This window comes from Rousettus aegyptiacus, unplaced genomic scaffold (genome assembly GCF_014176215.1).
Source record: "Rousettus aegyptiacus isolate mRouAeg1 unplaced genomic scaffold, mRouAeg1.p scaffold_m13_p_4, whole genome shotgun sequence".
NCBI classification, from domain to species: domain Eukaryota; kingdom Metazoa; phylum Chordata; class Mammalia; order Chiroptera; family Pteropodidae; genus Rousettus; species Rousettus aegyptiacus.
In genome coordinates, this window is record NW_023416307.1 from 18,118,327 (window position 1) to 18,406,684 (window position 288,358).

The 288,358-nt window shown below is 34.9% G+C and overlaps 1 protein-coding gene and 2 pseudogenes across 30 annotated transcripts; 1 reads left to right on the plus strand and 2 right to left on the minus strand.

Annotated features, from left to right (window-relative positions):
• The first annotated feature begins 20,207 nt into the window (after positions 1–20,207).
• On the plus strand, positions 20,208–210,732 carry MBNL1 (muscleblind like splicing regulator 1). Of its 30 annotated transcripts, none has more exons than XM_036218714.1 (11): positions 20,208–20,311; positions 72,322–73,318; positions 171,899–172,069; positions 181,244–181,444; positions 191,363–191,620; positions 192,786–192,839; positions 193,753–193,906; positions 200,422–200,457; positions 201,151–201,245; positions 204,215–204,289; positions 207,332–210,732. In XM_036218714.1, exons 2-10 carry the CDS (start codon positions 73,145–73,147, stop codon positions 204,269–204,271), a joined length of 1,200 nt encoding a protein of 399 aa, XP_036074607.1. In that variant the 5' UTR covers positions 20,208–20,311; positions 72,322–73,144; the 3' UTR covers positions 204,272–204,289; positions 207,332–210,732. The 30 variants fall into 30 exon arrangements, with proteins under 30 accessions (XP_036074607.1, XP_036074638.1, XP_036074617.1 ...); XM_036218715.1 differs by lacking the exon at positions 20,208–20,311 and adding an exon at positions 43,363–44,216; XM_036218713.1 differs by lacking the exon at positions 20,208–20,311 and adding an exon at positions 43,363–43,524.
• A 45,519-nt stretch (positions 210,733–256,251) lies between these two features.
• On the minus strand, positions 256,252–256,370 carry LOC118602641 (annotated as a pseudogene).
• A 22,055-nt stretch (positions 256,371–278,425) lies between these two features.
• Positions 278,426–278,544, minus strand: LOC118602265 (annotated as a pseudogene).
• Between the last annotated feature and the right edge of the window lie 9,814 nt (positions 278,545–288,358).

Below are 288,358 nucleotides of genomic sequence, written 5' to 3' on the forward strand. Positions count from 1 at the left end.
TGCTATCTTAAAAAAAAAAAATCTGCTAGTGACACAAACCTCCTTTCTTAGTGGTTGTACATTGAAAGGAAAGGAGGAACCAGTAAAAAGAAAAGTGAGGATATAGTGTAGGCTTGGCAAACGTACAAGGCCTGGGCGAATAATGTAAAATCATGTTAGTATGAAGCAGAGAGTGCTGCCCACCTCTACCCTGCCTCCCTGCCCCATCACCGCCAAAAGTTTACTGTTCTGATTACACCAGGGGATTATCTGCTCAGCTGGTCTGCCCCCACCACCGCCACCACTCCCCCGACCCACCTGGAGCAGCCACCTAGCCTCTTTCAAGCAAGTCTGAACGCCACTGTACTAAATGATTTCTAAAGTTTCCTTCGGTTCTTGCATCTTTGAATTCTAAGATTATCAATCCACTATGTTTGGTGGGGGAAAAGTGAATCTTGTTTCAATCAAAATGCTGGATCTTAGAGCTTTGATTTGTGAGGATAACTTTATAACATCTACAGGTATTTATTAGGTGGGGGTTTGAGGATTATTATGCATAAAAATGTTTCCTATGTAATGTACTATTCATGTATATTTGCACACCAAGTCAGAGTCTCTAAACTAGGGAGCTGCCATGGGTATATCCTAACCAGTAGTGTGTGTGCTTATTTATTTTGCATAACACAACCATATATCCACCCACCACAAATAAGAAACATAGCAGGTAGTCAATGAATGTTTAATCAATGAATGGTGCAGAAATACCTACAAATAAATCTGATCAAACTTTTGCACAGGAAGAATAATTACACATATTTATGTTGAAAAATTTCTAAATCTCTTCATGTTACAATGTCTGACATCATAATACTTGTTTCATTTCGTGCTTTTGATGTAGTTTGTGGTTCATAAGTCAATGGCCTCTTTACAATGGGTTACATGGGTTCCCATTTTAATGCTCTAAAATAAAATTTTTCTTAAATGATATCTTTAAAGTTTCAAACTTGAAAATCTTCATGAGCCAGGAAAACACATTCAGTAATTTAAATGTGTACTTTTAGTGGTCCACAATTAACAAATACCACCAGAGATTTACTGGTGTGTATGAGAAAGTGGTAGGCATTACCTCTTTTTTAAAAATAAATATTCCTGATGAATCACACTATTCATAATTAAGTCACTAATACTTGAGAATTACTGAGTTTATTAGATGCTTTCCTCTAAAAGGAGAGAGAAAAAAGGCAAAATAGGTTATTTTATAAATGTAAATTCAGGGAGGAAACTCTGAAAATCAAATTACAGGTGAAACGAGAGTTAAGGAGAGGCCACTGATAATGTTATCAACTTCTAGTTTTCCTAGGGCTCATGCTCCATGTGTGCAAAGGAGAAGTCAGGATAAAAAAACAAATTAGAGTAATAAAGCAGGACAAAATAGGGTCAGATTCTATATCTTCCTCAGACAATCTTTGCAAATCTATTACCATTAGTAATTATAATAATACCAACAGAAGAATGAGGGGTTAATTTACTTCTAAATTCCAGGCGATATCTACTGATGCTTGGGAGTTACATTAGATACAAGTACATTTGGTGATTCATGTTTTATTTTAATACAGAGAGAAGTATTCTGAGGCAGTGGAGAAGACTGTAGAATTTTAGATAAAGAGTCCAAAAAAGTAATTGATAAGCAACTAATCCTCGTTTTTTTTATTTTTAGATATTATTATGTTTTGAAAGTTTTAAAACCTGGGCATTGACAAAATGATTTTCTACATTTGTGAAATTAGTTAAAATTTTTTATGCATTCGAAAAATAATAGAGCTAACAAAGATCTTAGAAATAATTAGTGTGAATCCCAGCTTTTCATAAGTGGAGGAGCTAGGCCTCAGAGGCTTGAGGTTGACATGGCTGGTTGATGGTTGACGCCAATGCAGAGGTCAGCATGCCCAGCTCCCCACCCAGGGCTCTTTCCGCTCCATCTGAAACCTCTGTCACAGTAAATAGTCTAGTGGGTCTTATCAGAGTCTGAAATGAAAAGATTCTGGTCCTTCTCAGTGCTTCTACTCTGTCTCCCGTTGTCCCTCTCAGTGCCTTTGCTCAGTCTCTCACTGTCTCCCCCTCACTCTCTGCCTCTGAGAGGAGACCACACTCTGTCTGTGGAGTGTTACCCCTTTTCTAATAAACTTGCCTTTTGCCTCTGAGAAAAAGAAGAAGAAGAAAGAAAAAAGAAAAGATTCACTATATTCATGTGGATAATGAGCCACCTTGGAGGATGTGAATTCCTGAGTTCTTCCCCTTTGCATACATATTGAAATATGTCCTCTCTTAGATGCACTGCCAGCTCCCAGCTGTCTGTCTCTTTAGAAAACATGCCCCACTCTCTATCAAGAAGTATAATCTCATCTTCCTACCAAGTTTGGACTAGCCAGAAATGCTATATAAACATAGAAAAAATGACATATATCTGTGATATACATTCTAAAATGAATATTTAAACTTTTTTGTTATATTTCTCTTAATTTTTTAAATCATAAGTTATACAAAATATTTTTAGATAAAATAGTTTTCCATAACTAGTTCAAATGTATAGTTAATTTTAATTATTTCAAAATAATATTTTACCAAAGATGTGTTGATCCACATAAAACCTTTAGAATATGAGATATTTCAAATATCATTTTATTTATCCAATTAAAATATTTCGAGTGCCAACTATGTAGAACTAGTCGACTTCCTCTTTTTCTTTGAATACACCTGATTTCTTGGTGCAGTAGATAACTCCTGCCAATCCCATGGCTAAGGAATTACTAGTCTTTTCTCTTTTTGTTAGCAGGACCTTGTTAACATAAGCCTGTCTTCCCATTCCTCATCACAAAAGACCTGCTAATTCTCTGCCACCACCACACTCAAACCCTAGTCTATTTGTTCAGTGTGATAGTGTATTCCTACCTCAGCTCTCACTGATGCTCTCCTGGCCAATGCCCTACTACCCCCAAAAGAATGCGAGAATCTTGTGATTAGTGCCTGACCCCTGTCACTGAGGGAAGCTTGGCAATTGTACTTAAGGTGTCTCTGCTCTACTGCACCACAGTCCCACAATGTGGACAGCATTTAAATGGACCAAGATATTCTCTGGGTGGTCTATAGCCTCTCTGAGTTTATAGTCCTCTAAGAATTAGGCCACAGTCCTTTATCCCATGAGATTTTTGCCAACCATTCATATATTTTGGAGGCCCAGCAAAAATCTGGACCCGTAGATTCTCTCTTCATTTCTCTCTTTCACACTCCTTAGAAGGTCTGTTGCTTGTCCTTCCTGTTGGGTAGAATTTCATATTCTCCGTTTTCTTTTCTCTAACATTATGCCATACCCTTAATAAAGAACAAAGGAGAGATAAAGGTGAGGGATAGGATTTACAGAACAAGATATCTGTGAATATAAATGTAATTCTTAAAAAGCATAGCATTATTCCACATATTCAAAAGAGACTTTCCCGACAAGGTAACTAAAATTACAGTAAGTGATAAAATATCCATAGCTTCCTTCTATTCCACTGTCTGCCCTCACCAACACTCACTCTCCTCCCATATATATCTTCAGTAAATCCTTTTGGCTGTGTGCACTGCATATATATTTCTCAACTATAGTTAAGCATCCTCAGTTTTGTTCATTTTTAATGTCAGAATAAAAATTATTTTAATAATTAAAGTCAATGTTAAGAATACATACCTAATGAAAAAAATATAATGATATAAAGTGAAAAATATGTTAACTAAACTTATCGTGGTAGTCATTTTGCAATATAGACATGTTCGAAATTGTCACATTATATTCCTTAACTTTAAAAATGTTATATGTCAATTATATCTCAATAAAACTGGAAAACAAGATTTTATATCCACCTGTTGTGAATTCTGAGAGGCTTTTCTCAGTCATAACCCTAAATCCATCTCCTTCTCTATCTTTGTACTCATCTTTATTCTCAAAATAACAATTTTCAGCAACATTCTTATGTTCTGTGCTGGGATGGTTTTCTTTGTGCTTTTTGCTTAGAGATTGAGAGCTTCAAGGAGCTGAAGGTTTACAGTGTTCAACAAATAAAAGAACTTTGCTCATTATTTCTGTTCTCTGTTTTCCCTCTTTTAACTCTGGGTCTGCAATTACCTCTAAACTAAACTATCCAGGCTTCTCTCTCAGATCACTGAAATTTTGATTATTTTTTTACTCTTTTTTTTTTTCTGTATTTTATTTTGGAAAGCTTCTTTATCTATGTCTTTACATTTACTGGTATTTTCTCCTGAAATGAAAAGAATGTTGTTAATTTTATCCAGTAAATTATGCATTTCAGATATTTAAATTTTCACCTCTAGAAGTTTCATTGTTTCTCTTTTATATCCTTGAGGATATAAACCACATTTATAATAAATATTTTAAAGCCTTTGTCACCAATATTATCACCTCTTTCATTTCTGGGATTGTTTCTCTGGATTATGGGTCAAATTTTTATCCTTCAAGCACCAAAGACCATGAATTACTAAACCATCCTGAGAAAAAAGAACGATACTAGAGTCATCACTCTGCCTGACTTCAAATTATACTACAAAGCAACAGTCATCAAAATGGCAGAAAAACAGACACATGGACCAGCAGAACATAATTGAGAGTCCGGAAGTAAACCCATATTTATATGGACAAATAATTTGACAAAAAAGCCAAAAACATACAGTAGAGAAAGGAAAGCTTCTTCAATAAATGACACTGGGAAAACTAGAAAGCCACCTGCAAACGAATGAAATAGACTGTTGTCTATCACCACACACCAAAATTAACTCAGAATGGATTAAAAACCTGAATATAAGGCCTGAAACAATAAAATGCATAGAAGAAAACATAGGAATGAAACTCAAGGACCTTGGACTTAAAGAGAATTTTATTAATTTGACCTCAAAGGCAAGGGAAATAAAAGCAAAAATAAATGAATGGGACTACATCAAACTAAAAAGTTTCTGCTCAGCAAAAGAAACCATCAACAAGGTAAAGAGACAACCATCCAAAAGGGAAAATATATTTGCGAGCAACAGCTCCGATAAGGGCTTAATATCCAAAATATACAAAGAATTCATACAACTCAATAACAACAACAAAAACAAACAAACAATCCAATCAGAAAATGGGTGGAGGGCCTGAACAGACACTTCTCCCCAGAGGACATACAAATGGCCAATAAATATTTGAAAAGATGCTCAACATCTTTAGTTATTAGGGAAATGCAAATCAAAACCACAGTGGGATACCATCTCACACCTGTTAGAATAGCTATAATCAATAGGACAAGTAATAACAAATGCTGGTGAGGATGTGGAGAAAAAGGAACCCTTAAACACTGCTGGTGGGACTGCAAATTGGTACAGCCACTATGGAAAACAGTACGGAGTTTCCTCAAAAAACTAAGAATTGATCTACCACATGATCCAGCAATCCCTCTACTGGATGTTTACCCCAAAGACTTGAACACCCATATCCAAAAACATATTTGCACACCGATGTTCATAGCAGCATTATTCACAATGGCCAGGACATGGAAGCAACCAAAGTGTCCTATGATAGATGACTGGCTAAAGAAGGTGTGGTACATATAGGCAATGGAATATTACTCAGCCATAAGAAGAGATGAAATACTGCCATTTGTGACAATGTGGATGGACCTTGAAATAATCATACTAAGCAAAATAAGCCAGACAGAAAAAGTTGAAAATCACATGATATCACTTATATGTGGAATATAAACCTAAAAGCAACAAATGAACAGGAGGAACAAGCAGAGACTCATGGACATGGACTATAGACTAGTGATTACCAGAGGGTAGGGAGTGGAAGGAGGGGATAGGTGGATGGGATAAAGGGGATCAAATATGTAGGGACAGAAAGAAATCTAAACATGGGTGGTGAACACACAGTATAAACATATATATGCTTTACTATTAAAGTGTACAACTGAAACTTATTGGATTTTGTTAACCAATGTCACCATAAAAAATAATTATTAAAAAAAATTTTATTCTTCATATTTCTAGTAATTTTTTTTCAAGTGCCAAACATTGTGAACTTTAAGCTATCAAGTGCTAGATTTTGTTGTGTTTCTTTAAGATTATTATATGTGATCCATATTTTAGAACTTTGATCATTTGAAGCTTCTTTTCAAATTATTTTAGGGAAAGTCTAGAACAAAATTTACTCTGGGCTACTTTAGCCCCTCTCTAAGATCTAGATCTTATGTACACTCTCCTGAATGTTTTGTGTATTCAATAAGGCATCTTTATGCTAGTTGATGGGAATTCAAATAACTCCCAGCTGTGTGTGAGTTTTGAGAATTATTCATCTTACAGCTCCAACAGTATTTTTCTTTTCCTGGAATACATTCCTAGTCTGGACTCATGGGCTTCACATTCCTCATGTGTATTTGATATTCAGCCAAAGAATAGGGATTCCTAGTCTGATTTCTGTAGCCATTTCTCTACAGTTTCTTAATTTTCCCTGCAAATTCTAACTGCTATCACCTCCTCAAATTAGGATATCTCTCTCCCCAACTCAATGAGATTGCCAGGCTCATTTTGGTTACCTCATTCTTGTACTGCAGCCCAGAAATTACCTCTCAGCAAGAAGCTCTACTCATTTGTTCCCTTCCTCAGGGACCATTAACTGCACTGCCGATGGTCCAGTTTCTGAAAATAGATGTTTTCTATTTTTGCCCAGTTTTCTAGTCATTTGTGGATGAAGGTTAATTCTAGACTCTGTTATTTCCCCATGGTCAAAAGCAGAAATCTCCTGCTTTTCAAGTATAACTTTCTTTTACGCTTGTGCTTTCACATTAGTTTCTTTTAACACAAAATCCTCTCTCATCACTTTGCTTATATGTGTACAAACTAAAACATTTCTGAATACGTGATTGTTTGCTCTTTGGTTTGTTGCTTTTCTCTCTTCTCAGGAGATTCTAAAATATTTGTTGATCTAGTTTTTTGACTGGATATAATGAAGCCACTTTTGGTACGAGAGGCATTTGTGCTCTAGATAGAGAATCGGATGGAGACTTATAGGGACACAGAACTGAATCCTGTTCACTCTAAATTCCAATTTTCACTCGGTACTTGAAGTGTCAAGCTGCCATAAAAATAAATTTTGAACATCAGTAAAAATATCAATATGATATTGTATAGAATTTTATCATAATTAATTAATTGTATGATAACTGAGAGAGGAAATTTTCCCTTAGTGGTTGGCTTGTTTCCTATTCTAGGTGTTATAAGCATCTCTATGTTTTCAGTGAAACTCAGGGTGATGTGACAGAAAGTTTTTGTATGAAAATTTTTGAAACCTGGTCTTACATGTAACAATGAAGTTAGGCAATTTCTATTCATTCTAAATCAGGAGGAGGAAGTAGCTGCAGATCTAGTTAAGTAGAAATTATCATATTTTTTTACCCTGGAAAATGAGAAATATAGAACTGTTATCAAAATTGATCTTAATATCATCATGATGAAGCATTAGTAAACATAATTTAATAACTTAGAAAATTTACAGGTTTAATGGGATTCAAATTGTGCAAAGATTATATCAGTATTTTTATATTATATGTTACATATAGTAATTCATATATTTATACTGCAATTTAATCGAAAAAATGAGCTTTAGGTACAATTCTGTTGTGCCGTAGAAGGAGAATATTCAAATGATTTTTGATATTGACCAAAACCTTTATTAAAAAACATTCTGAGTTTAATAATAATGTTGTGTAGTATAAATTTTGTAAGTACATTGAATCACATTTTTTTAAATGCTCATCTCATCTATATATAAAAGTTACTCTAAGTAAAATTACCTTTAGATAAACAGCAAAGACGTTTTTGTAACATATTTCAGAGTGCAATAACACTGTAATTTTTAAACTTCAAACATTCAGTAGCACGAACAGTGCTAAGTTTGCCGTAGACAACTTGGAAACTTGCCTGGAAAGAGTCAGGTTGTGCAAGTTATTTCATCCAACATGAGATCTATGAATTGGAGAGCTGTAAAGTACTGTGCATGTAGGTACCACCACATTCCCATCTCTCTTAGAATTAACTACAGGAGTTCCTTATAACAATACCCATTTTGAAAATAACTGTTGTAATGGATGGTAATTCATTGATTCAGTCACATTTCTAGTCTTTTATAGTACAGTTCAAGATCTTATTGTTTTCTTGACCAAGCTAAAATAAAACAGATGCAAGTAAATCAGACAAAGATGTGAATTTGGCATATGAGTAGAGAGAGGGTAGAATTAATGTTTCTTTCTTGTTTGGTTAAGCAATGTTAAATATATTCTGTTATGGTGAACAAGAAATAAGCTTTAGTAGTAAAAGCTCTTTAGTTTTGCCAATTCTGAAATTTGCAATAAATTAAACATTAGAAAAAGTAAAATAGAAACAAGCAGAAATATGATACAAAAATATGGGAAATCTACTAAACCATAGAAAGACCTACTGGTCTCAATCTAAAGTCTGAAGTTCTAATGCTTATACTAATTTTTAAAAGAATAATGTATTATGTGGGAGCCTTATTCCTCAGCCTTGAGTATCAACTAAGTTACCAGGATATTTTATTCATTGAATTCCTCATTCAAATATCTATTGAATGTGAATGTGTTATGTATTTATATGTTTCCCTATAAATAATGTGCTGAATGATGTTGTCAAAATGCAGCCATCTTAATATTCACCAAGAAGTGAGAGGAAGGCATGACAAAGCAGAACTTATTTTTAACTGTCAAAGATTTACATTCATGTTTTAAGAAAAAAGAATAATTTTAAAATGTACAATAGGGCCAAAGTTTACAAAAGTAATGTATCCACAAGTCTGGGTGTTTTCAAAGAAAATAAAATGGAGTTTTAGTTAAACAAAGACAAAATAACTCATTCATGCTTAAGTCCATGAACTGTGATGTTCTTACTTAGCAAGAAAATCTAAATATAGTATGAAGGCATACTGGAAAGATGCTCGAGTGAGTTATCAAGAATCTGTAAGTGTTTAAGTAAGAAGCAAATGTCATTTTCATTCTAAAAGGATATTTCTTTGTTTTTAAAACATATTCTGGTAAAATCTTTCAACAACAATTATCTATCCAAACTTTACCAGGATATAACATATCCTATTATGTCAATATTTATATGTAGCAATATTTATATAGACATTACTTTATATGTAGTAAAATAGAATGTAAAAAATCTGAACTATAGATAATTTTCTTTATTTTTTCTTTCAACACAATTTTAAACAGAAAATTATGACAGATTTAGGTGCATGATAAGTTTTAGTAAAATACTCTAATATAAATTAGCCAATAAGCAAAGACAGAATGTCAAAAATTCTTCATATAAATTGATTAATATTTACAATATAGTCAGGGGGTCATTTAAGAAATATTTCTTTATTTGTTTAAAGTTTTCTTTCTAACTTAAGGAAAAGTTCTTTCTTGTTATCTTTCCAAATAATATTTTGTATCACCGTGGAGAAGAATATGATTAATCAGCATTCAGTAAGTTTTATTCAGGGTCTCTGTGCAACGTTTTCTGGAATTTCCAATTAAAACAGCTGTATTTCTTGCAATTAGAATATACTTCAAATATTTATATCCTTCAATCTCGCTAACTATAGTAAATGTAGTTTTTTAATGTATAATTTTTAATTAGCTCCCACCACTTGAAAATTGTTATTTTTTCAATTTACTATATGCTCAGGAATCAAGAGATTTAGTCTGTTGAATGAAAGATTAAAACTGTTTTCTTAAAAACTAATAGTAGATGATAATCTGCTTATTTCTTGAATAATATATCATATGTACAAATTTTCTATAGTTTTTCAAAATTATCCACAGTATTTGACAGGAGTAACTGATGAATTTTTTCTCAAAAAATATGCTATGGATATAAAATAAATACATATCTTTATATATATCAACCATATAACTAGGATTCTCGAGTGGAAATAAATTGGGCTTTGTATTACACTTAAAATTTTGAAAGAATCAAAATGTTTTCATGTAATTCAATCAACAACCCCCCCCCAAATACTAATTATGCACAAACCAATAGACTACATGCTATTTACAATTTTAGAAAGGCAATTGTTCATATCAGCATCACACCTCTTATCCTTCTAATCTGTTTTATTTAATTCCTGAATAATTCAACTCTTCTCCTTTGTTCCAGTTTATATATAATCAAAGAATAGTCAAGAATTTAGAGATAAATTATTTTAAACCTCTTCATTTTACAGATGCAAAAACTTAAGTCAAGAAAAGTCATTTTACTCTTTGTATTTGAGACTTTAAACCTACAGAAAAGTTGAAAATAGTTCAAAAACCACCTATGTAGTCTTCACCAACTGTTAATATTTGACAAGTATGTTTGCTCTTTCTTCACACACAGATGTATATGTACGTATCTGTGTTAAACTTGCTGTTGGACATCATGATACCTCGTCTCTAACTTTTTTAGAACATGTCTCCCGGTAAAGACATTCACCTACAAAAGCACAGTACTGTTACTAACCTCAATTACTTACAGTGATTCAGTTATTACATCTAATATACTATCCATATTCAAATTTTTGTCTCCAACAGGTCTTTTATAAAGTTTTTTCTTCAAACTAGGATCCAAATCAAAGTTCATTTATTGTATTTGGTTAAGTCTTATTGAAATCTTTTGATCTAAAGCAAACTTGATGCTTTTTGTTTTTGTTTTTAATGACACTGACTTTTGAGAGAGTCCAGGCTAGTTGTCTAGTAGAATGCCCCAGATTTTGAACTTGGGTAGTTATTTCTTTATGATTAGATTCAAGTTAAATATTGTGGGCAAGATACTGCACACATGATAGTACATAACTCTATTCACATAAGGCAGGAGTCATATAAAGTTACATCATCTCACTATCGGTGATCTCAAATTAGATCACTCAGTTAAGGGAGTCATTGCAAGATCTCTCCATTATAAAGGTCCATTTTCCCTTTATAATTAAAGAAACAAACAAACAAAAAACAAAAAGAGCTAATGTCAGGTGATATTTTAAAACTGCAAATACTCCATTCTCTAATAGTTCCTCTTTTTCAGGCCTCCTTATTTCCTTACTCCTTCTAACCATTCATTGCAAGAGATCACTTGACTACAAATATCCCTTTGACCAGAGATCCCTATTTCACATATACTCTCACCTTTAGCATGGCAAATACTCTAGTCCTCTTCCATGCACTAACACCTACCATCCTGGCCATCCCAGATATGCCTTAGGATTCACTGTCCCAATTTTCTCCATTGCTCTAAAGGGCTGAAAAATGACTGGATGAGGGATCTAGAAGAAAGGAAGGTCCCAGGCTCTGACTTTATGCTCAACAAGATTACAGTTCTATGACACCAAAGGTTGGGCTCAAAATTAAAGCTGAGAGGCATTTTATTTGTTTGTTTAAATTTTCAAACATAATAGCAGAAAGAATGGTAAAGAATGGTAAAATTAACCCCTAAATATCCATCATTCATTTTCAATGACTCCTAATATTTTGCCAGTTTTATCACATCTATTCCTCACTCTTTTTTTGTTGAATTATTTCAGTCATTCCATCCTTACATATGTCAGTATGTGTCACTACCTAGTAGGGGTTGCGGTAGACAGAATTCTAAGATGGCCCTCCTAGATTCTTGGACCCTGATGTATGTGTATGTATGTGTGTGTATACATATATATATATATATATATATATATATATATATCTTCTCCCGGTTTATTTAACGAAACACTAACATAGGCACTGCTCTAAAGGATTTTGCAAAAGTAATTAAGATCCTAGATTAGCTGACCTTGAAATAGGAAGATTTTTCTGGGTGGCCTAATCTAATCACATGAGCCCTTTAAATCTAGGTCTAGTAGTCAGAGACAGTGGAAGTCAGAGATTCACTACATGAGAGGAATTTGATATGCATGGTATTCTCCATGACTTGCTTGAAGAAAGAGAGGCCAAGTGGCAAAGAATATGGTCCCCAAGAACAGAGAGCCACCTCCGGTAAACAGCAAGTAAGAAAATGGGGAACTCAGTTCTAAAACAACAGAAAACTGAATTCTGTCTAGAACCCATATGAGCTTAGACCCTATGCCTCAGGTGAGGATAGCAACTTTGAATGTCGCCTTGATTTCAGCAGTTTGAGACCCCGATTAATGCAGGATCCCTGAATCGCAGAAGCTATGAGGTAATAAATTTTACTGTTTTAAGCTGCTAAGTTTGTGGTAATGTGTTACTCAGCCATAGATAATTAATCTTTTTTTTTTTTTAATATCATCACCAAACTATCATCACACCTAGCAATCACAACTTACTATGTATGATGTATGAGAGGCCTTAAAGTAGCTGGTATCTTGGCAGCCATGTATGTGTTAAGGAGATTTTATGAACTGGTCAGTAAAGTCAACAACAAAGTATAAGCTTATAAATATGGGGGAGCAAATTCAAACAACTAAGATGCAAATAAACTTTTGGATCCATCCCAATAAAACTTGGAGTCTGTCTGTATTTCTGAAATGAACCAAAGAGTTGTAATCAAATGACTATAGAGACCACATTACTTAGAACATGTTAAATCATGTCTAGCTCTATGTGAGGAGTCTCTGCAATTTTAAATAATTCCAATGAGTCATTTTTTTCTAAAAGTTTTTGGGTGTGTGTCATTTGTATTACATATGAGTTATTTCTCCTAAAAGTGCTTTTCTCTTTCTGGTCTTTTTCATAATTTCCCAACACTTTATTCAACTACTCCTTGTTTTGAGGTTTGGTTTTTAAATGAGCTACGTAAAGAAGAAAATACCTGATGAAGAGACATGCAGGCATTAATAGTTTTTCATTCTGATAATGGGTATACAGGTATTCATAATATTTTCTAAACTTATCTTTATTTAGAATTTTGTTTCTAAATTTAAAATAAATTGGTCACTTTCTAAATACTACCTCTGCTGCTTCTGACATAAATCCTTCTGTGAATTTCGATCTTTTGATCATACTCAGTACAGGACTCACTGGATAGTTCTTTTAGCTTTTGACTATGCATCTCCCTAAAACCTTCATTTGCCCAATTAATTTCCTTAAGTATTACACCTTCTTTTTAAAAGACTTCCTCCAAATCATGTCTCTTTTTAGAAGTCTTCTGAAAGTTTTGTGGAAAGATATTATTGATACATCTCACTTACCTTTAACATAAGAATCACTAATACTTAATTCCTGAAGTCACATAATTTCACAATCAAACAGGCTAATTTCCAAGCCTGTCTCTTGCAAGTTAAGGCCCATCTTGGTTTGTAGCAAATAATACATGCATGTTTGTTGCTAATAAGAGAAGCTATGGCAATTGAAATTGCTTCGAATGTAGAGCAATCAACAAAATCACAAAAGCCTGGCTTGTTTTAAAAGATTTCAGTCAGTTTTTCTAAAGGTATGGGGCATATTTTTTAAAAAGGTCTTAAAATCAAACATCTTCAGGTATTTCAGTAGCCTGGACATATTTTCTCTGTAAGAATATATGCTACTATTGTTCAAATGTATGTAGGTGATGTCGTGTATAAAAATTATTATTAAATTAATAGTGATTTTGTCATTACATATTTTCCTAATCTGTAAAAAAGAAAGAAAGAAAGAAAGAAAGAAAGAAAGAAAGGAAGGAAGGAAGGAAGGAAGGAAGGAAGGAAGGAAGGAAGGAAGGAAGGAAGGAAGGCAATTATATAGGATTCTGCTATATATGAACATGATTCTGGAAAATGAATATAAAAATTGAATAGTAATAAGCTCCAGTTGGTTGAAAGAAAAAGTAATATTCACTGTTCTCCTTATAGTTTTATAATGATGACATATTGCTTCTATAACTCTCATACACCAAAAAAAAAAACAAGCATAGCATGTATATACACACTATATACATTATATATATAAATTTTTATATATGTATGTATTTTCGGGAAGCAAAAGTGCATCATGTCCTGACACTCAGAAAACCTTGCAACCCACTGATGTAGTTGAGAACACAGAATAAAGGCTTAGTTTCCCCAGTGTGCACCAAGGATTTGATATTTTTGTGAATTTTCAGGCACTGTGAAACATAAGTGACTTCATTTGAAACCTTCTGAAAGCTGTGTAACTGCTGGTAATTGGCTTTTGAGAATAACAGAATGCATTAAGGCTCATGTAAATGTTTTATAACAAAACAGCTTTTCAATATGACCTCCAAGGGCTCAGTCTGTAGTAGCCAAATGATATCCATACTTTCCATTCATTAACTGTCAGAACTGGTCTTCAAAAGTCAAAAATAGTTAACTCTATTGACAAGACAGCTGTTTCTGAAGAGCAGACGTTAAATCTCCTTTAAGAAATACCACTTCGCTTTGGATGCTTACACTCCCATAAACTGAACCCCCACAACCTTCTCAAATATTTTTCCCATCATTGCTCCAAACAAAAAGCAAATAAATGAAGCCAATGTATCATTTTATGAGAGCTTCCCACATTACACAACACCATTGTTCCCCAGAAGACTCATTATAAAAGCAGTCACAGCTATCTCACAGGGGCTGTGATCTGCCGTGGTCATCACCAATGGCTGTTGCATTGTCTGTTGTAGGTTTGGGGTGTCTAGTCCCCAGCAACTTTTCTCTGGGAGCCTTTTTTCTGAGCTGACCCCCATTTTGAAACATTGTTCTGTTGCAGCGGTTGTGTGCTGTTGAAGAAGAATATATCCTTTTTTTGTTTCATTGCAGAAATAACAGGCATAGCCCTCTCCCAGTGGCAGACGCGAAGCGTTTCACTAACTATAGAAAATGCCTCTGTTTAGGAATTTGAAATGTTCTCACAGAAAAAGGGTGTTTATTAAAAAATAAATTTCTGTTAATGTGATTCATTTGCTAGGATGTAATGACCTAGAATTCGTATACTCATTTGATTAAAATTGTAATGAATGTTCCAGGAATAAAAAGTATTATATCTTTAAATCATTTTACATTTATGAAAAAATAGAAAGAAAATAGAATTTGGTTAGAAAAAAATTAATCAATAAGTTATTCATAGACATTAAATAAATTTAAAATGGAAAATTTTTTTTATTAAATTTACTGGGGTGACATTGAAAAACTATTTTTAAAATACTCTGTTTTATTTTATAGTCGTTATCCAAGAAGAATTGAAAGACCGATATTTGCATTTTATAATTCACTAGTTCCATTAAACAAATATACTTTTTTGAAAACATTCTATGGGCAAGAAATTGGAATGAAACAAGAACAAAGTAAAGGATTCAATTTTTAATTGTATTTAATATTAATCTAAGATTAAATAAAAAAGAAACAGAATACAATTTTCTATATTGATTATAATTGAAATTGTAATATTTCCATATCTTGAGTTAAATGAAAACTTTATTAAAATTTGTTTCACCTGTTTTTCTTTAACGTAGTAATTAGAAATTTTTCAGTGGTACAGATGGTTTGTATTATATTTCTTTTGGACAATGCTGGTCCAGAGACAATAAAAAAGCTTGCTTTTCTTGATATTCTACACTTCAAATAAAACATGCCTCCTCTTCCAGAGTTTCTTTCCTAATATAAAAGACTCTTGTGGTTGTGAGTGTCAGAAATCCAAGAATTTGTTGGCTCTGTACATAAAAAGAACAGAGATAAGGTTTTAGGCATAGCAAGAGTCAAGGATTCTAATGATGTCATCCTGTCAAGGCGTGGTTTGGGAAGTCACTGCATTCTCCTTACAGCACTTTCTCTCTGGTTGTGCCTCTTCCTCAGCTAATAATTTACATTAAATTATTTTAATGTAAAATGTGATATAATATTAATGAATATTATAAATTCCTAATACATGCTTAAGTATACCTTGCAAATATGCACCGCTTTTCATATAGAAAGAAATAAAATTTTGTTGACTAAATGCTGATGCTTATAACAGCCCAATTTATTCTTAATCTTAATGGTAACCCAGCAGCAATAAGCACCACTAAGGTCTAAATTGTGGTCTCAAAAACCCCTGCCACAGGGAGTCCAGGTGCTTTAGAGAAATGACTACATTCAGATCTAAGGCAGGAAATATACAAAATGAACCTAGGCCACCTCATTGTACCAAAAAGCAAGAACATTATCAAAGAATTTGAGGATCATGTAAAAAAGTTACAGTAGCCAATGACTGGGGCAAGTAAGAATAAGAACAGATACCCAAGAGACCTGATTGCCCGCACCGAAAGTATTGTTTTGCATCATCAGGGGTCATATTTCAAGACACTATTCCTTACCATTATTACCGTTCCTTACCACTATTCTTTCAATGCCTCCTCCCTGGTATCATCTGTTTTGTTCCTTCATCACTTCCTTTTCTTTAAACAATAAGAGTGATTATAATACATTGAAACAGAGTAAATTTAACCCTACAAATCAGTAAGAAGTGACAATTATCCAATAAACAAATGTCTAGAATAAATAGGCAACTTACAAACAAGTAATTTAAAGAGGGAAACAAATATTAAAATATGTTCAATATCCATAGTAATTAGGGAAATATAAGTTTAAAATACTAAGACACTGTTTTCTTGTCCATCAGATTGATAATTTCTATCAAATATTGGCAATGAAATAGAAAATCAGGAAATGTTGGAAGTTCAAACTGGTAAAGCTTAATTTGACTAGGCAATGAGGCAGTAACAATTAATATTTTAAATGTATATACCCTCTGGCCCAACAATTCTACTTTCTGGTATTTGCCTTAAAGAAAGACTTGTACGTGAATTTTAAAGAAGCATTTATAATGCTGTTGACTGGCTACACTGCAATAGCATTAATTTTTGTGTGTGTGAAGTAACACACATTTCATCAATGGAAGATTTAGACATATACGAATCAGCTCAAACAAAAGAACAAAGTGGGAATACCTTCAAGAGATATTCTTACGTTATTAAAAAGTCACAGTGAAAAACATAATGTAATATTATTTACATTTAAAAACCCACAAAATTATTTAATTCTATGTGTCACATGTATTATATGCATATGTATTATACGCTCTCAGGGTATCACTCTCTGCTTTCTACTTAACCCTATTTTCAAAGAGGCAATAAAATTTATTAGGGATTATTAAAAACAGAAACATGTATAATAGGTATTATATACATTTACATATGCATTTACATAGGAAATAGGTTTATAAAACTACACAAACTGACCACTGACTACCTCTGGGGAAGAGAATCATATTAGAAAGATATAGAATGAACTTTTGCTCTATCTGTATTTTTATACTATAAACACAATAAAGTATTTCAGGATCCTTTATTTTATATTTCTGAATGTCAAGAAAATAATTTACCAATAACTCTCTAAGGTGGTCATTTAAGGCCCCATTTTATGAAAAAACAGGACGCACAAATTATAGCTGACCTTCCCAAGGTAAACAATAGTAGAGTTGAAAATTTGTTCAGGACGATCCTAGGGCCTCTACACAGATTCTTTTCTGTAGGTCACATCTAAAAATCTCATATTTTGCACCAATCAAAACTTCTTTAAGGAGATATCTGGATTGGAGACAAATTTGTCAGTAAGAAATATTTGCTAGCAGAAACTATGTAAGTATGTTAAGGAGATTGTGGGTAAGAAGAGGGGCAGACGCAGAACAAAGTCCTGAGAAGTAGCAAACTTTAATGGATGAACACAGTTAAGAAACCTAATAAGAAAGGAAGAAATTGCAACATAATCAGAAGATGAAGAATTCAAGCACAGAAAGCACGTCTAGTAGAAGGAAGTCGTCAACAGTGACATGTGCTGCAAAGAGATCAAGTAAAAGGGCTTTGAAGCATCATCTGGTTTTGGTAAAAAGGTCATTTGGTGACTTTGACAAGAGAGTCTTGGTGAATAGCAGAGGTAGAAACAAGAATGCTGTGGGATGAAGCATGAGGGAGATAGGAGTATTTAAAAGTATGGCAAGTCCTAAAAAATGTGAACATAGAATTACCATGTGATCCAGCAATTCCACTTCTGGGTATATATCCAAAAGAATTGAAAATAGAGACTTTGAACAGATATTTACTCACGCCTGTTCACAGCAGCATTATTTACAATTGCCAAAAGGTAGAAGCAACCCAAATGTCCCTCAAAGGATAAATGTATTAACAAGAGAAGGTACATACATATGATAGAAAATTATTCATCCTTAAAAGGACAGAAAATTCTGATACATGCTACAAACGATGAATCTAACTGAAATAAGCCAGCCACAAAAGGGCAAATATTTTATAATTTTATTATTTGACATAACTAGAATAGTCAAATTCCTAGAGACAGAAAGTAGAATGACAGTAGTCAGGGACTGGGGGAGGGTGAGGGGGGATGGGGAGTTATTGTTTAATGAGTTTCAGTACAGAGTTTCAGTTTGGAAGGATTAAAAGTATCTGTAGATGGATGGTGGCAATTGTTGAACAACAGTAAGCACGTAGTTAATATCTTTGAACTATACACTTAAAAATGGTTTAAAAAGGTCAATTTTGTTGTATGTATATTCTAACACACACAAACACACATGCTATGAGGACTTAAAGGAAGTCAATGTTGAAAACTTTCTCAAAAAGGAAAGCAATAGGGGCAGGTCAGTTAGAAGAGCATTTTTTAAGATGGGGGAACCTTGAGCATATATATTAGCTAGAAGGGATCTAGAGAACCAGATTTACATCCACCACCCAGGTAAAAGGGACACTGATATTGAGGTAGTACATTAGAATCCCAGAGACTGAGCACTGCACTTCCAAAGTGAACCTGGGTCTTTCAGGCTAGGCAAATGGGCCTAGTGTCCATTTTACAGTAATACTCAAATACAATAATATTTAAAAATTTCTCAAAACACTTAAAATCTTAGCAATCAATTAATCACATCAATAACTTTTTCTTCAAGGATTTTTTAAAAAAGTACCACTAAAGAATTCAAATCAAATTTTATATTGGTGATATACTGGTGGGTTTTTTGTTTGAATGTTTTTTTTTTTTTTTTTTTTGTCAGAGGGCTGGGACAGCTTTCTTAGTATCGTGTGTTCGTTATTTTCACTTTCTGCAAATTCACATTAAGTATGAGCTTAGGTGAAATGGAAAATGTTTCTGTTTTCAATCATCCCTAATACATTGTATTGTCTTTTTGAAAATAGGGTTAAGTAGAAAGCAGAGAGTGATACCCTGAGAGCAAGCTGCTTTCTAAAGTCCAGAAAGTAGTTCTTGCAGTGTGTAGAAGTTTGCATAATCATTAAGTTATTCTTGCAATCCACCTTCTTCCTCTTCCCCAAGGAGCAAGGGAGGATGGGAGGGACTGCCACATATAAATTGCAGCTACCCATTTGCTTCTATTATGCAGTAACTAGGGAGAAGTATATGAGTATTTCCTTTTATTTGAGGTTGGCAATAGCATGTGCTTTCATCAACTCTTTTTATGTCCTATTTCAACCATTGTCCCTACTGTCCCATAAATATTTTCATTTAAGGCTTCGAATTGATAGAAATGCAGCCAGTTAAAAGTACAGCATAGCAGGATCTGCACCTGTTTTTTATTCTTGCAGCTGAAGTTGAGAGAGAGACCATAGCACATGGATAAGTAACAGTTTCAGTTTTGCAATGCTTTATCTATATGTAACAGGCAACTACTCATGAGAAAGGAAGTTTAAGACTTGTAAAAAACCGCTACCCAGATTCCAGGAATATGCCTGTTTACTAAAGTAATTTTTTTTCTTTTTACAAGATGTCCGTAGTCAGATTAACATTTAAGTCATACTCCAAAGACTTTAAGTTAATCAACCTCATTAAAGCAAGCTTATTCCTTGTGTATCAGCTTGACAGTTTTCTTCCCAATAGAGCAGTATTTTCTGTTTTTCTATGATAATCATTCAGTTACACAGAAGATGTTTCCTTATGTAAATGAGCATTACTTAATTAAGAATAGATTTCAATAACTTTTCTAAAATTTCCTTACATATATAAATATGTGTATTCATTAGTTATATATGTACCTATACAAATTAAAGCCTGTTACGGTGATTCCAACTCTAAGCTTCATGAATAATTTTCCATTTCCATAACATTTATAAAGCATAATGACTCTGGTGTTTCACAACTTCCTCCTTTTTCAGAGTTAAAAAAAAAAAAATGTGACTTGAGAAGAGTCTCGAGGAGAGAACAGAGTTCTTTGGGGTGCTGGTAGTATCACTCAACTATTTAAGCAGCTTAGCGAGCAACTGCAAATTCACAGAGGTAAGAAGAAAGCATTACTTGCTGTTTTTCATTTTATTATTTGATGCTAACAACTTATTATAGAGCAACAGTTTAAATGCTGGCTGGATTACAAAGTAGATTAGATAAATCTGATACCTCTTTCAAGTAAGTAGTCAATATTTTAAATGAACAAGTTTAGAAAATGTATAGTCTTATCTTCACATACAACCTTTTAAAAAGCTGCAGATTTTTAAAGTTCTTGATCTCAAATTATTTTAACTGCAGAGTAAAACATTCTCTTTTTTTCATAATTTTGCATATAATTTAATACTGAAAGAACTTTTGAACTAATAATAAACAAACTTTTTTCTCCCCCTAGCTCAACTTTTTTGCTAACATTTGTAAATTCTCCTACATATATTCTTTGGTTAATTTTGCATATTATTAGTTGGATGTTATCCAGGAAAGACAAGCTTGCATTTGTTTTTATGCACTGCAAAAATATATTGTTTTTTTAAAATGTGACATTTCAGTATTATTTTTCACATCATTGCACTATACTAAATACTATAGAAAAAGCGATTTGTAGTATAGATAATATGGTTTGAAAATCTAAATAAGATAAGTAAATCTAATTTTAGAGATTTGCCTTTTTAAAATAATATTAATTTACAATTATAATGCTTAAAACAGAGCAGAAACTAAAACAAAGACCATTCAAACCATAATTGGAGAGCCAATTAAGCAGAAACTGATCTCATTAGTGAAATGCTAAAATAATCTAAATCCAACAGAAATTTTGTTCTTGATAGTGTCAATCTAGAGTAATTGTATTAACTATTTAATACAACTGTATTTATTGTATAGCAATTTTTAATCTTTCTTTTAAAAACAATTGGTTTCTTTACACTTTGGTATAAGCATTACAGCATTTAATACATTTTTTTCAAGACGAATGCAATAAGTGCACTCTTCTGTTGATATATGTATGGAATTTTGAATAGTTTAACACTAAGAACTTATTTTGAGAAGGTGACATACATCAAACATTTACTGTGCGAGATTTGGCAAGGTAAATATTCCAAGTAATATATTTGAATGCTTATGTAATTTGGTTTGTGATTTTAACTAGAATAATATCATGGCTTCCAAAATAAAGAAAATTTTCATTGTTCCATCAAATAATAAATGTAATTTTTATTACTTTTGGTGAACAATGCTGTCGTACTGATTCTATTACTTTACCTAGAAAATAGTTTTAACTGTTTTGATGCAAGGTGCTATAACAAGAGATTATAGGGAGAAGGAAAGCAGATTACTGGTGTTATAAATTCAGGAAATGAACCGTTAACCCAAGTTTGACATCCTTAACTCGATCGACATTTCAAAATTAAGTTGATAGTTGTGAGAAATGCACTAAAATTGTGTATCCTCATCCTTATATATCACACACTAATTAAACACAACTCCGTCCAACAGAACTGGATTATGTTAATAATACCTAATGCCCTGTCTTTAAGAAAAAATAATGAAAGTATTTTTAAATGTCCAGAATTTTAAGTATGAGATATTTTGATACCATGAAATAATAAGTGCTTGCGGGTGGGTTGTACATAGTGTGGCATTACATGAATAACTGATAACAACCAAGAGAAAACATAGCCCAAGAAAATTACAATCTTAATTGATCACCACCATAATTCGGAGCAGCAAATAAAGGCCAAAGCAAATAACGGCCAAAGAAAATGCCATCTTACTAGCAAGACAGATGTGTTGTTGTTATTGTTGTTGAGAATTATGAAAGTTTCTAAAGGAATAGCCTAGTTCTAGATTGTGGGAAACAAGTTTAGAATTTGTTCTGTCTTTCAGAAAATTGTACTTACAGAAAATATTAGCGGCTTTTAGACTGAGTTTCCGTGAGACATACAGATGGCTGAAGACGACATTCTTGTCATTATTAGAACAGCAGGACGCATTGCATAGACTTTTTATTTCGCACACTGTAGTAAGAAAAAGCACCCAAATCCAAAGTTTTAAAGTGAAATTAGATAAAATATTGTAAATAGTTTCTTGCTGGGAAACATAAAATTTGACTTTTGGATTATGTACGTATATTTTACTATGTTTCATTAAAATTACATTCATGTGAAACACTATCTAAGACATAAAATTTCATTGAATCTAATAAGAGTTGAAACTGGATGCCTGCTGTACAGGATTGTAAAATTTTATATCTTTCTTAATAAGACATGATTGACTGGTGACATGTGGGTAACCTTGCTGGGAATCTGCCAAACTATTGATATCCAGGGCTGTGCAGCTAATCTCACAGTGTATGGTGTCTCCCACTTCACAGATTGAATTTCCCAAAGCCAACCACCTGTCGAAGAGAAAGATCCGGTTATAAAGGGCTCTATCCCACCTCAGCAAATATACTAACGTTCAAATAATATTTTCACTTCGCAACGAATCTATTTGTTTTTGACATAAATGACTGGACTTTCAAGAGAAATTTTGAAACATTGAAACAGTTGCTTGTTTGGTTTGCTTGTCTCTTGGCCATATTCTTATTTATAAAAATAAAGACAAGAAAGTTTTTTGCCTGAAAGAAAGTTTTTTGCCTGAAAGAAAAATTATGGTTTGGGTGCAGAAACAAAAACCCTCTAAATCTGGATAGTGTGGGTCTTCTTGCCTTTTAAAAGTAAATTTGTGTCCACCTACATTCATTGAGCTATTTATTTTTAGTGGATGTGACTTCTAAATAAGTGTCATATGTAGGTTATTCATATTTATTATATTAATAAAAATATATGTGTTAAATTAATTTTTGTTTTCAAAAAATATACACTGTAGTAAAACATGCATCCTGTAAAATAGAATATGTATCTCATTTCCATATAAGAAATAATTTCTGCCAATATAAAAAATAAATGAAGTACTTTGACATTTCTGCATATTTCCATGTACAGATACATTGAATACAGTCTTATTTATACATCTGTACTTAGAAAGTAAAAACACTGTTTTTTAAAATCTTTAGAATGTAAATTATTTGTTGTTTGACCATTATTGTTATATTTCCAACACATAACATTATTGATATTTTTTATTATTTTATCATGAACTAAGACTGGGAACTTATAATTGGTGTTTTGTAAATTCCTTCCAGCTTTATTTTTTCATCATTCTATGCATGTACAGGAAATAGTTTTTAAATTTTCAATATTATTGAAGAAAACATTAAATATATATTTTTAAATCCACATTTTTAAAAAATGGCATTAAAACCATTCATTAATATTGGAACCATAGAAAGTAGATCAGAAATTAAGTTAGCCTACTGTTGTTGCTCCATGAAATAGTACTAGTTCATGGAATAATTATTATTATTCCACTTTATAGATATTTTCTCATTAACTTAATTTTTATATATGTACAGATTATCATACTCTCAAAATTTGGCAACAATATAAATAGTAATATAATCCTGAAAAACATCACCAGTTTGTTCCCATTTTGAAAAAAAGAATAAAATTAGTAGAATTTTTCTTTAAGTGTACTTTAGTTCAATTTATTTTCACTTTTCATAAGGAAAGAAATTTAAGCAAATGCTTTTATTCTTTTTCTCTCTTGAGCAGATCTGAACTAGAGAAGAGGCAAAAAAAATTCTCCATGCAATTAGGCTGTTTTCTGAGTGGAATAGTCATATACTTGATGGCAATGGATTTTTTTAAGTACTCACTAGAAACACTTGTTATACTTCATTCACTTTTTAAAATTTTTTATTTAAAAATGATTTCAAGCTCAAAAAAGTTATAAAATGAAAAAATTATGTAATGAGTTTTCCATATACCCTTACCAAAATTTGCCTGATCTTAATTTTTGTCCACCCCACTTGCTTTATAATTTGCTCTTATTCCTTCTTATCTATGTCTTTCTATCTCTATGATTTTTTCCTGAACTACTTTAGGGTAAGTTATAAACAACATGGCCCTTAACTTTAGTGTGTTATTACTAAAAATAGAGGTAGTCCCCTACATAGTGGTTACATACAATTATCTACTTCATAAATTTACATGGATATGACACTTTTATCTAAGATTTATCCATATTCTAATTCTACTATTCATCTAATAATACCTTCGATAATATTTTCTCCTACACAAAAAGATCCAGTTAGAGTTAAGTATCATATTTAGTGGCAATATCTCTTTAGCCTCCTTTAATCTGGAAAATTTCCACATAATTTCTTTGTCTTTTATGAAATTGAAAACTTTGAATGAGTACAGTCAATTCACCAACTCCTTTTTCTTTTGTACTTTTTAACAGAATGTTCCTCATTTTGTATTTGAACATTTCCTCTTGATTAGATGGTGGATATGCGTTTTCTGCTAGAATACTGTATAGCTGATGTTTTTCCACTCACTCTATCATACCTAGAGCCACATGATGCTCATCTGTCCACATTGGTGATACTAATTTGGGTTGCCTCGTCAAGGTGTTGCCTGATTTCTCCATTTTGTAGTGATGGCTGCTCATGAAAAAATAATTAATGTTCTCCTTTGAGGCACTCTTTGCTATACTGGTTACTAAATGACGGTATTCTAACTCCAGCACTCCCCTTTACATTTGTGTCTGTCTTTCGAATTCCACTATAAGCAAAAAAACAAAAACAAAAACAAAAACAAAACAAAACAAAAAACCACTTTCTGCTCCCCCATTTATTTATTAGTGTATATATCTATATGTTACTGATATGAACTCCTGAATTTCTGTCTGTTCAGGGGTTTATAATTCATTACTGCTTTAATTATTTTGGTGCTCAAAGTGTCCACATTTGACAAAAGGGGCCATTTCATCTGGCTTCTACATCTTTGTGGCCCGCCCCCATCATATTAGTAAGCATTTTGCTACTTTTAGGCATAAAAAGATATTCTAGGTCGATCTGGTACCTATTCTGTTTCACTCCTGGAATCATTCATTTCTCATTTCTTTTAGTGGGGAATAGTGTTAGATGCTAAAATCTGGCTGTCAGATATACTCACTGACACTGGAGTATTTTTACTTCTTATTCCTTCCTGCAGAAATATATTAATGTATATACATGTAGAAAAACACAAACTTACAAATAACATACACAAATGCATATGTGTGCATACATAAAAACATTTATATCTACAGACATATTTTGGAGAGCAAGAGTTCATCCGATACTTCCAATTTCGGTCCATCCCCACAAGGCTCTTTCTTGCACTCCCCTATTCCATATTTGTGGGCTCCTTCTTCCACAGTGTGAGCCCCAGATCCTAATGTCATCATGCTTACTCATTTGCTCAATTCTATAATATATTTAAAATAATTTCTGAATGAGTTTACCCAAACCACTGCAATAAATAAACCTGCTGGAAAAAAATGCAAAGTTTATATGTACTTTTCCCCACACATACCCAAACCTCACTCAAAACTGTGTTTGTAAGTTACTTAAATGAATTCTTCCTTCCTTTTCCTCCTTCCCTATCTCCCTCCCTTCCACTCTATCTTTCTTCCTATCTCCCTACCTCCCTCTTCTTTCCATTCAGGATTATCATAGTATTCATTTGAAATACTGGTAAGTTCATTTGTTTCAGCTTGTTTCTAGTTTTAGTGTTTTCGTCCCCTTTGCATTCTTATTGGTTTAAATTTATTTTTTAATTGATTTACTTTAATCTTTTTTTTTTTTCTTAAGCCATTGGTATAAAGTGCTACTTGTTCCAGCCATTTCAATTAAACAAACCTCATAAGGCTTAATTCAAATGTTATGATACGGTTCAGAAATAGCTGTCTGAGTTATTGGCTGAAACTTTATCTTTATATCCTTATTCGATTCAATCTGTGTTTAGTCTGAAGTCAATTATCCTCTTGGGCATTCCAAAAAAATGGCAATTTCAGATAAGACAGTAGACATCCATAGTACTTGGTCAATCTTATGAATTTATTCCAGAGGTCTCTTTTTTTTTTTTTAAATTAAATGTGCATATACCATCACGCTTACAGAAAAATAATTAGATAAGGAAAGTAAGGAAAGAAACAACCGTGAATTTCTATAGTCCATAAGCATTGGAAAAAGTTCTCACCCTTTTATATAAGTGATACTAGAATGTTCCTGCCCCTAAAGCTCTTCCATATTCTACTCCAGTAGTTGTAACTCTGAATACATGTTAATATTTGTGGTAGCGAGAGAAAGTGGGCCCTTGTCAAAAGATTCATTTTCAATTTCCATTCTGTCACTTATTGATTGTAGGTCTTGGGCAAGTTACTTCTTTTCTTTCTCCAGATATCTAGTCCCATAACTTTAAATTAAAAAAAAAAATCCATACAAACATCCTTAAATTTCTGCCAACTTCTGGACTCATACCTCAAAGGGATTATTAAACTTCATGCAGATATTAAAAGGCATGTCAAAGTCAACCTGTCCAAAATAAAACTCAGCACTGGTACCCTTCTCTGCTCTGCCCCCACTATTTTTGGTCAATAATTGGCACCATCTTATACCCACTTATCTAGGTCAAAGCCATCATTGATTTCTTTCTTTCCCTCACCTACACCCTACTTACTAGTAAGTTTGTCAATATATTTTTCTAAAAGATATCCCAAAGCTGACCAGGGTCACCCCTTGTACCATCCTGAGCGCAGTGTGAGACACTGTTGTCACCACTGAGGTGTCAACATGGGGGAGGATAATGATGCAGAAGTGCAATCGGCGTTTTTCCTCGGTTCTTCTCTGCTGACAAGCAAAGAATCACAGGTCAACGAGATTTAGAAGAAGTTTTATTGAAGGCACCATTTGAGGTAGAAAATGAATGGCTAGCCGTGAGAGAAAGAAAATATGCACCCCGTGGGGAGCGGGCTACAACAGGGAAGAGAAGGCCATAACAACACAGAAGTCGGAAGGTCTGTATCATATTAGGGGCCACGATGGGTGGTTACAAAGGCATTCCTAGGTGATTGGCATAAGAGGTAATTTTGATTGACACGTGGCTGTCACATATCTCTCTGCCTAGTGCGCATGTGCTTACCCAGAATTCAGTCTGTTATAATTAAAGTCATGAACTTCGGGGCATTAACATGGTATTATAATGATGGTAGAATGAGGCTGAGGTTGTGGATAGATTATGGTAGTGCCTTATGTGCATGCATCTGGGGCTGGATTAAACCAGTTATAAATTATGGCCCTCCAGTCCTTTGTCTCCTGAGATGTAGGAGTGGTTCTCTAACTGCCAACAGGTTGTTCTTTGGGTGGTCTCTAGGCTGAGCCTCTATTCCTTTGTTCCCCTGTCACTCATGTCTGACTAGCTACATAACACTGTAATTTCTGTTCTAGACATCTCTGTTCTGTTTCAAGCTTCCTCAGAAATTTACCTTTTCCTACTCTTGCATCCCTGCCAGAACAACATTTAAAAATGTAAATCAAATGATGTGACTCCATTTCAAAAATTTTCAATGGCTTTCTATTTTAATTGGGATTCCTCACTAGAGTTTACATATCTTGGCGTCCACCTACATCTCCTCCCTCATACCTTATCTCTCATCCCTTCATTCAGTATGCTCTGGCTCATCTCCTCACTTTGCCCCTAGGATATCCTAACCTCATTATGACTCAGGGACTCTCCACATGCTTTTCCCTCTCTTTTCCCGGATGTGCTTCCCACACGTGTTACTGTGACACAATCTTTTGTTCAGATCTCTGCTCAAATGTTCCTCCAAAGGGATGTCTTTCATGACCAGCTACATATTTTATTAGAGTGTCTCTAACACACGCTCTATCTTTTTGCCCCATTTTGATTTTCTTGAGAGTACTTAATACTACATAAAATTTTCATCTTTATTTCTTTATTCAATTATTTATTATGTTTATCCCACTAAAATGTAAGTTCCATGAAGGCAGGGATTTGGTCTATCTGGTTTATGCTACATCCTCAGCAGCTGGGACACTGCGTGAAACATAGTAGGTATTAAAATAAATGATGATGAAGTCAAAGGCTTCAGCATTTCTGAGCCTCTCATACACTAAAATAGGCATAACAAACAAACAAACAAACAAACAAACAAAAACAGCTACTTCCCAAGATTGTCTAGAGGAGGCCGTGGTCATGGTAGTGCTCTAAACTACCATGCAATTGTCAGGTGGAGAGTCTTCTGTTAACATTGAGTGAAAGGAACTGAAACAAAAAAGTGGTCCCTTGCAATAACAAATAGACCGAGAAGTTCTCTTTTTTTCTGTGTTGGCTCTTTACCACTAAGCTAAAAAGAGATGAGTTCACGGTGGCTGCTGTTAATCTCTTAGAACCCTGAGGGGCGGTTGCTCTGCATTGTTCTTCCACTGCCTTTGCCCTTGTTCTGCCCTGCCCTCACCACCAAGAAAAACATGTGCCCACCCTGCTTTGCCAGTTAGGGTTCATTGCTTTCCTCAAGCCAGATGGAAGAGCAATCTCCTTTCAGAATCCTTTTTCTGATTAACCATCTGCCTGTGCTGGCCTCATGGCTCTGCATATAGTTCACATATTGTTTTGCAATTAATTCACGCTTCCATTTTGGGTCTTGAAGAGGATTATAAAGCTACTCTAGGGAAACTATTTCTTTTGCACCAACATATCAAGTTTAAGGTTATAAACGCATGACTTAGTTCTTGAGATTATTAGGCTCTATATAGAAAAGATGATTGTGATGATGATAATAATGATAATACTAATAATAACTTTTTAATTATATTTCTTAGTATCAGTTTTTAGTACTATTACATATCATTTTTTAGTACAAGTTTTTAGTACTATTTTTAAATAGCATTGTATGTCAGGTGCTTCACATGATTAACATTTAATACCCTCACTAACCCTGTGAAATAAGTACTATTATTACTATTTTCCAGGTTTAAGGGGGAAAAAAAAAGAGGTTCAAAGAGAGAAAGGTAACTTGATAATGGTCACAAAACTGATCCAGGTGTGCCCTTCTCTAAGCTGAATATTTACCGTATTATTATACTGCCTCTACTGATTTATGGAGAAGCAAGGTAGACAAAGCTGTGGTTTAGATATAGTCAAGACTTTATAGATTACATGGTGCAGCCCCTGCCTCAGAAATCTTACACTCTAGTAGGAAAAATAATAAAAGAATTGGATTTTCAGCCACAATATGAAAAATATAAGAGATCACCTGAGGCACTATAGTAGCTGAGAGTTATACTTCCAGGTGCAGTGATGGTGCAAGGCTCCCTGGGAGAGGCTTCTTTAAAGTTGAACTATCAAAAATTTTCATCCAGTAAAGAAGAGTTGAGATAACAAATTTTCAGAAAATTTCAGAAAAGTTCAAAGAATTGAAAAAAAACATTTTAATATAACATAAATTTTATATCGAACCACTTTTTTTTCTTTCTTTCTATTTTACAGTCTTACCACAGGACTCATTTAGTGACTCTCACTTTGTGGTTCTTCTCAGGAAGTCAGTTGTGTGAGGAGAGGATGTTAATTCTTGTGAGAAGCCTGTTTTCGTTTTGAAGTGCATTTGCACTGAGCACTGATCTAGATGCTGAGGAAACAGTGAGGGACAAGACCAAGGTTCTCTCCTCTAGGAGCTGAACTTCAGTCTAGTGAGGAAAGACAATGAGTAAACTAGTAAAGAAGTAAATTTTTAAAAAGGGAATTTCAGGCTATGATAGCAGCATGAAGAAAATTCAACTAAGTAGGATAAAGAGACAGAAGAGGGAGACTTCTCTACCTGGCTGTCCTCTCTAGGTGGCCTCTCCGAAAGGGTAAATATTTTAAGCTAAGACCTAAATGATGAGAAAGTGGAGAGTACCTTGCAGAGGACTCTAGGAAGAGAGGGCCAGGAAGAATGATGGGCAAGTGCAGAGGCCAGATTGAGCTTGGCATATGTGAGAAGCAGCAATGAGCAGTCCAGTTCTCAGAAGGTAGTGAGAGATGGAGCTGGGGATGACAGAGAGCCAGGTCACCTATGTCGTAGGCCAAGGAAAAGAAGTTTTACATTGTGAGCTAATATTTGCAAGTGCATGTGCATGTACGGATTGGTGAGAGGAATGCATTCACTATCTGTGTTTAACACAGGCTAGGGAAAACTGCTGTTTAAAGAGAAGCAGGAATTACTACATAAGTCAAAAACTTTCCTTGAAGATAAATTATTATATTTAGATAAATTTCAGATAAGCTGAGTTTACCTTCAGAGGTTAACTATGTTTTCTTGCTTTTTCATGTCCATTATGTGGGTTTGACAAAAGTGAAAAGGACTCAGATATTATTTAAATTTGTTAACTTAAAAATTTTTAGTAATATTACTCCAGAATAGTTGACTCTAATAATGGCCACTGAAAATAGATAGTCTGATGTCTGGCAAGTGAGGTCATCAGGCATGGATATGAAGCAGTAAAGAGTAGAGAAAAGGCTGTTTTCCAATCTCCAGAGACAATAGATGTTTCTTTGTCTCAGTGCTGATGACAATAGGGGCCCTTGTGACATCAACATGTTTCTCTTTTAAATAGTGGTAACTTACTCTGCTTTTTCTGCAATAATTATAAATTTTCTCTGATTTTCTTTTTTTATTATCCCAAGAGATCTAAATGACCCAACTATTACCTTTTAAATCCCAGAGTTAGTTGGACATAACTTTGCAGGAAGTGGGAGGGCAGGCAAGTTGGGAAGTTGAGTGTGATTTGGGAATGGAATATGAAATAACTTACCAAAATGAACATATTTTATTATTATTATTATTGAGTAAACAATGTCAACATCTACTAGTTAGGGACCACAAGAACAAATGGTCTCTCCCTGTATTTAAGAAGTTAATGACAACTAGCATGGCTTCTTCTATTTCTGGTTTGGTTAAGAGCTGACAATGACTGCATGTGCTAGAAGGACGGCAGTGCATCCATTGGAGAGGAGAGGAACACAGCTGTAATTTCCTCAAGGTAGGCAGACATTATATTGTAGGAGCCAGAACCTAATTTTTGAGAGTTCATGACAACACCCAGATAGAAAAGCATTATGCTATGGGTATTGGGAAGCATGGAGGAGTCCAGATGACTTTATGTGCTATTTAAGTGATGCATTTTATTCTATTATGTAAATATGTAGGTATAATAACTCATCATATTATCATATTATTGCAAAGTAAAGGGTGGTGTATGGTTTCCAAGTGCATGTGCATGAGAGAATAAATGCATAAATATCTGCAATCTATAAATATTAGAAAACACTCCTGAAACATGAAGCCACTGCCTGTCCTGCTGCTTACATAGATGGGGAGATTAACCACATGGTATATCTATTGAAAATATGAGAATAGCAGGTTTTCTGCCATAATAGTAGTATCATTTGTTGACAGGAACTAGATTCAAGAGGGGAATGTAGAAAGAGCACATGGCCTTGAGATGTGACTCCATTTAGTTAACTAGGAGCTGATGATCATCCTCTAGAATTGGCTGCTGAGGATGCTTCTCCAGAGCCAGTTGGCTTCTCCTCCTTCCTTATTTGGCTTTGTTCCTCTGGTTGGAAAGGCATCTCTTTCAAAAGTGTAAATGTTCCTCTTTCTGTAAGTGATGTCATCATTCTCATGGCCCAAGCGTTTGTTACTAAATAGTACTTAGCAACACATAATCTTTTTTTTTTTTTCTCTCTCTCTCTCTCTTATAGTTCTGAATGTGTTTGTTCTGATGAAGTTGAATTTTTCAGGGAGGTAAAAGTAAAAGCTGAAAAAAAAAAAAAAAAGAAGCTATGCCTGGAAGGATCTCTTGACTTGTATTACTTAAAAGAAGTAGTAGACAATTAAATTTTTATCCTATAGCAATGTTCTGACTGGGTTAAAAAAAAAAAATTCACATATGTCTCTGAAGGAAATGGCTCCCATGCAACTGTACACCATCTACTCTTCTATAAAGTGTGGTAGGTGTCATTTGCTTAGCTTAGCTTGTCCTTCTCATGTGTTTCCTTGTCAAGTGGGTGGGGAAAATTGGACAAGAGAAAGCTGTACACTGGCCGATGCATAGTGATGTTTCTGAAGAGCCCATTTATCATTCTAGGAATATCGTGGATTCCCTTTTAATTACATCCTACCTGTCTGTTTCTAAACACTATAAGAGGATCTGCTTCTTATCTTGCAAAGGGTAGCTGTACATTTCTTAAATAGCTGTAATTTGATTTTAATCCTCATATTTTAAAAACGCCTGAAATTTAACTTTATTTTTTAAATATTCTGGATTTTTAAATTCATTATTACTATCTATGTTAAATAATAGAATTAGTTATCATTTATCAAAGGCCTGACCTACGTTAATTTTTGTGGTGTCATTCATCACCAGAGTTTTATAAGGCAGACATTTTAAGTTCACAGGAAACTGAGACTTAGAGAGAGTGTCTAGAATCTTATAGCTAATAACAGACTCCAACAACTGTCTTTTTCTCTGCAGGAGCCAAAGCTATGGGCAAAAGAGCAGCCTTTGAAATAATACCCTCTTGTTTTTTAACCCAATTCTTCTAAAAAGTGTGCTACCTACACAGGCCATTGCACCGTGCTGGGCACTGGGCGGGGGGGGGGGGGCAGTTAATATGCCTTATTGCCAAGAGCAGCCAACAGCACAGGCAGAAAAGCAAGGTTGCAGCAGCCATGACTCTTAACATGAAGGGTGGCCCATGTGTCCTATTTAGCATGTATATACCCGTTGCCAAGAACTCCAAAGTAGACAATGTCTTCCTTTTACTGGCGTTGGCTTCTTCTTTCATTATGATAAGGAAAAACCCAAAATTGTAACCAATATCATTCATATGCTCTCTTTTCCTAATAATTAATGTGGCTGCCTGGTATAAATTAGATATTTGGTGTCAAACGTACACTTTTTCACAAGTTCAGGTCTAAACTAACAAAGTTAACATCTTTCAGGGCCCATGTAGAGTTCTCAGTATTTAGGGACCCTGACAAATTATTCGCAGCTTCTTTCAGGATAGACCTATCACAGCTGTGTAAGAATAAACAGACCTCAAAAACTTCACGAAGTGGAAAAAGTATTCTGGCTAAGTCTGTAATTTAGACTGTACCTTTAGAGAAGAATGACTTCATGAAAAGAGGGGCTCAGAGTGGCCAGCCTCTTCTATGCAGTTAACTTTTTCTTTACTTAATTGTGGTGACTAAATGACAGGTAGGAAAGTGCTTTCGCAGGTACGTGGGCGTCTTGAAGCTGTAGAAGCAAGTTACACTATGCATGGGAGTAAGCTGTGGGCAGGAGTTATAGACTACAGCTCTATTGCTAGTCTAGAGTAGTCAGGCATAAACAGCTTTACAATGGCACTTGAACACAATTAATAAACTCCTATTAAAGGCACTTGATACATGATTCGAAATAAGCACATATAACCTTTAATATCCAGGAACAGAAAAAATAATAATTTTATGTCAAGGAACAAAGATTTAAAAAAAGAACCTTTACCTTTGACAAAACAAAAGATAACACAATTGGATTTTTATGTTGATTCATAAGCTGACATGCTATACTGTTCGAAAGTATGAGAGAGAAGCTGGCTTTGTCTGTAGCTGTCAGAGCCTTGAAAGATTGAACCCAGGAAATAAATGAAAGCAAACACACACACACACACACCCACACACACACACACACACACACACACACACACACACACACACACCAGCAAGGGTGGCATAGTAATAATCAGTCATAGATTTCTTCAGACTTTGCCCTCAAAAGCTGTGTGGTGGATACTTTGCATCTTAACAGAAAGAAAGTTGCTACTTTAGGCCACCGGTAATAGAATTCTGTCTTACAAATGAGGAGGACATTAGGCAGTGTAGATGTGTGATTTAAGTGCTGTGATGGCTTTCATATAGCTGTAATTCTAGACATTTGGATGCAGTAAGTAACAGAGGAGATCATAAAAATAATGATAACTGCCTATCTTTTGAGTTTGGATTCGCCTGTTGACATTTTCATTCCTTCCTTTCTCTATATTTTGCACATTTATATTATTTACTTAATTGACTATAATTATCTACTGTTTCATATCTATTGTCCCTGCTGGATGGTAAATTTCAAGAGGATCGAGGTCTAGTTTTACTCACACTATAGCCTCAGATACAAAAGGCTGGAATTATGCCAGGTGCTCAGTGACTATTTGTGACAACTGGATAGGAAAGTTGGTAGCAAAAATACAGTGAAAATGCAATAGTTACAGGTGACCTATTACCAAAAAAGTTTGAAAAGGGAAAAGAATGTTCAACATTACATAAAAATATATTTATTACTGAGAAGTCTAGATTAGGATCAGGTCCTGTCAGCCGTTGTCATTGCAAAGCCTATGGCAGAAAAATGAACATTCAGATTCAGACAGGTGTGGCCAGGTGGGTCATTTATACTGATTGAACGTTCACAAGGACCAGAAATTAAGATTTCTAACATTACCTGCAAATGAGATACGAATGAGAAATGTCCTATTCATTTATTTGTATTTATGATTTAACTATATTAATTTGTTCAATGAATTTATAGAGCATATTGAAGTTTGCAAAAAACTTTTTCTCAACAAAAAGTCATATATATAACAAATATACATATATATGTACATATATATTCTATAACACACATATATTCTATAGTATAATGTACATAAATCCAAAGGGAAGGGGCCCACGGCACTCTTGGCTCTCAGGTCTTGACGTCAGCCTCAGGGGCACTCTTGATCACAACTTCTTTGGAAGAGACAGAGTAAAGAGTTTTAAGCAAACATCAACCTAAGCATTATAAAATATGTAGAATTATCCTCTATGTGGGCTTGACTGTTGGTCTAGTTTGTTTTTAAGCCCACAGGCTACTGAGGCTTACCTGGTATAAAGTGAAACATATTTCAGTTGCCTACAATACCCCTTTAGCTCCCCAAACCTAACTCTATTTGAGACACAGTTTCCTGCAGAGAACACTGTTTCTGTTGAGCCAAATAAACTTTGTTTGCCATAGAGAGAAAATGGAGCAGGTCAATGGATTGCAACTGAGTCTGTGTAATTTCACTTCCTAAACTCTAGTTCAGTGGCAGTAAACCCTGGCTGCACGTTGAAATTATCTGGAGAACTTCCAAAAAAGATGATATATCTATATCTATATCTATATCTATATCTTTATATATGTATTCATATACGTATATATGAATTTATGTCAATGTTTGGGTACCACTTCCAGAAATTCCGATTTAATTGATTCAAAATGTGGGCAAAGTCAAGAACTCCTGTTCTGATTTTACTCTCCTCATTTCTAGGAGGGGCTTGTAAATACCAACTCATACACCTGTTATGAGGGGTCAAAGAGATAGTGTGTGTAATTAGAGTCCTTAACATTTCTGAATTCACCAGCTTCCCTTCTTGTATTTCAGGAGGGGCAGCAGAAAGGGAGGGAAAGGGAGGTGGGGCGTCTGGGAAGGTGAGAAGCAGATCCTTCCACAGAGCCCTCCAAGTTCTGCCAATTAGTGCTTCATTAGGGTTCACAGGCTATCCTTTGTCAAAGCAAACACTTTTGAAGGATTAAGCCTCATTCTCGCTTTAGTGTGAATGACTTTAATCAGATAATCTCCTATCACCTAGTTGAGGATTTGTCATTGAAGGTCTGAGGAAGCAAAGAGAGAGTTGCAAGGCCAGTCTGGGACTCAGGAGGGCGGGCGGGAAGTCTGCTGCCTGGGAGGCCAGGGTCTGAAACTGGACTTGACACTTGGGAGGCTGACAGCACCACAAAAAAATAATAAAAACAAACTTTCTCCTCATGTTGTTAGGGCAATGATTTGTTTAAAGAGTTTGTATGATCTTGTTTGTCTAATGGCCCTTCATGACTTTTCCGTGTCCTTCTGCCCTGAAGCATTTAACATGTGCCAGGTAATTTTACCGCTTGCCAGCTGCTTGGCGGGGCGGGGGTGGGGTGTCTGTGATGAGCAAGACCTGGCCCACCCCTCGACCCCTTGCCATCTGCTTGGCACCTGTGAGCACTGAGTTTGTTGAATTTAATTGAATTGTTTCATTTGCTACACTCTTTTTCAAATGTGTGTGCGTGCGTGTGCGTTTTCTTCACATCTGTCCCCACCTACTAGAGTCTGAGCTCCTTGAAGAAGTCTGAATAATTTCTGTATCCCTAGTGCCAAGCACGACCCTTGGCACATAGTCAGTACTCAATAAATATTTGTTAAATGAATAAAGGAGCAATGCCTATGTTAAGATATTAGAATTAGTTTTGGACTGTTTTGCACAGTTGCTACACCCCGGGCAAGGCAAAGAGGGAGAAAAAGGAGAAAAAGGTGTGTATATGAAGCTCCTGTCATTTATTACTGTGACAAAAGTTCTTATTCAAAAGTCCCTTTAGGGCAATCTCTTGACACATGGTCTGAAGGTAATTTGGGGAAATAGAGAGGTAAGAAAAAATAAGAGGCTCTAACAAAAGATTGAGAGAGAGAGAGAGAGAGAGAGAGAGAACTCACCTACCAATGGAATGAAAAGAGAGATGGATGCAGAATATCACAGAAGCCAGGAGAAAGGAACTTCAAAAGTGAAATGAGTAGATAGATACAGTAAACATTTGGAGGGGGATTAACTTTGTTACTGGTATTTTCAAAAAAAAATGTTTGCATTTAGGAACAAGTAAGGCAATGGCCATATTTTTCAGTTGCTTTTATTCTACATGGAACAGAGTTAATATGTAGAAATGTTTGGATTACAGTACATAAAATACTTTTAGGCCCATTAGATGCTATTTTTAAAAGATTAAAAGGGGATTCTGGGCTAAGCCACGACACATGATTTTATGACATGGTAGAAAGTGTTTCACAATATTACATGTATATATATGTAAGCATGCATAGGTAATATGTTCTCTTTGACCTTCTGATTACCTGTTTCATATTTATTTTTGTGTTTTTTTTATTAATTGGGGACCATTCTTGTATATTTTCTTTTCCATCACGACAATTCATATTAAAAGACATATCTGTATCCCAGGTAGAGTGTTTAAAAATATATTACGCATTAGATACATTAATTGAGGATCTGGGATACAGGCTGTGATACGCTGAACTGTGGGGGCAGGAGGCCTGACTGCTCATAAGCTGCGAGATTTTGGTCAAGGGTCAATTTTTCAGTCTTCATTACCTCTGATAAATAAGGATTATAATGAATAACATGGGGAATGTTATTTGCTTTATAAAATTATATTATGGGACTAATTGGAGAAAAACTACAGAACACAAAATCGCATATGTGGTACACTATCAACTATGTAAAAAATTATGTTGAGAAGTGCCCGGAAGGATATAAACTGTAATGTTACCAGTAACTTTCTCTAGGAAATGGAATCACTGCTGATTTTTATAAATATATTCTGTCTTCAGTAATTTTGAATTTTCTCTACTGCGTTGACTTTTAGGAAAAAAATAAATTTCATAAACATCATGCCACGTATTTCGTGTCCTTCAAGGCATGCAGGTGATCATTTTCTGAATTCTCTTCAGCACTGAGATGAAAGATTCTAATGTTTCCTGTATCTCTCTTCTAAAGGTCTTCAACCAAAGCACTTTCTTCTGCCAGGCCTTCAGCCATTTCCTGCCCCATGCCCTTTTACCAGGGCCCTCTCTTCTGGGGCACTTTCTGCATTCGGTTCTGAGATTAGACCATTAGCCCCCACATTGCAGTAAAGAATAATTTAGTTCTCATAAAAAGCAAATCTGGAACCTATGCCATCCCCCACCTCCACCTCCACCTCTACTATAACCAAACACTTCAATGGTCCCCAATGACCTAAATTATCATGGTTGTAGTTTTACATTTTGAATGTGATTTATTTGATTAAGATTTATCGTTTCTCTTGCTTGACTGTGAGAGCCTCGAAGTTAGGTATTCTGTTTTTATTCACCATTGAATTTCCAAGCTCAGGATTCAAGGCTTCAGACCTGGGGTTCCCAGGGCTTTAAACGGTCCATCCCCAGATATTCTTCACATCCTTGAGAAATGCTTATCTCTGACCACCTCAATTCTTGATCCATCCTGTTTAGACATGACCTCCCCTTCTCACCCCTTAACCTACTTTCTTTTATTTCCATCTGAAATTGCCTTCTATATTTACCTTTGTCTTTATATTTCTTCTCCTCCTCCTCCTCCTCCTCCTCCTCCTCCTCCTCCTCCTCCTCCTCCTCCTCCTCCTTCTTTTTAGTGGCTATCTCCCCCTAGCAGACTGTAAACTCCTTGAGGCAATGGGACAGGACTTACCATGGTGGAGGCTCAATAAACATTGGTGAAATGAATAGAGACATTGTGTGAAAATTGTTTTCTATCTGGAAAGAAGGAAGGAAGGATGGAAAAGTGGAAAGAATAAAATAAGAAAGGAAAAACATGAAGGAAAATATAGAGGAAGAAAAAACTATACTGGAAGTCTAAAGTGGCTCTTTGCATTACACTTGAGCTATCATTATGCCTATATTAGAGTTTTTGTTGTCCAGTGTCTTTAAGAAAAACAAATGAAAATAAAAGCCCTGAGAGAGTCAGAAGACATTAATGCCAGTTCTGTTCTGTCACAATGAATTTACTTATACAATGAATGTTCTCCGATTCAACAAGGGAACAGAGCTAGATGGTCTCTAATATTACCTTCTCTACTAAAATTCTATGGTTCTAAACTTTTAATTTTGAAATGTATTTGTTTTCTAGTTCTCTATTGCCAAATGCCAGAATAATTATATTGATGATTTAGCATTTTAAGATAAATACATTGATTTATATTGTATTCACATTTATGTGATTTATAAGTTAAGTGGTATATATTATATATACAGTATGTTATATTATGCAGTATAGACTGTATATATAATTAGTTGTATTATGTAACATATAGCTACTCCTTGACTTAAGATGGGGTTTCACCCCAATAAATCCATCGCGTTAAAAATGTTGTAAGTCAAAAATGCATTTAATACATCTAACCTAGCAAACATCGTAGCTTAGTCTAGCCTACCTTAAACATACTAAGAACACTTAATTAGCCTGTGTTTGGGCTGCTCAGCATCACAGAGAGCACTACATATCTTGTACTACATATCGCTCACCTGGGAAAAGATCAAAATTCGAAATTCAAAGTGCAGTTTCCACCGAAAGTAAATTGCATTTGCACTACAGTAAAGTGGAAAAATCCTAAGTCAAACCATTGTTAAGTCAGGAACCCTCTGTACTACACACATATATAATAGAATATAGAATATATATTATATGTATTTAAATACGGGGTATAATTTTGAAAACTTACTTTGGTATGTGAAATATATAAAGATCCTTGAAAGTAAACTAAATTTCTGTAATTCTATTATGTATGTTTATTCAGATACTGAACAAGTTTAACTCCAGGAAGAAGGCCCTTACTCCCTTGCTGGGCAGTTTAATGGAGAAACATTTATTACATTTACTTATAATGGATTCTCCATACAGTAGTGTTTCCAACTCTTCATTGCCTTCCAATAGCTTCTATAACATGGACTAAATAAAAAGCAGGGGACCTGAATTTGGGTCTCAGTTATGACATTATCTTGCAATGGATTATTTTTGTCCTCATATAAATAAAAACAGTACTTCAGATTGGTGATTCTAGATTTTTTCATATTTTGATTTTTGAAAAGCATGCCTTGTTGAAGCATTTTCATTTAGATGATTTTTTTTTTTCTTTTTGGCCAGAAAAGGCAAATTATATTCAGGAAGCAATGAGAGCCTATTGAGCTATAAATATGGCATGTAGGACAAGAGGGATACAAATTCACACCCATAGTCACACACTTACACACATAGGTATCTTAATGACTCCCATCTGAGTGAAAAAAATAAATGCTACCATTTCCTTTGTCTTATTGGTAAACCAGGAAGTTGATGTTATCTCTAAAAACCATATTCCTTTACTGTGTTTCTATTGGGATTAATTGGCATAATTAAGACTTGAATGGTCTAAAAGTTTTCAGGAACCTGCAGTGAATATTCTTTCCATTATCTGAAAATGTCGTTTTATTTAACCTAAAAACATTTTCTATAATTTTTCTCCCAACCCATAAATGACCTTTTATACTTATGGATAGACTCATTCATGAACCTGTGGACTATAACTATACTTCACAAGGGAAAGAGAAACCACAATTCTCTCCTGTCACTAAGAGAATATCAATGGGTATTCTAAATGAGGAACTATTTACTTTTTTATTACTATAATAATTTTAAAATAATTTCCACAATATGAAATGTGGTTAGAATGCCACTGGGAGCTGAAAACTGACAACATGATTTAATATTTTTAACATATGATCTCATGTTTGCTACAGTGCTTCAAAATTTAAAATTTCATTATTCATGTTATAATATTATAAATGACAACAAATTAAGCTAAACCAGTGGCAATGAAATTTTATATCACAGTTTATTTTAACTCATTTTTGAGTTGTAGGTCAATCATTGTTTTATGTTTTCTTTGCCATTCCTTTCTCATTTATCTAATGTAAAATAATATTTTTCTCTTCTTTGTTATTTACTGAGATGTTTATTCTACTGTTTCTAACATTCAAGGATCTTCTTTGTATTCTTTTGTATTCTGTTCAGTGGAGTAGAAAATTTGTCTCAGTTTCAATTTCTGCTTTGTTCTCAGAACTTCCCTCCTCCCCCAGGGCTGAAGTGAAAAAAATAATTTCCCCTCTTGCACTACATACAGGTCCAAAGTCCTGTTTTTCACCATGTTGTTCCAAATAGCAAATTTTCTAACACTCGGGAAAAAAGATTACCAAAGCTCTAACTTGGAAGTCTGCAAGGATGTGAAAACAATTGAAAGTAATTTCCTACAACTGGTATTATCCTTTAACAGTTGGCTGGACATTCTGAGGAGAGGCACATGAAAACCAGGCAGGCACCAACCTGCTAGCAGATGCATAGGTGGCCCTGCTCAGAAGTCAGGGGTTGTCATGGAGAATGAGAGGCAAACTGAAGAAATTAAAAGGCAAGTAGCAAACAATTCAGGAGGCTACACCAGGGTTTTGGGAGTCTCCCAAGGCTCCTCCCTTCCTCATTCCCTGCATGAGTCACTTTTCCAGTCTGTCCACACCCGTTCTCCCTTCTTCCATGGGCAGCCACCTCACACTCCCATTCACTCTCAGTTTGCTGCCAAAGGGTCCTTCTGAAATACAAGTCCAAGCAAACTCCCAAAATCTCCTTGCCAAGTAAGCTCCTCTAGTTCATCAGTTTTCAGATCTCTTTTTAGCTCGTCTCCTGCCATTCCCCTATTCTTATCCTCTTGTCATACCCAGCAGACTGGCAGGTCTGTTGTGTTTGCTATCCTCTTTTTTCCACTTGTCCTGGACTCAATTCTTTTTTCATTTTACAAATTTCTACACAACTTTCAGTGCACCCGTTAAAATAACTCTTTAAGAAAGCCTTCCCTAACTCTCCTCAGGCCCCCCTTGGGTTTACCTTCACTACCGTAACATTTATCCCTCAGAAAGAGTTATTTGGTTTGTCTCTTCCCTAGTAGAGGTATTGTCCTTGAAGATAGGGATTCTATCTTACCCATTCTTGCACCTCAGGCATAAGTAGACACTCCATGCAGTTGTTGAATGCTGCATTAAAAGGAAGTCCTCCTCATAACTAGTAATCTGCAGATAGAGAATGTCCATCCATGTTCTCTGAAAAAGTGTCACTGTCCTTTTAATTTACTTCAACTGCATGTGCACTTGGGTAGTTTTTAATGAACAACACAGAGAATTAGTATCATTTAATTAATTTCTTCTGGAAGGGAGAGGTGCGCAGTATTAACTCAGTGTTTTGTGGATCTAGCCAAGGGTCAAGAACTCAAGTTTCTTACTAACACCTCTGGAAGTATTTCTGTACTTTAGCACATTTCATGATGTTTTCCCTTCTCCTTCTTAAGCTGGCCACACCCTTTCATGCAAAGTTGCAGGAAGAACATCACATTTGAGCATCTTGTCTCAAATTGTGTCCAAATACGGAACAAATGTTTTTAAATTAGAATCATTGAACGAATTATCAAAATTCCTTAAATCCAAAGAAAATTCTATCCTCCCCCCCAAATCTCCAAAACTTTATCATATCACGTTAGCCCAGGATTCTTTCCATTCAAAGTGAAGCCAAGTTCCATCTTATTAACGCCCAGAGGATTATGATTTGGGACTGTGGTTTCTTTTGCTCCAACAATAATATGACTTATTTGCCTTGGAATATTCCATTATTTCAGAAAATGATATTTCATTTTTTAAAGAGGGAGCCTCTGCTTTCTATAAATCATAAAATGCAGAGTTGGGAAGAAAGGGGATTTTACATTCCAAATATTATTTACAAACTAGATGGGAAGCTGGTATGTGAGTGTTTGTGCTTGTGTGACAATCAGTTTCACTAAGGAATTCCAAAACTTTGGACACCCTGTTACTTGAGAAAGAGACACATTGGCGGTCTCGCACATGTTTTTCCCGCCTGTGAGCCATCCAGGTTCAAAAACTGTGTGGTGCATTTCTAAGGAGGCAGCCCCATCAGACCCCACTGTTTTATCCTGATCTGATTCTCACCTTCATTCTAACCTTGCCGGCTTCCTTACAAAGCCCCATCCGTGGGCCGCTTTAGGAAACGAACCCACTGGTGTGCCCAGACAGTCGGAAGGAGCAGAAAGTAGGAGTAGGAGTGCGTCCCGTTTGCACCACGGCTCGGAGATTATAACGTGGAACGTATAAGATGGAAGATACCACCGCTGGGCTGCGGGGATGCACCTCGCCGGTGCAAGCTCGGGTTTCCTTTCGCTCTGCGCGCCAACCCGCGAGTGGCAACGACCACCCCTCGCGGACTTCGCTCGGCCGAGGGGCGACCGAGCGGCCAGGGGGAGAGCGGGCGGGCGGCGGAAAGTTGCAGAGCGTTTTCTCGCCGCCGCGTGCGTCCCGGAGCCGACGAGTCCGCCCCGCGCTTCCTGGTGGGGCTGGGCTGGCGGGGGAGGGGCCGCGCAGCAGCAGCGGAAACCAGACCTCGGCGATAAGAGGCTGCACAGCGACATGCAACAGTCTTTTCACTGCAGCTGAATGAGTTGTGGCGCTCACAATGCTCCCGTGACCGGGAACTGACAAGTTCAATTTTAAATCGCGGGCCTCTCGGAATCAGGACTCCCACAATGCCTTGGGCACTCGGTCGGCAGTCGGGCTGCCTCTGAAAAAAAAATGTGAGAGGTAAGTTTCCATTTTCACAGTTTCCCTGCGCTTCTCTGCTGCCCGGCATTGTCTGGACGCTCTCGGGGCTGTACATGGCCGAAGGAGGAAGTGAGAGGAGGCTCGGGCCGGCTGCGGCGCGCGGCGGCGGGGGCCGGCTCGCCACGGTGGCTGGGCTCCTAGCACACACCATCTCGGGCTAGAGGGAAAGCGGGAGGTCGCAGCTGCAGCCCAGCTCCCGCCGCCCTGCCCTGGGCTCTGCGGACGCTGTCAGGGCACGGCCAGCCTCCAACTTGCCACCCAGAAAGAAAGAGAAAGCAGGAAAGAGGGGGAAAGATAAACAGGTGCGTGGAAGTGTACTTACAACTTAATGACCTTTATCGGGAGGGGAAGATGCAGAGCCCATCAGTTGGGAGCCACGGTTTCTCCCAAAGAGATCCGGCATCCCTGGCCCCGGGGCTGCCATCCAGCCCGCTTTTCATCTGGGCCAAATATGTGCACGCAAAGGTTAATTCTCTGCCTGCTACCCATAAATTACGCATGACATGTTTAGCTGGGCTTCCTTATATGGAGAGTGCTGTATTTCAGTCCAGTTTGCCTTTTGCCAAGTTTACAGGGCGGAAGACGCCCTGCATGAGAGGGCTCCTTTTCTTTTCTTTTCTTTTTTTTTTTTCCGTCGTTTTGTAGTGCGTCATTCAAAAACTGTAAGAAAAGTAAGTATAGACGCTCTCTGGGTGGAGCCGCAGTTGGTTGATTGAACTGCTTTCATGAAAGGTTGAAAAAAAAAAAGTACTTGGGTTCTGGTTTTTAGACAAAAGCAGGACAAATATGTAGCGTTCCTCCCTCCCCACCCTCCCCCCCCCTTTTTTTTTTTAAAACGGAGCCGGAATCTGTTATTGGTAGTAATGTGTCATGTGAGAATACTTTGATGCCAGAGCCTGTAACACGAGCAGGTATATGGTGGAGCTTATGCTTGCTCCTCGCGCAGCACTTTACAACTACAGGGGTGTCGCGGGAGAAGTAATTGTGTTAAGTCTCTCCCGGGCCGGGAGAATGTGCGGCTGCTGGGATTCCGTGGTGTATTTCCGTGCAGTGTGCTTCCCCAGGATTAAGGTTGAATTAGAAGCGGTCCGAAAGATTATTGCTTCTGCCTTTTTCTCTGTGTTCCTATCGGCACAGGCGCACGCGATCGATAGCAAATAGAACGCAGAATCTGCCGTACTCCGAGGAATTTCTTAAACAAATTAATACACCGAGAGAGAAGTCATAATTAATGCCTTTGGATTTGCAGGGCCTCTGCACTGTGCTTTGAAATACTACACCAGGGGACACGGTGTTCCTCCCCTCCTGGGTTTGAACACAGTATCTGTTATTACACAGAGCATAGTTAACGCATAACTATTCTATACTAGCATAAGCGATCCACTCCATATTCTCTCTCAATGTGGGTTCCTGAGAGCGTTGGTGTGTCTCCTTGTCGTGCTGTTGAAATAGAACAGTATCACTGAGACAAGTTAAAATGAAAGTTGAACGAGTGTCAAATTCATCCTAAGAATATTTGGTTCAAAACTTAAAATGTCTCCGATGTAGAGTTATAGCCAGACACTGAATAAAGTTATTTTGTAGATTGAGAAAGCACATTGCTGTCACTTCCTTGTATCTTTGCTTTCTTAAAGTTGATGACAAATACAGTTGAAAACTTTTTAGGAAACTTACAGTGTTTTCATCCGTGTTGTGTATTTGCTGGGGGTGATTTTTTTATTTTATTTTTTGGATTATCGTGTTGTTAGACCTTTTCAGAAAATGTAGACATAGTTTTTAGTTTGATTTGTTTAATGAGGGTTTCCTCATCGAGGATTACAGAAGTTGCTCTTTGTGTTTTAGGAAACAGGTTGGGTCTGCACCAGAAAACCTGTTCATCCATCTCCCACTGTGATTACAGTGTCACCTAAGACATAATAATCAGGTCTTATTATAACTAAGAGACTCAGAAAGCCTCACATGTGCCTTCGTTTAATTTTTTTCTCATGTAACTAAGAACAAATTTGTGTGCAGATACACATCAAGTGTGATACTTCATGCAGCCATGCCAACAGATAATTCAAAATGTTTTACGGTTCGAGATATTATTGCGTGTGTTTACATTTCCACATTTGAGGCAAACTTAGACTCCAAGTTGAATTCATTAAGTTTTGATTCCAACATTCTGTTCTTCCTCTGGGCACAGAATTCCTATGAGATGAAACACTGGATTCTGTTCCAGAACAAGAACAGAATATCCCAAGGTTTTTCCTGCGAGAAGGGGGGCGAAGAGTAAAATTATATTTCTCATCGAGGAAAGGTGTGTTACTTTATTATATAAAATTTCCTATCTTCGTTGTAAGCAAAAAAATTTGCCCTTGCATTTATCATTGTCACTATACATTAGGCCTGTATTAGATATATCTATTTGTGGAAACAGAGAATATCCTTGCTGCTCCTTTTGGCTTTCTACTTTCTTGTAGAAGATGCTCAGATTAGAAAACATCTCAGGTCTTGTTTGGAAGAAGCTGAAAAGAATAGGTGATTGGGATTTCTTTTACTTTAAGAAAAAGGCATCATAGTAGGTACGTGAACCAGAGGAAGAGCAAGAATTATATTCACTTAAATGTTTGGCTCAATATAAAATCCTAACAGCAATACTGATCATAGAGGATGTTACACAGGAAGATTTCAAAGTGTGTGGCTTGTTAGGCCAAAAAGCTTCATATTTTTGGAAATCTAAAATCTGCTGTCCAGTACAGTAGCCACTAGCTGCATGTGGCTGTTGAAATTTGGCTGGTCTGGATTTGTCGAGGGGTAAAATACTGGATTTTGAAAACTTTGTACGAAAGAGAGAATGTAAAACATTTGATTACTATTTTTTATGTTGACTATAAATATGTTGTAATGATATTTTGGATAGTTGGTTTCAATGGAATATATTACATTAATTTTACCTTTTTTAAAAAACGTTTTTAATATGACTCTTAGAGTGTTTAAAAAGGACAAATGTGGCTTGCATTATACATTTCTGTTGGACAAAGTTCTAGAATAAAGCTGGAAAGCAGCATTCTGGGAGAAAGCCTAAAGAGTTTGCTGGTCATAATGCAATAAAATGAACTTTTATTTTTACAAGCTAAAGAAGCTTATTATAAATAGAAATTCCTCATTGTTCTTATCCATTGTAACCAAAATTTGAGAAAACACACTACCTAACATCTATTTTTATTTCCTCAAAACTACTATTTAGTTTAGAGATTTAATGGTGAGGTAGTAATAACACAGAAAAGGCTTATAATTAGGGGATGAGTCTTAACACCTCTCAAAGGCCAGAATAGAGTATGATTGCTACTTAGGAACATTTTAGAGACACTATAGTTATCATTGTCCCGAAGTTACCAAACAAAAAAAAATTATTTTAGAATAGGGCTTTCAGTAAATAGCAATTATCTTCAAATGCTTAATATGTATTTTCCTTTGCTATGACTTTCTTTCCTTAGAAAATAAAAACACCAAGTAAATCCAAAATAAACTCCTGAACAAGTGTTAATCAAAGATTTATAACTTCATGACGGTGAACAATTTTCATCTGTAGGGAACAGGGCATTGTTTTGAATGTTAGGAAAGGTAAAAATAATGTTTCTGCAGTGATGTTATAGGTTTCGAAGAATTCCTATAAACAGAAATGTTGTCTTTATAATTTGAACACATTCTTGAAAAAGCATCTGACTGGTAAACAAAGCACAATGGCATAGGTCCTGGAAACATTCCTTTTAGATATTTTTATAACTGAAGTATATTTTACCATGCACAGTGAGTGTTAAGCTGAAAAAATGCAGTTTTTTTTCCCCTGTCTGTATAAAGTGTGCTTACTTTTATTTCCTTGAATGATGCCAAAGATAAGAGAGACAGGAGGGACGTAGTAGGTTCCTTTTTTTTTTTTTTTTGTATGGGGGGGTGCAGCAGATTTTATAGAGAACCTTAAAAAAGTTGCTACCTGATTTTGTGCCATCTTGAATCTGTCTCCCACCTCATGAAGCACAACTGCCATTAGTATCAATGTGTGTTTGGAGCATGAGGAAACTGTGATTCCCATTAACTTCGTATATCATTTCTGATGAGTCATGGAGTATATTCACTAATGGTTGGAGAATTATCAATTGCAAAGCTGAGGATTCAAGTAGAGCTATTGACACATGACATTACATGTCTTTAGATATATTTTGTATTTTTAGATTTGAGGTAGGGAAATTGATTTTTATATAGTGTTTTCATATTATAAAAATATACATTTCTGTAAGCATTACAGCTATATCCTTGAAAAAACACTTAGCAAATGCATTGTTACAGTTATCTACGTGTTATTATTAGTTTTTTTTTAATGATAGCAATACATGTTTTTCAGATACTTATGCATGGTTTTTGAGAGGCATCTTATCACATGTGCCTATGTCCATAAAAATGAAGAATCTTTGAAGGATTTATGTTACAGTACAAGCATTATGAATTTGGCACTATTTTTAAGATCTTACTCTAAGTTTCTGTGGTTGTCCTTTGTTAAAACAGTCAGAATATACTAACCTCAAGATGAAATTTAGCCGTATTGGATAGAGTAGAGAATTACTTTTCCACTGAGATCACATATTTTAAAAAGGTGAAGATCTTTCTGAAATAAGTATTATGCTTTAAATAGTGTATATGCTCCAAAAGAAAAACTATCATTTTTTTTGACATTGTTTAAAAAAATTTAGAGATCTACCTTTTATATACCCCAAGGGTAAATAATAGTTGATAAGGTACATACTCCTATGAAGTGTGGCCACGATTTTTATGTGAATGTGTATATGGAGATATGAGTTTTCCCAAGACAATGCCAATTTATTCAAATCATCCAAATGTTAAATGACATCATATTGTTAAAATGAATTGTAAATACTATCAAAGGCTGATGTTCATGAAGTTATCAACTCCATTCTAGTCTCTCTTTAGCTAAATTCACAAAATGATTTTGTCTGTGTGTAATGCTGATACGTTCACATATTGTTTGTTTCTGTCTTACTCGATTACAAGAAAGCCTTACCTTTACAATGACCTGTAAGCATTCCCTGTGGATAGATAGCTCTTATCCTAGTGGCTTGTCTAGGGTAGGGTGGTAGTAGTCAGGTAGGTGACAGAAAGAATAGAAAGGCATCGGGCCTGCTTTGGGGGAAAAGTTGGTGGGAAAAGCCCTGAGACATTAACCGAACTGGCTATATACTCTTCTACGAAAGACCCCCCCCCTTATGGATATTTCTTTAAATAAATTTTAATTTCAAAAAGCCAAGTTATGAAAAGATTCATCAGTTTCTACAAACACTTAAAACTGTCATTCGTTTTGCAAGTCCAGTCTTTGTTGCAGGTAGAACAGAAGCACCACTTGGAGGGGTAACATGTTTCGAAAAGTGGAACATTTTATCAATGTTCAATCTTACTACTGTCATTTTAAAATTTTGACATTTTGATATATTTACTGAATTTTGTCTGTGTCTCGAAGGGAGTAATAGACTTTGGTGGGGCGGGACAACTTCACAATGTTTAGGTTTTATTTTACCATGCTGGATCTGATTACATATGTGGCCAGGGAAAAACATTTACTATTTTTGTTCCTTAATTTCTATATCTCTGAAATGATAAACATCTGCATAATAATAATAGAAGCTGCCAGTTGTTATACATTTTTTTAAAATTCTCTTTTAATCTTTCATAATTGGAAAATAGGCCTTATGACCTTTATCTTAAAGATTAAGTTACATGACTAGAAAACACTTTTTGTCATTTGTAGAGCTATGAGGCTTGTTTTCTTCTTTATTCCCTGTTTTTAATCGATTTATGAATTAACTTATATCTTCCTCAGAGCAATGTTCTGAGATGATACTGTTAATATTTTGGTTTTGTAGATGGGGAAACTGAGGTACAGGCAAGTTAACTGCCCAAGAGTACTGAACTAGAAGTAGTACAGCACAGTGTTGACCCAAGGTTGTCTAGTTCTAGAACCAGTGATGATATGTAAAAGAATAAAAACAGATTAAAAAAAAATACTTGTATTGGGTGCTGCTAGGAGGCTGAGACCATAAACATTTGGATTTTCTACTGCATTTGAGGAGACTCTTCTAGAGTCTAGAAGAATGGGTAGAAAGTAAGAGCATAGAGAAGAAAGATAGCGGGCGGGACAGGTAGTTTACAGGGTATGAAGAAGTGAGGACTCTGGCGGGAAAGGGAGATTCTTATTACACTTTGGAGGTCATTGAGGAACAGGGAGTAGGTCTATACACAGTGGGGAACATAGGTAATTTGTTAGGCAAGCAGCCTCACGAGAGCTGTGTTTTAGTGATATTTTATAGAGGAAGAATAGGACACATGCAAGATGAAGTAGAGTCTAGAATAGAGATGAGGGACACATGAGGGCATTGATGAGAATGGAATGGAGACATTTATATTGGGAGAAAGTGATAGGCTTAGATTCCATAGAGCAGGGGTTCCCAGCCCTAGGGTCTCAGACAGGTACCTAACTATGGCCTGTTAGGAGCCAGCTGCACAGCAGGAAGTGAGTGGGGGCGGGGGAGGGGCAAGTGAGCCAAGCTGCTTCTGTATTTGCAGCCACTCAGCACCACTAGCATCACTGCCTCAACTCTACCTCAGATCATCAGGCACTAGGTTCTCATAGGGGCACTGGTCCCAGGTGCCAGAGAGATTGGGGACCACTGCTAGAGTTGTAGCAACTGATTAGATGTGGATGTTAAAGGTGATGGAAAATATTAAAAATCATTTAAAAAATATAGTAAGAATTTAAAACATCTCATCACATATATACTTGCCTAAAATTCATTATGTTGCTGCTGCTCTTTTAGTACAAAGAACTATATTTAAAAACGTCAGCAAGAGAAAAACACTTAAAAATTATGTTTTATCAGGGACCATAACTTGATTAAGTAGAAGATAAATGTTGAATTCTTACCACATTTCATTTCTGTGTCAGGCCTTTTTAAAGCACAGAATCTGATGAACTATAGAGGGTTGCCAAGTTTTTTATCCCAAATATGTCATTCTAAAATAAGCATAATATCATCTTTAGGGGTATATTGTTATTTGCTAGGAAATGTTTCACCGTTGGCCAGGCAATTCTGGTCTCTTATTAAAGTTTGTGCAGAACACCAGTGTAAGCTATCCTCAGTGATAAACCAGGTGGCAGATGGATACATGATAAAATGAGTTTGCAATGTGCTCAATGTGGCTGACATTTATACTCCTCAGACCTTGCTATTTTAGGGAAGGTATCAGTATAACTGATATTCTTTTTCCTGGAAATAAAAATCCTTAATAATCAGACGCTTATAAGCAGAATGATTTACATATGGGAATAAATAAGCAGTTGCATTGAGTTAACAGTTACCTGAAGTTGTGAAAATAGTTATATTTCAAATAGGATAGAAAGCTTTATAGGAATACTCATAGGCCTTTTCACTTAAAGTCCTTACATGGTTTTTACAAGTAATTGGCTTAACGTAGTTTAAGCAGAAAATATCAGAGCAATGATAGATTATGTAGTATTTATTATATGTAGAGAAATTCCCATGAAATCAAGACAGTTTTCAGGAAAAATATTCTATTCGTAAATGTTTACCACTTGTTGTTTATTTAAATATTCTGTACCCACGAAAAATAATTTAAAGATTGCACTGTTTATGTATCTTTAAATATAGTATGTTTACGTAGAACTAGAGACAATAACATTAACAGTGCATTATTTCGCCTTTCATTTATATGCCTATTAGTATTATGTGAAAACTACACTTAGTACATGCCATTTTCTATTATTAGACTCCCCGACTCCCTTATCTGAGTTTTGCCTTGTACTTTCAAGATATGGTAAAAATCTGTTTTGTTATATCATTAAGATAATACTTAGAAAATGTTCATTTTAAAGTAACTGAGATTAAATAGTATTAAAATTAGGAACTTCTTTGCTTTTTATGTTAATTGGGCTAATTTTTAACTAGACAAATTTACTTCAAAGTATTTTGATCCATTATTTGAATTTCATTGCTCGAACATTTCAGGCAAAGCTGCATTGTCAATTTAGTGGCATTCAGGGGAGTCATTTGGTCTTAAATACCATATCCAGAAGACTTTAAAGATTTGTTGGGCAAAGCAAAAGTGAACAATAGGGAATACGAACAAATCTTTGACCCAGGTGTAGAGTCTTTCTGAGATATTATATGACCTCCCCCCCCCCCCCCGAAAATAATTCGAAACGTTCAGGAAAATAATTGAGACTATTGAAAAACTATATACAAGTAGAATTCTGCATAATGTTTCTGGGAGGGGGGGCACATTTACTGAAAATTGCATGTTAGAAATGACTTTTTCAGAGAAATGTAGTTTTGAGGGTTGGATTTTAAAAGTAAATATTGTTTTGGGAACAATTAATGTAGAAAGAAATTGTGTCTGTTTCTCAGTAATGGATTATAAAGTTTAAGTGCTGGAGTCTTTTCACTAACAAAGTTACTATAATAATGTGATATAGGGAGATCATTTCATCTTTTGTGTTCTGCAGAGTAATCAGCAGACATATTTGGAGCACCTCGTAGAGTTAATGGATTGTGGTAGGTCAGGAGAGGAGGACCCAAAGGAGAATTACATAGTTTATATTCTTCTTTGACACATAATTGATATGTGGTTGGGAGAAAGACTTGAAAAGCTAATAGTACAATTGAGTGTTGGAGCTGAACAGTTGAGTATCAAAGGAGGAAATTCAAAGAAGGAAGGAGATTTAAAGAAAGAAGTCTTTTCAGAACTGAATAGGCCATGTGTGTAAGAGGTGGTGCCTGATGTAAGCCGGAAGGAAAAGAGTATGAACAGGTGGAAGTAATGTGGCTAGCGGCCATACTTACTTGAGCATCTTCTACTGAGCTATTGCTGGCTTACATTCTTTGTTGGAAAAACAATTTTGTAATGGTGTAAACAATTAGGGAGCAGGTCCATGTGTCAGGAACCACTGTCCTCTTGTTAGAGATGAGGAAACTGAGACTCAGAGAAGTTAACTTACTTGCCTAAATTTACACAGCTGCTGAGCAGCCAAGTTGAATTGAAGCCAGGTCATTTTTCACTTTGAATCCAACATTCTATGTTTGCCCTTTATGATGCTGCTAGGAATGAATGTGGTATAGTTATGATAATTTTGAAATTTCACCCATACAACAACTGACATAAGTAAAGAAGGTGTCAGTTTAATAGGCTGGCAAATATTTTGTCATTTTGCTTTGACGTTGGATAACAAATGGCATGTAGTTTGACAAATGCGTATAATTGTTGTTTCTTAGATTTATAAACAAAACAAAACGTACTAGGCCTCCAGTCTTTAGCAGATATGGGAAGGGCTTGCAGTAGTGTGACATTGCATTTGGCCATTTGGGATCCTTTTTAGAAAAAGCTTTGCAAAGTTCCAGAAGGTAATGTACTTTCACACCAATAATGTAATGCCATAAAATTTTCACCAAGAAATGATAGGGTAACTCCAGAGCACGTGCTAAATTCATTTGTCATCCTCATGTGGTTATTTTATGCTTTCATGTTGGATCCTTTTCACACACCGGTCTGTGCTCTCTGCCACTGTGTGGCATAGCTTATGACTTAAAAAATAATCTGTTAACTCAAGACTTGTTTTGTTAGAGACACGTCACTTTGCTAACAAATTCCTCTCTTCAAGGAGTTATTCGGAACACATACCAAATGAAATTACATGATATTTAGAGAAGGAAAGTGGAAGACTTATGCCATTGCTTTTGGATTCAAAGGAAAGCACTCTTTATTTAGCAAATATTTATTAAGTACAGTTGTCCATGTGCCACCTATCATGCTATGTCCTTCAGAGGATAAAGAGGTGAGTGAGGTACGCCCTGTGCTCAAAGTAGTTTCCAGTGGAGTGATACAGATATTCACAAGTAATGTATGGGCAAAACAAAGTGGTACAGAGGAGCCAAGAATTGGCTGATTGTGGGCAGAGTGTGGAATTTTCCTAAAACCAGCCAGTAGACACATTAACTCTTTATATGCTTTGTATATTGGAGAAAAGACAAAATCAACTCATAATTTATTAAAATGATCTGATTCAATATTTAAGACATTAATTTTTCTGTTTAGCTCATAAATAAGAATGGCCTCAAAGTAGTGTCATCCTAGACTAGACAGAGGAGATGAATTGATCTCTGATATTGGTAGTTTTGGAGAAAAGTGGGGTATATAATTTATCTGAAGCTTCTTCATGCTAACTTCCTGATGAGGAGACTAGACCGCTCAGTACTGACAGTTACATTTCAGAGCTTGCAACTTTTATTTGAGCAGAAAAGAAAAAGTCCCTAAGAGAAAGGTGAGTTGTATTTAACTTTAATGACAAAGGGTTTTAGATATGCACACGATGCTCTTTTTCATCCAGCTTCTCTTTGTGTGCAGGAAATAAAGCTGTATTTTGTAGGCTAGCTTCCAAACTTTCAAACGATGAAACTGCAACTGTGTGTGTTCTGTGAGACCCCATTCAGCTGCAAAGTGTTCGTTCCTTGTTTCCAGGATTTAATCTGCATTCCAGGTTGGAAAACTCAGAATTTGTATTTTATTGCTTACTATTATTTATTTTTATTCACAAACATTTATGCAAAGCCCACTGCAAAAAAAAAAAAAAAGCTTCATAATATTTTCGTTGAAATTTTCAAGAGAAATTAAGATTATAGTTCTGCTTTTCTAAAGTTTATGGCCTAAAGGAAATGGTTCATTCATAGTGAAGTAATGAAAACAAAATAAGAATCACAAAAGACCAGGCCATTAGCAATCATACTAATTATGAAAATAGTTACTTAACTTCATAGGAATTTATTCTTTTATCTATATGACCATGTGTAGTTCTTATACAGCACTGTGAGATTTATGTGTTGTTCTCTCTCTCTTGCTCTTGAGTTCACAGGTAAGAAAATGAAGGCTCAGTAAGGTTAAGGTCAGGTAATTTATTCAAGGGTCATGTAGCAAGGTACTGTGAGTGCCGAGACCTCAGCCCAGCAGTTTTGCTGTTTGTTTGCCTGTTCGTTTCCATCAGTATGGTATGAATTAAGTACACAAGTAATCGTAGCAATCCAGATTCAAGGCCTAATCCCGGTTACTTCTAGAAAGACTAAATGAAGGAGGTAAGATGTGAGAGACAGGTTCTGAAGCATTGTGGTCATAAAACAGCAGAGATGATGTAGCAGGCTTTGAAGTTTCACTGGCTTTGAAAGGAGGGCCATATCGAATGGCCTAATCTGCCTCTGTGGTTTGCACAGTATTAGTTCTACTCACACCTAATACCCTCTGCCCCAGCACTTGCCCAGATCAGCAAAATCTACTTTTAGACTGAAAAATCATTACCACCTGTGAAGTTTCTGATGTCACTTGTGAATGACAGAGCACTCTGCCAATTGCTCAATTGGATGGCTTTAAGTTGCACATTTTAAGAAATATCTTGAGCTCAAAGAGTGTTGCAGATGCTCTTATAATTTATTCAACTACATTACTGAAGGCATTAGGGTAATTCGATTCACTTCCCTCATCAGAAAATAGAAATCTTTTGCCAACATCAAAATAATCATACATGTCATTGAGAAATGACATTCACTTGGAAATTTCTGATTACCTTTGCTCACTTTCCCCCCAAACTCTCGCAGAGTAATTAGAACATGTCTGTGTGTGTCTTGTGTGCATATATATGCCCTAGACCATATGTACATGTATATTCCATAAAGGATTATGAAGTAGTGCATAAGTTATAGCTAAAAATGGCGCAGAATAAATGTTTGAAGCTAAGGGATACATTTACCAACTAATATGAGTTTGTAAATTTGCCTCAAAATATTATATTTAATATCACTTTGTGGTTCTCTGAACTTAATACAAATAGGACTTGTGAAAATATAGTATGTCATAGACGCTAAGTAGAAACAAAAGATATTTCGATATACATGTGTAAATTTACTATACTATTACTCTTTAATAGCTATTAAGGCTTGAGATCAAACAGTTGATAACATGCTATTATTAGGAATCCTAATTTGTGTCTTGATGAGTTGATTTCCTTTCTTCCCCTGATATTAATCCTTAACCTGTTCACACAGCAACAGTTTTCTGATGGTTAATGACCCGACATTAATGGATTTAAAAAATATTTTCCCTTCATATACCAAGAATTCTCAGGCATATTATTTAAAGAGAAATATTCCATGCTAATGTACTAATTTTTTGGCAAGAAAATTAAACACCTATATTTCAGTTCAATAGTTCTATGATAAATGAAGTATAATTAAACATGCAGATTCTGCAACATTTGCTTGAATATTAATTTGGGTTCTTTTATATTCTAGGCACTGTGCTAGGCATCAGATACATAATAGTTAACATAAACAGATGCAATTATAAAAGTGCAATTATGAAATTTAGACATTGCTCAAATTTCAAATTGGCCATTGCAGAAATAATGACATATTATTATAGTTCTTGTTGCCACAGAATTTAAATGATCTTTTCAGTAATTAAAAGATATTATTTATAGATGTCAGTAAATATTTACTTTTAAGCCTCTGTCAATATTAGGCTTATTGTATATAAGTGAAGTATTTTCATGTAAAGAAAAGTACCATTTTAGGCTTAGAATTACTGCTTTATAATTAAGCAAGAGAAGTAGTATCACAAAGTAATGCAGGAAAAGAAAACTCAATATTGAGTGGCAGCACAGTACTGTGAGTTTAAAAGGTCAGGCTAGTACAGGAAGCTCCAGTTTTGCCACTCAGTATCATGCAGAAAGCTTTGACAGCCAGGGCTGATACAGCTGAAAATATCTGCGGCCTTGGAAGCCTTGTAAGTTTCAGAAGGTCATTTTGGCATTATAGTAGGGACACTGATTTACTGGGAAGGTCGAACTGGACAGCCAGGCAAGAAGATAGGTTGCTGAACCCAACAGTTCTAGATTTTAGAGCAGTCGTGGTAACTGGGTCTCCTAATTCGGTGTGGCCATCTTTCCTGGAACTATTTATGGAGGAATGAGCTTTACTTGATGGGTGAATTCCAACTTCTTTTTTCTCTTCTGAAACTTTAGGTGTTGCTTCTACAGCCTTACCTGGTACCAGGACAACATTTTAAAAATTTTATTTATGTATAATGTAGTCTACATCAAAAAAAGGATATGAGTCGGCTTACAGCAGTAAAGTGCACATAAAATAGGACTGTAAAAAGAGGAGACATAACAAATCAATTAGAAAGAAAAGAGATGAAACAAGTACTTGAGATGAAATTGAGCACTAAACTTATTTCTCAGCTTTCTGGCAACCTAAACCAAAGCTTTCGGAAGTGTAAAAACCCCAAGTTTATTTAATAAGATCTTTTCATATCCCATATGCAGTCTTATTCTTAGCCCTTAAGGTATGTAGTTTAGTTAAGTATTCTGACTCTGCCTTTGGGTGAAATCTTGGAATGGATGAATTCCAGTTAATTGAAAAGTAAAGGGAGAATTCTTACTGATCTGGTTCCTGCCCCAAATACCAGTGTTATCTCCCACCATCCATCCCTCCTGCATGTGCGAACGCCACACAGTTCCTCAGTGTTCATGTTCTGTGCTTTCCCATCTCCCCGGCTCTGCTTTCTCGGTTCTACAGTTTGGGTTGCTGCTGCTTTTTGTCTGTAACAAAATGAAGCTCATCCTTTCAGGCCTATCTTAGATGTCTTTCCCATCAGGAAGCTACCCCTGACATTTCTCTCCTTTAACTCACCAAGCTTTATTGTTATCTCTACTATGTACGTCTCACTTTTTTTTTCTATGCGCCGTTATTTGTGTGTTAGTTTTATGTCCCAATGACACAGTAAATTCTTCAGAGCTGGGTCTATTTCTTCTCCTGTGTCTATGCTACGTATATCTAGGGTCATCAATAAACTTAATATAATCTATACATGTATATTATTTTATCTATCATTTATTTTTAATGAGTGTACGTATTAAGGTTATTGTCTCTGTTGGATGTATTTGAATTTTTTAAGGAAATTTTTTTTTTTTTAAATTTTATGGGATAGTAGGGAAGAAAGAGAACTAAAAAAAAAAAAAAAAGACAACAAGCACAATTAGAGGAGCAACACCTGCAGTTGTTTTCAAAGATATTTTTAGACAGGGGAACTGGGATTGTAATTTTTTTTTTATTGTTTTGACTTTGGGCCTTTATATTCAAAAGGAACTTAATATCTACCATTAACCTGTGTTATAAGGTAACTAATAGAACAGAGAATAGGTTTGGTACCAGTAAAAGAAAAATACCATTTATGCCGTTTCAAACCCTCAGTGTTTTCTCCCTAGTATACTTTTCTGTGATTTTAACAGTTTTCAAAAATTTTGACTCTACATAGCTTAGAAGTGTTTCAGACAGTTATTCTGTCTCCTTCACTGCTTTTCAAACGCTGTTTTAAAGCCAATATAGGTCAGCCTTTACTATGTGCGTACTCGCTTAACATATATTCAGTTTTATACTTTTAGAGCAGCATTCCGTTTTACTTATGTGGAAGCTTTCTGTATATATAATTTAAACTCCTCTAACAAAAGCTCTGAAGAAAATGTAGACCATTTTTGTTTTCCGAAGGCAGAAAATAAAAATGAAATCATCTTCAAAGACCCCTTCTTCAATAGTTAATCTTTTAATCAGTTACTGAGTATGTAGAACTCTGTAATGTATTTATTATTAGATTAAAGTTAACAGTCTAAACTAAGAAGAAACTGATAGACGTTGTGTATGATTGTCACATCTCTAAGTGTACATTGTTAGTGTCCAGTGCATACCCCATAGACATACAAAGACAGTAGTGTCCATCTCTCAGCTCTAGAGAGGGACCATTTTACCTCCTTCGGAGTCCATCACGAGGCTTTCTCCTTCATGTACCTCTCAGAGCAAGCCACAGGTGATGCAGTTACTGCTGCTTCATCATGTCCCGCTCCACCCCCAATCTCTTTCTGTTCTTTTTTTTTTTTTTTTGGCTTCTATTATATTTATAGTCATTGCCATTTCCACAGAGTTTGATATTAAATTGCCAGCATGTGTTGTGAATGAAATGATAAATCTGAATTAGAAGACTTGATTTTGGAGTCCTGATTCTTCTATTTAATTAGCTTAGGGGACTTTGGTGAGTCAGTCAATTAACCATGCAAGCCTGAATCTATTTGTTCGCAAATGTGCAACATAATATAACCGTCTTTTAGAGTTGTGAGTAACAAATAGCAAACTTCAGATGATGCAAACTGCATACCAACATATAAAATATCATTTGCTAGTTTTGAACAATAATAGAGTATAGGAGTTATGTGGGAAAAGTAAGTTAATCTCTTCAAGGGTTATTACTAAAGGAAGGACCATAGTTTGTAGTTTTATCTAAAATAAAGTGGTACTTACTATAAGAAGATTAAAGCATTATTTGTCTTTTTCCCTTATTAAGTTTAACACAAAGGTTTTACATGAATTTAAATAGCTACATTCTAGTTATATATAAAGAACATGATTTGACTAATTCCTATGTAAAAGTTTTTCCTTATTCTTTTGATATACATAGATGTGCACCCATACACATCTGCATACCTATACATTAATTCTTATTTCACATTATATCTGTACTATTAACACTTGATTTTATCATACTGTAGTGATCGTATAGGTCTAGATTGTTTTTTATCTTTTTGCAAAATAATTTTACTATTATACATTATTCTTATAAGAAATAAGAAATTTCTTATAAATAAGAAATGTCACTGTCTCTAATAAAGTATTTTGTTTGTGTTTATATATAGTGGTGCATTTCATATTTAGATGATAGGAATATATAGAAAGTTTTAAGATTGCTCATTACATGATCACTCTTTGAATTTATTTTTTCAGATATAGTGGGGGGGGGATTTTTTTTTTTTTTTTTACAAAATAAGTAGATTTTGCATGCTGACTTGGAGTGAATAGGACTAAAACATAAGTGATTGGAGATATGATTAATAGTACGAAATGGCAAATAGTACCTTAGACTGTGGAGAGGCAAGCCTGGTGCCTGATTTTAAATATTTTCAAAAATCAATACAGCAGTACTTTGCATAATATTTTGCAGGTATGTCACTTTTCTAAAGTAGTTGATAGGATATAATCACAAAGCATGTCACCAAATCTCAAATAAGTCATCTTTTCAGGACAGACATTCTGGGTTTTTAGGACATTATTGTGTAGACATGCAATACATAATTGCTGGTGGGCATAAAGTTTATCTTTATTTGGTTATGATTGCCAAAATCTAATGGGATTAAGAATAACCTAGGGAGTTTGGTTAGAATGTAGATTCCTGGTCTTTATCCTTAGTAAGTCTAGGGTAGGTCCCAGAAATACAGATTTTAACAGTCACCCCCAGGTGACTGATTCAGATAGTCTCAGATTCTTTCTGGAGCATTAATATCCCAGTATAATTGTGCTGTTAATAAATTGTTGGTAGTTATCTGAGTTTATTAGCCAGCTACCAGTTGCACTGTGATGTACCTTGGAAAGCTGGTCATTGCATTTTAAGTGCATACCTTGCTGATGGAAACACATAGAACTTGAATCACTGTCTCATTAGAAGGGTGTAGTTGGCTCCTCAGATTTCCTCATGTGTTACAGCATTTTCTGCAATGCACAGAACATTATGAGCAATTAAAATAATTAAGAAAGGAGTGTACCTTTTCTATTTAGCAAAAGAGCTAAACCTCAAGCTGCCATATTAGTTTGTTTGCAGTGTATTCAGTACTTTACTCTTTTGGAAAGTACAAAATCATATGAATACAATCTTTGATCTCATTTCCTGAGAAGTCTGATTTTATTTATACTCTTGACAACATGGTAAAATCACATTGGCAAAAAGATTATAATCAAAGTGTTGAAAGTGCCCATATTTTGCCATCTTAACCATCTTAAGTATTTTGAAAGTCCAGTTTCATGTACTTCTTTATTCTATGAACTGTTTTAATAACAGAGTTTGAAGAGGGCAGAATGAGGAGACAATGCTTTATTTTCTAACAGGATATATGTGCCTTGGCTAAATCATATAACAGCATATACCTATCTTGATTATTTTAATGGGAAATGCATGCCGCTTGAGGAGAACATTCCAGGTTCAGAAAGGAGTGCAAGAGGAGCCCTAGTCCCAAGAGGACGTCACCACATGGGAAAAAGTGTTTGGCCCGCATGAGTCCCCCAGAGTTCTACTGCACCTTAGTTACCTTGAGAACGCCTTGCATTATGTATAGCAGTTGCAGAAACTACTTCCTTTAGTCAGTCAGTGTCTAAAAAAAGGAGGAGGCGGGGCAGGATAATTTTTGACATTTCTAGAAATAAAATGTAAAAAAAAAAAGCACTCTCTTAATCCTATTGTACTTAGAGATTTTTCAAATATAATATTTCGTTTTTATTAATAAGAATAGTGATCTGTATATTGTTCGTTTTGTTACTCTGTCAACTCAAACATTTATTCAAACTTTCAGCCTCCGTTCTTTGGCAAATAATTACAAAATATAAATATTGTAATTGTTTTAGCAACGAAGTCATTTATTTTGAATTAACAGGAGTTGAAAAACTGATTTTATAAATATTTCCATTGATTAGCTGCCATGTAAGGGCTAACAGTTGAAAATATTTTACAAAACACAGTGATAAGGCTTTAATTCTATTTGTAAGAAAAAAAGATAGATGATAGATCTTTTGCCCATTTCTACAATATAAATTTACAATCTAGGTTTAGGAATGGTATTTATCCTTTTAAGGTCTAGCATAGATTTAACAAATACAGAAAAGCATGTTATCCATTGTTGGTAGAAGTACGTGTTGGTAAACATTTTCTAGGAAGAAGTTTGTTATTCGAGTCTAATTTAATATATGCATATACTGTATGTTCTAAGTATGTTATTAGAACCACTCAAATGTAAGCATAGTTTGGTACATAAATTGCAGCATTGCTTAAAATAATGAAAACTTTTCATTAACTTAGGTGACCACTAGTAAAGAAATGGACATATAATGGAGTAATAATACATAGTTGTTAAAAAGTATTTATGTTGATTATTTCTATTTGCAAAGAAAAGTTATTAATGTATACTGTAGAAAACAAACCTTAGAGAACAATATGCTTAGTATGTTTCATTTGTATAAAAAACAAACTATATATGTATATGTGAATAAATAGAGAAAGGACTAGACACATCACACTAGTAATAATTGTTATCTTTGGGATAGGAAGGGTCTGATTTAGCAGTGGAGGAAGGGTAAATTAAGTTGTAAGGGGAAAAAAAGATGTGACATTAATGTACATGATTCATATAAATTTCTTGCTAGAGATTTCTGTTCATCATTTGAACTTATATTTTACTATCTCTTTCATTATTATTTAGTAGTGTCTATCTCTGTATAGGTAATAACCATATAACTTATACCCATACTTCATTATACATCAAAAAAAAAAAAACCTGCAGTGATGAGTATAAATTGTTAATTCTTTGACTTTGAAATAATTCAGACTATTGTAGTCACTGGAGATGTAAAAGTCTGAGTACGGAGAGAGAAAAAAGTCTCAAAATTTAAATAAATAATATTTGGTCTAAATTTTAATTTTCTTCTGAGCCTTTATTTTCACACTCCTAATTACACCAGATAGTAGGTTTTTATTTTATTTTACATTTTGTGACTGTGAGCTCCATGAGGACATGGCATTTTCATGTATGTTTACAAAAGTTTCTGTGAATGAATGACTCAGATACCAGCTCTGCATTGTTTGATGCATATGTAATAATATTTCGGTTCTTAAGTTTGTTAGATATTTAAGGAAGCAGCGATGTGACACAAAGAGTGTTAAATGATTTATGTATGGATATAAATTTATTTATCATGGAGACAAATGATCTTTTTATTAAGTTAATCTTAAGTTTTCAGATTTGTAGAATCTCTCAATGTGTTTTCTTTTGTATAAGTTAAGCCTTACATGAACTATTGAGGTAGGCACAAACAAAATATGCCTCCTTGTTACCACACTTTTGAAGAATTATGGAGCTGCCTTTTGAAATTTTACTCTCCTGCAAAATACAGTCTGAAGCTCTGGGTGATTATATAGAAATAGCAATAATATTAGCATAATTTGTTGTCAACATCTCAGACCTAGTTAAGTATGTGAGTTGTGTGGAACCTCTCCCAAAGGATACTTAACAGTATGCTGAAGTGAAAATAAGAGTTGTCAACGCATGTCTTTGTAACACATCTTCCTTCTTTAAACCAGGGTAAAACAACTGGGTCTTGAGTCACTATTAGAGAAAACATAATTCTTATTTGTTTATGAGCATGTGTGAATTTCTGATTTTTTTTTAAGCTGAAAAACTGAGATTCTAATATTTTATTTTTCTTAGGAATAAATTCAGTCGTCATTACTATGTTATTAAGAGTATGTTTAAGAGTATTTGTTGAAAAGGTAATCTTTAAGATCAAATGTATAAATAATAGAAACATCCATAGGATTACAACGCTAAACTGTGTAAACCTTTGTAACTTGAGTATTTGTAAACTTTGCAATAAGAGCTACATTTGTGAAACTATAGAGACTTTTACTAATTAAATGGAAAGAAGGAAATGTTTGTGTATTGTGTTGTGTCACGGGAAGTCCACTAATTCATTTAATTAGGATGTAGTCAAGTAATACTACACACTAGATTCATTATAACTGGTTTCATTCATTATATTCTGAAGAATATTACTTCAGGTCTTCTTTATTTAACTACAAAATATATTTTACATAATTTCATCATAAGGATTAATAATCAAGCAGCATATTTTGGGCAATCTTTAGGTGAAATAATCCAGTAAAATTTCCTAGGTTTGAGATTACAATTCTGGGTTTTAAATCAGTCATTTAAAAATTCAAGATTTATCTATTAAAGTCCAGCTTTTGTGCTCGACTATGTTTGTACTTGACAGTGTTGAGGACTCTTGCCACATAACATTTTAGAAATCCCGGATAGTGTGGCAGCTATGATTGTCTGGTCCTAATAGAGATGTGCTTCATATTTTGGCCAGATTTAAAACATTTCGTTGCATGTTGATGTTATAATTTAGCTCTATTAATTGAGCATGCTCAAATGGAAGACAGGCATAGATTAATTATGGAGAAGAGCCTGATGAGCCCTGGTTGTGAGAACGATTTCTGTCGTGGAAGAAAAGTTGGAACAACTTTCTATATAGGTGGGGCAAAGAGGTACTCATTAATTGACTTTATACTTATTTTGAGTTGTGTAGTAATGTTATTAGGGAAGCAGAGAAGAATTTGTTACTGTTTCTTGAGCAATGAGGATCATATTTAAAAATGTTTTTGTCAGAGGTACCATCGATCTCAGTAAAAAGCTAGGTGATATTGTTCAGAAGATATAAAGGTTAAAAATTAAAATCTAAGATTTTGGCCATTAGTTACTATGTGAAATAAAATATAACTCCTTTAAGTAAAATTTGGAACCAAAGTCTGTAATTATGGCATTGCACTGGGAATAGCAATATCACAATGTATTGCATTCCATTTAGTGTTCACAGTTTTGTCATGCTAATTTCGAATTGGTAGATTCCGTTGGGTCAGTGTACCCAGTTTTCCTGAAAATTGCCAGGATGGTGAAATTTGGTTTTTCTCTTGAGCAGATACCAGCATTATTAATTTGGTTGTAGCCTGTATTCTAATTTCGTATTCATTATTTTGAAGTAGTAAATGATATGGACAGATTAGAAATGACTACCTAAGGCTAACAAGATAACTTCTGTAGTAAATAATTATAATATGAAATAGGAATAGTGTTTTCTCTACAAAAACAATAAAGTAGCATTTGTAGTGTTATTTTGTTATACTTTCTGGTAGAATAAGAGGGAAATGTTTACAGGGCTGCCTATTTAAATATCATCAGAAAAAAATGCAAATTTTCTCTTCTTTTGCCAGAATTGAAAGCTCATTCTGTTAGAAATCCACAGATAATTATTTAAACATTTTAGATTTGCAACACCACATGTAACTGTTTCCAATTAGTCTGTGGATTAAAGAAACCCTTCCATCAAGTTCACAATTAAGGACATTTATAAATATGGTTCTATGTTAACTTCATTGCCTAGTGCTCTTTTTCCAATGAGTGGAGTTCGATGCTGGTTTCATTTCAGTTATGCAGGTGACATTGCCAGTGTATTAAACTGTGTGTCTATAGTTCAGACATTGTGATTTGTAGAAAATACTTATAAACTAGTATTCAGATATATTAAGAAAAAAATTCAGTCATGTCACAAATATCGATTGTTGGCTTACTATGGACCAGGCACTGTTTTGTTGTGGGCCGTTTCATGGAGACCTAGCTTGAGGACTGCCTGCCATCACATTTTTATGACAAAGGTAGATGATAAGCAGAGAATGAGATAGGTATATAATATTACGCCCAATACTGAGAAATGCTATGAAGAAAAATAAAACCGGGGAAGGGTTTAGCATGTCTGGGCTGGTGTTGAGAGGAACAGAAGGTTGGATAGTTTTTTAAAATTAAATTCATCGGGGTAATATTGGTTAATAACATATAAGTTTCAGGTATATAATTTTATAATACGTATGTTGTATATAATTTTATAATACGTAATTTTATAATCGGTATATTGCATTGTATGCTCACTGCTCGAAATCTAGTCCTCTGCCACCATGTGTTTGACCCCTCTTTACCTTCTTCATCCTACCCCCAACTCACTTCCCCTCTGGTAACCACAATACTGTTGTCCGTATTATGTTTGTTTGGTTTGTTGCTTTTTGTTTTATATTCCACACATGAGTGAAATCCTATGGTTCTTGTCCCTTTCCATCTGACTTATTTCACTTGGCATGATATTCTTAAGATCTACCCATGTTATAGCAAATGGCAGTATCTCATCTTTTTTATGGCTGAATAGTATTCCACTGTGTGTATATGTGTGTGTGTGTATATATATAAATATATATATATGTGTGTGTGTGTGTGTGTGTGTGTGTGTATGTATATATACACCACATCTTCTTTATCCAGTGGTTGAAAGACACTGAGGTTGCTTCCATGTCTTGGCTATTGTAAATAACGCTGCAGTGAACATAGTGGTACATATATCTTTACAAACAAGTGTTTTCAGATTTTTCTAGTAGATAACCCAGAAGAGGGATTACTGGGTAACACAATTTTTTGAGGAACCTCCATACTGTTTCCCGCAGTGGCTATACCAGTTTACATTCCCACCAGCAGTGTATGAGGGTTCCTTTTCTCTCATCCCCTCTAACACTTGTTATTTCTTGTCTTATTGATAATAGCCATCCTAATAAGTGTGAGGTGATATCTCATTGTGGTTTTGATTTGCATTTCCCTTATAGCTAGTGAAGTTGAGCATCTTTTCATGTATCCGTTGGCCATCTGTAGGTGTTCTTAGGACAAGTGTCCGTTAAGGCCCTTCTGGTTGGGTGTTTTTGATGGTGGGCTGGAAAAGCTTCTAGGAGGATAATTTTGCAGTTAGGACTGGATGAAGCCCTCTTTAGGTACAAAATTGTGACCTTTTATACAGAGTACAGGGAGTCTTAAGCCTTTAAAATTTTTAAATTTTGCCTGATATAGTAATAAATTCAAAATTCACTTTTTAGTCATTGCCTGTGTAGAGGCTTTGTGTTTTATTTTGTCTTAAATATAAACATAAATATTTAAGGGACAGTACCCATTTTCTAATTTGAATGCAGTTTGGTTAGTTGCTTTTGGAATTCTAATCTTTGGTAAGTACATCACCTAACCAGCACTCCTTCGTACCCTTCCCATAAGAGACCACTTGTTGATTAGGGATTCAGACCTATCGAAATTTTAAAGGAACGCTTTGACATACCTTAGATTACTTATTTGAGTGGGTAAACACAACCTTTCTTTTCTTGGCAGCAACTTGTCACCCATAACAAAGTACAAATGTGTCAAGACCAGCAGGCCACACTGACAGTCACCCTGCCATTTTAGGGGCATGTGTGGTTGAAAATTTTTTTTTTTTTCCTCAGAAGTATTTCTAAAGCTAGTCACTTGCCTATCTCTTTCTTTATTTTTGCCAACATGTTTTCTTCACCTTATTCTTTAAATTATTTTTGTTAAACTTTAGCCTCTCCCTAAGCTATACTAGCCATGTAATCACAGGCCTGATAAACTACTTCTAGCATTCTGATGCACCCATTTAAATTATATTGTTTCTGTATCACTTAAAATTGTTATGGTGCTACCAGTGGTGTGCTTACCCCTTACTGAGAAACTCTAATCTCAGCTTTTTTGTTATATGGAGTTGAATTTTGCTGAAGACTGCAATAACCCATTCAGACCACAGTTTTCCCTGTATTATAAATAATAGCTTTGTTATTCTAGTAACTTCGTGAGTAGAGAAATGGCTGTACAGACTCCAGAAATGCTTAGTTGGTTGATTGTATTCTGAAATCTCTGTTAATATTTGGGACAAACCCTAGGCAAAATTGTTTCGTGAGTTAACTTAGTAAATTAATAATTTTCCTAATAAATTTATGGTTTTATTATCTATCATCTTTCTGTCAACTTACTAATTCTGTTTAGTACTTTAACACATAAATTACCAAAGTAATGCATTGCTAATTATGGACTTGTCAGCACCAGTGAAGGTGGGGAGAAGTTATGGTTTTGGGGAAGGGGCCCTTTCTTGTCTCCACCAAATATACACGGTGAAGTCAGACATCTCTTCCAGTTATATTAAAACTGTCTTAGTAAACAGAAAAAAAACAACCCTGAAATAATTACTCAGTTAACTTTCTCAATATGTTACCTATTTCAAAATCAAAAGCTTGTAAAAAAAAAATGTCTACAATTCTCAACTAATTACTCTGGGATATAATAGGACTGATCTGCATCTAGTTCGATTCAAAAGGACTGAAATGATTGGTAAATATATGTGACTAAGAAATTTAACCTTGCTTATAGAGGTCATCCAGTTCTCCAAAGTAAAATTTTAGTCGCATATCTTGTACGCATCTGTTTATCCTTTATTGAAGCATGTATGCAACCCTTAAATAGATATTTATATGAATCCATCTACTGTGAGTTTAATGATAATATATATTAATTAGTATAAGAGTAATTATGGTTTTTTTAAAATTTATCGTTGAACCTTTTCTTGATTTCCTTTGTTCTAGTGTTACATTCTCTCTTTTCCTTTTTATTTCCCCTCTCATACCTTAAAGTATATTTGATTTCTGATATCACTCAAGGAAAAATTGGTTCTTGGTCCCTGTGGCAGAATATGCTTGTTTATAGAACATGTCATACATGAGGTACTCTATAGTTGAGTGTGTGGGATTTGATCAATAAATAAAAGATGGCTTGTTGTTATACAGGTTTTAAAAAGTTTGATTCTCACTGCAAAACTGTTAAAGTTCCCATTTTTTTTACTTGTTCAAGGAAGCTTATTATTATTATATGTTGAAATATAAGTCAGAAATTTACCTCAAATAATTTATCTATTAGCAAATATCTTTACAATAGTAATATTTTCTTCAATAATTATTTATGAACAACACATATTTCTAGGGCAGATATGTTGGCAAGAATTTTCACACTCTGGATGTTACCCTTACTCATTTCAACATTGTCTGTGTATAGAACAGAAATCCATTACTAGTTGAAGTAATGTTTTGGGAATTCAGTATTGATCCGAATCCTATAAAATCTTAATTTACCAAAACATTCAGTCATGAAGATTTTCACTCTTCCCCGAATAAAGAGAAAGATTACAAGACAATCTGATATCAGCAATTTAGTCACATCATATTATATAGAATATAATATGAATTTATTATCCTCCAGTGCCCTATATTGGGATGGAGCACATATTACCAGGTACAGCTAGACTAATAATACATGAAAGTTCATATCCATTCTTATTGCACATGTCCATGCCTGGCTAATTATAAATATTTTGATTATCATCTTTGCCTGTATATTTTACAATTAAATAGTTTTTTCTAACATAATATGTAGCTATAGTTCTTTCAGTAATACTCTTTGAGAAAAATAGGATTTCTCTGCTACAGAAATTAAAAATAACTGCAATACTCATTTGTGAGCATATTAGTAATTATAGTATATTTGGTACTTGAGTGGGACTAAGCCTTTAACATGGTAGAAAGGGAAAATAATCAACTGTAGAAATGAATTTTGTGGTTATATTTACACATAACTGTCAAGCAATGAAGATATTTCTAATGGTACCATTCTCCTTCCTCTATTGTTTGGACTCCTTAGATCATGATGAAATATTTTCTTGGGGTTGGGGATACATCTTTATATACATGTTTCTTCCTGTCAGTTTGAATAAAATTTATCAAGCATAAAAAAAACTCATCTAATATTCCAGGTACTGGATTTAAAAAAAATGGTTTTACAACCCTGTTGTCAGGGAGTTTATAACCTTAGGTGCAAAAGTACCATGAGATACAAAGTACTGAGACAATTCTAATGGAAAATTATTTAGCCTTATAGAGAAAGTGATATATGAATAGCAACTTAAACCAAGAAGGGTTTTGCTAAATTGCAGGGGTGAGGGCGTATGTGTCAAACCAAAGAAAGGGTTAGCGTGTGGGAAGTCCCAAGAGCTTGGAGCAGTATGGTGATGCCAATACCCGCCCAGCTCTTTGGAGCTCCTTTCTAAGAGGGAGGATGCTGGAATACAGCACTGGGAGAAACCAAAAGGATAAAATGTGTCAGTTCAAGACAAGGGGGAAGGCTCAAGAAAGAGGGAGTTGTAAATACTGTAGGAGTTCAAGTAAAGACAAAGACTGTGCATGCTCTTCGGATTTGGCTTTTCTGGGAGCGTTGAAGACTTGCTGAGTGCTAAAGTCATAGGTGTGGGGGTCACACTGACACAGATTCAAAAATGAATGGGAGAGGAAGAAGCAGAAATATAGTATGTGTAGATGACACTCTAGACATTTGTCTAGGAACGACGTATTAAGAAATAGGCAAGTAGGGTCCCCATTCTTTCTGCTGTGCCACTCCCTCCATTTTGGAGCTACTTCATCACTTTGAGAGTTAAGAAAGAGTTGAGGGATAGGCAGGGCATTCCTATATAGAGGGAGTATAAAGGGAAAGAAGTCTGGAGAAGGAGCAAGTCAAGGTGGAAGCTTAACTCCGGAGACGGGAAAACTCCTGGAAGAAAGAAGCAAGACACAGAAAGATAGTTTAAAGATGGGTGGTAGAAGGGTGAGAGAGCGTTCATGCCCAAGGGCCACTCTTTTTGACTGTGACATATTTATGACATATAAGATCATCTGCTATTGATAGTGGGAAGAACAGGGAGGAGGGACTTGAGAAGTGCTGAAATTTTGGAGAAGCTGCTCTGTGGAATGTGAGAGGGAGCTGTCCAAGCCTAGGGGGATTCCTAGAGAGTGGGAGGGAATCCAGTAATTTATAGAGGCAATGATGGGTATGTGTGTGTGTATGCGCATGTGTGCGCACATGTTTATGTATGTTTTTATGCGGGTGTGTTAATATGTATGTTTGTGTATTTTTGTGCCCTAAGATAATCCTAGTCCAGGTCTAGTCATCAAGTCATTTGATTTACCAAAGTTTACGGAGATCCACCTGTTCTTCATCACTATGCTAGGGTTACTGAGATGAGTAAGATTGTTTCTATCCTTGGGAACATGTAGTCTAGCGGGTCAGACATGGAAGGAAATAAAACACTGTGTAGAAGTACAGAGGTAATTCAGAGGAGGCAGTGTTGATATATGGATGAGTGGAGATGGAGGAAGTGATATCTTGGAAGCTTCTTGTAAAAAAAATGACCTCTTAGCTGGTTTCTGAAAGAAATGAACGATTGTAGGTGAGGAACTTCAAGATTCTGGAGAGAAGGACGAAAGAGTCAGTTGACCACAGATGTGGTACATGCTCGAGCCATGAAGTAGTTGAGAAATTATGAACTGGGGCAAAGATTCAGGAAAGTGGATGGAGCTTAGAATTTACAGCTGACTTGACTTTGTTTTTATAGAACTAAGAGTTAGGACTAGAAAAAAATTTAAAAACAAAAGTACTTCTTAAGCATTGGTATGAGTTGTTTCTTTTTAATGTTTCTCAAGAGTTATAGTCTTACTTTAACATTTTCCAAAACAAGTATCTGGTAGTTTTTTTTTTTTTTTTTTTTTTAATGTTAACAATGACAGTATTAACCCTAAAATAAATTTTTAAAAATTTTGCTAGCTAGCCATGTTTGTATGTACATTATATATAATCATATTTGATGTTCTGATTCAGTTGTACATTCTATATTCCATATTCTGATTTCCAAATTATAAATGCAGCATATGCCAATTGACCATTTTTGGCCCTTGAAGAAGTATAATCAAACACTACTATACTGTGTGATTGGATTGTGAAACTTTTAGAGTTATGAAAGCCTTGTTTTCTTTGTTGGTAACATTCTTAAGGGAAAAAAATCATATATACTTTTGTTTCTGTAACTAGTAAGCATTTTCCGAAAGTTTTTCCATCTGACTGGAAAAGTAAGTTGTAAAAGCAAAAATGCCTTGCCATAAGGAACAGCCTTGTGCCGAGCATTAGGCAATAGGGGACCCCCCCCCCACACCCCCCAACCTCCGGCTTCATTCGTACCTCTGAAGTGCATCACGCTGCCCAAATCAAATTGCTCACTTAATATTTAATGTTTCTGCGATAGAATCACTTTCTCCCTTGAGGTCGACTTCAGATTTGCCAGACACACTGACAACACTGCACTCCTTATTTTCCCCACATGACCTCAGCTTCTGCTTAAAAAATGTTCGAATAAAGGATGCTTTTGTTCATATCTCGCCTGCCTGTGATATATTGACAAAGTGTCTGCCGGCTGAATGGAATAGTTTTACAGTATGAGTGCGGCTTTCAGTGGAGGGGCAGGACTTGGGCTTTAGAAGGAAGTGAATTGGATAGGTCAGGAGAATGTACCATTTGTAAACACCCCTTTCCTTTTTTATTCACGTGTCAGGACAGCAGGGGCAGGCTGTTCAGTGCCCGTCCGTCCGTGCGCAGAGCCGGAGGGAAAGCAGCTTGGAAGTCAGCTGCAATTTTTAAACCTTGTTCCCCCGCACTCCAACCCCCCTCCTGGTAATGATCTTCAAGTGCTTAGACTTGTCTTAGAAGCTGTTTTGAAACTAACATGGTTTAGTCCACTAACTGCATGTTGGGTAAATTCAAAACCCACATGCTCGTCCTCTTGCAGTGGAATAAGTCACATCTGATGGACATTTTCTGTGCTTATAGCATAGTAATGAACGTCTGACAGGCGCGACCTTTCATAAGACAACCCACACTATTGGCTTTCTGCCCAGAATATTGCTGCAACACTATCTGTGATTGGTTATCTTTCTATCATGCATTGCTTCACAAGGGAAACGGCCCCTTTTTTTAATAAGTCTACGATGGCTGGCTGCAATATGCCTCACTGTAAGTATTGTGTGTGTGTGTGTGTGTGTGTGTGTGTGTGTGTGAGAGAGAGAGAGAGAGAGAGAGAGATTGAGAGAGAGATTAAGAGAGCTAGAAAGAGAGCTGACTTGAATATGACTTAGTCTGGTAGCACATGGCAAGGTTGTGATACTGTAGGACATCAGTGAAGTACTACTTAGTAAATCTTAACCTATCTCTTTTTTCTACAGGTTGGTACTAAGAAGTGCCTTTCCTGACGTCTCTGCTGCTTGGAACCGCTTCTAGAGCAGTCTCTGCTTTTGCCTTGCTTGCTGCCAGCTAGACTGTGACGACAGCACATCCACCCTCCACCTCTAGCCCAGACACCCCCATTTCTACTTGTAATCAAGAGAAAAGCTCTAAGTATCTGGCATTGCCCTAGGCTGCTTTAGTTTTAAAAGAAAAGTTTGCTGAAAAAGTAAGATATCTTCTGCCAGGAAATCAAGGAGGAAAAAAAAAAAAATCATTTTCTCGATTTTGCTCTAAACTGCTGCATCTGTCTATGCCAAACTAATCAATACCGATTGCACCACCAAACTCCATTGCAAATTCAGCTGTGAGGAGATTCCCTTTCAGACAACTTTGCTGAAAGCAGCTTGGAAAATCGGTGTCCAAGGGTCTGCCACGTTTTCATGCTTGCATTTTGGGCTCAAAATTGGCACTGGGAAGGGGTTACTGAGAGCACAAGGCTGATTAGAGGCCCTACTTTTAAACGTTCATCTACTTAAGATCCTAGTATTTCTCTAAAAACCAAAACCTCTTTGAATTAACAGTTTCATGCTGTGAATTTCTAGTGGGAGATCTTTTCCTTGATATTGACAACACAATTTTCCATGTACTTTTAAAGCAGGGAGTGGGGGAAAAGTATTTTGAAGGGGACATTTTCATCATCATTTTACAGTTTTATCAGTTCAGCCTTTTTTTTTTTTTTTTTTTTTTGGTTGCTGTTTTTTTTTGGGGGGGGTCGGGTTTGTTGGTTTCACTGAAAATTTTAACTACCTGTAAAATCTAAACATGGCTGTTAGTGTCACACCAATTCGGGACACAAAATGGCTAACACTGGAAGTATGTAGAGAGTTCCAAAGGGGGACTTGCTCACGGCCAGACACGGAATGTAAATTTGCACATCCTTCGAAAAGCTGCCAAGTTGAAAATGGACGAGTAATCGCCTGCTTTGATTCATTGAAAGTGAGTAAATGTTATATTATTTTAAGGATATGCAATAATTGAATAAAGGGGATATAGACTTAGTTCGCTGAGTTTGGAACTATGGATTTGCTAATAGTTTAGTTATATGGTGTGTTCTTTTGGATGATATTGCGGTAGGGGGGGTCTTTACTGTGAAGCAGTAGAACCAATTCTGGCCAAACATGTTTGTTATGAATAACTTTATCAGTCCTTTAATGCTATGACTTTTTTTTCTAGAGCAGAAGGTGTCAGCATACGTTTTACTTGGTAATAGCAAAGTCAGCGTCTGTCTATAGGAATAGTAAGTGTAGATACAAGTGTGTGTTAGCAATATGCCTGGATTATGTACAAAGCCATGGCAGTAGGTGAAAGAGGATGGTTTGATTTTGCTTGTTTCTGAAGGTGCTGAACTGTCATGAAAGAATAGCATATTTTAAGTCACCTAAACTTGGATAGGCGTTTTATATTAATATTTTGACATTATGGCTCTCCTTTTGACTGTATGAGCATATAATTTTAAGGTTAGAAACTGCATTTTGTGGAAAGTATAACTAGAAGTAAAGTTTTGGCCAGCTGCTACAGTACACTGAGGCATAAACTTTGTTAAATGTGAGTTTTATAAATAAGTAGAAACTCTTAAGCACTATTATTAATTCGATATTTTTAGCTTCTAAAATTCTAATGTGAAGGAATTCAGCAGTTTATTTTTTGTTAGATCCTGATTATTTTTTATTTGTAACTGTCTCAGCTAAAAGTATTAAAAGTTAGATTTTGTGGACACTGTAATACTAAAAGATTTACTTTAACAAATCTTGACTTACAGAAATGTTACTGGGTTTGTATTCAGGTATCAAATTTGAAAATGGGTTTTTTAAAAGATAGCATACATGTCTTCTTTATCTTGACATGCAAGGTCATGTATAGAAATGTGAAGAGTCCTGGGTATTCTACCTCCCTGGTTTAATTCAATTGCCTTTGAATACTAATGTGCCAATATAATTCACTCTCAAACTTCGAGATTGGCACCTCTATCGTATCTACACATACAGAGAAGTAGAAGTCTTATAGGTCCATGTTGTGTTTTGCAAATAAAAATAGTGCTATAATATTAATGATTTCTTTAAGAAATAGGAGTGAATTAACTGAAATAGTTCATCTATAAGTTAACTCATAACTCTCTTTGGTGTTATGAGTTAGCTTGGGGGTTAACTATTTCAGTTAATTGCTTTTTGGTCCAGATTGGGGTGCTAACTTTGCTAAAGTTTTTTCCAAAGACTCCAGAATAGTAATCTTCACAGTAGGATACAAAAAGGAGGAGGCATTAACGAAAACAAAGATATTGTATAATGTTAAATTATTCTGAATGCCATTGTCCTGAAGATCAGTAAGCAAAAGTTATAAATTATCATCGGGCCTTTTTCTTTCTTTGAAGACATCAGTGAAGGACACAGTGGTTGTACATTTGCCAAAACGTATTCCTAAATCCATGCTGACTGAATTTGGGTGTAATTAGAGACCGGGACCCATAAAATGAGGGGCAAAGGGCTAATTACACTTGTCGGTAAACAGCTGTGTCCATAAGTAACCCTGTTTTGACCCAATTACTAGTAAATCCAATTTTTAATCCTATAGACAGTTGATGGTGCACTCTGGCTACAAAATGAAGGACATTTAACTTGTCTGTGACATTGAGTGGTTTCACAGAAGACTTGCCTCCACAGCATTTGGAAACATTGTGAAACATTAAAATTCAGTTGCTATTTTTCCATCTCAAAATATTTTTTTAGTCGCTGCTCACTTGTGGCCACAGAACAGTCTCCCTTTGAGTAAAGCGGCAGCATTGCTTAATGGCACGCTGTGTGGTTAACGAGATTCAACTGCCACATCAAGGACTTTTTTTAAATAATAATTTGAATATTTTAAATTTATTTACAAGGCGAACTCATTATAGCAGCTAATCCATGCAAACTCTGTCTTTATTCTTTGTCTTGCTAAGAGAAACTGAAATTTAATTTATAGTCTAAAACTTGGTATCCAAATATTTTGATTTGGATAAGAGGAAGAAAACACAAATGTATTTATGGAGAAGTTTTATTCCCAGAATAATAGCTCCTTGAATGTGAGTGAAATAACTGTGTTAAGAATTAATTAAAATTTTTTTTGAATATTTAAGTATTCAAGTTTTAAAAACCATGTTTTTTTTCAGTATATATTTCGAACTAACACGTGATTTTTAATAGTGTGTAGCATCTTACCTTTTATATAGAAGTCTTCCTGTGTTCAGTTTTGTGGCTAAAATAGATCAAAAACATACTTTAAAGCAGTTAGAGTAACTCTGTGACTCATGCTTGAAGTTCTGAAATTTAGGAGCATTATGAGGTTTCCACGCCAGTAACGGCTAGATCATTTGTATTGTCTCAGAGAGTGAAACGGAAGAATTTAGAAAACTCATCACATCCTGACTTCTTTAATAAAATGTGTTCTGTGTATTGCTACAATCCATAGTCCAGCCTTTTCTGAGTTCTTGAGCCATGAGATGGAGGTAGCCTGTGTAATCTGCTATTTTTAGCAAGTTAGGAAAGCAAACCAAATACTCTCTGAGAGGACCCTGTGAAATGGCTGTACCCTTCAGCTGTGCTGTTTCAGACTTTGGCCAGGCTCCCAGGTGACTTACGTTTAGCAGACTTCTACTTAGAGGAAGAGAAGTCATTTCATTAAAAACAGAAGTTAAACAGTTCAAGAAAGTATTTATGTAAAATAAATCAATTGGCATATTACTAAAGGTAATAGGAAGAAAATTAGCTGATAGTATTTTAGTTGCATATTGGTGGTTTTAAAGTTTAAATAATGAACTTAGATTAAATTTACTGCATGAGAGCAGAATTCTGTATCATAATAAATGTGTTGCTAAGTAAAATGAGAATACACGATAACGAGGAATATATATATTGATTAAATATATTGGAAATAGAATGATAACAGTAAAAGAGCAGAAGCTGCAGTAATATGTACTAGTTTATAAAATATTTTAATCACTTAATTTTTCTCAATTTTGCTTTTACATTTGTAGTCAATTTGGAATAGTCTAAACGTATACACAAATTGAGAATTAAATTGCTTACAAACTATGGATTTGAGTGTTTTAGCTACTTCAGAAATCCTGAACATCTGAAAAAGTACATTATTTTATGCTGGAGAAGATTTTTTTTCATAAGGTTTGTGAAAGGGATAACAGAATAGAAAAATATTACAAGAAAAATATTAATACTACAAGCTGCCTTTAGAATAGTATATATCAGAAGCGGTTATTTAATTAATAGTTAATGGCAGGTTACATGCTTTTTTTCAGTAACAGTCTCCCAACTAATATTTTAAGCAGTTGATGAAAAGTAGCCTACAGAATGTGTTTAATGTGATGCCCAGTTATTTTAAAAAACACTTTTACTATATGATCGGCAGAAATAGACTAACGCTTATTAATTCATTTTCCAGTATCCATTCATTTTTCAGGTCCTGGCAGTGGGGGGATATAACCTTTATGTTTATTATCTATTTTCCAAAAATCTAGCAAAACATTTATCTTCAAAAACTGTAGTAGTCGCTTGTTCTCTTATCAAATTAGACAATTTTAAGAAAATTAAGCATTCATTTTACTGTTATATACATTTGCGTGTATAGATAGCACAGCAGATCATATTTATTTTAGACACATTGGAGATCAGATTCCACTGCAGAGTGGCATGGAATCAAGGGCACTGAGTGAACGAATACGTTTAAAATGTATCTGAACCTCACAGAATATATGAAGTACAGAAATCAGCTATTAGAAGACCCAAATAAGTAAACATCCACATAGATGAACGACTAGAAAACTCAAAGTCAGTAAGGCAAATCAAGTCTCTAGATGGTCACATGGGAATAGGTTAGCATAACTGGACATTGTAAAGTGGTCCTGAAGGTCTTTACTGTTAGATTTTAGAAGATCCTCCATTATTAGCACAGTGTGTCTTCAGCTTCAACTTCAAGTTGCCTGCTGTGCTGCTCTTTCTGAAACTCCAGCATAGTCGTTTCATACTATCTTGTAAGCCTGTTTAACCTGATAATTCTGACAAAATGATACCTGAAAGTTTCAGACTAAATGTCCAGTTTTCTATGAAGGCTTTTATCTCGTAGGCTCCTAATTGGAATAACTTTTACCAAGAATTTTCTTGTTATTGTTTGTTTTTTTACTAATGACATCTATGCAATAGTACAACTTTGACACATTACTCTATATGAGTACATATTCAATATGCCTTTCAGTGACAGGTTGAAACAGGACTTCCATGTTTCCTCCCAGTATCTTAGGAGATGAACTAACTGTAGGGCATAATTTATGTAGCAGTGTAAAACTTCCCATAGTATTCTCTAAGTGGAAACTTCACAACTTTCTAAAGAGTACCCTGTGAATGTGCTGCGATGTTATCACCTCTGACATGAACCTTTCTTTAATGAAATTCTTAATAGCTATGGTTGCTTTAGTAATACGACTTTATTCATTTACCTATTTATATTCTTATAATTAGAATTTTTTAGCAAAATATTTTTAAAATAATACAGATTTTTAAACTTTTGGACAAATTTCAAGTCGTGTTTTGAATCATGCTGCCTAAGGCACTAATTCTAGAACTAGTTGATTTGTTTCCTTCCATAAGATTTTGGTACACTGCTTCTATTTTTATTGTTCTCATTAAACCTTGTTTCAATTTGTATGTGTGACAAACTGAGAACAATTTAAACCTGAAGCAATGTGGCACTGACAATTAAGTTCAAGCTTTAATTGTAACTCAGACTTCTAAACTTAATGTAAAATTCTGATTCCATGCATAGCCACAAGACAATTCCATGTACAAGGCTGTTACTGAGTTAAAAGAGTCCATGTAGTGTGGGGTAACTCTGTTCAGGATGTGTGTGACACACACCCGGTTCACGTGAGAAGTGAGAAACTGAGTATTTCTTAGATCCAGCACAGACACCTAGGGACCTAGTTTGAGAAGCTTATCCTGTCATTTTTCTTGCCAAGGATCAGCAGAGGATTTCAGCTATCAACATTGTTAATCCGCTACCTTTCATTCTGAGCAATGTTTCTGCCTTCCCACAGACTTAGACAAAATTTTCTTACAAAGAGATCCTATTGAAGAAATTTTGAGGTTCTAAATTTTTTTTTTAAACTTTAGCAGGAACACATTCCGTGCTTCAGGTTAGGGTAGCAATTTTCTATGTTAACATGCCAAAAATTGTGTCAGTGGAAGTGGATAACTAAACAGATAACTTTGGTTTAGCATTAACAATAGTTATTGATATGCAGAAATTTTAGTCAGAGCAACTGGAAAGACTTGTTAGAAATGCTTAGTTGTTTGAAACATAATAGATTATTAGAATAGTGATTTCTCTGAATTTTACTATAAATAATTCTAGTGAGAGCTTCTGAGTAATATTTATAATAAACTACAGAATTTTTATCTAATATTTCTTATAAAAATAACATCAAATGCATATTACCTACCATTTTATTCATACTCTCTTGGCACATTTTTGAAAGATTTTCACTTTGAGATAGAGCTTGATTTGTTAGAGATAAAACTTTCTATATTTTAAGGACTTGTGTTTTGAAAAATGCTGATAGTTATAACTTTTCTTATATATTATAATTTGATTGAAAGGCTGTCTCCTGGATACTTTGTGGCCTTGGCTGTCTCTGACCTCTATTCCTCTTGTGTTTTATCTCTGAGTTATTTCCAGCTTCCTAATTGTCCACCTTTCTAACTGTTGGTTCCGATCCCTCTTTATATTTTTCTCTGGAGTCACAGAGAAATGATTTAGACATTTTGTTTTTAAGGAATTATATCCATATTGAGTAACAGAGACACCTTTCCTCCCTAGCATGTGGCATAAACCAAATTAAGGGTTTATAATTCAGTCAGTTGTCCAGGCCTATATGATGACTCCATAGTTATTAAAACATAAGTTTCTTCACCCTTAGTTCCTGAGGGGCACATGGATTTCAATTTTAAGATTGTAAGATGGCCACTACGGTGTCAGACATCATGTCTGCGATTCCAGGAGGCAGGAAGAGGCGAGGGCAAGAGACCACAACCTGGCCCATGTGGGCTCCTTTAAATAAATGTCCTTTAAGCTTTACTCAGCAATTATTCCTGGTCTCTCATTGGCTGATATGGGTAGCAAGGAAAGATGGGAACTGTAGTTTTCAAACTGTTGCTTGGCTTAAAATCAGGCCTCTGGTAGGTAAGGTAGAGGGGGAGAATGGATTTTTAGGTGGGCAGTCACTGGGATGGGAAAGTAAGAGAGATTTTTTTCCCTCAGAAAACTTCCAGAATCAAGTACCTTTCCCTGAAAAACACCTGGGTGTGGGAGTAGTTTAGGGGAGACCTCTGTTAAAGAGAAGCATATCTTCTTCTCTTGGCAAACTTGTCATCACTTTTGTCTTGGTGAACCCAAATTGTCTTTTTTTCTTTCAAATTGTGATATATTTAGTCAATAAAACCTAGCATATCACAAGTGGATTGATTTTTACTTACATAGAAAAAGAAAATTGCTTCAGTTTTTATTTTTCTTATTGCCAGTGAATATTTATATATACAGTTACATGTTTATAACTGGAATATAACAGGAATGCCAGTCATAAAAAACAGGTCTCACATGATTTTATTTGACAGAAGGATCTGTAGTTACTCTGAGAGCTATTTCTGCTTCTTCTGCAAATGTACTTGTTTTTTATTTCCTCTGTATGAAATGAAATCAAATGAGTTAATATTTATTGAAAATTACTATATGCTGGCCAGTATTTTCAGTGTTTTTAAATTTTTCATAGTATTTAATCCTCACAAAAACTCTTTGAGAGAATTACCTATGTTTTACAGATGGTCATGCTATAAAAGGTGATATGTACAAGATCACTCAACCAGTAGCATGTGAACTCCAAGCCTGGTAACCTGATGATTTCACAGCGCTTTTAGCCACTTTCCTATGAAACATTGCTTCTACATTTACTTCACATCCTAAGGACTCAGGAGTACTTAAGAATAAAATTTTATATTTAAGGCTAATTTACTTTACAGGACCTAAAACAGTAAATACTGAAAGTAATTATCTTTCATTCAACAAACGAATCAGTGAATGAACACAAGATAGCAACAAGAATGCTGCCACCGGCTTTCAGAGATTATATATCTGTTCTAAATATACAGCCATACAGGAAAAAAGGTTGTAAATTAGTCATCTTAAATAAGTAGTCATTTGATAAACTATATACCTGCCTCCCAATAAAAAAAAAAAAAAGGCATATTCCAAAGTTTTAATTGTTTAGAAAGCACTTTCCCACAGAAGCAATGTGGTTAAGTCATCAGGCCAAACCTGGGAAGTAAACGTAAGGCATTGGATGCTTGAATTACAGCCCTGTACAAATAGTACCCTGGAAAGTCTGCTGATTAATTAAACCCAGGAGGCTCTGCAGAAACACTATGAGTACCATCTTATCATAAATCTTAAGTACTACCAGCGTCATAGACCCCACCTGTTTTTGTCAAATTGTTTCTAGGGAAAACAGGTAATTCACCTTTCAGTTTGGGGCTCCAGAAATTCACCTATGCCTAGTGCATAAGAAATGTCCTTTCCCAGACTTCTGTGAAACTTCATGCAAGCCAGTGCAAAAGTTTCCCCCAGCTCCGAGTCTGGGCTGCTCCTGTTCCCTGAAGCTGTTCCCTTTCAACAAGGCAGAGGCTTAGAATCAACAGGGCTGAGACAGGGTAGTGGGTGAAGCGCTGCAGCTCCAAGTTTTCCCAGGCTGGGAAGACTTCGTCAACTTGTCTTCCAAGTAACCTCCTTTCTTTTCTTTCTTCTTCTTTTTTCTAAGGACTCAGCCTACTTCCTTTTTCAATGTACGGCTTGTTGGTCCTAAGTCTGGTCCACCATGGAACTTAAAACAGCTCCTCCCCATTTTCTTTCCTTTCTGAAATTTTCAAAAGTTTTAACTATTGTTTTGGTACAGCTATTGTATTTAGCTGTTGCTTTCTTTCTAATTAGTAGTAGCAATAGGGAAATAGGTGGATCGTAAAAATATCAAACCAAAACAATTTTTTTTTTTCCTGGCCATTGTATCACTGGATATAATGAAGGGATCGGCAATAAAAAACCAGATGTGAGGAAAAGGACATTTAGGAGATGATAGGGGATGGGGACTCCACATTTCAAAGAGTAGAACTTAGACACTTCCTACATCAAACTTTGAGAAAGCAGATATTTAAACGCGTTCCTCAGGGGTGAAGTGCTAATAGGGAGACCCCTGTGTTGGGTGGCAGAGGCGCAGTCTGGAGGGTGGGGATCTTCACAGCTGCAGTCAGAGGGTCCGTGGAAAAGAAACTCAAGGAAGGGAGAGAGAAATGTCTCCTGTGGTTTATCTTTCCTTTCTTCCCTCCCCTCCCTCTCACAACTACTGATTCTGAGACTGCAAGTGGAAAGAGTAGGACAAGAGGGAATCCCTAACGAGAGTTTCCATAGTCACAGGCCACCAGACTGGGGCAGCTGTCTGATCATCATTGGTCGGTTGCGAACCACTTATATCTTAACCCTAGGTTATAGTTTTAGTCCCAGTAACATTCTTTTGAAGCTCTCTAGACTTATTCAACAATATACATATTTTAATTTTTGTTATTAGGTTGAGACTCACTAATTATTAAGATCTAGTACCCTGTGTTCTCAAGACCTCATATGATGCCAGGCCTCTTAAGTTAGAATTTGTCTCTGTGTAAAATTCCAGCTTAGTGTTTAGGCTTCTGGATTCCAGAATCCCTTATACTTAAGTCCAGGCCGTTCTCCAATAAGGCAGGAAGCATCTGTGTTAATAGTTGACAGTAAATTACACAAAGCAAAACATGGAAAATTAAAGTTAGAAAAGCTGGGACGCTTTTCTATCATTTTCAATTTTCTGCACAAGCACGGACATAATCAGTGTTTAGGATCTGCTTGTGATGGATAAATTACATCTGTAATTCATTCTTTTCCATGTTATTGCATTCAGAAGATAATTTGCTTTCAGATATCTTTGCTCATCTAATATTCTAAAATTGTTCATAGGCTGAAAATAAGTCTAGTAACATCTAATCCCAGGAAGCCTTTATAATTGAATGGTGTTAGTTTACCAAATGAGCCAAAAACAAAAAAAGGTTTTGGAGAAAAACCGGAGCTAAATTTATCATGCCTGAAATAAGATTCCTTTTTGGTAGATGACATTGCTTTTCATAAAACAATTCTTTAAAGGAGGCAACCGAGAAGTGAACCATGAAGGAAGAAATAAGTAAAGAATTCATTATTTATATAAAAAGTCCTGTTAAGAAAGACCTGTATTCTGAATGACCTATCTTTCTTCACATTATCTCGTGTCATTTCATGGCTAAGTGGAAACTAATGAAATCCAAATCTAGCCATGAGAAAAGATTATCATCATGATTTTATTTATTGAACTTTTTTTTTCACTATTATGAACTTTTCCTCCCAGACATTGCCTTCCATGAATCATAGTGGAGTAATAAATCGAAAACAAATGTCCACATGAGAAAATGCACTATATTAAAAAACAAAAACAAAACTTAAACTCAGATGAACTAAAGAGTCATTATCCACATCGAAGAAGAACCATGCAAGTTTTTGCATGGTGAGTTCAATTTAAGCGGCTCCCCCTAAGCCTTTAAACTATGATTAACATATAGTAGCTTAACATGTAATATATGTATAATGAGTTAGTGATAAATGCAAAATTATTTGATTTTTTTTTTAAGAATCTTTGTTAGCTACTTTTGTCTTCTGTATTTCCCATTAAGGATGAATAACACTGGAGGAGGGTTTTTCACTAGAAACACGTTATTTTTATACTGAAGGTTTAAGAATTTGAAGAAACTGAAGATCAAACTATATGCCACTTCTTCATCTTAATTAAAGGAAAATACTCCATTCTTCCTCCCCCTTTTCATCATTTATTACCTGCTATGTACCAGATACTGTGTTAGGCAGGCCTGCCTTGCAAGTGTGAATGACATGCAGAACCTTTGCCCTTTTGGGTACTGATAGACTAGTGGTTGCTATTAGCTTTCAGCTTCTGAGAAGTGCGATGAAGATTATAATGATCATAGAATAATAAAACATTGTTTTAATCTTTCTATTCTTTAGTTTTATAATGTCCCAATAGACACAGATTTGCCCATGTGAAATCCAAGTAGGCATTAAATATCCTCATATGTGTCTGAGAGGTTTGTTTTGAAAAACATTGGAATCAATTACGTAGTCAGTTTAGGAGGGGCAGATGAATTCCAGTTTAACTTGTTTGAGGTAGCCATATTATGAAGCATGGCACAGTGATCTTATGCATACAGAAATATAGTGTTAGTTATTAGTTTCCATAGAGTGACAGACATATTTAGGCAAGTTTTTGTTGAATCACTGTTAGTGCCTGGATTTAAGACAACTGTAATTTTTAAAACATACTCACTTGTACTTTTTCTGAATTCTAATAACTATCCCTGAATAATTATTCACATATTTTTTTCATTTAATATGGGAAATATACACTATATTGTTAGTGGAAGGCTGATGTACAGAGTCTGAACCTTAGGTCAAGAAGAATTTTAAAAGTCATGCCAAACTGGAAACAGTATAGAAAATCAGAATACGCTGTTCTGAGGAAAACAAAAATGAATTTCAGAATTTTAAGACAAAGCTTGGAAGTGAAGTAAAGGTCACCAGATAAGGAAGTTTTCATTTCTTAAATGTCCTTATGATTATTTTTTTTGTATAAAATAGAATATTCCTTCTTATTCAAGGAAGTAGTATATTTGATGTTTTTCTAATGCATAGAACCCTGATACATTATTTTGTTAAGAGGCCGAGATTTTATTCTTTTTAGTTCATGAGTTACTGGGTATTTATAATATCAGAAACGAAATGCGCTTAAAAATTTTTATAAGTTGTACTATATGAAATTAAATCTAGATAGTGATTCATATTATGTCTTTCTGTGTCACACTCATTTATTACAACTATTAATATTATTTAAAAATTAGCTAGAAGTAAAATTTTAGAAATTTTAATTATTTGTTTAGTGCTTACTTTATTAACAATGCTGAAATATCTAGGTCCAGTAAGAGGAAAATTTTTCACATGAATACCTTAATTTTAATAATGTATTTAAAAAAGCACATCAATTCTTTTTAAGACCTTTGCATTATATATAATTGAAATAAAATTGACTGTTAATATAAGAATCACTGATTGCATTTTGTTCATATGACAAAAAGAGCATATTTGTTTTTAGAAGAACATGAATTTAAAATTGTGAAATTCCTAGGTTTACTGGGTATTTAGTAAATATTAGTTTAAATTATAATCTTGGACTGTTAAAAGATGTTTCTCAAATATTAGTGTTTATTGTATGATTCAAAATGCTCTCTGAGAAATATGTAATTATTCTCAGAGCAGATCATTTGGATGAATAATAGCTTGAACGAAAAGGAAAAGAAAACCTTTAACATTAATAGCTAGTATTACAAAGATCCTTTCCTTAAATGATTAGAAACTCAATGCTTTTGGCCATTTTCTTGAATGTATCAATTTAGTCAAATAGCCAGTTAGAAATAATTTTAACAAAAGTGATCATCTTTAATATATAAATTCAGACTTGGTTTATAAGTCAGACTTATATTGTGTCCAGAACCAAATTGATCATAGGAAGAAGTAAGCAGTATTCCTTGTCTTTTGATTTAATTTTTTTTAGACATTTTCATCATTAGTTTTATTTTGGGGTGGGGGGTGGGGGAATGTTTTCATAGTGCCTCAATTGGCCTCTATACTCTTTTCCTTGGGAAAAAAAATACAATGAATATTATTTTATTGCAAATAAACTATTTTTGGTGCCAGAAATAGTAAGAATGTGGCCACTGGTGGTTACCATTTAGTCCCAATACTATCTTGGAATTTTTATTCAAAGAAAGAGCTTCAGAATAATTACAAAAAGTCACATACAAAAATGTGTAGGTAGACAAGTTTTTTTATGGCAAAGAGTAAGACCCAGCTAAGAGCCCAAACCATGAATTCAGCTGGTTTTGGGTTTGATTCTATCATTCGTTTCCTGGTAACTTTGTGCCAGTCACTTTACATCCCCAAGTTTTAGTCTCCACCTCTACAAAATGAGATAAGTACTACTGCTTTGAAGGTCTGTGAGGATTCAGTGAGATCAGTTATATAATATTCAACATTTCATGCAGTGTCTCATGCAGGGTAAATACTCCATAAATGGTATTTGCTAGTGTTGTTCTTGTGTGACTGCTGAAATTTGGTCTGTGTTATCTTTCTCCTTACGAGAAGAACTTTGCCTTATGCCAGAGTAAATATCATGTCAATTCGAATACTGTACTACAAGTATCTTTGTGTTACTTCATTAAAAACAATTAAAAATGACTTTTATCTGGAATATGTATAAATGTGCATTATCACACACTAGCTTATTTATTTACCTGTTTGTTATCTAGAGAAAATACCCCTTAACCTCTTTACATGTGTACAACTTGACTTTAAGTTTACTGGGATAGTATTAATAAAAGAATTCAGTATTTACATCATTGTCTGTATCTGAAAACTTATTTTATAAATGCAGTTATCCATGAATGAAAAAGTGATTGTGACGATCTGTTCCAACTTGAATTTCATTTAAAACTTAATGCCTCTTTAGCTCTATGCTGCTGATCTCTAATAATTCGCATTTGCTATGTCAGATACTATAATATTATATAATAATATAAAATACATGTTATTTATGTAAATTTCTTTCTAAAAGACTCACCTCAGATTGTTCTTTTCAAAATTAAAATTGACATTTATTCAGTAAAGTACCTACGCAGAGTAGATGTTTCAGTGTTACAGCTCAGTTTTTCATGATTGGCACTATTTCTACCTTGTTCTTTTGGTACCTATATAAATTTACTTGGTAAGATATCTACTGCTTCTCCAAGCATTTGAGTCTGTGATATTCTGTTCATCACATTTTTTCCCAATGTCAGTATTACCCAGAATTGCTAGGGACCCAATTGTAGCCCTGTAAAGCGGTATCTTTTGCTCTAAGATATTTAAAGGTGCTGCCCCAAATCACAAATTTGAGACCTTCGACTTTGGTTAGAAATTTGGAGAGAATATGCTTTTTTTTTTTTTTAGCAAGTGAGGGAAAAAAATCCTGATTCCTGCATTTATTTGTCCTTTAGGAATATAATACAGCCTAGTAGTTTCTGTCACCTACTCTGGGTTTTCCTTGGCATATGTAAATGTTGTTATATTCTAATTTCGAATATGAGTTACGCATTTACTGTTTGATTTACTGTTTCATGCCAGTGCCTTCTTGTTAGGACTATTGATTATTGATCATTCCATCCTGCTGTATATTGATTTAGTATGTGGCAATGAGTTAATTGTATCACCCGATGTTAGGGGAGGATCAAATACGTGTTCAAGGGAGATGATGCTTATAGCCTGTTTAATTGAGTTGGCTATTTAGGCTTTTAATATGTTGTGAAATAATTAGGAGAAAGTACATGAGGACTTCTAAGGGCAGGGAACTTAAAATTTGTTTTCAGCATTTTGGAAGATGCCAAAAATTGTGCAGTAAGGCCTTCCTGGAATTAAATGGTCAATTGATATTTAGTTAGCTGATGTGCAAAATCTGGGATTCCCCGTCCATATATTTCTTTTAAAAAATCAAGGTAGGTAGCACCTTTAAAAATTTGTTTTATTGAGAAAAATGTATTTCTCTTTAAGAATGACTTCATAGAGAAACTATTATTGGATGTAATTAGAAATAACAAGAGGGCATATATGTGACCATGGGTGCTCACATATCGGGAGGATTGAAGACAGAAAATTTAGCTAAATGGTTAAGCTATGAATCAACCGAGTGGTTTTTTTTTTTAATCTACTACTGTTTTGTTTCATTAAAATTGTTTTCCATGTAAATTATAATGTTTAAGGTAAGACAGATATCTACTTATTTTTTGACATTGTTTGAATTTTCTAAACTTTAGAGAATTCATACTTAATATAAAAAAATCGACCTTTTAGGATGAGATCACAGTACCATGGCCTGCTAATGAATGTTACCTTTTGTTTTAGCAGTTCACTTGGCTCTAAGCCATGGAAAAGTTTTTATTTCCCATCAGCTCCAAGGTGGGAGCCAAACCAAAGTTAAAGAAACATTTTCCAGCAGACATTTTTCTACAGATAATATCAACAGTTAAAGAGCATATGCTTATCCTCTCTCTCTCTCTCTCTTTCTCTCTCTCTCTCCTTCTGGAAATATTAGACCAGGAAAAAATATTGAAATACTGATAATGAAAGTAACTCTCCTGTTAATAAAGGTGCTCCTATTAATCCTTCCTGGTCACATTATGGCTTTGAAGTTTGCTTACATTTTCAAATGTATCTGCCTCAGGTTGATTGAGGGAGGACTACTCTTTTAAAAAATCATATTAATATAATCCAGGCCTTTTTTTTTTTCTTTTTGCCACTTCTGGTTTATTTGGCCAGCCTATGATTTTTGAAGAATGAGGAAACATAAACACTTATGACTGGCTTTTTTGAAATGTCTGTTAAAATCCTGGCCTCAAAAGATCTGCCAGTTCAGAAATTTAACAGCAGAAATGCGAAAGCTCAGCATTGAAAGTTGAGTGTGTGAGAGATGGTGTCAGTTGGACCACTTTGCTACAAATACCTACTCACCTCAAACCTTTCTCTTGCTGAGTGATCCACCGTACTAACAGTAGGATCCACTTAATGACATGTGAGTCAACAGCTTATGTGGCACGCCCACTCTGTGCCAAACAGCATGGCAGGTACTTTTCCAGGCTTCCTGCACAAAGCAAAAGAGACTAGAAAGTATATTTTCCCCCCACCACTTGGTCTAGTGTCTAAATCTACTCAGTTGGAATCTCTAAAGCAAGAGGCATGGCCAGATATATTTTTTAAAAGCTACATGCTCCTGGATAACAACCACTTTTTCAACACTGCTGAGAAATTTAAGGGAACGTAGTATTTTTGCCATAACTTCTCCATCTACGTAGAAGATGCATTTTTTCCCCCCTAAGGATAAAACCATCTGGAAATCTTCACATGCTCCAGACTCTCATATGGAGCTGGCTTTGCTTTCTCATTAGCATGTGGATAAATTCTAAAACGTGATTTACAAAATGAAATGACTCTCTTGCCTACTTAGTAGTTTCCTATTCGTAGTTAGAAGGTAGAGTCACTCTGTTTCATTAATAGCCCCCATTAGGTTTCTGATTTAAAAATAATTGCTTCTCTCTAAATAACATTCCTTATAACTTCAGTTCTTTAAAAAAATGCTACTTGATGTGCATAGATTATAATTAGCAGGTTTCCATTTATTATATACCTTCCATTTCGCTCTATCTCCACTATTAATTTTAATAAAATAGCCAATTGGTTAAAGAATTAGTGTTATTTTTAAAGGATTTTTGTACTGTGTATCAACAAATGTGGAGTTACAGTGATGACCTAGTTAAATTCATAACTATTTAATTTTTTGTGAGGAATTTCATATTTTTTCATAATTTATTTCATTTTACTATCACCAAATAACTCCAAGGAGAGTACTCTCCAAATAACTCTAGTATCTTCTTTTTGAATTTCTAACTGATCCTTACTTGTACCATCTATTATAATTAAGGCCTTTATTCATTTAATCTTTTTTTTTAAGTGCAGTGAGTTTGATGTAGAAAAGTTTTCTTACATAAATGGTAGTCCTCAGTCATAGCAGATGACTAGACTAGCCTGTGTGGATATAGTTTTATAAACTATCAACACATGAAAGTGATCCTAAAACTCCAAATGCTGTTACCTAGAACTTCATACATGAATTGTTTGCATTGTTCTGGGAAAAAGGGAAAATTGACGGTCAGTCTTAGCCTGTAGTATATTTTGACAGCATGAATGAGTCAAGCAAGCAGACTGTTTAATAGTACAAAGGAAAGAGCTTCTAAGGAAGTCATTCTTATGACTAGCTGAAAAATATTTTTCTTAGTAACGGTTCTGGAGAAAAACAGGTCACCACTGGAGGAAAAATTAAATCTCAAGTTACATGTATTCTGAAAGTGATTTGATCACTAAAATGTGTTTATCTTATGACAAAACTCCTTAAAATGATACTACTTTATACATTTACAATTATTTAATAACTCTCGTCCTTGACCTCAACAGGAAATTATGTAACACTGTTACCCATTTTAATTCAACCACTGTGGTAGAACTTTGGCCATCCTAGTTCTTTAAGTGTGTGTGTGTGTGTGTGTGTGTGTGTGTGTGTGTGTGTGTGTGTGTGTTTCAGTAGCACAAATAAAACTGCATCACAAACTTAAAGGTGAAATGCATTAGGCTTATAAAATTACTGCAGACTTATTCCGGTGTGGTTCTAAAACGGCATCTAAATGAAAATAGGACTCAATCGATGGGAAATCATTTGTGAGTTTACAGATCCTATTCTAGGTGGTTTGAAAAGATACATTGTCTAGCAGTAACCCTTCACCCAGTGACATAATGCTCAGTGTGAGCTTGATGGATGCCAACCACTGGGTTTATCATTACTGCATAGATCTTTGTAAAGATAGGGCGCAAGTCTCATTTCTAAGCCGTGACTAGCTATTATGTCAATTGGAAGAAGAGAAATAAAATCAATACAGATTCAAAAAAATGACACTCTACAGTCATTCACAGAATGCAGCCAGCTTTCAAATGGTAATATCCTGGTTAGTTAAGTACCCATAATTATTATGATTTTTCAATATCTAGTTCATATTTAAAGTGTGGACTATAACCTACCAACCTTATTTTTATTTGCCTAATTGGAAGTATCTAGCATTTTTGAACTGGCTTTAAAGAAAATTGAGATTCAGCTGTGTTTCCACTTAGGTCAAGTTTTTACCAGAGTAACTATTGTAGAAGCAAATCATTGAGTAGCCAAGTCTCCACTACAATGAAAGCTTTGTAAAAAATTTTAAGAATGAAAACTTCAGGTGCTATGTTTTTCCATGAAAAACCTGACTTTTTTTCTTGCCTATTTTAAGATTTTGCATTTTAAATGATTGTTCAAGTAATGTTCAAGGGTTTTGCTTGATACTTGGAGATAACTTTTTTATCACTTCCAACAATGGACTCCAGTGATCCATAGAGTTTTGTGATTGCAGTTGTAAGAGTCTTTAGAAATACTGTTGTGAAATCCATTTATTTTACAGATTAGGAAACCAAGGAATCACTGGTAAGCTTAGGGTTCCGTAATATTTATAAAGATCCTGAGATCACAAGGACTCTTTAAATAAATACGACTAATCAATTGGTCACTGCAAAAACTGGAATATGTTGTCTCCAAATTCATGACAATGGCATTACTGACACACCTGCTTGATAAAGACAACTATTAAGGTCTAGTTACTGCTATTCCCTGCTAATGAGGTGAATAAGTTTTTTGGCCATTCTGATTTGTTGATTACTGGCGGTATTAAAGATTTATAGTGTTTTGCTACTTAAAGCAGGTTCTTCAAAGAGAAAAACAAAATATGCATGTATATACCTAACCTAATTATAATATTTTCTAATGTAAAGGATATATGAGATATTATAATTTAAAATTATAATAAGACATACAGTAGTCTATATATTAAATTCTAGATAGCCAATTGAGTTTTATAGGATACTTTTATTATAATTTTTTTTTTTTTTTTTGCAAAATTTTGCATCTGTAGCCAACCCTTGGTTGCTAGTGACAGAGGACTTTAGTTGTTTTTGTGCTCTTACTCATAAGAGGCCCTCAAATAGGATATACTTCATGAAACAAATAACTTTTCTTCAACACATCTCTCCACCATTTTATGTATCACAGAATAAATCACATTATGCATGATTTTACAGTTCATTTGTGCATTTTCCCCCCACTAGTTTATAAGCTCCTTCAGAATGGAAGCTTACATTAATCACCTCTGTACATTTGGTGTTTTGAATATACTTGGTATTCCTTAAATGTTTAGTGAATTGAAAGCAACATTTCTTCCTGACCATGACCAATAACTGTGAGCTCATTTTATGTGCTGTTAAATTCAACTTTAGAGTATTTTTTTTTTCATGTAATGGGACATTTGTTGGGTAGCAACATATAAACTATTCATAAACTATTTCTCTAAGAAATGCAGCACCCTTCATTTATGGTGGGACGCATCCAGTTAAATTGATCTGGCATTATAATGGACTATTTATGTTTTGTTGATGTAAATTTCGGGAACAGGCCTTTATCTGGATGCATGCCGTGTTGTGTGTGTTGCCTTGTGCAGGCAGCACATAGGGACCTGGTCAGGCTTCCTGGTATGATGGCTGTATATATACGGCCCGTGTCTCAGAGGAGGGAATACAAAATTCATTGGTGCAGTGCCACAGTTATTTTGATAACAGTCTTAACTCCCTGTTAGTAAGAACGCCTCCTTGGAAAAGTATGGAGAAGTATCACCCTTACATGGAATAATATTTACCTTTAAAAAGTTGCATCGGGAAAGGTGGAGAAGTGGAATGACCAAAATAGCAACATTATCAGTGTATTGTGAGGCACATTCTGGCAACCAGAGACAACTATAATTGTTTTTATTATAGATCTATAACAGTAACAAAGATACATGATGTTTGTAGGGAGATCCATGTATCTCTGTTACACTTAAATTTCTCCTCACCCTAATTTTAGAAAAAAAAAATTGTTTTGTTTTCCTGGTGTGAAAACTTGACAGCATTGCAAAATCTTCAATATGAAAGTCTAAGCTTCTGAAAAGTATAAATGCCTGGACCTGCCACTTGTTAACCTGTTCATTATTTTTTTCCTCCAACAATTATTTTAGGAGCTGTAGGATATAAACAGTTTTAAAGAGAATTGAAAAGTTCTAGAGAGTCACAAATGATCCACATTGTGTGTTGATGGCAGTAGTCACACCAGTTAAGAAATTTACGTTTATTCACTTTTAAGAGGATCATCAGGAGGGATGAAAAATTTAGTACTTCAGGCTGATTAAGGGTTAGAGTGGAATAATTATGTAGCTTGTAACAAATGCTACAAATGCCACTTGACCATTAAGATACACTACTCATTGAGACTTATTGTCTCTCTTCATGGAGCTTCACAATTTATAAATGTCATCTACGTAGTGAATAAGTTCTGCTGATCTATTATTTTAGATTTGGCATGCTTTCAGAGAAGGTAAGGCCTTGATGATAGTCTTAAAAAGATATGGACTCTATAAAGTATCTTTTCTTGGCATGAAACAGTACTTATTCTTCATACAGTGTGCAGAAAAGATGAGTGTAGTGCATAATTTGCCCAATATTTTGTTTGTTGATAATCATGAGGCTATTCTGTTTTTTTAAATCTGCAAATTGGAAAATAATTAAAATGCTTAAGAGACCTCAGATTGAACTTGGGTTGCTGTTCTCCATCATCAAAATTTTAGGGAGTTTTATATTAGTAACTGCATTTCTGTATTTCAAGTCTTGCTTCCTACTTGCGTAACACAGTGTCATGTTAATTTCAAAAGAACATGTAGTCGGTTTAACTTTCAAACTAATTGGAAGAGATAGCGATATTTATATTAGCTCGAGATTTTGTTCTTGTTTTAATCTGGACATATCAGTTATCACATAAGACTCTCTTTTAATCTTTAATCCAAAGCCTATTTATTGCTATTTTAGGTATGATTCTAATTAACCAGGTAATGCTACCATAGTACAGAAATATGAAAACACATACCTAACTTACTATTTTATTTTAGTGCATAAAAATGTGGCTGTAGGAGAGGGACATTGGAACTCTGCCATATTCCTAGTATAGACCATCATAGTTAGGTTTTTACTTTCATTCTCCCTGTCTGGAAGCTTTTTAAAAACAGAGGCTATGCTTTAGTCATCCTCGAATCACTAATGCCTACCCATAGGCCTGACACATGGTAGGGCTTCCAATCAATATTTATTATACTGAATTTAAAATGGGGCAAAATTTGGAATACCAGCTAGAATAGTTTCTCATCCATGCCATAAATTTCTTTGCCCTCACACTCAAGATTAAAAAAAAAAAATGTGATTAAACTATTTATAGTCATTACGGTTGTAAATTAAACCATATATTTCATTAGAAATTGACATGATCACCTCTTTGAAAGGCCTCTTTCATTCAAGGAAATGAAAACTAACATTGTATATGGAACACTAAACTTATTTGATTTGAATTTCTGCTCCTCAGCTAATTGAGATATCACAGAGATAAAAACATGTCAATTTAGGTAAGTAACAAAATTGATTGAGTTATTTTATGTACTAGGCAACAGTGTTGTTGATTGATTTTTTTTTTTTTTAAGTTTTAATCACTTACTCTGTGAATTTTTCTCCCTTAAGGCAGTGGACGGAAAAGGTGCCTTTCTTTTTTCCCTGCCATTTATAAACATTATGAGTAGAAATCAATAGTTAAATTGACCCAATAAAAGATGCCTGGCACCTACTATTGAGACAAGAAGAATACCAGAAAGCACATGTATGGACTCTAACAAGGCTCAAAGCATCTTTTGCATGTGCACTAAATAGTTTGACAGTGCTAATGAACTGCATCTGTTCTATGGGGTCCATTCAGGCCAGGGGTCCCTAGCAGGTAGGCTGCTGGTTCATGAGAGCCAGATTAAATTATCAGTCAGCAACAACTTGCTATATGCCAAAAATGGGGACATACCAGTTTCAGGTTGCTAGACCTCTAAACAAATTTGTGTAGAATTTATCCTTTTTTTTTTTTTTGCTTTGCTAATCATCAGTTACTTCTCTTTAGTATCATATTTGCATTCCATATGAAAAATGGATTTTATGTTTTATTTAAAAATTATCAAGATATATTTATTCATCAGACACTTGTTAAATGGTGATAGAACTTTATAAGGAGATAGTATTGCTATATTAATTCCAGCTCCCTTTTTTATACATATAAAATTTATCTAATTATGCTTATTCATTCAACACCATTTTTAAATAAATAATCTAAAGGAAAACAATAATGTAAATACACTAATAATAATTTGAATTCCCTTTTATATTTTTACATATAAATAAGGTATGTATATATACACACACATATATATATATATCTTGTTCTGTGATTGGCTTTTTTCTCCGTCTGACCAATATCATTTAAGACCTTTTCTATGACAAGTTGTAAAGCACAAGGTTTGCAGAAATAATCCCCCACGTTTTTGGTTGTAATGTTTGCTGCTGACCCAAATCAAATAGTTTCCTTCAGCTGTGCTTTCATTTTCAACTTCGGTAGACAAAGAAATCCTCTTGTGTGCTTCCTGAGGGAAGACTAGTTGAACAGAAAATCACTTACTTCCTAGTCACAGTTCATTAATAACATTGAAAGAATACTTTTTAAATATCAACTCTGTCATTCATAGAAAGTATATGTTTCCTTGAGGAATCTCTATGAATTACTCATTTATTCTCATTGCCTTTCATACGTTAAGTTATATTCCTTAGGAGTTCATTAATTTCAAATATAAATGAACTGTTACTTGCATACAGAGTCCTATAAACAGCAGAAATAGCAGTTGCATCTTTTCTTTGATTTATATGTTATCCTCCTGGCCATTTAATTAGTCAGTTAATTTCATTCTCTACCTTATAGTTTGTCGAAGGCCATAGGCAGTGAGGGATCTGCTGGAGCTGGCTCACACAAGGTCTCTTCCCTACTCCATGTTCAGTGATGTCGTGTTGGCAGCTTACATTGGCCCTGGTGGGGGTACTAACATCATGGAAATTGGCAAATGCTACAACTCAGGGGTTCTCTCCTCCCCGAGAGCCTCTTCTTAAACACTTAGCAGTGGTCATTGTTTACAGTCTCATCTCTCTCTCTCTCTTTATTTTTTTTTTTTATATCATCCGACTATATGGAACAGCCATGTAGAATTTTATTTCCAGATATTTTCTTTCCACACTTTGAAACACTCAGTACGTCACTTAATACATACACCACTTGCCAACTGAGTGACTCAGCAAGTTACTTAGCTCTTCTGCCCTCCAGTCTCCTTATCTGTATGATAGAGATAATAATAGGACCTATCTAAGGATTGATGTGAAGTTGAATAAGAAATACATTTATCTCAGTATACTACCAAAAGGCCTGGTACACAGTGAGTACTCAAGCAGTGCTACCTCTTTTGTCTTTGTACCTAAATTAATAGATATTTATTGATCTCTTACTAAGTGCTTAGCATTTTGCTGAGTCCAGTGGGTCATTGATTGAGACCCAATGCTTGTAACATTGAGTATTAGCCACAGTGCCCTGTGGCAAAAGACTTTTTCTTTTTGCTGTACCAATATAACATCCTTTGTTCTGTCTTTCTGCTTATAACATTTTTTCCTATTTTTTGGAAACTTTTTTTTTTTCATATTTAGATTTTGTTTGGATATTACCTCCTCTAGGAAGCGTCTCCTCACCCCAGGCCTGGCCATGCTACCGTCCTGCCTCTTTGTTTCTGTAATATGCCCAGTTCATATTGCTATGACATGTGCCATATTGGCACATGGATCATAATTATGCATCTTGCTCTCTCTGGATTTGAATGTGTGGCCTGTGACTTACAATCTTTGTGTTCTTACTGTTTAGTGAAATATTTGACAAATATTAGGCCCACTGGAAATATATGTTGAATGGTTGTTGGTTGAAGGAATGAGGCATGGACTTTGCTCATAGGGACCTATTACTCATCTGAAGAGATAATACATACACATGTGACATGAACGTGAACAAGAAAACATTTTAATAATGATATCTATATTTTCAGAGTTTTAAAGTTTATAATTCATTTTCACATATATATATGATTTTGGGCAGTAGGTAAGCCAGTTTTTTCTCTGTTACAGATATAGACATTTATGTTCATAGATGTAAATGAATTGAGTTAGGTCAGCCAGATCAGATTTAAGCATTAAAGTCCAGCTTGTCAACCAGGGTTTGTGATCCTGGATCAGAAATATAAGAGTAAGTTCGGTTGTGTTTCTGGATATTCTACCCCCCTCCCTAAGCTTTTAAAAATTATTGTGCCTATTTTGAAACCCAAAATTAGAGAAAACATAATAACAACCTCTATGTATGTATAGGTTGGCATTTTGAATGCATGTATCCGTGTATATCAGTTAACAGTTTACCCGTCTTATTTTATTTATTACTATCCACATGTATTTTAAAACAAATTCCCAAAACATTTTAAAATAGATCTTAGACATCATTTACCAGTAAATTCTTTAGTATGTCTCTCTAATAGATAAGAACGTGTTTTAAATGTAACTCTATTTCCAAATCTAGCAAAATTGACAGTAATTCATTATATCACTTAATACCACCTTTATTCAGTTTTCCCCAATTGTCAATATCTTTTTTTACAGGTGGATTACTCAGATTTACACATTTTATTTGGATGTTCTGTCTTTTAAGATTCTTTTAATCCATGATCCTTCCTGTTCCCCCTTTCCCCCATGACTTTCATTTGCTGAAAAACTCAGGTCATTGTTCTGGAGAAGGTCTGAGATTCTGAAGTGAGCTAATTGCTTCCCTGTTGTGTCACTTAACTTGTTACTCTGTCACTCGTCGTTTCGTAGACTGGAAATTAGAGCTAGACTTGAGTTCATTTAGTGTCACTTATTATTTGGTGAGAACACATGCTAGATGGTGCTGTGCACTTCTGATTACATCACATCAGGAGGGCCTAATTTTATTTGTCCCCACTGTTAGCGACGCTGAAATCTATCAGTGAGTTTAGGTGAGCCTGAGCCAAACCCCGTAAAGTTCTCTATCTGAATTGGATCCAGTGATTTCACCCCACCGTTGATCATTTCATAGCTCCATGATTTTTTAAAGAGTTTTTAAATATATTATTCCTGCTGTAGTTATTACTTGGAATTTTTCTATAAAGAACTTTTCCTTAGCAACTGTTTGGCAACTCCACAATACAGTTGATATCACAAAGGTGGAGGAAATGTATGATTTTATACATTTTAAGAATCAGACATTAACTTCTAGTATAAGACCTGAATATAATCATAGATATATTCAAAGTCTAACAAATTTTTACAAAGTTTCCCCTTGAGGAAGATCTTTGACCTACGGTTCCAAGAAATCCCCTTTCCTTCCTTTATTTATTTATTTTTACCATAAACATACCTCTATATGATGGAATTTATTCACTCAGAAGATATTTATTGAGCATCTTTTTTTTTGGAGGGGGGCAGGCTGTGTGTTACCTGCTGGGGATATAGACATGTGCTCCGGTTTTTCATAGAATATATAGTTTATTTTCTACTCATAATGTGATGCGATTAAAAAATAAGTATATGAATCTGTTTTTGTTTATTATAATACTTGGTGTCCTAATCTATACATTTTATCAATCTTTTTAGCTGATTTTAGAGTCCCTGGCCCTAATGTCTAAGATAGGAACAGTAAAGAGATTTGAAAATTAAGTTGTTACTGCTGACTCAAAGGAAAATGAATTGTCTTTATATAGGGCACTGTATGTGACAAACAAGGAAGTTTTTATTATTTGAAAAAATAAGATAGAATGATGGGGATACCCTAAGACTAAAAGTAAAAGATGAGATCCTGTGCTATTTTAACATAAGCAAATAGTCAAACTTGATTTCTGTTTTCAGGGAGTGAGGATGACATTTTATGGATGTCTTTATCTCCTGTAATTAAAGTGTATTTTGTTAGGATTTTTAAAGATGTTTTTGAATTTTAGTAAATGTGCAATTTCTAAAGCCTTTGGAACATATTCTTGTGTGACTAGCCAGTATAAATGGGATTAGTTAGACGACCCTTTTTCTAAAGGATTCTATGACTATGAGATAATGAACATGATACAATATTGAATTCACTAAAAATAATGTCCTGTGTAAATCTGAGGTTATGATTTATATTGTTTTGTTAGTCACGTGATAATGTTATAAATTTTAGAGTATATAAATTATCATAATTCTAAAGCTCTTCTCAGATGTTTTCTCTATGATAGAAACTCTATTCTTTTCCTGATGTTCAGTTAGTATGACATAGCTGTTGTTATTTGAGGTTAGGGTAGAAGGCAAATCCATGGAATATAATTAAGAATATGTGTGTGTGTGTGTGTGTGTGTGTGTATGTATGTGTATATATATGTGTGTGTGTGTGTATATATATATATATATAGCATTTGAAAATCAGTAAGATGGAAAAGCTTTAAGTTCTCTTTGTAAGTCTGTGCTAACATGTTTTATGATGTTATGGAGATGTGCTGGGAAGCCAGAGATTTTTAGAAATAGTTATGTTATGTTTGCTTTGCTAGCATCTTATTAGGAAATTTGAAAAGAGACCAAAAAGCTAAGCCTTTTAATTGTGGTATCTGGTAACCAAGGATCAGACTGAATTTAAATTTGAAGATCAACAAGTGGGTATTTATTTATATTATGTCAGTTGAAAGAATAGTTGCATTCTTGACTCGAGGAAAGAGCTTAATCTGAATAGCACAAAAATTGAAAAGTTTACTGATACATGAATATTGACTGCTTTAACCTGATGAGAACAGAAGGCTAGCATCAAAGATACAGTAGTAAAATTTTAAAAGGAGTTGGCGAAAAGTAAATGTTACATAACATGAAAAGAATACCAGGGGAAAAACTGACAGAGTAGAATAACAGGAAGATTAGTCATTTCTGGAAGAAAAAAGAAAAAAAAATGTTGGGAGCGGGGGAAGAAATATTTTAAACAGGAATGTAAACCTGGAAGTGCCAATGTCAAAAGACAGATATAAGCTAATTTAGGAGCGAAACTAAGCTTTCATACAATGACTAATATTAGTCACATTTAATAATAAAACATGAAGTTTGTAAACAAACACAAAAATGAGGAAATTTTCTGTTAGGGATTAAGAGAATGCTGTAAAATTAAAAGGGTGATGTTTACTCCTTAGCTGAACTGACTTGGCTTAGGCCAGACAGAATGTCAGACGTGTATAAAGAAAATGTATTTTTTTTTTTTAAACAAACTAGTGTTCTGCAATGTGCAAGTGTTGGATAAAATACAAGTGTTCTGGACATTTTAAAACATGTATGCTATTTGGTTTGAAGTAAATTTCACTTATACATTTACTTATCTGACAACTGAATAGTAAGAATCTCTAAGTATTTTAAGAATTATTTCTATAAATTCTTGAAAATATAAGTTGTAACTGTATATATTACATAAAAGTATATAACAGTCTCTCTAACAGAAAACAAGAAAGCAGACGTGCGCGTGTGTGTGTATGTGTGTTGATGGAATCACATTAATCCCTAGTTTCTACCCAAGGGTTTAGGGGCATTTATGAAACAGATTTTGCTGAACACATTTTCCATCCTCTCTAGGTGTTCTCACCCGTCAAATGGGAATAATAATATACCTGCCTAAAGTTGTATAATGAGAATTTACTGAAATGGTAAATATAAGCATATACCTGACATGGAAGTAGCATTTTGTTCTTTTAATTTATGATCCTGTATCCAGAAATGGAAGACATGTTTGTATGATGCATTGCCAGTTAACACGTGAGAAGATGGACAGTTGCAGTAGCAGCAATTTCTGATGTCTTGATATCTTAAAATGTCATTTGATAGGTTACATATGAATTCATAATTGACAAATATAAAACTGTTACTTCTGTTGGCCATTCTGTTGGCCATTCTTTAGTAACTCCAGTAAACGATAAAATGATGTATTTTAAATAGAGTAGATATTTCTAGGGTTACATAAGCACGGCATTAGGACAAAATCTCATTTGAAGATAATCAGAAAAAAATGTTATTTAACTGGAGAAAATGACTTAGATATATTGAAATAAATATATCAAAATTATCTAATTTAGAAACCGAAGACTTATTTTATGTAACTGTATGAAATATATCATTCTATATCACTGAATTCATAGAAATGTGATATGCAATTGAGTAAGCATTTTCTGTTGATTTTATGATAAACTGCAAAACTTTCATGGTTCTACCTGCAGTTACCTTGCTCAGACAAATTCTAACTCCAGTACAAAACAAGTATTATACGTGAACACCAAATACTGCTAAAAAATCTCTTTTTCTGTCTCTTTCCTCTCTTCCTCTCTCCGCCCTTGCTCACAAAAACACAGACACCCTCCCCACTCCTCCCCCCCCCGCCCCCGCCATAGTCCCCCCAGGAATAACTGCATAGGAAATGTTTATTTTCTAAACTACAGAAAACAAACGTTATCTCAAACACCGAAAGTTCTTCCTTTTCCTGGTTTGGAAACACGAAGTCATGTTGAATTGCTTGTAGATTTTCTTTATCCAGCATTTAGGTTTATTTAAAGCATAAAGTTGTGAGAACAAAATGACTCAGGAATTTATAATGCACAAATAGAGCTTTTTACTTTTAGGTCACCAGTTTATATTTGGTAGACTTGGTATTAGTTAAGGATTGATTATAGTTGGTACGTTGTTTGGTTTCCAGAAGAAGCTGGAGAGCTCACATCAACCTCATCTATTTTGACCCAAGTATGGTCTAGATACTTATTAATATATTTATTTCCAGATAAAGCCAAGTTCAAGGAATTGAAGAGAGTAGACCCTGTTCAAATTGATGAATAAGAAGCTGTTAATTTATTCATCTACATACATAACTTCTGTTGATTGGTATCGTTCTAAAAGTAAAGTGTTAAAATGATCAGAAACTTGTATTTCTATGCTTTTAATTGCACCGTCATTAAAATCAGCAAGAAATAAGAATAGTAACTGCAGTAGACAAGTTGAGCAATCAGAAAAAAAATTCAAATATATAATTTGAATACATAAATGAATCGTGATCTTCCTAGGATGTCACTTAGTAGTGCCAAGGTCATAAAAATCATTTGTTATGATCTGTCTTATGTAACAGCCCGTTGGGGTCACTTTGTTCTGCACACCCAAACGATGTCAAAATGTGTTCAGAATTTTTGTATAACTTTTGTGTTCATTCAATGTTAACATTGAAGATAGGTAAATTTAAATCTTATTGTCAGCCAAAGAGTAAATCAAGCTTATGTGGGGACAATGTATAATAGCAACTACTCAAGAATTCTGCAAAGAAGATAGTTCTCTAGAAAATAGGTAAAGAATTTATATCTTTCTTCCATGGAAACTTTTGCTTGTAAAAGGAATCAAGGATAAATAGATTCCAATGTATCACCCCAAGCTTTGCCACATGGGCACCTGAATCTCAACTCACTAAATGCCATGAAATGCTGCATTCCTTAGAGCTTGTGGTTAAAGTCTACCAGAGAGTAGATACCCTTACTATAACTATTTTTTTTTTCTGAAGTTTTCACAGTTTCTTGTGCTAATTTATATTAGGTTAAAACCAAAAAAGCTGAAGCTAGGTAAAATTAGTCCAGAGAGGCAGACTTGCTGTCGAATTAGATCAGATTTAGGAATCTTCATTGGTTTCTGAGTTACATTTGAGGCACCAGATGCTTGATTTGAGTTGTGTGAGATTACCTAGGAGGCTTTATATCATCAAAAGTGAATTCAAAGAAAGTCATTTCAGCTGCTGAATATTCAAGGAATTCTCTTGGTCTAGGATTGGTTCATCCCATATTGCAAGAGATGATTCTTGAATTTCTGAAGCTTCTTTTAAGCTCACAATTATTGCCTTGACCCTGCACGTAATTAAGTTACTTGCCAATAATGAGAATAAAATATGATTGCCAGCAATGGTTATCCCTTAAAATGGAACGACCAACATTGATGACACTAATGTTACTTTTAGCACCTCTGAAGATATGATACACTTGAAAAAAAAGTTTGAAGAATGAATTTGTCCTTGATTTTTCTGAAATCTGAGAATCTCATAAGATGTTTGTTAATTCCATAAATTAGTAAACATCATTAAGAGAAATGGTTGTAGAATTGTGTATTATACAAACTTACGTACTTTATACATATTAAGTTTTTGAAAAGAGACGGGGGATAGCAGATCCTTCTCCCACTGGGGTTCCAGCCAGAACTGTCATTCCTTATTCTCTTCAGTCTAATATGCCATCAGCTTTCAAGAGGTGGCGGAGGGCAGGTATAGGCTTATAACCACAACTTCAGGAGCTGCATTCCTTGGATCTAAAGCGTACATTTGCTGCTTGATAGTTGTTTGACCTTTGGCAGTTTACTTAACACTATATGCCTCCTGTTCCTCAGATATACCCCACTGAATGGGAGCCAGTCCGCTGCGTTGGGTTGTCTCGATTCTGAAATACATACATAGATTAAAGGACATGGAATTTCGGGGCATACAATAAGTACCGTATGTTAGCTATTATTAAATCTTAATTTTATGTAAATATTTCCTAATATCTGTCTTGTTAAAGGTAAACTTGTAATACACAAATAAATTAAAACCAAAATCAATGTTGCAGTTTTAGTGAAATGTTTATGAGCTCCAGTTGTAGAACTGTATAGCCCGGGTTCAGATCCCTTGTGAGCTGTGACCTTAAAAATGTGATGTAACCTCACCGAGCCATAGTTTCCTTATTTGTAAAACAGAGCAGCGATAGTATCTGATCCATAGTTGCTGTGAAAATTAAATGGATAACAGATGTAAAGCACTGAGAATAGTGTCCAGCATTCATGAGTAATCAGTGCGTTAGTTATTGTTCTTAATATTTTGATGATGAAAATGAACATTAATACATGAGAAACATATTATACTCAGAAACTATGTGTAGGGTTTCAATTTTGCTAATTAGAATTGTTATCCTCTACTGTGTGGAAAACATATACTTTGGTGTTTATAATTCTCTAATAAGTAAATTTGCTTATATGGAAAATGTTTTTCACTTATCCTTTGTGAAGCTATTTAAATTTTTAAAAAATCTCTGGATACTTCTTATATTGATACAGTTTTAGCTCTGGATAAATTAGTTAAGTAATAAATAAAAAGTAAATGCTTTATTAATGAGGTTACCTGCTAGCTTTGTTGTCTGGCCATGTTCTGGCCACTCATGAAGCTGAACACCACACGAAAGAAAAGGAAACTCATAACATCAGAAATGGGAATAAAATATAGAAGCAAAGAAGTCATTGCTCCTTCTGTAAAATGAAAATCATAAGACCTGGTATTTCCCCATCTGTTGGCAGTGTTGTAAAGATTATGAAAGCATTAGCATTTGCAAAAAGTGATTCTATGCCAAGAAGGCACATAATATTAGGAAAGAAATGACCAAAATTGCATGATGACATTTATTTCATATGGCAACATCCTTCCTTTCATTAACAGGAAATTTTAAGGCACTCCAATTGCTTATTAGGAGTGGGAAGGGTGAATGAAAATTTAAAAAAGATTCATCAAGGCTTCTTTATAATAAAGTAAACCTTTGAGAACGTTTCCATAGAATTATAAGCTTAGAATTTCATAGTAACTGTATTTATCACGTTGTTTGGGAGCAGGTTTTAAACATGATAACAGGAAAACACCTGTTTTGACAGTCTGTGCGAAAGGTGCAAACATTCGGGTAAACTCTGTCTAGGTGTAGAGTAAACAGAATGCTTGGCTAGCATCCTGCAAGGAGTCGGGTCTAAATGGTCTACTCCAGCTTCTGCTGCTGCTGCTGCTGCTAATATTACTGGGAAGGAAAAGTGGCTGACCTGGCATATCCTCTACTCTTGGTGCTGCAGCAGTCACTCAGGAAATGTTGTTTAAGGGGAACCTTCTGGATCCTTTTCATGGCACCAAGGCAAGAAGAAGCCGTATCTTATCTATTGAAGATAAAGCATGGAATTGGCTAATGGATGCTGGTGAGTGAATAAGGCAAATGGGGAGCCAGTTTACTGATATCTTTTGGGTAGACCTGCTCTCTCAAGGACTGAGATGGCATCCATGGGAAAATGGCCTCCGATAATCTGAACGTCAGAATGTTGTTTTAGAGAGGAACTGTGGTTTTAACACTAGTAACCTGATTTGTGATCCTGAATATATTCCATAAATAAAGTTTATATTTGTTCCCAGCTTTACTACTTGAAAATAGTAATCTTGAAGTTTGTTAGGTACCTCAGTACATGGAGCATGGTTTCCCATATAATTTCTGTCACTATTTAATCTTTACTCTTGTTTTTCACTTGACTCACAGTAATTTATAAAAAAATGACTTTCTAGTATTTGAAAGAAGTTATTCCTTCTTTCACTTCTAAATATGCATCTTCTTTTTCACAACACTATATAATTTTAAATTAAGAAATTATTTAACATGCATAATTTAATTTTTGCCAGAATCTTCTTTTCAATTCAAGATAATTATGTAAGCGAACGTATAAGATATTGGTTATATTGGTAAGATAGTTGCACAGGGAGGATCTTGGACATAGCAACATAGAACTTCATTGCTCATGTATTTATGTACCAATACAAGGTAGTTTTCTTGAGCAAGTTTCTTTATTGACCAAGTGAATAATTCGAATGAGCTATCTCAGTTTTTCTCACTCTAAATTTTCTCACTCTAAAATTTTCTTTCCCTAAAACAGGCCATTTTTGACAAAAGCTTGCTATGTGATTTTAAAGGTGTATATGATCTTCCACCTTATAATTTCCAACAAAGATGCATATGTGCCAATTAACAGCTTACCTTTTTCTTTTGTTAAAAGATTGGAGGATACAGAAATATTACCTTTGCCATAGAGGTGTAGACCAAGTTTTCCCAGAATAATTAATCTATGATTAATAGATATTTCGTAATAAAGGTAGACAGTTAAGTTTAGGAATTTGCTGCAGTGTAGTAAAGGCTCTGACAATTCATGCAGGAATTCACCTTTTAACTTTATTTTGACTTTTAAGAAATTTACTTGAACATAATTCCTCCCTCCACCCCCAACACACACATACTTTTTGAGGAATACCTTTCCACATGTGGTACCACCATTCAGCCAATAAATATTTATTGAGCACTTGCTGTTTTGCCAAGCTGATTAGGCGCAGGGATACAATTGAGCATGTTTGTCAGAAATGTCTTCTTGTGATGCTAAACAGTAGAAAAATACTGGTTTAGATTATCTGGTTTTATTAATTTAGTAAGATACTGTAGTAGCAATATAATACAGATCTTTCAAGAGCCAGTACAAATTATTCTATTAACACTGAAAATAATCTTTATAATATAAAGAGCTTTATAAATGAATGCACTCTATCACTTCACATTGGCACTATTTATTCACTTCCTGTCTTCTTTTCTGCATTTTTTTGTTTTAGTTTTTGTTGCTTAGATTGTTGAAACTGATTTTCATGAGTGGAATTGAGAACATAAATCAGAAAAAGACTAATTTATTTTTTAAAATTAAAGTTAAAGTTAGACTATTACATTAAAAAAATCGGCTTCAATTTGGTTTTTACATATGGCTCACTCTATTTTCCTACCGATTGCTATCGTATTGACAAAGTTATGTTTTAAAAAATTAAGTTTTAGTTCAAATCAGTATCTAAACTAAGCTCTGTTTATACAATGAAAGTATTTTTAAAGGGAAAATTAGATTCCTCATCTTCTTCCCCTATAAAATCTCAGTTCTCTCAAATTTGACACACTAGCTGCCTAGGTAATATTTACTATTTTGTATGAGTTATTTTATTTTGTACAAATGTCTGACAGTAATTTACTGGATATGTGAGTTTGCCCAAGCAAGATCTGCTTTTATTGTACATTTGTACATGTTATTAACTATATATATGTGTAATAGAATTACCATACATATGCGTGTATGGTAATTCTATTACACATATGTATGGTATGTACATATATATATACACATATATACATATATATGTGTGTATATATGTGTGTGTATATATATATGTGTATATATATATATATGTGAGGTGAGGTATGGAAGTCAGTATTTTCCAATACAAGGTTATTTGAGCTATTTGACACCAAGTAAAATAGATTTATTACTATTTTAGTTAACTTAGATTAAAAAAAAAAGCCTGAAGTCAAGAATTACATGCATATAACTGCTATCAGGCAGTAGAATGTCTTCTTATTTAATTCTAAAACAAGTAGAAAATACTGGTGAATTTGTTTCTAGTCTTGAAAAAGTGACAGTTCCTAAATGTGTCTGATTGTTTTTATTTTCATACATATTAGGGATTATTAAAGTTCTGTCAGAGTTTTTATTTAGTCTCTGACTTGATTTTATCCAGCTCATTAAAATTGTCTTAAAGTCTGTCTCTTCTAACTGTTTAATATTTATTATTCACTGGACTACCGAAGATGAGGTCCTAAAGGCTTTTGAGCATTTAAAGAGCTGTGAATAGTGGTTAACAAGCAATGAGCATCTCCATGGAAAATATAACATTGTGAAGCCCAGATTCAGGAGAATCTTAGTAGTTTATCCGACAGTGCATTAGAATCTCCTGAGTTAATCATATTTCCCTTTCTCCTTTTTTTGTTTTTCCCTTTTCTTCTATCTCTCCCTCTTCTCATCTCCGAACATTCTTCGTCTCTTGCTTCTTCATGCTCTTATCTCATTGAAATCCTTCAGTCTCCCTCATCTGACAAAAATAGAAAGTGATATATTTGATAAAACGTGTTGTATGTATTTCAAAGCAATTTTAGTTATTTTTGAATTTAAAAATCAGCTGAATCTACCCTTCTCTCTGTCTTTTCTTTTTCCCCCTCCAATAACGGACGACTTTGCCTTTTAATCTCTGTTGCCTTGTGGATCAGCACCCTGTGACTTTTTATATTGTAAATTTCCTTGTCTTAATATAAATGTTATAATGGCAAGATTTAGGAATTTTATGAAACGTATTAGATTTTTTTAACCTCAAATACAGTAGGCATACTATAATATGTCTTCCTTACTTTTCTTTCTAGAACTAGAGCTCCATATCCCTCCTCAGCTGTGTTTTTGGCTGTCTTATGGGATGCTAGAATGGCCTGTCTTCATGTATTTTGTTGCATTTCGCCATTGCTTCTTGTGTTCTGTCGGGGAATTTTGGTGATTCTTTTCAAGCGCTACCTGAGCTCTGTGCTAGTTGTCCCCCTCCCCCCAGGGTTTCCTGCTGTGTGGCCCTGTCTCCACTCCCTTGGTCCTGTCCATTGACAGAGCCTCGGGTTCTGATGGCTGCCTCTAAACCCTTGTGAGGGCAGGAATATTCCTCCCCCCTGCTGCTACAATTGAGCCCAGTGCTGGGTACCACGTTGCCTTCTACACTTGCTTTTCAGTTGTTAAGGCTTCCCAAGCTTTGGCTGCGGCTCAGTGATCCTGCTGTCCAAACCCTGGAGCTCTCCTAGCCTCGACACTCAGTGGTAGCAGCAGGTGTGGGGATTTCTCCAAGCCCCTAAGACCCTGGGAGCAAGAGAATGGCCGTTTGACATAGACCTCAGGAGTTTTCAGAGCACCAAGAAACCTCTCCAGAAGATATGTGAAGGTAAGATTCTGATTTCTCTAGGCAGCTCTTTAAGAAGCTACAAATCCCTATAGTCATGGGTTTAACGTAGACTAAATAGTATTGGAATCTATGAAGCACTTTTTCTCCCTCTCACAATATGCGTTATCTATCAAATAAGAGAAATCTTGTCGAAAATTAAAGTAGTTAAAAATGAAATAGAAATGATTTATTTCTCCAAACGCCTGTTTTATTTACCTCTTTGTTAATGTTTAAAACCAGAAACATTAAATGATTATCTCCTCAAATTCTTAAACTCGAATTCCCAAACCCATAATTAATTCAAAAGGAGTAGGAAGAGCAGCTCAGATCTTGGTAGTGCTAGGATACGTTATTGTCCTTTGTCAAAAATTACTGCTTAGCATTCTAAATGTAGCGGTCTCTTCTTTTAGGGTTTTAGTCTCACTTTTTAAAAGGGAGATTCTCCCGCCCCTATTTTTTGAGGGCAAAAAACTTATTCCATATGGGCGTCAGTAACCTGGGTGAAGGATATATGTGAGGTGTTTGTGTGTACATGAGGGGTGGAGAGAGATCAGCATCTTGAAGTGAACAACACAGATCACCTCTTCAGCATTTTAGCTTTTGTGGCAACACTTATGTATTTACAACCCTTCATCAATTGCCCTGCCTCCATTCATAGGCACTAATCTGTGAAGTGATATTAAGATACCTCTTCTAATATGAGGTCTTTGGTGGCCATACTATCAATTCATGTCTTCTCTTTTCCCCTTTGTTTTCTTTTTAATGGACTTGATCTTATAATTGATTCCCCATAGTTGAAATCAAAGCTGTTAGCTTATTGTCAGACTGAAACACTTTCATTTCAATAATTGAAAACGTAACTGATGTTTTAAAGATAAAAAGAACATTTACTAATAGCTGTACAAAATGAAAAGAAGCACTATCTTTGATAGAGCTTATTTAAGATGCTTATTTTTAAAAATGGGTTCAACAAAGTGACTTATTTACACCTAAAAATATCTAACTTTTATTCTCTCTAAACTTCGAAGTATAAGTAAATATAATGTTTTGAAATCTTTCTAGTGCATTACACTGGATAATTGATTTTCATATGTAAAAACAGAAGAGGGAAATTTTAATGCTTTGATTCTTAACATTTATAATGAGTTTGCAGTTTTTGAAAAGGTGTGGTACAATCTCACAGTAAAAGTTTGCATTATTCTCAAGTTGGCCTATAAAGTGCATTTTCCCTTTTTTATTTTGTGTTTCCCTGGGACAAGAGATTAAACAGAATACACACACATAATTTTAAATGATTTAATTAAATATTCTCATGGATTGAATTTATGGACATTTATGAAGTTACTTTAAAACTTTAGAATAATTTAAACTATTTTTAATGGGACGTAGTGAATTAGTGGTATTCATCATATTTAATATTTTTATGGACAAAGTAACTTCACAAAAGCAGGACACAATACAGTAATATTCAGAGTTTAGTAACTACTTTTTACAGCATACAGAAAAGGTACATGATATCAAAAAATAGTGGTGCTGTAAAGATCTTAGTCACTAGTTGATTAGAAAATCTATTGAATAAATAATGGTATAACCCTTTTACAGATAAGGAATCAGAGAACTAATAATTTAATTTCTAAAACCAAGAGTCAAAACCAGCATCCAAGTCACCAAATTCTAATCCAGTGTCTTTGCCTTGTGTGATGCTATTTATTGAAGTTGCAATATATTCGAGGGGCAGTGAATGGATTTCATGGCTTCAAGAGATTTTCTTTAGTATCAGATGTGTCTAGGCGTAACTGATAAGCATGGCTCACTTGTGCAGTGTAGCCTGTTTGAGGCCTTTAAAATTTCTTTTTTATTTCTGCCCTGTTTAGTGGTAGCTTTCATTATATTAAGATTTTAAAAAATTACTGTGGAAGAGCCATTAAAATTTGTGTTTGAAGAAGGTATAGAACTTCTGGCATGCCATTTATTTCTGTTTGTAATGTAAATTGGGCAATTATCCAAAATTTTAAATTCTTAAAATTGAAAAATTAGAACTGTGTGTAAATAGAGGCAGTTTATTGTTTTTAAACAAAAAATTTTAATTGATTTCTACTGTTTCCAATAATTTTACAAATCCCTTCACTTATATCTTTAAAGGTATCTGTGATATCGTAAACATGGAAAGAATACACATTATATTTGTCTAAAATTATTTGATATACTTATTAATTAAATGCTTTCTGGTTACCTGATTTCGAAATATCACTTCAAACTTCAAATTTCTCTCTGACTGTACCTGTCCCTACCATCGTTAAATAGGACCAGTCTCAGGCTCCTTTAAGGGGATTCCTTGGGGACATAGTTATAATCCTGTCCCCCTGCACAATGTCCAGGATTGACTCAAGACCCAGGGTGGACCTGGGAGAAAGCTGTGTGCAAACTAAGAATATAAACTGTGTATTCGCTTTTTAGGAAGTTTAATTCGAAAAGTAGTTGGAGTCCTTTTGGTATAAGGTTTTATAACACTTATTTTAGGAAAAAATATTGAAGTACTTATTCACTGAAAGTCTTCTGCTATTTCTCAAAATAAGGTCGTGCCCCGAATCATTATGATCCCTGAGCATTTCTGTCATCGCCCAACTCATAAGATGTGTGCTTCTCAATTTCCATTTATTCCTTGTCCCTTGGAGACTATGAGAGCTGGCTAGGCTGGTGGGCTGGGGGTGGAGTATTTATAGTAGATATTGAGAAATGTCAAATGTGAACCTTTTGTGATATATTTCTTTTGTAGTAACAAATAAATCAAAGTTGCTAGCCTTGTTAGGCATATCCATGTAGGAAAGAAAGAAAAGAACAGATCCGTACTTGGTCCAAACAACTAAAAGTGAGGACAGATCTAAGGATGAGCCCAAATACTGACATTTTTGATACTTCAGAGGAGTTTCACACTTCAAAAATAAAATATTCTTGTTTATTATTCATTTTGTTATATGGAAATAAAAGCTTGCTGACTCAGAATTATTCAAAATTAAAATTATTTCTTTAGATAACTGTAATTTATTGATTACATACTTCCTTTAGTCCCATTATAACAATTACCTCATTTATTCTTCACAGTAATACCTTGAGGTATACAGTGTTACTATTTTACCTTTAACAAATGAAACAGGCTGAGAGAAGTTGAGTATCCTGTCCAAGACATCACAGCTGAACACTGGGATTCAAACCCAGGATATGTGGCTCAGGTGTTCATCCTTGGAGGTCCTTATTAGCCGTAACCGCTGGTAGTGAGTGGTAGTTCCCAAATTCAGTCCCAACCCTTTTCGTGGAGAGTGCCATCAACGTGCTTCTGCCTAAATCTCTTCCCAACTCAGTCTGGGCTATGGCTGTTCACTCACTGGCTGTTTGACCTTGGAAAGGGTGTTATTTATCCTCAATTATACAGTCCCACTGCTCTGAAATATGAATAATATTATCTCTTGTTAGGGTTTTTATGAAGATTTAATTTAATGAGACAGTGTATGCCAAGCACTTAGCACAGTGCTATTTTCTATATTGGCATATAGAAAATAGCCAATAAATTGTTGCTGTTATTATGTAATTTCCCTGAGGTCACAACTGTAAATCGATTGAGCCAGAATTCAGATCCAAGTCTGTGTGATTGGAAAACTAAACAAATGAGAACATGTATATACGTTACACGCTTTCCACAAGCAACAGCAACAACAGGAACCACAAAGCAAAAACTCATGCTCTCTCTGAACTTTGACACTGCCTTTCATCCTTAACCATATCTTTTATAGTGAACAAATTACGATGTTTAGTATGATAATGAGAAAGTTGCATGGTTCACTGGTTTAGGGAAAACTCTAGAAGCAAAGTTTCCAAGGGTTGGAATTTCAGTACCATTGCTTACAAACTGTGTAATACTAGGCATACAGGTTACATGAACTCTCTAGGGTTCTTTATATATGAAGCTAATAATAGCACCAATTATATTGGGTTATTGTGGGCAGTAAATTATATATACTAGGGAGTTCCTCCAATAAATGACTTTTATTAATATTAATAGGTGTGTGTGTGTATACATACATATATGTATGTATACACACACACAGTATGTTCTCAGAATAAAATTCATGGTTTATAGAACTCAGAAACCTACGGAGTTCAGAGATGGATAGGATCTTGGTGATTTAATGATCTTCTGTTCTCTGAGAATCTATATGCTTTCCCTGTCACAGCCATTTTACCTCAATGGCAGACCAGTGGGAAAGGTGGGAGAAAGGCATCAAATATCAGAATTGACCTAGATATGGTGTGATTGTCTCATCTGGAAGGTGGGCTGATGTCAGCAATTGGTATCGCTGTTGCCAGATGGTGGTAAGCAGATGGTAGGATTATCATTCTTCTGTTCTTTCTGTTTTGAAGCAGAACCCAAAGCAGCATCTGGGCCCCAAGTCCTGGAGAGAGAGAATTAACCTGGACTGAATTGAGCGTCAGAGGTTAGCCTTGAATACTAACTAGTTAGAGCAGGGATTTCTTGAAATCTTGCTGTTTAAGTGTTAGGCCTCATTTACTAGATTCTCAACTCCTTGAGGTAAGGGATGTTTATTTTATGTATTTGCAACACCTTGCATAGGGTCTGGGAAAGAGTGAGCCCTCAGTGGATGTTTGATAATTTGATAAAAGAATATAAGTTCCAGAAATGGGGCAGAAGAACTTGTTTAAGGATATCATGGGCAACAAAGGGATTGGAAAACAAGGTTGCATTGCAGGAAGCATGGGATACCCAGGGCTCCCTCAGGGACAGAGGGAAAGAGTAAGGCAGATTGGGGCAGGGGGTCGGCGGGGGGTGGGGGGGGTGGGGGTGGAGGATGGCCAAATGTGCAAAATCATTGTAATAACTGGTTTTGGAGCCCAACAGAATTGGAACTGTCAATGTAGCCTGATTAATGAATGTAGGAATAAGGTATCTCAAATCGTTTATAAAACTTATCAGCCAGAGGGCATATTTGAAGAATCATAGCTATTTGAGTCCATTTACATTTGTTTCTTTTTTTTGTTAATGCAGTTATGGTATGCTGGAGTAAAAACTCAATTTTGGCGCCAGAAACCTGAGAAAAATGTATCTGTAAATATATCATTGATGTATCTACTCTTACATAAAGAAGTTACCAAAATGTAGTTTTAAAGATATAATATAAAATTATAATTTATAATATATGAACATAAAATGAAGAGCTTATGTGGATGATGTGGGAAGTCAGAGTGTACTTCTTCAAGCCAGCATAGTAATGGGAGATGATTGGCAAAATGTTGAGGTTTTTTTTTCGTTATGACTTTTACTACTATTTTGATGCGTATTCCCCAGATAATAATCTTTCAAAGTCTATATTTAAAATGTAAACCATATTAAAAAGAACCAAGAAAATTAACTGTGCTTAGTATTAAACCTGACAATTTACGTTGACTCAAGTTTCCACGTAGGTGTTTCTGGATAATTGAAACAGGTACTCCAGTTATTTGGCATGGCGTATTCAGGCCAGACACATCAGCTCCTTGTCTTCAAAGCCAGGATATTGTGTGCTGGCACCTGAAGGATGGTTGTTTAGAAAACTTCAACTGAGAGTTAAAATCAAACCAAATGTTTCCAGGAACATTTGTGTCTTCTTAATTTGAAAAAGACCATATGTTGCGGCAGAGCTTCTATAATATTAAGATAGTGTGGAACTTTCCAGAGCATCTCAAGAACAAACTTGTAAATCAAGTGCTAAGTTATTACACATTTTAAAAATTTTGCTTTGAAAAACACACATTGATGTGAAGTAAACAAAAATTGAGTCCAAAAATGGAGAAATGATCACTAACACATGTAGCTCATTCTATAGAAAGTTAGAGCCCTTCCATGCTTTTATTTTCAAATGTACCTGTAAACTCACCCTCTTGTCTTTCTGTATACACAAACATGCCTAGAGATGGAAATACACACACACACACACACACACACACTCTCTCTCTCTCTCTCTCTCTCTCTCTCTCTCTCTCTCTCTCGCATCTACCTTAAAAAATGTACACTAGAACAGTCATTGCATGATATTAACTCTATAATTCTCTTCAATCATTTACTTTTATGGCTTCACATCCCTGAATTATATATGGGTCTGGCATTACTATTTGTGATTTGCGTGTGGAAACACCCTGGCAATGCTTTTTAAATTTTTCTTCCTGTTTCTCATTTCCTAATGCCTGATTTTAGTTTATTTTGGCAACCCATCCTGTGGCTTTTAATTAGGCACTAAATTTGAGACATTATTTGAACCAGTATGTACTAACTTACAAAAGTTAAACTCATTATAAAATCCTTTACACATAAAATAACAAATACCTAAGTATTAGTGTTTCTCCTCTCAGCCCTTGCTCTGGACATGTTCTTGGCAGTTTAATCTGTTTTTTTTTTTTTTTTCACCCTTTTTAAAAACGTTAGAGGCAGCAGTATAGATAAAATCAGTGGGATCTCTCCCTGAGGAGAATTTGTTTTCGTAAATAAAAGTGTCAACGTGAAGAGAAAAAAATGTTATAAATAATGTGAATGTTGTTTGCTAATTGTCACTACTCTTGATTTTCTGTCTGGCAATCAGCCTTTGATTTATGATTTTTTAAAAGAATCTTGCAATTAAAAAAAATGAAATTGCCACGTGGTATAAGCCCCACAAATCTTTAAGAATACTGTTTTTATTTAGATGGGCAGCTGTATAGTTAAACCACTCTATAGTGTAGGGTAGTGTGTGTGTGCGCACTCACGCGTGTGTGCATGTGTGTGTTTACATTAGACATAATATGCAGAAACTACTAAATCAAACCATTCCTAAGTAGAATTACAAATATTCTGGTTAAGAACATTGGCTTTGGAGCCAAGTAACGTGGGCTCAGACCCCAGCTCTACCTCTTAGTTACTGATTCCGTTTCCTTGGATAAGTTGTCAGACCTCTCTCAGCTTCAGATATCTATTCTTTATGGTGGAGATAATAATAGAACTATAGGATTGTTTGGAGAATTAAATAAATTAATAAACTTAAACCATGTAGAGCAGTGCCTGGCATATGCTAGGTATTCAGTAAGATGTTATTACTTTTTGCTGTTCTTTTTCTTTCATGTCTTTTTGCTAACAGAAGTGGTTATTTAACTTCCTGTCTTAGGAGGTAAGGCTGATGGGAACTGACAGTCTTAGAAAAAAAGTAAAACAGAAAGTCAGTGAGTGTGTTCTAGCCAAGCAGTCAAACACCAAAGGCCAAATTCATGTGGTAAGATGCAATCTAAAACTTACAAAAGCTTATGATTGTTTGAGGGGTGGGAGCTAAGCTTAAAAAAATAATCTGAAGTTTGTTCTTGGGCAGTGTGTGTTTGCACTAACATCCGTTTGGAAAATTTAGGGAATCAGCCTCAACTATATCCATATCAGCTCTGCATTTCAATGCCATACAGTTGGAAATTTCTATCACTAGCTATCAAAACCATTGTTTTGTTATTTTTTAAAAAATAATGAAACTTTTCTCCTAAATAGGCTAGATTCATTAGTTTTAAAAACTGTCATTGGTTTCTTTCTTGATTTTCTCCATATCATCCCAACATTATCCTAGAAGACTTTATTTTGCAGGGATTAAGGTGAGAGTTATTTTATGGGATAAACTTGATGACCATTAGGCTGATGATACACAGCATAATCCCATTTTCCTGGGGTAATTCTAACTTCCATTTTTCTATGAGACCTTGCGTTACTGTTTTGAAGTTAAGAAAATACAACTCTGGGGTTGTAGAAGTGTGCTTAGGCCATTTAAAGCCACCCGTTATCTATACAGAAAAGTGACAGTTGCCCAAGGGGAAAGTGCACAGAACCTCCAATTAAAAAACGCTAAAATAATGAAGATTTCAGAAACTGTTTTCGTGATTCCTGACCCCGGGTTGGAAAGCTCTCATGTCCCAACTGTCGCAGTGGTTGTGGTCACACTCAGTCCTACCCCGCTTCACCAATTTCCTAAACAAAATCACTTTAATAAAATAAGCTACCTATATTCTATTTTCAGAGTTCAGGATGGAGGGATTGGCCTTACACGTCTTTCTACGTAATTTTAATTTTAGAACTGTGTTGACATATTTGCAAACAAACATTTAATAAATTCTTGTGCAACAAGAGTACCTAAATATATGGTATGAAAATTGCTGTACGGAAATAGACCCCTTTATAAAGGACATCTCCAATGATGTCAGAGCAAAGTTTGATTTTTTTTTTAGGCTCATTATAGAAACAGAATTATTTTAAATATCTTGAATGGGTCGAGAAGTAACAGATCGAAAAATAAAATTAATTATTTAAAAATTCACATTGAATTGGTACTTTTTAAAATAACAACCTCAAATTGAATCAAAATTATTCTTTGATTACTTTTGTTATACTTTTCCATTTCAAAGATAATTTAAATTTATGTTTAAGTCTTCGGATTTCATCTTTAATTCTTCAAATTTCATGCTTAAGTCTTCAGATAAGCTATTTTTTACCTGTAACTCGAATATACCAATTCTTATGGGATCAGGTCAGTTTCTACTTGGGGTTTGTAATATTCTTGCCATTATTTTTGAAAACCAGGATCTTGACAACAAAGACTAAAAATCATGTAGAAAGACTGGCCACAGCACCAAACTTCGACTCAGTTATTTAGATTCTTGTGACAGTCCTCACTCAATCACCATGTTACTTAGTGTGTATCATGTGTCCTTGGAAGCATATCCACACCATCTTCCCTCTCTGGGCTGTATAAAATCTAATAGGGATAATGCACAGCACAACACCTTTGTGTAAACTGCTTCATCTTCTTTGCGAAGTACTTTATCTGGAAAGCACTATATATGCAAGTTTAAAAGTAGACTGTGAAAAGTAAATGTTTTCCTGAATCCTGTCCACTAATGACACAATTGCACGTTGCTCTCATGAGCACTAAAATTGAAAGTATTATTTTTATAATATAATTGGTAGTCTAAATTTAATCATTTAGAATAATAGTAGAATAGGAGGAAAAAAGCCCAAATTCTTCTCTTTCTTCAAGATAAGTCATAAATTGTAAAAGTCAAGGTCATATTTAAAATTTATTCTACAATTTTGAGACTGATTTTTGTTGCCCAAAAGAGTTTCACACATACTTTGCAAGAAAGAAAGGGAATATAATGAGAAGAATGATAGGGTACAGAAGACCAAGTATCTGCCCTTAAGGAGAAAATGTATTTTTAACAAATGCTAGAGAATATAGATTTTGCTATCTCTAAATCTATTCTCTCCTCCAACAGCTGGATAAGTCATTGTGTGTTTATTGAATAAATGAGTGTATGTTGGTGAGAATCAGTGAGTGACAGGAGCGGATGAATGAATAGATAAACGAAGTGATAACACATTCTTCTTCCTGCTTCTTATTTTTAGGAAATGATACTTATTTTAAAGTGCTACAAAGAATTCATTGAAAGAAATTGGGTGAAATTCCTCATTTTCTCTTGTGGTAATAACCAGTTGTTACAGTAGGATGATCACTTTTTAAGCTATAAGATTTTATTTACGTAGGTTGTATTACCCTACATTTATAGAGCTTTTGAGAATCAGTAGATGAGAAAACACAAATTATAAGCAAAAGGGCAGTCTAAAAATAAACATAGATCTATGTAATTACATCCCAAATAAAATAAATAGAAATGGATTAAGAAAACTACAGTGGTTTAGAAGAATTTAGTGTATTTTTGATCCCTATTTTCCTTTGGTTTGGATGGTAATTGTTATTAAAGGAACACCATGCATTACATATATTTGAACATTTAGCCAGCAGCAGCAACACCTCAAAGCATATTGGATGTTTTTGCTGAAGAAAAAGGCACTGGGCTTGACCCTTTCATGGCAGGTTTTTAACTACTAGAGGAAACCAGTTAAATATTAGTATGAAATTAGGGCTTGTTGGAAGTCTTGGGCCATTAAGAAGAGCATAACAAATCTTACTACAGCTTGGGAACAGAAAGAGAAATAAACAGGTGAGAATTTGAAGAGAAGGGAAGAGCTTTGCTGATAGAGAAGGAAGCTCACAGGGGCATAAATACTGGCTGTCATGCCCTCTCATGGGGCTTGTTCCCCAGGAATGCAGCCCTTGTGCTAAACAGAGTACTTGTGTAAACACACTCCGTAGACATTTGAAAATACTCGAATAACAGTTCTTCAGGGGTTACTATGTAATTATTTCTAGCTGTTGCATTTATTTATCTTGGTACCAATTTGTAGAGCTAGTTTTTGACTTGTGTTACCTACAGTGTCTTGTTTTCATGGTTTGAAAAAGTACATAAACAACGTTTAAGAAAAATACAAATGTTGGCTTTATTCAGTGAAATTCAGAACAACTGGAAACTTATTTCATATTATTTTGTAAATGAGTAGCTGAATGTAACATTATATCAATGACATGTTAAAAAATGAAAAATAAAAGAAAAAGAATGGAAACTTGGACTTCTGAATGAACAGCTTATCAAAACACTAGCTTTTGATTTTATCTGAGCTTTACTGTAGAAAGTTTTTACTATCTCTACAAAGCCTAGAGGAAATTTCTGAAGTAGCGAAGCTGAATGTCATTTCTGACTAATCTATTACTCATCCTGACAATAGGAAATGATTTGGTTCTTATTTTTCATAGTAGTCTATCTTGAACAATAAAATCACGTAGCCCACTCAAGGATATTTCAGGAAAATTGATGTGATGTTTTGAAAAAAAAATAGTACTTAAAAAGTGGGCACATAAATGTTTTGCATTATGGTAATGATTTATCACCCATTTCTCAATGTGTAGTTAGGGAACTTAGCTAAAAATGACCTTGAACTTTATAATTTAGTTGATTAGATATGAGACATTGCCAGTGAAATATGGGTGTGTTCTTTTTATATTGATGAAATGTAATATTAAATTTACAAATAAGCAGATATAATATTGATAAAATATATAATATTAAGATGTCCTCTTTTTAGAGAGAATAAGCAGGGAGCATGTGACCGATTTGTTTAGAGGGTGGTTGAATTTACAGAAAAAGCATCTGAAAATTATTCACGTAGAACTGATTGTGCTTTGTTACAGGACAGTGCTGTGTTATATTAAGAGAGAGTTTACAGTAAGAAGAAGAGTTAAAAAGATAAATCTAAGTGACCTCTTTCTAAACAGTAGTCAAAAAGGAGAAAAATTAAAGAAAGTAACAGAGAAAAAGCAGATTAATAAATAGTAGGAAAGGAAGATGGTGCATTTCTAAGAAAGGCAAAAGAAGACAGAAGGAATTAGTTCATGATGCCGGATGCTACAGAGAGGATGAGAAATGAGAAAAGGATGCTGACTGGCAGTTAAAAGGACACTAGTAAGCTTTGAGAAAGCAATTTGAGTAGAATTGGGAGGGAGGAAGTAGAATCCCCACAGCAAACCAGATTCCAAGATGAGTCACTAGTCAGTTGGAAGGTAGGTGTAAGGACAAGTTCAGACAACTTAATAAAGACATTCAGTGATAAAAGGAAGAGAAGTGGAGAGTTCAGCAGAGAAAAGATTGTCGTAGGACAGTGGAGAATGGGCCTCCATTGGAAGCATGCTTTTTTCTTCTTAAGGAAGGAATAGGAATGAGTGGAGAGGAAGAGAAGGGGAGGATTCATGAAAGTAGGGAGAATAGAGGGTACTAAGTATCAGAGAGGTTGAGAAGGGATTAAGAAAGTGGTTAGAGAGGTTGACCTTAGAAAGGAAGATGAACCAGACACTTCCTGAGAGTCACATTGAAGGACAGTGCTTAAGCCAGGGATGCTTCTCTCTAACATCACAAATGCGAGACCCTCTGCCCCTTCCGTTTCATCTTGTTTGTCTGGATGGCTCACTACCTGCATTCACAACCTTTGTGTATTGCTTTTTAAATCCTTTACTTAACTTTGCCTTATAGTCCCATCTTGACTGTAAATTTTGTTGGGGGCGGGGACACATTTTAACCATGTAGACATTGCTTAATAAGCTCTCGTTTCACATGATCCCTTAGTGTCCTTCAGTAACCTCAAAGCCACTGCTATCATGGGAAAGGTTTTGTAGCCCAGCCCGTGCATTACAGTGCAGTGCTGAAGGCTAATTAGCTACCTATGTGAATCTCAAAAGCTGTTTCTAAAACGAATCCTTAATTTCAAATGAATGGGACAGGTTTTTATAGTTGACCTTTTTTTCCCCCCCTAGTTAAGAAAGTTACAACATAACAAAACATAACTTAGAGTTAGAAGTGGATACTTCCAAAGCTAGCTAAAAAATTTTAACCATAATTCATTGTAGAAAGTTGAAACATTTGACTGAAAAGGAAAAAAAAAAATTGTGAAAAGACAGAAATTTGTGAAGCAAACGGCTGCTAAATGCTCTGGCTTACACCACTGTTTATATCAACCAAATAAGATTGGGTTATGTCCTTAATTTTAGTCTCATTCACACTCTAGGCACAAATCCCTTGATTAGAATAGTTATATTATGTTTTCTGATTCCTTCTTAGCAAAAATAATTCTAAGCAGAAGTTACAAATGAAAAGTCTTTGCCTCCCGTTAGAATACATATAGTAAATATATTTCTGTTCTTTTATAGTTAAGTTTGTTACTATTTGTTTTATGGTTGCTATTAATCCACTTTGTTTACTTTTTAGATAAATGATCAACTGTCCATTTTCTTTTTTTTTTTTTTTAAGTAGAGTACCGTAGACACAGAAAAATTATGAACTGGCTACTGTTTTTATGGTTTTAGACTCAATATTATACTGAAAGCAAAACATACCTATATTTCTGAATTACGTAAAGCTATAAAGTTTGTAATGTAACCTGCTTCTGAAGATATTTGATTTTATTTCTCTTCAAAACAAGTAGAGAAGAAAAAAATTGAAGGTCGAGAAAACATGTCTAAATGAGTAAAATGTGGCCAATGACAACTTTCATATATTTATTTTTCACGTTTTTATTATTATCCAAAAATCACTTCAAACGGATGGATCATGACCATTGTGTAGTTGCACAAACATCCTATTTCCTTGTCGGAACAGCATGAGAAGATCCTTTAATGGCACTGGGGTTCTCAATTGAAGCCCAGTTTTACCCTCGCCCACCTCTCCAGGGCCACCTGAAACCACTCTTCGCTAGACTCTGCTCTCCAGACTCTCTGGAACTTTTTTTTTTTTTTTTAACACACATCCCGCTGTCTCACATTTGTGATACATCATTCTGTCTTCTCATAAAAACTGCCCCGCCTTTGTTTTCTTAATTAACGACTACCTGTCCTTCACCAGACACAGCATCAGCGACAGTTCCTCTGGGAAGCTTCCCTTTGGTCTTTCCATTCCCCAGGCTGTGGGCGATGTCTCCAGAGCACCCCATACTGGTTCCTGTCTTACTTGTTTACTCTTGGATTTGAGTCCTCTGGGATGCAGCAGAGACTGCGACCCCTAGCTCTGTATCTACTGGCTAACACCGTTGTGTAAACGTTCGTTTAGTGTTGCTTGAATAACTAACTGTATGCACGAATAGATGTTTAGTTTTGGACGTTCAGCTAGGTTTTATCTTTATTTGTTAGACAAATGCATAGACTTAAACTTTTTGAATTATATGATATATTATTAAATAAACCAGTTCAAGTCTAGTTTATAATGAATGGCTTACAAAAAATATAAAAATAGCACTTGCAGTAATGCCCCCCTTTTTTAAAAAATTAATATAGAGACACATTTAAACTACTTCTGAGCTATTTTTTTTTATCTTTAATTTGAGGATGTCAGAATAGGCCATGATTATTAACAGAACCCCTATTGCAGTGGCTTCTCTCAGCAAAGATTTATTTCTTGCTCTTATGAAGTCAGTGGTGACTCCTTCATCCAGCTACTTAGATATCTAAGTTTATTTTATTTCCTCCAACATTCGACTTCCAAGGTAGCTGAGACTACGACAGAGGTGGGGGAAGAACTAATCTTTTCTCAGAAGTTAAACCATTGTTTATATGGGCTAGAATTGGTTATTTGGCACCAACTCAATTGCAACAGAGGCTGAAAAACATAGCTTTTTTGGGGGTGCTAAACACGGAGAAAACAGTGCCTAGAAACACTACATGTTTTGCTTTGTCTTTTATGTTCCTATTTGAGTGGGGGCTGGGCAGGAGGGGCTAGGTGGGGGCCACTGAGTAAATTCAAGTGTAAAACATTAATTTCATAACTAGTTATTGAGTCCTTGTTATAGATTCTTCTATTAGTATAAGAAGAGCCTCCTTTTATACTAATAGATCCTAATCTTTTTTGGTCTATGGTCCATTTTCAGATTCTGATAGAAGTTTCGAAACATAGTGCACATCAGCACTTACCCATAAAATCTGGAAGGCAAATTCAGGAGTTCATGAAATATTTGCAGCCCACCTGTCATGGCCCTCCCAGTGTTAAGAGCAGCTGGCCTCTGCTGCATAGATAAGGTGAAGTGTTGGAGAAGATGAGAAATCAGTATGTACCTTAAATTTACTTGCCTTAGGGTGAAGACTAAGAACCTTTAAAAATTAAAACAGTCCAGTTTAAATAGAAGTGGCGATTTGGTTGCTACCTAGATGTGGATTCATTCAAGGAGATAGTTGTAGACAGTAGACAAAATTGTTGATAAAAACATAATTGAGAACCAGGCAGCTGTTGAGGAAAAGCACAGTAGCTTTTATTCATGATCTCTCTTTTCTGTCTGTACTGTATGAAGCTTAATGATAAATGGACTAAATTTTTTCATGTTTTTGATAGTTGCATTGCAGGGAAGTCAGTGCTTTGCTATTAAAATATATTCTTAAGTTTGGGGGTTATACAGATTAATGAAAAGACTGTAAGAAGTTTCCATAATGTCTATTCTCAAGGTCCTTTTGTTCCTTAAAATTGTAAGGCAGATGTCTTAAACTGGAATTTTACATTCTCAGTTACTTCCCTCTAATTTTACTTTTTTTTTTTTACCATATAAAAGATAAATGTTCCAAAGCCTTTATTTTTTTTTAAATAGAGCATATAGAGCATATGTTTACCGTGTAAGAGAAGTTAATATCGAGTTGACATGTAGTCAGTCATGGTTTTAAAATTCTTTCCTTTCAGAAATAAATACTTATTATTTATACCCATTTTACAGTAGAAGAAATTAAGATTCAAGGTGATTCTCCCCAACACGTTTTCGCTCCTATAGAAATTTTTATCTGCCTTTCAACAGTTTACTCAGTAGATTTTAATTATTTCATCAAAAGTCTGCTTTCCTCACCAGACTTGGGACGTACTGAAAGGCGTAAAGTCTATATTATTTATCTTTGTTCCTCTAGAACCTGGCACTTATTTGGGTGCTCAAGATATGTTTACTGACTGAAGGAATGAGCAAATAACTAAATGAAGTATTTAAGCAAAAATGACACCAGTTGTTGCACAAGTATCTGAGAGGCAGAATGGCATTGTGATTTGGTGTCGGGATGTACAAGCCAGGCTTCTTCTGTTCACTTAGCAGCTCAACTCCATACTATGTCACAGAACTTAGCAAAAACATCACACGTTCCATAGTGTTGGTGTGAGGTTTAGATAAATTTGTATATGCAAATGCCTAGGGCAGTGCCTGAGTCTCGTTTAATTTTGCTTTACAAATTTAAATGCCAAGCATTATTTAATTAGGATATAAATATTTAAAATTTTGACTAAAATAAGAATTAGTGAATATAATTTGACATTGATTGAATGAAAGAAAGAAAAATATTTTAAATTTTGACTTATTACTATGCATTTGATAATCCGGGAAATTGAGACTAGATTCACCTTTTAGTTCTAGGATAAAATATTTAAGTGCACATTATTTAAGATAGCAGGAAGTTTAAAAACACTTAAGTTCTATAAGATTATAGAATTGACCTTTTCTTCCAGATTTTCTTTCATTGTCGAATGAACATCCAGTTAGAAAAATGCAGTCATTAATTAGCTAGCAATGTAATACTGCTAGACTTGTTATGTTATTAGGTATAGTCTACAATTTATACTAATATACTGAATATAAGTATTCATCTATTCTATTAATATATATTTGAAAACAAATTTAATATGAAAATTATCCACTAAATATGACTTCGTTTCCAATAATTATTTAATCTGCTTCCAGCTGATTTCAGCATTTAGACAGATTTAATCAAAAGCAGAGTGGAAGCAGCACCAGCTATCGTGTATTTTGCCATGTATTAACCTGATTCCTTCTGAAATATGAGGGAGTCACCATAGAGCTTGTTCTTTGGCATAATACCTGTTGCAGAAGTGAATTGATAAACAACAATAAAAGGGGTGGCCATTATGGCCCTGCAACCTACTTTTTAAAAAAATATATGTTCTTTTATATATATATACAAATATATGTGTGTGTGTGTGTGTGTGTGTGTGTGCACGAAATTGCTTCTGATGTCATTTCATGACACTTTGTTTCTCATGGGGAGCAGCAAGAGTTCCAGAATGTCCTGAAGTGGAAAGACAGTGCTTTCATTTGAATTATGTACCTTGTAATCAATACAGCAGAGTAGCCAGGTGAAAGGCAGCAGTCTCCCTGATTTATGTTTTATGCTCAGATGCAATTTTTATAGTCTCAAACTAAGATAAACAGATATCCCAGCATACTTTTTATATATAAAGACTGCCCAAAGAATTTACTATTCTGTTCTTTTCTGATTAATAAGAAACTTAGTGTCCTCAGTTTTATGTGCCACCAACAGCATTAAACTGTTGTTGAGTTAAGCTTGCTACACCTTTATAAAATATCTTGACCATCATCTCCTCCTTAAAAGAAACAACTGAATCCTAAGGATGTGCACAGCGGGTAGAATGCTACTTAGTAATCCAGGTTTGCCTGACAGAGGACCGTCTTAAGGGTGTCCTGGTTTTAGATATTATGCAGATAACCTTCTGCTTAATGGCGAGAAGTTCAACCGTTCAGTGATACCAGCTCCAGGAGGAGTGGAGCCCTCTAACAGGGCATATGTCTACCTGGAAAAATGAAATTAATTATGTGGAATAAAATAATGGTACTCTACTCTTCAGAATGTGCTTAGTGACATCATCTGCCATCCTTAAAAGTGACACAAGGAGGGAGCCTGGCCAATTTTCAGAAGCCCTGATTGTAGTCAGGACCTCTGCTACTCATTAAGTATATGATGCTTGGCCAGACATTTCACATTTCAAAGCTGTTTTTTTTTTTTTTTTTAACCTCTAAAATAAAATAGTAGCATCTGCTTTGATGACTTCAAATGGTTGTCGTGAAGATTATAGAACATAATAATGTGTTCTGTAAATATAAACAGTGGTAGTTTTCACAGACTATCTTTGGTTCTAGGTTTGCACCCCTGAGAGGCAGTCTTGTAGGAGGACAGCAGTCACCCAGGGAGTGCATGTAGGAGGAATACTTAAAGATTACTTTTTTGCTTCAGTAATGTGATAATTAGGGTTCTGAGGGTATGTGTCTTTTTTTAGGGGCGGGGGGGGAAGGGGGCTGGGGTTGCCCTGGAACAGGAAATAGGATATGTAGAAAACAGTGTCAGACAAATTAAATCTCAAGTGGTATCTTTCATTTTCGCACTTTATTCTTGCTTCTTTATGTCCCTACTCTCATGGCTCCTGATCATAAACTGACGAATGAATGAGTGACATAACTGATCAGGGACATTTAAGCTTCAGTGAGAAAACATAAAATGATCAGAGCAATGCGATGCAAAGAGTTAGAAATAAGGTTGTCCTGCGCCGCGTATTGTCAGCATGTCAGGACGTGGGTGGTGGCAGAGGAACGAGCAGAACTCATACTGAAATGAGGAATATGTGGATTTCTAATTTCCACAGGGTCTGTGGAGCGGAAAACGAAAGTTAAAAATTAAGATGGAGGGGCGCGTATGTAAATTAAGGAATAAGTATTTTTGTGGGCGGTATTTAAGAAGAAAAGGGAGTTGTTAACTTTAGAATATTAAATTTCATATGCCACACCAGCAAGGACAGCTTCTGGCATCCCATGAAGAGTCAAAATAAAGGAAGAATTGTTAAACTTGAAAAACAAATTATTATTACTAGGAAACTTAAAGTCATATACAAATTTATTCGGTACTTTTAAATGTCATTATCTTTGATTACTGATACGTTATTAGAGATACTATTCATATCTAAACATAGATGTATTGATGAAGATAGTAAGTGTAATGTATAATCACTGGCTTCTTAAGAATTGCATAAAACCGATTTATGAAAAAAATGAAAGATGAATAAAGAGAAAAGTAGAGTTGAAAATTACCTTTTGGGATTAAGTGACTTAAAGAATAGAAAAGACTACAAAGGCTACATGAAAAAAATGGCATCTCATTCACTTTTAAATATCTAAGTTCAATTAGTTTTCTTCCTAAATAGGAATCTTTCCTTTGCTCTTAGGAATGAATTGAGGTATCTAAGTGATGGCATTAATTTTTTTTCCCTTTTATTCATATGACTAGAACATACTTTGCTTCTTTTCTGATTACGGATTGCATAAGAACGTTCTAATTCAGCTGTCCTTTCCATTAAAGGAACTGAGAGGGATCTACATGGGTTAATTTCCGAATTATAAAAGGTATCTTGTTTTTAAACTAATGCATACATGTGCTATAGAAAAATATCACTTACTTAAAAATACATTAACATGTATCTTATATTACTTAATTTCCCCTGATAGGAAAATGGTTTAACCCTTTCAAAACTACAGTCAGTATTTGTGAACAAAGACTGATTATTCCCCTGGAGAGTAAAACCCTGTATCCCTAGGGTAACAGAATTTACACTTGTCTACCTGTCTTACCATTTGACATCAACTGCATATATAAGGAAGAAATGGTTTTGCTTCCTTCTTAGTTGACATTAGTAATAACTATATGTATTTTAACCTAGTCACCTGGGGTAGGACATGACATCGTAAGTTTTAGATATTTGATTTACAGGAGGGATCCAGGCTGATTTGCCCCCTAACAGAGTACTGAACTAAACTTCAAGTTTTTTCACCATGTCTCATGTAATTTTTATTTAAAATACTATTCAGCCAAAAATTTCAGTTATTATTTATCATGAGATGCTTAGTTGGTTTCTGACTGTCTAGCTGGTTAATGTTTAATAACTGTCTCTCTAATGGGGAAGGGAAGAAAGAATCACCTAGATTTATCACGTTTGCTGCTTTCCGTGGTAGAAATACTAACACCATGATTCATTTCAAGATATGAAGTCATTGAGTGCGGTGTTGAGAAAAGATACGCACTATCAGCTAATGCCAGCCAGTACAAGTGGGCTTCACTATACCCCCGGAAGGGTTTACATTACAGAACCTCACTATTTCCTTTCTAGGATTTGAGGGAGACATGGAGTGGAAGATGAAGGGTGGCTCTAGACATTTATGCCAGTATTAGTGAATGTGATTGCCACATGTGAGCATAGCTATGTGCTCCAGGCCCCTTCTCTTCAGGCAGAAATTCCTTGGTGATTCATGGCGAATTAAAAAGCTAGAAGAGGGTTCAGAGAGTAAGTGAATCATCCCTGATTTACAGTGCCCACCTTTGCCTCTTTGGCAGTCACACCAGACTCAACGCTGTAAAACGCAAAACAGAATAATACTCTGAGCATATTCCCAAGAGAGACTTAGAAAATTATAATGTTATTGTCTCTTGAAAACATTAGCCTTTTTCTTCTTTGTTCATCTTCTCTCAGGGTACCTGCTTGTCAGGTTTTCAGTAGGTTCTTTGGGCTTTGTCATGGCAACCAAGTACTTTGGCCAGGGTGCTAATGATTTCCAAATGTTTAATTATCTCTTGTTTCTAATATGCTTATTCTGTCACTTTTTTAGAATGTTCCCCCTAACACTTTTTGAATAGGCCCTTGTCCTGTGCTTATAATCAGATTAGTATTCCATTATTTCTCTCCTCCTCCAAAATTTTTTACATTTCTTCAAAACAACGGCAGCTTCCGTGTTATACCCTAATATATATATAAAAAAAACCCATTATGATAGCCCCACACCCATATCCAAAACCCTACTAGTTAAGATTAGTGATGGCTGAAAGTTGTACACCCGTCCAATAATCATCTTTGGTAATATTAATACAAATTTTAACTTTTTTTGAATGACAGAATCCAGTGTAAACAGATCCTTATACCAGTTAGGTTGTTCACATCCTGGGGTCTCTTCCCCTTCTCTCTTTCCTTGTCCCTGTCTGTTCCTCAAAACTCATCTCGGGAATCACCCTTTTTGCGCATTCTTTAATTAGCCTCCTCTGCTCCCAGACTTAATTAGGGGTTCCTCTCTTATTCTGCTTGGGGCTCCTCTAGCACTCTGTTGACCTTTCTTTAAGTACTTGTACATTTATTATAATGCTGGTATTCTCCAAAAATTTTATTTTGAGAAATCTCAAACCCAGTAAAAATTGTCGTCTTAGCATCCTAAATGCCCATATGCCATTTTAGTGTATCTGCCAAGTGGATTTATGTATTTATGCACATTTTTTTTTCTGAATCCAGAAGAGAATAAGTTGCATACATCCTTTTTGTTAGTCAGCCTTTCCTGACTAACAAAGATTTATTTCTTGATTTGTTTGTCAAATATATATTAAAACTAGCTATTGTGAAACAGATACTGAAGCTGAAGGTTGACGATCTCAGTGAATAGATAGCATGACTATAGAAGATGCCTATAATTGAGGGATAATTACATCATAAGGAGAGGACAAAATGTTACCATCGTAAGTGGAGAAAGGAACCCACGAAAGTACCATCATTCATCCATTCATCGATTCAGCCGTACAGTCACTGCCATTTATTATCTATTCTATACCAGGCGCTGCCAGGGACTCTTAGTATTCACGGAAGAGCCTTCTTACCTTTAAGTTTCTAGTCTCACACAAGGGACAGACAGGATCATCGGAGAATGCAGTGGAATGTGCTCATGGACGGAGGTCCCCAGGGTGTTTTGGAAGCAGGAGAATGGGGCAGGCCAGCCTTCCTGAGTGCTTCCCATGGTGTTTGAGTTGTAATTTGAAGGATAAGAACAAGGAGCGAACTAGTCAGATAAAAAGAAAGAATATTTTAGACTGAAGCATCAGTATATTTCACGTCAAAGAAGCATAAAAAAAGGTGGGATGTCCCAGGAAGAGCAAGCGGTTTGATGTGACTGGAGTGGCAGTTGCGTGGGGCAGTTGTGAGAAAAGGTGGCTTAGGCTCAGCTTATGAGTACTTTGTGAATTCAGCTGAAGAGCTGAGTCTGTATCTAAAAGCTCTGGGAAGCCATTAAATGATTTCAGGTGGAGTAATGATAAATGCCAGGTTTGTGTTTTAGTAAACTTATCCTGAAAAAGATTTTGAAAAAGGATAGGGTTTAATATTCTTAATTTGAGGAGATTAAATATTGCTGTAGTAGGAGCTGACACAGAGGAAGTAATTCAATGGGAGGGTTAGGTAAGTATTGTGCATTTAATAAATCAACCAAGTTATTGATACATCAACCAAGGTCTCTTAACAAAGAACTAATTTTATTTTCTTCAGACATTTTCTCCTAAGATAACTGACATCTAAAAAAAATATATATATATTGCTCACAGCAAATTCAGTTTGTCCCTGCAGCTAATATTGCTGCCAAAAAAAAAAAAAAAAAAAGCAAAGAGCGATAGGAGTTTCTATAATTAGACACCTGGTTTTGCAGGAAACTGGATGTCATTTAGAGTATTTTATTTCTTGCTGTAAAACTCTTTCTATTGAGTAAATGAGTAGGAATTAATCAATGAAAACATGACAGTGATTCTGGAGATTTTATAATTGATGTAATGTTTTTGTTTATTGGACCAATTAAGCCTGATTGACTTGCAGATTGCAGCTTCTCTGACAAAGCACCCACCCATTGCTCACATTTCAATTCTCCGCGTTCACTGCAGTGCGGATGCACTGGCAGGATCATTGCGCTTCAGGACTGTCTGAGGTAGCACTAACAGAGATCACTGTGCAGATGTTTAAAATCTATGACAGAGATTCAAAAACTTACCTCCTCGTATTAGTTCAAAATATCACATGGCGTTCGTTTTGAACTCCTACGAACAGGTAGCGTAGTCTTTAAGGTTAATGCCACAAATGGGTATGTCAGCTGGATTTCTAAAGGGCATATTTTTCAACTTTCATTAGACCAGAGTTTTTTATCCTCCACACTATTGACTGATAAGTGTTTGTTGTAGGAAACTGTCCTGTATATTGTAAGATGCTTAGCATCCCTGGCCTCTACCCACTAGATACCAGTAGCAATTTCCCTTCAACTTTTAGTTCTGACAACCAGACATCTCCAGATATTGTCACATGCCCCCTGGTAAGCAAAATTGCCCCTGCTTCAGAGCCATTGATTAAAAGGTTAAAATAAAACAAAAATAGCAGTTCAGTTAATCTTTCCGTGGAGTAATTGCATTTGTTTGTCTCAAATTTTATACACACACACACACACACACACAGATATATACACATACATACATACATACATATATACACATAGATAAAGGTATAGTTATAATATTTTGGTACTTTGCCAAGTGCTCAAATATAGAGAATGTTTAATAAAATGAATAAATTGGAAATATATGTGAAATTGTCTATATATGCGAGGTTTTCATATTTTTAAAATTAATGTACAGAGAAAGGAAACTGAATTACAGAAATATGTATCAAATAATAGATGAAGTTCCATAACAGGTTCTATATTTTTATATAATAGTAGCAGAATTAGGATTAAATCTGTAAGGACATAACCAAAAGAGTCCTTTTCAGTCATGGTTTACAATATTGGAATTATGCATTGTTTCAGAATTTAATTTTCATCTACAAATTTATTATTTTTTTACTTCTAAAATATGTTATTATAGTACCTAAAAATAGCATTGAAAGATATAAATTTAAATTGTTATGGGAATTTATATGTACCTTAACCACCAAGAACCTGACCTTTATTCTAAAATATTAACAACTCAATGATAGGTTTATAGATTGAGCCACAAAATACCATAGTAAAGGGTGTTGAACTAAGCATTTAATAGGGATATACTTCTATCAATAAGCTGAATAGAGGTAAATTATTCTAGCTAAATTCATAGAAGACTGATAAGTTTCAAAGAAGAGGAGGGTGAAGGTGGTAGATAAATAACCCAATGAAATTAATTTATGTCTTTGCCCAATATTAAACTGTTTCTAGCATTTTCTGTTTGTTCGTTTGAAATACTTTTACCGAATCCTTGGTTGGCATTGTGGTGCCAACCTGGGTGCTTACACATACATGAATTCATTCATTCTGTAAAACAGCTCACTGAGGCCAGTATTGATGGTTCTGTTTTAGAGATGAGAAAATTAAGAATTAAATGCTTACATACATGTCGTATGTTGGTTAATATCAAAACCAGAGATCGAGCCTAAATGCTACAATCCTTTCTTTACTGGATCTATTCAACAAGTACCTCCAATATACTGGCTACTTCATAATGAAGAAAACACGGTATGTCAGTTCCTGCTCCCTTGTAGATAATAGTCTTCATCAAATCACCCTTGCATCTCATTCTTTTTAATACTTTTTCTCAATCATAATGAAGAATGAGATTCATCTGAGATTCCCATAGCTGATGGCCCCAGGGAACATAACCTGTGTGTGTTGATACAGTAGCCATATTCCTTCAAAACCTTTTCCATAAACTGAGTATCTGTCAGGTGAATTTTTTGTTCCCACAATATATTGTAAGTTCAAGATGCCCTTTTTAATCATGCACAGTTCCTGGAATAGAGTTCCTTCTTTCTCTAATTCGATCACTTAAGTTGCATAATTGAAAGAGACTGTAATATCATCTTTGTTTAGTGGTGCCTGCATCTTTTATATTTAAAATTCCCTAAGACAAGTGACATCTGTGTACAGTGTAGCTGTAGTGTGACTTAACAATAACTTTGTGTTTTTGTTATCTCAGCAAGAGATCACTTGTAAGGAGACAATGCACCCTTTGTGATTCCTAGTAAAACACTGCATGCTTTTACATGTCTAGCATATGTGTAACATGGTGGAGGTCAGGAAGGATAAATCCATTTAATGTCTGCCACCACTCCAGAAATCCACCTTCCAGTCAACAGAATTGATGTGAAAGGGGAAATGTACCTGGCATCCCAAATGATATATTAATCAGATATGTTCTCTGAATTGTAAAACAAAAGCTTTAACAGCACTATATACATGGCCCAAATTGACCTATTAGTGAGTAGATATAATTTGGAAGTAAAAATCTAAATGTATTCAAAACACTTTATTTGGAACACATTTATAATTTCAGGCTATTTTCCAAACCCAGTCCTGCCAATATAATTTAGCTTCTTAGAGCATATTTTAAACTAGTCACTTACAAGTTTTAACAAAAGCCTCCAACCTGGAAAAAAAAAAAGTCAGTCAGACATGGTGAGATCGCAACAAAGTAGAGAATAGATCTATTATTACAACAATGAAAAGAAATCCAATTTATTTTGTGACTTATCCTGCCTTTTTCTTGGCATAACCACTTTTGAAGTTTTAAGTGAAGATCCAGGGCAGTCCACATTAGGACCTTAGTACAAATGTGCTGGCAGCTCCGTGGGAATAGACTGCTTTGCCTGGATGCCGAACTGCCTTCCATCACAATGAGTTCAGCTTTTTATAACTGACCTCTTTTGGGAAGCTCTTCAGATGATACCAGTCACTAAATCTGTGCACCGCCAAACTTAGGATGGTTGCAGGTGGCTTATTTAGAAAGTATGTAACTGTGCTAGAGTTTGAAATGTACACAAGTCATATCTTTACTAAATTTAACACCTGTAAATATATATTGAGATAAATATCCTAGAGAGTGATCCCAAATTGTCTTATTTAGCTGTTTGTAAATTTTGAAAGTAAAATGGACATGTAGGCTATACCATTTTTCTGATAATTTATATAATTTTTAGTCTCTTTTTGTTACTCGCTTAACGAGTGAAAAATTACTGCGTGACTTAACTTTTTTTTTTTAGGTGCCAGCAAACAGAGATAAAATGGTTCAATGTTCGCTATTCCCACATTGCTTCACTGCAAGGCAAAACAGATCATTTATTAATATTGTCACCATTCATTCTCTGTCTGAAGTCTTAAAGCCTTTTATTTTCAAGTTCTGGTATCTCAGATTGGATGAATGTAATGGAGTCTTCAGCTCAGTTTATCTTCCCTAACTAATATAGAGATTGCTAAAAAGATGCAGTAGAGGTTAAGTTGGTGATGTTAAGCAGTTAATTAAAAAAAAAATCTAGCTTCTGAAAATAGAGTTTAGGATCATTTGCTTAATTGTACTTTAGAACAATTTGGGAACAACTGATATTGGCTTGGGGTTGGTATAACAGAACTCTATTAATTACATAGTTATGTTAAATGTCTTTTAAAAGGAAGAAAGTTTATGCAGTTTTTTTTTTCCAGGAATTCCAAGATAATTTCAAGGGACCTGTTTTCTTCTGAGATATTCTATTAGCTTAAAAGGGAAAGATACCTCTACCATATATGTATGAATATGATCTGTGTGTGTGTGTATGTGTGTGTGTCAGGGGAAGGAGGAAGGGAGATAAATTTTGGGGCTCAGAGGTATAAAGGAATCTGTCAAAAGCATAAGGCAGCCTGTGTCAAGACAGACTTGTTAAGGATGCTAAATTTGCTACAATCTAGGCGGAAGGCAAGACTGGCATGCCATGAACCTTCATTTCTTTATCTACAGAACTGTGGGTGACTAAATGCTATTTCTAAATTCTATTCCAATTTTTAAGATTCCACAGTTTATTAAAAGCAAAATTAAAATCAGAAAAAAAGAGTAGTCCCAGTGATCACAGTGAAGCTAAAAAAGCTGTTAACAGGCTTATAATAATCCAAGCCAGAGGGTTTGTTGCTATTTAAATATTGAGTAACAAATTTCCAACCTTGAATTTAATTGCCATCAGAAATGTCTTATTTCTGTCTTAAAGACCAAGATATATCTGATTTCAAGACAGAATTTTTAGAGAAACAAAACTCTTTTATCACATGTAATTTTCACCAGTTGATTTTTATAGCACTTAATTTTATTAATTTCAGTCTATTTTTCTTTTTTATTTTGCTGTGAGTCATCTTGCTGTGCTCTGCAGAGTGTAATGTAATATTCTCAGCACCTAATAAGCTGGCAGATACATTTCCATTTGAATGTAGATGCTATGGAAAATTTAACTGAATTAAGCTAGAATGCTTCACTTACTTTTAAGTGGTCTGTGTTAGAAGATTAATGAAGGTGTCTTTCACTTTATTGTTATTTTTTGGAAATGTAGCAATTTGATGCTTTGGGAGGCTAGATTATGACAGGTCCAAGACTGAAATTTAACTGCGTAGACATAATGAAGAAACAAATGCTGCAGCCAGTTAGGAAGGTGAGCACGTTTTTGAATATCATAGTCATCTTTTGTTGTTTTACTATCCATTATGAAAATGAGGGACATCAAAATTACCGCTTGCTAATATCAGTTATTTTGGATGGTAATTAATTAAAACAGATATTCTTTAGATGCCATCTCATTTGCCCTTAATTAATAGTTTGCAGAATATTAGACATTAAAAGTTCGATATAGCAAAAATAGACTAAAATGGTAGTGTTCATATTTTTAATGACACTGAGGATATGTTACACATTTATTTAAAGTAATTAGATCTTTAATTTCAAGGGAAAAATGCATTAGATATAGTTTATATTTGACTCCTAAGTGATTCTCTTGATTTAGGAGAAATAGTGGTTGAATGCAAAACTGCATGTTTATATATTTCTAAATAACTTTTTAAAATGAAGATTTAAAAACAGAAGTGAAGAGAATAATATAATATAATACAATACAATGTTGACTATTTTTAAAATTTGTTAATCATGTTTCTATCTTTCTACTCTTCCGGGAGGTGGATGTTGGGCTTGTATTTTAAAGCAACTCCTAAATGGCATATAATTTCTTGTGTAAATGCTTTAACGTGCATCTTTTAATTATAAAGACTTCTTGAGAATGAGGATCTTCTTTATCTTTTCTTCTTTAGAAACATTTAAGTTTAAAAATAACTATAAATTAGAAGAGAATAGCACAGCTATAGAAAGAGCACTTATAAAATCACTTCTTATTTTTAAGTTTACTATGTACAGTGATTTATTATTTGAAAATTATCCAATTTTTAAAAAGTCCAACAGAAGACACATTTATATATTTTATTTATTTTACAAGAGGGAGGGGTTGAATAAAAAGAGCCATTTTTGTTTTTTTGGATAGTGGACACGTGCAATGCCTTGATGAAAACGAAATGCTCTGTCTGAGACGTCTGAGGCTGGAAGTGATCTGTACCACATTCTGTATGCGGTGTCAGCCACCAGTGTCTCCCAGCAGCACTGCAAGTGGTCACTTCCCAGCTTAATATAAATCATTAAGTAGCTACACTACAGTGGCTTAAACCCATGGAGCTGACAGATACGCCCTGGCATTTCCCCGACATGCCATAACTATTCATACCAAGTTGTCAACTTGGAGTCAGAGGAAGCTGGCTGAAAATGGGCAGGATGTGATTGCCCGGAAAAGTGTGATTGATCTATTACTTATGCAATCATCAAAATAAAATTTACCAAATAAGAATAAAGGCTTCATTGTGTATCTGAACATGGACAAATAATTGGAAAAGTAGAGGAGGGCTTCGGGGATGCTGGAACTGTTAACAAGGCAGATTGCCACCCCAGTATGCCCACCGCCCACAGCTTCTTTGTGTTCTTGGAGGGCAAAAGAGGACTTGTCAAGTGGGAGGAATAATTTTTTCAGTGGACAAAGAAAAATTGATTTCACCATGTTATTTCTTGGAATGTGTCTATTATTCTTACATCTTATTTATATGACAAGTAGATATCTTTTATATATATGTACATTATAAAGAGTGGAGGTTATCAACTCCTTTGGAGAATAGTTGTATTCTGCAGTGAATAAAGATGGGTTCGCTCCAAAGGAATTTTTTCTTTCCTCAAGTAAAGCATAGATGTTAAACAGCTCCTCTTGGCAACCTGTTTATAGCTCTTCTCACAATGAAGTGTAGGGAATTGAAGATTAATTCCATTGAAATCATAAATGCACTGCGGTCTGTAGATTATCAGTCAAGATAAACACCACTGATTATTGTTGAATTATGCATACAAATATTTACAACATCCTGGATAATGAATTCATAAAAATAAGTAACAGTTATAATAATAGAAACCTATTACTTAAATTTCCATACATTTCTTGAGTCCTGGAAGGAATATTTTCCAACTGGTTAATACTATTGTATAATTTAAGAAGTGTTTGCAATGCAGCGTTAGCTACATTTATTTCCCTTTAGACTTCGGAAAATCCAAGTTTAGATATCAACCCATTATTGCCGGGAGAAATGTCTACACATTTTCATATTCCTACTATAGGACACATCAGTCTACTCAAATTAATAGTTCAAAGTGTAATATGGAATTATATTTTTAAAAAGTTTTTAAAATTTTAGAGTTTTTAATGACTGAAATATTTAAAATTGAAAAGGTGAGGTTTTTTTTCCTTAAGACTGTATTCGATTAAATTGTTCAGATAAATACAAACATTTTGACTCAGATTTAGAAAATATTCTCACATATTGTCATGAAGGAATATAAATTGAACTGCATTTACTTGCATATCTCTCCTGTTTCAGTCTTTATTTAATACAGTGAAATAGTTCTTTCATAGTTGTAATCTTTTAAATGAGAGATTCTTTGAAAGTGCCATTGTTATTTGTGGTTCGTCCCTGAAATACGAAGCTGTTTCAGAAGCAGAATGAAATGTTGATGGTGGATAGACTTGCTGACTAATAGTTGTTGGAAACTTTCCATTTGTCAAATTAATGTAGATGTTCATATATTAGAGATAGCCGAGGAGAGCGCCAAAGCTCAGGGAATCTAACATAATACTCCATTGGCATAAAATGTGTTTTTAGGAATGAGAGCTTATTGTGAAAGATCCAGAAACGATGACATCATTTGTCCCAAACCCACCTCTTAGCAGGCGATCTGAGGGCTGTATGTCTGTATGTCTCCATGGGGAACCGTGATTCTGCTGCTTCCCCTTGAGGGCTCCATGACAATTCAGTTCCCTGTGTTCTCCAGGTTGTGTTTCCCTTTTCCTTGCTTCCTCTTTTCCCTTATCTTCTCTTTTCCTCTCTTTCCTGAGATTCAAAATGTGATATGGAGTAGGGGTTGTGGATGGTGATTCACATGCCAACTTCCTGTTACTTGAATTACAAAATCCCCAATCCATGGAAGTGAGGAAAATGCAGCAGTAACAGTGAGGCTATGCCAAGTAGTTGAAAGATTTTTCACTGTAAGTTAGGAGCTATTAATAATGGTTATAGTTCTTCAAGGGTGTCTTCCATTTTATTATTTTTAATAGAATTATGTTCAGATATGCCTTTTCTTACAGATAGGCTGCGTCCTTGTTCTTATGTGGGCCTTCGAATCTGGGTTGATTTGAAACTGCCTACCTACTACTCTTCTGCTAGATCATCTGCAGAGACCTGAACCTCTAGATAGTAGAGAAGAGGCACTGTGGTTATAGAGACCTAGTTAAGAAGTTCAAACCTGACACCTCCACTTATCAGCCATATGACCATTAGCTAATTACTTAACGTGTTTGTGTTCAAGTTTCATCATCCTTTATCTGGGGAGTAGGAATAGAATTGTAAGTGTTTAAATAAGCAAATATGTATGAAGTACTTAGAACAGTGCTTAGCGTACGTGACATGATAATAAATGTTATTTGTCATTATGTGTCCATTGACAATTATTTGTGGCATTAAACCTGTGTTGTGACACACCTCAGTATGTAGATTGCATGATCCAGAATCTTTGGCAGTTACTTGTTTAGAATTCTTTATCATTGAGTAAATTAACTATTTTCTATAGTACCCTAAATTTCTTTTATGATCAGAATTTATTGTATTAGTTAATTTATTATTTGATTAAATGTACAGCTGTCAAATTCTGGGCACAAGAACAGAGCACTAAAAATATTTTATTTTTGCTAATCAAATGAAATGTAGTAGTGCACTTGTTCCTGTATATCAGTTTTAATTGTTTCGTTTTATGATAGCTAAACTTACATTTTACTACTGTGATACAGGTATTATGTAATGCAAACATATTTTTAATGCTGTTACCTCTCTGAATTTATTTAAATGTTTAATAGTGTATTTTTAACTGATGTTTATATAACTAGACAACTTTTTGCAAAACTATTTTGAAAGCTTTTTACAATTCCAATTGCATTAGACTATGTCATGTTATTGACGAATGTTTGTAGTAGACCTAATTCTCTATCAACTATATTTTGATTTACAACAATAAGTATCCTGCATGTGTAATATATAGTGAGTAACTTAAAATGAGTTTGGAAACAATGGCAATGAACTACAAAGACATATATAAGAGGTTACCACTGACATTTCTGATAATTAGCCTTGAGTTTTTCTATTGAAGACTGTATGGTAAATTGACAATGAATGTACACTAGAGCAGGGATTCCTATACAGGTAGTTTTCTGCTAACTGCGAATATGGTTATTTCTGAAAAAATCTTTTGCCAACCAATGATCATTAATATTGGGCAATTAACAGCATTTTCCCTCTCAATAGCACAACCTGTGGATGCATAGTAACTTTTCTTGGAGGCTTAAATATAATTATTTCAGCTTTTTTTCCCAACTATTGTTTTGATTGTATTTTATGTTTTTGGCAAGATGTAGTTTCCTTTCCTGGGATTGTTCCAAATTACTCAGAATTGTCTTCATTAAATTTATTGGAACACAGATTGTCTAAACGACATTTTAATAATTGCTACAAATATATGGCAGAAAAAAACAGGAGCTGCAGTAGGGTTGTTGGACTTATTTTTGTTTTTTGTTTATTTTTGTTTTTTGATTGTTTGGGGATTTTATTTTGGCTTTTTTTTTTTTTTTTTTTTTGGCCAAAGATTCAGATGAAGATGGGTTAAGGATTAAAGTACCTCCCTCTGAATTGGTAAAGAACTATAATTTCTTTGAGATAAACCAAGACTAATGACATAGGATTCTTGCTTTATAAGGTAATTAAAGACCTTCTGAATAGGTATACTTTCTAATAGTAAAACAGAGCTTAAAACTACAGACTGCTATTCCCAGCCTGGATGAGTTAATATTAATTCTAAACCACAAGGATCTCCTCTTAAAGATTTTTAGGTATTACATTTTTATACCATTGTTCAGTAGTACATTTCAGGTTATATAACCTTGAGATAAGAAAATTTCCTTCACTGTTCATCACTTACTATGTTCTCTGTCTTTGAGAAATCTCCTTTTGTTTCAGATTTGAAGTTTAAAAGATGCGTCATAAAGTATAAAAATAGAAAGTGCCCACAAAATCCAACATTAACAGTTGCAGAACATATTGGTCCTTGAATGCCTAAAATACAGTGTCTGAAGTGAGTACAGGAAGAAAGAAAGTATAATTTGAGAATTTTACGCCATCTTTATCTTCCAGATTGCTCAGTTGGACTCTTTCCTTGCATCTAAACTCAGTTTATCTTCAGGTCTAATTGGCACTGAGCCACAGATAGAAAGGAGAGAAAGAAAAGATAAGTAGAATACAGGAAAACAGGAGCGTGGATGGAGGAACTGTCAGATAATTAGTTGATTACTAGGTATAAGCCCCTAAAGAGATTTTGAAACAGATTTTATAACTTTTGCCTCATGATCCTTGACCCCCAAGGCTTGGCTAAATATATCCAGAGTATTGTGAGCTTCAATAAATAATATTTCTAATACATTATGTTAAGCCCTTCACATGGGATTTGCTACGTTTTCACATGCTATATTTTAATATCGCTTTTACATATTTTCCTGTTTCGGATTTATTTTTTAATCATTTATAAGTGTTTATATAATTAAAATGTGTATCTATTCCACAGCATTTTCTCTAAGCATTGATTTACTGTTTTTTTCCCCTTTAAATATTGATATATATTTTTTTGACACTACACAGAAAGACTCTTCGAATAATCAAAATATTTATAAACTGATTCCAAGTTTTTTTTTTTTTATATATAATAGCAATTTCTTATAGCATAACATTTATGAAGTACACAGTAAATAAACAGGTTGGGAGTGAGATAGAATTTGTTTTGTGTCAGAAACGTCTTTCCTGATTTTCGACAAATCCAAAATGCAAAACTCAAATGTCTTTTCCCAAACTAAGATTTTTTTTAATAGTTGTTTTCATTATGTCAAATAGTATATTTATATTACATTTACATAAAAGGCAGCTCTAAACTCTGCCTGTGTTCAAACTTTTTTGTGACAAGGCCTGAATTTAAAGACCCCATCTGGATTTGGGGAAATGTATGTAAACATCAGTATAAGTGAAGGTAACAGAAGCTTATAAATGACCTTGATGGAACTGTGTCTATATACTTCAGGGAGGGTGTAGAAAAAGCCCAGGGCATATTAAATTGGTATGTATTCTGACATGCTAGAAAATAAAAATAAAAACAAACTCTGTCTATAAATGCATACGCTATTTTCTTTTAAAAAAAATTCTGTTTATAGTTTGAATATTTAAAATTTTACTATATTGAAAATATAAATACATTTTGATTGGTTGTTATTGAATTATTATATCAGAATAGAGATATGTTTGTGTTTACTGGAAAATCTATCGGAAAATTCATTTTGGTAATGATTGAGTATATTCAGTAGTTAGCAAAATTTTACTTTTCCACATTCAGATTTCTATGAAAATTGGTCTTGATTTAATATTCAAATAATTATGTTCATTCACATGTTAATTTTCCCATGTATCTTTATGAAAGGTATGTTTTTAGTTTCCTTATTAAAAAATGCTGTCTAATTCAGCTTTGTAACTCAGTGGGGTGAAAATAGACTAAAGTTGGTGTTTCTCTAAAATGCTTAACTTCATTTCAAAATAATCAGCTCAAAGAGTCTGAAGGTTTTAGTTACTTGGTGACAAATAATTGTTTGATTGACTTATTACTTTGTTTTTCAGCTGCTCTTTTGATACCTTAACCTGCTTTTTAGTACAGGAGTCATATTATTTGTATCAGGCAAGGGACATATTAGGTGTTTGGTATATTTCTCAATTGATTGAAAAACAACATTAGTGTAACCAAGTAGTCATAACACACTCCTTAGTTACCTCAGGGAAGGTATATTTAGACTTGTTTAGTAAGCAGAGGTGGTAATGTTTAATCAAGTAAACAAATATAAGTATGAAATACTTTGCCTTTAAACCCACTTGGCAGTAAAAAGAGCCAAATGGAAAACTAGCTGACCATCTTACCCTGTTTGTCTCATGCAGTAGTTACAGTGAATGCCACTCACACGATGATTTATTAAAGGAAAGGAAACCTTTTTTCCCCCTAAAATCATAACGTAAAATCATAAGAATACATTATTAGTCTCTGATAGAATCCTTGTCCCTTGCTGTTGAAATATTAGGCCACATGACATTTTAAAAAGGGACAAAAGCCGGAGAAGTCATACAGATAATGGAAGTAAGATTCTCCTGTTCCTTCCCTAAAGCTTCAAGTAATATGAAGTGTGAAAGAGAAAATAAAACTCCGAAAATCCAAAATAAATGGGAAATCTATTTTCTTACAGACGTTTTCATTTTTATGGTACTTCTGTATATTACCACTTTTATAGTACTTCTGTCCATGAATGCTGCTGGATATGTATCCCAGGCAATTATGCAGAGTGCTTTATATCTTAAATATTTTTCAGTTTGAAAATATTTGTCTTCAGTAGCAGTGTATAAATAGGAGTTGGGTAGGCGTTCTTTTGTTCTGTTATCTGTTCTGATTACATCAGGCGGGGGCTATCTCTTATTTTTTCTTGCCTTTCAAATTCAATTTTCGTGTTCTGACATTTTCTGCAACTTCATTTTGTTTTTTTGTTTTTTTGTTTTTTTTTTTGCTTTAGCATTCTTAGTTCTATAATGCTACTTCATTTTCCATATCATTCCATACTTATCAGGGTGTTTCCACGTAGTGAATCTCTTGGTGACATGTCTTTTGAGGAGTGGTTCTCACCTGAGAGATAGTGGGGCCACCTTCCAGCCTCACAATCAGAAGGGAGGACTGCTTGATCCCACGTGTGGACTTGAGGGGCGTGTCAGACATGGCCGTATCAGTGTTTTGTTTTGATACAAGTTTCTACCAAAATTTGTCCAAAATCTTTCTGTTGCTTACTAAAAGCCTCTATCAGACAGCTTGCATAGAAGAATTCTGTGCACACTGACTTGCTTTTTTGGATGTTGAGACGAGACCGCCTTTCTGGCGTCTGTAGCAAGCGCTGCCACTAGGGGAGCTTGGAATTACACCTTGCGCCCGGGGTCCTTACAGAGTGCGCAGAAGTTCATAGTTTCACGGGGCGGGGATGGTTCAGAGGCCTCAACAGTTTGTGTTAATTCCACACGGGCAGTTTCTGGAGTCTGTAGCATCCAGCGGTGTCTCTGATGCCCACAGCTAAAGAGAAGTTCATAATGCCCGGCGCAGAGTCAGAAGAAAGTACTTTGAAAATCGCCAAGATCTGGAAACTTTGCTTATAGAGAAATACTGTTTCATGAATAGAGAATACATTAGATGAGCAGGAGTAAAGGATCCGTTGTCACGAGATCAACAAAGGTCCGTTGTCCCTGCGGCATGGCTGCCTTGGCGCCAGTTCCCAAGTGACAGCGCTCGCGCTCGCGTTGTTTTCAGAGAAATCCTCTGGGTAACAGTATCAGTGCGATTGAGGCTGAAGCGGAGAGGTGAACATGTCCCAGGATGTAAATGTGTCGTGATGTAATTTGGGGTCGATTTACCTCGAAAACGATGTCCATCATGTTGGAAAAGTAAAACCTAACAAAAATGATGAATTTGGACAGTGTCCCTTTAATCTGCAACCGAGAAAATTAGTGATTTCACCTTTACGCAACTCAGATCCCCCTTGTTTGTAGTGGACATTGAACAGATCTCTAGCGCCTACGTAAATCCATGCCATTAAAGGGAGTTTTAGATGTACTATTTATTAGATTTATTATTTATTTAGACTAAACGACAGTTTGGCTTTGTAACCTTTCTTAGTGGAATAGCTACCAATTATACTTTTTATCCATGTGTCAGCATATATTTAAGACTTTTTAAAATTCTTTTTCATGTATAAAATAATCCTTTATCCCCAAAGAGTGTTGTTGCTCCCAGGTTTTTGCCTGACCAGAGAGTTATGGAAAAATAATTGAAAATGAAACGCATACAATTTGAGAAGACTCCAAACTAAATTCAAATTGATTTTTAGAAGTATTGTCATGACAGTACTCTATGAACAACATATTGTAGAAAAAGAAACTGAGCAACAAACAGATTTCGGTCAGTGTTTAACATCTTTCAGGCAGCCTGACGGTGCTTGTTGGTGAACTGAATCAGGTGGGCCCTGAAGCAGGTCGTTTTCAATGCTCACTGGCAGGTGTGGAGTTTACATGGTATTTGCTTTCCAATCTTTGCTTTATAAAACCTGAAATCTAGATCTGCAGAGGACATTCTTGCTTGATAAAACAGACATTCTTTTGTGTTGCTTTGCAAATGTCTAATCTTATAAACCGATGTCAGGAGTTGGTAATTCCCAACTTTGCGTACTGTCGAATAGGCTGTGGACCTGAGTGGGCCACTTGCTTATCTGAGTATTGCCTGCAGAGCTGATTCTTTAGTGGGCATGTTCTCACAGAACTTACTTAGGTAATTATTATTCACTCTTTAGCCTTGAAAAGAAGGTCAAATCATGATAGTATGATTTTCAGAATTATTCGTACTTTGTATGTAATAAAGGAGAGGTTGCGCATCCCAGTAGAAATCTCATAGAGCTCTATCTGTGTGGTAGCCATTCTTAGTTTTTTGGTATTATTTGCATCTTTGTTTCAATTTAAAATACAAATAGCTTAAGTTTTTTAAAAAATGAATGTGGAAGATATTTTTAAACATACATCTTTTTCGAGGCTATTTCTTCTTGCATTAAGTCGTTCTTAGGTTAAATCTTTCGAGCTATTGATGCCTTAAATAAATAAGGTACTCTCTAGTCTTTGAGGGCAGAGAGGATGTTCACAGGGTAGAAAAGGGAGAATTTACAGGACTGGTACTACTATATCCTTTTTTTTTCAATTTCAGTTGACATTCAGTATTATTTTAGTTTTGAGTGTACAGCACAGTGGTTAGACATTTATATAATTTACAAAGTGATCCCTCTGATTAGTCTAGCACCCACCTGGCACTATACGTAGTTATTACAGTATTTTTGACTGCATTTCCTATCCTGTACTTCACATCCCTTTGACTGTTTCATAACAACCAGTTTGTATTTCTTAATCCTTTCATCTATTTCACCCAGCCCTCTAACCCCCCTCCCATCTGGCAACTATCAGTTTATTCTTGATATCTATGAGTCTGTTTCTGTTTTGTTTGTTCGTTTGTTTTGCTCTTTAGATTCCACATATAAGTGAGATCATACGGTATTTATCTTTCTCGATTTCACTACACTTAGTATAATACCTTCTTGGTCCATCCATGTTGTCACGAATGGTAAGCTTTCATTCTCTTTTCATGGCTATGTGATATTCTGTTGTATATATTTACCACCTTTACTTTATCCAATTGTCTATTGATGGGCACTTGGTTTGTTTCCATATCTTGGCTGTTGTCAATCATGCTATAGTGAATATAGGGGTGTATATATCTTTTCAAATGAGGGTTTTGGATTTCTTTAGCTAAGTCCCCTGAGTGGAGTTGCTGTGTCACTAGGTAATTCCATTTTTAATTTTTCGAGGAATCTTTATGCTGTTTTCCATAGTGCCTGCACCAGTTTACAGTCCCACCACCAGTGCATGAAGGTTCCCTTTTCTTCACATCCTCACCAATACATGTTGTTTGTTTATTGATTTATTGATGATGGCCATTCTGACAGGTGTGAGGTAATGTGGTTTTAATTTGCATTTCTCAGGTGATTAGTGAGGGTGAGCATCTTTTCCTATGTCTGCTGGCCATTTCTCTGTCCTTTTTGGAGAAATGCTATACAGGTCCTTTGCTGCTTTTTAAATTTGGATTGTTAGGGTATTTTGGTATTGAGTTCTATGAGTTCTCTAGAAGTTTTGGATATTAACCCTTTAGGATATATCATTGGTGAATATCTTCTTCCATTCAGTAGGTTGTCTTTTCATTTTATTGATGGTCTCCTTTGCTGGGCAAAAACTTTTTAGTTTGATGTAGTCCCATTTGTTTACTTTTTTGGTTTGTTTTTCTTGCCCAAGGAGATATATCAGAAAAAATATTACTAAGAATAATGTCAGAGAGATTGCTGCCTATGTTTTCTTGTAGGAGTTTTATGGTTTCAAGTCTTACATTTAAGTCTTTAATCCATTTTGAGTTTATTCTTAAGTACTTTTTAATGTTTTAGTTCAGATGATCTGCTATGATTAAAAAAGAAATCCTCCTCTTTCCTAACAACTACTTTTATCTAAGGTATACTCAATTAAAATCTTAGTAGATTTCAATTATGTCAAATTATACTACTTCTAGATAATCAACAGTATACATATTAACATAGTATTTAAGTATTTTATTCAGTACCATTTCCACATGACAGATAATTCCATCCTCAGCTGCTAAAGGAATAAATAATTCTAAATTTTTATCAGTCATAGTATGTCTTTGTTATATTTGTAATGAATCAAGTCACATAATAGACTGAGCCTTTCAAAAAACAACTTTTAAATGCGTCACTTGCTTTTTAGAGTGATATTGAAATGAGTACACTCTGGGAACTGCATGATAGAATTTCTACAAAATATTAATATTTATCTCGTGGATCACCACCTGAAGACTAATAACACTGTACCCAGAATTCTTGCCATGGACTGTGTTAGTAAAAGAGTAATAAAAGTGATAGAGTAGTGCACTATTTTATATCCTGTGGCTGGTTATGGTCATCTGGCTAGAATCTAACCCATATTAATCCCTTGAGTCAACAGTCGGGAACATTCAATGATGTACTTAAAATACTTTTTTAACATGTGGTATTTAGAGTGTTTAGAATGTCAAAGGATCCTTTGTAATGATCTTCCCTTGAGTAGTTCAGAAGATATTTTTAAAGTTATTTTTCAAAGAGCGCAGTGTTTGAAGATTTTCAGAAAACATAAATCTCATAGAGTACTTTGGGGGTAAAAAAAGCTCAGTTCTAGAAAAAAAAATCACACTATACACTGAAGTGATATATTAGTCAAATAATCTATGAAAAATTCAGGAAAACAGCGTATGTGTTCATTTTGGTTGAGAAAGGAACTTTTATTTTTTCAGAAACAAGAGAATGTGTTTGATGCTCCCTTCGGGAGCTACACCCTTCTCCATAATTGTGTTTTTCACATTTTATGTTCAAATGTAAATGACTGAAGAGAAAGTATAATGTGTTCATATTTTTCATAGAACATATTAAAGCCTGTTTCCATGGCAACAACTTTTAATTGGCAAATCTCATTCTGTCAGTACTTAAGCTTATTTTTCTTGGGTATATTGAATTGTTAACAGTGCCTCACAAAGTAAAAGTTAGATTTGGCATTGTTCTTTGGCATGAAAGATGTTCAGTCAAGGGTTTATTTTATTGAATAATTTAGCTATAATGTGTTTGTGTAGTAGGTTGCTGTAGAGACGATATACCTATCCCAACACTCTGTTGTGTGTCAAGAAACCTGCTGAGAATTCGTACAGACACTCAGACTTGCAAACTGAGAATAGCAGCTTGTGTTATTTCATACAGGTATAGTAGACAACTGTCTTACCTGGCAGAACAAATAGAGTTTGAGCAAATTAAAATCATTTTGGCCCGTGTTTCACTGTATCTGTGGTTCCTTGTGGTCTTGACTTTTAACAGTATAGAGTAGATTGATGTATTAGAAATGAACATAGCTTACAGCTTCTCATTGGTTTTATCTCTTGAATCAATGTGGTACAGAATGTCGAAGTAGGTATTTGGTAAGTTGGATTTGGCTACTGCAGTGTTATAAAAATAGATTAAGTAAATAGACACAGCAGGCCAACACAGCTTGGATTTTAAACTCTTCTGAGACCCAGTATAAGTTTAACAGTTTATCGGTCTAGGGAGAAAAATATGAATCCCTGAGATAATTTTAATATTATGTAATGACAGAAGAACTGTTTTACAGCAAAGAATCAGGTGTTGTATCTATTATAATTATTTCAGAGAGCTTTATCCGAAAGCTTCAATTTTTAAGCTATTCTAGTCTGCTGTGAATTTTTTTTTTTTTTTTTGCTTTTGCTATTTTTATATCACTGCAGTAGCATAACCCTGCAACCAGGCACAGGACAACACTGCAGTTGGTGTTGAATGTAAAACTGTTATTAAATGAAAGCTAACAAAGTAAATCCTTAGAAAGAAATTGTATCGAAGACTGGCGATATTAAAATTAAATTTGTCTTCTAAAACTTAAAACGTGAAATGCTTAACTGACACTATTTCCTCTTCAAAAGCCATGATTTCATATAGGCAAGAACTAAAATGTGTTTAGTCACTACTTTTAATTATTCTCCACTGTTGTAGATTTTCTGACAAAACGTTCCTTTTTCGTGTATCGTCTTTGTCTCTTAAAACTGTTCTCATTGCATTTTTGGTTCACAAATGACATTGTTTTTTTTCATTAGAAGTCACAGAAAGTGTTTATGTCTGACTAGTTCAACCTTACCTTGATAAAGTGCTAAGGTACCCTTCTCATCCATATGTTTCCTGAGCAATTATGATTCTCATAATTTTATAATTACATATATAGAAACAAATTATATATATATTTGCTACCTATATGAGTGATTTGTGTGTGTATACACACACACACACACACACACACACATACTTACGCACACAGACACATTTTGTGAGTAGATTTGACTACATCTCATCTCTCCAGTAGCTTAAGAAAAGTAATTTAAAAAGTTATATTATTAACTTATGTAAAGAGTGGCAAATTACCTTACCAAAGCCATTTCATGAATGAAATGAAAAAAGTAAAAAGTGAAAATTGAGATTAAGTGGACTACACACATCTCCCTGTACAGTGCTCCATTCTTTGAACTACAGGCTCAAACCCCTGCTTTATGTACCAACAGGATTTCACTAGACCCTATACATTCGTGTAGTTTTTGAATATTCAGAAGCAGCCCCAAAGATTCATGACATGTAATCGATTGTGTTGGTGCTTGGGAGGAAATTTAAATCACGTGCTTTGAGTAGGCTTGATGACTCAGTTGGAGAGGGCATCTAATTGGCCACCCACCTCAGTATGTCCTTGTTGACTATTCTCATAACCAGCAACTCTGACGAAGAGAAGCATTTCTGCATTCGGGGATTCTGGGGGACATAAAGCTTTAAAAAAAATATCAAACTTCTTTTTAAAACAGTACTTTATAAATAGGGTTTGAAAAATGAAAAAACATCTAACAAAGATTAGTTACAGTTTTTAGATCTTCAGCTTTTCCAACCCTAGAAGCCCCACTGTTATAATTGAGTGGAGCAATATTCTTCTACTTTTTCCTCTCAACCCTCAGTTCCTAGACTGAGAGCATCTATCTTGATCATAGGTACCTGAGATGCCCACCCAGTTCAATTCTTATCCAATTCGGTTTCAGTTCCAGGTTTATGACTTGGAAGATGTATGAATAGATAAAACAGTAGGACAGAAGGGGCACAATATTTTTTGGGAAATAGCCAGTGATTCTGGTTCAGAGATCTGGCAGTTGGAAGTCAGACCTGGAAATATGAAAGCTTCATTGATGGAATTCAGTAGGTATCTACTAAGCACACATGATAGTCTACAAGTACAGGTATTTGTACAAGTATATGAGTAAATGAACTAAAAGAAACAAATATTTTTATTATATGAATCATGCACTAAAATAAGGGCAAAGAAGGAAGGTAGGTATTGGTGGAGTATCTTCTGAGTTACTGGAAAATATGAATCTGTATATTATTAACAAAAATTAATAATAAGCCTTTCAGGTTTAGAACCTAAGTCACTTTCATTTGATCTTGCCAAGATCACATGAAGCATTTCATAGGCCTTGAATGGGGAACGATCTCTATATGTGCTCTTTATATATGTATATCTCTCTCTATATATAAACATATATAACTATTTTCATCTCTTTCCTCATCTACTTACCTCCCTCTTTCCCTGTCAGTCTCCTCCCTTTTCTCCACTACTTTATCCCCCCCACCCCCACACACACACACTCACGGGGGTATAAATAGGTAATAGTCTTGTGGTAACTTAGTCTGAGATCAAGCTTTTGGAAATAAGACTCTCTGCCTTCTTTCTTAGAATAGAGAAGCACACTTAAGTAGCAGTAACACTGATGCTAGGGATTCCTGATTCGGGAAGCAGGTCACAGGACCCAGGCCCGGATGTCCTTATCATACAGTCTGTGGAGGGGCAGAGCAGGAGCTGGTTCTTTGTGTAAAGGCCCAGGTTATCAGAACAATGAACCGAGGCCTTTAAATGCACTTGTATGAGAGAGAGTCTGGAAAACTTTCACTAAACAAATCCAGATAAGCTTATGATAAGAATAATAGCTACACTCTACTGGTGTTTTCTAGTTGCTGGGTACCAGCTTTACACAAATTCCCACTTTTTTAATCGCACAGTTATTTCCAGTTTTATTGATGAGAAAACAGGTTCAGAGGGTAACTCGGTGTGTACACGGTTGGTCACAGGGTTGGTAAACAGAGCTGGGACTTGAACCTGAATTTATCTGTTTGCTCTTTAGCTTCCTGTTAAGTGCTGTCTCCTTTATCAGTTTTAAAGGAACTCTGCAACAGAATAGTACACATAAAAACAGTCTTTCTTGGAGAAATTAAAACCTTTCCTAGAATGGATAATGATGGTCCTAAGTTTGAAATATGGAGTCTTCACAGCGAAGAGCAGATGTGTTATGTGACTGCTTAAGCTTCTGTTCACAGATGTCTCACATTACCCTTCAAATTTTTGACCTTCTTCCCACATTTCCATCTCTTCTTCCAGCTCCTCATACCTATGAAACGTCTTCTTTCTGACCTTGTCATTTGCATTTGAAAACTTGGTTTAGAAAACCTGCCTTGAAATCACATGGGGAACAATAATGCTTCTTACAGCTCTAGGAGACTTTTGGGAAGAAAGCTGACAGAATTGGGGGCTTAAATTTTTCATGCTTCCTTATTCTGGGCATTTAGCTCCTGCCTGACATGATTCTTATCATTGTGCTAAACATTTGCCAGGCATCACTGCAGTGATATTTCCTATACCAAACACCTTGGCATTATTCAAGATAAAAAACAGTATACGTGCGAGATGAAAAATCAGATTTGATCAGCAAAGTGCTGACATCCTAATTGGAAGTAGTGAGAGGTAGCATACCATTGCCTCGGGCATACTGAATCTGTTTGTCTATCCCCTTCCCACCCCCAACTCATGGGGAAGCACATTTTAAAAATTCTGGTGAACGCTTTCCAGTTCTATTTTGGTGGGAAAGGCTGAGTTTGCAGGGAACTGGTAATCAAGTATTGGCACTCTCTTAGCTTGTATCATCTGAATGAATCGCAAACTGCTTTTAAGCGTTTATTTTACTGAGTATGGATTTCAAATATAGGGAACATCGTTAAGTTCCGTCATTTTGAGGGGGGAAAAAAAGCGTGTTTACATTATGAAGAGGCAGTTGAGATTTATGAATAGCAAACAGTTGCATAAAGACTTCTTTTCTCTTTGTATAATGCAATATAAACAAATCTCAATAAGAGGTCCGTAAAGATGGGCCTTATATTTTTAAATGCAATTTCTCCTTAGGTAATATCGTAGCCATATTAATGTGTGGTTTTACTTCTTGTTGCTACATAATGCATCTGTGAAAAATTTCGGAGCCTTTTTCTGAGACAAAAATTGAAAACTAAAATTGGTATGAGACCCATTGCAGTGGTGTTAATGGGGGCAGAGTTTAAAAAATTGAGCCTTTGGTACATATTTACATTTCATGGGCTACTTCAAAACTCAAAAAAAAATGAATGGAATGCTTTTGAAAATCAGCATACTTATCCTACTTCTGCCTCTTTAAATAAACAACTGCCACAGAATTTTCGCTTTTGTTAGGCAGCACCACGAAGCACAAAACATTCGAAGTGTTTTTAATTTTTGAATAGTATGTCTCCTTTAACATGCCTTCTTAAGAAAACCTTTTCTGTTTTTGGCAAAATTATGTAATAGCTTTAATTGGGTGAGCCATAATCTCAGGGTGGGAAAGATAACACATGAAGAAGGCACGTATATTATAAAAGCCGCTTTTCAGAACATTTCTGTGCTCTGCCAATGCCATCACGTTCTTCTGAAAGGTAGTTACTCCCACTTTTTGCTGCAATGTAAGGGGAATTTCATGTAGGATGCAGAAATGTTCCTGAGAATTCATCTGAATAGAAGCTCTCCAAGCCCCTGTGTTTGTTTTTAACAGGCAGGAGGTGGTCTGTTGAATTTTCCATCATTTTAGTGCCATATACAATTTGTTGCCTTAGATCCTAAGTTTCTGGAGTGGTGTCATCTTATTTCTTTGAGGTAACTCCTTGCCTAGATGCCGTAGGCAGGTAACAGAACTGAACAGAAGCATCTCTGTGCTTCCCACCCATGCTTTCTTTGTCTGTCTCCCTGTCTTATGTCATTCTGCCCTCAGTTCCTTTCTGCACGTGTGCCTACTTAGCTCTGGGATCCTAGAAATCAATGACATTGTATTCCTGATAAAGTTTGTATAGAAGGGGGTCAGGGCTTTTTGTTTTGGATGGCTTTTTTTAAGTCTGGAATGAGAGTTAGAACCACAAATTATCGTGCAGCTAGGATCTGACTTAGAGGAGTTTTTGATATCCAAGACTGATTCCAGGTTCCAGGGTACTTTTAATGGGCAGGATGATTCTAGCTCTTTAACTTTCTGAGATTTAAACCACTGCAAACTGACAGCAAAGAGCTAAGTGTCTCTGGAACCTTACTGAACTAGTGGCAGGTAAGAAAGCCACTGGTTTACCTTCTCAAGAGAACGGATAATAAGCTAGTATGAGTCCTCCCAAGTCTGACAGAATATCCTTAGACCAACTATATTCATACCTCTTATTGAGGATGGTTCTCGTGAAGGCAGCATCCATGGATGTCTCCTACATCTGACTCTCTTTACTAATTGCATTTTGTATTTCTTTTTCTATCTTGTATCACCCAGCATAATGATGAGGTCATAGATGTCCAATATACATTTATTAATAAGTAAATGTAAAAAATAGGCTATTAGCAAGATTGTAGAGATAGGTTTCTCTTTCCTATGTATGTGCAAGAGTTGGCACAGCAAATTTGAATATTATTTATAATTCACTAGTTCTCCGTAGAAATTGTTTTCTCAGAAGAGTCATTTGTTTCTCAGAGTCCTCACAGATATTATCACTTTTAGTAGGAGATATGAAATTATTTTAAATATTTTTTTCTCAAAAACCTCACTGAAAAATGTTGTCTAATTTATAGGTCTTTTTAAGAGCTATTGCAAGTAACCAATTTAGTATGAACCTATTTTTATCACTGACATTCAGTTAGTCCTACATGGTTTTTCCAAGATGAAACTACAGCTTTCAAAACCAAGTTTATCAGATAGATTTTCTTCACAGTTTCATCCAAAGTGAGAACCATTGAGACCTGCTATTATCTTTATACTGTCAACACTCATACTTTGGGGTAAAAATTGAGTTTTTCCCAAAGGGTAACATAGACAACTTTGTTTATGATTTGCAAAATATCATAGTTAATTTGTGTGAAATCCATAGTATAAATAATGCGTATTGTGGTGATAGCTATAAGAAGTCTGTCTGACTATTTACATACAGCGAAAGAGTCCCCTAGAGATTGTTTTCTTAATTGCTGCATTTTAAATACCACTGGCTATTTGAATTTCAACTAGATTATTATTTTTATTCTAAATATAGCCTGCCAAATGTGTTTATACAGTGCATATGAATCAGGTAGATGAGTCCCCATCACTTTAATTGTTCTGTGACTTTGTACAGATTACTTAATTTCACAGGATCTTTGAATCCTCCTCATCAAGCAAAGGGGGGGCGGAGTAGGGGTGACAGTAGTCGCATCACAGAATTGTGGGGAGGACTACGTGAGATCTCCTCTTTCCTTTATTCAGCACTGTGGCTCCCTCTGAGCTGGGGGGAACGAGGCCCTGCCCTCGTAGATCTCGGATCTCCGGTGGAGTCAGTCAGTCAGTCAAACATGTAAATTAGCAATAGCTATAGGTACGACTGGTGCTGTGAAGAAAGTAAACAGGGCAGAGGCAGGTGGAGCCTGGCTCTGGAAGGACTTGAGTTGAGTAGGTTATGTCCACTGCTGTGTCTGGAAGAGCAGAGACAATGAGTGGTAATGTTTCCCCCCCCTCATCATTCATAGTTAATTTTTCTTACCTCTTGTTTAACTGTCATATTAATAATTTGTAAAATAAAAATTGCATCAGTCGTTTTTATTTTGTGAAGGTTATTTTTGTCTTTATAAATTTAAGATTTCAAAGCAGATATATTATTGCTTCGAGGGTTAATAGAGTGACTCAGTTCATTTTCACTTCTTCGTAGGATAACATAATTATTTTAAACACAATCAGATGGTGGTTTTGATTGTCATTTGAATAGTTTTCTGCCATTTTGGTGTTTAATAAACTTCATGGAGGACATTCATGTGCTAGCTTATGTTGCTAACCCATTTGAATAGTTTTGTGCAACTGTTTTGTCTTGGATTGTTATGTACCAGATAACAGTGACTCTTGAGTTTGTTTAATGAGTACCGTCTTTTTATATGCTTTTTCTATATGACTTAGGCCATCCGCACTATGGAGTGTCTTCCTGAAATTCAAGTATGCCTCAGCAAAAATATCCAATGAATGGGTTATCTGTGCTTATACTATAGATTTCTGACTATTTAAATTACTTTCAGTTACTTTGCCTTCACTCTCTTAACTTCCTTTCCTTGAGCAAAGCCTTTATCTCAGTCGGGTTGAGGTAGTGTCTGCTGAATAGCCTGAGTATTCCCACCAGGACGGTTTTACTTACTGACATTTGGCCTACGAGGCATACATGGCTTTGGGGATCCCTGGAAAGCCAGCTGTGTTATAGGAGGCATAATCCTCAGACTTGATGTCAGATCTGGATTTGAGGCTCAGACTTTATTTGCTACTTCTTGTTTAGACAAGTCATTTAACCTCTGTGAGCCTTAACTTCTCTACTGGTATAATGTAATTAATGTAATTAATATTAGTTACTCATATGGTCATTGTGAGGTTAATTGGAAATGCTTGTGAAAGTGCTTCACTCCCAGTCTTTTTCCCTCGGCACTGTTTACCTTGGTATCACAGGACACCTCATAGCGGTATCTGTTTTCTGAAATATGCCCTGTGTTAAGCTTTAAGGTCTGCCACACTCTGCCTTTTGTTTTGCTTTGTTTTTAACTAGGTCATCAGATGTAAGAGAGAAGTAGATTAAAGTTTTCGAAAGGAAAGTTTGGGGATTACTTGTTTATTTTAATGAACCATCTGTTCATTTGCGTGATCAAAGCACTTTATAAAAAGTGAGGGATAAGAAATGGTCTGTGGTGAGTTAACAGATGTTTTTACATAGTGGACCCATAGAAATATATTAAAGAAAAACACATGAGGGTATAGTATGTCTTAAAATATATCATTGGAAAGATAACAAAAGGAGAAATGACAGAAAGTATACCCACAATAAATAGTGACCCGGAAGAACTATACAAGGAGAAAATATTATAAGGTGGTGCATTTAAGCCCATGTAATAGTATGTGATACCCTGTTAAAAATGAATGATCTAATCTGAAAGTGTACCCAATTTAAAAAATGCGGGAGATAAGGACATTGGCATTCTGAGAGCCACTTGTTCTCAAATGATTGATAGTATGTTTTATGCATAAATAATAAGGCTGTTGATAATTTATAAATTTTACTTGCATCTATTTAAAGTATTTCTCGGTCTTTTCCTGGCACCCTGTTTAATCTTTCCCTAAAATAACTGCATTGGCTAATACATTACAAGCCTTTTCCCGCTGTGTGTTACATAGGCTCCAGTAATTTCACTCATGTAGGGGGAGGCTCCTACCTCCACCTGCTGTAAGCCAGTATACTTTAGCAAAACCCCGGAAGTTTATCATGTAGAATACTAGTTTTAGAAGGAATTTTTTGTTTGTTTGTTTGCATAATTAGTCCACTTGGTTATCAGCCAATTTTCATCTTTTTCAGATAAATATTGAAAACAAGCTCCTTTACTAAATGGTCCTTTTACACCACTATTTATTTTAAAAATCAAAACAAATCAAAAAAACTGTTGTCCCAATTATAGCACAAAAGGAATTTATTTTAAGTCAGGAACCATACCTTTATAAATGAAATTTGAAATTATTTTGACTTATAGGTAAGTGCTAACAATGAAACAACAAAAGCATAATTTCAGAAATAGCTGAAAATAGATACAAGTGGAGACTTAAACCTATTTTGGATAATTTAGAACTTAATTACATAATTATGATTCACTAAAATAGCTTTGGAAAAATTGTTTAGAAGGTAAGCTGATATACTGATTCTTGTTTTTTTTATGTTAGTGCATTTTCTACACCAATTTAGCACAATTCCTTTTAATTAAAAAGCCTTTTATGTTTGATTTCATGATATTGTAGGATTCTCTTTGGGTGGATAATAAACTTGTTATTTTCAAATACTATAGAGGACTAAGTCACATCCAGAAAACATATATTAAAATTATTAATATCAGCTACTAGTAGAATAAAATGAGACAAACGTGAACTTTGTTTTTTATTGCATTTTTTGTGTGTGTGTGAGATCAGGAAACATGTAAAGTGGTTACTCTAACAAGAAATTTATAACAGAAAAAAACATTTTTAGTTTCATTTTATTGGCACATCTTTGATCAATGCTTCAGAATTTTTGCTCTCTATAATTTTGACACTTCTAAATAATATTTTCCAATATGCATAATCCAGATTACAGTTACTGTTTATTCTTGTGAACGTAGTGTGTAGTCTAGTTTTTGTCTTGGGATGACGGAAACAGTGAAACAGAATAATGGACTGATGATTGAACTAGAAATTTTCTATTAAGTTGCAAGAAATGGGAAAATGATAAAGCTTACTTTAGCAGTTAGTTAATCAATAAGCACATTTTCAAAACACTAGTAGATTTTCAAAAGCACTGTTCTAGGTGTGTTGGAAGGTAGATATATAGTTAATGTATGTTATATGTGTATGTATATTATAGGTCTTTTATACACGTATATATTTGTATTATGTAATGTACATTCTGCTTTGTTAGACTCCTTTACCCATTCAGTGAGTTCACATCTGTTATGAGCCTAACACTGTTTTCAGTGTTCTTGCTTAGGGAATGCAAATAGAAAATAAACATGATTCTTATCTTCATTGAGCCTGGTTTAATGGAGGAAACCATTGTGATAAAATATAATGAATGCTCTGGAACCAAATATAAAAGCATTAAACAAAGACTTGTGGGTGACATTTAATTGGAGACACTCACTCTGACTAGACGTTAACCAGGCCAAAAAAAAAAAGAAGAGAGGACACAGTATCTTAATAGGTAGATCTACATGGGCAAAGTGGTATCTTGTGCAAAGGATTAAATGTACTTCAGTCTAGTATGGCTGGAAGAGAAAGTGAGAGAGAATGCCTGTGTGTTTGTGTGTGTTAGAATAGGAGTGAGAGATTGTGAAAAAGATGGGTCCGGGATGATATCTGGAGAATGATCAGATCTATGATAGCTCTTGCCTGGGCTATTAACATAATTACCTAATTAGTCTCTCCTCTTCAGGCTCTCTGCCACTTCAAGCCTCTTGTGCTCCTGTCTGATGAATTCAGGAAGCATGGCTTTGCTACGGTCATACCAGGCCCCATTCAGTGGCTCTCCCTGGCCTGCAGAAGGAAGTGGACAGTCTTTAACTCTGTTCAAAAAACAAAAAACAAACAAAAAACAAAAACAAAAACAAGCCATACTAAGTTAGGCTCAGCCACCTCTGCAAACGTATTTCCCACTGCTCTTATTACAAATTTATTACCTGTCATTGATGCCTCAAATTATACTATTTTCTTTACCTCGTTATCTTTTCTAAATCCTCATGTATAAATACCACCTCTTCTTCAGAGCTATTATTTGATTCTAAATGGAAACATTTTCTTTTCCCTTCAAAGTAAAAGAACTTATCTGAGTGCCCCTAATGATACTTTTGCCTTCTAGCCTTATATTTTAGTTATGTGCATGCCTTTTTTCCCTTCGTAGAATATGTATCTGATTCATTCTGTGTCTCCACTGCCTGATAGCACTGATCATATGAGAGGTTCACCAAGTAGTTGGTGAATAAGTGTGTAAAGGAGTTATTCTAGAAGATAATGAGATTTAGTGTAAAGTATATTCGAGGCAAGGTCATGTCCACGTTTATTTTATTTTACTTTTTTGTTTCATCCATTTATTTTCTATCTTCTAGCTTTAGATTAGATTAGAAGACAATGAGCAAGAAACAAAAGAAACCTCCTGTTTTATTTTTGATGATTTCTAATGGGGGTAAGCACATATCATTAAATTTCAGTTTTTATCCCTGGGTTGTAGTGACATCATTTGTTATATCCGAAAACAAACAGCAACAACAAATTAAAGTTGCCCCCAGCTCCTGGGCTGTACCATTATCCTGCCTGCTCATGGGCGGGACGCATGCTGACTCTAACATGTCTGCTTCGTCCCAACTTCACCGCTTAACATTGGTGGGGCTTTAATGTGAGAAATTAAACCTCTGGAAGCCTCCGTTTCCTCATTTGTAATACTAGGCTAATAAGAATTACTTCTTGGGATTGCCTGGAGAACAAATGATAGCTATTGCTGTGAGAGTTATTGATAGACCTTATAATTACACCTGAGCAGGCCACTGAGGAGGTCACCACGAGAGAAAAGATTCTCCCCATCGTTATGGTCTTCTAAAGCAATGACAGTAATTCCATGGAAGACTCTCCTTTTCTTTCTTAAAAGTTTATGATATGCCAATTTACCTTACTTCGGCTATGAAAATTTTAACTTGAACATAGGCAACTTACAAATGTGTTGTAAAAAAGTAAGATTGTCAAGTTAACTTAGAATCCATTTAAGACCTCTGACCCTCAAGGATGAAAATGAAGCTACATTGTATAAGATCTATTATTATTTATCTAAAATACTATCAGTGACATTGATACACTCTTTCTTTAGTGTTGAGTATGTTTATAAAAAGGAAAGATTACTTAAAGCTCAAATGGGTACACCGATGACATGGATTCCTTCCTTGACCCTCTTTTTTTTCCATGAAAGCTTTTGCTTGTAATGAACGAGGTGTTTAAAAACAAGTTTTTGGCCGGATGGGTTGCTTCATCCCAGGATAGTGTGCCTAAGGGAACAAAAGGCGGTAGCTCTTTTTGCGCTGCCTGTTGCCTTTGAGTGCACTTTCTCCCGTGGGAATAAGAAAGGAGCTGTGAAGAAAATAGACAGTTTAGAAATAGCAGCATCAGTTAAATGACAGATACCATTAGCAGTTATCTGGAAGTCATTGGCAAACACATTGGGCTTAAAAGAACTGTGGAAAAGCCATTGTGATTGTGATTGATGTGTAAATGAGAATGCATATTGGGATATATAGACTAACCAATAGTCCTCAGAGTAGCAGTCATTAGAATTGCCTGAGAGCTTGCCTGGGACCCAGCCAAGATCAATTAAATGAGACTTTCTGGGAGTGGAGGTTGGGTATAGGAAAATTTTTAAAAATTTATTTATAATGTACAGCCATGATTGAGGACCAGTGACTTAGGCATTACAATGTTGTCTTAGTAATGTGATAGCTAGGACACCAGAATTGCTTACTCATTTCACAAACATTTACTAAAAACGTGTAGGTTGCTAAATTAGATTGAGTCCTGTCTTTAACAAGTTCTTAATCTAGAGGAGTAGACAGACTTGTAGAAATGACCTGTAATGCAGTTTGACAGGTGCCAAACTCAGTACTATAAGTTTATTCTTCCCGGCGAGGAGAGAAGAAGAAGAAAGGGAAAGTGAAAGAGAAAAGGTCCACAGAATGTGACATTTGAAAAGGGACCTCTTGTAATCAGGTTTAACCTCTGAAAATGATTCCCTTTGATTATCTGCCTCTTTTAAACTAGAGATGCCCAGTTTCCTAGTCCTTACCTTGGACGCTGGAAAAGCTTTCTCACATTCCACAGGAGTTGTGTTAGTTGGATACAGTTTCACAAAGGACGGCACTATGCTGTAGGAGGCTGAGTACCTGTGTGAGGTCACATAGCTGGTGAGTGAGAGAGCCACAGTGAATCCAGGTCTCCCTCGCTTTTGGATGGGCGCCCTCCCCACCCCGACACACACACACACACACACACACACACACACACACACACACACACACACACACACACACACACACACCCCGCTGTACATCTGCCATCCTCAGCCACTAGAGAGGCTGAGCATGGCTTAGTTCATTAAAAGAGATTCTAACTTGATTGTGAGCTGAAGGACTCTGTCACAGGGAGGTTGAAGGAAGAGAAGACAAGGATGCTTGCTTTCAAGCTTATCTAGAGATATGGGCCTGAAACAGGATGCAGACTTGCAAGGTTCCAGGGATGGGAAGAATGTGCCTAAGAGAGTGAGAGGATCCCAGTAATTCCTGTTTACTGAGTCTCAGACCATACTCAAGGCCCTTGTTTTCATTCCTTCATTTAATACTTACATCATCCCTAGAATGGTTTCTTATCTTCTATTTTACAGAAGAGGAAGTTGCAGTTCAGTGAGCTTGATTAATTAACTCGCTGCTAATAAAAATCAAAGTTGGCATTTGAACAACTTTCTGATTCCAGTTTCTATGATGTCAAGTGTTGGGATGATTCTTATGCGTAGATCTCTGTGGCTTGTCTATATGAGAAGCTTACATACAAGCTATGGGCACAGATAAATCCAACAAGTGGCCATATTTCTTATTTGGGTGGAAGCAGAGTTCCAAGTTATGGTTGGATAACGGTAATAAGAAGTTACCTGGAAAAGGAGCAAAAGAGGAGTGAGTAGAGGAGAAGGAGAATATAATCAAATGAAGAGAAAATGGGATACAGTGTGGGCAGATCCTGGAGAAGCTACAGAAGGAATGTTTGAGAAAGACTTTATTGGGTAGAATGGCTTATACTCTGAAATATAGCCAAGGACTCAATCACTTGGCAAACAGTTATTGGGCTGTTAGGCCTGGCGTGGGCTGCAGGCATGAGGCTGAGGCTGAAGCCCCTCTGGAGGCAGTCTCCAGGGAGGGAGACACGTAAACAATGTGCAGGAAAGCCAAGTTAACCCCGCTGGGACAGAGGCAAGGACCAAGTGCCGAAGAAGGTAACGACCATTTCCCCCAACAGCCACCTGCTTTAGCCAGAGGCAGAGTGTAAAATTCATAGATACGTTGCTTTCCTCAGTGCACCCTACAGCCGGGTGTTTAGCAGATCTGGGCTTTCAGCCTAAATATTGTTGATATGAGAGCAAGAGAAAAACATCATGTGACGGCCGTCTGTGCGTTTCTCTCTGACGTTCACATTCTGGCTTATTAAAAAACAGTGTTGCCATGGCTAATTCCTGTGAGGCCCAACATCTCCAAACTTTTCATCTTCAATAAGCACTTAAGAATATTCCGCAGCTTTCGTGTGCTGTTTAGAACCAAGTGCCTTGTAATGATTAAGCTTGTCCAAGTGCCTAGGCCTAAGTGGTGCCTTCAGCACTTTTTGGCCTTAGAAACTCTTCTTGTAGATGCTTTGTAAGAGTTCCATAGCTTATCGCCCTCTATTTTTATTTGTTTGTTTGTTTATGGTTAATACGAATCCTTTCTCCAAATGCTGTTCAAGGCTGTTAGAAACATGATTTTTTTTCTAAAAATTCTGAGACTGCCTTCTTTTTTTCCCCAGGGACAATTAAGTAACTTCAGTTGAGTATTACTTTTTTAGGTATTTGGGGACTGGCATTAGCCAGTGTGGAAATCTCTTGGGGTAGTGGTGGGGTCCAGGGGTAGAGACAGGCTCAGATAACCTGTATTATGATACTGTTTTTTTTTTTTTTTTTTACTCCAGGAGATTTTTTTTTTTTTTTTTTTCCCACTCTGTCTATGCTGCTGCAGTCAGCATCCAATAGAGACATGTTCTGGGCTCCTGAGCCAATTGTCTTTCTCCTCACTGCAGCCCGAAGCCTGAGAGCTGATGGCAGTGCACAATTTTAGCAAATTGTCATGAGGCTGGGGGGGAGGGGGAGTGCTTTCTCCACACAGGGACAGAGAGCCAGTGTCATTGAGCACATTTTGTTCAAGTACAAAGTTGATCTCTCTGAAGGAGACAGTGGTCAGCAGTGGTGAGGACCTTTGTCACCTCACCTTCTCTTTGTGCTCTGTCATTGTTGTTTATGTGAAGCAGTAGCACTTAATGGCTAGACTGGAGGTAGAATCCGTGAGGTCAGAAAGCAACAGCATTTGTTTTCAATTAGAGAATCTGAGGTTTACAGAGGCGCCTGGATGAAAAATTGGGGGAAAGAATTGATATTTGGCAAAGACAGTGATTTTTTTCTAAAAGATTGGAGAGGAGTATAATGCTACAATTTCTGCGTATAACTGACAGCCAAAATTTTGGACATCTGTTATAGTTTAGGAAGTTATTTAAGCACTAATTATATAAATAATATATGTGGTCTCATCTAGTAGACTTTGATGGAAATATTGAAATAGGACTTTGAAAACATTGGATAATATCATACTTTAAAGTTTATCATAACTAATAATGCATTATAATTAATGTAGAAACAGGGTTTACTTTTCTACATTTGTTGGCATATGTGGGATTTAGCAGGTACACGTGTATCAAACGTCTCATATAAATACAAGGTAATCATGTTAGTATTCTCCCGCTGACCTCACCAAAATGTTTCACTCCTCTGACTTTCTTTAGTTTCTTTTATATTGCTATCTAAAATACTTGCCACTTAAAACCTACTATCCTCTACTATATTACTAACTTTATGTTTTTCATTTTGTATATTTTGTATAAAAATCACCACACACACACATTATTGATACATTCAGGTCAGTGGAATCCACAGATAATCCAAGAAACCTCTTACCTCACCAAGTCTGTTGTCGAAATGGGTTATGTGAAGCAAAATTTTAACTTGTTTGGGGCTCAGATTATTTTCTTTTCAGTAGAAAAGATGTTAACCCTATAATTCTGAGCCTGCTGACAGAAAAAAAAAAGAATGAAAGATAAAATGAAATTTATAAAATAATATAATTCTTTCCTTTACACTTTGGAAAAGCTATGTGGATTATTCTCCAAAATTAATGGCTTATATTGTAACACATCGTTTCCTTGGAGGAACTCAAAGAGAGTTGAAGCATTCATTTGGTTCAGACCTATTCTGGGATTAGTGGGAGCAATGAATAGAAAAATATACACACTTAAAGATGATGAAGGGATCGTGAGAATGAATGCACACCTCTAACTGTATGGTGAAGATCACCAGCTGCCTGGGTCCAGTTATGTGCCTTTGGGCAAGGACCGCCCTCCCCCAAACCCCTCACTTTCAAAGAGTATTTAAAAGTGAGAACCTTTATTTTGTTAATGTACTAGGAGCTGAAATAGGTCTATAAAGAACTGTTTTAACAAGTCTCCCAAGAGATTGTTAAGGAAAAAATTACATGCATTTGACTTAAGACATTTACCTTTTTTTTTTTTTTTTGCCCTCAGGAAAGCCTTAGAAATATAATATTGACAGTCATGTTGTAATCCACCTAATAATGGTACGATGATGAATCGGGTACGATTTGTAAAACATTTTGTATTTCTCAATTGAAAGGCATGCGCCACAAATAGAGCACTGCATTTTATTATGTAAATGTTAGGGCTTTTAATTATTAGCCAAGACTGAAAAGTGTCTGATTTGGATGCCATAAAACTTCAGAAGTGTTTCTGCTACAAACAGTTTAGAAGTCTGACAGTTGCTGTACCGAAAAAATAATGAAGCAATTGAAAAAAATAATAGAAACATAGTAGTGATCTGGCATTTCCAATTTTACAATGCTATAAAAAAGCAGCCAACAAATGTTGGACTGTTTAGTGATGCTGGCACCTACCAAATGTCACTGGGCTTTCACAAGGTCATGGAGACTCTGGTTTGGCTCAGGGATACTGGGCAGACCCATCTTTGGAGCTCAGCAGACTGTGGAATAGGGACAGAGAATAGGTGCCAGTTAAAGCCTTCATAGCGCTTCATAGATTGCTACACAATTCTGTGGGATTCTTTGAGATAGAGAAGGCCATGGGCATAAGGAAAAGGTGAGACCGTTTCTTGTTACAGCATCTCATCACAAGCAACTCTAAATATAAGATTCTTGTGGGCCCTCTCTGAGGAGGCTAAGATTTCTTCAGATGACTATCAGCTAAAATTGTGTGCTGATATAACTCTTACTGTCACAGTTGTATGTATATCTGATCTGTCACAGACTAAAGCTGATGGAGTGGTATTTTAGTAACCAGAATGTGTGTGCAATTTGTTGCCTTTTTCTCTTTTTCCACCTCCTCAGCAGCAGCTAACCCAGCTCTCATGCCTTACATAATACTTATCTCGATGTGTAGAGTTTCAGTTATGCCATTTTCAAGATGATTAATGGGAGTTGTGCAATGAAAGCTTATAAGTTCTCTGGGGAAAAAGTCATAGGATCCCGATGTTCGAGTTAGAGTGCGTTGTTAATGCGTCAGCATTGAGTTTATTTTGGGGTATTGTAAATGTCATAACTGGTTTTAATGTCCAGGAATCTTCATCATCACACCTAGGAATGTTCTATAAAATAAGGCCCTAAAACACTTATTGAAACTGGACAGGGCTCATTAAATAGCTAGAAAAGCCTAATCTATGAGACTTTGCCAGAGATCAGGTTAGACTTCTATTAGAAAATGTCTAATGCCCTGAAACAACTCTATTACTTCTTTTATATTCTTTCAGGCATGGTAAAATCAAATTTATACTCAGCAGGTTTTAAGTGTGTGTGTATGTGTATATGTGTTTGTATTTTTCTTTCTTTCTTTAACTGGCACTCAGTAATTGTTACACCACAGTGTATATGTTACTAGGAACTTTTTCTGGAATCGGGAAAGGAAAAATTCTAAATTTGCCTTATATTGTATTTCATTTGAAAGCATATGTCTGTGGTAAAGTAATTGAAAGAAATTGGGAGTATTTCAGTGAAGATACATTTATAAATTTCTGCTACTTTTCTTTCCTCACTGGTAGAAGGAAATTCTCCCAGATCTTGTGTTCAACTGAGTGAGGCCCAGGTATTTGGTGTTATGCTGATTGAAGAAATAGCATTTACACCTAGAAAGTTAAGCTTTAAATATTGATTCATGTTGCTCTATTTACTTCATGTTAAGTTTAGAAGACTAGAGATTAATTGCCCAGCAAGATTTTAAAAAAACCAACAAAAAAAAAAACCAGTTTTCTTCATGTTCTCTGGGTATGCTAAGCATTTGTTCCTGGTGTCACCCGATAGTCCAGTGAGGAAATTAAAATAGAAGTTGCGCTTGGTTTAAAGAAGTTTTAAAGTGATCTTAAAAAAGATTTTCTTGACTTTCCAGATGATAAAACTCTAAAATAAGTAAAAGGGTGTCATGATATTAAAAACAGGCAGCTATTCAAGACAAATAATCCGATTTACTTATCTGGGTTAAGGGGTTGTAATATTTGAGAATAAAAAAATAAATAGAAAAATTATTGTTAATATGTCCCATATTGTGTATAATTTTGTATACCATTGCTATTTAAATATATGGTATTGACTTATTAACAGTATATATACTATAAATAGATGATATTGTATAGTATACTATTGTAAAACAACAAAACAAACAATAACATCAAATCAGTGAAATCTCCCTGCAGATTTTCTAAGGGGAAAAGAAAGGAAAATATCTGTTTTAACTCTTTAGGAATTTCTACCAAATGATAGTTCAGTGTCCCTTTAGGTTTTATTGTATAGCTTTCTAAAAGTACTTATATGATTTTTTTAAATAAAACATGAAATATAAATCTTAGGCCAAATCTCTTAAGTTTCTTAAATTTGCAACAAAAACAAAATCGTAAGTTTGCAATACACATGCTGCTGTTAGAAATAGGTACATAATTGGGGTGAATATATATGCGTGTGTATGTAAAATTGCACATATACACATTTGCATATGAGCAAAAACATTGTGCAGTGGTCCCCCAGAATTCCAGGTGGTTGTCAGAAATCTTTAATTTTTCGGAGTCCTCTGACTACTCAATTTATCTTTCTCAGTAGATTATTTTTTCAAAGGAGGCAGTATGTTTCTACCTTTGCTTTTCTGAACAGACTTTCTCTAGGGAAGTAAAGCCAAGAAACTGTTGCTTGCCCTTAAAAAAAAAAAAAAAAAAAAAAAAAAAAAAAACAATCTAGGGAGCTAAGCAGGGTCGAGTCTGGTTAGTACTTGGATGGGAGACCACTTAGGAGGACCAGGTGCTGTAGGCACAAAAAATAAAATAAAATAAAATAAAATTAAAATAAAATAAAATAAAATAAAATAATAAGAAAAATAAAATGGGATTGTAAACTGACAAGGTCCTCATAATCTATGAGGTCAACCAAGGGTTGCCTTGCCTTAAAAAAAAAAGCTGACATCTCCGGTATTCTAGTTAACAAGTGAACGGAACCATTGATGTGATTTTGAAATTTAATTATTTACTCTGATATACCACTACTTTTATTTGTTTTTATTTTAAATAAAATAAAAATAACCAAACATTGAAATTCGCAGTCATGGTTTGAAAGTTTTTAGAAGCTGCGGCCAGTAGAATTTGGCAAAATTAGAAGACGTTGTCAACTACCATTCCGTTTGAGTCAGGTTTTATAGGATAAATCTATTATCTTTGAGGAAATTCCCAGAGTAAAGGATCCTGCCATCTCAATGTAAATGTGAAAGTATTTAAAGCCACTTACAAATAAGTTAGAGTTAGTAGTTATTAATAATGTGTGTCCCTTTTATGGATTGAATGTTTTTGTTCCTCATATTCAAATGTTGAAGCCCTGTCACCAGTGGCTATATTTGGAGATGGGGCTCGATGGACATAATTAAGGTTAAAGTAATTAAGGTTAAGGTCGAAAGTGTGGGGCCCTGATCTGATAGGATTAGTGACTTTAGAAGAGATAACAGAGCTAGCCCTCTCCTTGGGAGCCTGTATCAAAGAAAGGCCATGTGAGGAAATAGCAAGGAGGTGGCTGTTTGTAAGCCAAGAAGAGAGTTCTTAACAGAAACCAAATTAGCCAGAACCTTAATCTTGGACTTCCAGCTTTCAGAACTGTGAGAAAATTAATTTCCGTTGTTTTAACCACCCAGTCTATGGTATTTTCCTATTACTGCTCGAGCAGACTAATAATAGAGCCCCCATTAAATTCCGGTAAGTATAAAGCAGTGACTGACTCTCAGATGGAGATGATTTGCCTTACCCTCATCCCCAGGGACATTTGGCATTATGTAGAGACAATTCGAATGGTCATAACTGAGAACAGGAGAGCTATAAGCGTGTAGTAGACCAGGCATGCTGCTTGCTAAACATCCTACAATGCACAGAACAGTCGTAATAACAAAGACTTACTGGCCAAAAATGTCAGTGGCAAACCTTGAACTTCTTTTTTGGTACGCATGTGTTTTGGTAAGCCGACACATGTCCTTTGTGGAAACCTGTGAATCGTAAGGAAATGTACATTTAAGAGCTATAGTATTCTGTTTGTTAGATGCAATTAATTTATTTTCAATATTGGCAAAAGCCCATGAATTTCCTAGGCAAACTCATTTATCTAAATGAAAACAAAACCGAATATATATACATGTGTGCATGTTTGTGTATATGTAAAGTATTTCTTAAAAGTTAATCACCTTTAAAACTGCAATCAATTTCCTACTACTCAATACTCGTAATTTTAAGATAAATGTTATATTGTAAATTTATTCACCTTTGCATTAGAATTAATGCAAGAATTGATTTAAAAGCATGCAGAACCGTAAAAACACTTTTGAAAATGTATGAAACAACATCGCTTGACCGCCAGTGTGTTTTTGTTGTTGTTTGTTTGTTTGTCCGTCCCTTCACCCCCTCCACCCCCCTCCCCGGCCCCAGCAAAAATTTACTGAGATATTTGTATTATCTAAGCTGGGGGAAAACAAACAAACAAACATAAAAATTTTCAATAGTAAGCTATCATTTGCCAGAGTTTCTGAGCAGTGAACATCTCTAGAAGGTGCTTCAAAAGCACTTGCATATCTCAGCTATCCCCAAGAAAATATTGGTTTTATTTTAACAATTGAAATAAATGGTTGCTGTTTGAGCAGTCTTATCAGAAAACCAGTATTTCCAATGAAAGTTGGAAAAGTCTTGTGAGTATAAGCTGGTACCCCTGTAATATTTTCATTGCCTTTTTATTTCCAAAGTCTATCCAAATATGACTCAGTAATTATAATCCTACCACATAGTTACTATTTGGCAGCTTAATAAGATGTCTTTTTACATTCTGACCTCATAAATCACAATATTCCTTTTATTTTAGATGGAGGAAGTATAATTAAAAATGGAAAATTAGTTTTTCCAGTTTTAAAATAGAATTATAATTTTTTTATTAAGTAAGTTTGACCAACTTCTAAGATGTTTTATTTTTTATTGTTAGCTAATTCTTAAATATTGAAAATAGCTGAGTTTTTTCATATATTTAAATAGTCATCTCCAGTTTCATTTAGTTTTATGTTTATTCTGCAATTTACACCTCACAATGTGTATCACATACACATCACTTTTAGATATGTACTATATGTATATGTTCATATGTAATTATTTAAAAGTGTACTTTATTAAACTATAATGTTTTAGAATTAACAAGGCACTTATTTTGAAGCTCAAAAAATTAATTTAAACATACACCTTTCTTTGTTATAATCACAAATTTTGTGTCAGTTTCAAAAGCTAATGAAAAATCCTTAAATTCACAGTTGAACAGTTTGTAACTTCAAAAATTTAGGACTTGATAAATTGATCTTTTGAATGACCATTATTGGTCATATACAGGCTTTTAAGACTACAAGGGGAAATTTTTGACTTTTTTGGACAAGTTACTTTTAATTTATAAATGTAGAAAAATTATTGCAGGAAAATGGACTCAGTATGGATCAATATTGAACTCCCTCCAATCCCTTAAAATACATAGTATATGCGTTACAATGATGTCTTTGGAATTTGTGTTGCGTTAACCTATTAAAAGTCTCCTTGAATGGACTCTAAGATATTTATGGTATAGGCTCTGTAGAACGACCTGCTAGTCAGCAGTGCAATCAACAGAAGCAAACCACAGAAACCTAACACTGTAAGAAATTATTAGAATGCCATTTTTCCTTAGTGGATGTGGCAAGTACGAATGATTAGGAAGGGCCAAGCTTATATTACTGATGATTGACATGCATTGTCTCTTTGTTTTGCTACTTGTGTTATTTTTAGCAATTTTAACAGATATAGTGCTAAATTAGGTAATTGCTGCTTGTTATTAGCTTGAGAACTTACAGAAAGGGAGAAAAATAACATTTATTGATAGCCTGTCATACCAGGAGCCATGTATGTGCTTGGCCCACTATCTTGCTCAGTTCTCACCAATCACCAGTGAGATCAGTGGTATTTCTACTATTCTACAAAAAGAGTTTTACCACTCAGAATTTAATTTCTGGTCACTCAGCAAGTAACAAAGCTGCAGTTTGAACTAAGCTATGTTTGATAAAATGTACTATTATATGACACTCTCTGAAACTACTGGTAGCAATCAAAACTGAATAAAAACTTCATGTTTATATTTTTGCATTAACCCTAGCCACCCAATTTAATATATCTTTGGGTGATTTTGAGTAGTAGTTTCTGTATAAAACTCTGCATATTTGAGCACTAGACACTGATTGAATTTCTACTTTTAGATTTTTACAATGCTTTATCACTGTGGAGATTTTTAGGATGCCAGTCTCTACACAAATCTTTTTTCCTCCTTGCTAAAATTTGCCAGCCTGTTACCTTTTTTCCCATTTATCATGGCAAATTTTATCTTGTGCTCAGATTACTAGTCTCCAAATAAATGCACCATTAGGCTAGTACAATGCAAGATCAAAGTTTAATATTAGATTTAGTTTTTATTTTCTATTATCTTTGTTGTCTCCAGAATAGAGTTAAAGGTAGAATTCATCTTGAAGCATTTCATAAGATGTATTCATTCATTTATTCTGCAAATGCTTATTGAGGTACGGTGCTGGGAACTCAGAGGCAGATGAACCTGGAGAGGTACCAATGTCACATTTACCTTAACTCTCAATGGAAGGTATGCCGCTTGTGGTTTTCTCTGGAGCTTTAGGCACTTCTCTAGAAGAGGATGTTTATTCTCAGTTATTCTTGACCTTTTTATTTGTCAAACCACAATTATTCAGCAGCACAGTCAGCATTAAACAAGTTTTGAATTTCCTAAGAAGCTATGTCTATTTAATATCAATTGCAGAGGCCGCTCTGTTATTTTTTCCACACATGTCAATGAAAAATTCATGTGACTTTACAGAGTTGTGTTTTGTAGTGTTCTCTGCTATATCGAAATAACCTGGGCCCTCAGATCTGTTGCCACAGACTCTCTGTGGAAGAGGCTTTGTAGTCTGTATACCTTTTCAAAAATATCTTCAGTTGATTTTTAGAAGCATAGGTCTTTGAAAGTGAGGCTCCAATGCAGTCAAATCAAGCTGGGCACAGAAGGGTTGCATATGTAAGAAATGTAGAAGAATGGCATTTTTCTTGAGTAGATATAGTAAATATAAAACAAAAACCAAAGGTCTGAGCTCATGTTAACAGTTTTGAGAGGCACCGACATGGGGTGTATGATAGCGCATGTGAATTCTCTCTTTCATTATCTCATTCTGGGCTGTGTTCATAGATAGGAGGGACCCGGTGGTTGGAATTAAGGGAGGCAGTAGAATGAAGTCCTTATTCTATATCTTACTTTATATGTGAACATATCAATAACCATACCTAAGAGAATTATAAAAATTACCTTTATGCCAATATTTTGTTTCTCTTTTGTTGGGCATACGGTTTTATTGGGGACAGTGATAATAGCAGCTCCTGACCTTTTACCTCGTTCACAGAGGGCCATTCAGTGCTAAGGGCATGACATAGATGTTGTCTTTAATCTCCATAATAAACCTGTGGTGTAGGTTTGATAGCACTCTTGACAAGGATAAAAAGCCTGAGGCATAAAGAGGTTAGTTTTTTCATGCGATTCCAGGTCTCAATACTTTGTAAGGTCTTTGCTATCAATTGCTGTCCTCTACTGCCTCCTCATTTAAAGTATTATTAGTAATGCTTTATTACATAAAGCTTGTTAAAGTAACAGGCAGTGTCTTGTAATATTAGCCCTGCGTGGAGACTTATTCTTATAAACAAGCTAGAAGTTGATCATTCATGTTAGAATTGTGATAGATTTTATCACAAACATTAGCATCAGATTTCTGTGTCAATTTAAAGTGTAAGATCAAATTATGGGAAATCGATTTTTCTTAAAAAAAACAGAAAGCTCAAGAAGGTGATTGGTGCCATCAAGTAAATCTTTTACCTTCACAAACACTTCTAATTAGATTATTGGTGAAAGAAGTCACGAAGGCAGTAATCGACAAGATCTGTTACTATCAATATGATTTGACAATATATTGAAATAATATGGGTACAGTCCCTCACGTAATATTGCATATTACAGACTTTATTATATATTTTTGATGGAAAGAGTTATCCTAAAAGGAAGGTAGTTTCACATTTCTTATTTTATAGTAACTTATTTTGTTTTTCTATTTTACATTATAAAATATTTAATGGGTAAATGTCTCTTAATTATTGTTTTATAGTGGTTGGGCAATGGAGACTACATTTATCTTTGAAAGGTTAAAGGCTACATTTTTTCTCCAGTACTTCATTATATTTACAATCATTGTATAAAGTGGGAACTTGTGGAAATTTTCTTTCCATCTGGAAATTTCTTAATACATGGCTTTTAAAGCTTAGTAGTCATTTTAATTTTGTTATGAGATACTTGTAAATGTGTTTTGCTAAAGATACAATGTGCCTTGAGTCTTCTAAGTTCATTTCCTTAGAACTCAATACAAGTCAAAAACAGATGGTAAAACTTAATGATTCTTTTGGGTTCATTAAAGTTAAACAGATGATATTATGGAAGGAGTCTGATATACTTTATTTAAGATTGTATGTTTTAATGTTACACTGGCAGTTTGTAGATTTTTAAACTTGGATTCTGATATAATAGTGGTAATACTAGAATAAAATAACTTCTTAAAGCTTTAAAACATTGTCTAATGTCATAATACCTCAATTTTTCAATGCATTTTAGGTGAATTGATTACTTATTCTAAATATGTTATAAAACGATACGGACAATAAGTTTTGTGATAAGCTCATGGTAATAGATTCAAGTGGTAGGTTTATATTATTATTATTTTAATATGTGCTTATTTTATTCTTTTTTTAAAAAGATGATATTTTCCACTTTTGTTTCTCAGGGTCGTTGCTCCAGGGAGAACTGCAAATATCTTCATCCACCCCCACACTTAAAAACGCAATTGGAGATAAATGGACGCAATAACTTGATTCAGCAGAAGAACATGGCCATGTTGGCCCAGCAAATGCAGCTAGCCAATGCCATGATGCCCGGTGCCCCATTGCAACCCGTGGTGAGCATGTTCCTCGTTTGTTAAGTTTGTAGCTGCAAATACTCAGTTTCAGTGTTAAAGCGATGGTCACACTACATCCAGTGAACACAGGCAACAGTGTTCGTTGCCCGGCACTTTCTAGCAAAATTATCAATCAGACCCTGAAACAGTTTTCATTCTATATACTCATCTTCTGGGTAAATCATGTAAAAATTTACATGATAGCTTGTTTATCCCCTAATTTTTTTTTTCAAATTAAATCCTATGACTATGAAGTATTAAAATTTTTCTTTAATGGTCACTGAACTCATTAATATAGTCAGTGAGCATTTTCAAGCTACTTTAATGGTTAATCATAAAAATGGACATATGCCATCTTTAATTTTGAGAAAATTTTTTCATTTTCTCTCTCATTGAAGAGAATCTGTGTAGTTCTCTTTCTTAAAAAGGAGCCTTTGTTATTTTTTTTTTTTTTAAGTAAATTGAAATTATTTTGTGGTGACAGATGCTAGGAGAATTCTGACAGTGGTGAATCAGTGTCATAGATTTGGAAGTCTTATCATCAGAGGAGAGATGACCCGGAGAGGCAACAACTCCAAGGGCTTTTGAGAAAAGAGCTAAATTTTATAAGCTGTAGGTGGTTACAGAGGTTTAATGTTTACTGAGCAGGGTCTGTGGAAAACTTTTGAGTCTGAGCACATTTCTTATTTATTTGGGTTTGGGGGGAATGAGGTACATGTGATAAATGACTTCAGTAGCCTTACATTTATTCATAAAAATGTAGGAGGTTAGTATCATCAATTTAAGTTATAAAAGGTTGTCTGATGTTAATTGTGTTATGGTAATTCTTTACTTAAATGCATGTTGAAGTTTGCAATGATAAGAATATATCTGTCAATAATATATGTCACTAACTTAAATGCAATACTCTAGTGTCATGGAAATGTGAAGATCAACATTTTTCTTATATGCTAACTGTGGCATGTGTGCTAACTAATTTTTTTCCTAATACATTTTAACACCTGAACTCAATGTAATTGTTATTCTCTCTTAGAACTTAATGCACCAATCATTCCAAAAAAGAGGGGGGGTATTGCATTTCGAGGTGGGAGGGATCTCCATATCACATCTGCAGTGATACCAATTATCAATACTATACAGTTGAGGTGAGAGAATATTGTAATTCTGTCTCTATTTTAACCTGATATATATATTTCCATTATTAAGGGCTCAGTTTAATATCTGACATCTTAAATTTATTTTTGTGACTTTTGCTAATTTCACATTTGTATTGGGATAGCATAAAGACTTCCATTTGCTTAAAAAAAAAAGTTTAAGTTGTAATCATCCTCTTAGCATAAAATGTGGGATAAGAATTCTCTTTTACACTTGGCCCTCACATACAGTTTCAAAGATCTGATAAATCCTTGGGGTAGCTGTTACTTTAGTCGATAGAAGATCTCGCCTTGATGTGAGATACTTTTGTTCCACTTAAACATTTAAAACTTGTTCTACCCCGTCAATGACCGACAGCACCTCTGAGATTGGTAAGTGTGATTCCCAGACCTCAGAGAACAGTACTGGCCATGGCACTGAGTTTCTCTACTGAATTAGTCCTTGAGTTTTACTCTCAAGGCCATTTCCAGGGTCATCACATGCTTAATCCTGGGACAAACTCTAAACAGCATTTAGTGCTCATGGCTTTGAAATACTAGTAACAAATATGTATTGTTTATGAAATTACTAAATCACAGAATTCTGAAACCATTAGAAAAATCACCACATTTTCTAGTGTTTATATTGGAAAATTCTTGGCTTAGACGAAGCATTAGTTTTCATTAGTTGTGATCATAGTCAGGCTTTATGTTAATTTCCCCTGATATGACTAAATTTGAATGTGGAATTACCCTATTGTTAGAGGTGTCGTGAGATCATCGTCTGAAAATATACTCTACGCAGAGTGACGTTTTTGTAATAAGTATAGAAGTCATTTTAATTTTTCAATTTTAAAGCATTTGGGGATTTAATGACTGTAGAGAAGGCTTTATTCCAGGAAACTTGCCTTCAAAACCCTGAGACTTTTCAGTCTTTTTTGTAGTCAGGCCTGTTTTGATGAGGATAATGAATGATATGGAGATTCAGAAATAAGCGAGACAGTCATAACCAGCTGCCTACTGGAACCCTACTGCTGGGAATAAAACAGGGCTGGAAGCAGCCAGGTGACTAATACGGAAAAGGCTTGCCATCAAAGAGGGCGGCCACTAGTACAGATGATAGTATTTGAAGACATGCATAAACTCGGATCTAACCCAAGAAATAGGGATATCAAAGGAGATAATACTTTGAGCAGGTCCATAATATCAGGAGTAACAGCAGTATCTGAGCAGTGACGGGGCTTGTAGTTACACAGGGGAAGCATCTTGGTCCACTAAAGGCAACCAGTTTGGCCCTCATACTATAGCTAGAGGAACACATTAGAGGGGAAGAGGCTAGCAAGGTCTAACCAGATTCGAAAGTGTCTAAGATTGTGCCTGGCATGTAACAGAGATCAGAAATTGTTTGATATAATTGAAAGAACGAATGAAGGAAGGAGTTTCCTGAACATGAGAAAAACAGACAGAAGTTCATGGTACTTCACATTCCCCAGTGGCCAGAAGAACCAGGAACCAGAGCACAAGGCCAGTTATAGAGACTGCAGCATGGAACGGGGCTAGAGCTGGATAGATTTTTGCAGACTATTAGCCAAGGCTGCCAGGGGCTTGATGACAGTCCTGTTGGGACTAGGGAATAGCTGTTATGCCACTCAGTTTAGATTCTCGTTTTCTCACAAATTTTGAGAGACCTTGTCTATAAATTTAGAACGTGACACTGGGATGACTTGGGATTTATAGGAGAGTTTCCTGTTTTTATGGGCTTTATTAGGTTGTAATCAAATGCACCAAGCCAGGAATCAGAAAGAAGACTTAATTTTTTGAGGCAAATACAATACTACAATCATTTACCGAACACAGTACTTTTTGTATTATAAATCATCGTACCATCTTATAAAGTAGGCGAAGACTCAGAGGTTCAGAGAAGTTTAGTAATGCGACTGACCCTGCTACTGACTACCTATGTAACTTGAAGATAAATGGAAGACTTGTGGTATTTAATTATCCAAATTTTTAAGAAAATGAACCGGTTTTTTTTCTAAGTGCTACTGTACAAAAATTATTTTTACTTTGCCATACAGTATCTGATGCAATGATAATCTAATGAGAAGTTACTAAACAACCTAACCAAAGATAGATTACACCTGTGGCTCATGACTGGGAGACAGCTACTCTATTTCTTTGGTCCATCCCTGAAAGATGTCTTTCAGAAGTTCCGTCAATTTCAGGCTCTTGTCCCTGCCCTCAAAGAGCTCGGCATAAGCAGTGGTTGTGAAGAGCTGTACCTGAGCCAGTGGCCTCACGTGCCTTTCCCTGTGCTCCCGAAGGTTAGCCTTGGCCACCCATAATTTCTCATGGCAGCTGCCATCAAGATACGCATAGCTGCCTCAAGATACATAACTCCTGTCGAATTCCTTATGCATTTCATGCATTTGAAGTAGACTAGGGATAGAGAAATTCAGAGTTATTGGATCCAGCTGAAGTCTTGAGAGCGCCTTTGCTGCTCCTGTCACCTTGGCCTTTGCTGTCACTTCGTGTTCAAAGCATTTGTTGGCAGTTCGATGCAGAAAGCTTTGAAGTCATCATTTGTCACACTTCTGGGAACACCTAGAATTCTTAAATTGTTTTTTAGTGCTTTGATTTCCAGTTTATCCAACTAGTGGTTGAGATAAAGCCACTTCGTCCCAAAGCATTTCTGGTAAAGTGTTTCCATGTCAGTCACCCTGAATCACATTTCACCCATCTTGCCCTTTTACTGCCTGTTTCAGTCAAGGAGCCTGCACTTACCCGAGCAGCTTGTGATGGGCCCTGAATCTTAGGGGCCCACATATTTGTGGATTCTTTTCTACTTGGAGGGCTAGAAGTAAGTCTTTTTTATTTAAATGTTTATTACTTCAGAAAACTGAATTAAAGGACAAAGTGAAATTAAGAATGAAGCAAATGTTTATTTGATTTGACCAGTCAGCAAGTCAGTCTAGAAATAGTTTAAAACATTTCTTTTATTGCAGTCATATTACCTTTGTAAAAAAAAAAATTCATCATAATGTGAATTTGTTGGTAACACCATTAGCTTTTGGCTCTATATTTATATTCAAAATAATTGTTTACAGAGACTATTTAGAACTTTTGTATAGTGTTGTGCCTACCCAGAAATCTGGTTTCATACACCTTGATTGCGCTGTTAATTTAAAAAAAAGCTTTAGTTTTTACAATTCACAGGTTTGACCTTCATAAACACACACACACACACACACACACACACACACACGTAAAATCTAGACAAGTCTGACTTATGTGTTCTGTAAATCCCAATAATTATGTATTATTTATTGCATTTACTCCCTCCACTTTATTAAAAATTGCCAACATTGTTTGCAAAACAAATATTTTCACATAGTGTTTTAAAATAAATTAGGGCCTCTATTATATTTGCAACATTACAGCATGGTAACATGGTAACTTAGAAAATTCCGTATCAAAAGTTACAAAATAAAAATAAAAGAAATTAAACTTTTTAAACAAGTATACTAGAGGAATTAACGATAAAATTTGAGGTAAAGGGAGGAAATAACATTAAATCTCTTTTTTTAATGTTTAGATGACTATTTCTAGAAAATATTTAATCCATTTGCTAGAGTCTGTGGCAGAGAAAAACAGCAAATCCATTAATATACTTGTTAAACACATGTAGATGCCAATTGCAGGATATATACAAAACAAACAAAACAGTGCACAAGACTGCCTCTGAGAGCTGCTGTCTACTTCCAGTAGAAGAGACGGTCAAGGAAACCTACGTGGTCTTCAACGCTGAATTCGAGTGATGTGGAGTTTCAGAGAACAGAGGGCCAGTTTATAGTTGAATCAGGGGAGACTTCAACAGAAGAGTCCCGATTCCTGAAGCGTGATTAGGAAGTAAATGGGTGGGCTGGGCTGGAGCAGCCTTCAATGTGGAGGGAAAGCTGTGTGCAAAAGAGGAGAGCCGTAAGGAAACACGTCTCCTTAGAGACCTCACGTAAAATCAGAAAACTGAGCCTATTTCTGTTTTTGAATAGAAGGGCTTAAAGTGTATGGAATTGGAATCCTCCTGGAGCTTTCGGAGAGTACTGCTGCCCGCCTTCCCCAGAGATTGAGAAGAGAGCAGAACAGCAGGGTATTTGGGGTTTCAAGTTCTCCAGGTGGCTCTAGTAGACAAACCAGCTCTGAGAAGCACTGGTTTCAGAGCCACCTGGAGTCAGACACACCTGTGTCCACATCCTAGGTCTTCTATCACCCATTTGTGACTATGGGTGCATAATCTCTGTGAGCCTTTTTCCTTATGTGCAAAACAAGACTAATAATAGCCACCGGCAAGGCTATAATTCATTCACACGTTCATTCATTCATTTATTCACTCACTCACTCAAGCACTTATCCAGTGTATATTTATTGAGCACCTACTGTATGCTAGGCATCGTTCTACATTCTGGGGATTTAGCAATGTACTAAACAGGCGTTCCCCTAACCCCCTTTTAAAACAAAAGCAAAGGAGTTTTTGCTTTCGTTTGCCCCCTGAAATTTATACTCTACTGTTATGGAGATTAAATGCAATAACATAGGTAAAGCACTTAGCACAGTGCCTGGCACACAATAAATAGAGAGATTATGCTAATAATCATGTTCACATACATTTAACTAGGGTCATAATGTGAAATTGAATAACATTTTCATTTATAATAAAGCCTGATTACCTTAATGGAATTAGAACGGCTCATTTAAAACAAACAAATGATTAGCCCATAAAAGCACCAGCATTAGTAAGCTTGCAATTTGTTTTTTCTCTGCTGAGGGTATTCACTGGCAAAAGACAATGAGCTAACCTTCCTTATGCCTTCCGGGAACCAAGATATCTGTAAATCATTATTACAAGGATGTATTTGGTATCAAATGCACCAATTATGTAGTTATACATTATCCTGTGGATACTTCAGAGAAAATAGGATGCTACTTGACGATACTGTTGAGTTAATATCCGTCTTTGTGATTCTGCTGAACCCTCTACAGGATGGCTTCTGAATGGAGACTTGGCAGTGCAGAAGTTCAAGTGCTTTACTAATCCGATTAGGGTTCCTCTGATGGGGCCAGCAGTGACCTACCTCCAACTAGGTGCTGTTTGGAAAATGGATGTAACAAATTTACAAAAACTCAAAAGGAAGGAATGTTATACTTTTTTTTTTTTTTTTTGGCAGCTTTTGGAATGAAGTTTCAAAGCATCGAGCTATTATTATTGATTCCCTGCCTGTTTAGCAAATAGCCCTACTTATCTGGAGAGGGAACAATTTGAGATAATGCTTGCTGAATAGTTGATGTTTCAGATTTTTAAAAACTGCTATAGATTTTACTTGGGGACAGTGCCCTAAATTTCTTTAGATTTAAATTTGCTCTGCTAAATTAAGTTCGAAAATCAATTCACGTGACAGCTCTATAAAAACAAGCCAACTGGAAAATCATTGCCAGTTAATAAGATCCATATTTTTATCTAATAAAAGTATTCATTTTTCTGTAATATGCAACTGCTCTATTATATGTATTGTAGATTGTGTATTTATTTTATTCAATGAGATTTAACAAAGCTGAATTTTATTGGTCATGTCTTATTTTCTTAAATTACAATTTTCCTCTCTAAAATGTTTGTCAGCTTGACCTCTGCTTCTAAATAATTATAGAAGATTGTGTACAGTGACATAAACATCTCAATAACTTTCTAAAGTATACATTAAAAATGCACTATCTGGAAATACCTGTTAATTCATAGCAATAGAATACAAGCAGGAATGATATTGCTTGGCTTCTGTTCTTTGTATTTTAAACTAGTCTTCTAGTCTATATGCTGAATTTCCTGTAATTCTTAAATATCTAATAGAAAAAATAGATTACTGGTCTGGCTGAAATTCTACATATTGTATACAAGAGTCCATAACAGTGTTAAGTTTTACCTACTTCTGGCAGCCAGTAGACAGTGGAGCAGCATGAAATCAGATGCTATTCAAGTACCTGTTGGTAGGCAGAGTTTGCCTTGGGCCCCAGTTTCTGACATGTTATGGATTGCTAACATCTGGGACGCTTGGATGATAGGTTTTTCTTATTAGGAGATAGCTGCTTTGGGCAGGGATGGTCCTGGGGGTGGGAGATATCACCTTAGGCCACTTCATCAGGCAAGAGCCATAGACCTGGCAGAGCAGCTAACCATGGCATTTAAACCAGCACGTTTGGAGGCATAATTATTTTAACTTGAAAATATCAGTGGAATCTGTGGTGTATTGTTTCTTCTCCTAAGTGAATCAAATTATGTATTAAATATTCTATTTTTCACGGTCTTCTTAGTTAGAATATATATGTCAGCTGCAAAGATTTTGTCCTAAAACAATGAGGTCAAGAGAAGAGTACATCCCTAGAACAGTGGTTTTCAACCTCAGCTCTATTGACTTTTGTGGCTGGTTAAATCTTTGTTGTCTCCTGTGGTGTAGGATACTTAGCAGCATCCTTGGACTCTAGCTATTAGACGCAATAGCGCCCCCCCAGCTGTGACAACCAGAAATGCCGTTAGACATTGCCAGATGTCCCCAGTTAGGAAAAATCACCCTGGTTGAGAATCACAGCCCTAAGAAGAAAGGAATATCTGAATTCCATTTTACTCTTACAAATATAGGATAAATCAGGGCCAGATTATAAAAAATGTATTTTTTTTTAATTTGAGCTATAAGAATTCCTTTTTGTAGTATACAGCTTAATTGCATAAAACTTTACTCCAAAGTTCTCTTTAATACTATATCATATAACTTATTCCTATCAGAGGGAAGAATTAGCTACATTTTAATGTCCCTTTTATTCTAAAAAAAAATTTCTATAATTCTATTACTTAAAGAAAATAAATTGTTGCAGATTACCTTAAAGAACAGATCTATTTTGTTCATTATTTTTGTGCGTTCCGGGGGCAAACATTATTACACAAAGCATTAAACTTCAAGAACTGAAACTGCATTGAATTAGGAAGTTGAAAATAAATCATCTATAAGATGAAAAATGGTTGTGCTAGGTTATACTTTTTAAACTGGAAAGGCAAATTATTAAAGTAGATTTCAGATAAATTATTTAATTCTATCAAGAACAGATATATTTCCTGAGGTGCATATTTTCATAACAAGTAGAAACCAGTCTCATCTGTCCATGAAAGCCTTTCTGGCATATTTTTTATCTCGTAGCATTTTCTTCAGTGCTGTCACACGTAGTCCCTTGAACAGTCCTGTAGCATTTCATTAAGAATGTTCTGTTTCAGACTTCACATTTCAGATGATTTCTCCCTAAAAAGGTGAATCTGCTGTTAAATGTCTCACAAGGGTGGGCAAAACATTTATGATTTCCCCAGAAAAACCTGCAACATGTGACCCTACCAAACACTTTATATCTTCCGTGCTCAAAAGGCATGGTGTCATCATGACCTTTCACATATCTCATGGGATTAGTCACAGTTTGCGTTGACTGTGAAACTCAGTTATCCACCGAGAGTTCTGCTTTATTTATTCCAGATAATGGGACGCTGGCAACATCTTAACAGTTGTAAACAGGTCTCTCAAGGACATCTGACATAGCAATTATAAAATGTATTTCTTAGGCAAGTTTCTAGGGTTAAATCAGGGTAAAGATGGAGATTAGGTAACCACAGAAATTTCTGTATTGAATAGTTACTCTATTGTTCACAAAGAAATTGTGAGTATTACAGACACCAAGCATCAAAATCCCAGTAGAAAGTTGAATGGTACGTTACCTATTATATTTTAGAAAAACATTCATTTGGCAAAAGCTTATTTAAGAAACATGCTTATCCTGAATGAAAGTAATTAAACAGAATTAAATGGAGAAAGGCAGGGAGGGAAGGAAAGAAAAATAGAGGATGGATGGATGGATGGTTGGATGGATGGTTGGTTGGAAGGAAGGAATAGATACAGTAGGATATCAACTTTGAGCCAAGACCTGCATATTAAATTTTGCTTTTTCCTTTATTTTTCAGCCAATGTTTTCAGTTGCACCAAGCTTAGCCACCAATGCATCAGCAGCCTTTAATCCCTACCTGGGACCCGTTTCCCCCAGCCTGGTTCCAGCAGAGATCTTGCCGACTGCACCAATGTTGGTTACAGGGAACCCCGGAGTCCCTGTACCTGCAGCTGCTGCGGCTGCCGCGCAGAAGTTGATGCGGACAGACAGACTCGAGGTAGGAATGATCAGCTGCTTTCTTCGTGTGCCGCATTCTAATGTGCGAAGTGTCCTATTTCTTTGTTTATTTCTCCTCTGCCCATAAAAGTTTTTTAAAAAATCCAAAACGGAGATGTTGTTTAGTGTTTGGACCATTTTACTAGAATACAGGTATGTTATATTTGACTAACGTAATGTTCATAAAAGCCACAGCATCCACATGTGGAATAGTGGATAAGAACTTGGACTCTGGGATCAGACTGCCTGTTACTTCGTTGTACCTCAATTTCTTCATCTTTAAAATGGAGATAATGGCACTTACCTCAAAGATCCAGAAGAACGTCTGGTACCGGTCTAGTACCCAGCAAATGCTTCCTAAGTATTCATTGTTTTGTTCTAGTTGTCGCTATTAAAAATAAATTGTTATCAGTCCCCTGATACTCATAAAGATGTTATTCAGTTACTATATGTATAAAGCATTTTAAAATTTATTACTGTAAGTTGCCTCATAAGCTTCATCATATTTTGGTTAGAATAGCTCTTATAAACGTTTTTAAATTAGAAATTGTGCAATGCTCTATGTCCTAGAGTCAGAGGGGATCAGATGTGTGTACTTTGGTACCGTGACTTGGAAAAGAAATTAAAGATAAAAATCTTACATTGAAGTTCTATTTCAGAGTTTCAGTATGACTGTAAATGAATGGATTCAGTAAACTATAGATGGAGGGGAAAATGGCAACATTATGGTATATTGAAGCTGTAAAACCTAGAATTGGTATCCAACTAAAGAACAAAATGATCTTTTCCTCTTTTTCCTGCTCAGGATGAGGCAATACTTAATGCCGAGAAGTTTTGCATGTATTAATTACTGAAAAAGTGGCAAAATGAGGCTGCCGTGTGAACATAATTGACACTAATAATTTATCAGTTTAGCAGGAATTTATTTAATAAGCACCAATTTCTTTAGTAAGTGTCCTTGCATGCATTCCAAGAGATCTCAGATTCTAGCATAGTTATAACTGCTACCACCTTTTTGATGGTCTTAACAATAGTTGGTATTTATAGGATATTTACTATCTACCAAATACAGAGTCAACCCTTCACATATACCACACATTTAATCCTCAAAACAATCTTATGAGGAAGATGCTGTCATTCTATTTTACAAGGCATACATTTAGGGGCAGAAGGATGTGACATAATTTATTCAAGGCCGCAAAGGTAGGCTGTTCCAGTGGGATATAACTCAACCCCATTTTCAAACACTGTATTATTATTCTCCCATCCTCACACAGCTGATGGTACAAAGAGGAGGCAGCACATTTTGGCTCCTGTATTTTCTTTAAATTTTGTTGTTTGTTTTCGGCTTATTTCTTACCTGTCATTAAACATTTCAGAAAAAGCTACTAATTAAGAGATCACCATAAGTAGAGCTCAGGAAGGACACTGAGACCTAGTTGCATGGCCTCTATGGACCAAGGATTCTGCTGCGTGCTAGAGAGATACACCCTGACGTGTGGGTGGTTTGTCATGGCAGTTCTTGTTCATTAACTAACTAATGCTGTTTGAAGATAAATTAGGAGGAAATTTAAGTAATTTTAAATATTTAAAAATTACCAGATGCTCAACATGTGAATTGCCTCCCCCCATCCTCAACCTTTCTGGAACAAACCTTGGATTCGTAATGCATAATTGTTGGTTGATTAATGAGAACCAAATAGGCAGTCTGAGATGAACTTTAGTGAGTTAATTATTAATAGGAGATGATATTCAAATTGCTGAGAAAATCTCTATTTAAATCTCTCAAAAAGAATCTCTTAAAAAGGCTGAGCTGTGTGGTCAGAACTCTTCTAAACTAACCCTCCCACAGTTTTAGATAATCTGGAATTGGTTATATTTTGTATAGTGTTTAATTAAAATGAAGACTTTTGTCGTTGGGCTTTATTTTTCTTCTGTGAGGAGCTACTTCGTGTATTTTGTCTGTCTTATGTGCTGCAGCCACAACAAATGGCTACTGCTGCATTGACTGACATTTCCTTTTAACCTGAATTCCACTTATCTGACTGCCTCATGGTAGGGCAGCTTCCTATCTCATTCTTGTTAACTGGATCTGATCCAATGTCACAGTTACAACCTGTTAGGATATTGCAGTGTGAAGCTAAAGGGCATGTCTTCCTGCACGGCACTTGTGATTTTAGACACTCCTATCTTCAGTTATTTCCTCTCATGCTAATTGCACTGCAAGACCGGAGTCTAAAAGACATGGCAATAAGTGCACACACTTACTTACTAATTGGCCGCATGTTTCTTTAGCTGGGATTTAATTCTCTACTCTATTTTGTACTCAACTTTTTCTTCATGGAACTCTAAAATAAGTTTTTTAATATTGAGTTCCTTTTCAGGTGAAAAAAATTTAAGTTGGTTAAAATGTTGGCCAAGTTTTCTTACTACTTCTTGCTCTCTTTTTGCTATAGCTTGTTAGACAATAAAAAAAATTTTAATATCATAAATTGTCAACCTTGTGGTTCTTATATAATTGCTTGGAAGGACTGACGTGTATTTACAGCACTCAGTGTGATACCACAAAAAATGTTAAACTGGAAAATGGAAATCCATGGATTAGTGCTTAGTGATATTGTTAATTAGGTGAGTAAGCTTGGATCAAGTTTCTCATATTCTCTGAACTTCATATTCCACATATGAAATTAGGGGATTATATCAGATAATCTCTAAGATCACTTCTAGGGACACTTAGGTCATTTTGTTGCTTAATGTCACAAGCTTCTGAAAAGTTTATTTTAAAAAGTATAGATATATGTAAAACACACACATAGCTTTATATGAATATCCATATTACCATTTTTTGTTGGATGTTTTTAAAAATACTTTGTAGCCACATACTTCTTATACTTTAAAATTCAGTTTTCATGGTTTTCTCTAATAAGGAGCAAATGTCTTAAATTTGGGTCACAGTAGCTTTTAACATTCCATTTTTTGACATTGGGATGCTTTCCTGTAATTTCCAAGCAGCAGTTTATTTTTAATGATTATTTTTAAATATCGTTAAAATCTTTAGGTACTGGAAAGGAGTGAATTTTTTAGTCATATTTCTGCTTCATTTTGAAGAGTCAGTAATGAAGGAAAAAATTATTTGACTTAGTGTCAAGAAAGACAATAATCTTTTATGGTGCAAAAATGATCCATGAATGCATTCATTTTCTCATTTATTCAGCAGTATCCAATGAAGAACTATTGAACATCTTTAAGAAAAGTACTGTGAGGAATATCTTTGAAATCTCTTAACTGCTATTTTATCGGTAACAAAAAAAACTCCACATCAGATTAGTGCCAAGTTCATGAATGATGCTCAATAATTTGTTAAATGAATGAATAAATGGGTCAGACATTTAACCAGTTTATCAGTTAATCATAGAAATGTTTAGCATTTGTTAACATTCTCCTTGGGAACATTTTTACATTTTGAGCATTCCAGATATAAAATACGGCATTGTGTTCGTGCCCCTTGTCCTAGAGCAATGGTTTTCAAGCTTTAATGTGATTAGAATCATTGGGATGGTTGTTAAAAATTCAGGGTCTCATCTGCAAAGACCGAATCAGTAGATCTTCAGTGGGCCTCAGGAGCCTGTCACAGGTGTGCCAGGCGATTTTAAGTGCAAGCACTTCCTCCAGAGGATGCCTGCATTTCTTAAGTCTCAGCTTTTCCTCATTTACCTGGTGTAGTTATTTGTGACTGAATTAAAAATGTCTTCTCCAATTCACTTACCATCCTACATCTTGTTAGGTTTGCTGAGAATACAATGAATAACATAATAAAATATTTTAGATAAACAGTGATGATTATTAAGGTAACCTCTATCACATAATAGCATTAATCAAACAGCAGGAAAACCAATGGCCACATATTTTAGATGCTGATGAAGGTAAAAGATTGTCATATGGTTAACAATATCACTTTTCTATCAATAGTCTATTTGAGAAAAACATGGAAAGTATTCCAGGAAAGGTAGACAATTCATTTGCCTTCTGATATCCTCAGAGTTTTTTGTTTTGTTTTGTTTTGTTTTAAAATAAATTATTTTTGCGCTGAAAAGTTTTATTCTGTTGAGGTAATCATGACATGAGTTTCTAATTCAGGCCACTGGATACTGGATGCTTGTACTACATATTGACACAGAAGAGTCTAGTGACTATTTTTTATATGACTAAAACTATGATACATGTTCACTAAAAAAAAAAGCATGTAAAGTTAAATGAGGATTAGAGTCACAGTGAAAGGCATGCCTAGATTGGGATTTCTATAAGAGTTTAATGGATTTGGCATGATCTATTGACTATAAAAGACATTCAATTAAAGATTAGAAAAGCAGATGCTTTTAATATAAGAAAGGCTTATTGATAGGATTATTTTAATATTGTATTTTTGCAGAGGATATTTGGGTACTGCTTGTATGATACTTTAATTTGTCTAGAAAATTACCAAGAAATCTTAAGTTTTGTGTACATGGGCTTATATAGACTAAACATTTTTAAAAATCTGTAATAAGGCTTTAGAATATTCTTTAAATTGTAACCACACCCCCATTTAAAACAGCTAATGTACTATGTGTCTGTCAGTCATTATTCCTGTGAGTAGTTTGAGTTTTGTTTTGGAGATGACTGACAGTTGTAAATTTTTTTAAATAAGGTAATTACTCATCTTGGCGTGGCCACTCATTTTTGCAGTTCTTCCAGTAATGTCTTCATTCAAAATAAAGCTAAAATTTCCCTATCTTTGCAATTATTTAGAAAGAGTAATAGTAACCATAGATTTGAGCATTTTGGCACATTGATGTGCCTCTTTCATAATTTTTTTTTTTGTCCTATTGGTTTGCACATTCATTCATAGAAATGAATAATTGAAAACCTGACAGTGGATTTAAGGGTAAATTTTCTTTAATTGGTCATTCCTATGCATATTTAATTTTTTAAATCACATGCTGTCAAGTGACAAATTCTTAGCTATGTAATCTGTAGAAATATGCTTGTATTCTCTGGCCTTATGGAAAGGATGGGTTCTACCTTTTAGATTTCTAAGAAAATTCCCATCTGATCTTAAAGAAATTCTCTGAGATAACTGAAATAGGTGTATTTTTCTTCATTTTTTTTAAAGTAAAAATGAAGTTCAGATAGACCAAATTTGTACAATTATTAGATAATTGACCGAAACTAAATATCATGTCAGTGGACACTTATCTTGGAAATTTAATTGTACAGTCAATTAAGTAAGATCATTTCCCCCAGTCACCTGAATTTTAAAATACGGAGATTTTAATCCTTTTGAATTGAAAATACAGATAACTTCTTTGCCTTACATTGTATACTCATGACCAGTAATGCTGTGGATACTTTGATGAAATCATTGATTAACCAGTATTACTTTTTTAAAGAGTTGTGTTAACTCAAGCTTACTAGAAAATAAAATGCATGTATGTTACTTATTGTTGAACAACAAATACGTCTGTGTCTGAATAAATTCCTAAATATTGGTCATCAGGTTTAATTTGACTTTCCAAAATATTAAAATAGACTGAGTCCTTGTGTCCTATTATAATTAGCTCTCCATTCCTGCTTTTGGATGTTGTTCTTTAAAGATGACTGAGTTAAATATGGTGAGCTCAAAGCATAGTACTTAAAGGGAGCTCTCCTTAAAGAGCGTGAAAATGGCTGTCCAGTTTTAAATACGTTCAAACACTGACATTAACTTTCCTAGAATGCTAGTACCTTAACTTACAGAGCATTGCTGAATTTAATACTACTCATAAAACCTATTATTATTTTGACCAGTTTGAAATATGCTTGTGATGTTTTATAAAAAATTAGAGCTCAAATAAGACAACTGTCTAGTTTAACCAGATGTGTATGGTGAGTTTCACGCTGTCTGTACGTTTTCTTATTCAGTAGTTTCGACTCCATAGTTGGCCAAGTGTTAAGAACTAGAATCCAGTTTCTGATTCTGAATTCTGTCCTCTGTCTGCTGTTCCACTGCTATATAGTTAATAAAAGAAGCTTTCTATATAATCAATTCATATTTCTTTGGGATTTTTTTTGATTATTTTTTTCTTTTGATTGTGTTTTATTCCATAGATATTTTTCTGGAGATGGAATGTAGTACTTAAGTATTTCAGTGACTATCTTCTTTGAAATATGGTTTTTACTCACTCTAAAAAGCAACCTCTTATCCATTTCTTATGAAAGTATATAAGACTTACCTAATTTATATAACAAACCCTGCTTTAATACTTAAAGAATAAAAGACTCAGACGTTTTTCTTGATTGAAACATGTTTAGCCAAATGGATGGAATTATTCTAATAATAAGTTTGAAAACTATTTATCAAGCTATAAAAAGTACTTATATTTTTTGATCCACTAATGCCATTTCTGTGCATTTATTCGTAGAAAATGATCAGAAAATTCCAATAATCATGAATATATTCTTTGCAATATTTTTGGTATTTGGGAATATTGGAAATGATCTCAACATTCTCTGAAAGAGTTACCTCTAGCATATATGTTTATTTGATGGAATTTGATGCAGCCATCAAAAATGATCACTCTGGACACTACTTAATAAAATATAAAGTGCTGATGCTACACTGTTGAATAAAAACAGGTCACCAAGTAGTAGCTACACTATAACTATTTGAAAAATGTGTACCTGCAGAAGACTGGATGAAACTAGGAAAAAAGCCCATAATATTGTTAGGATTTTCAAATTTAATTTTACCTTCAGTGTTCCAAATGCTGTGTGTGGTAAATTGTACAGTTTCTTATCCTGATTTGAGTTATAAAATCAAATTTGTTGAAATTTTATTTGTCAGTTATTAAAATTTGCTAATAAAATACTACATCTAAGAGATTTGTTTTGGGGATCGGCATAGTGTAAAGTTTTCTTGTTGATCAGAGAAACCAGGCCAAACTCATATTCATTAATCGAAATAGATTTGGAAGGGATAGATCCTGGTTTACAGATGGTGATTTTTTTTAGAGAAAAATGTGTTTTAAAAGCTTTGGGAAGTTTCTTCTGTTCAGATAGGTACCAGCAATTCAGACATACAGTGCTTGCAAACTTCTCCAGCCCCTCTGGCCTGTAGCTCTCACCAGTATAAGTTTTCACAAGAGATTTTTATTTCTTCTTTAGTTTTTTTCAAAGACAAAGATAGTGGGAGAAAAGCTATTTTCAGTATACTTCTATTCCATTTCTCATTTTAGAAGAAACCGTAAGCTGCAAAAAAAATAAATAAATAAAAAAAAGAAAGAGAAGAGAAGAAAGAGAGAGAGAGAGAGAAGAGAAAAGAAAAGAAAGAAAAAGAAACAATCAAAAATGTGTACCTTAATATAAAACCGTTTGACTAAATTCTTCGAACATCAGAAAAGACTGGCTTTAGAACAAATTCTAAGCTAATTGTCAGTTATCAACTCTGCTTAAATATTTTTAGACTTCTTCCTAAATACATCCCACAAGACAGTAAAGAGTATGAAGTTGTAATAAACCATTACGATAAACCTATACAGTAAAAAACCTATACAATAAATAAATAAAGCTATCCAAACTGCACATGCATGTCTAAAGCAAATGGAGAGGCATGAAAAGATACCTTAGAATGACCATTTTTATATAACCTGAATTTAAGCTCACATCACTGAAAATAACAAGAATGTTGAAAAGAGAAATAAAAAGTCAAAACCAGCCCAACACTCAAGTTATTCTTTTGGGAGAATGATGCTCAAAATCCTGGCACCAGCATGGGCATAATTATTTTTGGAAAACAGCAAATCTTTGATTTTAATAGTTATTAAAGACCCTACAAATAGACTTCCTTTAGATAGTTCCTGTCAGTGTGGCAAAGAGTAAGATAAATTGAAAAATAGAGAGTTAGTTCATCTGCTGCCAGTTTCTTTGTGAGCGTATTTGAGAAAGCACAGATTACCGAAGAGCTAACAGCAGTAGGGCGAGATGGCATATAATTTCCTATAGGATGAGGCTGCACTGACAGATTTGCTTAAATAGAAAAGGAGCCATTTTGTTTGTTGTGGTATAATTATAGCATACATTTCACATGCATATGTGAAAAGTTTTTAATCTTATTTAAGGGTGTCTGTGTTTCCGTCTATGTTGATGAGCCTAATTTATAAGGGTTTGTTAGGGACTAGAGATTTGTGGTTTAGAGTGCTCCTCAGCTGATGCTGGTATTCACCCAGAGTAGAGGACAGTAGTTCCGGATGGCAGCTTAATCATTTTTGATTTTTGGTTATCCTTGTTTTCTTTTATTCAAGAAGATAAATGCAATGGAAAAAAATAAGGTCATCTGTAAATTCCTAAGGCATTTTTGTATTCTTCATCTCTCTCAGAGCAACTACACATAGTACTTATTCAATATATTTTTTTTTTTAATTAAAGTGAATGAGGTAACAAACGGAGTTGGCCATTGGTATGTCTGTAAATTACAAAACTGTAGCTAGTCTGAAGTTTCCAAGTAGTGCAAGATGTCATTTGTAATGTTACTTTTAAGATAGAGCATGCTACAAAATTATACAGTCCTTTTTAAAGGAGGCACTTTTAGTAATAGGATGTGAATATAACAGAGAAAACACCATTAAAATGTGATCATTTTATGTACACAAATCCACGAAAACCATTGCTTTTTAAATAGCAGGATTCCCATTTCTCTCTCTCGCTGAACTCCAAAATAAAGTGCTCGGGATCTTTATTTGCTCAGTTTGTGAAAAGCTACGTGAAAAATAAAAGCTATTTCTTTGAAGTCTGAAGTAGAAACATGAAAATATTAAAAGGACATTCCATGTTTTAGATGGCCCTCTTGTGGTAAAAATGTCAAACTATCACAAATGAAAACAGTTCTGAAAACTTGATATGAGCAGGACCATGACAAACTTTAATAGTAAGAGTCAAAATTGATCAGATGAATGTGAAATAATCTATTTTCACCTTTTCCCCCCTGGTCTCCATGACAAAATTAATAGATATAAAACAAGTAGAAAATAACAATAGTGAATCTTTTCCCAAGCAAGTCTCTAATGATAAAAAAAAAAAAAAATAGCTCTTGGAAACATTATATTAAAAAGCTATCAAATTATACTTTTCATACCTTCACTTAGAAATAACTTCAGATTAGCGCAAAGTTGCAAACATAGAACCAAGAGTTCTTACCTTTTCTTTACCCAGCTTACCTAAATATCAACATTTCATTCACATAACCATAGTCATTTACAAAACCAGAAAATTCGCATTGATATATTGCTGTTAACCAACCTACAGAGCTTAATCAAATTTCACCATTTGTCTTATCGACTTTCTTGCTTTGACAGCAGACTTGTCGGGTCTGTGATGGTACCTCGGTTTGTCTTCCATGACCTTGACAGTTTGGAAGGGTACTGCTGATCAGTTCTTTTTGTAAAACATCCTTCCATTTCAGTTTGTCTGATGTTTCCTCATGATTAAATTCAAGTTACACATTCTCAGTAATAATGCAATGGAAGTGATGTGCCCTTTTTTTCAGTGCATCATAAAAATAGGTACACGATGTCATTATGTCTTATTACTGGTGGTGATGATTTTGACTGCTAGGTTAAAATGGCGTCTGCCAGATCTCTTCACTGTAAGGTTGTCGTTTTTCCCTTGGTAATTAACAAATATATCAACACAATTTCAGATTAACTGTTTTTTTATTATTAATATCACAAATGCATCTTCTTACTCATGAACATTTCACTGAAATGGAGTTATAATTTATAAACCGAAGTAGGAATTTTTCAAAATATGTCATGCTTTGTTTCCAATCTTGCCCTTTAAGTGAAAATTTTCAGAAGGCTCCTCCTTGTCCATGTTGACTGACCCCATGCACTTAATGACCTTGTAGGTATGTCGAGAGTACCAGCGTGGCAATTGCAACAGAGGAGAAAACGATTGTCGGTTTGCTCATCCTGCTGACAGCACAATGATTGACACCAATGACAACACAGTCACCGTGTGTATGGATTACATCAAAGGGAGATGCTCTCGGGAAAAGTGCAAATACTTTCATCCTCCCGCACATCTGCAAGCCAAGATCAAGGCTGCCCAATACCAGGTCAACCAGGCTGCAGCAGCACAGGCTGCAGCCACCGCAGCTGCCATGGTGAGTAGAGACATCAGCTCTCTTCTTGTTAGCAGTCAAAAAAGCACAGTGAACAAGTATTTCTGACTACAAGCTCTTCATTTATTAACTTTTTTTTTTTTTTTTTTTTTTTTGCTGAAAATATGTTTGTTCAGGTATCCCAGACAATACATAATGAAGTTACCATTCACAGAAGTGAGGGTAACTCCTCAAATGGTTCAGATTGCTTCTACCTTTGGCCTAACTCTTAATATTCTGTCTTATTCTGGATGTAGGGATTCTGAAATCTCTGCTTTGTAAAGGACACCTGTCTCCTTCTCTATTTAACGACATTGCCATTTTCGGTCCTTTTATTTCTGTGTGTCATCTAATCAGCTCTCGTTTTCCTTCGGTGTGCTCTCTTGCACATCAAGGCTCTTCTCTACATATATCTTGTTTTTAACAGTAACATAATCTGAAACTATTTAGGAGAATTGCTTCAACAAAATTGTTTTTAGATTTAGCAACAAGATTTTAAACAGTATGCGATCTAGATTGTCTTAAATAATATTATGGCATAAACATAATTGTAAAACAAGAGAAGCTTGACTATGCCATTATCTAGAAAGGAGAAAGATCTCAATACTCAAGGAGTTAGAAATTGGATCATTAAGAATAGATGCTAAACTATAATCTTAAGGTAAATTTTAATGTGATCTAGTAGCTGATTTTAATGAGTCCATTCTTTGTTCTTTGCTTAGCTGTTTTAATGTTGTCCTTTTTTACATAAATATATGACTTAATCATTAAAATATTCATAAAAAACACTGGTATTTCATAGCACAGTACAATAATCACGAGAGAGGTCTTTTCTGTGTTTGTTTATGGATACTTGAGCAAAAATACAGAAGGCTGACTCTCCTCTCTTCCTTTCACTCTTTTTTTTCTGTTAGAGTATCTCGTTTGTAATTAACTACAAAGAGGAGTTATCCTCCCAATAACAACTCAGTAGTGCCTTTATTGTGCATGCTTAGTCTTGTTATTCGTTGTATATGGCATTCCGATGATTTGTTTTTTTATTTGTTTTTTCTCACCTACCCAAAAATGCACTGCTGCCCCCATGATGCACCTCTGCTTGCTGTTTATGTTAATGCGCTTGAACCCCACTGGCCCATTGCCATCATGTGCTCGCTGCCTGCTAATTAAGACTCAGTCGGCTGTCAAATCACTGAAGCGACCCCTCGAGGCAACCTTTGACCTGGTACTATGACCTTTCACCTTTTAGCTTGGCATGTAGCTTTGTTGTAGAATACAAGTTTTTTTTTTTTAATCAATTTTAAAATATATTTATTCCTTTTTGGTTGTAAAGTTGTAAAGTACAATGAAAAACTGAGTGTGGTTTCCTGACAGAATTAGTGGAAAGACTATAAGTACCTGGACAGATATCATACAATGAATGATTCTAAAAGCCCAGCAGCCCACATTCAGTTTAACTGCATTGTAGAACGTTCTAATGAGATACTTTAAAGACATGAAAAATGTATTTTTGACTGTATATTTATGTACCTATTTGGTTAGCATGGCTTTAGTGATAGAATTATTTACTTTTTTAATATTTATAGTTCAGTGTTTAAGAAAAAAAACTTGCATGCTCTGGGACATTTGCATGTCTAGGTAGATCTGGGGGAGGAGCAGAGTGGGATTCGTTTTTATTTTACCTGTTTCAGTCACTCTGTACAATTAACTCTTAACATTGCTTATACTTGTCGATCCTCATGGAGCTCACAGTGCAGCTTTTCTTCTTTTCCCAAATCAGTGGCTTCTCAGAGAAAGCCTGAAGCATTATGGGACTTAAAATACTTTAACCCATTGTAACATGTGCTCTCATACTAGTGGGTTTTTTGTTTTTCTTTTTGTTTCGTTTGGGGTTTTTTTTTTTTGTTTGTTTTTTTGTTTTTGTTTTTTTGGGACAAAAATAATGCTTCCTTTAAAGCTTTTATCTTGCCTTTGTTTTAAAAATTTTTTTTGTTTATTAGATTTTCCCCCACTTGGGTAGTTAAGTGCTCTGCTGCTTGCTTGCTCATGCTTCCTAACAATTTTAGCCTTCAACTGATTTTTCTTTTTCTTTTTCTCTTTTTACTGGTATTTGTTTTTTATACTCGTTCACTAAACAGGGAATTCCTCAAGCTGTACTTCCCCCATTACCAAAGAGGCCTGCTCTTGAAAAAACCAACGGTGCCACCGCAGTCTTTAACACTGGTATTTTCCAATACCAACAGGCTCTAGCCAACATGCAGTTACAACAGCATACAGCGTTTCTCCCACCAGGTAAGGGGTTCAAGTTTGCTAATAAATGAACCTGGCGATCTATATAGAGTCCTACTGGTAGAGCAGATAAACCAGCTACGCTCCCCCAGGCCCCCGCCCCCAATTTGTAGTTAGTCATAAATAAGGGGGAAGGTAAGGTGGTCAACAGTGGAAACTTATCTGAGGTTTCTCATATGATTTTCCTCAAAAACTAAGAATTTTAGCTTAATGAAACATGGATTAAGATCAGTGATGTTTTATACATTTTTGTTTGTTTGTATAATTTGGAATCGAAATAGAGTTCTCGTCTTTTTATTTTCTTTCCTCAACACTGTTATATGTCTGTCGAGCTACTTTATGACACTTTCTTGCTGTAAGACCCCTTTGCCTTAATAATTCCATAGAGTTAATTTGAATGATGTGAAATGACATCTTCAGTTTTTATTTTTATTTTTCAGCCTTTTTGTTTTCAAGGTGGAAAATAAAAAATTGAGTCTCCATTCCAGAGCTCTTAAAAAGTACTCTTATTGGTACCACTCAGTGCATTGATTAAAATCATTATTGCTCCTAAGCTAATATCGAAATAGCCCTAAGTGCCCAGTGAAGTTTATATTTATTATTGAGTTATACATTTGTGATTTCACTTGATTTCAGCCTAGTCACATAAACATGCCCTAGAACTAGCCACAAGGGTACAAACATGTTAAAACATAAACTAATCAGTCATTTAATTACCTGAAAATTTATTTTAATTTACTCTTCATTTACTTCAGGAAATGCATATTAAAATCCTTATAATCTGAAATTCAGCTAACTAGAAACTAATCCCATTTTCCTCTTTACTTCTTAACCTTTCCTTTAAAAATTACCATGGGTTCTGAGATTTATTTAATAAAATAATTTTATTACTTAAATGAATACATTTTTAACTGGGTATGTATGTATGCCAAAGACCCAAACCCATTAGTATATTGATAGTATCGATAGTGCATTAGGTTCCTAATGCAGTGAGGGAATGTGATCATTTAGTTTTGAATAATAAAGAAATAAATTACATTCACATTAGTTTGTAGTGCTAAGCATAACTTTGTATACAGTGCATCTTTGGAAACTGGTCATTCATATCTAGAATATGTAGTAGTAGTCTATGAACTAGAATATTCCATTAATTGAAATAACTGATATCTTAGGCACCATGGGTAAAATGATATTTGTACTCATAAAATAGTATCTATCAAATTGCAGCTTATCATTTTTAAATTAAAATTAAATCATCTGTAGGGTATTTTTTGCATTTGGAGTTAAAAGTCATGTTTATATTTTATGATATTGAAACTTTTTCCTCAACATACATAGTTTTCCAGAGATTTTCAGAAATTAATCTTTTTGCTCTTATAAAAATTGCCTTGCCCCTAAGTCTATGGTGTCTACAGCCAATAATCCATCAATTTGTCTATATAGTCAGATCACTAGACAAAGTTTCTAGTAATTACAGGTAACTACTATTATTTTTTGAAGAAATTAAAAGTTATTTTGGCAGTTCATTTCATTGAATAAAACATTTACATTAGAAATGATAGTTTCTCATTTAAAATCAAAAGATAAAAACAGATCTAACTTCTTCCATATATTTAAAGAAACCTAAAATAATCTGTATTATTAAAAGGATGCTATACTAGTTTCTCCAACAATATTCACATCACTAGAGACTTTTCTAAATAAGCATAATCATTAATCGCATGATTTGTATGTCTCTTATTTATGACAGCAGTCTTTCCCTAGAATGACTTTTTGTCTGTGGATAGGACAGAGCAAAAAAAGATCAAGTCAGGGAAAAACGATAAATACATTTATAAATCAGAATCATGCTTATTCCTCTGTTCTACAAAGTAAGCATTGTTGATTTAAATAAAATCTGCCACAATATATTAAAACATGCTGAAAAATTCAAGAGATATTTGCATTTTTATGAATTTTGTATGAGATATTTTGTTCTTGATATTTATAATCAATGTGATATAAAATTGTAATAGTAAAATAAAACAACATTTATTCGTAACCCAGTTTTAAAGGGCTTAAGTTGCTGGTTAACCTTTATTAGTCTCACAATCAGAAATAGATACTGCTTCCATCGTTCTTTAAAAATATTTGTGTTATTTGTAATATGTGCCTGTGTGCATAAAAATCGGCCTATGACTTTTAAAGGCTAGAATGGATAGATAGCCCATCTCTACTTCTGCCAAGCCTCCTGGTCAGACAGCTAGAAAGGAGAGAAATCTAAGGCAGACAATGTAAATGCAAATACCTCAGAGGCCAGGCAGGAAACATAAGTGAAGCAAGAAATAAATTGAGAACTGTGGGGTGGCAGTTACTGGGGAGCACAGGCCCAATCTAAAAAGGATAGTAAGCGTTCAGGCATAGCCTTTCATTGCCCCAGAGGAATATCTGCCCGGCAGGTTGTACCTGTTGTATACTGCACACTCTTTGTGGCTCCACTGACATTAAAGTTTAACTGAACAAGGGATGGTCGTACAAATCTGCACAACCTAATGCTGTGGCCCTGATGTCCAGTGTTGCCACGTCGTATGATTTGTTTCCAGATACTCTGGAATCTCCCAATTTTTAAATTTTGTCAACTAATTCAATTTTTTAAAATACCTTTTGAGATATATAGAAAATTCATCCTACCATATATTACATATATTACATATTATATATGTAATCTCATATATAATACCTGGAAGAAAAGGGAAGTTCATTTTCCAAAGTCTAGGTTATTCTGCAGACATACAGAATAATTATATGATCAGAGCAACCAGAGAAGTGTGGTTGGCTAAATCCTTAGAGTAGGTGACAATGTATACAGCCTATGTCGCTGGCAAAAGATCAGGGTTTAGTGGCAAGCCAGTCAGCTAATTTAAGAAAAGTTGTATACCATAGCTTTTAAGAACAAAATTGGAGTTATGTAGCATCTATTCATCTATCCATCATCCACGCCTCTATTCATTTTTCCAAATGCCTATGCTTCACTCCCTCCCTTCTTCTCTCCTTCCTTCTATTCTTAACTGTTTTCCATCTGCCAACCCAGAAACCTACCCATCTATCCATCTATCTATCCGTCTTTCTGTTCATTCAGTCAAACACTTATTGTATGCCACATAGCATCCCATTATTTACACTAGGGATTGCAAACTTAAGACCCAAGGGCTAAATCTAGAATCTAGAAATATTCGTCTAAGAATGTATAAATAAAAACAAAATGTAAACAATTCAAAATTATACTTACTCTCTCTAGTTCCAAGTCCCATAATTCCCTGTTGCCTGGGCTAAATTGTTTCACACGTTTTGTTCAAAAGAGCCCATTTTCATTGAAAGCCTGCTTGCCGACTGCAGGGCTGTAGTGAACAAACAGGCTACGTGCCCAACAACATGTGGACCCTGCAGGCTGCCTTTCTCCTCACCATTTTTGCCTACCTGCCATCCTCAGAATCTCACCTCTGTTCTCTTCTCCAAGCATATCACCTTCAATCACTGCAGGTTTATGATTTCAAAAAATCTAAAACTAAGTTTGTTTCAAGCAACTTCAGCTTTGGCTTGCATTGCAGATCTACCAGATAAAGAAAAGAAAAGTGTGGGAAACTTTCTGGGTGGGGGAGGGGAAGAGAGTTTCAAGAGTTTGGGATTGTTTTTACAGAAAGAAAATAAAACATAGATTTTCACTTTTATTATAAGTAACAAAATTAATACAGACAGTTTACTTGAATTTTAGCATAATGATTATAAATCAGCCTTGGAAATTTAAATCCAGCTCTACCACAAATTATAATCTCTCTATACATTGATATTCTTCTGTCTATAAAATAGGGATAATAATGATAATTATATTGTAGGGTTATGTTTCAATGATAGCATGTTCTATTAAAGCACTCTTACATTAAGGTCTAAGAGCTAGAATAATGCCTAAAACACAGTAAGCACTAAGTTTTATTTGTTATTCCTTGAATTTAATAGTGCAATAGAACAGAATTTAATAGATTTAGTAGAAACAGGAATAAGTTATATGAAGCTATGGCACTTTGAATATCAATTTTGAGAATATTTCAATTGATTATAAACTTTTAGTCCTAAAAGATATAAATTATTTTTAGAAGACCTTGTCAGCTTTATAATTCTTATCATAATATACTTCAATAGGCTTGAATTATCCCATCTAGATTTGAACTTCCAACCAAATCTCTATTATAATTCTTTTTCTTCTACTTCTTTCCCTTCTCTCCTTGAAGTAATTTTAACTGTGCCGACATCTCATTTGTAAATTGTTTCCCAGTTGTTTCTCCTGCATTTTCAGATACAGCGATTAAAAAATTTAATTAAAAAAGTCATGTAATTAAAGAAATGCATTTTTCAGAAACATATTATTCTGCTATGCAAATATCATCATAGGGAAAATTCGAAATTAGCAAATGCATTCACTTAAATTTGGCCTCATGCTGAAAATTGGGGAAAAAAATTTAATTGGCTACTCATGCACCATTATTAATAAATCAGCCCATTTGATGTAAAGATTGATATTATGGTCATTTCAAAAGTGATTTTTGGTTTTGGTAAGTGGGTCCTACAGCATTATGTCTTTATATTTGTGAGTTATTGCAACCTGGCTAGTGTTTTCATTGCTGCCTTATGTTTATTTGCTGCAAATCCCTTTCAAAACTGTGTGCATTGGTTATAATGGTAATGAGGAAGATAACTCAAACTAAAATTCAGATCATAAAAGCTTCAGGGTTTTAGAGAGATAGGGTAAATTTGATTCATTTTCAGCATTTGCAGGCTTAATTATGCATGGGATGAAATATAATAGGCAAATTGCGGCATAATAATAAATAATAAATTTAAAACATATAACCTGTACAATATTTAAATTGGCTTTAATATTCCCAAAATACCACGTTATTGTTTTTCATTCACCTTTTCATCCTCTCTCAGTCCTCTCGCCCTACCATTGGAGGATAATGATTTCACAGGTTCTGGACCCAGTATGATAGTATTCATTTTGGCTTGCTCTACTGTCTCAAATTAACGTCTTTGTTATTGCCGGTTTGTTTTTGTTGTCTTTCACACGTCTTTGACTCGGTAGTTGAAGCAAATGACAGAGATTTTCAAGTGTTGTAAATAACTCCGTAATGGTACTCCACCTGAGAGGATGTTGCCTTAGCTCCATTACCGAGTTTAATCACTGATTATTGTGTCCACAGTCTAATTGTGATAACAGACTAATTGCAGCTGTTACAGCGATGCCAGTTAAGTAATCTGGGGTTCTCAATAGCAGCTTTGTTTTGTAGGGCCATCTCTGACAAGACTCAATTGGCAGATATTTTTCTAACAAATGTTCATCCCAGATGCTGCTAGTATTTAAATAGGATGTGCCAAGATTTAGATAGAAGTATAAAATCATTTGATATTTTAAAATCTAAAAGTCTAAAATAATCTCATAGAAAGAACTGGTTCTGTATGTGGGAAAGTACCCTATTTTGGTAAAATAAATTAGATTTTTCGATGTGTATATGTCAAAGAGAACAGGGACTACATATGTAATATTAATTTAACATTATGGTTGAGCAACTGTGAACATCAGTGCTAACACCCCAAATGTGATATATGTGTCTTCATCATCTCCCATTCAGGTTTTTTTTTTTTTTTTAAGTCAATTACCAATATTTTTGTGTGTGAAATTTTGTAGAATATTTGCTATTCCAAGAAGTCCTGAGAATCTAAACCAGCAATGAAAATCAGTTTGTTTTCTCAGATACCTACTAAGTAAACCAATTTAAAACATGAGAAAATATATCCCCTCTAAATATTCTTCCTACATTTAAATTCCAAGCTGAGGCAGTGCAGAAGTTTCACTTTCTCTTTATGCATAATTTATTGCTTGGTATCCCTCCAAATAAAATTCTTGTATGAATGATCACAACCTCTTCCATGTCTGTGTGATTGCTGCTACAATGAACAGGAAAATAAAACCAAGGGAATGAAAATGAATGTTTTGGTTTCGTTACATTGTTAAGTCAGTTTTGTGCATTGAATTACTTAGCATTTTAATAATAAATGATATTTCTAATTATTTAACATGTGCTCGATATAAAGAAAACATTAACACATTCATATGTTAAAGTCAGAAATAGCAAAGTTGCCAGATGGCTAGTAACCAGATTAAAATGAAATTACAATATTAGTTTTAAAAGAATTAAGCAGGTTTAGATTTTTTTCCAAAGACTTTTATTTATAGGCAGCAGTTAGGGGAAACAAAGTGTACCAGCACACAGTTAAACTGGCTTTTATTCTTCACTTGAGACTAGTTCTAATTGATCACTGTGCTATTGTATGATTTGATTGTGCTGACAGTTACATGCCACTGTTCCCATAATAACAATTTTTCTTCTTTGTTCAAATGAATTTCCTAATTACACGTGTGATGGGATGTTTTAATTCTTTTCCCTTTTCAAATCCACCTTCCTGTTGCAATGCATGATGGGCAGGCTCAATATTGTGCATGACACCCGCTACAAGTGTTGGTAGGTGCCAGCTTTGTTTCTTGATTATCTTAAATCTGTGGTGCACCTCACAGCCCCTCAAAATCCACTGCTAAGTTTAACTTGTATCTATTGGGCAAGTCCATTTCCCTTTTACTAACACCTGTCAATTAAATGTCATTTCTATTTAATTGACATGGACTCACATAAATGTTTTCTTTACACACAAGTTTCCTTTAGTCACCTTTGGTGGATTTTGATTGGACTATGAGTTCTGGTGTGTAAAAAAAAAAAAAAATCTATCTCGTAAAAGTAATACATTGTGTATTTTTATAACAGTAAATAAGAAAAATTACTTTCATTCAAACAGATAACTGTATATATGAAGTAAATACCTGTATTTTGACTTAGATTTTGAATGTCTGACTATGAACACTATATAAAATTCTTGTTTTTGACTTAGCAAATTAAGCCTGTTTGTGTCAATTTTCTTGATTTGATGGTAACAAGCTTTTTTTCCCCTTTTTTTTTCTCTTTCATCTCCCTTCCCTTTCTCTCCTTGGAATGTTGTCCTGCTTTGCGCTGTGATTGCATGTCACTCGCTGGTGATGATGTCCCGTCACATGGCTTATTGCTGTGATAAATACCATGCCCAATTATCTCCTCCATGTTGCCATGGTTTCCATATTGCTACACTCTTCTGTATGTTTGCTTATATGATTTTCCCTCCGAAAGTTCCCATGGTGCACGGTGCTACGCCAGCCACTGTGTCCGCAGCAACAACATCTGCCACAAGTGTTCCCTTCGCTGCAACAGCCACAGCCAACCAGGTTTGCTAATTTACAGCTTTGTTTCTTAAAAACCAACTCTAATAGGGCTCAATCCAACAGCCCTTACGCGCGTGGATTCCCCTTTGAGGTCAGTGGGAATCGTGTGTACGTGAGGGCTGTAATGGGTGTTTAATAGCATGGGGTTTCAAAGATACCTCTTGTTGGCCTACACATTCTCTCTATGATGAGCAGCAGAATGCTTTTTTGCCATTTATAAGTGCTCCAAAGTTGTCGCAGCTCCATTTCTAAAGCTACTAAAATGATATTTACACAAGCAATTCTCATTTGGTCTCAACCAATCATGCAGGTTATTTTGACCAATCAAAAATGTAGGTCATTTTAAGGTTTTTATTATAACCGTTTGGTATCTATATAATTTCTCAATTCTTGCCTCAATTCTTAAGAAAAAGTAAAATATTTAAATGTGTAACATATGCCACAAATGACCACTCTTGTAAATAGTTTGGTATAAATTTATTACAGTTTTATTTGTACGATAAGCAGGTTATATATTCACAATAAATTAAATTTGTGTCCAAGTTTTGATTCTCAATGTTTCAAGTTAAAAAAAAAATCCTAAGTGCTCATTTTTCTATAATTACCCAGCATAAATGTTGGGGAGTTATAAAGGGGCGGGGGGGGGGGGGAAAGATATCAAACACGGTAAATTGAGTCATTCTGTGTCCAATAAAATTTTATAGAGTAACAATTACAGAGGTTACTTTTAAGTAAAAGGGATCTGTTTCAGAAATTTAAATTTCATGATGTACAAGAATGGCGTTAAAAATTAACATTGATTCAGCGAGCAGTTTCTGATCCTATTTAAAGTTATGTTCTAAAAAATACTGGTTGAATTAAAGTAAAATTTGTATAAAGTAGGTTTTGGCTTCAATATGCAAATATGTTTGTTATGAAAGTGAAATTGATTAGGGTTAATAGCATAGGAAAAAATTTAGAGCCAAAACAAATTTTAGATAACCCACAGACTGAGGTAAAATGTAGCCAGATAAATCTCAAAAGAACCAGTATCACATGGGAGTCAACATGTGGCCCCTTGTGCAGAGAAGACCAGTTAAGTGCCATCTAAATTTGTAGTTATTGCTGTAAGGAGTAGCCACCCTTGTTTCTGTAATACACTATGTACTGTGGAAGAAGAACTAACTGTACGTTATTAGTATAACCATTAAAAATATTCAAAAGCAGTGTGCCAAAGGAATGTATCTTAAAGTTTCAGGCAAGTTTTAAACATGTCTTGGCAAAGATCATTAGTTTTTCTGAAGCTTGTCAAAATAGCCCTAGATTTATGCTAACACATCAGACTCATTTACAAGAATGCTAGATTGTGCATATGTGGCACGTTAGTAAGTAATAATCAATGGTAGAAATTTCTTAATTGGATTCAATGCCATCCATTTATGGTGTAGGTCAATGATGCTGAACTCTCTTGTGTGTACCATGTATGACTGTAGAATTGCTGGTGTAAGCAGAACTATAGCAAAGCAAATTTCAACATGCCCTTGGCCACCTGGATTGTAGGGGACACTTTACTTTTTGCATTGTGCTGTGACCATTTCATGCATAATCTTGGATCTTCATACTGTTTTACAACCAAAAGAAAGAAAAGGGAATGGATATATATATACACACATATATTATATCTACATATACATACATATGTATATGCCTACAGTACATTAGCGATGCTGGAAATAGCTGATGCCACAAAATGCAGCCTGCATGCATGCAGAAGTTTATAGCTGGCCCTTCATCTGCATCGATTGGTGTTGAAGGTCCTTGGTATGTTTCGACAGCCCCATCCTTGATGCTTCTACACAGTTGGGTGCAACATCCTGTCCTGCAGCAGCAGGAAAAATGGTATGAGAAGCTTCATTATGCTTGGAGCACATTTTCGTGCCATTTGCCAATGCTGTAAAATTGTGTAAAGATGTCAGCTGAGAAATGGAAATAAAATAGAAACATATTAATTTACACTCCAGATTGTGGATTGTACTGTGTTGAATTAGTCTAGTATATCTAAATTGAAACAACAACAACAACAAAATGCCTTTATGTTTGTGATTTCACTCTTCTCCCATCAACCTTGCTGAAATGAGTTTAGTGCCATATTATAGATGAGGAAACTTAAGCATAGAGTAATTAAATGCTCTGCTCAAGGTTGCACTGTCAGGAAATGGATCATTAGTGCTAGAACCCATTATTTCAGCCCTCTGATGGCCTTAATCTATCATGCTGCCTCCCCAGGTTAGCAGCCATAATCCTGGTGGGTTGGAGGTGACTTGGGCTACAAATTGGTAGTTTTTGACTTTTGGGACTATTGAAATAAGTCACCTCTATATTGGTCTCTTATTGTATTTTCTCTCAAGTTTTTTTAATTCTCTCATCCACTTGAAATACAATAAATTGTGCAATCAGCATTCAGAAATAGGTTGTGACATAAATTAATGCTCTTATCTGTTTTTTTTTTTGAAATACTCCTCTATAATTCCTACCTGGTATTTTGAATTGGGAAACAAGAGTTAGACACCATAAGTTGAACAAAAAATGTTAAAAATTGGTTGTACAAAATTAGGCAAGACATTTCCTATTTTGATTTCTGGATTACTGAATAACCAAAACCACAGAGTGTGTGTGTACGTGTGTGTGTGTGTGTGTAGGCCAACAAAAAGGGCTTCTTTCAATTACTGCTCTGCATGAAATTTTGATAGTTTTACTTCTCTTCCTAAAAACCAATAACATTTATAGAATAGTAATTAACACAAAGATTAAAAAATGAGTTGCTACTTTGCCATTAAGTTTACATTAACTTACTATTATGTTGACCAGATAAGGACTATCACCTCACAGCTGAATTTCACTTTTCTTAAAAAATTTAATATTAAAATGTTTTCATCTCTTGGTTGTTGGCTTGCTTGCATGGATCATTCATTAAATAATTTTTTATTTGCTAGATACCCATAATATCTGCCGAACATCTGACTAGCCACAAGTATGTTACCCAGATGTAGAATTTTCATCACTAAACAGTAAGTTTATTATGTAATACAGAGTATATATTCGTGGTGGTTTTTTAAGATAACAATTGTGTAATGCAATTAAGGATTTTTTTGCAAATTTTCAGAGAAAATACATTTTTATCTTAGATGGGTTATGAGGAATTTTATCATACAAGTTTGTAATACATATGTTAATTTCACTTACATATACATAATACTTAGGGAAAATAAACTTTGTTTTTAATTCATATTAGAAATAAACAAGTACAAAGAAGAAATATTTAAAACTAATTAGAAGAAGTAGATTAGAGGCTGGCAAACTTTTTTGAAAAAGACCAGATAGTAAATATTTTTTTCTGTGTGGGCTATCTGGTTTCTGTTGCTGCTCTTTTCTGTGACAGCTACTCACCTCTGCTGTTGTGCCATGAAAGCAACCAGAAACAATGTGTAAATGAAAGGATGAGGCTGTGTTCCAATAAAACTTTATTTGCAAAATTAGGCAGCAGGCCAGATTTGGCTCACAGGCAGTAGTTTCCTGATTCCTTCTGTTGATCATCATTGATTTTATTTTAAAATTTTTTTCCAAAATCCTAAATGAGAACATGTCCCAACTTCACCCCATGCTTCACCACCCACAAGGTCTTTAAAATGTAAAGAGTCTGACTTTCAATAAATATTTATAAATACATATATTCATACACACATATTTACATATCCCAATTAATGGTAGGTACTTTGAAATAGTCATCTTGGAGGATCATATAATTCTGAAAATGTTGCCATTTCTTAAAAATGGTTTGAAGGTCTGGTGGTTTGCCTCAGGTACATTGACTTACATGCTTGCGAAGGTTTTTCATCCTGAGAAGTTATATTTTATTCAGTATGCGTGCACCTAATTATTTTTTTGTATTTAAAAAGAGCCACAACATTTAAAACTGCATCTGGTAAATCAGATGGGTGATTATTCTTCATTGCTTCCTTTCATTCATGTATCTCTTCATTAACACATTTACAAATGACTTTTTGGTGCCACTATGAGTTAGTTACCATGTCAGTGAAATAAAGATGACTAGACAGTGAGGTTAAAATGTAAATTTTTACGCATTATTAAAATAAGAGAGGTTTGAACAAATTTCTCTTGGAGCAAAGAAGGAGCAACTCTCCCAACAGAATCAGAAAGTAAGTGAATTTTGGACAATGTAGTTTGTTACAGTGAGAAGGGAGGAGCTGGAGAACTGCATCTGGTAAATCAGATGGGTGATTATTCTTCATTGCTTCCTTTCATTCAATGTATCTCTTCATTAACACATTTACAAATGACTTTTTGGTGCCACTATGAGTTAGTTACCATGTCAGTGAAATAAAGATGACTAGACAGTGAGGTTAAAAATGTAAATTTTTACGCATTATTAAAATAAGAGAGGTTTGAACAAATTTCTCTTGGAGCAAAGAAGGAGCAACTCTCCCAACAGAATCAGAAAGTAAGTGAATTTTGGACAATGTAGTTTGTTACAGTGAGAAGGGAGGAGCTGGAGCCTTGAAGAAGGGACAGTGTGTTGAGTCAAAAGATGTGGCAGAGAACCGGTTTAGAGACTCTGGTGTTAATAATCCATAACAAGAGATGGACAGAAGTTGAGCTCATGCAAGGGAGGATAGACACATTCCGAGAGTCATTTATGAAAGAAATGATAGACACCATCTGAGATGTACTACCAAAGACATGCAGCAATCATGAATTAAATGATTTTTTTTTTTGGTCTATTTTATAAGCTCTCTATGCAGTTCCGATAATAGGTTTTATTATTCTAAATGATAGCTACATTTTTGAATAAGCACATTACTTTGTAGTATGTAGATGTAGAAGAAGAATTCTTTTGACATGTTAAAATCTGTTTCAAGCTTTTATAGTCAATTGGATATGTTTCATAGGTATGTAACTATGTTCTATTTCTTAGTAATCCAGTTGAAAAAAAAAATGATAACAAATGGCCATAAGGCCAATAATTAGAGAACTGGTGGATTTGTCTGTGTTGAAACTTAGGCTCTTAATGCTCTGTTTATATAATATGATTGTTCATTTTCAGGAAAATTGTAATATTTAAACTAGGTTTTGAGTGCAGCAAAATGGTGCTTTATTTCATTCTCAGGGTTGTATTCTAAAGTATACTTTTAATATGTAAAAATACTCTGACGAGAACAAATTTCATATAAAAACTGGAACGTTTTGCAAGTACAACGTAATATCTATTCAACCTTTTTTCATCAGGAGCATAAGGAATTATATTGATTTTTCTTGACTTGAGGGGAAAAAATCACTTTCAGCTTTATCCAAAATAGTCCCTTGAGTATCATTTTTTCCCCCAAACACATACTGTGCTATTCAAGCACCCAAATATAGATGCTCCTCGACTTATGGTGGGGTTACATCCCGATAAACCCATTATAAGTTGAAAGTATCCTAAGATGAAAATGCATTTAGTACATGTAACCTACTGAACACCATAGGTTGGCCTAGCTGGTTTCTACTAAGTAATTTTCATTTTCGTACCATTGTAAAGTCAAAAAAATCTTAACTCGAACCATTGTGAAATTAGGAACCGTCTGTATTGTGAATCATGTTTAATAGAATCGTGACTCTATTAACAGGACTTGTTGCATGGATTTTAATTTTGTAGACCAAATCATTACTCTTGAAACCTATTAAACTTTAGAGGAGAAATAAAGTGAGTTTAAATTCTGCTCAACAATGATAGTACTAAAAAAGAGCTCCAGTATAGTATACCCCTTGATTCTGCAAATTTATTTTATAGTTTTAGCTTAGTATTGAGTAGTGTTTTAGCAGAGTCTACAATTTTATTAAGCTCTATATCTCATTTTATTCTCAGAGAGATAATAAATAAATTTCGACCCATTTGTACTTGTGACGTGCTTTTGTTTTTATATGAAGATAGTATAATGATGTACATGTTCACACTTTCAATCAAGAAATAGAATTTTCATATTAAATATATATTGGAAACTGCTTTTAGATATTGTTTGTTTTAACAAAGATTATCTCTTTTTCCCTTATAGATCATACTAAAGAGGAAAGGACAGTGTGCTTGGTTAGAGTAAAGGACGAGGTCATTAGCCATATTGTATATACCGTCAAGCAACACACACAAAAACCCCTCAGCCACAAGACATCCACATATTGCATGTTAACCAGAAGAAAAGACAACATGGAAATCCACTGCACACTGTTGCCTATACACTTTGTACATTTAATTGATATTTGTGCTGAGGTGATATTCCTGTCTAAAAGAACAACATTGTCTTTCTTTTCTAGCACAGAGTTATGCATTAAAATATGCATACCTAATTAGTTTCCTATATATTCATGCCATCTTGAAAAGACAGACTGTGGTGTAACCATGACTCTATTATGTATTGGTACGTCTGTAGACCAAGATATAATTTTTTAAAAATAAGTTTATTTCTTTCAAGGTTTACAAATAACAAAGGTGCACCTTGTATTTAAAATTGCCATTATAGATGAGAGCGTGCATGCACAGTCATTTTTGTTTAAGAGTAATATTTTTAATGTAATAGATTGTAAGATGTGGTGAGGGAGGGATCTGACAGAGATGAATGTGCCAAGCAAAACCACAACTGTGTATCTTTTAAAGCACATCATGGCTTTAAGTACCATGTTGTTAAGGATTCTCATGAAGTGCCATAGACTGTACATCAAATTAGAGTATTATTTCTTCAGTGTTATTGTTTTCGGAGCCACATTTTGTTGCTTATTTGCTAGTACTAATCAGTCAAAGGGCACCATTCTTTTTTTTTTTTTTTTTGGAAACCAAAGCTGTCTCAGAAATGGCCAATTTAACTTTACAGTAACAATAGACAGCACAACACACAAATTCTCTCAATGCAGATAAACTCACACATACTGGAGATATATATAGTAGATATATATAAAAATTATTTTAATGCATTGTAGTATAATATTTATGCATACTATACTGTATAACATGTTATTCAAAAGGGATATGCCATTTCTGAGACACGATAACAAAAAAAAAGTTTGAGGAAATTATTTTGCTTCTATTTATAGCTCTGTCAAAAGTCAAAAGACTATAAATGCTTTGCAAAAATGGTTTCACGTTTGCTTAAATGCTTCATCACAGTCACGTTTAAAATAGTGACTCTAAACAAAGAAGAAAGCAGCACTGTCATCAGATGCATGATAAACCAAAATATGAAAATGGGAAATGTTTAATTAACCTAGTAATTGGGTGGGTTAAGTACATGGGTGAATTTTATATGTGATTTGTTTTGTTTTGTTCAGATTAACTGCTTATAGCCTTAGAAAGCCTTTTACAAAATTAAAAAAAAATAGATGTGCATTCAGTTTTTAAGAATGGATTCATCCAAAGGAATTCCTTTTTTGTGGTTTGGATGTTGCAGCTAGTAAAGGATATTTTTGCTCTGTTCAGCAGTTCTAAAAATTGCTGAAGTAGGGGCCAGGTCACTGGTAGTTATGGAATGGGAGAAGTGAAAGTTCTGTTATAGAACTTTCCATACTTCCAAGTTTACTGCAAGTTTTTATGCTTGAGAGAGATGCTTTCTAATATAAGACTGATGTGTTGATTTTACTGATTGTACTGTACATCTATTAAAGCCTTAGATTATTACATTACGGGTTGGAACCCACACCAATGTAATTTCAATCGTGTTAAGAGAGTAATGGTGACTTCACATGTTATTGTAGTTAGTTACATCATAGAATATTACTTATTTTTCTTGTTAAAATGTAGTTTTTCATTTCCTACATTTATTAGATTTCATTTTCTATTAACAATTGAATACCATTTCAGTTTATAGACTCTTGTTTTATTAGATTTTACTGATGAATTTTTCAAAATACAAAAAAAATTAAAGTAGTTTTTCCTTCATAACATACTCAGTTTTGAATTACATGTAGTGTCATGAATATTCGTATTATTGTTAACTAAATGATTTATATTTTGCTGATTTAATATTAAAATGTAAGAATGTCAGTCATTGTTAGTTCTTGTCTAGTTTTCATTAAAAGAACAAAGATCTTTTATATGGATATCTTATAAATATATAATCATTGCTAAGTAAGAAGTTAAGTTGTTGCTATCGCAACAATCCTGGCAGACAATTGAGTAATATTTTGATGATTTATTGTTTGTAATTAGTTATTATAAGAAGATCTAGATCCTAGATATTAGAATAAAATTTATTTTCTACTGTATCCATTTCAAATGTTAAAGTATTGTTTAATATTTTTGAAATCCCTGAATATCAGGCCTTGTTATAAATAAGCTGCATAATCAATAAATAGAACAAGGGACTTTTTGTTGATAATCCAAATACTCAAAGTTTACGTAATGAGAATTATAGCGTGTGTGCAAACTCTTGAGGGTTGATTATGCTGCAATTTAGCATGTTGGAACGTCTAGAGCGAAGGTTGACTTTTTGCACTTCTGTATATAGTCAAGAGAGAAACCTGTATAATAGTAAGATCTTATTTTGAATAAAAACGTCTATAATTACAAGGAGTTTTGTTAAGGCTAATAAAATGACAGACTGAGCAAAATTGCTTGCAAAAGTGGCACAGAGTTAGCACTCCATACCCCTTCAAACATGTTGCTTTGCTTTTTGTGGACAGCTTGTAGTTTGCCAGGATTTTTTCAGCTGGAAAGATATGCCATCCTTCCGAGATCTCATGACTGACAAAAACTCCATTGGGCCAAATCTGCCTGAAGATCATTACCAAAAATAGCAGGTACTTCAACCATTAAGGTGAAATCATGGATAAATATTCCTTACATTTTTCAAAACTACTGCATGTTTAAAAGTTCAACAAAAAAAAAAAAAAGAGAGAAAGAACTATACTAAGGACATATATTATTCAAATCAGTTTCTGCCAATTTCAGTGGTTTATTGTTCACACACACACAAAAAATCTTCAAAACAAGTATTGACTTTCACAAAATTGAAACCATGAACAGGCAAACCAAACAGCACACCGTAGCTATAGTTGTTATGTGATTGTTTTTTTAATTGCTGTAGGATCCTGTTCTTTCAGCAGGTGAAAAAATAAAAAACAGTTCAAATTCCACGGTTTTCATTTTCAACTCAGAATCACTCAAAAAAAGCAAATGTGATAGTGGGCACTTGTTTAATAAATGAGCGTAGCCGGCCTCCAGTCCAGCTGGTTACAATGTTGCACTTATCAGCAACCCTCCTGCTTTCGTCTGCTGAAAGGACAGATGTGCTTGGTTTTACTATTATGTAATCACAACTTACTTTCTGCTTGTAGTTGCTTAAAATTATGTATTTTGTCTTGGGCTGCAATTTGTTTTACGCTTATTTTATTATTACTGCAGTAGTTGACTTTGCTGTATGGAAAAATAAAGTGAAATTGCCCTAATAAAACTTCTCTTTCTTAAGTATATTTGTGTATCGAGATTGAAGAGTGAATTATTTTTGCGCCTTTCAAGTACTCTTGCCTGTCTGTCATGACGAACATATTGATATGAGAATTCATCATCCAGTTTTAACTGATTGCAAGTAAGGCATTCACTATTTTTCTCACTAACTATCCTTTGATACCAACAATCCTGATGTATTGCCATCCTATGACCCTTGTTTCCTGAAAAATCTTGCCCTGACACTTTAAGTGCTCTTTAATACGGTTTTCAGCATAGGGGGTAACACTATAAGAAAAAAGAAATCCTACATCACTGCCTTTATATTAAAGAAATTTTATTTGCTTGACTGCCCCAGGAAGACTAACACTGGAAATCAAGCAATCTAAGAGAATATTTTCATAAAGAAGTAATGATGACACTTGATTCAGAGGGATAACTAGTTTATACACACAGCTTAGCCAGGCTATGACATAACTCACTCCTATGTGGGTTCATGTGAACTTTTAAATGGTGAATTGCAAATTTGGTTGAAGTGAGGCCCGATTTTCCATCAGGGTTTGCATTTTGCAGTTTCTACAGATAGCCAGGGAAAGCCAAAGTTCCAATGTGAAGAAACTTGCTCATTTGATCACTTTGTGCTGCATTGTGTCACTGTATCACCTGATATTTTGGCCAAAGCCACAAATTTCTCCTTTGCAAATCAACGCTTTTTCCCCTAAACTTATCGCAATAAATATAAGTACATTATTTGTACTTAACACAATTCTGTTGCTGGTTGAACATTTCTGTCATTCTCAGTAGACCAAACCATTCAAGGTGCCATTTATCAAAAAGAGAATAACTGTCCTAGTGATGCTTATCTAAAGCTGGGCTTCACAATCTTTTTAAGTAACATCAAAATATTCAGATCCAAAACATCTCTCCAATTGGAAGTACTTTAGATATCTTTAATTGAAAAAATTACAATAATGAAAGCCCATTATAATATTTCCAATACTTTGTGATATTGTATTAATCATAACAGCATGTACATACATATTAAAAACGTCTGAGATTGATTCCTTCACCAGACATTTATCGTTAGGAAGGAGTTATACTACAGAGACCACTAGGGGTCCTCAGTTCACAGGATGGGACCGTTTTTAGAAGTCATCAGTTTTTTATTTGGGAAACAAAATCATTTGTTAGAGCTATGATTTCCTTACAGACCCTAGACACTCGTCGAGTTTACACTTTGAAATGACCCTGAAGGTCAGTGACATATAGAAATCAATAGTTCTATTTAGGTACACTTTTAAACAGGAACTTCCTTCGTATAGGAAATAGTCAATATATACTTGAACCTGTGGGACACTCAGCAACAAGATTTTATTTTTCTACTTATTTATTCTCTGGTGAGCCTGCAGCAGTCACTTTAGTATTTGAGGTGCTCTACAATGTGTTCTGAAGAAAATAGGGTGTTGTTTAAGAATTTGGAAACTTGAAAACCTAGAACATATCCACTTTAAATGTTCAAAGTCTACTATTAACATCATGAAGAGGTCCAAAAATGTGAAATATAGAGTTTCAAAAGTCAAAGTATTGTTTTGAGTTCTCTTGATCTGTCAAAACAACACTGGACCTGACAGAAATGACTTTAAAGTGACCCTGTGCCATCGTCACTGGCCATGCTCCAGCCTCCATGGTTCTTGTCAGCCATTCCTATCAGGGGCCTTAACACCAGCAGCATTTATCATGGGCTGTGAATCTGAAGCTACCCTCGAGCCATGTGAGTCCACGTTGGGCCACAGCCTCCTCCTCTACACTTCTCAGGTATTAGAGACTTCGAGTTCTCACTGGGGCTTGGGAACTCCCCTTCCACGCCTCATGCTGACTTTCTCCATGCTGTCTGCACTTTCGCTGGACGCCCGCATCCTCAGCTGCACAGTCCTGCCCCTGGGCCAGGGTGCTAGCCAACCAAGGGGGCAGGACTTAATTCTTTTTGTCTTCTGAGGAATCACTCTGTTTTCTCCCTTTTTGCTTCATGAAATTTTGCTTAATGTAATATTTTTCTTTTGTGAATTAAATGTGGGGAAATGGAGAAAAACAGCCTGCCCTTTAATTTACCATTTTAAGAAAAAAAAAATGGCAACAGTTAGAACACAGATAAAACCTGTTACCTTTAGTGATCTGTTGAGGTCTTTCAGAAATGGTTTACTGAAGCAAGAATGATCAGTTCCCTTCTCCCTAGCTGTGTTTCATAATGACAAAACATAGAATTTCGTTTTCAGACAGATAAAGAATAAACCGCAAGGTTTATTCATGGTGGTTGGGGGCCACCAGCTTGTTATGCAAATTCTAACTGCCACTCTCCCTCATTTTTGCCCCTTGGTGCAGCTGGGGATGTTGGACTCCTGAATTTGGAACTTAAAAAAGCCTGGTGGCTGGCTTAAACTGCAGCTTTGGGTGGGCTTGTGTGATTCTACTGTAGTGTGCACAATTTCGCTGGAGAGAAATTTTGACTGGCAACAAATACCTGCCTGTACCATTATGAATACATCTCAAAAAAGCAACCACATGTTCTCCATAAGAGGGTCCCACATCTGCATGCCTCCTCAGGCCCAAGTACCTAGCTTATTAAATGTGCCAGATAAACAGCTGCTATGAGGGAATGAAATGTTGAGTTATACCCTCCAACTCAGAGCCAAAAGGCAGTTGCTTGGACTGGGATAACTATGACCAAGATGGCCCGTTGCAGACAGGATGCATTCACAGGAGAGCACTAGGCTCATAATGCACTTAGAAACCAGTGGTCATGGTGGCTCTGAAGATCTGGAAATAGGTGAACAGTCCACAGAAGTACATGCTGAACTTAAGTTTAGAGCGATTTAACCAAGCAGATCTCCAAAGTTCATTTAGAATGGCACATGGTACATGAGTCTGGAAGCGATTATAAGTTTTCTCTTGCCCAAAGTCATATAGTAAGAGGGGAAAAGCTAAGCAGAAAAGCTAGACCCCTGAAATCCCATAATATAACACGACTTTAGGTTTAGGATGAAAGTAGAAGGACATGTAAGGAACTGAAGACTGCAGCAGAGGCTGAACAAAAGACTTAGTAATTGACATCTAGCAGTCACAACCTGGACACTGTGGTTGGGTGGGGCATCATAACAGGAACATCAATGCTTGCCCTGCTTTGCTTTGCCACCGGGCCCCTTCCTCTTTCACAAGTGTAACCACTTGTGGGCTTGGGTGGGCTCTAACGATAAATCAAAGTAGTAACATCTGGGGGAGGAGGGGCTAAAAAAATTGGGGCAGAGAGAAGGACTGGTTTCAACAGCCTCGTGCATGGTAAGGTTAGTTACTGCTCAGGGAAGCCAATATCACAGAAGCTGGTAGGAAACAAACCATTTAGAAATAGAGTATAATCTAAAATGATGTTTTTAAAGACGTGCATTGAAAATTTCTTTAAACGTACAAAAATCAAGGCTACTCATTAGAAATGGCATCAAAGCAGTGAGGAGGCAATGTAGCAGTTACGATCAAGGCCTCTAGACTCAGACCACCTGGATTCACGTCTCAACTTCTCAGCACTTCAGCCTTGGCAAGTTACTCTACCTGTTTGTGACTCAGTTTTCACCTTAAGAAGATAGAAATTGTAGCAAGAATATTTATCTTGTGGGGTCGTTGAGTGGTTCCCAGACTTTGCTGCAGATTGGAATCATCCGGGGGATCTTTAAAAAGTCTTGTTGCTGGGTCCCTAACCCCAGACATTCTGATTTAATCGCTATGAAGGCAACTACTGGGTTATTATACATAAAGTGCTTGGAAACAGTGCTAGCATATAACAAGCAACTGATACACGTTAACTATGGTTGATATTGCATTATTATTATCCATTTTGAGAATTTCTCCACTTAATCTTTTACTTTTCATTCTAGCTCTTCAGTTACACATCCCTTTTAAAGCAACCGTGTATAAGCTATCTCAGTGTTATCTATAGTTCTATCTTTCCTGTTCAGTAGTGAAACTTCATCTTTCTGTAATTTGCTACCAGGTCCCATTTATTACTGCACAGTGAACATTTCAAAAATAGAATCATGCACTTTTTGATTCACTCCGAAAATTTTTATTTCATGTTTTTGCATGGTATGATCACAGACCACATTTAACCCATGTCAATTTGAAAGTAAATGTTTAGACATATCTAAGTTTAACTATTTAAATTTCCCTCTCTATTTAAAATGTGTTCAAAATCAAATAACAGAATGGATGCATTCACTATCATGAAAATTGTGCCATTAAACAATATATTTACGATATTTCATTATACTTATCAAAATAATATTTCTAATTATATTTGAGTGGCACTAATATATTTCTATATCACATTTTATCAAAGGTTTATTTTAGATGCTTAAATTAGCACTGACTCAGCACCATAAACACATATAAAAGTACCTAGCTATTTGCCAGGTGCCAGGCTAGGCTCTGAGATCCAAGGTTGAATGGTAAAAACCTCACAGAGCAATGATTCAAACAAGATATATAGAATACTGAGAACACACTAATCTAGTTTTTCCCACCTCCCACACCTGTCCCAAGTCCTTAAAGTATACTACAAAACAATGTAGAATAAAATTAAATGGAAACTACCCTCTCTTTTTTAATATATGACTATTCATTATCCAACTCATTTTATCCTTACGAAGTAATCTGAACATGGAAAAGTATTCATGAATAAATATGTTCATTGCAACATTTCTTTCATAATAGCAAAAATCAAGAATAGTGCTTGTTTTGATAGTTAGGAAGTAACTAAGTAAAGTATTATAGAGTGCCATGTACTAAAAAGCATTTTTTAATAAATTAAACACATGGGAAGCAATTTTAGTAGTAGGATTATAGGATACTTTTAAAAAACTCTGGGCTTTCAAAATTTCTATTTGTTTTAGTAAACATTTGTTGCTTTTTATTTAAATTACTTCATATCCTTTTCCTTTATTTTTTACTTTGAATTCATTTACATTTTTCTTAGACCATTCACTGTTTAAGTAAGTCAATTTGCCAAATTTAGAATATTAAAATGTCTTATAAAACATATCAGGTTATGTAAATTATGTATGTTGTTTTAGGGAAGAATAGTAAAAGGATAATTACTAAGTCTCTTTTAGTGTAATCTTTGGTCTTTTCTAAAATTATAACTAGTTTCCATGGGATTATATAATCCTCTATTTACATTTTATTTATAGCATAACTTTCTACTTTAAATTATCAACCAATTAATTTATTTAGGTGGTTTTCTTCTTACTCTTCCCACCCTCCAACAGATACCTGAATTCATCAAAATAGGTTAACATATTTATTATAATTTTATTGAGAAAGAAATCTAAATGTGTACTACATACCTTAGGAAAAAATTGCTATCAGGGTCACTGTATTAACCAGAAAGATGAGGGCAAAGTGCTGTTCTCCAAGGAGATGACATTTGAGCAGAGACCTGAATGAAGTGAAGAAGGCGTAACATGTGGTAGTAGCTGGCATACCCTTTCCAGCCATCTTTCCTACTGAATGCTGATCCATGCTTTCTGCTAAATTAAATGCCACTGCATCCAGAAGCATTCTTCTCTTCCCTCCTGACACTGTAAAGGCGACATTAATTATTGCATGCTCTATTTTCTTAGGACTTAGTGCTTTTACCTCTACGTCACTACTACTTTTTTCTTCCTGATAATACAGGCTAGTTTACAATTCTGAATCTTCCCAAAGAAAGGTGCTTTCTTACTAGGAGGAACCAATCCTACTCATCTTTGTGTGGCACTCAGTGACTCACACCAACTTTTGTAGTTAGTATGCACTGGTTGAATGTTTGTTTACCCGAATTTTAATTAAATCTATCTCCTAGCCTTGATAGAAAATGCAGATCAGGTACATTGTATCGAACTCTACTTTTCGGGCTGTCAAAACAATACAACTGCTGATTATTCAGGATGATTAAGAGAATCTCAATATCTTGCATTTCTTGAAAAATAGTCTAGAGAAATGAACTGGGATTTCCCAGCCCACAACTCACTCCAAACCATCTTAACTGTACCACTAAATATGGTAATTTAGAATGTGTTTAATTAAAACTTCCCTTCCTTCTTCAATATAAAAATGTGATTACCTAACTCATTGTCTACAGAGAAGAGAATGTAGGAAGGAATATACTGGTAGATGTGGTATACCTTATGAACATACCTTTTATATTAGTAATAGAGTACAATGGTTTTATATATATATATATATATATATATATAAAATTTATGGAGTGATTCCCCTGATCGGACTAGTACCCACCTGTCACAATACATGGTTATTACAGTATTACTGACTCTATTCCCTATGCAGTACTTTACATCCCCACAACTATTATATAACTACTAATTTGTACTTATTAATCACTTGACCTTGCTCACGCAGCCCCCCAGACCTCCCTTCCATCTGGCAATCATCAGTTTGTTTCCTGTATCTATGAGTCTGTTTCTGCTTTGTTTATTTATTTTGTTCCTTAGATTCCACATAGGATTAAAATTATATGGCATCTGACTTTTTCGGTCTGACTTATTTCATTTAGCATAATACCATCTAGGTCCATCTATGTTGTTGCAAATGGTAGATTGCATTATTGTATGTGTGTACCACAACTTCTTTATCTGATTGTCTGTTTATGGGCACTTAGGTTACTTTCACATCTTGGCTATTATAAATAGCACTGCTGCCAACACAAGGGTGTGTATATCTTTTCAATTTAGTGTTTTGGATTTCTTTGGATAAATACCCAGAAGTGGCATTGCTGGATCATAAGATAGTTCTATTTTTAATTTTTTAAGGAAACTCCATACTGTTTTCCCACAGTGGCTGCACCAATTTGCAATCCCACCAACAGTATATAAGAGTTCCCTTTTCTCCACATCCTCGCCAACCCTCGTTTTTTGATTTATTAATAAAATACATTGTAAGAGGTGTGAGGTGATATCTCATTGTGGTTTTATTTTGCATTTCTTGATAATTAGTGTTGTTGAGCATCTTTTCATATATTTATTGACCAGCTGTATATCCTCCTTGGAGAAATGCCTATTTAGGTCCTCTGCCCATTTTTAAATTGAATTGTTTGTTATTTGGTGTTGAGTTGTATAAGGTTTTTATAAATTTTGGATATTAACCCCTTATCAGATACACCATTGGCAAATATCTTCTCTCATTCAGTAGGTTGTATTTTCATTTTGTTGATGGTAGTCCCATCTGTTTCTTTTTTATTTTGTTTTCTTTACCTGAGGAGATATATCAGAAAAAATATTGCTAAGAGCAATATCAGAGAGTTTGTTGCCTATGTTTTCTTCTAGGAGATTTATGGTTTGGGGAATTATATTTAAGTCTGGAATTCATTTTGAGTTTATTCTTGTATATGTTGTGAGAAGGTGTTCCAGTTTTTTCCTTCCTTCCCTTTTTCCTTCCTTCCTTCCTTCCTTCCTTCCTTCCTTCCTTCCTTCCTTCCTTCCTTCCTTCCTTCCTTCCTTCCTTCCCTCCGTCCCTCCTTCCCTCCTTCCCTCCTTCCCTCCTTCCTTTTCTTTTTCTTTTTTCTTTTTTTGCAATTATCTGTCCAGTTTGCCCAACACCATTTATTGAATAGACCATCTTTACCCCTCTGTATATTCTTGCCTCCTTCGGTTAGATTAAATGACCATATATGATCTATGTATGTCTGTTTTCATGCCAGTACCATGCTATTTTGATTACTATAGCCTTGTAGTGTACTTTGATATCAGGTAGTGTGATACCTCCAGCTTTATTCTTCTTTCTCAAGGTTGCCATAACCTTTCAAGGTGTTTTATGGTTCCATATAATTTTTTAAATTTTCTGTTCTCATTCTATAAAAAATGCCATTGGTATTTTGATAAGGATTGCAGTGAATCTATAGATTGTTTTGGATAGTATGGATATTTTAATAATGTTAATTCTTCCTATGATGAGCACAGTATATGTTCCATTTATTTGTATCTTCTTCAATTTGTTTCTTCAATGACATAATTTTTGGAGTACAGGTCTTTTACCTCCTTGGTTAAATTTATTCCTAAGTATTTTATTGTTTTTGATGCAATTGTAAATGGAATTGTTTTCTTAATTTCTCTTTCTGATCATTTATTACCAGTGTATAGAAATGTAACTGATTTGTGAATACTAATTTTGTATCCTTCTACTTCATGAATTCATTTATCAGTTCTAACAGTTTCTTGGAATCATTAGGGTTCTCTATATATAGTATTATGTCATCTGTAAATAATGATAGTTTTGCTTCTTCCTTTCCAATGTGGATGTCTTTTATTGCTTTTTCTTGTCTGATTGTTGTGGCTAGGAATTCCAATGCTATGTTGAATAAAAGTGGTGAAAGTGGATATCCTTGTCTTGTACCTGATCTTAATCAAGAAAAATACTTTTAGCTTTTCCCCATTGAGTATGATGTTAGCTGTGGATTTGTTATGTATAGCTTTTATTCAATTGAGATATATTCCCTCTATTCCCACTTTGCCGAGAGTTTTTAGCATAACTAGATACTGGATTTTTTCCAACTATTTTTCTGAATCTATTGATATGATTGTGTGATTCCTATCCTTCAACTTGTTAATATGGTATATTCTCATTATTTAATTTGCAGATATTGAACCAACCTTGCATCCAGGAATAAATCAAACTTGGTCATGGTTTATGATCTTTTTAATGTAATGCTGAATTAGGTTTGCTAATATTTTGTTGAGAATTTTTGCATTTATGTACATTAGGGATATTGTCCTATAGTTTTCTTTTATGGTAATATCTATTCGGTTTTGAAATCAGGGCAATGGTGGCCTCATAAAATGGGTTTGGGAGACTTCCTTCCTCTTGAATTTTTTGGAATAGTGTGAAAAGAATAAGTGTTAATTCTTTTTTGAATGTTTGATAAAATTCACCTGTAACGTCATTGGGTCCAGGACTTTTTTATCTTGGGAGTTTTTTGGATTCATTATTAGTAATTGTTGTGTTCAGATTTTCTTCTTCTTAACTTGGTTTTGAGAGATTGTATGTTTTCAGGAATTTATGTTTTTCTTTCAGATTATCCAATTTGTTGGAATATAATTTCTTGTATTATTTTCTCGTAATCCTTTGTATTTTGTAGAGTTGGTTTTTACTCTTCCCTCATTTCTGATTTTATTTATTTGGGTCCTCTCTCTTTTTTTCTCTAGTTAAAGGTTGATCAATTTTATTTATCTTTTCAAAAAACCAGATCTTGGTCTCATGGATTTTTTAAAATATTTTTTAAACTATTGTGTTTATTTCCACTCTGATCTTTATTATGTTCTTCCTTCTACTCACTTCGGGCTTTGTTGTTTTCTTTTTCTTCTAGTTCTTTTAGATGTGAAGTTAGATTGTTTATTTGAGATTTTTCTTGTTTCATGGGGTAGGCCTGTATTGCTATGAATTTCCGTTAGGATGGTTTTTGCTGTGTGTCACAGATTTGTGTTTTCATATCCATTTGTCTTAAAATGACTTTGACTTCTTTCTTGATCTCATTGTTAACTTATTTATCATTCGTTAGCATGTTATTTAGCCTCGAGGTGTTTGTGCATTTCCAGGTTTTTTTTTTCTTCTTGTAATTGATTTTCTAGTTTTATGACATTGTGGTTGGAGAAGATGCTTGATATGATATCAGTCTTCTTAAGTTGACTGAGATTTATTTTGTAGCCTAACATACAGTCTATCTTAAAATATGTTTCAGAATCATTTGAGACTAATGTATATTATACTACTTTGAGGTAAAATGATCTAAAAATATCAATTAAATTCATTTGGTCTAATGTATCATTTAAGGCTGCTCTTTCCTTGTTGACCTTCTATCTAGAAGATCTGTCCATTGGTGTCAATTGGGTGTTAAAGTTCCCTACTATGACTATATTACTGTCAATCTCTTCTTTATGTCTGTCAATATTTGCCTTATATATTTAGGCACCCCTATGTTGGGTGCATAAATGTTTACTAGGATTATATTCTCTTGTTGGATTGATCCTTTTATCATTATGTAATGCACTTCTTTGTCTCTTATTATAGCCTTTGTTTTAACATCTATTTTATCTGATATAAATATTATTACCCTAGCATTTTTTCATGTCCATTTGCATAAAATCTTTTCCCATCCTTTTTCTTTCAGTCTGTGTGTGTCTTTTGATCTGAAGTGGGTCTCTTATAGACAGCATATGGATGGGTCTTGTTTTCTTATGCATTCTGCTATCCTATGTCTTTTGATTGGAGCATTTAATCCATTTATATTTAAAGTGTATGTTGATAGGTACATAGTTATTGTCATTTTATTATTCATATTTATGTTATTTGTTTCTTCCTCTTCTTAAAGAGTTCTCTTCCACACTTTTTGTAATACCAGCTTTGTGGTGGTAAATTTCTTTAGCTTTTTCCTGTCTGGAAAGCTCTTTACTTCACCTTCGATATTAACTGATAGCCTTGCTAGATAGAGCAGTTTAGATTTTAGGTCCTTGCTTTTTATCACTTTAAATATTTCATGCCAATCTCTTCCGGCCCACAAAGTTTCTGTTGAGAAATCAGCTGAATGTCTTATGGGAGCTCCATTGTAAGTAACTAGTTGCCTTTCTCTTGTTGCTTTCTCTCTTTGTCTTTAACCTTTGCTATTTTAATTATAATGTGTTTTAATGTGAGCCTCTTTGAGTTCATCTTGTCTGTGGCTCTTTGTCCTTCCTGGACCTGTACGTCCATTTCCTTTACCAGATAAGGAAGTTTTCTATCATTATTTCTTCAAATACTTTCTCAATCCCTTGTTTTCTCTCTTCACCTTCTGGTAGTCCTATGATGAAAATGTGGTTACGTTTGATGTTGTCCCAGAGGTCCCTTAAAACTATCCTCATTTTAAAAAATTCCTTTTTTTTTTTTGCTGTTCTGATTGGGTGTTTTCTGCTACCTTGTCTCCCAAATTACCAATTTGATCTTCTGCTTCATCCAATCTACTGTCGAGTCCTTCTAGTGTATTCTTCATTTCAGTTATTATGGTCTTCATTTCTGACGAGTTTCATTTTATGGTTTCTATGTCCTTTTTTATGCTTACTATTTCTTTGTCAAAGGTCTCACTGAGATCATCTTTTCTTCCCCTGAGTTCACTGAACATCCTTATAATCAGTGTTTTGAACGCTGTATCTGATAGATTGCTTGCCTTTATTTCATTTAGTTCTTTTTCTGAAGTTTTTTCCTTTTCTTTCATTAGGGACATGTTTCTTTGCTTTCTCATTTTGTCTACTTCTATGTGTTTCTTTCTATGTATTAGGTAGATCTGTTACATCTCCCACTCTTAGTCAGGAGGCCTTATATAATAAGTGTTCTATGTGGCCATGTGGTCCAGTGGCACTGTCTCCCTGAGCACCTGTGCCAGGTGCTCCAGGAGTGACTCTTGTATATTTGCGTGTGCTCCCTGTTGTAACTGAGTCTTGATTATTTTTGGCACATTGGCGAGATTGACTCTCAGACTGACTGGCTGTGAGGACTGGACATGCCTACAACATATGAGCTACTGTGTTGGGGGCTGATACCATGGAGTGGGGTTCACCCCAGTGGGTGGAGATCATCACTCTGTGTGTGCTCCTTATGGGGCTAATCAGGTGTTGCTCTGTTGAAGTCTAATGCCAGCATCTAGGTGTGTTGGTTTGGAGCCCTTTGGGAAGGGCCTCCGTATAGGTCAAGGTCAGCTGCTGCCTGTGACTAACTTGGGGCTTCCTGGTAGGAGCTACAAAGTTATCTGTGTTTGGTCGCTGCCTAATCTGAACCCGGAGGTATGTAAGAGAGGCCATGTGGCAAACTAAGACCGACTGCCACTAGCATGGGGCCTGGGATAACTCAACTAAAGGCCTAGGGCACCCCTGGTCTGAGGCTGTCCGCCCCTTCCCGTATGACTCAGCAGCTGAATGAGCCTGAGGGTTACCAAAGTTCATTGAGGTAAGGTCTCAGGGTTGTGTTCCTTCAGTTGGTGCAGATTCAGATATGTTGCCAATGCTGAGCCTGCGGCTAGTTGCAAAAGTCTCAGCTCTAACAGAGGCCAGCTACTGCCCACCTTGGGCCCACAGACCCCACAGACTGTTGATTGCTCCCCAAGTAACCTCCTCCTGAGAGCGCAGGGAGGGTTTTGGTTGCTCAGCAACCACCCAAAATCTCCACGGGGCAATCTGCTAATTGGGTGGGGCTGGGTCTCAGGGAGTCACCAGGGTGGAGCAAGTAGATCTCACCAGGCCAATACAGATTCAGGTTGCGCTGTGTGTATATGTGTGTGTGTGGGGGGGGGGGGGCGGGGGGAGGGCTCAATATAGACAAGATAGCATTCACCTGCAGGCTGAACTGGAAAGGGGCTCAATAATGGGACAATGGCGGCTGTCTCTCCATCTCTTGCCCTGAAGCCACACAATGCAGTCTTTCCTTATATGTTTATAATATTTCCTGAGTTGCTATTCTTCTGCCAGAGCCTAGAGTAAGTACCTGTGGTTGAGTGAGTTTGTGCATGGTCCTTTAAGGGGATGCCTGGGTTTCCAGCAGCCTTTCTTCTCACCTGGACAGTCAGAATCCCCACTAGTCTTTACAGCTAGATTTTGTGGGGACTCCTCTTTCCGACATTGTAACCCTGGACTTGGGAGCCCTGATGTGGGGCTGTAGCTCCTTATTCCTTTGAATGTGTGTCTGGGCGGGGGGTAGGGGGAGAGGTTCTGCATTCAAGAGATTCCTTCCAATGCTCAACCACCACACACAGATGCAGGACCAGCTTGTTTCATATCTCTGCCCCTCCTACCGGTCTCAATGTGGTCTCCTCTTTAATCCCCTTGTTATAGGATTATAGGAGTTCCGTTTAGCTAGTCTTCAAATTCTTCTCCAGGTTGATTGTTTCATTATTTAGTTGCAATTTTAATGTGCTAGGGCATGTACAGCATTTACCTACCCTGCCATCTTGATCAGAATGTAAACATATTCTTATAAAGAAGTCTTTGGTGAAAAAGAACATACCATTATAATCTTTCAACATCCTTTAAAATATTTCTAAGTCAGAAATTCAGAAGTTGTTGCCTTGCATGCAAATGCATTTTCCTACCACCTGCTGAAATGTTTTAATTTATGTATTTGCTTTTTGTTCCCAGGCTCCTCAAGCCTGTGTGTTCACTGACATTAATAGCAGAGCATAGGAGGTACATAAGCCATTTACTTGTGAACAAATTATAAGAATTGCAGTGGAAATTGATGTGTTTTAATTCATTTTTTTATTTCCTCCCTGTTCTTTTTATATTATATCACGAGGCTCTGAGCTCTGATAATTGAGGACAATAAGATTTACCTAGGAATGAAGGTGGGAAGCAAGGCATAGAGAAAACCAATGTCAAAATGCTTTCAATTCTCCATTCTTTATAAGAGCTTTATCTGGTCCGGAGCTGATGGAAGTAAGAAAAGCTAGTTCTGTCTGATAACTGTCCTAAACTACCTTGTCTTAAATCTTGATGATAGATTGAATTAGAAAGCTAAGAAGTTTCCATCTTTGATCTCTCTTCACTTTCTGATGATCCTTTGTTGGGTAAGATAGTTCATATCTCTTAGGTCCCCAAAAATCTCAAATTATTTTCCCACCCCATTAGTTATTAACATTGGCCTAGAAACTGGTAAAGTTGTAAGAATAATCTCAGTCACATTAGCAAGTTAAACATTACAGGGCCTTTTGTAAGTAACTTTCTTAAACTCTATTGTATTTGGCACAAAAAAGTTCTATAACATTCATGACATAAATTCTCCATAAAATATTGTATTTCCTGCAAGAAAAACATTCTCAGAACAGGAAGAATAGATATAATTTTTATATATTTTTTGCGACAGCTTCTTTGTATCGTGTGCACCTGAGCATGAGAGAGAGAGAATACTGTAAGTATAAAGGATACACTTGAGACATGTACAAACCAAACACGCTTAAGAATCTTGTTGCTATTGACATGACATATATTAGTTCAGAAGAATATGTATTTTTAGAAGTAGGAACAAAATATCTTGTAGTTTTAGTATCAGCTAGAAAATGCAGTTGTGCCATAATGATAATAGCTACTATGTACTAGGTGCCACTGTGAACTAGGCACTGTGCTCTGCTTTTTTCTGAAAGTATTTCATTTAAATTAATTCTCACAATTAACCTGTTGAGGTAGGTATTTTTATCTCCATTGGGAAATAATAGGCTGAGGCACAGAAAAAACAAGTGCCTTACCAAATATAACAATAATTAACCAAGAATTCTAATGATGTCTTTCTGACCCCAGAGACCTTGAGGAAACTTAAAATTTTCAAGACAAATGTCACTGGCTTTTTCAATTTCAAATTCTGGTTAGCCTAATTATAACTTTTATTATTTTTTAATATACATTTTTCATGATTATTTAAACTCATAAACAGATTTCTAAACATCGTGCAGCTGGTTTATTCAGTCAGTGTTTGAGTTAAAGGAAATATCAGGATGTATCATCTATTTTAATATTAATTTCTTCTTTGTAGGGAGAGCAAGTGAAATGCTTAATTACAAAGATTTACTGATTTTTTTGGATCCTTATGCCCATTTTGCAAGAAACCACTTCTAGTCATTTGAATTGTATCAACTGAGAAATTATTTACAAAGAATAATTAATGAAAGAGAATATAAATGCTTCATTAATCTGGATATACAGTACTTTAAGCTCAAGGTAATATTTTTTATTTTTATATTTAACAAATGTGAAACTGACATTTGTAACTTTGTTCCTATAAAATCACCTCCTAATATTTTAGCAAATTTGGAAGAGTTGAGTTCGATCTAATCTTGAATGTTTTCTAATATTGGGTAGCCCTATGGTGCTCCTTCATTATGCAAAATACTTGCTTCTATGAAAGATGGACAAGATGTTTCTGAAAATTTGGGAAAATAAACTTTGAAATTTATATTTGAATCATCCAAATTACTTATATTCTAAGGCCAAGCTCAAGCAAATACATTTATCAGATTGTTCTGCACAGTAGGAGTCTTGTTAGGATTAGATTAGGGAAGAAAGCAGCATGGTCCATGGCTTCTAGACCTGTCACTCTTGATAAATATTCATCAATGACACCACTACATGCAGGGATCAGAGACTTAATGCTTATAAACAAATTCAACTCATGATGCCAAGTTGACACTATGGTTAAAGTAATTTACCTCTCAGTCCCACATTTCATTAGGGAATGTGAGATGTGAATATATATCTTAGGAATAAACAGAAGTGGTTCTGGTTTTTTTTTTTTGTCGTCGTTTTTTTTTTGTTTTTGTTTTTCTGGTTTTTTTTTTTTTTTTTTTTTTTTTTTTTTTTTGCTAAGATGTATTTTTAGTGGAAAAAACATTTAGAGAAAAAGAGGATTTTGGATACTTTCTGCAAGAGCTCTACTTTATGAATTTTATACAAATGATAAAATTTAATTTAGAGACATCTTCTATGACCTTTGGTTTCATTTTCCAGGGAAACTATCAGAATTTCTGAGTCTCCTGAGTCTAAGACAAGTTTGCGTGAAGTTTCTTCATTTAACATGAAGGAAGCCACAAGATTAGCAAACCATGTATCAGCCTTTGCATGTGTCGAGGTGTGTGTGCGTGAGCTTACTAGATTACTTAGGTTTATAATATATCATCAAAGGGAGATCACTTTTTTTTAATGACATGGAGAAAAAAAACACTAGTTATTTAAAGCCCAGATGTACATAGGCACTTCTGCCTGCTGAGAGGTGTGGCAAATCCCTCTCAATGTGGATAGCAATCTCCCTGTTGCTTTCTTCCCTTGAGTTAACAGACTTTTAGATTAGCATGCCACAAATGCAAATGTATTGTGTAAGTGGGACACGTTTCAGTCATGTAAAAGATCTGAATTCTGCATCTTGATGAACCCAAGCACAAAGACACAAACAGCCTTGGGAGATGAAGTGCACATCAGAATCACAAGGGAGCAGGAATTATGAGCCTGGGATGATCACAGGAATCTAAATCCTTGCAGTTCACAGAAATCTTCTGCGAAGACATGGTAAAGAAGGCAGCATGTGTAGGTAGGTATATCCAAATCTGTGCCATATGTTTATGCAGATGTAATATTGTAATTAGTATCTGACTCCATTATCTGCTGTTTACCTACCAACAGCTTCTAGGCGTCTCTGCTTCTTTTTTCTTTTTTTTTTTGCCCCACATCTGGCAAACTGATAAGAAAGCCTGGTACTCCCTCTTTTGGCTCCTGCAGGAAGTTTAAGCTACACACAGGAATTCTTACTGCAGCCCCACCTGCCTAACCACCATAACAAACCAAGCTAGTCTCCTTTCTCTGCTCTCTCAGATCACTTTTGGACCTGCTTGGGAGGCATGCTGCTTTCCTCCAAACCTCAATATGTAATAACCCTTTTCCTACTTGCTTGGTGTGTGGGGGGGCATCATTAGCCTCATCATTCAGCCCAAATATTGGGTATAAGTCAAATAGGTGAAGTGACAAAAACAAATATGCCTATACGTTTGAGCAGGTATGTATATTTACATTTTTGATTTAGATTGAATTTATATGAAGGAATTTTCTTGTAACCCTACCGACAGAAAGAGATCTTGCAACTCACATGAAAGAGATCTGAGTAACCTAAATATTTGTCCCATATTCATGTTTAAGACACACATCAAGTGAAGAGTAAATAGCCACGCATCTAAGAAGTCATTTTGGAAATTAAAGAGCTTCTGAGAAGAATTGTAATCACTTTTAAAGTAGCACCTCACATGTAGGTTTTTCTCTTTCTTTTAAATGTCAGTGAGATTTTAAAACCCTACCCATAGTTAGAGTATAAAGTGAAGTCTTAGATGGATGTGGCAGGTATACATGTGGATTAACATAAATTCTTACACTTGCATGACTCTAATCAGAATCAAATCAATAGAAATAGACAGATGAGATAAAACCAAACGTTGATGACATCTGTACACAAAATCTGAACGTGGCATCATTAAACAAATGGAAACCCTAAGGATTACTTATGTCATCTCTGGTGCCAGGTAGCTAGATCAGTACCGGCAAGGTATTATGATCTGGTGCACCGGATGACATTTTATCATACAATGGCCAAGAAAAGGGACGTGTGGGATTTTCGAGGTGATAAGTGAGGAAAATCAAGGAAATCACATGTTTAACATATGGCACTAAAGAAAGAGACATTCCAATCATTTTTATGTCATCAGTATCAATGTAGTTTCTTTTAAAAAGATGAAATTTTGAAAGCCTATCCTCAGTGGCTTTTCTGGATCATTCTACTTCTAGAGATGCTCTGAGGCTGAGGTCCTTGGGTAGACCATTCCATTTAAATCTTTGATTCTCAGAGAAATCATTATTCCTTCTCAAATATAATAAAACCCAGCCAACTCTCTTAGGAGTTATTAACATTTCATTGCCATGTAAATGTTCAGCAGAAGCAGAAGGAATAACTGTATTCAGGGAATAATTCTGACAGATTACAGTTTGAGGTCTTGTTAAAGGTTATTAAAGATTATGTCCTCCAAATAATTTATCTATTACAGTAGGAATAGAAATACCAAACAGCCTGAATAAGAATTAGTATTGTCATTTTAAGTGAACATTGGATTGTAAAAGCCCAAACAGACAATAATTATAATATAGTAGGCATTGCAAAGTATTTTCAAATAATAAAATCATTGTGTTATTCAAAACCAGTCAGCCTTAAATAAATCTAGTTAACCCACCTATTCTCTACATATCCCAAATATTTTTCTGCCATCTCTTAGATAAAGACGCTTTAGCTCTTAAGAATGGCACATTTTGAAAATTATGCTGTTCTTGAAGGTAGCAAATGCAGTAATTTTCGTTTAAGAGAAAGAGAAAGATTGTGATTACATGAGAAAACCAAATGGCTTACAATCCACCCACAGAAAGCAATAGAATATGAGCAAACTGGACAGTAGAATAGAAATATGTTTCATTGGGCACCTCCTTGAATAAATCATGAAATTAGAAACAATTAGATTACAACTCTACAAAACAAATTGCTTCCAAAGAAGAAGTATTGATATTATATAATTGTACCTATGTAGTGTTGGGTTAAAAAATAATAATCCAGTGCCTATATCAGCTTTGAAGATAGTACCTATTGGTAATGAGCAAAAACAAAAATAAGGCTGTAGCTAATTATTTTAAGAGACAGGTACCAAAGAGTACAGAAGAGTACTTTTCAAGGAGGTAATTAGGCTTATGGGAGTCAGAATCCAATCTTGTTAACGGTATGAGGTTCTTTACTTTTTTCCTTAATCAATTATTTAAGCCTATTTCAAGAATTTACACAATGAATATAGTCAAGGTACAGAGATTTTGGAGGACATGTAATTGTCCAGAGATGCACTAAAAGTAATTTAGTCTACACTGGGAAGTTTCCAATGAACTTTTTAGAAGTTCTAAAATGGATTATTTTTATTTTCCAATTAAAGTGTTTGCAAGAATTAAGTGGTTTAGTAACTCTCAGGAATGACAGAACCTGAGTGAATCATTCAGAGCATTTGGCACATTATACGTCCCAATCAAGTCTTGGAAACCAAACACAAAAATGACAACTAACTGTTGAGCGCCTATTATGTACCAAGTACTCTGTCAGCAGCGCAAGCAGTGAAAACTCCAAAAAAAGAAAGAAAGAAAGAAAGAAAGAAAGAAAGAAAGAAAGAAAGAAAGAAAGAAAGAAAGAAAGAAGAAAGAAAGAAAGAAAGAAAGAAAGAAAGAAAGAAAGAAAGAAAGAAAGAAAGAAAGAAAGAAAGAAAGAAAAAATAATAATAATTTTCAAGGCAGAAGAAAAGAAAAAGGGATCCCTGAGAGTCAGAGAACGTGCAGAAATTGCCATGAGAGAGAACTGAAGATAGGGATGCCCCGATTCTGTGTGTGAACTGCCACAAATCTCAGCCCTGAGCTGTACATGTGTGGAATAGACCAAATGCAACATAGCAAAGGCTTTGAAAACTCAGCTGATGTTAGAACTCTACCCATAGAAAATAAGACAGAACTTCAAGTTTCAACCTAATTAGGTTAATTGTCTTTTGAAACAACCACCACCACCACAACAACAATAAATCAACATTTTCCAGTGGATTGTTACATGACTCATCTTCTCATAATATAATATTCAAAAAGTCCAGGATACAACCCCAAAATACTCAATGAAACACCAGCACCCTAGGAGAAATCCTCAAGCGAAAAATAATCAATGGATCGACAGATAGGAACTCTGAAACGAACCAGACATTGGACATAAAGCACTATTATTCCATCCCTTCCTCCCTCCCTTCCTTCCTTTTGGTTTAATTTGGTCCTCATTTCCTTTCTTCCTAAGGTTTAGATTTTTGGTTTTAGAACTTTCCTCTTTTGTAATAGAAACATATAAAATTGTTATTTTCTCTGTTCTAGCTAAATTTCACAGATTTTGTTTGGCTATGTTTTTAGTATTATTCAGCTTGAATTAAATTCTACCTTCCCTTGTGATTTCTTCTTTGACCCATAGGTTGTGTAGAAGTGACTTGCTCAATTGACATATCTTTGAGGCTTTTCTAGATATTATATTTATTTGTAATTTATTCTCTTATAGTCAGAGAACAATTCCTTTAGCCTGAAGAACTTCCTTTAGCTTTTTTTTTTGGTAGACTAGATCAGTTGGATACGAATTTTCTCATGGTTAATTTATGTGAAAATATCTGTATTTCTCATATTTTTTCAGGATGATTTTTCTGGAAAATGATTATTTAGTATGTAAATATGGTTTCTGGCCTCTTTTAATTATGATTTAAAAGTCATCTACTAATTGTGTTCCTCTATACATTTTGTGTTATTTTTCTTTGGCTTCTTTCAAGATTTTTTATCTTTATTTTTGGATTCAGTAGTTTGAGTCTAATGTGGTTTTCTTTATATTTACCTTGTGTATGTGTGTTTGTGTGTGTGTGGGGGGGTGTGATTCTTAGATTCGAATGTTAATATTGTCTACCAATCTGTGAAGCATTCAGCCACTATTTCAAATACTATTCCATACCTGTCTCTCTCCCCTCTTTTTCTGGATCTCTAATTACATGTGTGTTAGGCTGCTTAGTATTATTCCAGAAGACTTTGAGGTTCTTTTTTTTTTTTTCTTCAATACTTTTTCTTTCTGTTCTAGGGATAGGGACATTTCTTTTGATCTTCTTATACATTGCATCAATTATTGCTTCTGCCATTTTCAATCTGATGTTTATCTCATCTGGTAAATTTTTATTTCAATTTTTATATTTCAGAATTTTTATTTTTCATAGTCACCATTTGTCCATTGAGATATCATTTAAATTTATTAGGCCATTTTTTTTCTTTAACTCTTTAAAAATGTTTTTCCTTAGTTTTTTGAATGTGTAGTGCCTGCTCTGAAGTATTTGTCTGATTGATCTATCATCTGAGCAACTGAGAGTGAGTTCCCACTGACTTGTCATTTTTCCTAGAGTATAGATTTCATTTTTCTCTTTCTTTGTATGTGTAGTAATATTTGGTGAAAACTGGACATTGTAAGTAATATATTGTAATAACTCTGGATTCTGTTGTTTCCTGTGGATTTTGTTATCGTTGTTGCTGTTATACTAGTCAGTTAATTTTCTTGGATTTAAACTATCACCTACTCTGCTGGAGAATGCAGCAGCTGATGACTCTGTTATTTCTCACAGCAACCAGTGGCTGCTTTTCTTAGCTTGGTCCCCTGAGAGTGTCCACTGTGACTACATGGTGATAAGCTAAGGATTTGGGCAAAATGTATTTTCTTATTTTTAATTTCACGAATCATGATTACTCTGCTTCTGGAGATTCTTCCTTAAATTTTCAGGTGCTCTGCTAGTGTGAGACTCTTTCTCCATTGTTTTAAACTAGCAAGGATTTCTCTTGCCTGATTGGCATGTAGGTGTGAGAGAGCACTTGATCATAGGGGGAAAAATAGAAATTTATTTTTCCCCCTATAGTCAAGTCAGCAAACAAGACCTCTACTAATTTATAGGCATAGTGATTGTTTTAAGCTAAGTTTTCTTCCTATTTTCATTTTCCTAGAAAAGAAGCCACTGGTCAATGGAGATGTCTGCAGGAATCGAATGAAACATTTTATCTATTGTCTTTGTGGCTTTCTACATCTTGTTTTCAATTTAGATGCCCAAATGGTAAACAGACACATGACTCTCAAAGTGGATTTTGTAATGTTTTCTATTTCCCAACCGGAGTAATTTTTCTTTCCTCAGTGTGCTGTCAATTTTCTCCCTTTCTTAATATTTCTACTATTACTTAACTCTAATTTCCAATTTCTCCTTAGGATATTTATATCAGGTTGCATTGTTCCTGAATAAAAGAAAAAAAACTACCATTGTCTGTCTTGGCCCAGAGTGATTTTACTCTCTGCACAATTCAAAGGATGGATACTGAGCTATATTTTCTCTGCCAAATGACAAAGTCAACAAAATAAGAAACATGTCAAGAAAATGTCAGATTTTAGCAAGAGAGGGAAAATAACAAAGTGAACAAAATGTAGAATTCTGCAATAAATGGGCTCCTCATAAGCTATTAATAAAACTTTTTTATTATCTTTATTTTATGACATACATATGGATAAAGTAATTTTCATCATATTAAGTCAAGTGTGCTTACTTACTACATCCATTATCTTTTCATTCAATTACTATATTTTTTGAATTACTACAATATCCCATATAGTGGTGAACAAAACATTCTTCCTACTCATCTTTGCCACCAAAAGTCATAGGATGATGAAAAGCTATGCTTCGAATTGACAATGATCATTAGATTCAGACTTAGTAAGCTACAGCACAAGAGAGCAGAAGTTAAGTAATTCAAGGATAAACATCTTTTGAAGGGGACCTTATGAGAGATGAGATAGGAAAGGAAATATCAGAGAATGTCAAATAATTCATTTTGCTATTTTTACCACAAAATTAAACAAATTATTTCTCATTAAATTTGTTAAAATCTTATTATATTACAAAAGAAATACTTGATCATTGTAATAGTTCAAACAAGCATTAAGTCTGAAATGACAGTTCAGCTTATATTAAGAAATCAATTGTTTTGATGTGTTATCAGGAAGTCAACACCATAATACATTTTCCTTTTCTTTATGAAATGCACAACCAGAATATATTAATTAAATTAATATAAAGTTGATGTACCAAATATGTTAAAACTTGCTCAGCTAAATTTTGGAATAGACTGAGTGAATGTGTGAATTTTACACATAAACGATTACATTATATGTGAATCTATAATATATTAAAGAATTAGGAAGATCTATTATCACTCTTTTTCATAAAGCAAATGATATCTTTCAAATTAACTTGTTGAAATAATTTTTAAAGGTGATTTTATGTTAGTGTTTGTTCTAGAACACTTTGATTTTGGGGACACCATATTTCTGAAACTATATTTAAAAAACACAAGGTGTCTCATATAAAATTTTATAGATGTGACTTGAATCATTAGAAATTATGCATTATACTTCAATTTAATATAAAATTTGAGAAGGCTAAAAAATTTTTAAAGAATGGATTATGTATTTGATAGTTTATGAGCATCAGCCTGGAGATAAGCAGAATTCAAATCTATCTTTCAAAATTCCCTTTCATCCAATCCTTTTATTCTAGTGGTAGAGATGAAAAGGAGAGAGATGAATCTTTAAGTAGCATAGTCAAGTAGAAAGTTAGGAAAAGAGATGCATTTTTAAGTAAGAAAATATAGCCATTTATTAAAATATCATTTGTATGAAGTCTACGTTTAGAAAAATGTACATGTTTCAGTTAAGTAACCTTTTATAATTTTAATTTACCATTAACAATAATATGTAGTAAGCAAAAGTATATTGATGTTGGTTATATTGACATTAAATAGATATGAGGACTATAGTCTTATAGTTTGAAGATATTGTACTGCTAGATTTATATACATAATTAAAAGCATTATTTGTCTCAGTAAAATATTTAGCGAAAATTGTTTAAAAAATATATACTGTACTTATCTTTCAATACTTATATCCCAATACCTTCTGAATAGGAATTAAAATTCTTCTTGTTAAAAATAGCAGAGCAGGCACATGCATTTGTTCTCTATGCCTGTAAAGACTTGGCTTTTAAAAAAAATGAAGATGTGGAGAATCGAGGAGGTTAGGATAGGGGGAATAGGGGACAAGTCATCATAAGTTAGAAATTTTCTTGTGTTTCTCTAAAACAGGAAGAGGATGGGAAACGACAGAGAGAGAGAGAGAGGACACAAATTGGATAACTGGAATTCTAAAGTGCAGAGTGAAATTTATTTTCATAAAATAAAGTGAAGACATATTTCCGAAGAAATTGAGCAAAGCTTCAGAGGGAGGAAATCCATCTCTGTGCAGATGTCACTGTCTGTGTCATTTGGCAGTGCCTGAGCCGAGAAGACCAGTGCCATACCAGTTCAGCTTCTGGCCCCCACACCCACGCTGCGTTCCCCGGTGTAGGGTAACGAGTCAGAATTTACGCTCCCAGAAGGTCCAGCAGAGAATGGTTTTTCTTACACAAGTCTACATCACTTATCAAATTTTTTAAGAAACTAGCTCTGTGACAGCTCTTTTCTATGGTTATTGGATTTTTTAAATATTCCACTGTAGAGGTCAGTTTGAGAAATATATATAATTTTAGAAAATTAATCATATTATCCCTATTTTAAAATATGCTCTCATGAAGTTCGATCAAGTAGTAAATTTTGATGAATTTTCTCTGTATCTATAATTACTTCCACATCTTTATTTTTTATATTTATATTTGTTATTTTTTCCTCTTATTTTGATGAGGCTAAAGTTGTAACTTTTCAATAAAGCAGTTATTTAATTTAGTTATTATTTCAAGTCTCTTTCATTTTCCTGATTCATTGATTTCTGTCATTATTTTTATTATCTCCTTACTTTTTTCCTTATATTGAATTTGGCATTTTTCTCATTTCTTTAATTCCAAAGCACATTCATTTGAGTCTTTCTTCTTGATTTATATATGTATTTTAAAAAACACAATTTCCTCTGAGTGCAGCTTTAGATAGTGTCCTATAGCAATAAAAATATTCTAAGTATTTTGAAATTAAAGATTTGATAAAAGTTTGCTATCTTAAAAATTTATAAGAGATTAAAGAAAAAGATTTACTTATTTTTCATCCACTTCATATTTCACAGTTAGAAGAGGTAAGTCAAAATCTTTCTATCATATTCAGTTTTTATTCTTATTTTTCTTTATAAATTTTGACTTGTGGAAAATAAATAAAAGAAATAATATATGATTTTTCTTCTTATTAAAATAATTATTGTTAATCTTAATACTGATATTCAATTTTATAGCATTCTATCAGTGTCATGTGCAAGGTACTATTCTAAGCTCAGTGTATATATTCATTTGATCATTTCCATTTTGCAGATGAGAAATGAGGTAATTGAGTCTTAGATTATATAAATCATGCTGAATTATATGGCCAGCAAATTAGAAAATATAAACTCTAATCTAGGTCTCTGACTCCAGAACTAAAGGTCATACATCACAACAGGTATGTGTAGGGGAAAGAGAATAGAAACTACAGTCAAGTGACATATTCTAGTCCAGTCTCTGCTACAGTAATCTGCTACTAAACAGATTGTTTTAGTGCAGATAAAACTATCTAAGAACTTTAAACGACTAAAGTTTTAGCAATCAATGGAGTCATTATGTTTAAAATGTTAAGTTTTCTTTTGCCTTCTTGCCAATCATTTGTACTTTTTTTTCTTAAGATCTGGTACAAGTCAATCACATCTTTGGTGTGAAGTTGGGGTGCTACTAAATGTATTCAAAAGTCTGTTAATATCAATTTTTATGTGAAACTTAATTTGTTATTCCAGGAGAGAGGATGAATTTATGCACTCCAAATACTGCTCGTGGTAAGTAACATCATCTGTGATATGGCCAAGTTTGGATAAGAGAACATTATGGAGTCATAAAACAGAAATACCTCCCAGACTCATTGCCATTGATTTTATTAAAGCTATACTGTAACCAAGTGTTAGTGACCTAAGATTCCATGCAGGCTTAGAACCAGTGCTAGAATCTAGAAGTCTTGGGGGTCAGCTGACATCAGAATAGTCTTAATTCATTTGGTAACTGTGGTGGACATGAACTTCAAAAGTAAATATTATCAATTATTCTGGCTTTGGCTGACCCACTGATGGATCAATTTTGCTGATGCGTTTAGTGTAACTTGAAATACAAAATCCACTTCTGTTTATGAAAGCAAAAACAAAAGAAAATACAGTTTTCTCTCTCAAAAGAAAGCAAAGATGAAATATATATGTATTGAAAGAATAATATTAGTAGCTCATAATATAGCAACTAAAAACAGGATAAATAACTAAGGCTAAGAAAGGTCAGTAACAAGGGATTCTGAGTATCTAAGTTGGCTAGTAACAGAGAGCCACCTCTTCAGGATGATGCTAGAAGAATCAGCTCCAAAGATTTCATTTTGGTTGCTCAAGGTTCATGATTAGGGTGTATGGAATCCTGTCAGTCAAGGTTGGCTTGTGGGCCCACCTCTTGCTCAGTGAAGAGGACATCTTGTTTTATAGTTTATCCAAAAGAACTTTCGATGATGGAGAAATGGATCCACAAAAGCTAAGGAAATATTATAGAAGAAGAGGTATGGATGTTTGGCAGGAAATTATAACAGATGACAATGCTACTAGACTCACTACATTTATCTGTTTGTTTGTTGTGCTCCAGAGAGTAGTAACTTAACTTGACTTAATACAACATTATGCATTAGAATATTAGCACTTTCAGTTTGGCTATAGGTATCTGAAAACTCAAAACAGTGGCTTAAGTAAGATGAAGTTTATTTCCCTCTACATAAAAGAGATAGTTGTCTAGGGCCATGTCCCAGTTAGCTGGCTGCCTCATATAGATAGAGTCACTCTCTAGATGGCTTCTGAAACTTCATCCATGAAGTCTGACCTTCAGGCCATAGGAAGGAAGAGGGACGAGGCGAAAGAACACACCTCCTGGCGGAGTCAGCTCCTGATAGAACAGCCTCCCCAGAAATTGCCCGTCTCAACTTTAAGTTATATCCCATTACCTGAAACTTTGTCACCTTATCATAAAGGTGACTGGTTGGAAACAAAGTCTATTACATGAATGCATTGTACACCAGATATAATCAGGTTTCTAAACTAAAGAAGGAAAGAGCGAATACTGTCTAATATACTTAGAAATTACTTCTCTAATCTGCATAGTGCAAGATTAATTTACTGCAGCTAAAACAATCTAAAAGTTTTAAACCACTAAATTTTTAGCAATCGATGGAGTCATTATGTTTAAAATTTTAAGTCCTCTTTTTCCTTCTTGCCAATCATTTGTACTTTTTTTTCTTAATTGGATGCTATTTTCAATCAATACAATTGTCCTACAGTAAATTTAGAGTCACATTCCACTGATTAGAGTTGTCTTCTAATGATTAATGAGCCAGTCTGAAATTCATACTGTCCTTATTTAGAACATGATAGCATCATTCAGTAATGAATTTTCAATAGAGTATTTATTTCCTGTTGCCATATTTCTAATCAAGTGCTCATATGCATAATGAAAGCTTCAAGAGAAACCTGTCTTTTTCCTTGTTTACAAGAAGAGTCATCTTAACGGCAAACCCTGAGCATATTGAGATGGATTAATTAGTCAAATCTGAACATGTATTAAAATATTTCAAAGATTCATAAAATAGTAAAACACAGAGGTCTTTAAAATTCTAATAAGTGACATGAATTCAGATATGTAAGAAATCTTGAGATTCATTTTGTCAACCCCTAATCCAATTCCATAATTATAACCACCAGTAGGTGATTCTCTAACGTCTTGTGGATGGCCTGCCGAAACTGGAAACTTATCACCCCTGTGTCAGTCCCCTCTAGATGGCATCAATTGCTAGAACATTCTTTTATTGAGCAAAGCCACAATACATACTTTCCCCATCATTATCTTTAACTTTTTTTCTCTCTCTGCTATGCTAGATATTTGTGTGATAGGTGTTTATTTTAGACAAAGTGAACCGTCATAAATATTAACAGCCATATTAGAACAAAGTTTAATTTCAGAACAAAATAGCGAAAGTGGTGAAAAGATCACCAAAGAATTACATGTCAGAGAAAGAGAGTAAGGGAGATGGGTCAGGAAGAGAAAAGGAAGCCTACTTGGATAGGTGAAATTTGAGCAGAGACCCGAGGGAAGTGAGGGAAACTTCCATGCCCAGAGTTCAAGGTGGAGTAAAACCACAAATGGAGAGGTCACTGGGATAGGGTCTGAGCTTTGTGGGTGTGTTCGGGGAAAATAAGGCAGAGCAAAGTGAGTGAGGAGAAACTGGTAGATAGTTAAGACAGAGAGACAGTGAGTAGGACCATGAGAGAGATATGAAATCTTTGCAAGATTTTAAGCAAGGCAGTGACATAAACTTTCTTAGTTTTAAAAGATACACTCTGTCTGGCATAGCATAAGGCAAGGGGAGAGCAGAGAGACCAACTAGGAGGCTGCTGCAATAGTTAAGTGGCAATATTGACGTATGCCAAGATAATAATAGTGTATATGTGGTCTGATTATACTTACGGTTTATAGAAAGAGCCTACATAATATACTTATAAATGAGACATGCAAAAGGGAACAAAATACAATGAATCAGATGATTTAAACTTGAGCACCTGGAAGAATGACTGTACCACTTACTGAAGTGAGGAAATCTTGAGAGAGGAGTATGTTCATGCAGAAGAAAATCAAATGCTTGATTTTTATTTTAATATGTCATTCAGGTGTCCAAATGGGGATACTGAGCAGGCAGTAGATATATGAGTTGGAATTCAGCAGAACAGCATTAGCCCAATGTCTTAAAGTCGTTGGACTTGCAGGGCATCATCTACTCTGTTTTCTCCTTAGTGTTTTTCAAGAGGATGGAACATGATGGTGACACCTTTTCAGATCTAAAGTGCAATGTTAATGTTATGGTCATAATGCCAATGGCACACTGGAATTTTTTAAAATTTATTCTTAGTATGAAAATTGTGGCAAATCTCATAGTATACCCACTGCCTTCATTTCCTCAGCTGTTGGGAGTGTTGGGTGATGAGAGCTCGCAGTTATATCATAATTGGGGGGAATTGCCGTTTCTTTGGAGGGGCTGCCTTGCACATCTTTTCCCCTGAGTGTGGATCACATCTAATAACTGGTTATTGTAGGAAAGGTAAAAAGGACTAGACTCTTTGCCTCAATTTGGGAACACTCTTGCACAAATGCATCATGGTTAAAGTCTTTCTTTTGCTCAGTTCTCTTCCCTTGCTTTTTGGAAGTATTCCTGAGAGCATTCCCCAATAAACCTCTGACACCAAAATCTTCATCTCAGAATCTATTTCTCAGGGAGTCTGACTTAAGGTACAAATGTCTCACAAAAGTAAATATTCAGAAATAAAGTGTTTTAAGTTTAAAAAATAGACATACTATGGTGCAACTGAATTTGGTATTATTTACTATAACAATCCAAAAATACTGGTTAAAGAAGAACATTCAATTAAACAATATTCTATTTAGAATGATTTCAGTTTATATAGATCATCTAGGTAAAATCAGTCTGGTGGCAACTGTAGATTTCATTTGCTTTGTATTCTCTTTTAAAGTTTAATTTTAGATTTAACCATAGATCATTATACTTAAAGGACATTTTAACAGCAATTACATTTAAAAAACATTTAAAAAATTAAAAGTAAATAATGCTTCAGTTGCAAAAATACCTCAAACAGCATGATACTTTCATTATTTTTATAATTCAAAAACTTCACAAAAGACACCAGGATTAAACTCTCAAAGCTTTTGTGCAAATTCTCATCTATCAATCAAATCCCTTTTTGAACATGCTGTTTTTTATCATTTCAAAAAGTTGACATTTCTATCATTAAGAATAACTCATTTAAAAATCTCTTCCCCTAACTTCCTGTATTTTTCAGTAATTTTTAAAACACTAAGAAATAGTCTTTTGATGGATTCAAATAGTTTACTTGACTGCTTGCAAACCATTAAACTTTAAGAATCAGAAAGAATGCTTCTTTATTTTAATCTTAAGCAGCAAAACAAATTTGACATTTAAATTCGTTAAGTAAATTTTCTTAGCTTTTATTATGTATTACTAATATTGGTTTAATTTTTTTTTGGAAAATCAGGAAGAAAATCATGACTAAAAAATGAGACACATACTAGAAAACTCATGACTTAATTGCTTTTTAAGAACAATACCTGTGAACACAGAAACATCTTTTAACAGCTTCCTGAAAAGTTGCTGACCTTTACCTATTCTTTTCCTTTAGTATTTCAAACTTCAAATTCTTTTTTGGTTGTTGTTGATAGAGTAAAAATATATCTTAAGAGAGAACATGGACAATATATTTAGATCATGTTAAAGCAAAATAGTGTAATTTCAAATTATATTTCATAACAATGAAAAATTGCTTTTCTAATCTTAGTGTTAATGATTGAAGTGATTTTTAATATTCTAGAGATTAGTTTCAAGTTTAAACTGTCTGGCCAAAAGTCCAAAAGTCTTTGTAATAAATCTGAGTAAGGAGATTATAACATGGATAAAATAAAATTTAGTGGATCTATTATGTCATACATCTCTTAACTATTCTTACAAGTAATTTCTTGCTGTATAAATTAGATTTTGTTGTTTTCTTGACTCAAATTGTAAAATAGGAAAACTTTATCAGTTTCTTTATTCAGATCTATCTACCCAGTGGCCTAGAATGGCTTCATATGCCCATTCAAAACACAGCGAGTAGGAGCTGAATTAGATTTAGAACTGTTACACATATGTGATCACGCAGATGGGCATATTTCAGCATAGTGGTGGGAAGAACCTCCAAACAATAACAACTTAGAAAATGCAAATGAGCTGTGATTTACCATCCCCTACTATGCTTAGATATCATCAATTGGTAAGAAACATTGTAGAAAAGAGATGTTTCATTCCAATTCTGGATTCTTTGATTTAAAGTAATGGCTTTTTTTGACACTATCTCCCACCCTTTCAAATGAAAAAGGCTTTAAATTTATATTGAAAAATTTTCATGTTGAAGTAGCAAATCCAGTTTGTTCAATTTTAGTCCTCCCAGTGATACCCAATTTGTTCACAGCTGGAGTCTATTGACAGGTTTTCATTGTTTTCAAACTTGCTGTCACTGAGGTTGCTATGGAAGGATTAACCTTTGAGTCAGTGAGGATGAGGCCGTGCCTGGCTCCCTCCACAATAACCTTCCTGGTTGCCCCATGGAGAGTAACCACTGCAGTGCCGGTCAAAATATTTCCAGCTAAGCTATCTGTTGTAGGCATAATAATGACCCTGAAAACGACCATGCCCTAATCTGTGGAACCTATGAATATATGAATATGTTACCTTGCATGGTGAAAAGAGACTTTTGCAGATATGATGTTAACCAACTTGAGACAGGGAGATTATCCAGTTGGGCCCAATCTAATCACATGTGTTATTAAAAGCTGATATTTTTAAACTGTTTTCAGAGATGAGCGGACAGAAGGAAGGTTAGAGATATGCAATATCGTAATCTTTGAAAATGGTGGAAGGGGGGCCATGAGCAAAGGAATATAGGTACCTTTAGAAGCTTGAAAAGATGAGGAAATGAATTCTCCTCTAGAACCTCTAGCAAAGAAAGTAGCCCTGCCAACATCTTGATTTTAGCTCAGTGAAACCTGTGTCAAATTTCTGACTTGCAGAATTGTATAATTGTAAATTTGTGTTATTTTAAACCACTATAGTTGTGGCAATTTGTTACGGAGGCAATAGAAAGTTAACACAGCATTCATGAAGCCATATGACTTTACCTCTACTAAAGAGGCTATGAGAAAGGCTGCAAGTGTACACAAACTTCAGAGTCCAGAGTAGAATTATCCTGCAGAAAATGTGTAGTTGAATCCCTTTACTGTTCTGTTGTATAGATTTGAATATTTCCAAACAACCAAAAGGCATATTTAACAAGACTATTTGTAATAAATTTCAGAATGGTGACTCTGGGATATAGCAAGATCTGAAAGGATTTGTTGAATCATCAACTTACAAATATGATCTTGAGGACTGTTTTGGTTTAGTATATATAGTATTGTTGTTACGTTTTTATTATTTAAAAATTTTCAATCCATCAAAATCCAGAACAAATTTAGTAATCTATTGCTGAAAAGCCAGATGTGACAGTCAATAACATATGGATATGTTTCAGCCAAAAGGGTCTCAAGCACATTTATAAAGTACAATAAATATACTTTGAATGCCTTCTCGCTCTCTCTTCTGTATCCTTCATTGCCTCTGGGCTATCTCACACCTAAAGTAAGGGCCTGCCATTGCATAAAGTTGACATTACTCTAAAACTATTCCATTCTTCACTCACTCTCTTCCTTTCCATAAAATCTAAATAGCTAGTACCTCAAAGTGCTTATCTTTAACACATAGGAAACTATCATATTAAAGTAATTCAATCTAAGGGTAAAAGTCTTAACCATGCAGTGTAAGATTTGATGAACTAAGTACGACTGTAATCAATGGACCAGGCAGAGCCCTTAGGAAGGAAGGGATTTATTGTTAAGTCCTTAGTTCCACCATGCAATCTTCGAGCAAGCGTTGATTATCTGCTAAAGTTCATAATACAACACTGAGGTTTAGGTTCAAAGACCATGGAGACAAGCAAAGCTTACTGAGTTTTGGCTTTGTCATTTAGCAGCTGTGATTGTGCTTCTTTTTCCTCATCTATGAAATAAAGATAATGACAATGACTATCTCTTAAGCTTGTTGTGAGGTCTAAGTGATATCACACATATTAACTGCTTAACACAGTGCCTGGCATAGAATAAGGACTCACTACACCATATCCAACGGTTATTCTCTAGTTCAGAATCAGGATAAGCCATTTTGTGTAAGACACAGAAAAACAAAAAAAGGTAAAGACCTACACCCCATGGAGCTCTCTCTTACCCTCCAACTTTCCCTGCCTGTGAACAGACACCAGAAAAGTAACAGCTCACTTTAAAAAGTAAACTTACACATAGAACATCCAAATTTTACCATCAATGACAATAAAACCCATTACCTAAATTCTCGTGTAAACATGGGTATTTATTTCCTTAGAATTCTCATAGTTCAACAAAGAAATACAAAGGAAAAAAATACGTAACTAATTCATAGAATTTTTTTCCCTTTAATTATAATATACTAAAGACATAAATGGAGGTAGTTTAGGAAAGATTATCTTTAAAAACATTTCTTGGTAGTCCAAAAAAGGAGTATACATTTTGGGAATATGTCTCCACATCTTTGGCAGAAATACAACTTCATTTAAGATACTTTCATCACTGCTATAAAATAGAGAGATGGGGCTAAGTGAAGGCGAGAACATCAAGAATGATTTGGTGAAGATTGCTTGGTGCCCCAAACTATCAATTACTAAATTCACATTTAAAAATTTAAAAAAAATTTAATTAAAAAATTTTAATTAAAAAAACAAAATAAAACCAAAACTCCTGTTTTAATTTTTGAATAAAAAAAATAATGCTATAACCCAAACTGTAAAGATAAGAAAATAATTCCCAAAAGACCTTCAATATTTCAGATAAGATGAATTGAGATTTTTTTCAAAAGTTAAACTTAGGGAAAAGCCTTATTATAATAAAAGCAGGTTTTCTCCCTAAGAGATACAATTCAGAAATGATTACCTTCCTTCACAGGATGCCACAATAGATATGACTGACAAGCATGCCAAAAGCTTCATTCTTCTAGCTGATTATCAACTGTTCCTTCCGGGAGTTGTTATATTTCGAGGTGCTGTCATTGACTTATTGGAAGGAAGTAGAAATGTTAGTTCCTTGTGTCTGCAATTGCAGCAGGGATTACATGTCTGAATACTATGTCTAACTTAATAATATAATCTTTAGAATTTTTTTTTAACTGTATGGAGAAATGGAGATTTATCTCAATTAAATATTTATGATAAGACTATAGAATATCAGGACAGTGCTTTATACATTCAATCTTCTTGTCATGGTGAATAGATATTTACTATTGTAAATAGTGAATTGAGCATTTGACTAGCATGTACAATTCAAATGTAATGCCATTTTTTATATTAATACTTTTTTTGAGCAGAAATTGTAGCATGACAGAATAAATCTAACTCTTAGAACACCTATATTCTGCTAAAAGGAAGATGTGAATCCGTATAAATTTAAAGTTAATCAGTCCTTCCTAGGATAAATGAGTCTACAATAATAACACACTAGGCATGCCTGATCCACATAGAAAGATGTTATCTTTCTAGGAGTAACACTTATAAATTACTTAACATGATATCTAGTACATGGCAGGTACTCAGTAAATCTTAACTATATTATCATTTAGAAGTGAGATTTGATTTTGAGTTGCAAAGATCTAATAATAAGTGGCTTAAAAATACATTAGCTTTTCTCTCATGCACAATGGAGTTCAGAGGCAGGCTGTTCAGGGCTGACATACTGACTCCATTATATTAACAATATTTTAGAATACTTCTATATTCTGCTTTGCTATTCTTAACAAAAACTTGCATCCTTAGAACCACTTCATGTTCACAATATGGCTGCCATGATCTTACCTACTAATATAAGAAGGAAAAAATCTAGTTGTGTAAAATGGTGAAGGCCAGCTGAATCCATGCCATTTTAAAAAGTCTTCCAGAGTCCAAACCAACAACTTTTGCTCGAATATCATTGTCCTGAACACAGTTACATGCCTTCCCTTTTCTTTACGGTAAGGAGGGAAATGTATTTTAACCGAATGCATTGCCAAACCTAACAAAATCAAAATTAAAAAAGAAGAGAAAATTGGATTTGGATAGGCCAGTAGTCTTTCCCACTGTTATTATGATGATTAGAATTATTAGGAGGCCCACAAATAGAGTCTTTTTTCAGTGGTTAGTTCCTCTATGTGACTATAATATTTCCCTCTCAGCAATGCACTAGAGCCAGTTTATACTGGCTTGCAAGAACCAAATGATAAATATTCAAGAATTTTGTACGCTAGTAATTAAATACAGCCATTCATAAAAAAAAATAATATAAATGTAATTAAATATGTTATTTTAGAAACAAAGATAGTAAATATTTAAACCAGATAACTTTCTGATTATTTTACTATAGCTTACTATTAGCTCTGCCCTTGAGGTTATGCACATCTATTGTATCTCTATGGTGAAAATGCTTTATGATGGAAACCTACATAATGGTGCTACCGTGCATCTCTTTTCAAAATCCACATGTAGTGATACCACATTGGCATCTTAAAACTGATCGTGGAGGAGAATATTTATACCCTGGAAGTTGACAAATACTAAAATGTGGCCCCTTTTCCTGGAAAGTAAGTTGTAAATATTTACCAGCACACTTCTGTCTTATATTAACAAAAAATAGTTTGCTATATTAATGTTGGCTAGTATAGAGATCAGGGTAAGGACAAATTTAATATGCTTCACTAACATAATCAGATCCAGAAGGTTAACCAGTGAACACATTAAAAGAGGGAAGGAACTGTTCTTCCTCTATTCATGTCTTGTAACAACTCTCATGAAAACACCAGCAAGGCCAGCCAGATATTTCAGCTCTGAGCTAGAGAAGAGAATTTTTTTTTGTAACTAATTTCTTGGAGGGAAAGAAAGAAACTACTACTTGTTTTCCCCAAGGCCTAATAAGTTTGTTTATGTCCCTTCGAGTTTTGAATACTCATCAAAAAAGAAAAAGGTACTTTAAAAAAATTCTGCTTCACTGATCGTCCCTCTAGAGGGTAAGACAATGAGACATTTTGGGTGAATAAACATGTGATATTAACCAGAAAATTAATGAGACAATATAGTGGGAATAATTTAAAAGGGTGATTTTTGTTTTTTTACTTCTTTTCTCTATTTAGTATTTAAATTAAGCCTATTAAATTAAAGTTCTTGTTTTTTAACTTTCCATGCTTTTTTCTTTCACTATCTACAATTGTGCGTAAACCTTCTGTCCCACTGGAGTTCAAGATGGTGCTAGAGAGATCTAGAGGAGAAAGTAATTTGACACCAAATCCTTTGGTGAGGCTACTGGGAAGTAAGTACGCTTTATTGCTGAGGTAAGTGGGAATTAGTATGATCTTTGTGAAGGACAATTTTGACAACATTTATCAAAATTTCAAATGCATATAGCCTTTGACCCAGCAATTCTACTTTTGTGAATATATTCTATAGATATACTTGTACATATGCTAAATGCTATAGGCTCAGATTTATTTGTTGTACTTTTGAATAACAGGAAATGGTTAGAAACAACTCAAAATTTATCAATAGGCTGTGGCTAAATAAATTATGACTTACTTTTACAGTGGAGTGCAATGTATCTGGTAAAAAAAGTTCTAGGAACTATATAGTGGGAAAAATGTGTGAAAGTATATGTCTAATATATCTTTTGCATAAAATAAGGGTAAATAAAAATCTATATATGTATCTTTTTGAAAATGCATAACTCTGGAAAGATTCACAGAATCTAAGAATATAGATTTCTATGTGAAAAGAAAGGGGCATTCTGGTAAAATGAGGAACAAAGTTGGAAGGAAGGGAACATTTTTGTTACTTTTTAGCTTTTATAGTTATTAATTTTTTGAGACATATAAACATGATCTGATTTTAAAAAAAATCTTAAACCCATATACATAGCTTACAATGCTTAAAGAGAAAAAAAACTTGCCCTCCATCAACAGAGATGTTGTTCAGTCTGATTTGATGAGTTCTAGCTGTGAGATGAAGGGACTGTGTGTAGAGATGTGCTGGTTTAAGGAAGTCAACACTGAAGAGCAAGGCACTAAGGTACCAGCAAGAGCAGGATGCCAGAACCACTGCTGGGTCGGGCTGGGAGGGTGCAGGGGGTGGAGCCGTCGTTGAGGAGCAGCAGGGTCAAGGGCTCTAACTGTACAGTGTGGCTACTGTCAGACACAGTGGGGCAATGAGAAGCAAAAAGAATCAAGATCCCAACCTTTCTGTCCTCCATACGTGATCTGCTAGTGCCAAAGAGAGACCAGAGAATAAGGAAGCACGGGGCACACTCTACATCGTGGTCAACTTCCTTAGGGACAAAGGGGAGAAAAGGGTGGAAAATGAATCCAGGTGACAAATAAAAAGTTACCAGTACAGGGTATTAGGATAACAGTTTGCATCATGGGTCTGTGTGTAAGTCCACCCATGTGTCCTATATAAATAAGTTGAAAATGGTCCCTGCATATTGGTTCTTACGTTGTTCACTTCTTCACAGCAGGCTAAAATCATTAGCTCATATCCTGCCAGCAAAAAATGCAAATTTTTACATATCCAATTGATTTAAACATAGTTCAAGGAAACACATTTTTAGCCATTTAGAGACCGGCTGCTTTGTATATCCTGTAAAACTGCACCCAACATCTGCTAGCCATAGATAAGACAAACAGACAAACCCTAGGACTATAGAAGACCCCACATCCCTGCTGCCCCTTGAAACTCTCTGACTAGAGTTTACCCACTTTGAGACTGAGTGTCATTGCCCAGACATGAAAATATCCTCTCTGATTCCCCTCTCCTCAGGAGTTCCCTTGCCCTCTTCCCTTGTGGGTGCTAGCTCCATCCTGTTGTCTCTGGAAGGTCTCCTGTGAAGGACTTCTGGTCTCATGTAACCCATTAAAGCAGCACCCAAGACAGCTCGTTGTAATTCACTGCCACCTTGTGGTCATGTTTTCTTTCTTGATCGGTCACGAAATCCTGTAATATTTATTACAATATTTATTATTTTATCAGTGTGCTCACACATAGATAATGACAATATAAATGAGTAGCTGGTGTTTAGATAATTCTTTATAAATTATTCCATTTAGTTTGTAAAATAACTTGTTGTTTAAGTTCTATTACCTGGACTCAAAAGTTAAGTGCTTGTCCAAGGTCTAAAGGTCATGGTGAAGCCAGCATGCAAACACTGGCAGCTCTGACTTCAAATCCTGATCCTTCCTTTATTCTATACATAAAACTCTTCTTCAATTCTGCTAACTCCCTCATTTTTTTTCTATATTTCCACTGCCTAGTGCACAATATTTATTATTTTATACTCTTTTTTTTTTTTTTTCCCCAAAGGGGACAATAAGTTGATACTCTCAGAGGTTCGCCTGATGCCCAGAGTTCAGCAGATTCATGAAAAAAGCAGCTGGAGACCTTTTAAATTTTCTGATTCTAGCCATGTTATATATTACTTTTAAAAACTTCCACTCTAAAACCCTTTACATATATTGTGTAAAATACTCTGAACTTCTTTTTACATGCAAAGCTTGGCTCATAAGGTGGAATAAAACAAGTCTGGGGAATAAGAGACAAAGCTAGAGGTCATAACCCTTGAAAACATCCTTGCTGAATACATCTTCCAAACTCTTCATCCCCAAAACTTGGCTTTTTGCAGTTACACACAGGACAGCAAATCGGGTCTTAGAGAACTCGAAGCAGGGATTAGGAACTGAGTCTCCACATAAACCTGAGAGTCACGAAGGACTACATTTTCAGAGAATGTTAGGCTTGTAAAATTTGCTCACTTGCAAATAGAAATAATAAGGTAATTTGTCAGTCTTCTTGTAGGTTCTAGGTAGAAGTAATTTGGGGGACTAGGATTCAATTTTCACTTTCCTGCATGGTCCGGGAAATTTTAAACTAAGCAAGTAACTATATGTGGTTCCAGATTGGTAGCAACCCAGACACCTGGTAGAAGCAAAAGCAAATGTTCTCTAGAGAGATGACCAGTTATCAGAGATTTCTAAATTTCCATGTATAAAGCCTAGTTATTCAATAGGAGTTTATAATCAAAAAATTATAAAACCTATATGAGAAATAAGGTCACAATGAACAATTAAGAACTAGTGAAACCAAGAAAAAGTCAAACGATTCCTAAAGACTTTGGTTATTCAAATTACTGAATATAGAATTACACACACACAATTATTGGATAGAAAATAATATAATATGTTTAAGATTCCTGGAAGATTTGAGCTGAGCATAACTTCTCAGTTCTTGATTTGTTGCAGAAAGGATAAAAAGAAGATTTTGTCATTTACTCTTCTAGTGAGTAATTGGAATAGACCTTGTTTTTAATGTTATAACTGAGGGACCAAAATTTAAAAAAAAAAATCATAGAACAAATGGAATCTACTTTGAGACTAAAATTATAATACTAACCCACAGAAATAATTTAAATGTAATTTAGTATTAGTCTCATAGCTTGCTTGATCTCATTTTTCTGTCTGTAAAATAGAAATTTTAAACCATACTGTGGGGAAAAGGAGAAAATGCTTTTTCTCCTCTATTTTTTTTGACAGTCTTGAAAAATAAAAGGTACTGCTGCTTCTGAGAATTCTGCTGGCTTTCATGGAGGTGAGTTAATAATTGTCCAAGTGAAAACAGATAAACCTAGATCTATTGTGCTAATACAGAACAGTCACCAAAACACATTATTAAGTGAAAAAACCTCAAGATACAGAACAGTGGGTAAATGTCCCATTTGTATAAAAAATATTCATAGAATATTCATGCAAGAATATGCAAAAAATTATACTATATGGGAGAGAATCCAAGTGAATGTGAGAAACTGAAGTTGGAATACAACTTACTATTTTAAAGCACATGAATGTGTTATTCAATTTTATAAACCTGGTTAATTAAGAAATAGACAAATTCATTAGTTAATAGATACCATCTTTAGTTACTGATCATGCATTATTTATCATACACTTAGGCAATCTAATAAATTACACGTGTAGTGCATAATTAGCAGGAGCATATTTGCTTAGGTTTGACTCCTGACTCCACAACTTTTTTAGCTTTATGAGTTTGGGCAAGTTATTTAATCTCTCCATGCCTGGTTTCCCCTTCTATTTAATGGCCGAAATAATAAAGTTGTTTTAAGGATTAAATAAAATAATTGATATAAAATGCTTTACACAGTACCTGACACATGGAAAAGATAGTAAATGCTAGTCTATGATAAGATTTCAACCTTACTGGTTATTTTCAGTTCTTATATTTCAAACACGTTTATGTACTTGAATCCTAAAAAGTAATCACTAATTAAAGAGGATAGAAAGTTTTCATATAATATCTAAAGACACCAACTTGACAATTATTATACATTCACTTCCAAAACATTTGTTTGTCAGGCATAGTTTGAATGTAGTGCCAAAGACATACTGAAATATCGAATGAGAAGATCAATATTGTTGCCTTATGGAAACATTAGGTCCTCAGATTTACCATCTGATAAACATCCGCACAGAAGAATCACATTTTACAGTTAGTCAAATATTTTATGTGAGTATTGGAAAGTGTATCCTCTGGACAAGTAATATATTTACTTTGTTAATGCAATCATATTGTTACTTCATTTAAAATTACAAGGGAATGAATCCTTTGGTAATATCAGCTGAGAGAAGGCTTGGCTTCCAGAGAATTCTAATTTATTTTTTAACAATGAGAAGTATGACTAATTATCGAATAGACCAAAATACCAGACTTCACTGATCACCATAATTTCTTCCCAGAAAACTGATTTACATTGAAGCCAAATTCTAACAGAATGTTCAGATTGCAAAGTATGTCTTCTGAACCCAGGGAGTTGGGTGATTTTTAGCCACATAACTACCCTCTTCTCAGTAGAGTATACTCTCACTTTCCCCAACTATTGTTAAAACTGGAGAGTAACAGATCAAATTTAATTGTAGAGTTTTGTTGTTGTTGTTGTTGTTTTACCATTTGGCTTTAGTTAAACATTGTTTTGTTTGCATACATTTATGAGATTTACTTTGCATACATTTATGAGATTTACTTTGTCCCCTCAGATATTTATCATTATTCTGAATATCTAGATGGATATTTCAATAATCAAACATTTCTTAGATATCTGTACTAGTTTACTATTGCTGCCTAACAAATTCCCACTAATTAAGTGACTTAAAACAACACGAATGTATTACCTCACAGTTTCTGTGCTGCAGGAACCCGGATATGGGTTACTAAGGACTAATGCTCTGTTGATCACTAGGTTAGAATCAAGGTGCCTAGTGGAGGTGTAATCTCTTTTGAGGCTCAGGGCGCTCCTCTTCCAAGCTCACTGGTTGTTGACAGAATCCAGTTCCTTAAGACTGTAGGACCGAGGCCCTCAGATCCTAAAGGCTGCTCACCATTCCCTGCCATGTGGCTTTCTCCACAAGATGGCAGTTTGTTTCTTCAAGCCTGGCAGGAAAATATCTGCTTCTCCTTGGAATAGCTCTCTCCTGTTTGTCTCAACAGAATCTTGTACAAGTTAATCTAAACGAAGAACTGGCTACCTTTTATATTCATATGTCCTACCCCATTCAAAGGGTAGGGATTATACAAAGGTTGTGTGTATTATACATACTATATAGCAGGGAGTGAGACTCTTGAGACCATTTTAGAATTCTGCCTGCCATACTATTTAACGATTGTTATGAGGGTAAGAGGTGCAGAGGGATGTGTTTCCTTTGAGCTGTGATTGCAATAAAGCATCAAATCAATCTAAATTCTGGTGTGTCCAGTTGTTTTTTTCTCCCAAGTTTTTTTCCTACTGCAATTAGGTCCTTCTGTGGAAGTAAAACGTGACTTTTAAACTTGGTTTTGAAGAATTAGAATTGAGGGATTCTACGAATTACATGGAAGATAAAATAATGATGAAGAGTTCTAATATGTTGCTGTTCAAGGGAAAAATAGCTCATTGTCTACATAAATTCTTTTTATTAGGATTCAGAATAGCAAATTATGATAATTGTAAGAAATAATAACAGTGACTAGTTGAATGCCTGTTATAGCAGGAGCTCTACACATATTATTTCTTCCAATCTTCCCTATCAGGGAATTAAAACTCAATTAATGTTAGTAATGAATAAATGTTAAAATGGTAAAAATTAATTAATGTCAATTTATTGTTTAATATCCACAGCTAGTAGGTTGCAGAGCTAGTATTTCAAATCTAGTTCCATTTGATTTTGAAGACTATATTCTTTAAATTCTACACTGTTATTAATAGTAGGACCCTGAAAAATTCCCATTAACTTGTCCACAAGCATTTGTTGAGTGCCTACTATGTGCCAGGCACTGTGCTAACACAGGAAATAAAATGGTGAATAAGATAGACATGATCTCTGCCCTTCAGAATAATAGCTCAAGTTTCTGCCAGAGTCTGAGATCATAATTTTTTCTTATGTCAAATAAAGAGCTTATCTATGTTATTAGTATTGCTAATACTAATTAGTAATATTAGTAATGCTTGTTTCTGATAGTCATAGTGAATCTAAAGCTTTTAAAAACTGTAAGAGAATACTATAAAATTTTTATTTGTGGTTACTATTTAAAAAAGGAGTAAGAAACTATGTGTGTATGTATGTATATGTGTGAGCACGTGTGTGCATGTGCCTGTTTTGGTTTGAGAAAAAAATAATCTATTTGGTGAAAAATTATCATTAACCATGAAGAAATAAAAACTAGTAAACCCTGAATTATAAACTTGGGCTGCCCTTTATAGTTACTTTGGGTTGAATCCAGGTTACCCAGTTGCCAGAGTGAGCATGTGCTCTGAGCATGAATAAAGAGGAATAGAGCACACTAACAAATCAATAGATAAACAGAGGAGAGTGAGATCAAGAGAGATGGAGAGAAAGAATGAAGGAAGGATGGAGAAAGTGGGAGAGAGAGAGAGAAAGAGAGAGAAAGAGATAAATTGAAACTGAGATGGATTTGGCTTCAAAGTATTTGTCCAGAATTTCGAAAACAGAAAACCTATAATAAAAAAACTTTAATATATATCTACATGTAAGTTTTATTTGTTTTTTAATTTTTTTTTATATAAGGGGAGAAAATCAAATGTACCATATGCTTGCAGTGACTTGGGGCTTCTAAAAACCCTAATATAGTAGGTCTTATTTGGGATCAACTATTTGACAGTTTTGTTTCTCTTTTTTGTGGGTACCATTAAAACAGAAAGACTTTGAAGTGAATTGATGCATACCCTTGCCATACTACAGAAAGAAAAACGTTAATTTTTTTGTGTATTACAGAGAAACAACTATTGCCACCTAATGATGGCATTGAAAACTGCAGTAGGTTCTTATTTTCTTTAATAAACATCTGGAACTTTTATAGCAATTAGACTACATAAAAATGTGCCAGTTTAATATATAAATGATATTGAAATAAAAATTTTGGCAATAATAAATATGGAAACATCTATTAATAGCACTAATTCAGTATTATATAATTATAGGACTTGGACGAACTTTATGCCTCATATTAATACCTGACATGAATAACAGTTGTGATGAGTGTTTTCGTGATGCTATTTCTATTCAAAAAAAGCATAATAAGACATGAGAAAATTATTTTTTATGACTTCAGCTAAGTTTTTTCAATTACATTGAACAAAATCTACTAAATACCCAATGTTAATTACTTTTAGTTTACAATGAAATAAAATCTAAATAATTGTAGAGGTTTTATAATTATTGTTCTTCATGTATTTAAATATTCCATGAATTTCGTTTTCTCTTGGGAAATATATTTAAAATGTTTAGTTAAAACTAAAGTTTATTGTATAATTTAAGATAAATTAGAAGAATATCAAAGTTAGGTAACCAGTCAGTATAATGATTTAATTAGGGTGTGATGCTCATTAATATTTAGGATATGCCCTCCAAAAAGCCAGCAGATGGTTGCCCACCTAGTGTAATTTGTAGGTTGCCCAAATTATTGCATTGTCACATTGCCAAATGTTACCTTGTAAGAATGTCAAGTTATTTTTCCTGAGTTCAAGTGGAAGTTACTCTTTAAGATTGCTAACTATATTATGCTTTTGTTCATGTTCTTGCATTTGTTGTATCTTGTTGATGTTTCTGCTCTTTGGAAGAGGAACATGGGACAGAAATTTTTCATGAGTAGTCAAGAAAGAAACCTAATCCTGACTGTGGGGCTCTATAGGGTAGGGCAAGTGAGAAGGGAAGTGTCCAATATGAGGGTTCACCCTCTCTGGCACTGAACTTTTAGGGAAATCCAAGTGAAGGGGGAAAACTTGAGGGTGACTTTAAGTGCATAGGGAAATCATTTATCAACTATACCTCATAAAAGATTTCCATGTTGTAGATAAAAAAGGGAGTCCATAGTAAATCTGACAAGTATTGACCAAAAGTAACCTCACAGAGTGATCCAATCATAAATTCCTAACTGGCCATGTCATAGTGGGTAGTCACATCCAAGGCATAAAACTTCTATAGTGAAAGATTTATCTTTGCCTTAAGCCAGCCCTGTCCGTTCTTGTGCATCTAGGTTAACACACATTTGAAATGCCAAAGTAACCCTCTTTTTCAGACCTCTCTGAGGGGTAACCACTCTCAAAGGAGCACATAATCTTATACACTATCCTGTTATCTAATCATAGAGCTTCCCCGATCTTGTTTTTCCCAACTTCATGTAATCTTTACATTCCTGTTTTAATTCCAAATATATAAAAGAAGCTGCGAAACTGTCATTCACCAGCACATTTGAGACCTTGATTCCCAGCATGTCAGCAGTTTGGCTCAAATAAACTAAAATAAACTTATAAAAATTCTCTACAGTTTTGAACATTCTTATGTCTGCAATGTGTAGGTTCTACAACCCTAACTTGGTTATCAATTAATCTTATAAGCCTTGCTTTATTTATAAAATGGAAATAACAATATTTATATAAAGCATGTACAATTGATAGCTCACATAATAGCCAATCCTTCCCTTTAGTTGCTACAAGTTAGTCTTTAACTAGACTTTAAGTTGCTATAATTAGTCTTAGCTAATTATATACCACTGGCCTAAGTGGGGCAATAACTAGGAAATTATGTAGTTGGAGAGAGATTTTAATTTTTTTAAAGGCAGAAACTTGAGTATATTTACATGCCGATTTGAAGAATACTGAAGAGAGGAATATATTGCTATTTACTTCACATGAGTCAACACTGATTCCTGAGGTTAACTTATCTGATGTATAGCAAGAGGGAAAGGCATTCAAATTTATAGCTTTATCTGTAAGAGAGATTGGCACTTAGTGTTAATTACTCTGACTCGTGCAATGTTTTAAGGTCAGAAAAAATTTGGCAAATATTTCATGACCTCTTATCTGTAACCTGATGAATTAAAAAACATACTTTCAAAATGGGAAAGAAATTTTCGTTAGGATAAATAAATAGAAGAGATCCAGCCTCAATTAGAGAAGATAAAAACCTATTGATTCCAATGATCAAAATGTATTAGGAGCATTTGTTTAGGAAGTTGTGAGCTTTCTGTGTTCAAAAGACCGCTGGGATTCAAAACTCATTTTTTCATAAATAATAATTTATAATTACTTTTCTCTCCAGATTGAAAGGAAAACATTTGGTGATTATAAAAGTGGTCTGATAGATCAGCCATCCAGAATTCTGCCAACTGGTTTGGATTGGGTGTCTGAGTTACTTAAGAAAAGGAACACTGTCATCAGGATTTGAATTCTCTGGCATCTTTGGTCATAATCTTTTATTTCATTTCTGATTTGGTTCTCTATCAAGTTGCCCTAGGCTGTCCAGGATGCTGCTATGCCAAGTTATCATAGACTGGGTGGTGTAAACATTTATTTCTTACAGTTTTTAATGCTCGGAAGTCCGAGATTAAGATACTGCAGATTTGGCTCCTGATAAGGGTCCTCTTCCTGGTTTCAGACTGATATTCTCTCTCTGTACCCACACATGGTAGAGAGAGAAAGCTCCGTTGTCTCGTCCTCTTCTTATAAGGGTAATAATTCCATCATGAGAGCTCTATCCTCATAACCTCATCTAAACCTAATTATCTCTAACTTTTCCTTCAAACATCGTTTTATTTTTAATTTTTACTTTTTTATTTTTCATTTTTCAATTAGAGTTGATATTCAATATTATTTTATATTAGTTTCAGGTGTACAGAATAGTCATTATATAATTTACAAGGTGATCCCCCAATTAGTCCAGTAATCAGTTGGCACTATATGTAGTTATTACAATATTATTGACTATATTCTCTATTCTGTATATCACTTCCTCATGACTATTTTGTAACTATTAATTTGTACTTCTTAATCCCGTCAGATTTTTCACCTAGCCCCCAACTCCCTTCCCATCTGGCAATCATCAGTTTGTTCTTTGTATCTATGGTTGTTTCCATTTTGTATGTTTGTTTATTTATTTATTTAGGTGAAGCAACCCTTGGTTGACCTCACAAATTGCAAGGACCTTGTCAGTTTACAATCCCTTATTTTTTTATATTTTACACATACAGCACCTGGTCGTGCTAGGTGGTCTCCCATCCAAGTACTAACCAGGCCCGACCCTGCTTAGCTTCTGAGATCAGATGGGATCAGGCTTGTTCAGGGTGGCACAGCCATAGACTGTTAGTTTATTTTGCTGTAGTTGCATTCGTTTATTTTTTCTTTTGTTTCTCTTACCCAAGGAGATTATATATATATATATATATAATACACACACACACACACGTGCACACACACACACACACACACACACACACATATATATAAAATTACTAAGAGCAATGTCAGAGAGTTTGTTGCTTATGTTTTCTTCTAGAAGTTTTATGGTTCGCGGGCTTACATTTAAGTCTTTAATCCATTTCGAAATTATTCTTATATATGGTGTAAAAGGTGATTTATTTTATTTTATTTTTTTACATACATCTGTCCCATTTTCCCAACACCATTTATGAATAGACTGTCTTTACTCCACCGTGTATTCATGCCTACATTGTCACAGATTAAATGACCATGTAGGTATGGATTTATTTCTGGGCTTTTTATTCTGCTTCATTGATCTGTGTCTGTTTTTATGCCAGTACCATGCTGTTTGATTACTATAGCCTTGTAGTATAGCTTGATATCAGGTAGTGTGATACCTCCAACTTCATTCTTTCTCAAGATTCTCATGGCTATTCAGTGTTTCAGATAAATATCAGGTTTATTTGTTCTACTTCTGTGAAAAATGCCAATGGTATTTTGATAGAGATTATTATAGCCTTGTAGTGTACTTTGATATCAGGTAGTGTGATACCTCCAACTTTATTTTTCATTCTTAAAGTTGCCATAGCCTTTTGAGGTTTTTTATGGTTCCATATAAATTTCTGAAGTTTTTGTTCTAGTTCTGTAAAAAATGTCATTGGTATTTTGATAGGGATTGCAGCGAACCTATAGATTACTTTGGATAGTATGGATATTTTAGTGATGTTAATTCTTCTTATCATGAGCATAGTATGGACTTCATTTTTTGTATGTTCTTCAATTTTTTTCTTCAATGACATAATTTTATGAACACAGGTCTTTTGCTTCCTTGATTAAATTTATTCTTAGGTATTTTATTATTTTTGATGCAATTATAATTGGAATTGTTTTTTTAATTTCTCTTTCTGATTGTTCATTATTGGTGTATAAAAATGAGACCAATTTCTGAATATTACTTTTGTATTCTGCTACTTCTGAATTCATTTATCAATTCTAAAAGTTTATTTTTGGTGAAATCTTTAGTGTTTTTTTTATATATAGTATGTCATCTGCAAATAATTAGTTTTACTTCTTCCTTTTCAATTTGGAGGCCTTTTATTTCTTTTCCTAGTCTGAATGCTGTGGTTTGGACTTCCAATACTACCTTGCATAAAAGTGGTGTAAATGGACAACCTTGCCTTGTTTCCGATCTTAAGAAAAACACTTTTTAGCTTTTTCCATAAAGCGATGTTAGATGTGAAATTGTCATATATGGCCTTTATTATGTTGAGGTATGTTTATTCTATTCCTACTTTGCTGAGAGTTTTTAGTATTAATGGATGCTAGCTTTTGTCAAACATTTTTCTGCATTTATTGATATGATTGTGTGATTCTTATCCTTCAGTTTGTTAATATGATGTATTCCAATCAATTGATTTGCAGATGTTGAACCAACCTTGCATCCTCGGAATAATTCCAACTTGATTATGGCTTATGATCTGTTTAATGCTGAAACCAGTTTGCTAATATTTTGTTGAGGATTTTTGCATCTTTGTTCATCAGGGATATCAGCCTATAGTTTTATTTTTTGGTAATCTCTTTGTATTGGTTGGGAAACAAGTGGCCTTGTAGAATTAATTTGGGAACCTTCTCTCCTTTTGACTTTCTTGGAATAGTTTGAGAAGAATAGGTGTTAATTCTTTGAATGTTTGGTAAAATTCACCTGTAAAGTCATCCAGTTCAGGACTTTTGTTTGTTGAGAGTCTTTTGATTACTATTGGATTTCATTAATAGTAATAAGTCAGTTTGATTTTCCATTTCTTCTTGACTTAGTTTTGGGAGATCGTATGTTTCTAGGAATAAATCCATTTCTTCCAGACTGTCTAATTTGTTGGCATATAATTGCTCGTAGTATTTTTTTATAGTCTTGTATTTCTGTGGCATCAGTTGTCACTTGTCCTCTTTCATTTCTTATTTTATTTATTTGGCTCCTCTTTTTTTCTTGATGATTCTGGGTAAAGATTTGTCAATTTTATTTATCTGTTCAAAGAACTAGCTGTTGGTTTCACTGGATCTTTAGTATTGTTTTCAAAACTCCATTTGGTTTATAGCCACTCTGACTTTTACTATTTCCTTCCTTCTACTCATTTTAGGTTTTGTTTGCTGTTTTTTCCCCCCTAGTTCCTTTAAGTGTAAGGTTAGATTGAAATTTCTCTTATTTCTTGAGGTAGACCTTATTGCTATGAGTTTCCCTTTTAAGACTGCTTTCCTCGTATCCCATTTATTTTGAATCATTGTGTTTTCATTTTATTCGTCTCAAGGTATCTTTCGATTTCTTCCTTGATATCATTTTTTACCCATTCATCATTTAGTAACTGTTGTGTAGGCTCTGTGCGTATCTGTTTTGTTTTCGTTTTTGTTTTCTTCTACTTGATTTCTAGTTTCATATCATTGGGGTTGGAGAAGACGCTTGATATGATTTCAATCTTATTAAATTTATTGAGATCTGTTTTGTGGCCTAGCACATGGTCTATCTTGGAAAATGTTCCATGTGCAATTGGGAAAAATGTATATTCTGCTGGTTTGGGGTGAAATGCTCTAAAAACACCAATTAAATCCATTTGTTCTATTGTTATTTTTAAGGCTGCTGTTACCTTGTTGATTTTCTGCCTGGAAAATCTGTGCATTGGTGTCAATGGGGTGTTTAAGTCCCCAACTATGACTGTATTACTGTTGATTTCTCCCTTTATGTCAGTCCATATTTGTTTTATGTATTTAGGTGTTCCTATGTTGGGTGCATAAATGTTCACTAGGGTCATGATCTCTTGTTGGATTAGATTATCGTTATGTAATGTTCTTCTTTGTCTCTTATTATAGCCTCTGTTTAAAGTCTATTTTGTCTAATGTAAGTATTGCTACTGTATCTTTATTTTAATTTCCATTTGCATAAAATATATTTTTCCATCTTTTCTTTCAGTCTGTGTGTTTTTCAATCTGAAATAGGTCTCTTGTAGATAGCATATGTATAGATCTTGTTTTCTTATTCATTCTGCTACCCCTATATCTTTTGATTGGAACATTTAATCCATTTACATTTAAAGTGATTATTGATAGGTACATATTATTGGCATTTTAATATTTGTATTTATGTCTTTCCCTCTTCTTTTTCTTAAAAAAGTCCTTTTAACTTTTCTTGTAATACTACCTTGGTGGTGATGAATTCCTTTAGCTTTTTCCTATTTGGGAAACTCTTTATCCAACCTTCAATTTTAATTGACAGCCTTGGGTAGAACAGCCTTGGTGTAGGTCCTTGCTTTTCAGTATTTTGAATATTTTGTGCCAATCCCTGCTGACCTGCAAAGTTTCTGTTAAGAAATCAGCTGAATGTCTTATGGGAGCAACTTTCTAGACAACTAAGCTGCCTTTCTCTTGTTGCTTGTAGGTTTCTTTGTCGTTACCCTTTGCCATATTAATTATGATGTGCTTTAATGTGGGTCTGCTTAGGTTCATCCCATTTGGGGCTCTGTACTTCCTGAACTTGTATGTTGATTTTCTCCACCAAGTTAGGGAAGTTTTCCATCATTATTTCTTCAAATACCTTCTCAATCCCTTCTCTTTTCTTTCTAGTACCCCTATATGAATGTCATTATGCTTATGTTGTCCCAGAGGTCCCTTAAAACTATCCTCATTTTTTTAAATTCTTTTTTTTCGTTGCCATCCTAATTGGGTATTTTCTGCTACCTTGTCTTCAAAATTGCTGATTTGATATTCTGCTTCATTTAATCTACTGTCGAGTCCTTCTAGTGTATTCCTGTTCATCGAAGTAGTGTTTTGAACTCTGTATCTGGTAGATTGCTTGCCTTTATTTCATTTAGTTCTTTTTCTGGAGTTTTCTCCTGTTATTTCATTTGGGATGTGTTTCTTTGTTTTCTCATTTTGTCTGCCTCTCTGCGTTCATTTTTATTAGGTAGATTTGCTATGGCTCCCAGTCTTGGCCAGGCGGGCTCATGTAGTAGGCGTCCTGTGTGGGCCAGTGGCAGTCTCCCTGGTCACCTGTTCCGAGGGCTCCAGGAATGTTCTTTAAAAGGGTCATGTGAGCTCTCCTATTATAGTTAAATATTGACCACTGTCGGCATGTCAGTGGGTGGGGTTGACTTGTAGGCTGACTGGCTGTGAGGATTGGTCATGCTCACAATATATGAGCTGCTGTGTGTGGGTTGACCCCATGTAATAGGATTCATCCCAGTGGGCTCTCCTATGCCTGTTGAGATCATCCTTAGGGTGTGCCACTTGTGGGGCTAATCACGTGGTGCTCTGTTGTGGTCTTATGCCAGCCTCTGGGTGTACTAGTTTGGGGCCCCGTGGAAGGGGCTTCTGTGCAGGCTAAGGTCAGCTGTTCCCTGTGACAGCCCGGGGCTACCTGGTAGGAGCTGCAAAGTGATTTCTGGTTGGTTGATGCCCATGCTGGACCTGGAAGCACATGGTAGAGGTGCTGCGATGAACTGCATCCGCTGCTACAAGTATCAGGCCTAAGGCAGCTTAGTAAGCAGCCAAGGCACCCCGTAGCCTGAGGCTTCCTGATGGCTGCCTGTAAGGATCAGCAGCTCAAAGAATCTCAGGTGGTACATGAATTAGGTGAGAAGTGGTTCAAGGAAGTCAGCAAGGTGGGGCAAGTGGTTTTCTCCAGGTTGGTATGGATTCAGTCTTGGTGCCTGCGCTGACCCTTTGACCATTTGCAAAGTCTCGAATCACTCTGAGTCTAGCTGTCACTAGCATCGGGCCCACACACTCCAGAGATTTTTTTCAAGAAATACTGCAGCTTGGTCTTGAGTTGGTTGCCTGCCACCTGAATTGTATTCAGAGTTTCACAAGCTGAGGCCTATTGAGTGATGCTAAAAGAGCCTTCTACTGAGAGAGCTGGGTGGGGCTGGTTGCCCAGCCACCAATGTGCATCCAGCAGTTTGCAAGTTGAGTGGGGCGGGGTCTCAGGGAGTCTCTGGGGTGGAGAAATTAGATCTCACCAGGCCAATGCAGATTCCGATTTGGCCATGTGGGGGGAGGGCTCAACATAGTCAAGATGACGTTCACCTGCAGGCTGCACTTGAGAAGGGCTCAACAAAGTAAAAATGGTGGCTTTCCCTCCACCCTTTGCTCTAAAGCCACACGACTTAGTCTTTCCCTGCATGTCTCTGGTACCTCCTGAGCTGCTGTTCCTCTGCTGAAACCCAGGGTAAGTGCTTTCGGACAAGTGGACTATCACTAGTGGACTTTTGAGTTTATAATGGATCTGTACATGGGTTCCTTTAAGGGGATGTCTGGGTTTCCAGCAGCCTTTCTTCTCACCTGGACAGTCGGAATTCCCATTGATTTTAATAGCCAGATTTTGTGGGGACTCCTTTTACTGGCCCTGGAACCCTGGACTTGGGGGCCTTGGTGTGGGGTTGGAGCTCCTCGCTCCTCCAGGGGGACCTCCGTGGCTGTGATATCCCTCCTAGTGCTCAACCACCACATGCGAGTGTGGGACCAGCCTGTTTTGCATCTCTGCCCCTCCTACCGTTTCGATGTGGCTTCTTCTTTATATCCTCAGTTATAGGAGTTGTGTTCAGCTAGTCTTCAAATGATTCTCCAGGTTGATTGTTTTATAATTCAGTTGTAAGTTTAATGTGGTCATGGGAAGAGGCAAGCACAGCATTTATCTACTCTGCCATCTTGACCAGAACCTCAGTGTATTCTCTCCTCTTAACATTGTTTTATCATTTCCACAACAGTATTCTAATTCTATTTTAGTAGAATTTTTTAAAAAATTGTATTTCAAGTTATTTCTCTCTGTATTTTTTCTATATAGCCTTCTGCCATGTGGAAATAGATGATAGATATATAGATATGTTAAAGAGATCTTTCTATGTTTTTAAATGCTGTGGAACATTACTCATTGCAATAGAAGTTAGGAACCTTAATCACACATTTGTTTATGTATTTTTATTGACTGAAAATTATTTCTGAAAAAAAGAAAGCAACCTAGCTTTCTTTTATTGAGGAGTCTGTCCTGATTAAGTATTTTATTTTTTATTGATATAACAAACTTTCCAACGTGGCTTGTTTATCGACCTCATAAATATGCCTTTAAAGTTTTTAAAATTAGAATCTTGAATGTCTTCTGTTTGAATTTAGCAGACTCCCTTATGAGAACAATTGACCTCTAAGTCCTAAGTTTATCTTGGCTCAAATCACATTAACACATGTACCTCATCAACTTCACACAGGATGATCTAAGTAATAACTGAGAGATGTTAATAGGGATGTTGTTGATTGTAAAGTTTACCACATTGCATGGTATTTGCTTTATAGTTAGCTACAGAAAATTTTCTCTAGGTATTAGTAACTGAAGAACCTGTAGTTTTTTTCCGAGCAACTAATATATTTTTATATTACGGACAATGGTATGTGTGTGTGTGTGTGTGTGTGTGTGTGTCTAGTCCTTAGATATATTATACCTAAATTTTGAAAGATGTCCAGGAATTGTGCATGTCATCTAAGTATTAGTTTTGTATAGATATCTTATCTCTAACTTCATCTTATGCTTACTTTTATTTTCCTTTAATTGTGTTTTAATTTATAAGTGAAAAAAACTTAATTTACTTCCAAGGGACATATATTCCACTAAAACTAGTTCAATCAAAAAGCAGGATTTATTACAAAATACTATTTTTTATAGAGTCCAAACAATAAAATTCTACTGGATCTCAGGAATTAACTAGAACATAGACTGAATCGCCATGCAGATTTTTGTCTCTATTAAAAAAAAAAAAATCTCTGCTCTTCTTTGAATAACTACTTAACATTATTTTTTTAACTTAGAGTACTGACTCTAAGTCTGCATGATGGTACATGGTCAATATGAACAACGAGAGAGGGTAAAGTTAGAATGAAAGAAATTAAAAGTATACACATTGCTATTCAGTAGGTGCATAGAATTATTGATGGTAATTTAGAGCTTGTCAAGTATTCATATCTGAAAAAGTAAAGAATAAAAATAGAATTGAGGATGCTCATCAATCTAATTGAATTGAGGAAAAAATAATTAAGAAAGAAACAACATTGTTAACAACACACAATAGTACATTGATCTACCACAAGGAATCACAATAAATACAAACAGATGTAATTATAAGGTAAAAGATAAAAATTCTCAGTTTGTTTAAACCAAAACATTCATCTGTATCTTGTTCACAAAAGAAACACTAACAACAGTTACAGAAAGATGATTATCAAACTAAATAGATTTTAAGTTAATACATTATTGTGAAAGGATGTTACATGATATGAGAAAGATATTGTGATTTTGATAATTTATGACCCTAAAAACCTATCTTTAATATAAGCTAAAATTATAAATAGAAGTTAATAGATATGGAATCATAAAGATTTATAATTTTACTTAATATAAATAAAGTGTTAGTCGCTCAAGGAAACAAAAACTTAGTACCAATATAGGGGATTGGAACAATACAATTTATAAGCTTGACATAATAGCCATGCATGAAATGTGCACAGAATAAATAGAGAACACATTCTTTTCAAACACATGAATTCTTTTTAAAAATGAACATGCATTGGCTACAAAACTCTCGACAAAATTAGAACAATAAAATTAGAAATCAATAGCAAAAACATAGGCATTTAGAAATTTAAAAGTACGTATTAATATAATTTATTGATTAAAGAAGAAATAATCAAATATCCATATATCAAAATGGATGTCTGATAGATATAATAGCAAGTAAAAAAGGAAGTTGCAGATTTATAAAATGATAGCATTTATGTAAATTCAAGAATATGAAACATTACTATGTAAAAATATATAGGCACGGGCTACCATAAGATGTATGGGAACAACAGAAAGCATCTTCGAGGTTTGGATACTTCTAGGAAATCAGGAAGGGAAAAGAATAGAGTTAGAGTTAAAGCTAGATCTATAACACTTAATGTCTTCTTTTTTCTAGACAGATATTTATTGGAATTAATTTTCTGCAGTGCGCAAATCCTTCTTACAAATGCCATTATCCACATTTGTTTCCTCACTGACTTTGAATCTATTCTCATCCTGGATGGCTTAACTTTTAAACATTGGGCCTGTGCCGGTTTTGACATCAATTTGTTAGAGAAAGTAGCAAGAGAAGTCCTCTCCTATCTCACCACCTGGACCAATTCCATAATTTGACAGCCAGCCCTGCAATAGGGCTGTCCATCTGAAGAAGTGTCTCCATGTCATACAGCAAAGGGGCAAAGCTCAGTAGAGGAGGAAAAGGTCAACTGGTCCAAATTCAACTTGGGCCACTGCTGTGCTCACTAACAAATTCTGAATATCACCTTTCATTTTTTCATTATCTTTGAAGCTCAGCTGAGCTTTACTTCCTACTGGAAGCTTCCAGCCATTTGTCAGGGAAGCAAGACTCCAAGGAAATAAGGAGGAAGTTTGTGTAGAATGTGAGATGGTTATTTTTGCAGCCTGATAATAATATCGGTGTCTGCAAAGCTGGGACTCTAGGCCCAGGGGCAGAGTAAGACAGCAACGTGAAATGGCTGGCAGAGGTGATCAGGACCCACAGAGCCAGGCCCTAGCCCAACCCCATAAGTTAGAAGGGGTGGTCAGTTGTTCAGTTGTCCAGGAAAGGGCAAAAAGGAATGCACCAGGCTTTGACTCCCTTGAGTCAAGTACTCACCTTTTCTCTAGAAATTCATACATTTACCGCCTGCTTATCTTTGATTTCTACAAAGCCTACACTGTATTTTTGTAGGGCCTCTCTCTATCTTGGGTGTATTCTAGTTTGAATATCATCATTTTAAAATGCTAATTTTGTTTCTTATTAGGTTAAAGCTGGGACCTCGTCTTCCCTCTGCTCTGCCTTAGTTTTTTTTAAAAATTAAATTTATTGGGGTGACATTGATTAATAAAATTATATGTTTCAAGTGTACAATTCAATAGTACATCATCTGTATATGGCATTGTGTGTTCATTTCCCAGAGTCAAATCTTAGTCACCATATATTTGACTCCCTTTACCCTCGTTCACCTCCCCTCGCTCCCCCTTCCTTTTGGTAACCACTAAACTGTTGTCTGTGTTTATGAGTTTTTGTTTATCTTGTTTGTTTGTTGCTTTCAGTTATATATCCCACATAAGAGTGAAATATGGTTCTCAACTTTTTCTGTCTGACTCATTTCACTTAAGTATCTCAAGATCCATTCATGTTGTCGCAAATGGCAGTATTTCATCTCTTCTTAAGGCTGAGTATATTTCATTATACATATGTGCCACAGCTGCTTTATCCAATCATCTATTGAAGGACACAACATCTTCAGCTGTTTTCATGTTTTGGCCACTGTGAATAACGCTGCAGTGATCATCAAGGTGCATATACCTTTACAGATGGATGTTTTCACATTTTTAGGGTAGATACAAAGAAGAGGGATGGCTGGGTCATGTTGTAATTCTATTTTTAATTTTTTGAGGAAATTTCATACTATTTTCCATAGTGGCAGTATCAATTTATATTTCCACCAGCAGTGAATGAGGGTTCCTTTTCCCCCACAACCTCTCCAACGCTTGTTATTTCTTGTCTTTTTGATAGTAGCCATTTTTACAGATGTGAAGTGATATCTCATTGTGGTTTTGATTTGCATTTTCCTAATAGCTAGTGAAGTTGAACATCTATTCATCTGTCAGCTGTTTGTCATTTTGAGAGAAATGTCTTTTTGGTTGGATTTTTTTTTTTTTTTTTTATTGAGGTTCTTTATGTATTCGGATATTAGACCCTTATCGGAGGTGTTGTTTGCAAATATCTTCTCCCATTTGGTTGGTTGCCTCTTTGTTTTGTTGTTGTTTTTCTGTGTAGAAGCTTTTGAGTTTGTTATAGTCCTGTTCATTTACTTTTTTTTTTTTGTAGGGGTATAAATGATACAGTTTTATTAGAGGACAAATTGAGAACATCTCTCAAAATTTAATACATACATAACTTTGACATGGCGATTCCTATTTTAAGAACTTATTCTTTAGCAATACTGACACAATTGTTTATAGCATAAATATTCGAGGATGTTCTTTGTAGCATTGTTGGTGTGATAGCTCAAAAACTGTATACAATTCTATTCCTATAAGTGGGGAATTAGGTAAATAAATTACGCTATATCCCTAGAATAGAATTCTGTATCATCATTTTTTTTTAAACGAAATTAATTTATAGCTACCAAGATGGGAAAAATGCTCAAGCTTTTGCTTTTACTTCCCTTGTCCTTGAGGTCAAATTCATAAAGCTCTCTCTAAAATCGAGGTCCATGAGTTTAGTACCTATGTTTTCTTCTATACAATTTATTGTTCCAGATCTTGTATTTAGGTCTTTAAGTTATTTTGTTAATTTTGGTGTATGGTGACAGAGAACAGTCTAGTTTCATTCTTTTGCATGTGGCTTCCTAATTTTCCCAGTACCATTTATTGAAGAGATTTTCTTTTTCCCATTGTATGTGAACATTTAATTTCTTTTAAAAAAAGATGTGAAACCAAGTAGTGATGCATTAACTTCTAAATCTTGTTGTTGGATGATGAGCTTTTTAAATTCTTTTTTAATATGCAAGGTATATTATAATAAAATTTTTTTTAAAGTCTTTTAAGAAATAAATAAGCAAAATAGAAAACAGTGTTCTTACAGATTGAGGGAACTATTTCCATCTTGGCTCTTCCACTTGGGAGAGTGAGGCTTTTTGGGTAATCACACAATTTCATTGGGCGCCAGTGTCCTATGTCATAGAATTACTTTGAGCATTATAAAGGCGTCTATATATTGCTCACCTGATTTTGAACTGCCACATGATCGATCTCAATAAATATTTATTTCTACATTTGTTGAGTAAATGAATGAATAAAGGAAAAATCATGACCTGGAGTCCTAGAATAATAATGAGTGGGCAACACACACTTCTCAGTTTGAAATCCAGAAACATGTTTGCTAGAGTAAAGAAGAGATAATCATTTCTGTATCTGCCAAGAGGTGTACAATGAGTCTTGTCATGTTCTGACTCTTACCTTTTGCTTGCAGCAAATAAAACATTACTTTCTGCCACATGAGAAAGCTGTACTTTTTGTCATCATGTTTATCATTTGTCTTGTTTTAAGGATGTTTTCAGTGTAGAGTTCAAAGAATAATTCTTAGGTGGCCTTCTTAGCAACATCTATTTCCCTTAGAAATAAAATGTTGCTTAGATTTTGGATATGATTTTGCTTGTGAAAATGAATATCTTTCTCTGGCAATATTTAACCTGATAGTCATTAAAAACATGCTTCCTTTCCACCACCCTGCACCTTCCCTGTTGCTCTCAACCTCCAAACAATCAGTCGAAAGGTGAATAACTCAGTCAAGATGATTCTGTGGAATTCTTTAGAAGAAAATATGCTTTGTTTAAAAATAATTAGTCATTTCCCTGAACTTAGCTTCTTTTTCAAATGAACTTATCAAAACCATCTGTATGTCTAGACATGGCTCAAGATAAAGTATTCCCAACAGTATATTAAGTAATAAAAATGAACAAGTTAGAAAATGAATAGTTCTTTAGGGAATAATAGTAATCTTGGTAAAAGAATTTAACGGATAGTTTAAGGTTGAAATCTACTAAAAGCCTATATGTTTAGTACTCCAAGGTGAGTAATTTATTAAAATGTTAATTTCAAAAACAGTTATATTACCATCTGGAGGTAATCTTTTGCAAGGTATAATTTAATTACCCAAGACCTGTCTAATACAGTTCTAAGAAATACACTGCAGATTTTCTTTCTTTGTGAAACTAATCAGTGAGATTAGATTATTGATTTTTAAAATCTATACATATATTTTGATATCTATATTTTACAAATATTTGCTGTAAATCTTATGTAATCATTAAACGATAATCATATAGGTAATTTCCATTTGCATAATAAGTAGGCTATCTATGTTTAGGCTTTCCTTGCGGGCCTAGGACATTCTGAGTTAGAGCTCTTCTAATTTTTCACAAGATCTAGACAAAGATTTCCAGTTAAAATTTACTAGAAAAATCAACTATTTTTGATTTCTCCTGTTGCATCACTGTTCTCACAGTATGCAAATAGAGAAAGGTGAAGTAAAAGAAAAAAAAAATCAGTGAGGAAAGACTGAGGACACTAAAGAAGGACCTTTATGCAAAATGTACAGCAGCATCTAGATCATGATTCTAATTTAAAAATTATTTTCTTTTTCTAATCTGTTTTATTGAGATATAATTAATGCACTTCTATTTTCTAGGTTATCTTTTCACTTTCTTGATGCTGTCATTTGAAAAACAAGTATTTTTAATTTCGATGGCATCCAATCTATTTTTTTTTCTTTTGTTGCTTATGCTTCTGGCGGTATATCTAAGAGGACTTTGTTGAGTGAGATCAGAAAATTAATTTTGTGTTTTCTTTTATGAATTTTATAGTTTAGTTCTTACGTTTGCGTCTATCTTCCGGGAATTATTTTTGTGTAAAGCGTAAGGAAAGGGTACAGCTTAGCTCCATATGTGCGTATACCATGCCCCAGCACCACATTTGGAAAAGACTATTCTGTCTCCTTTGAATGGTTTTGGCACCCTTGTCAAAAATCAATTGATCACAGATGTGAGGACGTATATTTTGGACTCTCGATTCTATTCCATTGATCTCTATGTCTATTTTCATACCAGTACCACACTCTTGATTACTGTACTGCTTTGAAATTGAGCAGTGTGAGTCCTGCACCCCACAGCGTAAATCCTCTGATGCGGTTCAGTCCTGACTATGCCTGCAGTCACTCAGGATGACAGTGATTTTTTTCAGAGCTTTCTTTATCTTCTTCCCTGCTCTCTCTTAACTTATTCGCCTCTGTAGGTATATTCCCCTCTGATATCTCCAGTAATTGCTAGCTGATAGCTCTATTGTTTTCAATAATGCCCTGGGGCATAAATTGCTCCACTGTTTGATTCAATCAGGCCCCTGGATAGGGGCTGATTCAATTAAAACAAGGTTTGTTCTGATGCCAGGAAGGCTTTTCTTAGCCTTTTATCCTAGTTCTATCTGTTAAACTTCTAGCTAGTCTATGGCTTAGCTTGTTGCTCTAATGGAGCTACTAGCCTCTTAATTGTTAACCACCAAAATCTCCATGGTTCAGCAGTGCCCACAGGGTTAAACTTCCCCAAGTAAAGTCAGTTCCCTTGGCAAGAGCTAGGGAGCAATCTGTTCTTACGGCCTGACTCACTACCCTTGTGCAAGACCTCTGTACTACTATTATGGAACTGGAGGTGGGGACAGTGGTCAGCTTCTCTACTAGTGACAGCCTTGTCACACAATTGAAATTTGGGTGAGGTTAGTAGTCTCTGGTCTTCTCATCTTGACTGTCCCAGCATGAAACCTCCACCCTAGGATCAAGCTGAGGCAAATCATTGAGGCTCAGTATTCTTGCCTTTCTTATACCTGCCATGACAGGTGTAGTATTTCTTTTCTACATATAAGAGCTGGGTGGAGGAAAGGAACCCCAGATATCTCAACTGCCCTTTCCTGGAGTAGAGTTTCTGTAAGGACCAGGGAAGATCAGTATTGCTAGCAGCTGTTCTTCCTGGGAAGATACCATGAGCAGAAACTGGCAGCAGGGTGGAAAGAGAGCTTTGTGTTCTTGATTGCACCCACCAGTTTTCATAATGCTGAGCTCAGGAGCGGGGGTAGATGGGTGGTGGCTCAATAGCCACAGATTGGCTTCTCTTGAAAAGATTTAGTATATATTTTTTGAAAAAACATTCTATAGTTTTCTCTATTTTCTTAGGACAATTTCCAGAGACTTCAAGTAATTAAAAAATTTTTTTGAATCATTTGTGGTTTTTCTACTGGGAAGAAGGTCCTCACATCATCACTCTGGAAGTTTTATCTATCATTCTGTTTCAATCTAGACAAATATGACCAGTTTATCAAGTATAATAGGTTAAGCCCTGGAACAGTAGTAATTTCAGATTTGGAATTTTGTTACTGAATGACATTAGACATATTATGGCAAATAACTATATCTCTAACTCCCCATTTACACAACAAATAATGAAATGTAGGAATTAGTGTTCATTTTCCTTTTTCACACATTTGTGAAATTTAGTCAACCACTGAATTAGATCTGATTGAGCAAGATGCTGTATGTGTGACAGTGTGTTACTCTCTTGTCATCAAAGCCACACTTAGTATTAGAACCATAATTTCTAAGTAGAGCACTAATGGCTTAAAGAAAAATTATTCCATGTGTCTGGGTTACAGTGAAGGAAGTAGCTATGTTTTAATTTAAAACAAATTTATAACTTATTTATCAATTGTTCCAAGAGTTATAAAATCATAAAAATATGTGTGTGCGTATAAGTGAGAAGGTGAAAGTGTACAAAAACACAAAATAAAACAAAAGCAAGAACCATATGTGGTCATTTAAAACCAAAGATGATTGAAGAGTTAGTGTGACATCATTTGTGTAGCCATGTGTAACACTAATAAGATCATGAATGCTCATACTGTTTTCACTGGCAATTTTTTTTGAGTAATGTAAAAGAAAACACCTCCTCTTTTATATTTACTTTATTCATTTTACTTTCCATTGTTAAAATAATTTTATAAGCTATCAAATCAGAGATACTTTCTCAGATATAGTAAATAAAAATTAGTTTAAAGCATGAACAATAACTTTAAAACAACTGGTTATAAAAAACAAAATTCTTAAGATTATGCTTGTCTTGAAATTGACATCCTTTTGGCAAGAAAACTGAAAGCACTCTCAATTTTTAATATGATTTTCTTGTTGAATTTCTATGATATCATTTGATTGTAAAACTCGCTATTATTATCATATTTTAACATTTCCAAAGAAAAAGTTGTACATATGAAGAGAAAGTGATTTAATGTTAATTTTTTTTGTTTAGTTCTTAATATTTTTTCCTAAAAGGAAATCTAAGCTCCAATTTATGAAAATATTCCCCTTGAATTACGAAGTGGAGAAATTTTCCTCTTAAATAAGATGGGTAAAATTATAGCTATACAGAGAAATTTAAGTAACTATTATGGAATTATATAAAATGTTATAAAATTGGCTGGAAATATTTGACTGCTCTCCATAGTCAAATCTACTAATTTTCAAGGCATGTCTCATTTTCCTTATAAGAAAAATCCTTAAAATGAGTTTTGTTGCCTATAGTATTTCTTTCTTCCTACAGTTCCTCAGTCTTCTCAAATATAATGATTTTCCTTCATTTTATTAGAACGACCACACATAATAACACTCTTTGGGAATGATATTTTTGTAATTTTTCCTCTTTAATATTGTGAATTTTTACCATGTTCTCACTTCACCACCCTATATTTGTTGGGCTGTTGCTAACTCAATTATCTTTCTTATTCAGTCTTTATTCTCCACCGTTCTGCTAGTTTCTTTAATCTGTGATACCTTCAAATTTTGCTAGCTCAATAGCAAAGAAAACCAAAACATGTTCCTTCAACCTTTAAGCTTCATTTCTAAACTTGAAGCTATATTTCCTTCTCATTTCTTCCCTTTACCACCTGGCTTTTCAAAGATCTATATATACAAGAGATTAAATTTCATTATAGAATAGTAAAAACTTTGTAAGGACAGAAAAGTATATACAGAAAAGCAGATACTGTCTTTGATTTTTATTCATTTCTACTCCTGTGACCATTTCTGTTCTGTAGCTACCAATCATCTCAAATTGCTTTCCCCATAAATGACAGATCTCTGGAAATCAAATTTATTCCAAACCACAATAGAGTTTTTCAAGGAACTTAACGAGTTCATTTTGAAACTTAAATGAAAGAGCAAAAGATCATGAAGAGTCAGGACATTTCTGAAGGAGAAAACTGCTCTAACAGATAACAAAACTTCAATAAAACTGTAGCTACTAAGACACTGTGGTATGTATTTACAGAGCGATAGATAAATAAACCCCACAGAATATGGAGGTTTGAAACACATCCCTGAAATACACAGTTTCAATTTATATACTACAGTGCACTTGTCTTGCTTACAACAGCTTGTGCTCGTCCCTTGGTATTTGCAGGATAGCAGCACATCCAGAAAGAGGAATAGCCATGTTTCAAGGATGATAGATGTGGGCTGAGGTTGTCGTTATTGTCTGCTGGTTAGAAAGAGGACATATAGATGCTTGGTAATAAATGGAGAGTGGGCTCAAGTCCATTTCACTGGAGGTTCAACAGATCTATAGACTCAACCTGTGGTTATTTCCCAAGTTCTAGAATATATAATTGGGGTGGATACTTAGCTAGTGATAGAACCCTCACATTCATTTCCTGGTCTGTTAGAAAAAGGACTGTTACGGAGGAAAGGACTAGGAATCAGATGGTGGCCAATAGCAGCTGTTTCGTTAGATGTGGAATCTTTGCTGGACCCGATCAGAATAGCCTCTGGCTGTTGTTGGACAATGCATTTTTTCTTCAGCTCTTGAGTAGAGAAGCACACAAGAGAGTTCACTTCTCATAGCAGGGTACTACTCTGCGTTCACTGTTTTGCTTCAGGGTTTTCATGCTGCTAACTCTTTTTTGTCATAGTTTGAAGGAATCTTGGTTGTCTTGACTTTCCTTGGAATATCATATAATTCCACTATTTTAATACGATTATGCTAATTACACTTGGTGATTAGTAAGTAGCATTTACCCTAGATACTCTAACCGCATATATATACAAGGGGTGCTAAAACATTTAAATTTTTTTTAGCGAACCATTGATTTTAAATATGCCAGAAAATTCTCCTCTAATATAAAAAACTCGGTTTTGTATCATGGACCTCCATTAAGAAAGAGGCATATAGTGTTTGGTTGGACCTCTTTGATTTTTTGAGGCAGCTCACACAGTATGTGAGAATGATGCCTCCGATCCGTTAATCAGATAATGGGGAAAGTCCACAGTTTTGACTGGGGCTCAGATTGGAGATGACCGCGGCACATCCAGGCTGTGGTGCAACCTCCCCTGCTACTTTGCTGTGCAATTCTGCAGATCTGATGGCGCTGGGGGTGTAAGTGGTAGACAGGTGAGTCTCTGGCAAGTTTCAATAGCAGAGTGGCTGTGCAGACCAACCTCTGGGATTCTTGAGCTATTCTCTTTTTGAAAAACAGCTCCTTGGAAACTAGTGGACCTTGATAGAGATTGAGAGTCTGATCACAAGGCTAGAATGTGACAACGAAACCCAAGATGCTTATGCGAAATTGAACATTATCAAATCCGCAGAGTCATAAGGTGGCCCAGGAGAATCATCAATCTATTGTATAGTGGAATAGTACATTTGATATTTATAAAACAGGAACAGAAGTCACAAGTAGATTGTATCAGTAGGTAGCCTAGACTACCATGTCAGCTACCTCCAGAGTGGTGAAGGAAAATTTTCACAGTGGTCAGAGCTATAAGTAATAGCTTATTCATTTGTTCACTAATATATGAAAATATACAGAATTTTTTGAGATGCTGGAAATATTCTATATCTCTGCAGTTCAGTATGGTAGACACTGGCCACATATGGCTATCAAGTGCTTGATATGTGACTAGTGCAACTAAGGAACTGAATTTTTAATTTGGGTTAATTAAATTCTTTTAAATAGGTACATCAGGTTAGTGACTGCCATATTGGACAGCACAGATCTAAATTGTATATATTTTAAAACTATATAACAAGTGATAGAAGTTGTAACAAAAGTCATTGATCAAATTATTCCAATAATATCCAACTATTAGATGGCTAGCTAAATGATGCTTCTATCTGAGCTGTGTTTTGACTGTATCTCTTCCAGCGATTTCTTCATTAAATTTATACTCATTTGTTGCTGGGAATCCTGTGGGCACCTAAGGGGGTGAGTTTACACGCTGCTCTCCTTTACATTTTCCTCACTGCTTTCCTGGTCTCTCAGCGACATTCACCACGAACCACACTGATACTGACCATACTGTCCAGGAACTGTTCGTATGCTGGGAGCTGATGCTGTCAGCACTTGAAGCAGAGGACATACAAGGCAGGGAAGGGCAGTGCGACATAAGGAATGAGGTGAGCTAGGTTTATCTCACCCCGAATACCAGGACCTATTTTCACCCTACAAAAAAGCAAAGGCACAGTTGATTACACTTCAGTTAGTACATCAGATAAAGGTAGAAGTGGGAAAAAATAGAAGGAAGACAAAATACAAAGTATGAAACATGAACTATGACATGAACTAAGCCTCACGTGAGACTCCTCTGCCAAGGGACCAATCATGAGGATGAGTCGAAAGGCGACAGTTGTAAGGTACACTTGCTGGAGAGTCTACTCCTCCTGATGTTAACTGGAGTCTGCAGGACTTCCAGACTTTCACATCTCTACAGGGATTTATGTGTTCCACCAGGGATTAAACTGTGTAATAAAACAGAGCACCTCAAACCCACCTGAAGGAAAGTTGACACTGGGCAGAAATATATCCCATTCAATCATCTGTTTAGGTCCTTGGCCATTGGCTGCCTTCCCAATTTACATCCGAACTGGAAGGAGCCTGAGTTGGCTCTTGGGCAGTGAGGCATTACTTCCAGGTTATAAAGAATAGGTCTTCCTCAGTTTAGCTGTGCTGCCCACCCCCACAGATGTTTAAAATAAACAACAGAAGATTTATATCTGGCCACTTTTTTTAACCTCAGTTTTAGTACCCAAAGGGGAAAGATGTCTTGGAATCACAGTGGGCATGCTGATATTTCTATTGATTGGTTGAATGATTAATTATAATGCTTCTTACTACCATAAGCTCTTAGCCTATTATCAGCCAGTACAGAAGTACTGCAGTATTTTAAAAACCCATAAGTGTGCTAAATTTGACTTTCCCATGGGAATGTAAGTCCTGAAGGCATGTGATGGCTTTTTCTCATTAGTAGTCTCCCATAACTTTGTCTTTGACACAATTTCTTAAATTGTTTCAAGTCTTCTTATTTCATTTCTGTGTCAATTGTATTCAAATGAGAATAATGTTTGTTTATCATTATCTTTTATCAAGCTCAAACTTGATCAATGAGTATTTAATATTTGATTGACTTCTAGTTAACATCCAGATTCTTTTTAGTAAAGACATTAGTCTGTAGAAAAGTAATATGACTAAGGACTGAGTAGAGATTGGCACTCCCGTGTCTGGAGCTGTGTATATAACTTGTAGAGCACCTAAACTGAGCTGGGGCCTGCTGGGGCTGATTCAAAAGAGGGTTGTGCTTACCCTCAGAATTAGAATGTTAACTGTCATTATCCAGGACATCGGATGTCTCACTAGGTAGCTGGGTACAGTGTTTGTGTATGTAGGTGTGTATACATGCATATAAGTTAGCGAAATTTACCAAAGGACTTATGGAGAATCACTGAGGCCGCAATAGCATCATTTAATGAGCTTTAGATAACAGCTTCTGGTCCCTGGCCGCCCAAGATCTGGTAATCAGCCCAGTCAATGATTAAATGATTGTGTCCGCCTTGCCTGGAATCCTTGTTGTGCACTGTCTCAGGCCAGCAGATTCCTTTCTGGAGCCTGATGACATTTGGTACAGGGATGCAGCTTCTTTGTTTCTGTGCCTTCATGACTGTTTACACAGAGCCCTCAGCCTTCCCATCTGTAAATACTCAAAGTTCGCTCCAAGTGCAGTCGATGGAGTTCTCTGCCTCCCTCCAGTGTGCTTGGCAAAATGCCCACAGGCCGGCTGCTTTTTTATTGTTGACCCCAGGAATGGAGTTTCTTTCGGAGGCCTCCTGCGGTTCTCTTTGACCTGAGCATTCACTGGCGCACAGCCAGCCTTTCCCAGCCTGGGTTTCCGACCACCTCAGTGGCTTGCTCCGCCTGTGGGCTTTGCTCTCTAGCACGCATGCGTGAGAAAGGAAGGTTACCCAGTGACTTCCCTTATTCCAATAGAGGGGGACCTACCCAGTGAAGCACCCCTTCCCTGCTCGAGGGTGGTCCTGGCATTTATCTACCTAAGTACACATTTCTCTGGCACTAAACAGCCCAACAATGTTACTGCTCCAAGTACAGGGAATAATAACTCACAGGTTTTAACTCCAAGTAAAAGATGGAATATGCTTGTGATAACTGATGAGTTATTTGATCGATGAATATGTCCTTTAATTAGAACTCTGAAAATAAAGTTACTCCTGTGGCCTAATATTTTGAGATATTAATCTATGCTCCTTCTCTCCATATTTCTTTTTCTCCCTTCTCCTTTCAAGTAGGAATTTTTGAATCTGCTCCAATGATCTCAAGAGAGTTCTATGGAAGGGCAAAAGCCCATGCTGCCTGAGAAAAAGGTTTTTGGTTTTTAAAAGGATAAACCCCAGAGGCTAAAAATGAGGTGCGTAGACCAAGTAAAAACGGTTTAAAAAAATGGAGCGAGAAGGCCCCTCCCAGACTAGCAAGACGTCACCACCCACAGGGAGAGAGGGAAGCACAGGAGGCACGTCCCGTGCACCGGGTGGGCCCGGCGCAGCTGCACGCACATCTCCAACACCTATTATGGCAAAGGCAGGTCGAATAAGATGGTCGCAAAGGGCCTAATGTAAAAATACAATAAAACAGAAATCTTTCAAATAGTATAAAAATGTCAACTGGCACCCTGCCTCAGTGTTGGGGAGTTAATTGGGTTTGGATAGGTCTCTGGCAAATGGGAGAACTAAAAGGACAGCCGCTTCTCAGCTCCTGTGATGGTTGCCACGTAGAGAGGTGGCCCGTTATTGCTAGATTTTCTGCCTTTTTAGGGAAGCCAGAAATTTTGATTTTTTTTAGTGAACTCTCTTGACTTTTAAAAGTTGGCTAAATTATTTTTAAAACACAGCATAGGCCAAACAAAGCACATCTGCAGGACAGATGTAGCCGCCATGCCACCGACTTGCACCCTATGGTCTGGGCAGGACCGCAGGCCACCTCAGCAAAGATTCCTATGGCCGAGGATGGCACAGAAACAGCAGAGGGCTGTGGTGTGAAGGGGTCGTGCAGACAGGGGCCCTGGTAATAAGTAAACTGATGACAAAGGACCAGAGGAGACCTCCACCACTAATGTTTTGGCCCCATAACCTAACTCGAGAGTGTAAACAAGAAGTGGGAATTCCAGTAAGCAATGAGGATAATTGTTTCACTGGCCAAGCAGGATATAGGTTGAAAATAGAAATTGATTTGGGTTGTGGAGAAAAGGGATGTGATGATAATAATAATTATTATTATTATTATTATTATTATTATTATTTTTTACACCTACAGCACCTGGTCTTCCTAGGTCGTCTCCCAGGCCTGACCCTGCTTAGCTTTCGAGATCAGACGAGATCGAGCGTGTTCTGGGTAGCATGGCCGTAGACAATGATAATGCTTGCACAAAAGAATTTGTAGACTGAGATTTATAGCTCTTGTCAGGTAGTGCTAAGATTCCCGGGTGGCCACAAAATGACTCGGCATTACACTCATTAAATACCTTTCATTTCCTTAATCTTCAGGCCATTTGGTGATGCGGGGATATTTTGAATCTGTTATAGGGGCGGGGATAGTATTCCATAAAAAATGTAGAGAGATCGCTGCCATACATTTTTACTTTTAGTGACTTTTTGGAGATATAATTTGCATAACATAAAACTTACAGTAATTATAACCTTCAACAATTCTAGTAAATTTATAGAGTTGCATAACCATCACCACAATTAGTTTTAGAAACTGTCTATCATTGCAGAAATTTCACTTGTGGCCCATTCCAGTCAATCTTCACTTTTACCTCCAGCCCTGGCCAACCACTGCTCTCCTTTCTTTTTATTTCTTTTCCTTTTTTTTTTTTTTTTGAGGCAAGGCAATTCTTGGTTAACCTCACAGATGGCAAGGACCTTGTCATCTTACAATCCCTTATTTATTATTTTTATTTTTTATGCCTACAGCACCTGGTCTTCCTAGGTGGTCTCCCATCCAAGTGCTAACCAGGCCCGGCCCTGCTTAGTTTCTGAGATCAGACGGGATCAGGCTTGTTTAGGGTAGCATGGCCATAGACCCAGGTTTCCTTCTGTCTATAAATTTTTTTTTGTATAAATAGACTCATAAAATATGTAGTCTTTTGTATCTTATGCCTTTCACTTACTGTAATGCTTTTGATGTTCATTCACATTGAGACATGTATCAGTAGTTTTTTTCTTATTGAGTAGTATTTCACTATATGGATGTACCACATTTAAAAAAATAAAAAAATACATTTACTAGCTAATGTATGTTTGGATTACTTCCAGTTTTGGCTTTTAAAAATAATGCTGCCATGAACATTCATGTACCTGTCTTTGTTTCGAGAGGAAATATTTTGACATCAGCCATTAAGAGTTTAGAAAAGGTGTCCATTTCATAGAGAGTAATGTAAAAACTAAAGTCTACTTGGAGAACCAGGGACAGGAACCTGACAGGTTCTGCCAAGCATCTGCTTTCTGTCATGTCAACTTCAGTCTTCCAACAGAAACCAAGTCCTGATCAGCAACATTGGATGGGAAATTAGGAGGGAGATGAGGGGCTATATCCAAGCCTTGATGTAAGCAAATGCAAATGCAAACAAACAAACAAACAGGTGTCCACTTCCCAGAGAGGATGTTGGCTCTCAAGGTGAAAGCCGGGGATTGGCCATTAAACCAAAGCCTTAATTATGTGCAACTCAGCTAAAGCCATCATGACAAAGGGAAATACTCAAAGGGAAGTCTGGGTGGCTAAGTAACCTCTGAGATATGGATCAAGATTGGAAAAAGAGAGATCTGAGCTGGAAATTCACTTTTTGGCACTTCCCTGACCTACTTTTTGGGTAATATATTTAGAAATATTGGCATAATTTACAAATCGGCATATGCGCCTATCAATGTACCTTTGCAGAAATTCCTTAAGAATTTAGTTTCAAGCAATAACATCTTTGATAATATAGTTCACTCACACAAGTCTTGGGAATGTTGGGCATACATTGGTATTATTAACACAACTTTATAAGAATACAATTAAGCTGTATTTAGTCCAAAGTTATTTCTTTATTATCTTTATTATGCCATAAAATCTATGTATAGAATAAAAGGTAAATGATACCCAATTCAGCTATCATTTCAAAGAATATCCTTCCAGAAGAAATACACATGCACATACAGTATTATATACACCAAGCATCCCAAAGTGTCATGGCCTTCTGAGATCACTGTTTTCTTAACTGTCTGAATGTTGCTTTAGCTCGGTATTTCTTGACATTTCTGAGGAGTGCATGCCCTTTCCTGGTTGTTGTCTATCACTCCACTTTGAATGGCTCCTCTGGCATTTCTTGTCACGTTGACCATCTGTAGTAGTAGGAAACCAGAAAAAATTTAAAAACTCACTTATGGGAAACCAGACCCCCTACTCACAAACTATGTGATGCTTTCTCTGAGTCCTGGCTCCAACCTTGCTCTAGCCATCTGGTCCATGAACTCCAGCAGAGTGTTGTGTCTGGGTGGGTGCTATCATATAATGACTAATGAGTGGTCTTAAGTTTAAGATCATTCAAGAGACAGGCTAGAGGAAACTATTTCATTATGAGATATAAAAGCAAGAGAAGAATGCCTGTATGCCATTGTTTGTGACTCCCAAACAATGATTATCATTGGTCTGCTTCCTTCAAATTAAGACACTTTTAAGATCTCTATCTGGGACACACCTATGAAGACTGGTCCAAGGATGTAGTTACTCATATTGCTTAACACTTTGCTGACTTTGTTACTGTACTGCAATGGCTTACACAGCCGGTAACCTCACAGTACCTGGACTCGTCTACCTTGCATATCAAGACCTCCCAATAATGGCTGACATTGCCCTTCTCTGAATATCCTGTGAGTGGTACCAGGTGGTCGTCCATAAAGCTATTATCAGGAAGAACCCTGATTGTCCGCATTTTACTATGTAAACCACAGAAATCCTGTGGTAGTCTATCAGGGGTGAAGTGAAGGGGGCATATGGGTCTCCTGACCCCCAGCTCAAATAATGTCTTCTATTTTTACAGCCTAGTCCAGTTCTTTTTAATTTTGTTAAATCAATCCCTTAATGTCAACCATTCCTCTTTTCCTTCATTAGACTCATGATGGCTGTAGGCTGCGGGTTAAATAATCTTATTAGAAATTGGAGAATGAAAGCAATTTTGGATCATCATGGAAATTAAATAAGTTAATACACAAAAGAACTCAGAATAGTGGCTGGCTCACAGTAGATACTCAACAAACATAAGTGATGATGATAAAGATGATTATTATAATGCATGGACAAATTCTACTGAAATTTTATTTGTTCCATTCATCTATCTGTTCTGACGCCTCTACCACATGTACTCATTATTATACTTTAAAAATACAATTGAATATCTAGTAGAGAAACTTCTCATTTTCCCCCTGAATTTCCCTGTATATTTTTACAATTATTTCTTCCAGATGAATTTCAGAATGATTTATGTCAAATACTAATGAAGGTCTTGAACAGAAGTAAAATGATATATAAATTTGGAGAGAATTAGTATTAACATAGTATTGTCTTCTCTTCCTAGAATATGTCTTGTCTCCGTATATTCACACATTGTATTTAGTCCTGCAGTAGAGATTCATTGTTGTATAATTATCAGACGTTTTTCTAGTCACATTTATTCATAAGAGTTTTATATGATTTGCTACTATTGAGAATTATTCATAATAAATGGTTGCTATTTGTTTTACAAATGCTTTACAAATGCTATTGAATTTATGCATTTATTCTGTACGTTAGCCATCTTACTGAATTCTCTTATGGTTTCTCAGTTAAATTTGATAACCTGCAAAAATGAAATAAGAAGAATGTGAGTCATAAATATTCTGAGAGAATCTGCCACCGCAAAGAATAATTACAGAAAAATTTTTCCTGGACAATTGTAGAAAGAGAACAGAATTTAAGAAAATAGATATATACAGGATTGTAGTGCTGGCATGCTTTTTTTTCCCCCCTGACAGTAGATACCATTAAAATATATATATATACTTTGATTGAATACACACATAAATGACATTTTTTATTATTTCCATTAATCTCTCTCTGTCTTTTTTTTTTTTTTTTTTTTTTTTTACAAGAAAATGATCCTTCTAACCTCAGTTTTGGCAAGAAGTTACCCCTTGCTGAAATACTATTCCACTAATATTTTCAGAAAGAGTAGAGTCTGGAATAACTTGTTCTTATTGAATCCATGATGGCTTCATTGATGATCATTTTCTTTGCTCAGTAAATATATATTCACTCTAAAATTTCCCTTGAGTTGTTCTCAGACTCATCAGGTATGTTTTGTGGCTTATATGTTTTCTGCTTCTTTGAAATCCAGAATAAAAATTGCCTGGTTTTTGTTTGTTTATTCAATAACTCGGTCTTGCTTTGTGGTGATTGGCAGCTGCTCAGCGATTCCATCTGCAGGTTTTCTCAATCTCAGGATGTAATAACCCTGAGCCAGGAGACCTGAACTAGTCACGAGTTGGTAGGAGGCATCTGAAGATGTTTTCATCTGTTTTGGCCTTCAGCTTCCTCTTTCCTTTATACTGGATTTCTAGTCTAAAGGTGATTTTATTTGACAGAAAGGATTAAAGAAAGTAACTTCTGAACAGTACATCATTCTCATTAATCCATTCGCATTATATTTTTTTACCCTCATGCGAGCTCTTTCTTATTCTTCATCTGAACATACCTAATCATATTCGTTTTATGTACTTTATGCCTTCTCATGTGTCTGTTGTTGTCTTCAATATTTATACTATGATGTATGCATCTCCTTCCTTCTTCCTAATGTATCCATTTGGTGGCTGAGCTTATTAAATAGCTCCCTATGCAGCTATTTCAGACTCATGAACCTTGCCTTTCATCTGGATTGGGGAGAATTTGAGTCTATGTAAATAAATTTAATTTTTGAATGGATTTCAACCTTGTTAAATTGTTACCCCTTTTAGAGTCTCAGGCTATGTTATTATACCTAGATATTTCCTAACCTTGTGAAATCCGCACACCCCCTCCCAACTTCTAAAAATTAGATTTTACTTCTGGATTTAAATGTTTTCTTATTAGTATATCCTATCATTGCCTTTCCAAATGTTTGATTAAAATACTAAAGAAATCAGAGAAAAGAGGAAAAAATGCATATGCATGTACACACACATATATGCACTAGAACTAACAGTTAATTTGTTGGATGATTCTAATAGAAGCTAAATATTCACTAACTACAATGTTGAATGAGTCTAATGAAACTTGCTTTTGGTGAACTACCTGTGCTATTTGGCCTGAAACAGTGTTAGTCCAGTCACAAAAAGATAGGTTGAAAAGAATAATCTGTCTACACCTGCCCTATTTATAAATTTAATGACTGGAACAACCTGAAAACTGGGCAACTAGCTTTGCATTACATAGATACTTCTCTTTGAGAAAATGATAATGCTGCTTCCACTTCAATGCAGAGAGCCCATCTTTTATGTTTATATATTCCTTTTTTTATCACTACCTCTTAGAGATAGATTTCCAGAAAACAGCTAGGCAAGACATGGTGAGGGTGAGAGAGGCTGGGGGAGAGTTAGGCAGGAGATTAATCAAGGCATGCCACATTCTGAGAGTTAAGGTTTTCCTTATATGGAGCTCTGAGGGTAGCAGCAAGGCTGGCTCTGAAGGTATATATAATAACAAGTGTAAGTTTTTTTAAAAAATTTACTTGATATGGAATATATTGCTACTTCTTAAATCTCTTGTAACTTACCTCCAACTTTTCTCTCCTTCATTCCGTTCCAGTTTTACTGGTCCCTTAAAATTCTGTAAACCCATCAGTCATGCTTCCAAATTTGCACTTGCCATAACCTTGACTTATAATGCTCTTCCCAAGACACCTGCATGACTTACCCATTTCCTTCATATTGATACACATTATTACCTCTCGATAAGGTTTTCACTAGTGACCACATGCAGATGGCCATATTATTACTCTCACTCTGCTTCAAATTTCTCTTCAGCATTTATTATCATCTGACATTCTAAGGATTTACTCACTTATTTTGTTTTCAATTTGCCACTATGAGAATTTAAGCTCCAGGATGTTGGGGACTTTGTTTAATTTACTGCTGTTTTTTTCAGAGCCTAGAGTGAGTAGTGCCTGGCTAATAGTTGATGTTTTTGAATGAATGAATGACTTCATATGTTGGAGAAACAGCAGTGAGCATGAAAGTAGATTACACTTCAGTCTAGCAAAATTGTACTGGATACACTTTCTAAGAATATAAAAATTAAGTGCTGTGCACATCAACACGATATTCAGCTGTATATCTGAGAAGGAGTTTAGAACAGAATGCAAGTAAATAGAGTTAACCCAAGATCATTCTATACATCTCATTAGTTGACAAATACTAAGTCTGGAGATATTTCTCTTTATTGTAGAATTAGTCATTACTTTAAAAAACAGACAATATGGATCTATGGCAATATCTCATAACAAAGAGCAGCAAACATAATTTTAGATCTCAGAGAGAAAATTTTCTGAAATTAATTTACTTAAGGAACCAGAAGAAAATATATTCTGTATATTCACGACATATATCCACATACAATGGAAGAAGTGTAGAAGTATATAAGAGAATAAATTGAGATTAAAATATTAATATTAGATGAAAACAGAGATTAATTAAAAAAATATAAAGAAGAAAATGAAAATGTACACTAGATAAATTAACTATAACCTTGACATTGAGAGATAGAGATTAAAAAAAATATAAGGGTATCTAGCAGACTATAGCAGTAAAGACAAAAAGAATGAAATAATGAGAAAGAAGATGGTTGATCTGGAGCAGAGAAAATGTAAAGGTGCGCCTGTAAAATAGTTCAATTAGAATGGTGCTGGAACACAGAAAGCAGCTGATGAAAAGATTTTTCCTCACAATTTTACATGTCAAAAGAAAATGGAATTATCTATACAATTTTGATGGAAATATATTGTGATCACCAAAATTGCTACTCACTTCCAATAAGTTGAAGTTGAAGACAAAGTAACAGAAAGACATTTTCAGAAAATTTAAAAGTTACAAAGCTTAGCAAGGTAGCAAGATATATAATGAATATAGAAGTATTAATATACAAGTTGTTGGTGTTGTTATTGAGGAAACTTCAAATTGTGGCAGAGGGCATGTCCTGAATGAACTCATGTATCATGAGAAAGTAAAGTAATTGGGACTTTACTGGTATGTTATAAGACTGTATCCCCCTCTCCCACCAGAGGCACCAGGGCTTCTGACCAACTCGCTATAGGTAGGAGGTTCCAATGACTACCTCTTCCTTGGGGGCCATTATTTTGCTAGAGTGACTCACAAAACTCAGAGTAACATTTTACTTACTAGGTTACTGGCTTGTTATAAAAGGACTAAACTCAGAAGAATTGATAAATTAACTCTAGGATCAACTCTTCAGTCAATTTAACACATGTGCAAGTGCATTTTTTTTTTTTTTTTTTCTGCCAGGAGAGGCCACACAGGCCATTTTATAGACTGCCATCTTTGGAGAAATATATTTCACTCTTTTGAGGGAGAGAAATTGATTGAAATTAATTTTTACTCCATTTTTAGAGATCCTATGCTTAAATAATGTTTTTATTCCCTAAATCATTGTATTGTAGTTTCAACAGTGTCTTTTTGACTTTTACCATCAATGAAACAAAAGATTCTTTTGAGGAAGTGACCAACAAAAAAAGAATTACTGGTAATAAAATTTTGGTTCATTTTGTTAGAACGAAGATTTTATTTGTGCTTATTGTTGATCATTTGCTCAAAATCCATTCAAAAGGAAGTTAAATGATTCTGTTTATTTTGGTGAAAATGTATCTGTAACTTTAAAATGTCAGTCGTTTCACTGAACGGTTGTATATGATTAAACTTGGGTCTTAGAATGCAAAGCAATGCATCAGTCATAAAATTGTTGAAAAACATCATAAAAAAATTTAAAGGCAAATGCAATGACATTGCCTTCTTCCTCTGCATCCAGGTAAGGCTGAGGACTCTCAAGGCCTAACTACTGTCCCAATGGACTTCCTTTTACATCTGCTCAGGTAGAGATGCAGAGCTTAGGCGTGAAGGCTAGAAACAAGATGATTCTTTCACTGCTCTGATTGCTGCCTGTGAGGACGGAAGAAGTTCAATGCCTAATTATTCTCTCTTTTAAAATGTAAATATTTACCTGAAAAATTTGAGAATACTTATTCATAAAGATATATGTACCCTTATGTTCATTGCAGCATTATTCGTGGTAGCCAAGACAAGGAAAAAACCAAAGTGTCCTTAGGTGGATGATTTGGTAAAGAAGATGTAGTACGTATGTACAATGAAATGCTATTCAGCCATAAAAAAATGATGAAATATTACTATGTGTGACAAAATGAATGGATCTAGAGAGTATCATGCTAAGTGAAATAAGTCAGATGGACAAAAAACATGATTTTGCTCATATGTGAGACATGAAACAGAAAGCAACAAACATGAAAAAAAGGGAATTATAGTTACAGACAACAGAATGGTGGCTACCAGAGGAGGAGGGGGAATGGGGGAGGATAAAGAGTGTAAAGGGGATCAAGTATACAATAATGGAAGGAGACTAGACTTTGGATGGTAAGGACACATTGCAATAGACAGCTGATGTGTTATAGAATTATACACCTGAAATTTATACAATATTATCAACCAGTATTTCCCCAATAAATTTAATTAAAAATGTGTCCGCATACAACCCGCCTTGCCTTATTAGGATACAAACCCAAGTCCCCCACAACTTTGCCCCTGGCTGCCTCTCAGACCTTATCTCCTTCCCGTCTCTCACCTCCCACTAGCCTCTGCCACTCTCAAACACACAAGGCATGCTCCTCTCTCAACGACTTTGCTATTGCTTTATCCTGTGCCTGAAACTCTTTTCCTCAGATACAGACACTTTGCTCCCTAAACTCCCTCGGCGCTCAGTTCATGTCACCTTATTAGAGCGGTCTTTCTAGAATATCCAGTTTAAAATAGGATCATCTCTCTTCCCATCACTTGGTTCCCTTGCATTATTGTTCTGTCTACCCCTTCATTACCACCTTGTATTTGATATTTGTTTATCATCTCTCAGCTCCTACTAGAACTGAAACCTCCAGGAGAGTGGAGACGTTTATTTTATTATGTTTTTTCCCAAAACTATGCTCCCGGCGCATAGTAAGATCTCAAAAGATTGGTTAAAGAAATTGTTAAATGAAATTAACAAGACACTTTCTTTTTTACTTCACACACCCAAAGTGATAAATAGAATAGCTTTATTGCTTTAATGATCAGGAAATGAAGGTGAAGGATAGAGAGGTCAGTGAATGGAAAGTTTAGGAGAGCATTTCAGAAAGAAGAGACTTAAGACACAACCCAGGATGTGAGTTACCCCAAGAAGAGAGAACTCTGAAGTCACACTATGATCGCTATCTTCGTTTTCAACTTTATTCCGAACTTTTCACTTACTTCTATCAGTCCCCTATTTCCTCTTTTAAAAATATTTAGGCTTTATAATCATGAAGTAAACTGATACCATCTCCTTCTTAAAAGAAAACAGAAGCACTACTAACAAACTTTGATTAACTCTACAAATGCTTATTTAGAAAATTATTTGTGTATGCTGTTTTTTTAATATAGCTTTCATATAATGACTTTTAACTTTTCAATAAAAAATGCTTAATGGGATAAATCTAGAACAATCTTATGTGATACTTTGGGCTTTATAGCACTCTATTTTTGTTCAGGAAAAAGGAATAATGAGCTAGCTAAGAATAATAATGTGGAAGATAGAATGTAGTGATAGCGTACCATTATTCACTTAAACATCTCTGAAAATCATACTTCCTTTATTTTTGCGAAGCCAAAAATATGCCTACCATTATCAGTAACTTCTTATCCATATCTTGTATGTTTTTACGATAAGAGTTGTGTTCTGACTTGCTGTTCTATTTCATTGTGCTGAACTTAACATTTTCAGTTTTCCTTTATATAAACAGAGAGAGAGAGAAAGAGAGAGAGACTGACAGAGAGACAGAGACAGAGAGACAGACAGCGAGACAGAAAGGGACAGACAGGGACACAGAGAGACAGAGAGACAGAGTACTTAAATAGATTTATGCTTTTAGAGTTTTTACCCTTAAAGGGCAATTACATTTATATACAACATAAATTAGTTTCTTCATAAAATATAATGTGTTTTTGATGTTCAAGCATGTTCCTTGCTCTTTAACATTTTTTACAGTATCTTAAATGTATAAGCTGCCAGGAGCTTAGCAAAGAAGTAACAAATAATTTACATTATTTCCCCTCCAGAGTTAAACTAATGCCACAGACATATATTAATTTCATATTTTAAACTACATATATCTTCTCAATAAGACCGCCTCAATTTTTTTTCTACAAGATTGTATTTTGAGGTATTGTAATTGAAATATTTTTATTTCTATAGTGATTTACCACCATGTGGGCAGCTAAGAGCAACATTTCATTTCTGATTTTATAGAAAGTAAAATAATAATGAAGTGAATTATAATTGAGTACTGAACACGAATAAAATATGAAAAAAAGGTAAATTTAGCTGGCAGATTGTACAAATACATAGAATTTAATGCCAATTTAATGTTTTCTTTCTAAACGGGAACACTGCATTCTTTGAAGTTTTTAAGACTGCAGGTGTTGGCAACGCCTGAGCCACTTCTGTCTCCAAATCAGTTTTTATTGCTTACCTTGTCATTACTCTGAAGAAATTATTTATCTTTACAACCAAAGAATTTAAGCTACAGCCTG

What these genes read in the sequence shown, in the direction of transcription:
- MBNL1 (XM_036218714.1), top strand. Translation starts at nt 73,145, where the DNA reads ATGGCTGTTAGTGTCACACCAATTCGGGACACAAAATGGCTAACACTG. An exon ending in CCTGCTTTGATTCATTGAAA is followed by an intron (nt 73,319 to 171,898) that starts GTGAGTAAATGT and finishes TTTGTTTCTCAG; the next exon opens with GGTCGTTGCTCCAGGGAGAA. An exon ending in GACACCCGCTACAAGTGTTG is followed by an intron (nt 200,458 to 201,150) that starts GTAGGTGCCAGC and finishes TCCCTCCGAAAG; the next exon opens with TTCCCATGGTGCACGGTGCT.